Genomic DNA, 288,358 nt, shown 5'->3' with positions numbered 1-288,358 from the left:
AAAAGTCACACAAGTTCAGGAGGCACAGAGAGTCCCAAGCAAGAAGAACCCAAAGAGGCCCACACCAAGTCACATCATAATTAAAATGCCAAAAATTCAAGGCAAAGAGAGAATCTTAAAGGCAGCAAGAGTAAGCAATGTTACCTATAAAGGAGCTCTCATAAGGTTGTCATCTGACTTCTCATCAGAAACTCTACAGGCCAGAAGGGAATGGCATGAAGTATTCAAGGTAATGTAAAACAAGGATCTGAAACCAAGAATACTCTATCCACGAAGGCTATCATTTAAAATAGATGGAGAATCAAAGAGCTTCCCAGACAAAAAAAGGCTAAAGGAATTTATCACCACCAAGTCAGCATTGCAGGAAATGTTAAAGGGACTGCTGTAATTAGAAGTAGAAATATATAGAGAAACATAGGCATAAAGAATTAAAATGGCAATAAATAAGGACCTGTCAATAATAACCTTAAGGACTTTAAGGGAGAGATCAACAGCAGTACAGTCATAGTCATGGACTTTAACACCCCACTGGCTTTACTGGATAGATCTTCCAGACAAAAAGTCAACACAGAAACAGTGACTCTAAATGGCACACTACATCAGGTGGATTTAATTGATATTTACAGAACATTTCAGCCCAAAGCTGCAGAATATACATTCCTCTCAAGTACACATGGGTCATGCTCAAAGATAGACCACATGTTAGGACACAAAACAAGTCTCTACAAGTTCCAGAAGATTGAAATCATATCAAGCATCTCAGATCACAATGGCATGAAATTAGAAATCAACTACAGTAAAAACACTCAAAAATATTCAAACACATGGAGGTTAAATAGCATGTTATTAAACAATGAATGAGTTACCAATAAGATCAAGAAAGAAAGCAAAAATATCCTGGAAACAAATGAAACTAAACACACAACTACCCAAAATCTGTGGAACAAAGCAAAAGCAGTCCTAAGAGGGAAGTTCATAACACTACAGGCCTACCTCAAAAAGTAAGAAAAATTTTTAGTAATCTATCTAACCCTACAACTTAAAGAATTAGAAAGCTCCCCTGTGAAGCCATCTGGATCAGGGACTTAGTTTGCTGGGAGTTTTTTTTATTACTGTTTCGATTTCATCAGTTGTTATTAGCCTATTGAGCTTTTCCGATTCTTCCTGATTCAGTTTTACATGATCTCACCCATATGTGGAATCTAATAAACAAAATAGACTGAGGAACAAAATAGATCCAGAGACACAGAAGCATGGAACAGACTGATGAATCTCAGTGGGCAGGTGGGGGTGGGGGAGTGGGTGGGGAGAGAGATTAATCAAAGAACTTATATGCATATATGCGTAACCCATGGACACAGACAATAGTGTGGTGAAGGCCTTGGGGGTGGGAGGATGTGCTTTGGAGGGGATCAGTGGGGAACAAAAGGGGGACATCTGTAATACTTTCAACAATAAAGATAAATTAAAAAAAAAAATCAGCCAAAGAATGCATAAATAAGTGGACCAACAAATCAACGTGTCTCTCTCGAAACAATAAATAAAAAAAGAGAACTCAGCAACAACAAAAAGTAAGAACTCAGTAAGCTCTTTAGTTTTTAAAATTTATACTATAGTGCCCGGGTGGGTATGGCTCAGCGGTTGACCATCGACCTAGGATCCAGGAGATCCGGGTTCAATTCCCGGTCATGACACGTGCCCGGGTTGTGGGGTAGGCAGCCAATCAATGACTCTCCCATCATTGATGTTTCTATCTCTCTCTCTCCCCCTTCTTTTCTCGCTCTGAAATCAATAAAGGTATGTTAAAAAAAAATAAAAATAAAAATTTATACTTTAATGGATGGATATTTAGCATAAACTGGACTTCTGTATTATCTCATTAGATATTCAGAATCCAACATAATAAATTTAATTGCAATATATCAAGCTATTATTTTTTCAAGTCAGGGAATTCAGTATATTTTAAAAATGAAGGTTTTGGTATTTATATAGGGTGTTCAAAAAAATTGTATACACACTTTAACAGTTGATAGCTCAATTTTGAAAATGAAATGTATTTTAATAAACACTTGTTATAATTATTCAAAATGTGTGTATACATTTTTTGGGACACTCTATAGAGCAACAATAAAACTATATCTTTACTTAAGGATTTAAAAATAATTATTATTTAGGCACTTTTTATTTCTGTATAGCAAGAGTACTCAATATAGCTTTCAGTCTAATTCATAATTAGTGCCTAGTTCAGTTGGTTGGGAGATTGCAAAAGATAACCTAAAGCTACAATGAACTGAATCAGTTTCTTTAACAAAAACACAGCAGACCCTTGTACTTTATTCATTTCCCTTGTTTTCTCACAGTGCTTGTTTTATGAACTCTTAAAAAATAGATTTCATTATAGTATGTAAAATATCTTGAGGCATTAACAGAACATAAGCACTATTTTGACCAAATGTCAACGTAGTCTTTTAGTATAAATACAAAGCCATCCTTTATAGTTTTCATTCATGCTGATAAAGCCATTCCTTCCTCGCTTCCTCTTTCCTTCTTTCTCCCCTCCCTTTTTCTTCCTCCATTCCCCCCTCTTTCTTATTTTCTTTCTTTCTAGGCTCAAAGCATTTTGTCAAAATGCAGATGTCAGATATACATGTACATAACACAAGAAGGAAGGAAGAGATGGAGTGAGCTGAATGTGCTCTAAATGTGGAAGAAGCCAGCCCCTGTATTCCAAATTGAAAAACAGAATTTATGGCATGATTTTGGCAGGGCTAGGAGCTGAACTGGCCAGATGGAAAGGGCTCTTTGAAATTACCTAAGTGGCTGGATCAAGTGATTTGCTAACAAAATTCCCTATTTGGTACTACAAATGAGGAGTTTTATGATTGAAAATTTTATGAGTAAAATTAGAAGTCATTAAAAGCAACATTTAGATCCAAATGACTTCACTTAACCAGAGGCCAAATGCCTTTGTGGATCACAGTTGCTAATGTAAATTGCACTCAGAGGTGAGTCAGGAGCCAGAACAGACTGGGGCCCAGTTGTTTCCTGCATGGAGCCAAAACCTCTAAGTGAACCAGCTGCTCCACTTGGAACTTCCTTATTTTGAGCTGTTTTCAACGGGAGCTGTGAGTAGAGAGAATTTATTCTTGGCCACGGTTCATTCCATGGTATTATATATTCCAGGTAAAAAACATAGTATGGTCAAATAAGTTTGGGAAACACTGAGTAAAACAAAGTTAGACAAAGCTTTTTATTGCAGGACCTCTTTAAGACTTTAACACATTAATGTGAATTGTGAACTTACAGGAGTATTTTCCAAGTTTATTCGTCCAGTGAACCCTTTTTACTAAAGAATCTTCTAAATATTGTGTTTCACAACGTGCACTTTGAGGACCATTTTATTAGACTAACCTCTAAATATAAGTTACAGCTGGGGTAACCATATAATTTATTATCCAAAGTGGGAGTCTTTGAGAATATACAGAGAGTTATTAATAATTATGATTCACAGTAAGTATGCTGGGATTGTGTTGGGCAAACCAGGATATATGATTCCTCATAATTACAGCTAATAAAGGATGTTGTAGTGGCATTTAGTATCCTCTGGATGTCATAAAAGCAACAGGACATAGGTATGTTGCATTGGTTCAAGTCCTCTGAGAAGTAGTTCCCAAAAGGAGCTTAGATATGACAGATATTTTTAAAATTTATTTTTATTTTTCTATTTTTTATTATTTTTATTAAAAATTTTCAGGGTAACATTAGTTAATAACATTATATAAATTTCAGGTGTACAACTTTATAATACCACATCTGTATACTTCACTGTGTGCTCACCACCCGATGCCTAATTTTCCATCACCATATATGTAACCCCCTTTACCCTTTGGTCCGTTCTTTACCCCTCTTCCCCTTTGGTAACCACCATTCTGTTGTCTGTATGAATTTGTTTTTTAATTTTTTATCGGGTGACCAATTGTTTATTGGGTGACCCTCCTATGAAGGATGAAAGGAGAAGAAACAGAAGGAGGTGGAGAGCTTCAGATATCAGAGGCACATCTGATATCTATGAAAAAATAGAAGGAAGGGAGGGAGGAGGATTGGGGAAGAGCCTTGGGTTCCAGCACAGTTCTGAGACAGACTTCACCAGGCTCATGGGATCCCCTAGCAAAGTCGCCTGCTGGAGGAGTCCCACATGGGGTAGGAATGGGCTAGCTCTGGCACCTTCACTGTGGGAACTACACATGGGAAGCTTGGCTTCAGCAATGAGCATCTTGCTGGATCCCAAGGGATGTCAGCTAGAGGCTCTCTGCAGCAGATTCTTCTGAAGGAGACCTGAGAGGCTCTTCTCTTGTGAAATTAAATATTATTTGCTGGATTACCATTATAATTATTAAGTCTTACTGTTCGACTCTGGAAACTGGACCTTTTCATAGGTCCCCACAACCCAGTAGAAGAGGGTGACATTTCTTTATAGCTGGGAAATACCCTGGCTATTGAAAGACTCCTACTCCAATTGGGCCTCCAGTGGAAGAGCTGTCAGATTACTCCCCAAAGATGCAGCTAGTTTATCAGAAGAAATGCATTTGTAAATAAGGGAGGAGGAGTCCACCCTGGGATTACGTGCAATCTTCCTTCATATTAAGTTATATTAGCAGTGGTGTGCTGTGTCACAATGGCAGCAGCACTGTCATAGTTCCATGGTTTTTGGTTACATGCATGATTCCTGTTCTTGGTCAATGCCAGCAGAGAGAGGAGGAGGCAGAATTTAAGCACTTTTGAATTCGAGGCTCAAAAACCTTACATGGCCCTGAGTTGGCTGTTGAAACATGGCTCTCAGAGATTTCAGTGCACTCTCTATGGCAATTCTGTATTATCAGAATCGATGACTTGCACAGTAGATTGCTCTGTTCTCCTCGCCAGCCGATTCTGGGCAGAGATGGATTTTGACCCAGAGGAGCCAAATTTTGCATTTGTCTGTGACTGTTTTCTAAAGCTCAAATAATCAATTGTGATTATGCCTCTGTGATGGTCAGTTTTGTGTATCAACTTGACTGGGCCACAGTACCTAGATATTTGGTTAAATACCAGTCTAGCTGTTGCTGTGAAAGTATTTTTTAGATGTGATTAACATTAAATCAGAAGACTTTGAGTAACGCAGATTACCCTCTGTAATGTGTGTGGACCTCATCCAATTAGTTGAAGGATCTAAGAGAAAAAGACTGAGGTCCCCAGGAGAAGAGGGAATTCTGCCTCCAGACTGTCTTTGGGACAAGCTGCAAAATCAGCTCTTCTTGTTGGCCTATCTGCAGAATTTGGATTTACCAGCCCCCACAATCATGTGACCCATTTCTTAAAATAAATATCTATCTATCTATCTATCTATCTATCTATCTATCTATCTATCTATCTATCTATCTATCTATCATCTATCATCATCTATCATCTATCTATCATCTATCATCATCTATCATCTATCTATCTATCATCTATCTATCTATCTATCTATCTATCTATCTATCATCATCTATCTATCATCATCATCTATCTATCATCTATCATCTATCTATCATCTATCTATCATTTATTTATCTATCATCTATCATCATCTATCATCTATCTATCATCTATCTATCTATCTATCTATCTATCTATCTATCTATCTATCTATCTATCATCATCTATCTATCTATCTATCTATCTATCTATCTATCTATCTATCTATCTATCTATCATCTATCTATCATCTATCATCTATCTATCATCTATTTATCTATCATCTATCATCATCTATCATCTATCTATCATCTATCTGTCTATCTATCTATCTATCTATCTATCTATCTATCTATCTATCTATCTATCATCTATCTATCTATCTATCATCTATCTATCTATCTATCTATCTATCTATCTATCTATCTATCTATCATCTATCATCTATCTATCTATCATCTATCTATCTATCTATCTATCTATCTATCTATCTATCTATCTATCATCTATCATCTATCTATCTATCTATCTATCATCATCTATCTATCATTCATCTATCTATCTATCTATCTACCTATCTATCTATCTATCTATCTATCTATCTATCTATCTATCATCTATCATCTATCTATCTATCTATCTATCTATCTATCTATCTATCTATCTATCTATCTATCTATCTATCTATCATCTATCTATCTATCTATCTAATCTATCTATCATCTATCTATCTCTATCTATCTATCATCTATCTATCTATCTATCTATCTATCTATCTATCTATCTATCTATCTATCTATCTATCTATCATCTATCTATCTATCATCATCTATCTCTATCTATCTATCATCTATCTATCATCATCTATATCATCTCATCTACACACACACACACAGGAGGTGCAGGGAGAGAGAGAGAGAAAGACAGGGAGAGAGAGATTATTGGTTCTGCTTCTTAGGTGAACCCCGACTAAGAAAGTTGATTCTAAGAGAAGAGCCAAAACATTCATCATACTAAATGGTGACTAATTCAAGTAGTTGGTATTTTAAAAGCATTGTTTGCCCCTCCTACTCCTGTGTCTCATCCTAATCTATCTACCAAATCTCTATGAGTACTTGGAAAAACTGCCTTGGCTATTTAAATATTCTTGTCATATAATCCTTTTCTTGTCATTTGATACAAAGCACACATACCAGGAAGAGTTGGCTACTTGCAAAATTAGCTCCCTTTTCCTAGAATTTTAATGGATGAGAAGTCTAAGAAACTTACAGTTGTACTATAGAAGCTGGCACTTGAAGAATCTTGTTCTTGGGGAGACTTGTCAAGCATTTCTGTCTCATGATCTCCCATGGTTTCTCCCAATGGAAATGGACTACAGACCTTAACGGTCTGCCCTTCCTCCCTGTCCTCCTCAGAGAGTATTCCTTGAATTCAAAACAGCATGAGCCTGGCCGGGCGTGGCTCAGTGGTTGAGCATTGACCTGGGATCCAGGCGATTGGGGTTCGATTCCTGGATGGGGCACATGCCAGGGTTGCGGGCTCAATCAATGTCTCTCTCATCATTGATGTTTCTCTCTCTTTCTCCCTCTCCTTTCCTCTCTCTGAAATCAATAAAGGTATATTAAAAAACAAAACAAAAACAAGCATGAGATCAGTCTTTGGGTGAAAAGTATCTATCCCTCTTTCCTAACCCCCATTTCTGTTATTTTTTTGGTTCTATTGAAAGATTTGCCCTAGAGCCAAAAGAACCTTTGGACAGGGTTTTAGAGATTAATTAAAAAGACACATTTTCTGTATCTTTAGTATTGAATAAAATGAAATTATTTACTGCTTGCCCTTTTCTCAGCAGGGAAGTCATTATGCAGGTGACTGAAAACTGTCCTTTCACCTTATTTTACAGATATTTCAAAATCTCTTTCTGCTTATGTAAGGAGAAGTTCAAGGAACAAAGGAATTTGCATATTTAATTTGTCATGTTATAACTGTAAAATAGAACCATTTAAAAAACTGAAAAGGTTCTCAATCTAATATTACTGTCATTTTATTCCACATGACTTGCTTAACCAAAGCTAACTAGTTTCATCTCCCCGATTGGACAGATACTGGGAAAATTTCAGGGAGAGGCAAAATATAGTGTTCAGAGGACATATAAGCTAGGCATCAGGCAAGATACTTGTTGGGGGTGTTTGGAAAAAGTGTTAGAGTGCTCCAAAAGACTAGCCTGGCTTGGTGAAGGAGAACACCTTCACAAATTATTTTTGGAGCCCTAATTGTGGACTCTTAGTGTTAGGGAAGTCTATCATAGCTGGCAAGGCCTCCAGCCACCACTCAGTTGGTTAAGAGGGAGATTAGAATTTTCTAAGCCGTTGATTAGCAGTAACAAGGCAGGACGTTAGTCTAAGAAGAGCTAAGATTCCAGGCAGGTTTTCCAACTGAAAATTAAGGTAAAGATTATTTATCAGACATGGAACACAGACATCAGAGTGTTGTTACTGGTTGAGCTAGAGTTCTTTAGGTTCCTTAACAAGGAAGGTGCCTATGGTAGTCATTTGGCCTCACCCACAGGAAAAATAAGACTCCACGGATTAAGACCCAAACAAAGTTTACCAGTCATTTTGTATTGTCTCTCACATCAACAGTCATAAAATAGGTGAGAAATTAGAGGTTGTTTTAATTCAATATGATTTTATGATTTAAAGTATTTCTTACTTGTGATCCATATATCCCAAAATTCAAGGTGGGGTATTGTCTCTGGAAAAAATTTTTAAAGGCTCTAGTACAAAATCTTCTTTTAGATTTTGACTCTATACCATGAGTTGTAGTAAGTTACAGTAGTGGATAGAGGACGACAATGACAAGCTAGCTTGGGAAGAGAGTTTGAGGGTATGGAAGAGTAGACGAGGGCAGGAGTAAACCTGACTTACTCCGGAACTGCTGCGAAGGTTGGAACAGGTGTGGACCACTACAGTATCCATATGCCACTTCTGCTATCCAAGATCCCTCATTTTCCAAATGAACTATTGTTTGCTGAATCCAAGTACTTACAATTTTGCTACTTAGACTTAGTTGAGAAGTCAGGAATTAAATGAATTTCATTAACTGATTTCTCACTGAGATCAATTTTAGAATTTGAAGACTGGAACAGGAAAAGAGTCAGTTTCTTTTAATAGCATTAAAAAAATTCCTCTCAGGTCAGGAAAAATAGGTTGTGATTTCTCTGCAGTCTCATCTTTTCAGTCTTCGTGTCTATAATCACTTCAAGTCTACAAGTATATATTAGGCATCTCTTGTATACCCCAGCACCATGCTAAATATTTTGAGGAAAGCCAAATAAATAGAAGAGTTGGCCCTTCATAAGCCCCATTCTCTGAGTGTTTATTCTGGCAAACACCATGCTTGTTACTTTATGTACATGTAATGAATTTAATTTCATTTCATCCTCATAGTACTCCTTTGAGGTTCTGATCCAGTACTGTTTGGCCACTTAAAGTGATCATTTTATTATACTGACAGATTCTGCATCAAGAGTTAGACAGAGCATGTTGAAAATGGATTGTCTATAATTCATCAAGTCTCAGGCCTCAGCAATGACAACTTGAGAGCTTGGGATGGAATCATCTGGAAATGTCCTTATTCACTTATCCAGCAGCTGAGGCTAGCTGTTGGTTGGGGTTGTTGATTGGGGCACCTACACTTGCAGCCTAAGCTTCCTGATAACATGGTAGTTTCAGACCCTCCAAAAATGAGTGTCCTAGCTAACAAGGGGGAAACTGCATTGACTTTTATAAATAGCCTTGGATATCATTCAGCATTATTTCTAATGCAATTCTGCCCTATATTCAGAGGCAGGGTACATAGACCCCCACCTCTTTGAAGACAGAGGGTCAAATAATTAGCAGATACATTTTAAAACAGCCACAGTCTATTCTTATACAAAACATACCAGTTTCCTCCCAAGATCCTCTAAAACTAACATGTATAATGTATTCTGTCTTAGGCTTATCTTATGTGTAGATAAGACTAGTTTGGTATAATTTCTCAGGTATGATCATTCAAGTATGGCTTCTCTTTATCTAAAGCCCTGAGAATTAAAATAACAAATTATTTACTCACCTCCCAACCAATCTACCACCATTCAAAGGTGGAACGAGTATGTGATAACTGCTAATACACTCTGGTTCAAAAGAGTAGAGAATGGCAAGCACACAACAGCCACTGGTCCATAGCAGTTCTGGCATCCACTCAGGCATGGGCTGTTAGGCCTCTACTTAGAGCTTAGTTCTACGTCTTAGTTTTTCTCTGTGGTTCTTGATTCTTCCCCCTGAGTGTTTGGTTTCATTTTTTGAGTCATTCTTCCCTTTTCATAAGGTTTGGCCCATGTTCATAACAGAGTAACTCCTCATACAGCTTCCTGCCCATAGTAGTTTTGGGGTTTAGTACAAAGAGCTCCCTTCATTTTGTACTGTTTCTGTCCCTCTTATACTAGCTTCTCATAACATTTTCCCTTGTTTTTCAAATTTTCACCAATAGCATCCTCTAGCCTTGTCAAGCTTCCATTAATTGTCTCCTTAAGATCCATTCAGCTGCTGTCAGACAGCAGTCTCACAGCCAATGTCACATGCTTTAAGTTTTTTATACAGTAGTACTCTGCTTCTAGTACCAAATTTCTGTTCTAGTTCTTATTTCTGCATAGTAAATTGCTCCCCAAATGAGCAGCTTAAAACAACCATTTTATTATGCTCATGTATTCTGCAGCTCAGGAATGGCTTGTCTCTGCTCCATGATGGCTAGTTCCTCAATTGGGAAAACGCAATGAGCAGACAATGACTTGACAGTTGAGAGTTGGAATCATCTGGCGGTGTCTTCACTTACATGTCTAGCAATTGGTCTTAGCAGTTGGCTAAGACTTCCTACTGAAACACCTAATGCGTAGCCTCTTCATGTGACTTGGGCTCCCTCATAACATGGTGGCCTCAGAATAGTTATTAAATGATAGATCAAGGCTCCGAAAGTGGGTATCTAGTTAACAAGCAGAAGCTGAATAAGTTTTATTGGCCTAGTCTTAGAAGCTACCCAGTATCATTTCTCCTGCGTTCTTAATGGTTACAAACAAGTCACAGATGCACCTAATTTCAAGAGGAGAGTACACAGACTTTTCCTTTTCCCTGGAGGTTGTAAAAAAATTTATGGACATATTTTAAAACATCAGTGAGTATTATAATCTTATTTTATTTTTATTATCTTGTTTACTTTTCCTTTTGTTTCCCTTGCCCCAGGAGATAAGGTTAAATAAGTGGCTGAACCCAAATTTAGTTGAGTTCAAAGGCAAAAAAACCCCTCCATCATTAAGGTATATTGCTTCCAAATATGCTAGAGAGTAAACATCAATCATAGGCACAAGATAGTTTTGGGCTAAAAAGTACAGTTCTTGAACTGAACTTGGGAAAAAGTGGTGAAACACAAATTTTCAATGTTAAAAAATAAGAAAATAGATTTTTTTATTGTTATAAAATAAGATGCTCATAAAGATTAACAAGCTGACTTTTTTTTTCAATTTTAATTTTTCAATTACAGCTGACATTTAATAATGTATTAGTTTCAGGAGTACAGCATAGTGGTTAAACATTTAAATAATTTATGAAGTGATCCACTTAAAAAGTGTAGTATCCACCTGGCACTATACATAGTTATTACAATATTATTGACTATATTCCCTATGCTGAACTTTACATCTCCATGACTATTTTTTGTACTTCTTAATCCCTTCAACTTTTTAACCGGTTCCCAACCTCTCTCCTATCTGGCAACAATCAATTTGTTCTCTGTGTCTATGAGTTTATTTCTGTTTTGTTTGTTTATTTTGTTTATGAGATTCCACATATAGGTGAAATCATATGGTATTTGTCTTTCTCTGTCTGACTTATTTTACTGTGCACAATACCTTCTATATCCATTCATGTTGTTACGAAAAGTTGACTCTCCCCTCCCCTCCCCTCCCCTCCCCTCCCCTCCCCTCCCCTCCCCTCCCCTCCCCTCCCCTCCCCTCCCCTCCCCTCCCCTCCCCTCCCCTCCCCTCCCCTCCCCTCCCCTCCCCTCCCCTCCCCTCCCCTCCCCTTCCCTTCCCTTCCCTTCATTTTTCTTTCCTAACCATTGCATCTTAATTGCAAAACACTGTGCCTAAAGGAAAAGTACGCTGCCCTACAAAAACTTGTTTCTTTTAAAAAACTCTTTTTAGCTGAATTTATTGGGGGTGACATTGGTTAACAAAATTATATAGGTTTCAAGTGTATGATTCTATAATACATCACCTGTATATTGTATTGTTTGTTCATCATCCAAAGTCAAGCTCTTTCTGTCACCAATAATCTCACCTTTCCTTCTACCTTCCCGCACCCTCCTTTTCCTCTTGTAATCGCCATACTACTGTCTGTGTCTATGAATTTTGTTTTTTGTTTTTGCTTAATTCCTTCACCATTTTTACCCAACTCTCCAAACCTCCTCCCTTCTGACAGTTGTCAGTCTGTTTTCTGAATCTATGAGCCTGTTTCTATTTTGTTTGTTAGTTTATTTTGTTCATTAGATTTCACATATTAGTGAGATCATATGGTACTTGTCTTTCTCTGACTGGCTTGTTTCACTTAGCATAATTCTCTCCAGGTTGATCCATGCTGTCGCAAAAGGTCAGATCTTCTTCTTCTTCTTCTTCTTCTCCTCCTCCTCCTCCTCCTCCTCTTCTTCTCCTCCTCCTTCCTCTTCTTCTTTTAAAAAAAGAATAGTTTATTGATTTTTTAGAGAGAGAGGGAGAAGAGAGAAACATTGATGTGAGAGCCTAACATCTATCTGCTACCTTTGCATGTCCCCTACAGGGGATTGAGCCCACAACCCTGGCATGTGCCCTGACCAGGAATCAAACCAGCAACCTCTCAGTGCACAGGACGATGGCCAAGCAACTGAGCCACAATGGCCAGGGCAAGATTCCTTCTTTATTATGGCAGAGTAGTATTCCACTATGCAAATGTAGCACAGCTTTTTTATTCACTCATCTACTGATAGGCACTTGGGATGTTTCCAAATCTTGGCTATTGTAAATAATGCTGCAATGAACATAGAGGTGCATATATTCTTTTGAATTAGTGTTTCAGGTTTCTTTGGATATACTGCCAGAAGTGGAATTGTTGGGTCATAAGACAGTCCATTTTTAATTTCTTGAGGAAACTCCATACTGCTTTCCATAGTGGCTGTACCAATCTACATTTCCACCAACAGTGAAAGAGTGTTCCCTTTTCTTCCCATACTTGCCAACAGTTGTTTGTTGACTTATTGATGATAGCCTTTCTGACAAGTGTGAGGTGCTATCTCCTTGTGGTTTTAATTTGCATTTTTCTGATGATTAGTGAGGTTGAGCATCTTTTCCTATGTCTATTGGCCATCTGTATGTCCTCTTTGGAGAAGCGTCTATTCAGACCCTTTGCCCATGTAATTGAATTGTTTTGTGCTGTTGTTTTTTTGTATTGAGTTGTATAAGTTCTTTATAAATTTTGGACATTAATCCTTTATCAGATGTATCATTGAAGAATATGTGGTCCCATTAATGAGTCCCATTCAGTGGATTGTCTTTTCACTTTGTTGATGGTTTCCTTTGCTGTCAAAAACATTTTAGTTTTATGTAGTCCCATTTATTTACTTTTCCTTTTGTTTCCCTTGCCCAAGGAGATATATGAGAAAAAATATTGCTACAAGAAATGTCTGAGATTTTATTGTCTGTGCTTTCTTCTAGAATTTTTATGGTTTTGAGTCTTACATTTAAGTCTTGGTCCTTTTGAGTCTATTCTTGTGCATGGTGTAAGAAGGTGGTCTAATTTCATTTTTTTTTTTTTAATATCTGTCCAGTTTTTCCAACATCACTTATTGAAGAGATTGTCTTTACTTCATTGTATGTTCTTCCCTCCCTTGTCAAACATAAATTGACCATAAATCCATGAGTTGATTTATGGACTTTCTATTCTGTTCCATTGACCTTTAAGTCTATTTTTATGCCAGTACCATGCTGTTTTGATTACTATGGCTTTGTAATATAGCTTATCAGGGAGCATGATTTCTCCAACTTTATTCTTTTTTCTCAAGATTGCTGTTGCTATTCAGGGTCTTTTGTGGTCCCATTAATTTTTGGAATATTTGTTCTAGTTCTGTGAAATATGCCATTGGTATCTTGATAGGAATTGTATTGACTCTATAGATTGTTTTTGGTAGTATGCACATTTTAATGATGTTAATTATTCCTATCCATGAACATGGTGTATGTTTCAACTTATTTGTATCTTCTTCAATAACTTTCTTCAGTGTCTTGTCATTTTCTGAGTACTGGTCTTTTACATACTTGGTTAAATTTATTCCTAGGTATTTTATTTATTTATTTATTGAGGCAACTATAAATGGGATTGTTTTCTTAGTTTCCCTTTCTGATAGTTCATTATTGGTGTATAAAACGTCAACCTACTTCTGGATATTTATTTTGTATTCTGTTACTTTACCAAATTCATTTATCAGTTCTAGTAGTATTTTGGTGGACTCTTTAGGGTTCTCTATATACAGTATCATGTCATCTACCAAGCTGACTTTCTTATAATTAACCCAGGCTGGGAAGTATGTTAGATCAGAAAGAAGGGCAACAATAGTATTTTCTGTGTGTTTGGGAAGAGGGGAGGGAGAAAACTCTTAAAGGTGGGAAGGGAAGGACAGGGTTTGTCCAGAGATACATTGTACAGGTTTCCTTGAGTACAGGATACGTTAGAAGTGATCAGAGAGATAAGGCTAAACAGGTAAGATGGTAGTATCTTGTGAAAGACTTGAACTTTATTTTCTGGATAGTGCCATCTATGTTGTCTGAGCAGGAAAGTAATGCAATCTGATCTGTGTTTAAGGGAGACAAATATAAGATGACAAATGGATTAAAGTGTGGTGAGAATGGAGATAAATAACTAGAAGATAATTATTAGTCATGATGTTATTTTACCTCAGATATAAATTTCTAGAGACATTAATCTTTTGTCTTCATTATCTCCTCCTAAAGAAAGGATGACTTTCTGATCTGCATTCTATAACTGAAATAATTGTTTATATGTCTATATCCTCATTTATTCTATAAAGATATTTATATGGTTTAAAAGCAATACAAAATTAAAGCATAATGGAAAAAGAAGAAGGCCAAAGAACATACAGGTACATTAGCAAGACAAGACAAGTTGAAAAATATTATTCAAGGCAGTACTATATTGAGCTGCAAGCTTGACTCTGAGCATCCAGGAGGCCAAAGCAAAAAGGAAAACACAAACTGCTATAAAATTCATATCATCCATGAGATATGATCCCTATTACTCATGTCATTTCCTAAGGAGAAACAGGGCAACTATAAATTTGAATGCAGTTATCACACACAAGTCAAATTAAATAAGTCATTTGATTCTTAGTAATAGAAAGAGCACATTTGTGTAGATTTTGATGAGAAATTCTCTGTTGACTAGTGGAGACAGCACGGTGCTTTCAACAGTGTGAGGACCCAGGCATGGCTCAGCAGTTGAGCATCGACCTAGGATCCAGGAGATCGTGGTTTGATTCCCAGTCAGGGCACATGCAGGTTTTTGGACTCGATGCCTAGTCAGGGGCATGCAGGAGGCAGCCAATCAATGAGGACTGTCTCATCATTGATGTTTCTCTCTCTCTCTCCCTCTCCTTTCCTCTCTCTGAAATCAATAAAGATATATTTTAAAAATAAAATAAAATAAACAGTGTGAGGGCAATGAGACAAATGAAGTACAAAGTCAGGGAGAATAGAGAATAAATCTGTCTGTTATGGCTGGTCCTTATCAAGGTATATTGAGAGGTCAAGAGAGATAGGAGTGGTCTCGTTCTCATTCTGTACCTCACAGAAATACTATATATAATACGTGAATCATCAGTTTTTAAACATTTAGTATCTCATGTGAGTCTTTTATTATGCACATATTTAACTTTATATATTTAATTTATAGCTTCTAAAAATTAAAGGACATGCTGGTTTATCAATTGACTTGTAGCATTTAACCCTATTGATTATGGTATCTTAATTACAAATTTGGCTTTATAGTAAAAATAATTCCACAGTCCATAGAAAGAGACAGGATTCCTATAAGAACAAATGTGTTACTATGCCTATTCTGTGAATCTTCACCAGTGAGATATCATTCATCAGTATTCATTCCTTCTTGCTTTTGTCTTCACTTATTTCAAGGAAGATCTTATTTTTGAAATATAACATTTCAAGACAAATGGCCAGGGATAATTTTCAGGGAAACAGGCTTCAAATAAGACCTCTGACACCTTTGTACTGAGCGCTGATGATTATGCCGCATGCTACACTCTGAATCTCATGATAGACAGATTCTCCCATCATAAAAACAACCCAAATCAGCAGCATACAACCCAAACTTCATTCACTCTTTCCCTTTGTAGCAAGAACAATTTGAAGCCTAAATTTGTGGCTTGTATTAAAAGCTTAGTAGTCCGAGATAATCTGAAGTATACTGCCTCATCGTGAATATATATTTTCAAAGGCTTCAAAGGAATCCATTTAACCCCCAAGCATCATCTTTTTTGGTGCATAAAGTACTTTTGGTTTGAGGTTGGAGGATTCAATTCTATGTGCAGTTCCTAGATTTCTACTTACCATGTGCAAGAAACCAGGGTAAGTGCCACAGGTAGGTGAGATGACAATGGCTTAGCTCAGGAAATGTGTAGTCTAGTAAGGGCTGTGGTGAGAACACAAACAACCATAACTGTAGGGAGGTAAAGATGGCCATGGGTTGTGGAGGGGGTGAGAGAGTTGTGCGAGTTCTAGAAAAGATCCCATCTGATTGGGGTGGGGAGAATCAAGAAAAGTTTTGTAAAGGTGGTGAAAAGATTGATATATAGAAACAGGAGCAACAATGTCAGTAAAATTATCTTGTCACACTTGTCAATATGCTCAAAATGGATCTCTAACATTTGAGAAACATCGTCAGCTATGCTACAAATTTAAAGTCCAAGAAAATTTTAGGTGAATAACAGAAGAAATATTTTTCTAAATACAGTTATTGAAACTAATAAGTTGAATGTCCCTTTTGAGTTGCTGTCGGAAGAAAATTTCATGTTCCTCTTCCTGGATCAATGACAAAATTTACCCCGGAATTGAACCAAGTTGAGGTCATTGTACCTGTATAACAAAATGCACAACAGCTAATAAGAAGAACTTCCATGTAATAATGTTTAAATAGTAGAGAGGTCAGTTTGAAAAATGTTTAAAAGTTGGGAACAGCTCTGCAGTATGTCCCTTAGTGACCATCTTCCTGCTTTCCTCCACTCTTCAAAACATACAGTAATGATAGCTTTTTTTATTACTGTCAATTCAAGTAAAAACTAGGTTGGGAATGACCCTACTTCTGCTGAATTTTCAAGGGAAGATGAGATCACAGCCTGAGAGACTGTGACTTTTTATTCGAAGTATGTCATCCTGCTGAGGCAATTTCTAGTGGAAGCTTTACTGATTTCTTGAGAAATAACTTGTAAAGAAAGCTTTAGCTCACAAATCCGAAGTAATGGAAGAATGACAGAGACTAGACTATGGTACACATAAAAATCATTAAAAACACTTGCTGGTCTTCATTCAAACAGGTCATTGACTGACAAGACATTCGTAACCTTAATACTCCAAAAAGAAGGCTTAGCATGAGAGGAATAGCTTCCGTGTAAGATCGATCTGTTGGAATAATAGAAAAAACCCAAAGGAAAACTTGAAATCTTGAGCACTAAGATAAACAAATCTGTACAAGTCCTCAGTCTTTGTTAAGATTCCTTATTTGTTCAAAGGGAAGTCAAAATAGTCAGAAGAGAATTATTGTTTAATGCAAAAAGAAGGCTGAACAGGAAGCCAGACCAGTTTCTCGTATTTATTTCCTATGCTACCTCTTGAGTTCAAGTTTTCTTATTTGTAAAACAGAAATAATATACTGTCATAAATCTCTCCTGGGACTTTTGTTGGAATAAAATCAGACAAAAGATGCCGACGCTTCTTCAAGAAGGGCGAAGTATAAGCTAATGATATTCATTACCATTTATATACAGAATGCTTCAAGTATATTAGACACAGGCCTTAAATATATGATTTAAGCCCCAGACAGTCCTGAGGTAGGTATACTCACTATTCTATAGATTTGGACACTGAAGTTTAGAGACACAAACAATTTGCATGTAGTCATGGTGACAATAAATGGTTAAAGCCAAGATTCTCTGATTCAACTGCTTCCCAATTATATAAGCACTTAAAGCTGGAAGGATCTAATGGGTTATTTTGCTCAGTCCCACCATCTAGCAGATGCACCTTCCTATTTTCTTTTCTCCCTTCGTGCTATATCATGCTTCTCCACTCAGCACCACTGAATTTGTCATCTTTACTCAAACACTCCTGTCCCCCACTCTTCACTCTGATAACTCTTAAACACCTTTTCCATCTCAATGAGAACACCACAGTAGGGATGTGATATATTGCATTTGCCACCATGTTCCTTGCTTCAGCACAAAGCCAGTTATAAATATCCACTCAATAAAAGACTGAATGAAAGAAACTGAGATGAGGAGAGATGAACTGAGTGGACCACTGCCAAGTGGCCTGGTGGATCACCAGATATCCACATGCACTGTTCTTTCTGCTACCCTACTGAGTGTGAAGTTTATTTTCTGTCCAAAATAATGGACTTTGAAGCTTAATCCTTGAACCATAAGCCATTAATTAAAATCTCAGTGGTTCCCTAAATTAGTCATATACTGAAAAAAAAACAACGATATGTGATTTGGGTTAAAAAAAATCAGCCAACAGGAACATCGAGATAGCTAAAACAAGATTTGAGACCAATTAATGAAATGAGAATGAGAAGCTAGAAGTAATAGGCAGATATTAGATATTAGAGAAAAGGCTCAGGGCTACTTCATATTAATTTTTGCAGCATATGGAATATTTTGTGTCAATCCAGTTTGAAGAATATAAAATTCTTCCACCTACTTACCTATGCAAAGTTCAATTTCAGCTCCTTCCTGGCAGGGCGAAGTCATGTTAAAATAAACTGAAAGATGAAAAAAAAAATGCAAGAATGAAAATTACTATGTAAATAGAAGTTTTAATAAATTATGTTTAGGTGAACTTGTAATGCTGAGGCAGAATTATAATTCTGAAATGAAAAAAGATATTTTTATCTATTAAGAAATAGGACAATTTCAAAAAGTGTTGTCACCATGCCATAGCATTGAGAGATGGTATTATTCATTGTAGTGAGAGGATTCATTTTCTCTTTTGCTTCTTTAGTATAAAGCAATCACTGTGCCACCTAGTGTTTATTAAAATTCATTGACAAATGATATACACCAACATCAAGGGAAATGTATCACACTTATAGTCTGATTTATTCTTTCAACTTAGAGCCAATTTTCTCAAGGCTTGGAAACTTGAAAAGTTAATCTAACATGCTCCTTGTAGATGGACCAGTTAAGATAAAGTTGGAACAAAAAACAAAACAAAACAAAACAAAATATGACCCTGTGTGTTTTTTAAACTCTTCATGATGGAAAATTTCAAACATATAAAAAGTATAGCCAATAATACAAGAAACCCCAAGTTTGAACACTCTACCACTCAATTTGAATAATTATCAACTCAAGTCCAAACCTGGCCCATTTATACTTTTCTCCCTTGCTAAATTATTTTGAGGCAAGTTTATTTTTTATTGAAGCAAATCTTATGATATTCTTTGCTTAAAAATGTTAGTATGCATCCCCAAAACATAAGGACCCTTCTAAAATACAACCAGAACATCATTATCAAACCTTAAAACATTAACAGTAGTTTCTTACTATTGTCAGCTATTTAATTAGTGTTCAAATTTGTCAGATTCATAATTTTTTTACAATAGCTTCAGTACCCCAGGGCTCCATTTTCTATTGTTACTGTGATGTGTTCGGCTTTACTGTCTGACATACGCGGTCTTTGTTCGCCTCCCACTTCAGTCTGGCTCTTCTCTTTCTTTGCCTTTGTGTACCCAGTTTGTTCCATTTACATCTGGTGCCCAGGAGTTTCTCTTCAGTCTGGGGATTTCTCCTGCAGTCTCTGCTTTATGAAGGTGGTTTTGAGGATTTGAGCTCAGAAATATTAATACCTGTTGTATCTTTATGTGAATGGTAGCCCACAGAATTGAAAGCTACCATTTAAAATGACAAAGTAGCATTGTGATCTGACTAATCTGAGAGCTTGCAGGGCCTCTGGAGCCTGAAAAGCGTCTTCCCAGCTTTGGCTGCTCTTGTTGGATTGGCCTGAAGAACTTTCCACACCGAGAGTGGACTCGTTCCTTTGGGAGCGGTTTCCTGTTGGCAATTCAGTTTCTGGGCTGTTCGTTGGAAGTCCCTTGTCTTTTGCTTCCTCCTGTAGTTGTCACAACATGTCCTGTTGCTGCCAGTGCTTCGACCTCTCCCCCTTATGGGAATATCTTGTCACTTTTGTCACAGATGTCGATGGCTTCTTGTTTTGCTCTTTTAATTGTTCTGTCCATGTTTGTGGAGGGTGATTCGGGGAGTTTAAAAAACTGTGTTATTGACACATGGCTCTTTCTGTCTATGGGTAGTTTGGGAGCAAATGTGTTGCTGTCAATATTTTTAAACGAGTAAAATACAAGGTGAAGTTTTATTTGTTTTTCCTTGTAATGGCTTTGTGCTTCCCCCTTGCCACTTAAACAGACATGAGACTGAAAATACAATGAAAAACATCGAACAGGATTTGGAAAATATCAAGGATCTTGTGAGAGAATGCTGTTTTGTCTATGTTTGTAATATTATGGAATAAATTATTCCAATCCCCTTTAAAATAAACACTGATAATTATGCCCTTTTCCCCTATGATAAGCTTCTCAGAAATTCAAGCTTATAGAATGTATGGATAACAAACCCAGAAACAAGCTAGATGAAATAAAAGGAATTTCCACATTTCCAAGATCCGCCTATTGGTATTCTGTTACTACATAATGTGGCTGCCTAAATCTTACATTACTTATTTTCTATTTAAAATTCTTATAGACAACTTATAATTTCTTGTCATGTGGTATAACAACTTATGTCATTGATTTTTATTGTTTTGAACTTTGTCAAAAAAGTATCTGATTCTTTTTAGAGAGCAAATAAGTTCAATAAGCAGCATACAAAATCATTTCAGTTAGCAACTTTTATTTTGTATACAGCTAGTACCACCTTAATTAATATGCCCAATCACCAGAAAATGACTCCACCAACCACTCTCATATTTAATTCCTTCTTCTATAGCACTACTCGTTTAACTGAGTCATCAAATGCTGATTATTCCTTTTATAAATGTCTCTAGAATTCTTTTTGAACTTCTTGCTAATCCTTGACCCTATCTTAGTGCTGGCTGTCCTCTGTCTTGCCTCAGCCATCGTAATATACATGATCTTCTTCCTGTAGTACCGTCCCTAAATTTTGATTTTTCAAAGCACAAATCTTACTATGTCCTTTCATATTGTAAAACTCTTAAAAGTCTCCTCATCACTTTGTGGTTCAAGTCCAGAACCCTTAATGTGATTTTAAAGTCCCCCACCCTCTTACCCTCTGCTTATCTTTATAGCTTTTGTCTAACTTTTTTAAATTTAGATATAATTGACATATAACAGGTGTCCAATATAATGATTCATATATGTGTATATATATATGTATATATATGGCAAAATGATCACTACAATTAGTCCAGTTAACATCCATCACCTTACATAGCTATAACTTTTTTCTTGTGATAAGAACTTTTAAGAGCTACTCTCTTAGCAACTTGCAGATATGCAATACAGTATTACTAACTCTAGTCACCGTGCTGTGCATTACATCCTTAGGATTTATTTATTTTACGACTCGCCTAACATTTTTTATGCCTCACATGTACTGACTTTCTTTCATTGCTTGTACAAAGACAAACTTCTTGGTTCTAGGCCTTTCTCTATGCTATTCTCTCTTCCTAGAACACTCATCTGCTCTCCACCTCCTCATCAATCTAGACGATTCCTATGTATCATATAGGACTGAGGTGAAGTATCCTTTCTGCAGAGAGGTCTTTCCTGACCCTTTGCCTTGGTGAGGGCCTCTTGCTGCAGGTTCCCAGTGTTTTTTTATCTTTTCTCCACAGCATTCATCATCTAGGTTGTTTGATGCATGTTTCTCCCACTGGATAGTAAGCTTCACGAGGGCATGGGCTGACTGTCTTGTTTATTATTTAATTCTAGAATTAAACCAATTTAGTAGATGTTCAGCAGATATTTCTCACAATTTTTGAACTACAATAAGATCCACATATGTGATAACATAATATCTGTAGTCCAAGCTGGGAATAGGGTGATCCAGAGCCTCACTCATTTCCAGTGCAAAACTTAAGGGGGTGCCAAAAAACCCCCTCAGTAATCAAGATAAATAATATTTGTGATGATTGATTTTATGTGTCAACCTGACTGGGACATGGATTGCCTAGGTATCTGATTAAGTGTTGTTTCTGGTGTGTCTACAAGGGTGTGTCTAGAAGAGATTCACATGTGAACTGGTGGACTGGGTATAGCAGATGGCCCTCCCCAGTGTGGCTTGGCATCATCCAATCTACCAAGGACCAGGCTAGAACAAAAAGGTGGAAGAAGATTGGATTTGCCCTTTCTGCCTGAGTGTTTGAGCTGGGACATTGATCTTCACCTGACCTCGATGCTTCTGGTTCTTAAGCCTTTAGGCTCAGACTGGAATTGCCTTCGGCTCTCCTGCTCTTAGGCCTTGGAACTAGAGCACAGGCTTTCCTGTGTCTCCAGCTTGGAGATGGCGATTATGGAACATCTCAGCCTCCATAATGCTGTGAGCCAATACCTAACATAAAATCTTATTCTAATATATATGTGTGTGTGTGTGTGTGTGTGTGTGTGTGTATATATATATATATATATATATATACATATACATATATATATGTGTGTGTGTGTGTGTGTGTGTGTATGTATACACACACACATATATACATATATATGTATATTCTATTGGCTTATTTCTCTGGAGAACCCTAATACAATACTTAAATGCAATATTTTAAAAAGTCAAAGTCAATGGAAAAATATCCATGAAGAACAAAATGTCAAAATTTCAGATAAAGTTACAATCAGTAACAGAGCCATGCTGAGCCATACTGAAGCCTGAGGAAAAGGAAATATCAGTCCTAATGATCCTGGTTTCATTTTAAATTTTGATATTTATTCACCATGGATTTTTTTACATTAATTTTGGTTTACTGAAATATTGCTTGACAATATTACTTCTCTAGATTACTGAGTGTTTGGCTAGCACTTACACTTTGAGGGGCATCTCCCTGGCCTCACCCTAGTCCCGGCCTGCTGTGGTCACCACCTCTCTTCTCTCACACCTGCCTTCCCCACAGCACAGCAGATCACCAGAGCAGCAGGTTCTCTTCCGCTGCAGCCTTCAAGGGTCACCTGGGGGCCAGGGGTGTGCTCTCACCTGCTCCTGAGAAGTCACTGAAGCCCATACCCTCCCTGTCACATAGGACCAGCCACACTACCATCCAGAGCTGGATTATCCAAAGAAGCGGCACTTCCTTTCACTGCTCGTACTTGAATTGCCCGGGTGCTGTGAATACAAGACAAATGCACGTAGCTGACTTTTGCAGAAGGGTTAAAATAATTGTATAGGATAGCACAGAGCACATAAGAACTGAAACCTGAGTGACAGGTGCCACGGTTCTAAAGTGCTTGGCCTCCACTGGCTACCTTTCTGGGCAGGGCCCTGCCTCACTTCCTTGCTCTAGACTACACTCCTCTTTTCTTTTCTTTTTTCGATATGGTCACATAATTATTCTGTTTCATCTGCACAGGTTTTATTCTTCTCACGCAGATTTTATTAGAGGCAAGAAACGTGTATACTTTGTACCCTCTAGTACAGTATTACTATTTTAAGTTTACTTCAGGATCCAGTATGCACATATGTAGTGCACTTTGATGTTTTCTATTTTATTTAATTAATTTATTTTTTATTTTTATTTATTTATTTATTTTAATTTTATTTTTGTTTAAAATATTACAGATGTCCCTTTTTCTCCCCAATGACCCATTCCACCCCATCCCTTCCTCCTCCCCAGTCACTCTCCCCACCATTGTCCCTGTCCTTGGGTTGTGCATATATGCATATAAATTCTTTGGTTACTCTCTCCCTCTCCCCCCACATGCCCTCCTCCATCCCTCTGACATTGGTCAGTCTCATCTGTGCTTCCATGTCATTGAATCTATTCTGTTCATCAGTTTATTAAGTTTTTTAGATTCCACATATAAGCAAGATCATGTGATGTTTGTCTTTCTCTGTCTGGCTTATTTCACTTAGCATAATATTCTCCAGGTCCATCCATACTGTCCCAAAGGGTACGAGATTCTTCTTCTTTACAGCTGCATAGTTTTCCATGGTGTAAATGTCCCACAGCTTTTTTATCCACTCATCTACTGATGGGCACATGGGCTGTTTCCAGATCTTAGCTATTGTAAACTGTGCTGCTGTGAACATCGGGGTGCATATATTCTTTCTGATTAGTGTTCCAGGACTCTTAGGATACATTCCTAGAAGTGGAATCACTGGGTGAAAAGGCAGCTCCATTTTTAATTTTTTGAGGAACCTCCGTACTGTTTTCCATAGTGGCTGCCCCAGTCTGCATTCCCACCAGCAGTGGACCAGGGTTCCCGTTTCTCCACACCCTCGCCAGCACATGTCATTTGTTGATTTGTTGATGGAGCCATTCTGACAGGTGTGAAGTGATACCTCATTGTGGTTTTAATTTGCATCTCTCTGATGATTAGTGACATTGAGCATTTTCTCATGTGTCTCTTGGCCATCCGTACGTCCTCTTTGGAGAAGTGTCTATTCAAGTCCTTTGCCCATTTATTAATTGGGTTGTTTGTCTTCCTCTTGCTGAGTAGTATGAGTTCTTTCTACACTTTGGAAATTAGCCCCTTATCAGATACATCTTTGGCAAATATGTTTTCCTAGACCATGGGGTTCCTTTGTATTTAGAGGCTGTTTTCTTTTGCTGTGCAGAAGCATTTTAGTTTGATGTAGCCCAATTTGTTTATTTTTTCTTTTGTTTCTCTTGCCCTAGGAGATGTATCAGTGAAAAGTCCACTATGTGGGATGTCTGTGACTTTACTGCCTATGTTTTCTTCCAGGATTTTTATGGTTTCGTGACTTACATTTAAGTCTTTTGTCCATCTTGAGTTTATTTTTGTGTATGGTGAAAGTTGGTGGTCTAGTTTCATTCTTTTGCATGTATCTGTCCAGTTTTCCCAGCACCACTTATTGAAGAGTCTGTCTTTACTCCATTGTATACTTTTGCCTCCTTTGTCAAATATTAACTGACGACAATGGCGTGGGTCTATTTCAGGGGTCTCTGTTCTGTTCCACTGATCTATATGCCTGTTGTTGTACCAATACCAGGCTGTTTTGATTACAGTGGCTTTGTAATATAGTTTGAAGTCCAGTAATGTGATCCTTCCCACTCTGTTCTTTTTTCTCAAGATGGTTGCAGCTATTCGGGGTCTTTTTTGGTTCCATATAAATTTTTGAAATATTTGTTCTAGGTCTGTGAAATATGCTGTTGGTATTTCAATAGAAATTGCATTGAATTTATAAATTGCTTTAGGTACTATGGACATTTTAATGATATTAATTCTTCCAATCCATGAGCATGGTGTATTCTTCCACTTGTTTAAATCTTCCTCTATTTCTTTTTTCAGTGTCACGTAGTTTTCCAAGTACAGGTCTTTTACATCCTTGGTTAAGTTTATTCCTAGGCATCTTATTTTTTTAGTTGCAATGGTAAATGGTATTGCTTTTTTCGTTTCTCTTTCCGAAAGTTCATTGTTGGTGTATAAGAATGCCATTGATTTCTGGATGTTGATTTTGTATCCAGCTACCTTGCCAAATTTGTTTATCAAATCTAGTAGTACTTTGATGGAGTCTTTAGGGTTTTCTATGTACAATATCATGTCATCTGCAAATAATGACAGTTTTACTTCCTCCTTTCCAATTTGGATACCTTTTATGTTTTCTTTTTTTTGATGGCTGTGGCTAGGACTTCCAGTACTATGTTGAATAAGAGTGGTGAAAGTGGACATCCCTGTCTTGTTCCAGTTTTTAATGGAAATGGTTTTAGTTTTTGCCCATTGAGTATGACGGTGGCTGTAGATCTGTCATATATGGCCTTTATTATGTTGAGGTATGATCCCTCTATTCCCACTTTGCTGAGAGTTTTTATCAGAAATGGGTGCTGGATTTTGTTGAATGCTTTTTCTGCGTCTATTGATATGATGATATGATTTTTGTCCTTCATTTTGTTTACGTGATGTATTACATTTATTGATTTGCGGATGTTGTACCAGCCTTGCATCCCTGGAATAAATCCCACTTGGTCATGATGTATGATCTTTTTAAAGTATTGCTGGATCCGGTTTGCTAGTATTTTAGTGAGGATTTTATCATCTATGTTCATCAGGGATATTGGCCTGTAATTTTCTTTCTTTGTAGTATTTTTACCTCGTTTTGGGATTAGGATGATGCTGGCCTCATAAAAAGAGTTTGGGAATTTTCCCTCCTCTTGAATTTTCTGGAATAGTTTGAATAGAATAGGTGTTAATTCTTTGACTGTTTGGTAAAACTCGCCTGTAAACCCATCTGGTCCAGGACTTTTGTTTGCTGGGAGTTTTTTGATTACTGCTTCAATTTCATTAGTTGTTATCTGCCTATTCAGGTTTTCTGCCTCTTCTTGATTCAGCTTTGGAAGGTTGTATGCTTCTAGGAATTTGTCCATCTCCCCCATGTTGTCCAATTTTTTGGCATACAGTTGCTCATAATATTTTCTTACAATCCTTTGTATTTCTTTTGGGTCAGTTGTTATATCGCCTTTTTCATTTCTGATTTTATTTATTTGGGTCCTCTCTCTTTCTTAGTGAGTCTGGCTAAAGGTGCATCAATCTTATTTACCTTTTTAAAGAACCAGCTCTTGGTTTCATTGATTTTTTGTATTGTTTTTTTAGTCTCTATGTCATTAATTTCTGCTCTGATTTTTATTATTTCCTTTCTTCTACTTCCTTGGGGCTTTTCTTGCTGTTCTTGTTCGAGTTCTTTTAGTTGTTGTGTTAGATGGTTCATTAGATCTTTTTCTTGTTTCTTGCGATAGGCCTGTAATGCTATGAATTTTCCTCTCAGGACTGCTTTCGCCGTGTCCCAGAGGTTTTGGGTTGTTGTCTGTTCATTTTCGTTACTTTCCATGAAGTGTTTGATTTCTTCCTTGATCTCATTGGTAACCCATTCATTGTTTAATAGCATGCTATTTAGCCTCCATGTGTTTGAATAGTTTTGAGTTTTTTTTATAGTGGTTGATTTCTAGTTTCATGGCATTGTGATCCGAGAAGATGCTTGATATGATTTCAATCTTATATTTGTAGAGACTTGCCTTGTGTCCTAACATGTGGTCTATTTTTGAGAATGTTCCATGTGTACTTGAGAAGAATGTGTATTCTGCTGCTTTGGGGTGAAATGTCCTGTAAATGTCAATTAAATCCATTAGGTCTAGTGAGTCATTTAAGGTCTGCATTTCCCTGTTTATTTTTTGTCTTGATGATCTGTCTAGTGCTGACAGTGGGGTGTTAAAGTCCCCCACTATGATTGTGTTGCTGTCAATCTCCCCTTTAAAGTCCACCAAGACATTTTTTACATATTTAGGTGCTCCTGTATTGGGTGCATAAATGTTTATAAGGGTTATTTTCTTCTGTTGGATTGATCCCTTTAGTAATATGTAGTGACCATCTTTGTCTCTCGTTATGATCTTTATTTTGAAGTCTGTTTTGTCAGAAATAAGAATTGCTACACCAGCTTTTTTTTCCTTTCCGTTTGCATGGAATATTTTACTCCATCCCTTCACTTTTAGCCTGTGTGAGTCTTTTGTTCTCAGGTGGGTCTCTTGTAGACAGCATATATTTGGGTCCTGTTTTCTTATCCATTCAGCTACCCTATGTCTTTTGATTGGACCATTTATTCCATTTACATTTAAGGTTACTATTGATAGAAACTTATTTAATTCCATTTTTCCCCTTTATGCTGATGTACCTTTCTCTCACTATTCCGTCTTTTTCTTAAAGCAGTCCTTTTAGCATTTCTTATAATGCTGGTTTGGTGGTACTGAGCTCCTTCAGCCTTTTTTTGTTTGGGAAGCTTTTTATTTCACCTTCAATTTTAAATGATAGCCTTGCTGGATAAAGCATTCTTGGTTGCATGTTCTTGCTTTTCATTACTTGGAGAAATTCATGCCACTCTCTTCTGGCCTGAAGGTCTCCATTGAGAAATCAGCTGTCACCCTTATGGGGGTTCCCTTGTAGGTCACTGCTTATCTCTCTCTTGCAACCCTTAATATTTTCTATTTGTCCCTGACATTTGCCATTTTAATTATGATGTGTCTTGGAGTGGGTCTCTTTGGGTCCCTCTTGTTTGGAACCCTCTATGCTTCCTGAACTTGTGTGGCTTTTTCCTTCGCCAGCCTAGGGAAGTTTTCTATCATTATTTCCTCCACCAAGTTCTCTATCCCTTGTTCTCTTTCCTCTCCCTCTGGCACTCCTATAATACGAATATTGTTTTGCTTCATGTTGTCCCAAAGCTCCCTTATACCGGCCTCATGCTTTTTAAGTGTTTTTTCTTTTTGCTGCTCTGATTGTGTGATTTTTTCTACCTTGTCTTCTAAGTCACTTATTCTATCCTCTGCTTCATTGAGCCTGCTTTTAATTCCTTCCAGTGCATTCTTGATATCAGATACAGCATTCTTTATCTCTGTCTGAGTTTTATTTATGGTATGTATCTCTTTTTTCATGTTTTCACTAAGGTCCTTGATCTTATCATCTAGTGTCTTTTTAAGTTCCCTGAACATCTTCATCATCCATACTCTGAACTCCATTTTTGATAACTTGCTTAACTCCATCTCATCAAAGTCTTTTTCTGGCGATGTTTCCTTTTCTTTAATTTGGGGGTTGTTTCTTTGTCTCCCCATTTTGTTAGGTCTTAGTGTTTGTATCTATATATTAGATATATTTGCTGTCTCCTAGTCTTGTGGGATGAGATTTTGTCTTGTGGGTCCAGTGGAGCCCAGAGGTGTGTTTTCCTTACACTTCTGAGCTCTTTGCTCTAGGTGTGTCCCTCTTGTGGGTGTCCCTTTTGTGGTTTCTTTATGTTCTCCTGTTGTGGCTGGGCCTAGATTGCCATTGATCAGCCCTTGGGAGGACTCTCCTCTGAGGTTGGCTAACTGTGTCTCAGCTCCAACCTCGTTGTGTAAGCTGTTGTACGGGTGCTGGCAAGGCAAGACAATACACAACAATAAACAACTAAAATTCCAGGAAATAAGAGGTATCTTACAAAATATCTTGACAGTCACAATAAAATCAACCCATGTGAAAATAGAACTGGGAGAGTGAAGGGAGAACACACACACACACACACACACACACACACACACACACACAAATGCTTAAAAAAAAGAAAGAGAGAAAGAAAAGTAACGGTTAGAGAGAGAGGTATATTGTTGTCAATACTGGTGAAAATTTAGAAAATAATAAACTAAAATGTAAAAAATAGAGAAGCTACTGGGAGATAACAGAATTAGAGAAAAGATTCTGAAAGAAGGGCCAGCAAAAAATTAAGGGAGAGAATAGGAATAGGATAATAGTTGAAAATGAGAAAACAAAAATACAATAAAGAGAATAAGAGAAACTACCAATTGAACAAAAAGACAGCAAGACAGAAGGGAGGATAACAAAAGAATGAAAGAAAAGTAGAAAAAGAAAAAAGAAAAAGAAAAAAATTTATTCCAATGGATCAAGAGGAGAGAGAGAGATAGCCCACGTGTGTGTGTGGGGGGGTGATCTGCTAAGAGATTTGGGGGAAACTATAGAGGAAAGCAGTAAATTTGGTTATAATGATAAAGTCCCAGTCATTAAGCAGGGATATCAAGAAAGTGTTGGTAGTAGAAGTAAGGATAAAACAAAACAAAGCAAATAAACAAAACAAAACTAAAAACAAGCTAAGCAAGACAAAATTCTTTTATAAAAAAGAGGGGAAAAAATTTTAAAAAATTTAAAAAAAAGTTATTATAAAATTTAAAAAAGAAGAAAAAACAAAATTTCTCCCTTTTCTCTTCTTCCTAAGGAAAAAAGAGAAAAAACAAACAAACACACAAATGAAAAACAAAGAAACAAAATACAAAAACAAAACAAAATGAAAACAAAACCAAAAATCAGAAGAAAAAAAGATAGTCAATCAGGTTTCTTCTGGGCAATTTATGTTGTCTGAGGGTCACTGTTTTGTGTGCTGATTTCAGTTCTCCTGGGAGGTGCTTGTGTATCAGCCAATGTGAGGAGCCATCTGGGTTTGGCTCTGGTGTCCTTAGGTAGGTGGTTGATCTGAGGCTCTCCATGGGCCACCTCCTCTTGTCAGCTATTTTGCAACCTTGTAGTTGCCTGGTCTTAGTCCAGAGTCTTCTGTAGAGTCTTTAGGGTACAGGGTGGCTAGTGTAGCCCAGGGTATCACTCCCCTTAGAGGTGTCGCTGTCAGGCGCTCATTCTCCCAGAGTTAGTCTCTGCCCCACCGCCAGCTCCCCTGTCCCTACCCTGTCCTCTGATTCTAGTTCCCCAGGCTCTGGCCTGCTGCAGCTTCAGGTTGATTTTAGCCTGTTGCCTTTTCTGTATGGGCCGTTTCAGCAGCCTGGGCTCAGTGGGTTTGATTAAAAACATTCTGGTGAGCCCTTTGCCTGCCCAGCCCCCAGCAGGGGTTTTCAGCGTTTCCTCCAGCTCCCGAACCACAGTCCCTGAGAGTCTTATTCTTGTAAAGTCCTCCTGTGAGCTGCTCTACCTTCCCCCTCAGGACTGTGCCCTGCGGGGGTGTCTGGGGCCTCAGTGAGCGGGACCCGCCCCTTTCCTGTTGGGGGCGGTGCTCCCGGCTGCAGGAGAGCTCGGCGGGCTCCGCCCCTCCCTGCTCAGCTCTGGTTGGCTGGTCGCACCAGGCCCGCCCCTCAGACCGTCTACTGTGCAGACCCCAATCCCAGCCTCCGCTGGTCTGTCTGCGCAGTGCACGCCAGGAAGGTGGGAGCCAGTTCCGTGATCAACTCACAAAAGCACAAAGCAACACACAGGCAGAGAGTCTGCCCGCAAGGTCCCGCTGCCCGGGCACCAAGGTCCCCAGCGGGAGGGGACCCAAAGTCAGCTCCACGCAGCTCCCTGTACCGCTGGTCTCAGCAAAGCTGGGGTGGTTTCATGCGCCACCATGGCAACCCAGGGCTGGTCACAGATCCCAGCCTCCTGGCACCAGGAGCTCAGGGCAGGAGGGCTCCTCCCTTCCCCCACGCCCCACAGATTCAGTGCTTTCTGGGGCTCAACACGATGCCCCCCAGGGAGGCAGAGGGTCCCCGTGTGGGGCTGCTCAGCGCAGTCCTCTGGTCCCCCACCACTTGGGTGCCACACACCTTGGGACAGCCTTCCCTGTGGTCGGCACCCTGAGCATTAGATGCCGGTCTCAGCCGCCACTAGAGGCTTTGTTTCCTAGGAAGGCCCCATCCTCCATTAGAAGCTTTGTTTCCTAGGAAGGCGCAGTCCCCTCCTCGCGGGCTAACTGCTCCCCTGGGTCCCTCTGCCCTGTGGCGGGGCGCTCCTTCCCCTCTTCTCCGCCCCGGGTGTGGGGTCCCCGCTTTTGGATGCCGTCCGCACTCCCGAGGGCAGGGAGCCCTGCAGCCTCCAGGCCTCGGGGCTCGGAGCCCAGCACAGGCTTCAGGGGGGCTCCCCCTTCCTACGCCCCCCTCTTACCAGACTCTGTGATGTCTCCTCAGCGCTCCCCACTCGCACTCAGTCCACTCAGGTATGTGTCTCTGGTTTTTCCAAGCTGGCTCCGTAGGGTTTTAGGAGGAAATCGAGTCCGTGGCTGGGAGCGGGGCCTCAGCTTCTCGCAGGGCCACCACCTTCGCTCCCTACACTCCTCTTTTCTGTCCCTCGGCTCCCCACTCAGGGTACTGTCCTCCTCTCTGCTGAGTTCCTACCAGAAAACACAAAGTTTCCATTCCTGGCACTTACACACAAAACGAGTGAGCACTTTTGTTTTAAATTCTCCACCCTTTGACTTGCCAAAAGTTCCTTAATTTCTAAACCCAAAGGGCTCATCAAAGTGTTTTTTCCCCACTAAAATCCCATTTCCCACTAAAATAAATGGGCAAATGTACCTCCTCCCTTAGAATGCAAAGTTTAGCTATCATTATTTCCTGAAAGAAGAAACTACTCATTTTTTCTCTTTACGTATGGATCTTATATTTACTATTGATTTGCAGCTTGCAAGGCACTATATTAGACACATTTCAGATATTTTATTTATTTCCTATTCTCCCAGCTGTATAATGTATTGTCTCCATTCTATAGATGAAAATCTTGAGGCTCAGAGAATTGTAGTATTTTGTTGGAAATCATATAACTAACCAGTTGGTGAAAAATTTTGAATTCAGTTTTAACTTCCAAATCTGAACATTTGACATTTGAACTAAGTTGCCTCATTTAATTTAGCTTTTGTTTCTTTCTCTCCTTCCTCTCCTTCCTTCTTCCCTCGTCCCTCCCTCGTCCCTCCCTCTTCTTTCTCCCTTCTTCCTTTACTTCCACAAACATAAGCCTGGCACATTCTACGTGCTGGGAATGCAACAGATCATAAATAGAGCAGACCCCCAAAAAGCTTACATTTGAGTTAAGATTGTGCGTAGAGGAAGACAATAAACAAATAAGCAAATTTGTGTGTGTGTTTAGTATGTCAGATGATAAGTGCTGAACCCCACTCCCCCCAAAAAGACAGGCAGAAGAATGTAGATAGCGGGAAGTGCTGGGCAGAAGGTTGCCACTCCATCTAGGGTACATATAACTGCATGTAGTACAAGACCCACACATTTACTGTTTATGACAATTTAAAGTTCATTCCACCAGCTTCTCTTCCAGATGAATCTTTACTAACATGAAGAATAATTTGTCACTTATATCATTATTTTCACTGTAAGTTGTATGTTTTAATGAATATGTAGCAAAATTATATTATCTTCTGTCAAATACTCCCCAAATACCACCAACACAACTTGTTGATAACACAGTTCACTGCTTACCTCATGGCAAAGGAGAACACCACCTCCATAGAGTTTTACACATCTTGAGGGAAAAGACAAGTCAGAGTTTATTGGAAATTTGAAGTGTTTTCTTTCTAAGGTGGGTAAGGATCATGATTTAACAGGTTAAGACTGGTGGAAAGAGTGAAGCGAGAAATTTGAGGTAAGACATTCAAAAAGTCTCAGGGAAGCATAAACCAACTGTGAAGCCTTGATGGGTCTTTTGGGAATATCCTGTAATGACCAAGTCATTCCAGGCAAGAATGTCCTGGAATAGTAGAGTTATGCTAATAAAATCACAAAGACAGTGGGATAGTAAAGTCATGTTAATGTAGATACTCTGATTATATAAGTAAATTGAATACATAAAATCAGAGTTTAAAATCTTTAGATGATTCCCACAAATTGTACTATGGATAAATTTTTAAGTTTTTGAAAGGCTGAATTTGAAAACTATACGAAATGTCATGATTAGAAATGATCATAAATTTCAAATTTGTTTTCTCTGTTTTCTGTTCTGAAATTTCAGAGGTGTTTTGACATCCATTCTTTTCTTCATCTTGCCCCTTAGTCTAAAATAGGACAATAATTTTTTTCTGACCCATCTTAAATCTGTAAAGACAAATTATATAAAACTATGTATTTCTATTTGCTGTGGTTCCAATACGGGGAATTCTTGGGCAAACTATTTTTCTTTCAACCTTGTAATTCAGCAATTGATCCCTAGGTCTTTACCTCTCACCTTTTCCTCCTTTTAAACCTGCCCCTGATTTTATACACAGCTTTATAAAGATGTGTAGTTCCTTTATGATGGTGGTAGTGGTTAGAAAGGGGTAAGAAGGAGGGATAGAAAGGGCTTGCTTGGCAAGTTCCCCAAAATACTTTAGAAATGCTCTGGCCAATTTGGAGAAGTGGATCATAACTCATGTGTGGTAGACTGGGTCATTCATCCTCTTTGATGTACTTTAGCTACAGCACAGCTGTCAGGCCAAGGAAGTTATAAATCTCTCTACATGTTAACATTCACATTTAATTAATACTAATGGGCTAAGCTGTCTCTAGGGGTAGATGATGCTACAGGGAATGAAGTCTGAGAAGCAGATAATAAAGGTAGTGTGTGAATGTATTATTTCTGGATCAATTCAGTTTGATTGCCAACAGTATTATCCTCTGTTAATATTGTCCATATTTTGCTTTTTGGAATGGTCCTTCTGTGGTTTGGATTTGGGATTTTCTAGGTTTTGGGTTTTTTTAAAAAGTCTAGACATCTGTAATTTTTCTTTAGAAAAGGTTGGAGCCCAAACTCAGACCCATCAAATTTCTCATGTGAGATTTTAGAACTTCTACTCTTATTTCCGACATCCATCAATTTAATAGTAGTCCCAGATGGTTTGTTTTGGGTACTGGACTAAGAGAATGCCCAGAAGCTGTGATGTTTAATTGGCCCTTGGGCTCAATCAAAGTCATGTTGACTCAGCAGCACTGAGCTATGCAGGTATGAATAGTCCTTTGACTACTTTACCCTGCACTTTCACATGTTAAAAGCAGCCTAAATGATAACATCCCTAAAAACCCTAGACAAACCCCCATTTAAATAACAAACAATCCATGCAGATTTCAGAAAACAAAAACAGAACTCACCCAGGGCAATCTTATTTCATTTGTGTTTAATGTGCAACGTGCTTCTGAGATATACTGAGAGCTGATAGGAAGGAAAGCTTTATTTAACCTCTCTTCTTACCTGAGTCCTGTTCACCACAAGAACCAGTCAAGGTGATGCCTGATTAAGTAACTCTTTGGGAAATTTAAAAATGTTACTTTAGGTCATGTTTTTCCTCATGGATGGTTTGAGTAAATTGTAGCCTCTATAGGGTGTCAAGAGGGTGGTCCAGCCACGTCCCATTTGACTTAATTTATCTTCTCCAGGTTCTAGTGAAGGGATTTTCCTTCTTTCAGGTCTAAAAGTTTCACTTTTAATACACTAATATCTTCATAAGGCTATTAAAAAATACCTGTATCTGATTTTGGCTTCCTATTAGGATGGAAATTAGAATAGGTTGCTAGCTTTCTCTCTTCAAATCAACCTTAGAGAAACTGAAAGTGAAAAGAAAGCATGGATTTGAGAAATCAACAAAAATGGCATGAACCTCCTGGGAGAGTGAATGGTGTAGTGAACTCCTGTGTTTGGGTGAATGTTAAGTAAATACAATAGGAAGTAGGTGCCCCTTTGTGCCTTCCACTTGTGTTCTAGGAACCTTCTGCCGGGTGGCACCCAGGCATGGACTCTTGTCAGCAGCAGTGAGCTCGGAAGGGCCTCGCCAGCCTTCCTGGTTGACGGATAGCTGACCCACTGGTGGAATGCATGCATAGGATCACATAGAGGTGCCCACCCCGTGGTTTTGGTAACCACATGTAGGCTGCCCCGTTGCTATAGAAACCTCATATATAGCATAGAGCTGTCGGAACTCCATAAATCAAGCACTTATATGAAAACCTATAAGAATAGCTTCCGGAGGAGCCCTAGTCGGAACTCTCCAATGGGGATGCTCACCAGACACCCCTGAAGCCAAGGCCCTGCCTCAGTCCCCCTGAGTCTTGGAAACACTCTTCGGGTGGTGAGGACTTGCTTTACTCTTTTTCTCACTTTGCTTTACTCTGTCTGTTTTACTTAATGCTCCAATAAACTGTTTTGTTTCCTCAACTTGGTATCAAGTGTGTGTGGTGAATGCCTATTTGACCTCCAAATTCTTTGGCCACTTAAGACATAGCCCCTTGTCGCTACAGTGAGGGTCAGGGTAGATGGTGGGTTGGAAGGAAAAGGGGTAGCTTGAGGAAGACACTGCAGGTGCAGTGAGAGGACGGACTGGAGAAAAGCTTCTGAGTTCTGTTCTTGCTTCTTCCTTACATGGTCTTGGGTCAATAGTTGGCAGATCCTTCATCACAGACATCAACTACTATTGTCCAGGTCTCTAGTGCCAAGGCCTTTGGGGTAATATTAGGGCAGAGCAAAAGCTTTAGAGGAGTGAGGAGTTTACAAAAATAGATGAGGAGTGCCAGCATTGTCTTGGGTCAATAATTGGCAGGGTTGGTAGATTGCTATGGGGAGACAGCCTAATCGCAATGACCAGAATAGTTGCCTCATAAAGTGTCAAGTATGATGTATATATTAAAAAGTAAATTAAAGGAAAACCCTTCACACCCAGATGCTATAGTAAAATGAAGAACATCAAAGACAAAGAGAGAATTATAAATGTTTCGAGAGATAAATAGCAGATCACCTACAAAGAAACAAAAATAAAACTTTTAACAGCAACACTAGATATAAGAAAACAATGGCTTAATATTTTTAAAGCATTAAAAAGAAATAAGCTTTAAGCCAAGACTTTTATATCCCGCTATAATGACATTTAAACATGGAGGTATACATAAAATTTTAATTACTTCTTCCAGTTGCATTGGTGGCATTATAGCAGTTCAGGGCTGATAGGGCAATTTAATGGTTTGGGGGGCCCAGGCTCCTTCTGTCATGTTAGTGTGATATTCCTACCATGCTGGCCTTACCTGTATGATCTATGGTGGCTGCTCTAGCATCACCACTATCTCTAATTTCAGTCATCAGAAATGAGAAAGGGGAAGCCATGACCTTTCCTTTTACACTAAAGTTACACTAAAAGATGAACACATCACATCTACTCATATCCAATTGACCAGAACTTAGCCATGGGGCCATATTTAGCTGCAAGTGAGGCTGGGAAAGAAAGATAGTCTTAATTTTGGATAGATGCGAGTCCAGCCTAAAATTTAGAGATTCTATAAAAAAATGGAAGGGGAAAAAAAATGGTCATTTTTTCCTTTATTATATATCCCAAACCAAAAATATTACCTTTTAGATACAGAAAAGACAAGAATTTCATTAGTCCTATTACTGCTTAACATAATTTTAGTGAATGCTATGCTAAAATAATTGGTATGTATAATGCTTGGTCAAGAAAGAGATGGCACTGTTAATATTATAGATGATATACTATTCCTAGAAAGAAACAAGCTATTAGAACAATTAAGGGATTTTAGGAAGGTTTCTGGATATGTTAATTTATAAAAAGTCAATGATTAAAAAAATAATTGTACTACTTGTCCAGAAAATACAATAAAAAATAAGATGTGATTCATCAGCCCAACAAAATGGAAAGGTAGCTAGGAATCAACAAAAAACACAAAACCTTTTTGGGAAATAGTTAAAACTGAATAAAAGATGCTAAGTGAATTTGAATAAATAAATTTTCAATGTCTCTGGAATGGATGTTAATATTTATAAAAATGTCAACTCTTCCCAAGTTAATCTATATATTGAAGGGATTTCTCAGTCTAATTCCTGGTTAAATTTACTATAAAGTTCATGTGAAAGAATAAAGGTGGCTAAATCAGTCTTTAAGATAAAGAGAAAAATTGGGGTTCTAGCACTACCAGATATTAAGACATATTTCAAAGCCACAGTAATTTAAAAAAGGTATATTGACATAAAAACAAGAAAATAGATCACTGAAATACATTAAACGTTTCAGTGAATTTACATATGACAAAGATGGCACTACAATAGATGATGTTGGGAAAACGGACTTCCCATATAAAGAAAAATGGAAATACTGTCTATCCAATACCAATATGCAAATGTGAACTCCAGATGGATCAAAGACCTGAATGTGAAAAATATGCATTAAAATTTAGTAGAAGATAATGTAGGAGAATATCTTCTAACATGGGGGTTGAAAAGACTTTTGACACCTCCACAAGCATATACCATTCAGCAAAACTAAAGATTTTCATTCAGTGAAAGATACCATGGACAAGGTTAGAAGTGACAGGTAAGGAGAAATTATTTGAGAGTGCCTAAAACTGACAAGGGACTAAAACCTAATGCATAAAAAATGGGGAGTGTCTGCAAATTAACCAGAAGAAGTAGGAACCCCAACATAAAAAATGAGCTAAGAATATGAATTACACCAAAGAGTTACTCAAATGAATTATTCACCAGAAATGTAAACTAAACTTACAGTGAAATATCACTCACGCACATTAACCTGGCAGAATGAGAGAGATGCGAAGTTATAGGGACCCTCATGCATGACTGGTGAGAGTACAGATTGGTGTAGCCATCCTAGAGAGTACTCTGGCAAGAAATAATCAAATTAAGTATGTGTATATCCTAGGATCCGGGAATTCTCTTCCTTGGTATTTCTCAAAGGAACTCACACACAGGTCCTCAATGGAACGTGTACATTGTTGTTCATTGTAGTACTGTTTGTGGGAGTTGGAGGAAACTGGTTGTCACTGGGGTAGAGGGTAAATATAATGTTCTGTCTGGAAATTATATGGACTACAGCGAGAAGTAGTTCACTGAATGTACATACAGCAACCTGGGTGCCTTTAAAGACACAGTACTGGGTATCTAAAATAAGAAAAATTGTATCCATAGCTCGATACCATTTATGTCAGGCATTAAGAGATGCACACAAAACCAAAATAAACATTTTATAAGAATAAATACAGACAGAGAATATTCATCAAAGACATTAGAAAGGTGGCAGGGGAAGCGGACAGGGCTGGGAGGGGTTAGAGGGATGAGACTGGGGATGGGAAACAAAGGGAATCTATAGAAGGAGAGAGGGGCCCAGCAGAGACCATCGCTGGAGCGTGTTTTTTGTTTCCCTCATGAAACATTAGAATGGGTTGGTCCATCAAGGGATCCTGGCCTTGAAGGAACAGGCTCAGAGCATTTCAGTGAGCATGGGTGGTAGATGGTGGGTGGCCACTGATTTGTACAGGTGGATGGGTGAAGGGACCACCTGAAAGGAGATCTGCTACTGATAGGGATCCCAAAAGGGAAGAGCTGGAGGCCAGGGAGAACACTATCCTCTTAGTTCTGCCTGCTTTTCCATAGGGAAGCACATAATCTTTAGATTTAAAAAAAAGAAAAAGGCTAAGGCCCAGAACAAGCCACATGGGGGCACTTTTCCCTCATTGAAGTGAAGCTCCATCATGTGCGAAGAAGCCAAAAATGGAGTCCACGCTGGGGATGGGAAATCTCACTTCACCGGGGAGTTTCTGACTCCACAATTAACCGGCTGCACCTGGACTAATTTCCTCGGGTCTAATTTGTCTCCATGAGTGGGCAACCTTTAAAATCCCTCAATGCATCAAATACAGCAGAAAAAAGTGAAGTTGAAAAGGAAAAATGTCACCCCAATTTAAAAATCATCTGGGAAATAAGAGTAAGTGGTACAATACTGGCATAATGCTTTTTCTGTTTCTTCAGATTCCTCAGAAATGCTTTCTATTTATGCTTCAAAATATTTAAAATATTTTCTCTTAAAAATCTTCCTAAAGCCTAAAATGGCATATTTTTAGAAAGCTCCAATTTATTTCTTTCTAAAGCTGTGTTTTTGTTTTGGGTTTTTCTATTGAAAATGATTTCAAGCTCAAAGCCACTTACAAAGAAATGGAATAAAATGACACAGTAAAAATATTTGCAGTATGGCTGTAATAAGAAGGTCAGTTTAAGAACATAATGGCTCTGCAGGATAGCATCTTTTATGAAGATTTAAGAATACTAAAATCTATATTATTTCATTTATTATGAATAAACCTAGTTAGGGTAGATACATTATCTTGAATTCAGAAAACGACAAATCTTTTAAGTGAAAGTTTCAAGGGAAGAGTTGGTATTTGAGTTAGATTTTGAAAAATGGGTAGATTTTCGGTGGAGAAAAGGTCATGTAAGGCAGAGGGAACAATTTGAACAAAAGATTAGGAATGATAAAAGGAGAGACATCTTTGGGAAATGGTGAGTGACCCCATTTGTTAGGCTATAAGATCATTCATAACAAGAAACACCGATAAAATACACACTAAGTGCTTGGCACTGTTCTAAAGACTTAACGTGTTAATGTACATTTAATCATTACACAACCTCAAGAGGAAACTCCAGGTGAAGAAACCGGGGCAGGGAGAGATGAGCTCTGAGACTGCACAGATAGTAAGTGGCAAACCCAGGATATTGAACCCTGGTGTCTAGGTCCTGCAAATAACAGGGGGTGCAGTTTGGGTGTCAATCATAGAATTTCATCTCAATTGAGAGGCAGTTGAGAAACATTGAAGATTAGATTCTGGAATGGCAGGATGGCATGACCTTTATATGACAAGCTTAAGGAAAACTATTTTGTAGCATAGATAAGGATAGGAAATGAATGAAGTGATGAAGTCAAGGGACCAATTTTGATATTGAAGAGGCGAGAAGGGAGGAGAAAGAATTACAGATAAACCTGGGAAATCTAGCCTGAGTGGCTCGACAATGGTTTGATAGTGTCCTTCTAGGAAATCAGAAAACCATGAGGAAAACATGGTTTGGAAGGAGGAACAGATAAAACTGGTGGGAAGTCAAGGTGGAGATATCTAGCAGGCTTCCAGAAATATGAGTTTTCTATTCACTAGAGAAGAAGGACAAAGCTGGAGATCAAATTTAAGGGTCATGCAACTGAGGAACAAGTGCTCACCATTGCATGCGGGTGTGTTCCCAGAGGATCACAGTAGAAGGAAAAGAACTGAGGATTGAACTGTAGGGAAAAAATACCCACTCTTTTTCAATGGTTTTCAATCTTTCTTCCACCCCCAAAACCTGAGACACGTAACATACTCATTGGACTAATAGAGCCTTTAATTTTTCATAATGTGAATCACTTGGATAACCAGAGCTATTGTGAGGGCCCCTGTCAGATGTGATAATTAAACCCTCTTATTTTTGTATAAGGTATGAGTGGGTGTGAAGTCAATGGTGGGTCCACTTCTTACAGCTATGAGTCTTTATCAACAAGTTGGGTTTTTTTTCGAGAAAATATGTTTTTATTTATTTTAGAGAGAGGAAAGGAGTGGGAGAGAGAGATAGAAACATCAATGATGAGAGTCATTGATCAGCTGCCTCCTGCACATCCTGTACTGGGGATTGAGCTGGTAACCAAGGCATGAATCCTGACCGGGAATTGAACCATGATCTCCTAGTTCATAGATCAACTCTCAACCACTTAGCCACCCTGGCTGGGCAGCAAATTTTTATTTTATACTTTCTGGCTTGCTTGTTCGGGAGACAATGCTGCTGGTATTAGCACCACCCCTTCTAAAATAGAACTTGTCTCTTTTCCACAGTAAAAATGACATTTTAACCTGGCTTGCCACTGTTCTCAGAAGAAAGTATCTTGCTCTGTGTGTTTGCTGCTCTAGTGAATTATACAAATGTACCAGTTTTCAATTCAAGAAGTTGCTTACATTTTTTAGAAGCTCAAGATGGTATAAAATTTATTTACATTTAAAACACATAATAACGCATATTTTGTAAGTGAACTCTTAATCTGTGTTCTTTACCTATGTCATCATGTGTCACTCATTCATTTATTCTGCAAATGTTTGCTGTCACCTACTTAAGTTACCATGTGGCTCTGAGTACCCAGGATAGAGTGTGAATAAGGCAGGCACACTCCTGTCCTCAGGGAGCTTGGGTTTACAAATGGAAAAATTGTGAGTTTTTGTATTTCCCTAAAAGAAAAAAGAACTCTTAAGAGGAAATAAGAAAAAACGGGAAGATTTAAATTTCTTAAGTACCTAAAAATGTAAAAACCAAGTAAATAAGGTTAACTGGTCATTGATATAAGAAAAAAAAATGTATGAGAGAACCATCAGTTACTTATGTGTGGAGCTCAGATTAAGTCCGGTTATTCCAATGTCTATATTAAAACATTAGACATTCTGATGCCCTGGCTGGTTTGGCTCAGTGGTTAGAGTGTTGGCCCGCAGACTGAAGGGTCTTGGGTTCGATTCCTGTCAAGGGTGTGTACCTCGGTTGCAGGCTCCATCCCTGGCCCTGGTTGGGGCTTGAGTGGGAGGCAACCAATCAATGTGTCTCTCTCACACCAATGTTTCTCTCTCTCCCTTCCACTCTCTCTGAAAAGCAGTGGAAAAATATTCTCAGGTAAGGATTAAAAAATAAAGAAACATTAGACATTCTAAAAATGTTCGTTATTAAAAATTAGCTGACGTGAAAGAGGCATGAGGAGTTTTGCTTCCATCAGGAGTCTGCCGTGTGGTGGTATTTCACAGAAGAGGAATCTGTCTTACCTGGGAATGAAACCCATCTGTTCAGCTCTGCTTAATCTTGATGACTGACTCTATAAAGAGATGTGTTCCTGAAATGGCAACTTGTCCTTAGTCTGTAATCTTAGGTTTGGCAATGTCTTGTATTACATTTTAATACTCTAGCTGTCCTTGCTTTTGATTAACTACCTGAACATTTTTTTGGAGACATTGGCCTGTTTCTATATCTCTATCCCTGTATCACTGATAAGTCCTGTAATTTATACCTACTTAAAAAAAACTCCAAGTAAAAATTGTGTAATTTTGAAGACATTTTCTCTGAAAATGTAAGCCCCAGTCATGGTACTACTGTAATTGTACGTATTTAAATTATTTTCTGGAAAGATTTAAAATAATTAGAACAAAATCAGTTATTCCAATGTGGAATGTGATCAGTTGTGAACAGCATGCAGCTGTTCTCAGGAAGGTGCAAGGAAAATGATCCTCTTTGAACTCAGTGGCACATGAGGTAATGCTTGATGGGCACCCACAGAGACAGGAGAGATTCCTGGGTCCATAGCTGCTAATAACTTGCTCTGGGATTAGGGAAAAATCATTTCACTTCCTACTGGCTGGGCCTTCACAACTGGCATAGAAAGGGTAATTAGGCTGCTATTGGATAGGGCAGGAAAGACAATTCTTGCTCTGCTGATTTTACTCTAATAATCCAAACACAAAACATAGTATTGGCTTAAATCATCTAAATCAATGATCAAAACATGGTGTTGGTTCAAATGATCCTTCAAAATTTTATTTTATGTGCATGTTGGAAACTTAACTGAAGCCAGCAAAGTGATAGTCAAAGGAAAACTGTGAAAGAGAGACAAAAGTGCCCACGGAAGGAAAACAGTGAAGAAAACTGACTCCGAGAGCGGCAGTGTTAGCAATACAGTCTTCTCAGAGAAACCACAACAAGAAGGCTGAGTTATCTTGGCGCTGTAATTTTAGTTACAATATAGGTTTTATTAGGCTTATATTTTAATTACATATCTGTAAGATGTTAAATACCGCTGGAAAGTCTTAATAGAGTTCATGAGGTGATAAATAGGTTACAAAATGTCAGCTAGGTCAAACATGTAAGGCCCGTTATCAAAGTACATGAAATATAAAGGCATCTTTTCTCTAACTTAGATAGTCAATCCATTAGAGTTGGGTGCTTTTGAACACAGGTGGAAAATGGGACTCATTCAAATATGCAAAACATAATTAAAGGAACATTTTCCAGGGGAAATTAATTAAGATGGGTAAACATATGGTTATCTCCTCACTTAAAAGTGAAATTATCATTGACTCTAAGAGAGTAAGAATTCTAGTTTATGACAGTGATCAATGTGTTTGGTATGGAGCTATGCTGAGTAATTCAGTGAATGAAAGAGTATAAAAAATATTATCTTAAAGAATGGTGACTCAGAGGTGAAATATTAAACAAGAGTATTTCCTTATCAATAGTTCTGGGGGGAATACCACTTACACATCTGTATATAATAGAAAGGAAAAGACAATGACTAAAAGATAAGAGGTCTGAAATGAAGTATTTATCAAGGACTTTCTTAATTATCAAAATGGTTTTGATTTAAATAGAAATTCCAGTGCCGTTCATTGACTCTAGATAAAAAATGCCTCCAAAATCTGAATCTTTCATCTCCTACCCTAGTAGGGTACAGAAGAATGGATATTTAATTTCTGTGGTATTTTCTAATCATACTAGTGCTATTTGTTAATATCCCCAAATGACTACCTTAGATTTTCCACATGGACATCCAATTTTTTCATATTTAGCTTTGGGAACAATTAAGTCTCTTATGTGGGTGTTTGATTTTACTGAATTGTTCTTTTCTGAAATCTCAGGATTTGCTTTTTAAAACGTTGCTACTGATCTTTAAAAAAATCTATTTTACCTTTAGAAAGAAATGGTGAAATGCATTAGACTTTGAATAATTTAAAGTATCTTTTTAGGAAAAAAAGTAAATATTTAATATATTTGTTGGTAAATAAAACATGTATTTAGAAGAACAATATAAATACTTGATGGGTTCCCTGGCTTCTGTTATTTTGGAATACCTTTTCACGGTATAAGTTATATATTTAGATCCACAGTACATCATGTGTTTGCTTCTAATGAATATCTAACCCAGAATGGTTTGTATGTGGCTTCTGTATTTTATGAGTTATTCTAGTTTAATAGATTTTTCTCTCCAAAAGGCCCTTGCTTTCCACCCCATGTACAGTTTCTTCTTGGAAAAATGAACAGGTGAACAGGCATACTATTGATTTAGAGATTGGGTTTGGTGAAATGGCTCGTGGGAGCTAAGTATGCATAATAAATGGCAGACTTTAAGCAGGTGATGGTTATTGAGTTAGAGAATCTGTCAAAGGCAGCTGTTTCCTAATGTGTAAAAATTCTAAATGTACTAGAAATTTCTTCCCATTTTCAGAATGATTAGCTCAGATTGGAGCACCTGCACCTTGTATATCACTGTTCAGAAATAAAAGGGATCAGAGTTGCTTGTTCAATGTTTAATTTTTATTTTTTTGCACCTATTAAAAATTAAACTGTTACAGATTTACACCAAAGCACCTTCATACTTCATAACTTTTTTCTTGAAGATGGTTTGGTGGTACAGCAGTTTCAACTTGACAGGATATAGGCCCAAGTTGTCTGATTCCTATTTACTATAGGTATGCAGGATTTACACACACGCACACACACACACACACACACACACACACATGCACATATACACACACATTCTAACATACATGGGCTCCCTCACATAGATGATAGGGTTAAAGCACTAGAAGGTCTTTAGCTTTGTAAAATTTTTATTTTATTTTATTTTTTAAAACTTCTTGTTTACAGTATCACAGATGTCCTCCATTTTTGCCCCTTTGCCCCACTCCTCCTGGTCCCCACCCCTCCCCAGTCCTTCACTCACTATTGCCTGTGTCCATGGTTTATGTATATACGCATATAAGTTCTTTGATTAATCTCTCCCCACCCCACCATGGTACCTTCCCACTGAGATTCATCAGTCTGTCCCCTGCTTCCATGTCTCTGGATCTATTTTGTTTGTCAGTTTATTTTGTTCATTGATTCCACATATAAGTGAGAATATGTGATATTTGTCTTTCTCTTACTGACTTATTTTGCTTAGCATACTACTCTCCAGGTCCCTCCAAGCTGTCCCAAAGGGTAAGAGATCCTTCTTTTTTACAGCTGCATAGTATTCCATGGTGTAAATGTACCATAGCTTTTTTATCCACTCATCTACTGATGGGCACCAGGGCTGCTTCCAGATCTTAGCTAATGAAAACAGCACTTCTATGAACATAGGGGTGCATTTATTCTTTCTGATTGGCGTTTTGGTGTCTTAGGATAGATTCCTAGAAGTGGGATCACTGGGTCAAATGGCAGTTCCATTTTTAATTTTTTGAGGAACCTCCATACTGTTTTCCATAGTGGCTGCACCAGTCTGCATTTCCGACAACGGTGTTCCCTTTTCTCCGCATCCCTTCCAGCACTTGCTTGTTGATTTGTTGATGGGAGCCATTCTGACAGGTGTGAGGTGATACCTCATGGTCATACTTTGCTTCTTTCTGGTGATTAGTGACTTTGAACACTTCTTCATATAACTCTTGGTCATTTGTATGTCCTCTTTGGAGAAGTGTCTAGTTAGGTCCTTTGCCCTTAAAAACTTAATTTTTAGAGTAGTTTTAGGTTCACAGCAAAATTGAGCAGAAAGTACAGAAAGTTTCTGTATACCCCTGCCTCCAAAACATGTATTGCTTATCCCATTATCAATATTCCACACCAAAGTATCACATTTGTTGCAACTGATAAACCTACACTGACACATAATGATCACCCAAAGGCCATAGTTTACACTAGGGTTCTGTCTTAGTTTTGCATACCCTCTGGGTTTGGATAAATGTATAATGACATGCATTTATCATCATGGTCTCATACAGAGTATTTTCACTGCTCTAAATAGCCTCTGTGCTCTGCCTATTAACCCCTAACTGTCCCAAGCCCTGGTTTTATTTTTTTTTATATCTCCATAATTTTGCCTTTTCCAGAATGTCACATAGCTGGAATCATGGAGTGCTAATGGCTTTTTAAATGTAGTTTTTGAGATTTGTGGTATGTAGCCTTGTTCATTCATTTTTATTGCTGAATGAGTGACAAAATATTTATCATTCTCCTACTGAAGGACAATTAGGTAGTTTCTACTTTCTTTATATAAAATTTTAGGTTGGAAATAACTTTGCCATTGAATTTTGAAGCTGTTCCATTGTCTTTTAGCTTCCATTGTCACTGTAGAGAATGTAATGAAACATATATAATGTTTATCATGTGTTTGGCACTATCTTAATCTCTTTTTATAAAATAGTTCATTTAGTATTTATAAAATTATTATGAGGCAGACACTATTATTATTCCCTTTTTAAATATGAGGAAATTAGGGTGCAGAATGGTTAAGTATCCTACCAAAATTCTATAGCAGATAAATGGGAAGGCCTGCATATGAACCCAGGTAGTCTACCTTGAGAGTTCCTTCTCAACTATTAGATTATACTCCCTTTCATGACAACTCAGTTCCTGATACTTTGTATGTGACCTGATTTTTAATCTGGTTTCCACTGATGAGACTTCCATATTAGTGCAGGTGTAACCTTCAGTTGCTGTGTATATCTCCTGCTTTCTTTCTTAGGCTTCTTGGATCTTATGGTGTGATGGTCCTATTCCTGCAGAAACCCACCTGGTCTCACTCATGTGCAACCTGAAAATGTGAGAGAGTCCGCAGCTCAGGAGACAATAACCCCTGACAGGGGGGACACAGCTGGTGTATAAATGCTCCTGCCTGGCCTCCACATGAACAATTCTGAGGTGCATTCCGTATGGTTTCTCAGGGGTTGCTGAGTGGGACAGAACTCTAGCTTCCCATAGAATGGGCCAACCAAATCCTGATTTCCCTTTCCACATTCCTCAGTCCTGCCTTGGGGAGACTTCTTAAGTAAGCATCCTATTTGCAAGATTTGCCTCAGGCTTTGCTCAGGGGTGGGCAAGTGGTGGGCAGGTCAAGAGCTGGTATCAGCTCTGGCCAGTATGGTTCAGTTGGCTGGGCATCCTCCCATGTACCAGGAGGTTGTCAGTTCAATTCCCAATAAGGGCACATGCCGTTTGTGGGCTCCATCCCCCTTGGGGGGTGTACAGGAGGCAGCCTGTCAACGTTGCCTTCTCACATCTCTCTCTCTCTCTTCCTTCTCCTCTTTCTAAAAATCAATAAACTATTCTTCAAAAAGAATAAAAAGAGTTGGTATTAGAAGTGGCCCTAGAAACCAGGGCCTCAGGATAGGGTTCTGGAACAGAAGCACTTACCTGTCAGACAGCAGCAAGGACCCCGTTGCTGGTGGTGGGTGGAGTGGCGAGAACCTTTGACATCACAGTTACGGATGGATTGGGGTGAGGTGTAGGTGAAGATGAAGTGGTCAGTTAAGAGATAGGTAAGGCCTGCCCTGGAAGATGTGGCTAAGTGGTTAGAGTATCCGTCCACACATCGAAGGGTCACAGGGCACGTACTTGATTGCAGGTTTGATCCCTGGCCCTGGTCTCATGTGTGGGAAGCAACCAATCCATGTGTCTCTCTCACATCGATGTTTCTTTCTTTCTCTCCCTCTCCCTCCCTTCCACTCTCTCTAAAAATCAGTGGAAAAAATATCCTCGAGTGAAGATTAACAAAAGGGAGAGCAAGAGAGGTAAAGGCCTTTGAATAGCATGGAAAGTAGTAAGGAAAAAGATCACAGATTTACTGGTTATTGATTAATATATTTATTGATTAATGCTTTAGAAGTTTTACATTAAGAAAATTGATAGGCTTTGTTCAGCTATCAATTCAAAGCAGGCTTAGAAAGCTAGAGGACCTCTACAGTAACATTTAAGGAAGATATTATCACTTGTGGCTGCAAACCATTTTGGACCAGGGTTGAATTTTATGGGTGGCAGAACTACAAAGAAGATGGAATCTACAGCCTTGATAGGTACCCTATGCAAATGCCAAGGTTGTGATGGAAAAAGGAGTAGGAACTTTGAGACCTGGCATGGGGACATTTGGGTAGATAAGCCTGAGAACCTTGAACCCCCAAGTTCTTCTAAAATCTTTGGGCTGGCAGAAGCAGCCCCTTATCCCCTTGATAAGAGAGAGCATCTTTACCTTGCTTAGATACAAGCAAAGACCTCAAAGGAGACAGATGTCTTTTACTATCATATTTTGCCTCGAGATCTATTGCCATCTCCCTCATTGCTTCCAGACTAATAATGAGGGCCAGGTCACAGAGTGGCTTAAGCAAGAAAACACAGTCTGTACCCCGGGAGGGAAGCATACACATCAAACAAATTGTGGTACCTATTGGCGGAAGCCAAGGAATACATCTGGGGGTGGACCATGGAGGGGCTGGAGCAGACAAGGCAGAATATACAACTGAAGAGGAAAGAATTTATTCATAAGGGAGCACTGTCCTGTGAAATGAAGCCTGAGGTGGGGTTATTGTATCACTGCAGGACACCTGCCACTCCTTCTTGTGCAACTTGAAAGTGCGCCGATGGAGGCATGCCAGCCTTCCTCCAGCAGACAGTCTCTGAGCCACATTCTGTGAGGTGCATCAGAGGGTCCCTGGCATGAGGAAGCCCAACAACCACAGGAGTGTCCAATTTAATGATGCACATTTGCATTGGCTTTCTTTCCTCTGATCTGCTTTTTCCAGTTTATCACCCCCAGATTTATTTTTAAATAAACTACCTGCACAAAAGCCCCTGTCTCAGTTTTGCTTTTAGAGATTAAGTGGGAGGATCTGGGCTAAGATAGCCTATTATTTGTATAATACGGTACTTGATCTCCCAATTTTCCTACGTTTACAATGTCATTGTTTGTTATATTTCACAGTCTTGGGTTTACTCTCCTTTATTTCCCCAGTATCTTAAGGAGGATGTCTCATTCATTGATTTTAATTTTTTATTTTTAATATCTGCATTTTAGGCTATACATTTTCCTGCTTTCATTATAGCTCACAATTTGGCATGTTGTCTTTTCATTATTGGTTTTGTCAAAGTATTTTCTAAATTTAATGAAGATGATCTCTTTGACCTATGTCATATTTAAGTGTGTCTAAATATAGAAACAGTTTTATTAATCTTTTTATTTGTTTCTAATTTTCCTTCTTTGTGATTAGAAAATATAATCTCTATAATATCCACTTTGCTGGATTTGTTGGGGCTTGCTTTGTGGAGTAGAATAGAACCAGTTTTAAGAGGTATTCCAGGTTAGCGCTTGAGAAAAGTGTCGTTTTGTGTGTGTGTTGTTTTTTTTTAACTCTGTTGTTCAATCCGTGTTTCTTTTCTAATTTTTTTTGTCTCCTTGAGAGAAAAGTGTATTGAGTCTATCAAATTTGTTTTGCATAGTTTGAGAATATGTTGTTCATTGTTCCATATAGATCCAGGATTTTTATCTCTACTGAGCAAGTTGTGCCTTTTATTATTATGAAATGACCTTTATTTCTAATAATGGTTTCCATCTCCATGTCTGCTTCATCTGATATTATTTTAGCTTTCTTTTGGTTAGTATTTCCTTTGTATATAATTTTACATATTGTTATGTTCATCTTTTCTGTGTCATTTTGTTTATTTTTAAAATCTGATCTGTGAGTTTCTGTCTTTTAACTGGTAAGTTTGTTTATTTATACTCACTATGATAACTACTGTATTTGAATTTATTTATGCCATCTTATTTTATTCTTTATTTCTGACTTCTATTTACTTTTCCTTCGCCTGCTTTTCTGTCTCCTAGTGAATGGGTTGATTTTTAAGATCTCTTTTCTCCTCTACTGGTTTAGAAGTTATGTTTTTACTTTATAGTGGGTGTCTTTTTTTTTCCAGCTTCATTGAGGTTTTAACTCACAAATAAAATCATGATATACTTAAAGTGTGCAATGTGATGATTTGATATATGTATACACTGGGAAAGGATTACCACCATTGAGTAAATTAACACATCCATCACCCCACATATTGTAGTGGATGTTTTAACATTTAAAAGTGTATCTTTGACTTAACAATGTATACAGGTAATTACTATTTCTACTGTCCTGAATAAGACAAGGACTCTTCTGAGCTTTAACCCTGACAGCTACTATTGTCTTTCCTGTTATTATTGTCTATTATTTTAGTTCAATCTTGTTTTGTAGTTCCCTTCACAAATCAGTCATCATTATTTTGTTTTATGAAGTCAATGTTGGTTGGCCATTTCCCTTCTTCACCTTTATTTCTGCCTCTCACTCCTTTCTTCTGGGGTCAATTTCTCCTCTTCTGGAATGTACTTTTTATAGTTTCTCTTTCCAACAAGGGTCTGTGGGTGGTAAACTTTTCAATCTTTGTAAACGCTTCTTAGTTTACCTTCACCTATGCATGGTAGTTTAGCCAGATATAAAATTTAAGGCTGGCAGTATTTCTCCTGGCACTTTGAAGATTCTGTTAACTTTAGGTATCTATTTTTGCTGCTGAGAATTATGACCTAATTTCTTTATAATTTACATTTCTTTCCTCTTTGATTGCTTCTAAGATTATCTCTTTGTGTTGGGGGTTCTGGAGTTTTATTAGAGTATATTTAGATTTGGACTTATTTTTATTCATCCTTGTCAGGAGTGGCTGTTGCTTTTAAATAGGAGTTTCAAATCATTAATTAATTCTGGAAGGTTTGCAGACAACTCTTCAAATATTATCTCTTCTCTATTCTCTCTAATCTCTTTCTGGAATTCTTATTAGACAAATATTGGCTTCTGGTAGATTAAGATAGCCAGAAATTACTTGTTAAAAGTTACCTTGTTATTTATTTTAAAACCCCTCTCAACCATACCTGAGTTTAGGTGATTTTTGAAATTCACCTAAGGATGGGGGCTGGTTGCCAGGGGAAGCAATCATGTTGCTGTAGGGCTAGAATTTTTAGCCACCCCACCTCCAGGGAGGGAGAGGGCCTAGAGGTTAATTCAATCACCAATGGAAAATGACTTAATCAATCATGCTTAGGTAATGAAACCTCCATAAAAATCCAAAAGGATGGGGTTCTGAGAGCTTCCAGATTAGTTACCATGTGGAGAGTGGCACACTCAGAGAACATGGAAAACTCTGGTTCCCTTCCCACACAACCTTGCTCTATGAATCTCTTCCATCTAGCTGTTTCTAAGTTATATTCTTTTATAATAAACTGGTAACCTAGTAAATAAAATGGTTCTCTGAGTTCTGTGACCTGTTGTAGCAAATTAATGAAACTCAGGAGGGGGTTGTTGGAGCCTCCAATCTATAGGTCGGATGCACAGGTGAGAGTCTAGACTTGTGATTGCTGTCTGAAGTGTGTGTGTGTGTGTGTGTGTGTGTGAATGTGTTGTAGTCTTAAAGGACTGAGCCCTTAACCTGTAGGATCTGATGCTATCTCCAAGTAGATAGTGTCAGAACTGAGTTGATTGCTTGGTGGTGTGGAAGAAAAAACACACACATTACAGTTGGTGTTGGAGTCGGATAGAGTCTAAATTCTCTCCCCTTCAATATATGATAGTCTTAGGAACTTATATGACTAATAGAATGCAGCAGAAGTAATGTTGTGGCAGTTCAGAAACTAGGTCATAAGAAATATGTAGTTTCCCTGGGGCTCTTAGGATATTTTTAATGGGAACTGTGAACCTCTAAGTAAGAAGCCTGGCTACCCTGAGATCACTATGCTGGAGATCTCATGTGTTGGTACTTCAGTTAACAGTCTTAGCTGAACTCATCTTTCAATTAGCCCCATCAATGGGCAAAGACATGTGAGTAAAACCACATTGAACCCTCCATATTTGACACCCAGTGAAACATCAGTATTACCCAGCAGAGTACTGTCTGAATTCTTGACCCATAAAATCTTTAAGTATAATAAAATGTTATTGTTTTAAATCACTTTTCTACAGGTCTTTTAGTCTCTCTCACACACTTTCAATATTTTTATCTTTTAACGTTTAATTTTCTCAGATTGGTTTTCCATGTCATTAATTCTCTCTTTACCATTGTATAATCTTGTCACTTACTCCATCCATTGATTATTTTTACACCAATGGCTATTTTTTCCCCTTATGGTCCTATTGGTTCTTCAGAACAAATCTGCCTCTTTTGTCATAATTCTTTTTCCAATGTGTTGATTCAAACTTTCACATTGTTAATGATTTCAAGTTTTTTTTATGTTTTCTTCTTAATTATTGATTAATAATCCTTCCATTGGTTCTATGTACTGAGACATATTAATGATGAATTCCTTAAGTGTTTTGTAATTTTTTATTTTATGCTCACTTTTACGGATATTTCTTTTTTTTGAGATTTTTATGAAACCAGAATAGTTACCACTTTTTCGCCATGCACCACAGGGCATCGTCAGCCAGGGACCAAGCTTTATGTTAATTTCACGACTATTAAGGCAGGGTAACATTGGACCTCAAACCCAAAGGAAGTAAATATTTTAGAGTAAACTTTGAGCTCAGGCAGAGACAAACAATCGTCATTGTGCAGGTGTGTGAGCTTTGTACTTTTAGTTCACATATTTTGTTTTTAACAACAAAAAGAGCTTTGTGTAGGAATTTTAATTCTAGCTCTGTCTCACTGGGTGTCCAGTGCCCCTCTTTGATTCTCTGTGTTGATGTTGAAAGCAAACTTCTAGGTAACCAGGGTGATAATGTATTCCAGGTGACTACTGCATCAGAGCACACACTTAACCCCGTTTTTTCCATTTCTTTCCTGGAAAATAATGGGGCACCTGGGGCTTTTCTTTTCTTTATTGAGAGCTCATCTATGAATTCCCTTTTTATTGTTATATTTTATAAAACATTTTAAATGTTTTTAATAGATCCACATATTTCTTGAATAGGTATTCTTTCTGTTTTTAACTAAAAAAATCTGACTTTTAGCCCAGCTGGCATGGCTCAATAGTTGAGCGTGAACCCATGAATCAGGAGGTCGCTGTTCAATTCCTGGTTTCGGGCTTCATTTCCAGTAGGGGATGTGCCGGAGGCAGCCGATCAATGGCTCTCTCATCATTGATGTTTCTATCTCTCTCCCCCTCTCCCTTCCTCTCTTTGAAATCAATAAAAACATATTTTTTAAAAAAAGAAAAAAAAATTGACTTTTCTTTCTTCCCTTTTGTTCTTTTAAAGGTATTTATACATTTTTCTTTTAATTTTTTTTGTAAAACAATTAGTACTTTTTTGACTAGCAATCTTTTATGATTTAATTATATGTATATGCACACACACATGCACATACACGGTGATACTTTAACAGACAATAGCTCAATTGATGTTTCTTTCTTTTCAGCCAGATTAAGATTTGAACAAGGACAAACTCATCCTAAAATGCTACTGGAAGTTTGAAAATGCAGTTGAAGTATAAACACTGTCTTTATAATTATTCAAAGTGTGTATATATTTTTGGGAGGACTCCTTGTGTCCAAGCTGATAACTCACTTAATTTTTAACTCCTTTTCAGGTTTAACTGATTTGAAATAATGGGGGAAGCCAGACTAAGCTTTGAACAAAGAAACTTTATCCACTAGCCTTTTTTATGGGGATACATAAAAGGTAAAGTTTATGGTACAAAACTGGCAGCAGTTGACCAATTGAGGGCTCATAAATACTGAACAAAATTATTCTTAATGTTTGCAATTCCAATGCTTTGCATTATCAGCAATTCCTGGACCAGAATGGTCATCAGTTTGAAAACAAACATTGACCAAAAAAATGATTCATTTCTGTATATTCTTTTAAATGTTGAAAATGAACTGTATGTTAATAAACACTGCCTTTATAATCATTCAAAGTGTGTATACATTTTCTGGAATATATATATATATCCTAAGACAGGAAAATAATGCACTTTTACTGCATTCTTTATTCTTATTATTTTACATTTTCCATTATTTACTATTTACCATGAACTGGAATTTTCATTAATGTATTATTGCATTAATGTCTTATTGCATTAATGTATTATTTTATTTTATATTTATGTAGCAATTTTAAAAGAATATAACATTCTGGAATTTTATTACTTAGACTCAATTCTGTTTTTAAAATGATTTATTTCTTATCTGACTTCTTTATGGTCAAAACTTCTTCATTGTGAATTCTTTATTTTGATTCATGTTTTATGGTTGAGTGTATTTTTTTTCAGAACACACACATAAATATATATTCTGAGTTATTAAATATTTAAAAATATTATATGTAAAATATTTGCTTTTATTAACAAAAACTGTCTTAGTTGGGGGTCACATCTTTTCTGCTTAAAACTCTGTTGTTTTGTTTTGATTTTAGTCTAACGTTGCTGAGGTGAATTAAGAAGCAAAATTAATTTTTACCTGTTTCTTCTGTCTGGATGTTTTCAGGATTTTTTGTCTTTGAATGATTTCTGCCAGAAAATTAATCATGAAGTTAGCTGTTGTCTATTAAGTTTCTCGGGAACACCATGAATTCACCTAATGAGTTCAGACAATGAGAACATAAAACCCCACAGATTCACGTATTTCTTTATTTCAGGAAAGTTTTCTTCTATTTTATCCTTAAGTATTTTTAATTTTTCATTTTTATGCTTTTAAAAAAGAGCACCTAATACCTACATGCTATATATCTAATATCTATCTGCCTTTGGTACATATAAATGTTTTCCTAGTCAATGAATTTTCTTTGTCCCTGTCTTTTGTGTCTCTGCAGTTTTCATCAGCCTAATCTTTGTGACACTGATTTATATTTTTGCCATCTAAATTCTAATCTCCAGGCTTGTTAGGTAGTTTCAAGTTCTATAATGTTTTTGTTTGCTTGTTTGTTTGCTTTGTCTTGTTTTTTTTGTTTGTTTGTTTTTTGTTTTTTACTGTTGTTAGCTCACTTCATCATATTGCTTCGCTACCTCTTCTTACAGTCCTAATTTCTTCTTTGGGTTCTTATATCATATGTTTATATTATATTTCTGTTCCTGGGGAATAAGAAGTGGTTCTTGCTTAAATTTTCTACTGTTTCCTCCAGTAAATCATATATTCTTCATTGGCCTTTTTATTGGTTAGGTTTCTTTTCTTTTAATCTTATATTTTGCAGAACTTTTGCATAATTTTTTCTGCTTACTCGTCTTTGAAAGAAGTTATGCTTGTTTTTCTCTGCTACTTGCCAGGAATATTGTGAATGAAAATCTTTGGCAATCCTTTCTATTTGCTCACTTGTTGAAACTTAGTTTTGCATTAAGGGCTTGTTTTGGCTATTTTGTTTGTTTGTTTGTTTGTTTGTTGAGTTATTTACCTGCTTATAGTTTAGGTTGTATGAAATTGAGGTGAGGGGAAAAATGCTGAGGACAGATATATGGCAGGTTTGGGTATGTTACCTCTGCACACACAATCCTCAACCTCCAATCTGTTAAAACAATTAGAGTTCTGCCTCATCTTACAAAATCTGGAATTAGGCAAGAGACACTGGGATAGGCCAATTGAGTATAAAAACTAATGGTTCAAAGGCCTTTTAATTATTAAATGTGTAGACTCGTTGTTAATTTCTCTTTGGAAAATTGACTTTAATCAGTAGCTACAAAATTTGTAGCATCTCGCTTCAAGATTAGTATAATCTCAAGGAGATTAAAGAGGGTGGCAGACTGAGTGGGAGCTACACTCACACTCTCCTGGGACCAAACTGGAATCACAACTAAAATATAGAAAAACCATCCTGAATGGCCAACTGCAACTGATGACAAGCTGGAGAGAAACCTTATAACCAAGAAGGAAAAGTGGAGATCACATAGAGACGGGTAGGAAGTGTGGAGCATGAGAGGACTGCCTGGACTCCCACAGGCAGCAGCTGAAGGTCTGGGTTGAATATCCAGCAGTGGAGGGTTCCCACTTAGTACTCTGGGGCCTAACCCCCAGGCTGGGCTTCCCAGCCAAGAGCACCAGCACTGAGAAAGGTGCTCACATAACATCTGGCTGTGAAAAGCAGCTGGATTTCTGTCTGCCAGGGAAAGATGGCTGGAAATGCAGGCACCCTCTTAAAGGGTCAATGCACAAAGTTTAGTGTGAAGCCATTCACCTTAGGCTCCAGCGGAAGGAAGGCAGAGTGGACTGGAGCTGTGTGAGCAGAATCTAGGGCTATAGGCTCTGGAGATAGAACTTAGAGGGCACCCCTATGGATTCTAGTGCCAAGTCATTCCCCCATACTGCAGAGGACATCTTTCACAGGCAGACATTTACCTTCCAAGCAGCTTTTCCCTGAGGGGGAAGCAATTGCCCCACCCTGCTGGAAAATCTCTGGCCCTAACTGGTGGATTTTCTACAGCCTGAGGCTCATTAAGAGAACCAGATTAATCAGCCTGCTTGCAGAAGCAGACATCAGGGGGCTTTGAGTCTTTGCCTGATCTGCTTCTGGACCTGGGCCTTGGAAAAGCAGACTTTGGTGTGTGTCTTGGTCCTGTCCAAATGCACCCAGCTCCAACAGAGGGAACCTCAAATTTTGGGTTGTTGATAAGTCCAAACAGGTACTCAAGGCCAGTCACAAACAGCATCTGATGTTGGCCTGCACCACAGAACATCCAAAAAGACTGAGAGAGTCCTAGGAGGCCACCTAATACATAGAAACAAACCCAAATAGGCAGCCAAAATGGGGAGACAAAAAAACAAGCCCCAAATGAAAGAACAAGAGAAATCTCCAGAAAAAAAGAGCTAACTGAAATGGACATAAGCAATCTATCAGATATAGAGTTCATAATACTGATTGTAAGGATGCTCAACAGCATGAAAAAAGATATGGAAATTATGAAAAATGGCCAGTCAGAAATGAAGAATGACATAGCGGAAATAAAAGATGCATTGGAAGGAATAAACAGCAGATTAGAGAAAGCTAAGGGTTGGATGAGTGAATTAGAAGACAGGATAGAAAAAAATCACTCAGTCAGAGACCGAAAAAGAAAAAACAATTAAAAAACAGGATGACAGTCTAAGGGAGCAGTGGGACAACATTAAACATAACAATATTAACCTCATAGAAATGCCAGAGGATGTCAAAAGTAAGCAAGGTTTAGAGAATCTGTCTGAAGAAATAATGGCAGAAAACTTCCCTAATCTGGTCAAGGAAAAAGTCACACAAGTTCAGGAGGCACAGAGAGTCCCAAGCAAGAAGCACCCAAAGAGGCCTACACCCAAACACATCATAACTAAAATGCCAAAAATTCAAGGCAAAGAGAGAATCTTAAAGGCAGCAAGAGAAAAGCAATCTGTTACCTACAAAGGAGCTCCCATAAGGTTGTCAGCTGACTCCTCATCAGAAATTCTACAGGTTAGAAGGGAATGGCATGAAGTATTCAAGGTAATGCAAAACAAGGATCTGAAACCAAGAATACTCTATCCACGAAGGCTAGCATTTAAAATATATGGTGAATCAAAGAGCTTCCCAGACAAAAAAAGGCTGAAGGAATTTATCACCACCGTCAGCATTGCAGGCAATGTTAAAGGGGCTACTGTAACTAGAAGTAGAAATATATAGAGAAACATAGAATATAAAGAATTAAAATGGCAATAAATAAGGACCTATCAATAATAACCTTAAGGACTTTAAGGGAAAGATCAACAGCAGTACAGTCATAGTCATGGACTTTAACACCCCACTGGCTTTATTGGATAGATCTTCCAGACAAAAAGTCAACACAGAAACAGTGACTCTAAATGGCACACTACATCAGATGGATTTAATTGATATTTACAGAACATTTCAGCCCAAAGCTGCAGAATATACATTCTTCTTAAGTACACATGGGTCATGCTCAAAGATAGACCACATGTTAGGACACAAAAAAAGTATAAGTTCAGGAAGATTGAAATCATATCAAGCATCTCAGATCACAATGGCATGAAATTAGAAATCAACTACAGTAAAAATATTCAAAAACATTCAAACAAATGGAGGTTGAATAACACATTATTAAACAATGAATGGGTTACCATTAAGATCAAGAAAGAAATAAAAAACTTCCTGGAAACAACTGAAAATGAACACACAACAACCCCAAATCTATGGGATACAGCAAAGATGTCCTAAGAGGGAAGTTCATAACACTATAGGCCTACCTCAAAAAGCAAGAAAAATTTTTAGGAAATTATCTAACCCTACAACTTAAAGAATTAGAAAGTTCCCCTGTGAAGCTGTCTGGACCACAGCTTTTGTTTGTTGGGAGTTTTTTTATTACTACTTTGATTTCATCAGTTGTTTTTAACCTATCGAGCTTTTCTGATTCTTCCTGATTCAGTTTTACATGATCTCACTCATATGTGGAATCTAATAAACAAAATAGACTGAGGAACAAAATAGATCCAGAGACACAGAAGCATGGAACAGACTGATGAATCTCAGTGGGAAGGCAGGGATGGGGGAATGGGTGGGGAGATAGATTAATCAAAGAACTTATATGCATATATGCATAACCCATGGACACAGACAATAGTGTGCTGAAGGCCCAGGGCAGAGAGTGGATGTGGGGTGAAGGGGGTCAATGGAGGAAAAAAAGGGGATATCTGTAATACTTTCAACAATAAAAATAAATAAATAAAAAAAGATTAGTATTATCTCACCCAGCCAGCGTGGCTCAGCAGTTGAGCATTGACCTATATGATCCAGGAGATACTGGTTTGATTCCCGGTTAAGGCACATGCCGGGGTTGCAGGCTCCACCCCCTGGGATCATGCAGGAGGCAGCCGATCAATGACTCTCTCTCATCATTGATGTTTCTATCTCTCTCTCCCTCTCCTTTCCTCTGTCTGAAATCAATAAAATATATTTTAAAAAAATAGTATTATCTCTAGGCCATCCTCTGGCTAGAAAGCTGAATTCACTGAAAACAGAATTATTGGTGACCTACTTCCAACTTTTGCTCTTCCAAATTGAATATTAGTAGGGTCTTCAAAAACTTTTTCATTCCCACCCCCTATAAATCTAAGGTCACAAATAGGGGAGATGAGTCTTGAACTTGGCATTCTCTAATTGATTCATCTTTAGCAGACATCCTTGCAGTTTGTGGAATGGGATTGTGGACATTCTATAGTTTCAGGATAAATAGTTTCCATTTCTGTTTTTGGTCCTTTATGGTCTTTTAAGTAGACTTCAGGGAGAGGAGTGTTAGATGTTTGAATGTTTTATACATTAAAAATCTATTTTATTATGTGACTAATAATTCTTATTTTATTGCTCTGTAATTTAGTTAACTACAAATTAGATTTCTTACATACATAAGCCTTACATGTAATTTATATGTCATCCTAGGTATTCTATCTTTAAACTTAAAACTACTTTATATACAAAACTGCTTCCATTTTTGCATTCAGTTAGCAATGGGCAAAATCAAATTTGAATAAAACATATTTGAAAACATACCCATATAGAAGGTTATTGATTCCTTGAAATTATTTCTACTTATATTTATATCCTATGATTTATTGAAAATATATACCCTTGGTTATAATATCCTTATGAATTTCCTCCCCCAGGAAATAATTAATAGTTATAAACGTGCTATTGTCCTGCAGTCTTCACAAATCTCTATTATTAGTAAAACCAATCCAACAGGCTGAAGACATCAGAAACCATTCTTTCCAGACAAAGAGAGAAAAATGTCACCCAAATGAAGGAAAATATTCTTTCGCAGATCAATTTTCTGTGTTTCTCACAGCACTCCTTCCTTTCCCTGTACTGAGAGTTCTCAAGGGTGTAGAGTGGACACAGTAGACAACTGATTCTTTTCCACGAATCCCCAAATCATGCACATGGAAATGTTTAAAATCTTACACCAAAAGTAAGAAACCCAACTTCCAGGAAGATTTAAAATTACTTAGATGTCTTTTATATATCAAAACCTCGCAATCATTATTTAAAAAGTTATTTAATGAAAGTGAGGGCATTCTTGATGATAATAAAGAACAACACAGGAAAAACGGGAAGCAAATGCTGGGCGGAGTGGGTGAGCCAGGTAGGTCCGCGCACCTCTTGGGCTTCTGCACATCAGCCTGAGTTTCTGGGTCTGTTCTAAACCTCAGTAGTATTTCAGGTTACTACATGGCATAGATCTTTGTGGTGCTGGTCAAACCTCTAAGTGTTAAATTACCAAATGTACAGTTTTCCAGTATTGGTTCAACGGCTGATAACATTTAGGAATTGGGTTTTTGTCTATTTCTTTTATCTCTCAAGGATAAGCAAGATAATTCATATTTCACCAACCCAAGTCTTCAATGACAAAGCTTGCAGTAAAGTTCCCTACTGTCAAATTTTAGCACCTAGTTCAGAATTCTCATTGCAAATTTACACTTGGTTTTCCAATTAAAATGGGCTTTTGTGAGTCCCCTGCTGATAGCTATTGGCTTGAGAAAAGTTACTTAATTTTCAGCAAGGGCATTTAGGGATCCCAGTGCCAGGCTGGCTCTTCTGTTGTTGCCTTGAGCCCAGCTGTGCTGAAATATTAAACTTTAGTAAATTAGGTAAACTTGCAGCTTCCTGGCTGATACAGTGATGCCCTTTTCTTTTTCTGCAAACCATCTTCAGTGTGAGTTGTCTGCGCAATTCTTTCTCCTCTAAGAGAAATACAATTGAGATTATCTTCTAAATCTAGACAAGTTTTCCATTCAGACTATCTTCCAAATCCAGACTTTTCATTTTCAAGATGGTTGTGCCATATCCTACTTAGCTAACAGAATGCTTAAGCTTTCAAACGTGTAGAATTGGATCACTTTATTACTTTAGCACTGAAGATAGCATTACTTTATTATACCATACTCAGTTGAGCAGCTGGATCCCTAAGAATGTCATTCTTACATAAAAGTAGCAACTTTTTCTTTATTGATTAGTATTTATTCTAGCAGCAATAGTGAGCTATGGAAGGAAATCATATTTCTAATAAATCATATTTGTTTTCAGTTTTTTGCTCCTTTCTCTTTAAGAATCGTGTCTTTTTTTCTATATTTCTGAAGTGTGTTATTCATTGACCAAACATTTACTGATCAATTACTATGTGCAAAGTTCTGGTATGTTTTCAACTATATATTTTTAATTAGAACGAATGCAGAAATAGCAAAAAGAAACTAAACAGTTGGTTTTTTTCCCTCTTCTCGATGTTATTTTTTCAGCGATGACATTGCTGGCTTCAGCTTTATTGAGCTGTCTGGCCTATTTGCTCCCCAAAGGCTCTCACATTGGTCTTCCAGGTTAAGACCTTATGCCCCTAAGAGACTCCAGTTGAAATATGAATATTTTTGTTGCTTGGGGAAGTTAACTCACTAAAGCCTTTCAAAGGACCTTTATCGAGGTACTCACAAGATGGAAGAGTCCAAAGGTTGTTTCTGGAAAAATCTGAAATCTATACAAAAGTAGATTGAATAGTCTAATGGGCCCGCATGTAAACATTATGGAGTTTTTGGTTTATTGATATTCCTCAAGGGTCGAGTCAGGGGCAAAACCTGGGGAGGTGGCACAGTGGAAGCTTGGGAAACCTGCAGGCTACCCATGGAGCCAGATGGCTTAGGGCTGAAACAGGAGAAGCCCACTCCCCAATAAACACTTGGGGAGCCAGGCTCTCACATTGCCTTCGGATCACTCCCTTGCAACAAATGAGATAATTAATAGATGAGATGATAACCAACAGAATGTAGACCGGTATGATTTAGGTCAGGGGTCTGCCAACTTTTTCTGAAAAGGGGCAGCTAGTAAATACTTTTTAGCTTTGTGGGCCACATGATCTTTGTGGCCCTTGTACCATGAAAGCAGCTGTAGATCATTACGGCCCTTGGTAATACAGAGGAACAGACACGGGGGTGTTCCAGTAAAACTACAAATACCGGCAGGGGGCCGAATTCGGCCCTCGGGAACTAGTCTGCGCACCCCTGAAGATTGCCTGGCCCCAGAAATCGCGTCTCTGCGCCTCCGATTCTGCGTTTAAGCCGGGGGAGGCTACTTCTTCTACCGGGCACCGGGATCTACCCAATGGCCGCCCAGTTCCTGGTAGCCTTCCTGCGTGGGACGATCCAGCAGAGCGACGGCAGTTTTCGAAGTTTTTAAAGTGGGCTCCTTTCCTGTCCTCTCGCGCCCCTCTCGGCCCTGGCCGTAACCGCCCGGACGCCGACGGAGTCGCGGCGCTCACAGGTGGGCTGCGTGGGCTTCGAGGACAGGCGCGCGCGCGCTCGGGAGCGGGGAAGGGCGCAGAAAAGTTGGAGCCCAATCAGCGCCGAGCCGAGCTCCCGGGCCCCAACCTTCAGGTGACCCCGCGCGGCGGCGGCGGCGGCGGCGGCGACCGGAGCCCGCGGCAGCTCGGAGCGCCCCGGGGAGGAGAGGAAGCGAGCTCGGCGCGTCGTCCCCGCGATCGGAGCGCCGGGCTCGGCGTCCCCGGCGGCGCGGGAGAAGCGGGAGAGCCGGGGCGCCGCGTCTTCCGCGGCTCCCAAAGACCCCGCAGGCTGGGCCGGCTTGGCCGCGAGCGTGGCCCTCGCTGAGCGCCGCCGTCTCCTCTCCCGCAGGCAGCGAACCCTGGAGGTGTGCATGGCCGGGGCCGCGGCGGCGGCGGCCGCGGCGGGAGCGGCGAACCTGGGCTGCCAGGGCTGCGCGTCGCCCGGGCTGCGGCAGCGGCAGCGGCAGCGGCAGCGGCAGCGGCCGCGCCTGTGGCTCAGGATGCGGCAGGGGAGCGCGCTGCTGGCCCTGCTCGGCAGCCTGCTGCTGCTGCGTCTGCTGTGGCGCTCCACCGACGCACCCGCCCGCCCCAGGTAAGCCGCCCGCCGCGCGCTGGCCACCGCGGGTGCCGCGCACCCTGCTGTGCGCTCCTGGGACCCCACGAGCCGACGCGCTTGACTTGGGCGCGCAGACTTGTAGCGGCTGCTAGGACGAGCCGAGGGGCGGCGGCGGCCAGAGGCTGGGGAGGGAGAGGAGGGGAGTCCAGGAGGCAGCTCTGGGTGAGTCAGGGGTAGGGGACCAGAAGGGTGACACTTGGACCGCGTGGGCACCGGCTGGGGTGGAGAGGGACGGGTCTGTGTTGCGAGGGCCCAAGCGCGTGTCCCTCCGGGAGAGCGAGCAGCAGGGCGGGACCTGCCGTCGGGTTCTGCACCCGGGTCCTGGGCTCTTGGTCCCAGTGCGCGCCTTCCCTTCCCTTCCCTCCCGCCCTGAGCCTCCTGGACGCCGGGGTTCGGGAGCCGCCCTGGGAGCCGGGGCGCGCAGGGGCGACCCGGCCAGGCAGCGAGCGGGTGCGCGGGTCGCCAAGCCAACTGCTCCCCGCGAGGTGTAACAACTTAGTTTTCTTCCTGGCTTTGCAGACTCTTCGTGGAGGAAAGCAGGGAGGCCACCCACGGCATCTCCTCCGGGCTGAGGGTACCCCGGAGCCCCGAGACCCTGCAGCGCGCCACGAACAGGTACTCGCGGTGCCCGGCGGGGACCCGGTGCGGCCGCCCCCGCAGGACTCCGGTTGTCTGGCTGGGATGACACGTTTGAGTGAATATATGTATGTGCGCGCGCGCTTGTGCGTGTGCGTGTGCGCGTGTGTGTGTGTGTGTGAGGGAGAGAGAGAGAGAATGTGTGTGCACACAGAAGCGTGTAACTCCTCGCTCCCTCAGTCTCCCCTGTAGCGCCTGTTCCTGCGGCTTTTGGAACCAAGGGGTATGTTAAAACAGCTGCACTTTAAAAAAATTGGTGCTGAATTCCCCTCTTGATCATGGTGTGTTGAAAACCCCGGGGAGGAGCTGCTCAGCCTGTCTTTACTGAGGGCTTCGGTTGGTTTGCCTTCTGTCTTTATGCTTTAAAGTGCTCCGGTGTGACAGTCACATTTGGAAGGGTGGAACTCCGTGCACGGTGCTGAGAATGTTTTTGTCCTTAGTGCATGGAGACTTAAAATTGCTTTCTTTCACTCCCATGCGTATTTTTTATCCACGTGCAATAATTATTTGGTTTTTATCATTTTTCTGATTATAAAAGTAAGAGATGCTTGGTGCAAAAAGTTAGATAACATGAGAAATATGTAAAAATTGTATTCACTCAGAGCCCCACGACCCAGAGATCATATTAAGGTGTTGGTCTACATTCTTCCAGTAGTTTTTCCTATATACATATATTTTAAAATATATTTACTATTATACTTTGTAGTTTGTGTTCTGCCTTTTTCCCTCTAAACAGACATTCATATCATTAAATTTTTCCTCAAAACATTGCTTTTGATTGTTGCATAATTCATGATATGAATATGCCAGAATCCTTTTAACTGTTTCTAGTTTTAGACAGTTAGATCATTTTCTGTTTTGTTTTGCTTTGTTTGCTATTAATAATAGCAACTTCTATTAAGTACGTTCTTGTATGTAAATCTTAATATTAAATTAATTCTCCAGGATGGACTGATAGAAGTTGGATTGTTAGGTCAAAGAGTAAGTGTATTTTAGGTTCTAAATACATATGGCCAGTTGCTTCCTAGAAGACTTGAATCAAATTGCATTTCACCAGCAGAATGTACTTCGTGCCTCAGCATTGCTGTTACTGCAATTTTATATATTGCAATATATTTCATTTTCTTTTCCTCTATCTCTTGTGAATTTCTTTTCCTCTATGTAGTCTTCTGTATATTCTTTTTTTCTGAAAGAAATGTTTTTATAAGAGAATAAAAATAAGGCAAAATAGTTTTGGTCATAAACCTGTTGGGTAAGAATATTTAAAGGTAAACATATTAATTGAGGAACCAAACATGATACGTGCTAATCATTGATATATATGTTAATATGTGGATACAGGAAGTAGTATTTATTCTCTTTGACATTACTAGTACAGCAGTTTCTTGTATTATATTTCTCTTTTTCTTCTAAGGATAACTGAAGTGTGTTTGTAATAAGGAGCTCATTGATAGGACAGTCAAATATACTGAATGGGAGTTAGAATACATTCACTATCACTGGTGTTCTTTTTGCTATGTTTTGTGCTCATATTTAAGAACAGAGATTCTTGTCAGTTTTCTCAAGAGAAAAATTATGATGTAAGAGACAGTGTACACTATTCATGTCAAAACACAATTTTACTTGCATTTTATAGCTTGCTTTAGCATTCTTTTGGAAATGAATTCTCCCAGAAGACCTAATTGCCTTCTTATTAATGAGTCTGTAAATGTGTTTTGTTACCATTTACTATTTTAGCAGTTTTTAAAAAAATTATCTTTATTGTTGAAAGTATTACAGTTATCCCGTTTCCCGCCCATTGATCCCCCCTCCTAGACTTTCACGCACTGTAGTCTGTGTCCTTGGGTTATGCACATATGCATATAAGTTTTTTGGTTGATCTTCCTGTCCTCCCCCTCCCCCTTCCTATATTCTTGGCTCTTGGGTCATCTTAATCTGGTTGCATGACTCAGGGCTCCTGTGTGGCTCCTGCTTGGTCATAAGAAGGGTCTGGGGAAGCCTGGAAGAAATCTTCAAGGGCTGGAACAACATTGCCTCCCACAACCCTCCTTTTGGAATTTCACAGATCAGAGGCACTAAGAAATCCTGGAATAACAAAGCTTTTGAGAAAAATGTTGGCCTATACTTTGATTTTTATGCAGGGCTGTGTACTGTAGGTACACTAGCTTCCCAATGAACTGGGAGCATTCCATCTTTTTCCAAGTCCAGAAAATGTACTCTTTGTTATACTTTCTGAGGTTGCCCCTTGGGGAGAGTTTGAAAGAATGTACTAATTAAATTATCCTGTCCTCCGCCTTTTTTGAGGCAATTCTTTGATGAACTTTTCAGCTTTTTTGGCATATTTCTTTTCTGTTTGGCATACTTCTTGAGCTAATATAGGTAATTCATACTTTTTCCTGAATGTGGTCCATTTTATTAAGATTTTAAAATTTATATCATTCTGTTGTGTTTTTAAAAACTGTCTTTTGACCTATTTTGTATCTCTTTCATCATCTATGGTTTTGATTATTTATGTAGCAGGGGTGCAAAATTTAATCTAGACTACTGAGCTACGTAAAGAAGTTATAATTTCTTAATTTGCCCTTTACCTCTGCCCTCCGGAATGGTTCCTCAAATTTGCCCACTACATTGCTGAATTATTTTTCTGTAGAGTCAATTCTCCGTTTTGCTCTATGTAAAAGAGTAAATCTATGACATTTTTATTTTTACAGGTTTTTTCAGCGTGCACCTTAGCACATCGGTTTCTTATAGTATGTATTCCCCCAAAGTAGTATTTTCTCCATATCTTAAGAACAATATTCTCCCCTTAAGTTATAGAATCTTTTTATAAGTTTTATGATTTGGGGGGGCTTGTTTTTTCATTTAGATTTCCCCAAATGAGGAGGCCTCACTCTGGCCTTGTGCTCTCAGACGGGACACTTTAGAGCTCCTGGTGGTGGCCACTAGGAAGCATTCTCCCTTCTTGGACAATAAACCACATGAAAGGCTGAACCATGCAGCCCTTAAACAAATGTCTGTTTCTTAAAAATTTGAATTAAAAACATTGTGATAAAAGACTCATAATATAAAACTTATTAATTTGAGTTTTTTAAAAGTTGTGGTAAATACAGGTAACTTAAAATTTCCTCATTTGAGTATTTATTTATTGATTGAATTTATTGGGGTGACATTGGTTTAGGTTTTAAAATGGTATAGGTTTTAGGTGTACAGCCCTATAAGACATCACCTGCATGTTGTATTGTGTGTTTACCACGCCAAGTCGAGTCTCCTGCCATCACCATTTATTCCCTCCTTTGGGCCTTTCTACCTCCCCCACCCTCCCTCCCCTCTGGTAATCACCGTACTGTTGTGTGTGTCATTTGAGTTTTTACATACTGGACCTCAGAGCTATCTCCTGCTCCCATGTCTTGATTCAATGGCTGTCAGAAAGCGCACATATTCATGGGTGATCCTAATCAATCTGGAGTTCTGCTGCTGCCAGGAATGATGCATGACCAATGTCACCTGAAATCTGCCACCCCCTTCATGTCCTGGGCTGTGATGGCAGATTTCCCTTCCATTCCTTTAGTGTCGCTTTGTAATACAATAGAAGTACAATCTCAGGAGGGTGTAGACCGAGAGCAGTGAATGAGCCAGGGACACCCAGACGGCCTCAGGAAGCAGCCTGTGTGTGGGAGCAGCCACCTGATTTTCTGGTTGGGGCAGCTCTCTGCCAAGATCAAAGGCTCTCTCTCTTTTTTCTCCCTTGACCTGCTCTGTTTCAGAGGTAAAATTTGACATCAGCTGCTAGCAGTTACTCCATGTGGTTCCACATACTCTCTTGTTAGCAGTATTTCTTTCCCAAATTTCTGAAGCATCTATGTGAGGTTGCGTTTTGCGTAGACTTGTGTACTTTTCTAAGAATGTAGTAGGGAAGAGAAAGAATGAGGCACTATAAACTCTCTACCACCTTATAGTAAAAGCTGTAATAATGTTTTATGCAACATTTTCCTGTTATCTATATATGTTCATACTGGGCTCAGAACTACGAACTTCAGAAAATTCAAACTGAGTGTGAACCGAGTTTGAAGAAAGGGCCATGCGGCTCCGCAGAGCCCGGGAACAGCTGCTTTTCACCTCACTCCTTTCCCCTTGCCCACCCTCCAAACTGATGGAGGCTGTTGAGTTTTACTTTCGAGAATGCTGCCATTCACTTTTGTGCCTGTCTTTCATTGCTTCTAGAAGTAACAATACTACACGTGTCCTGTTTTTAAAAATTCAGTACTCTTTAACGTTGCCTTGAGTCTGGTTTCTGAAATAATGTAAAAGGAGGCTTTAAATCTTGCATTCTGCCTCTTTACCTGCTTCCTAATCCTGCACCTAATTGCAGCCCTTCTCTTTCAAGGCTTAGAGGGAGTCCTCCACTTCTGTTCTGGTGTCAGTTGCCTGTCTCCTCACATTCCCTGTTTGGAGATGGGTTTCAGTGGGTTCCAGACTGTCCTTCTGCACCCCTTTCTTCTCCGGCGCCTGTGTCACACCTTCAGCTGCTCTGCTGTGGGGAGAGCTGTCGGACACAGTTTTCCAGGCCAGCTGACCCAGGGAGAGGGCTTCTGTGGGCACATGCCACGTGGACAGGAAAGCCAGGCTGAGCTTGAAGGTAGGTGGGTGAGGAGATGATGGTGTTTCATTGGCCTCACTCACTCTGGAGGTGGTTGGAGGTGGAATTTTATTTTCTGTTAAGTTCCGCTACTTCCTCGACAGGGCGTCTCTTCACAAAGAGGCTGAGGGTTTCTTTTTATAACATGTTCACACACATATGCCAAAGTGAAGGCGGGTCCATCGAAACATAAATCAAGGCTGCCTTAATGTTGTCTGGCATCTCTTCATATTCCTTCCACTGTGCCCCTTAGTAGATACTCTCCTTGAGCCAACAGGCATTAGGATGAATTTGAAACAGCAAAGGGAAGCCTGTCTGCCTGGGGGGAGGGATTATTTTTGGGGGGAGTACAGAGAAGCACGAATATTTTGAGAGATTAAGTGCTAATGGGAGATAGTGAGAAAAGAGGTTTGGGCACAGTGGAAGGAATATGAAGAGAATAAAAGGGAATAAATGTACCTCTTTGTCTGCCAGGTACAGTGATTCATTTTAGAGCCACTAGTCTTAGCTGCTCTGTGGTTCAAGGGTTTGGAGGTTCTACAACCTCTCATTTGGTGGCAGAAAAAGAAGCTCTTTAGAGAGCTGCTGAGGCCATGAACAAACTTGAGGAAAATGTTCTTGTGTCCTGATGTCTTATTTTATAGCTTCTTTTACCATTAACAGATGGTTATTGCTGTAGTGTCTTTATGTGTACGTACTTAAGTTAAATCTATCTTGTCTATACTTTCATATTTAAAAAACTTAATTTTGTTTCATGAAGTACTAAGAATACTTTGAATGTACTGTAAATAATCAGTCACTGGGAACATTCGTCTCCATGGGTGTAATTGTTTCTAAAGGTAATTTCATAGGCATAACCTGTGCTTTGAAATTATTGCAAAGTAATTTCCATTGTCTTGTTAGTTACTGTAAAAACATTAGAACTCTCTAATATATAATCTTTAAACTGTACTATTCCATAAACCCTCTGGAAGAAAACAGAAATTTTAATGGCTTTGGAATAGGTAAAGAAACAACACTAAAAGTATAAACAATACAGGAAAATGATAAATTATATTTTATCAAAATTTAAAACTTTCATGCTTCTGCATACACATATAAGAAAATAAAAAGATAAACCACAGACTGGGGAAAAAATTTGAAAATCATACAGCAATAAAAGAGTTGTGTACAAAATATATAAAGAATTCGTACAACTAACTCACTAACAAGAAGAAAACAACCCAATTTAAAAATGGGTGGAAGATTTGAATAGATATTTCACCAAAGAAGAGATACAGATGGCTAATAAGCATTTGAAAAAAATGCTTAATATCATTAGTCATGAGGGGAAAACCACAATGAGATAACCACTTCATACCTTCTATGATGGTTTTTCTAGCAACTCCACCATGTTGTAGGGCAGCTCTCTCCCAAGGTTAGATTCTCCTACTGAAGCTCATGACATAGTGCTTTGGTATAACCAAAAAAAGGTTTATTACTCACACAAGCAGAGAAGTCCTGAGGTGGGGATAAGGGAGGATAATTCTCCAGGAAAATACCTGGAACAGAGAGAGAGACTAGTGAGTGCACAGGAGTTTTATAGACCGCTTACGAGTCCATGAATAGCCCTAAGACCTTGAGGCAGAGTTTTACATTTGAGAAATTATTATAAGAGTGACTAAAAATCAGTATTCCTTTGGCTCCAGGAATTGTTTAGCAATTTCTTCTTATTATAAGAGCCATGGGCATTGCATCTCGAATCTTGTAGCAATCCCCCATTCAAATCAATAACGGAGTGGAGCTGGCATCCTACTTAAGAATGTTGGTGTTAGGAACTAATTCAGGATCTTCTGTTCCTCATTGAAAGATCCACACAGTTATAGGGAGTGTTGAGTCTGAAAATACCAAATATGTCTGTTATACCAAAAACTGTGATGAGACCCACTGTTGTAGTTTAAAAGAAGGCACCAAGACTTCTGCTTCCTACAAACAGAGGCTTTCAGTTAGCCAACCTTTAAAACCATCATATCGGGGAACCTTTAAAACCATCATATTGGGGAAGGACAGCAGGCTTTGGCAGACAGATTTATTTTGGCATATAGAATAGCTTGTTTGGGGGGTTCAGGCCTTCATTTCCTGTGGGTCCCACTATATTATCCATCTCAATCTGGGCTCCAGATTTGAGAAGAGATAGCAGAATGGGGGTTGTTATTAAGTGGGAAGGGGAATTCTATTTGGGTTTTACAGCTCCGTAGGTGAGTAGTAGTCCCTTTTAAGGCTAGAATGAGGAGAAGAAGGATCCTAGTTACATTTTGGTAGAATCTCATAAGACCTAAAAGTCAAGAATTCAAGGTAACTAAAGCAGAGAGCAAACGAAACATCCATTTGGAAGACCATCGTCAATTTTGCAATTTTAAGAGAGTTTCTTTGATTAGGCCATTGTCTGTTTATTAGGATCCCCTCTAACACCGCTGCCTGTAGACAATAGAAGAAATGACATTCAAAATGATGCCTTGTAGGACCCATGCCTATACCAAATGAGTACCCCAATCAGAGTACATAATATCTGGGGCCCACAGGTAACTAAGAAAGTTTTGCTGAGACTTAGTGGTGTCAGCAGTGGCATACTGGAGAGAGTAAACCCAAAATAGACCCACATAAGTATTAATCATAATGAAGGCACAATGATTTGTTCCTGCAGATTGGGGCAGCAATCCAATAAAATCAATGCGCTAGTGAGAGAAAAAGCATTTGCTCCACGATATGATCCTTATTGGCGATGATGTTGCAGCAGAACGGGGCACAAAAACCATGTTGGGAAGCTCGGGTTTGGGCTAGAGCCAGTGGCATTGGGATGCCATGGTGCCCCGTGTTTAACAGTCCAGAGGCCACAATGACCAGGCCCTAGAGCTGGGGGAATGGAAGTGCTCTGTGAGTTTCCTTAAGAAATGTGAGCAGCCCTAACAGGTTTGGCTCAGGGGTTAGAGCACCGGCCCACGGACGGAAGGGTCCCGGGTTCGATTCAGGCAAGGGCACCTACCTCGGTTGCAGGCTCGATCCCGAGGGTGCAGGAGGCAACCAACCAATGTGTCTCTCTCACATTGATGTTTCCCCTCTTTCCTTTCTACTCTCTCTGAAAGGCAATGGAAAAAATATCCTCAGGTGAGGATTAAAAAAAAAAAAAATGTGAGCAAGTTGGTTGGCTAGGGCATTAAAATGAGCCTTCTCCTTGGGATGTGTAGTAGGAGCTGAGACATGGGAGACTTTAATTATAATACTTGAGGTCTGAGCAGCAATATATTCCCAATGTAGAAGGTCCCATAGTGAACAATCTTGAATGTGAAGTCTGTTTTGTGTTTGATCCATAGATTAGAACAAAGAGTAGAGCCATTAGCTACCACCCAGGAATCTGTAAAATATTGACAATCAATGTACTTTTTTTGAGGGTATCTTCCAGTGTTGAAATGACTGACACTTGGGTCCCATCCTTTATCAAGGATGTATTGGTAATAGAAGTGAAAGAAGAAGCTCTTCAGTGGGTTCCACCACATGTGATGGTGGTGCTGTTGTCTGTAAAATAAATTTATTCCCTTTCTCCTGGATTTAGGGGATCCTGCAAGTAGCCAGCTGGACCAGGAAAGGGATGCTTTTTCTTGGATCCATGGACTTGGGCGAGGAGGCTCCAGAAAGCTAGTGGCTAGGGCTTCCACAGTACAGGAATCACCAGGTGGAAATAGTGGCATTCTTACCTGGCTGGCTTTTTGGGTGCCCTCAAGGGTCTGTTGTTGAGGTGACCTCTGTTCAGATTAGGCCAATTTTCCTGTGATTGATTGCCTAAATAGGTTTTAATGAAATGTGTAGATTGGGAATATGTTGCCTCCAGAAGCCAAACAGGCAAGTAGATGTTGGGTTTGTTTGAGAGTGTTAGGAGCAGGGATATTGATTGGAGATGGTATGGAGCAGCCTTTTGGGGATCAAATGAAGCCTCCAAATCTGACGGAAGTTGTGGATCTCTTGGGTGTACAGTGACTTAGCTACAGTTAGTCAAAGTCTGGACCACAGTATGAACATCTTGTGAAATAGGTTCATGAGTTTCTCCTCTCAGTAGAATACAGGGGCAGGCAAGAGTAGGTTTATAGTTGTGAATACACAAAACACAGAATTTATTCTTTTTTTAAATAAAATATTTTTATTGATTTCAGAGAGAGCAAGGGAGAGGGAGAGAGAGATAGAAACATCAATGATGAGAGAGAGTCATTGACCTGCTGCCTCCTGCATGCCCCCTACTGGGAGTCAAGCCCAAAACCCAGGCATGTGCCCTGACAGGGAGTCAAACCTCTGTCTCCAGGATCATAGGTTGATGCTCAACCGCTGAGCCATGCCAGCTGGGCCAGAATTTATTCATGTATTATTATTTATTAATTATTGTATTATTTTCTGTACAAACAACTGCAAACCTACTTTTGCCCACCCCTGTATTATTAGGATACGGCCGTAAGTGGGTGCTAAAGAACAGAACAAGCCCATGGGGGTCCTGTCTGCATAAATGGTGGGGATATAGATATAACCCACAGGTAATTTAGTGAAGGTATGCTGGGATTCCTCATAGGTGAATACAAATTGTGGCTGTGATGCTGGAGAAACAGGGAAGAATAAAACATATTAGCTAGATCAATAGCTCAGAGGATCTACTCAGGGAATTTATCATTCCTATGATGATACAGATAGTCCTCAACCTTATGGTGGTTTGACTTACAATTTTTTGACTTTATGATGGTGTGAAAGCATACACATTCAGTAAGAACTGGCTATAGGCTAAGCTGTGATGTTCAGTAGGTAAAGTGTATTAAATGCATTTTGACTTAACAATGTTTTTAATGAGGATGGGTTTATTAGGACATAAAACCATCATAAATCGAAGAGCATCTGTGTTTATAAGCCTTCTTGTGTAAGGAATCTTAATCTCAGTTGTTGTTATTGTTTTTTAAATACTCACCCAAGGATATGTTTTTGTTAAGTTTAGAGAGAGAGAGAAAGAGAGAGAGAGACATCAGTCGGTTGCCTCTTATACATGCCCTGACTGGGTATCGAACCCACAACCTTTTGGTGTACGAAATGACACTCCAACCAACTGAGCCACCCCACCAGGCTGTTTTCTTTTTTGTATTTTTATTGATTTGAGAGAGAGAGACATCAGTTTGTTGTTCCATGTATTTATACATTCATTGGCTGATTCTTATGTGTGCCCTGATTGGGAATTGAACCCAAAACCTTGGTGTATTGGGACAACACCCTAACCAATTGAGCTACCTAACCAACTGTTGTGGTTTAAGTTATCACTCTTGGTTATTTGTTGAAATGTGGGAGCATTAAGGAGGATCCATAATCTTGTCAATGACCTTTACATTGACTCAAGAGTTTCCTTGGGATCCTAAGGAGGTGAGGGGGTAAACCACTTAGGACTGGTTAACACTTTCATTTTAGCTCCTGGGAATATCTGGATATTTATAGAAGATCCAACACAGGAAGAACTGCAAAGATTTTTGGTGCTCTTAGTGTTCTAATTAACCATTTCCTCTGGGGGATGAGCCTCAGCAGGCCACACAGTGATAGTTCTGTTTCATTCACAGTTCCCCTGCTGACACAGGGGATTGGTGCTGCTGCTGGAGTAAATTTCACTAGGATTTTGCAGGAGGCGACAGACAGGTGGGAGGTGAGACTTAGAGGTTGCTGGCACTAAATCAGTCACCAGTGGAAGTCCAAGTGCAACTACTTTGGAAATGGTTTGATAATTTCTTGGAAAATTAAACATAAATTTGTCATATGACCCAGGATTTCCACTCCTAGGTATCTACCCAAGATAAGTAAAAGCATGTCCACATAAATATAAACATCGTACGTGAACGTTTATAGCAACATTATTCATAATCATCAAACGATGGAAAAAGTACAGATGTCCATCAGCTGGTGAATACATAACCAGGTGTGGTATATCGATACATGAAATGCTATTTGGCAATAGAAAGGAATGGAATATGAATACATATTACAACACAGATGAACCTTAAAAACACTATGCTAAGTGAAAGAAGCCAGACATACATTGTGTGAAACAGACATGAAAAAAGCAGATCAGGGGTTTAGCAATTATTGAGCTGTTGCCACGTGCCAGGTGTAGCAGCTTGTTATTGTACCACCCCGCTTAATTCTCACAGCAACACTGTTCTGTAGGACTATTAGCATTCACATTGTACAGAAGGAGAAACTGAGACCCAGAGGGTTTAGTTACTTGTCCCAGGCCACATAGCTAGAAGGGGAAGCTGACTGATTTCCCAGGCTATGCTCCAGATGGAGAAACAGGGGTAAGTCATTTTGTCCCATGTTAAATGCAGGTGATCTTTCCAGATGTTTAGGGAGTCATTGAAGAGATGGCAGGGAGTGGTCACAAATGACAGAGACTTGCAGGGATGGAGGGCCTCAGGGACATGTAGAGGTGAGACCCTGGGAGCCATATGCTATGGTGGGAGGCAGGAGGCCAGCCCAGAGGAGATCTTTGAATCCCTTTAGACTATAAAGTCAGACTTAGTGAAGTCAGATGTTTAGCAGCCACAGGGTGCAGAACAGACCAAGTGCAGAGAAAGGGCTTCAGGGGCTGGCCAGGGGTCCACAACCCAGGCTGAGGTTTAGCCAGGACATCCGTGCCAGTCATTCAAGTAGTGGCAGAGCTGCAGCTCTGGTCCCCTGACATTCTCCCCAGGTCACTAGAGGTGGCTACTTGGTTGAGCAGGTGCCTGCACCGTGGGTATTTCACCTGCACTGTGGGTATTTCACCTGCACTGTGGGACCAGCATCTGTTTCTTGTGTGGTTAGAATCTGTTGTGAATATCTCCCCCGTGCAGATGACAGATTGATTGAAAAGGGAAGGAACTGAGAAACCAAACAGAGACTGTCATGGTCAGGCCTTAGTTAAAACCTACATGATAGGAGCAGATGGAGATTTAAGGAGAAACATGAGGAGTTTGAATCCTTCTCTTGGTGATTTCAATGGAATTGGGGGGTGAGGGGCTCAGTCAAGGTCTTCTGTACGTGCAATTGTGGACTGTTTTAGTATGCTATAGCTGCTGTAACGAAGTACCACAGACCAGGTGGCTTTACAAAAGAAATTTATTTTCTCATTAATTTTTATTTAATTTAGTTCTGGAGGCTAGAAATCTGACATCAAAGTGTTGGCAGAGTTGGTTCCTCCTGAGGGCTGTGAGGGAAGGATCTGTTCGAGGCCTTTCCCCTTGGCTTGCAGATGATCATGGTCTCCCTGTCTTCACATGGTCTTCCCTGCCTGTCTGTGTCTCCCTTTCCTCTTCTTCTAAGGACACAAGACATGTGACCTCATTGTAACTTAAGTACCCCTTTAAAGGCCCTATCTACAAATAAGGTAACATTCTGAGGTACTAAGGGTTAGGACTCCGGCATATGAAATTGGGGGGTAGGAGAACACAAGTGAGCCTGTAATGCCAAAACATAAACAGACCTAACTTCATTCATTCTGAGGAATTACATAATGGGCTGGCCTGGCCTTCCTATGACCTGAATTCATGTGTGCTAGTTGTAAGGTGGAGGGGGACTTTCATGGAAAGAATCCCATGACCTGAGTTGAGATGGCAGGTCTTAACATAGTTTTGGAAATTCAGATATTCTTAAGGTGAGTGCAACTTCAAATCCCAGGTTTGGGGGATCTTTGAGACATTGAGACAGCATGACTTAAACAGTTTGATTTCGTTCCCAGCTTTAATGCCTCTGTTCAGCAAATATGCTTAGTCAAGAGTTCGGACATCTCAGAGCTATGTGACTTGTGACTTGGTGTGCCCACTTTGTTTTCTTGAGCAGGACAGTTTTTTCATTTGGCATTATTTTCCCTTTGACATGCTATTATAAGCCACTCTAAAGTGATTTTTAAAGTTGTATTTTTTTTAAAAAATCTGTTTTTTGTGATTATAAAAGTATTATGAATTCATTGTAAAGAACTTTTAGAAAATAACAAAAATTGTAAAAAAAAAGAAAGTTACCTATTATCTCACCATTGAAAGACAGTGTATTAATTTTATCATATGGATGTATTTTCATCGAGAATAAGTGTGTATATATACTTAATATAGTTGAGATTATATATGACACGTACACATGTATTATATACATATATAAACATAATTTTGTATCTTCTTTTTTTCATTGAATATTGGGAACTTAGACATTCTTTATAAGTATGTTCTACATGACTACTCTTCTTTTGTCTGAGATTTCATAGCTGACTCATTCTCTTCTATTTTTCATTATTATAATGCACTCTAGTTCCATCACTTATCAACATAAGATATATTATATATTTGTTGAATGAATGATTGGTTGTCTATTTTGCCCTACAAAATGTATACTCCAAAAGAGCAGGATTGGAGGTTTAATGCTCCCCACCCCCACCGTAACCGTTCTGCACTCAGCACCCAGAACAGCACCTGGTACATGGTAGATATTCAATAAATGTTTGTTGAATGAATAAATGAATGAACGAATGAACATATTTGTGCCTGTACCTTTTTTACTTCACAGATACTATTCACCAGGGTTGATTTTAGAAGGATAATCCCTGTCAACAGATATTAACAATGTTAAGGCTTTGATATATGTTATTTTGTCTATTCTAGAAAGATTATGTCAATTTAGAGCTCAAACCACTAGACCATGACGACTCCAGAAATATCCTATGTAACCCCACTGACATTCAGCTACTTTCCCCCAGACATCAGCTATGAGAAGCCAAAGAAGGTTACAAATATGTTTTAATATATATCCCCAACTTTCTTTTCTTTATCCACCATGTCAAGAAGGAATCTACCTGACCTTCAAAAAAAGAACCACAAAGACCTCCTCTAACTTTTATGTCATTCTGTTAAAGTCACATGTCTTTACTGGAACAGACTCAGGAGGCCACTTGGCCTGATGGTGCCAAGAGCCTAGGCTTCCTCAGAGGAAGGTGACGTGGTAAAATGGATCAGGTGGCCTTTCCTGTGTCCCGCTCTGCTTCAGCCAGAGATGCACCTTTTCATCGATTAGATATATTAGATATTTGTATTAAATCTTATTAGTTAAAAAAAGGTTTTACAGCGAAAGAGTGTGAGAATCATGTATTTAGTCATTTTACAGCTGAGGCCCAGAGAAGCTACGCACTCGGCAAGCTTCTCTAGAACTGTCAGTCCAGGCTGCCCTTCACTAGCTCATGGTTTATAGCCTTTAGCAAAGACTTAAGACATGCATAATTACAAACTGCGGTGCTCACTAGAAAGGAAAATTCCAGGGCCCCACTTCAGATCTGCGGCATCAGAATCTCTGCACTGGGCCCAGGAATCTGCATTTCTAAACGAGCCATGCTGCGCCCCATCTTCCCTTTTATGTCCTGGTAGTTCCTCTCATCGTCTAACCCCGTCACACTCACAGGCTGCTTCCTCGTTATCAGGGCCTCAGGACCCTGCCTGCTCTTCACTGGCGGCTACTGAACCCCCTTTCTCCTTCCTCCTCCCCCACTTCTCCCCTCTTTCAGTAACTCTATATTACTGCGTAGGAGATACACCCACTGTCGTAGTTGTGACCCATGTACCTTTGTATTTTCTCACGCAGGCACGTTTCTGGGTCCTTCTGTGGTTTTAGCCCAGGAGTCAGGAACATCCAGAAACCCATCGGTCAGACTTCAGGGTTATCTGATTGTAGGTCTCCTCAGCAGTAGCCGTGGGTGCACTAGAGGCAGCAATGCACCGATGGGCTGTTTCATTTGTGTACACTTGGAGCCTCCAAGGGATGGCTCATTTGAGAGGATCATGGAGGGGGGAGAGTTCTAAGGACACAAGGGACCTCACAGAACAACGAACACCAACCAAGTGTCTGCTTCCAGGAGTAGATCATCTTTAGCAAGAAATAACAGAGCAGGTACTAACAGGGGTTTATGCTTCTCACTTAGCAAGGTAGCTGTCCAGGCTGGTGCATCAGCTCCCCAGTGTCATCAGAGTCCTCAGTTCCTTCATCCCTCATCTCCACCAGCCTCAGCATGTGGTCCTTGTCCTCACATCTGCAGATGGTGGCTGTCCCCTGGATGCTCTGTATTGCAGTTGGGAAGAAGAGGCTGAGGGCAAAGGGCTTTTTCCTAATGAGGCTTTGCCTTTATAGTTGGAAAGGAAATCCCTACCCCAAGATTTAATGCCCAAATCTTTCGGGGCATAATTGTCACATGTCCAGTCAAGCTGCAAAAATGTCTAGATAGATTAATGTTCTGGTTTTCCTGCCTTTGTGTTAGATGAAGGTCAAGGAAAGGGTTTTAGAAGTGGCTTTTGGCTGCCTGCCACAAGGGGGAGCCCCTGGTCACATGGAGCAAGTATTTTGCATAATCCTGTTATAAAGAATGTAGACCCTGGGAAGAGATGGGGTGCTACAGAACAAAATACAAGATGCTAGATGAAGCCCCAGACTGTAAAATGTGAGGTCCAGATCGAGGTGGAACAAGTACACAGGAGTATGCCAGGTACTGGTAGTGGAATATCTAAAAGGAAAAACTGGCTCTATAAATGTGTAAGGGATCATAAATTGCAAGAGCAATAGATGTGCTCTAAAATATGAAATATGTATATAAAGAGACAGATCTGTGAATACTAGCCGTAAGCCAACGGCGGCACACTCTGGGCTAATATACGAGATTCTAGGGTAACCATGGCTCCCCCAACACAACGGAGGTGTTGGAGATGGCACTGCAGCGCAGGCCACAGAAGCCACACGATGTGTTTATGCTCAGCTCAGCTCACTTCCCAAGTTCCAGCAGACTACTGATTTCTGTCTCGGCTGCTCTCTGACACCCTTTTTGCTGAGATCTTCAGCAACATAGTGAACAAACACTCAATCCCTGTGTTACTTGCTTCCTCAGGCCTCACCACCCCTTTCTTTGAAAGATTCCCTCCCTTGACTGCTATGGCGCGAGTGCGGTGGCTGTCATTTCTTTCACTCACCTTGCCTCCCTGTTCTGCACTGGCTCCTCCCCAGCTCCTTTTCTAGTGCTCAGAGGCATCTTACTCTCTGTCCTCGGTACCTTGACACTGCTGTTCTTTCTGCTCCGTGTCCACCTGGCTGATTCCTCATCTCCTCCTTGGAGATCTAGCTCGGCTGCCCCTTCCCTTGGGAAACCCTCACAACTGCCTTTCCTCCCTCTTTCTAACTTCCCCCTCCGTGTTTCTCTGGCATCGCTCATTATCACACTCGAGTAAATTAACTTTTTATTTGCCCATCTCCTGGGGAGACTGAGATCTATGGGCAAGCAGTGGCTGCCCATCATTTTTGTATCTCCAGCATTTACTGAATGTCATATCATAAACAAAAGCAAATATTCGTACGATGAATGAGTGAATGAATGCATGCATGAAAGTAGATTAGGATTTGTAATGCACTCCAGCTCTACAGAGAGAAAACAAGTGTCAGGGCAATGATGAGAGGACAGGGTGCGGGAGGGGAGGTGAAGGAGTGAGGACAGCTCACACTCAGCCACAGTGAGACAGGCCCAGCTTGACACTTCGCACGTATTGTTTTCTTTATTATCACGTCAACCTGTGGAATTCGTGTTAGAGTATCTGTGTTATGGCATTTAAAGAAATGGACATTCAGGGAGATTTAGTCATTCGACTGGTAAGTGAGGAAAACTGGTAGAGATAATGCTAAAGTTAATAGAGCTGAAAATGAAGAAGTGAAAACAATACCTTGAAACACTTTGACAATAAGCAAAATGAGCTTGTTTCTTTTCTTTGTACAAGTGGAAGGATGTGTCACAGGCATAGAGAAAGCCTTCTTAGGGATCCCATGTCTCCTTGGCCTGCTTTCTGTTCAGGCTGACCTCCTACAAGGTGTCTGGCTTTGTCTCCACAGGGCAGGCAGCAGGAAGAGGCCCTCACAGCCTCACCTTTGGTTTGTAGCCAGAATTGTGAAATAGACCATCCAGAGCCTCCCTACCTCATCCGAGCACGGCGTGCTCCCTGGGCTACCTGCCCCTTGAGGTCTTACTGTTTCCCACTAGTTCCAGGTTCTGCATTACATCGCCTCCCCTACTCCTGACTTCTTCCTGCTTCTTCTTGTAATTTGTGCCCTATGCTCTCCACCATCAACATTTCTTCCTCCAGATCATAGCCGTATGGTTCTGTGCTGCACCATCCCTCTCTTGGCAAACAGTATCATATGTCTATTTCCACCGAGGTGTTTCTGCAGGATTCTAGCTCAGTGTTGGGGTCCTTGGCAGCTGTGTTACAGCTCATCAGCAGTCCCTTTAGGGTCCTGTCCCTCCCTGGGAAAGGATGGGTTGGATAGAGCTACTAGAATATCTAGGCCCTTGCAAGAGCCTCTTAAACCTATCAGACTGTGTATTCTAAGGTTAACTTTTTTTTTTTTTTAAATATACCTTTATTGATTTCAGAGAGAGGATAGGAGAGGGAGAGAGAGATAGAAACATCAATGATGAGAGAGTCATTGATCAAGCCCACAACCCGAGCATGTGCCCTGACCGGGAATCGAACCCCAACCGCCTGGATCCTAGGTCGACGCTCAACCGCTGAGCCGCGCCCAGCCGGGCCAGTCTGTGTATTCTAAATACTCTCTTGTAGAAGGCACATGACCTATCACATAAGAGGCACACATAGCATTTGAAAAATGAAAACTGCATGAACGATGAGACTAGCTCTTTCAATAAATGGTGTGGAAGATGGAGCTTCTGAAGTCAAATTCCTTTGGGGACTGAATTCTGAGTTCCAGCAGAGATTTGGGGGAGAAAAGACTTCCTCGGATCTTGCATCAGTATGCTCTGTCATGCCTCAGGAGACCACTGGGATGAGCTTTCATAAGTCACCTCATGGTGAGATTTCAGGAGTTTCTTCTTTCTTTTTCAAGCAATAATTGATCTGGTAATAGCTTCTTGAACACTTGAATTCAGAGGCAGAAAGATAAGGTGCTAGTCAGGGTTGTCCTCTTTTCATGAGTAAGTGGATTTCCATGAGACCAAGATACCAGGCTATTTCCAAAGGCAAAAAACAGATTTTTGTTGGACTGAAGAGATAAAAGAAGAAAGGCAAGAGCAAGGCATCCCCATATCAACAGATTAGTGCCTAGGTGTTGCCTGGAAAGAGTTACCTGACTCCAGCTCTCAGTATTGTCTCCTTTGGAAACCTGCCGTCATTCTGTCCATGGAAGAGAGGGCCACGTACAAGAAGATCTTGGGTGAATGCAGGTTCAACTGCTATCCTTATGTGCCTTTACCTGGACCATCTCCATGAACTTGATCTATATGAAGGAAATCTCATTGCCACCTCTAATTACAATACTGCAAGACAAAGCTGCTGAGTTTTCTTCTATGATTTGACCTCGTGCTTAGATGGGCCATCCCACTGTGGAAGAGGCCTGTTCTGATGTCGTTTGACTGTACCACATCCTTATTAACACAGGTCTCAATAGCTCCACGTTTGAGGACCCTGGCAGCAGAGCCTTGGCCTAGAACCAGAGGTGGTCCCTGGCCCAGCAGCATCAGTATCAGCAGGGAGCTTGTTAGAAATACAGATTCTCAGGCCTCACCCCAGACTACTAAGTGAGAGACTGAAGTTGAGACGCAAGCCCTCCATGTGATTCTGATACATGCTGACATCTGAGAACCGCCAGCCTGGAACACTTCATTTCTAAATGCTAGAGGTTGGAGGAATGAATAGTCACTCTACTTTATCAAACCATAGCATTCAACATTTTTCTTTTCCTCCTTTAAAAGTCCTCTTTCCAGCCTGGCCGAAGTGGCTCAGCGGTTGAGCATGGACCTGTGATCCTGGAGATCGAGGTTCGATTCCCTGCCAGGGGACATGCCCGGGGTCCGGGCTCGATTCCCAGCAGGGGGCGTGCAGGAGGCAGCTGATCAATGACTCATCTCTGATGTTTGTCTCTCTCCCCCTCCCTTTCTCTCCCTGAAATCAATAAAGACATATTTTTTAAAAATCTACTTTCCATGCATAGAACTTTGTCTGTACCAAAAGATGAAGTCTTTTGTGTGAGGATTAGTGAGTTTCTTGAAAAAATTTGGAACTGACAGGATTTTGAGTAATGGGACCATCGTCTTTCCCAGGGTAGCAGGGCCTCTGCGCACCTGCCCTCAGGCCTTACAACTGCAGTGCTTCAGGCGGCTTCACCTGCAGGCCTCCTGCTCTGCGCCCGAGGGCTGCTCTGGCTGGCTGTGACTTCTCCTGCGCACATTGCAGCATGCCCCATGTGTGGGAGAATGGATGGCCCTGGGGGCGCCATCAACTCCTGACTGACAAGAGTTGGCTTTAAAAAACCTCAGCTCTGTTACCACATGGGGAGGGGCTGCCTCTGAGCCTGGTTCTCTGCTGACTCCCAGAACTCTCCAGAGGGTTTTAGCTTGTTATCCAATAGCCATGGTACTAATTGCTTGATAATACACATTTTATTCACTGCATCCCCTTCTGTGTCTTTTTTATTTATTTTTTAATTACAGTTGACATTCAATATTCTTTTATATTAGCTTCAGGTATACAGCTTGGTGGCTAGACATTTATGTAATTTACAAAGTGACTCTCCCCCTGATATTTCCAGCTCCCACTTGGCACCATTCATAGTTATTACAATATTATTGACTATACTCCCTGTGCTGTACTTTACATCCCCATGACTGTTTTGTAATTGCCAGTTTGCACTTCTTAATCCCTTCACCTATTCCCCAACCTCGTCCTACCAGGCAACCATCAGTCTGTTTTCTATATCTGTTTGTTTGTTTTTAATTTTTTAAATTAAATTTATTGGAGTGACAATGGTTAATACAAACATATAGGTTTCTGGTGTGGGTTTCTACGTTACAAGGTCTAGATATTTCTCTGTGTGCCCACCTTATCTGTTTTAATTTTCTCTTCTTCACCCCTTTGATGAGGGAGGGATTCCTGCCCTGGCATTATGGAGATGACCAGACACACAACACACAACAAGGGTAGATGAAATGGAAAGCAGTTTATTTGTCACATATACTCACAGTATGTCACACAGGGCTGCACAGAGATTGTACTTGGGAACATTACATACAAGCAGGGGCTGAGAGAGGCAGGCTTTGTACTGCCAAGAGGGTGGGGTGCCCACTGTTTCTCGAGAAAGGGTGTGATTGATTTGTTTGGAAAAATTCCATGGGCTGGCAGGGAGCTGAAACTCCTACTCAGGGATAGACAGAAAACATGCCTGGTCCTATGAAAAGGACTCTTTGGCTAGGGGACCTTATCTGTGGGAGCAGGATGGGGAGGGAGCTTACAGCTAGGCCGTTCGAGGTTCCCCCCGAGTTTTCCCTACATGTCAAGGCACGCATAATATTGGGCCTTAGTTTAGGTCTAATTCTGCAGGGTGTCTCGCTCCCCTCTGGTCTTCCCTTGGCTCATCTCCCAAACAATATTTACGTTTCATTATTTGCTCATGGCCTGCTTCTGGGAGAAACCGAACTAAGACAACCAGATGTGGACATCAGGCATGCTCTGCTACCAGAGCACTTACATAGTGATCAGTAATTTTTGTAATTTCTGAAAGAATGTCCTAAGTTATTGATCCAATTTTAAGTCTCAAATAACTGGTGACAAGATGAGGTAGCTCTTTAAATCACCACTTATTTATGATAATACTGGTGATACTAGATATTATATCTTTCTAAAAGAAAAACAAAAAAATTTAATACTTGGTAGATACAAGCTGCAAGTAAAAAATGGAGATATTGAAAAAGCTATGAATAAGCAGATGAAAAAGAACTCTCCTGTTAGACCTGTCAAAATGTTTATATAATGAAAATCTAATTTTTCATCTTCTATAATTGACAATAGGGCAAAATCTTAAAATGAAAACGTTAATAGATGACTGACACACGTACACATCATTTGGTGGGTATAGGAAGAACTGAAATATAGTGTCTGTTACAGTGACAATCAGGCAAAAGCAGAACTTGGAAATAATGCTACAAAAGTTGTTAAGGCTAATATATCAGTGTAAGGCATGGGGAGAAGGTTGATAGGGGGATATTGTTTCAAAGCAAGAAGTTGGGAGGTGTGAAAATGACTGCATCTGGACCAAAGAATCCAATGAAAGTTTGCTATATCTCTTGTTGATTTTGGATACTCTTATCATAACTGGTACAGAGTAGGAGCTCAATCAATACCTGTGATTTCTGCATCACTTTATTTATCTCTAAAGGGCCTAGTAGAATATATATTGTGTGGTTCTGAAGATAATTTCAGACAAAGGTGTAAGATTCCTTTAAAGATGATTGCTTATGTACTTTGGGATCCATCACAAGGGTCCGAATGCTCTTGAGCAAGTGGTCTATTTTGGTGTGCATAGTACAAAGGGGTGGGAGGAAGGTGTCCCTTTCCTGTAAATGTCAGGTTGTTCTAGCCATGCCATCTGCTGTTGTATTCTCCCCAGAAGAGAAAGTAAGAGTATCTAGAGAACAATGCAAGTAACAACCAAAAAGAGACTAGAAAATGAGAGAAAACCTTTAATGTACCCAGAAGATTACTCATTCATTTTAAAAGAATTTCCTAACTTATTGATCATCCACTGCACTAGGCATGTGGGGAACCAGACAGTCTTGGGGTCTCTGTCCTCGTGGAGCCAACAGTCCAGTTGGGGGAGGGAAACATTACTCACAGGACCCCAGCAATATGAAATTATGTGAAGGAAAATAAAATAGGGGGCTATGAAAACATATGACAAGGGGGGTCCACCCTGGAGGACTCAAGAAGGTTCCCCTGAGAAGAGTATTAGGATTTAGAAAACAGAAATGAGCAGTTGTAAATACAGTCAGTTTCACAGGCTTCTGCTTATTTGTTTTATATGGTTGGAATTTGTGGGATGGCTGCTGCTTCTGGTGTAGTTTCAATATTTCTACCCAATTACTTGCTAATTTGGCTGCATAATATATCAGGCACATATTTTTGTTACCAAACACTCTCTGAGTCTCGTGGTCTCTGGCACTGCCAAATGAATGGCAACAGCGTCCTATTAAGAATTGCTCCCAAGTACATTTATTTCCTGTTGTGTTGAAAGGGATTTTTATCATCTTCCAGTCAGCTCTATTCAAAGTGAAATTACGACTGTCCATCATCTTGTCTAGTCCACATTGTTGAACAATTTCTATATTTTCTATCATTCCCTTTTCTGTCTCTTAGCATGCTTCATATTGCTCATGAGAGGTTTTTTTTGGAAAATTTTAGCCAAATTTAGTGGACTTTAAGTGGTGTTGAATCCATCAAACCCAGGCATTTCAGATAATTTTTAAGTACTATTGACTGTAAAGACATAGATACAGCACTGTCATTAAAGTCGGAGAAGATAAATGGTTTCCCCTGAGAGTCAGCCAAATAGTTTTCTTACAGTCCATTTCACTAAGTATTTAGAGTGTGTATTACCTGATTAATCAATGTGTCGTGAGCCATAACGACGTCAATGCATTTTCCTTGTTCAGTCCCTGGATGGTGGTAAGGGAGGAGCAGAATTATTTAAGGTTCTGTTTGCCATGGAGCGGTGCATTACCCACTGCTCATGATGAAAGTAGCTGGTGGCTGCCGTTTGGTAAAGAGAAGATCAGTGTTGTGGGAAGGCAGATAGAGATATATAAATTTTGTCTTTCTGATTCACAGTAATTGCCTCTCACTGGATAAATTCTGTCCTATAAAACAGTTCTACTTGTGTGAGTTGCTTTAGGGAGAACTCAGAGCATAAATTCAATATTTTGGAGATTAAAAATCGTATTCCATAGAAGTTTAGAATAGTAGACTCTTTCGATGTGATCTTTGTCCGAAAGTTTTTTCTTGTTTTTAAATTTGTTTTGTTTTTAAAATACCAAGTTCCTCCTCTTGTGGCATGATTTAAGACTGTTCCTATTGGTTTAAAGATTGTGTTCTCACCCTAGCCGGTGTGGCTCAGTTAGTTGAGTGGCGTCCTGTGCACCGAAAGGTCACAGGTTCGATTCCCTGTCAGGACACATGCCCAGGTTGCCTGGTCAGGGAACATGCTGGAGGCAACCAATCGATGTTTCTCTCTCACATCTATGTTTCTTTCTCTCTCCCTCTTCCTCTCCCTCTCCTTTCCTCTTTCTCTAAAATCAATAAAAATATATTTTTAAAGATTGTGTTCTCTTGATTAAAAGTGAAATGAGGGACTTGATATTATTGTTAGGTGGTTTTTGGGGAGGAAAATTTTTCCTTATACCCTTCTAAGTTCTTTGCCTGGCCTAATAATTAAGTTGACATAAGACAGATTAACAGGAGAAAACCAAATTTAATTTCTTACTAAGTCATGGGCAGCTCCTGAACAGTCAGGTTATTGAGGCTTATATGTCATCCTGAGCTAGGGAGAAGGGGCATGGGTCTGGAATTTCATAGGGGAAGGAGACAATTTATTGGGAGATGGGAAGAGAAAATATTTGGTAAACATTGTGCAGTACATGCTATATCATGCAGAGAAACCTTTCCAGTGTAAAAGGAGTTATCTTTGATCATGGCTCTCTTTCTGGTTTAGGCTCCCTAACTTAATTTTTTTAGGCAGTTAAGTAGGGGGAGTAAAATTAAAAACTTCCTGAGTCTTCTGTTTCTTAAGACTAGCCCTCATTGCCAAAGAGACATATTTTGGGGTCACAGATTTTGCTCCCCTAGCTGTTCTTACTTTATGTAAATAGATTTAACATTGAAATGATCTATATCCATGAAATTGTAAATTATATATTATTATAATTAATAAATCTATAATATAATCTATAATAGATTCTGAAAAGGAAGATATAAAGGAAATATTGCAGAGCCTTTATATTTCTCCACTTGTTTTCTTTATACTTTGGAGGTTATCTACCTATGGAAAATGTCCCAAAAAGGAAATAAAATTCAATTTAAGATTTGTTCTAACTTTGTACGCATCCTTTCAATTCTTGGATCTTGCTCATTCTGGTCTAGTTAATTGTACAGTTTATATATGTGATTTTTTAATTTTTTTACACAGCAAAAGCACAGACAAATTAAACTACATACTATACAGTTTCTGTTGTATTAAGGATTGTTAGAAGTTGGGTTCCTTGGGAAATAAACACTTGATTATTTAAGGACCCAATCTGACTCCAAGAGGTGTTTATCAGTATCTGTGCCCTGGATGACCCTCAGAGAGAGTTTGGGGATGATCCCGGGTGCTACAAGTGTCCACATGACTTTCACCATAATAAAAAAGCTCACTATCTCTTCTATAAAGCATTTTCATAGTCCTCAGTCTTTGAGACCATATATATATTTTTTAATTAACTAGCTCACTATCTCTTCTATAAAGCATTTTCATAGTCCTCAGTCTTTGAGGCCATATATATTTTTTTAAATTAACTATATTATAGTTATCATTTTAAAATCTCATTCTTATCTACTTGGAAAACATATGTGTTTATTTAAGCCCTGCCAGGTGGAAAAACACTTTAAAAATAAAATTCTGATGATACAAATGCAAACGAAAAAATTAGGAAGCATCTTATACAGTACCATGACTGGATGATCTCCAATTCAGAAAAGATATGCAGAAAGGTAGAGTAAGGATGGATAACAAAGCTGTATGCGAAAGAGTGGCATGAGGATGTAAGGAGGTTATAAAAAAAGGCTTAAAGAATACAGTGAACCTCTGGTGTTTTTCAGTAGTCATGTTTTAGGCAGAAAACAAGGAAAGGATATGCTCATTGCTTGGGGCAGATCAGATATTGCTCTCCGAAGGTGGGGACATCAGAACTGCTCCATTCCTCTTTGGCTTCCAACTTCCCTTTCAAGAACAATGATCTTCAAATAGAAAACTTCTTGCACAGCAAAGAGAGAATGGAAACCCGCAACAGGTAAAGAGCTAGTCAGAGATCACCTGGTCACTTGAAGTAAATTCAGTTCTCCAGAGAGAGACAAATGATCTGCCAGGAGCTCTGTCCTTTACACGTGTGATTGGATACCCACTACTGCTAATCTCAAAGGAATGACAGAAAAGAGGAGAGGTGAGAGCAAACTAAAAATGGAACACATGTTATTTTGATATTTGGAAGGCGCATAAAGATATATTCTTTAGATCATAAACTGGTGAATTTGACTGAAGTCGCTGGGAGCAGTTTGAAGGGAAAAATAGTAAACAAGAGGCTATATTGTGTAGCAGAAACAAGAGACATCCAGTTAACCCTGTGTCTTGTTCTGGGGGGAAGCAGGTGGTGTAGGACTATAAGCGAAGGCCCTTCAGGCAGCAGCCTGGGGTCTGACTCCTCACTTTGCCACCATTAAGTGAATGACTGCGGTTATGTCACATAATCTCTCAGAACTTCAATTTCTTCATATATATGCAACTCTGTTGGAATCATGGGCCCATGCAGTTCAACCCCAGGCTGATAGTTAAGGAAGCATAACTCAGTATGCAGGAAAAAAATTTCCATCTTTATTTTCCTTTCTTTTAAAATGTATAAAAAAGAATCCAATTCAGAATCTTCAGCTATGCTGTTCATATCCTACTTACTCTTTTCAGTTTTTTCTCTCCCTTCCTCTCGAGAGACTCAAATTTGACAAATGCTGAAAGAGCTCTCTCACTTCCACCGAGACCAGGTGGATGTTCCTTCCTTCCCCAGTGCTCCCTCCTCCTTCTACTCACCCAGATCTTTATTCTTTATTGTTTTTGACCAACAACTGGTTTCTCCAAGTATTTTCCTTCCTAAGCTTTTTAGGTTTTATCTTCTTCTATTAATACTCTGTCAATTCTCCAACTGATACATGAAGAGCCCAGGACCAGTCTGGGTGAGACAGGTCTCCTTAAGCGATACACGGGGTGGGGGACAAATGGAGACTTGGGGAAGCAATTATAGGCTGCTTTTCTCAGCCTGGAGGAGGGACAGAGTCTGTGATCAATTTCATTCTTTCAGGGAGCTTTCATTGTGTCCCAGATATGTGTTTGGTTCTGGAAATATAGCAGAGAGCATGACAGACAAAAGCTCTGCCCTCTTGGGCAAATAAGTAGTGATAAGTGGTACGACAGAAATAGAAAGTCAGTGCTGGTTGCTGGGTATGGGTCAGCTTCAGTGATGGAGAGTAGAAAAAGTGTCACTTTGACACTTAAGTTAACACTTGGAGGCTGAGAAAGAATGTTTAAGGCAGAGGGAATAGTGATTATATAGACCCTGGGTCTGGCATGTTTGAGAAGCAGGAAGAGTGAAACAGAGATGGCATAAAAACAGACATATAGATCAATGGAACATAATAGAGAGCCCAGAAAATAAACCCACTCTTTTATGGTCAATTAATAATTGACAAAGGAGGCAAGAACATGCTATCGGGTAAAGACAGTCTCTTCAATAAATGGTGTTGGGAAAATCGCACAGATACATGCAAAAAAATGAAGCTAGACCATCTTTTTACACCATACACAAGAATAAGTTCAAAATGGGTTAAAGACTTAAATATAAGATTGAAAATCATAAAAACCCTAGAAAGAAACATAGGCAGTAAAATCTTGGACATTTCTTGTGGCAATATTTTTCTGATATATTACCTTAGGCAAAGGAAACAAAAGAAAAAATAAACAAATGGTACTGTATCAAACTACAAAGTTTTTGCACAGCAAAGGAAATCATCAACAAAATGAAAAGACAACCCAATGAATAAGAGAGTATAATTCCGTAATGATACATCTGATAAGGGGTTAATACTCAAAATTTATAAAGCACTTATACAACTCAACACCAAAAACCATACAATCCAATTTAAAAATGGGCAAAAGACCTGAATAGACACTTCTCCAAAGAGGACATACAGATGGCCAATAGACATAGGGAAAGATGCTCAATGTCACCAATCATCAGAGAAATGAAAATTACAATCATAAAGAGATATCACTTCATGCCTGTCAGAATGGCTATCACCAATAAATCAACAAACAAGTGTTGGTGAGGATGTGGAGAAAAGGGAACCTCATGCATTGGTGGTGGGAATGCAGAATGGTGCATCCACGGTGGAAAACAGCATAAAATTTCTTCAAAAAATTAAAAAATGTAACTGCCTTATGACCCAGCAATTCCACCTTGGGAAAATATTCGAAGAAACCAGAAACACTAATATGAAAGAATATATACCCCCCTATGTTCATTGCAATGTTATTTACAGTAGCCAAGATTTGGAAGCAGCCCAAGTGCCCATCAGTAGATGAGTGAATAAAAAAGCTGTGGGACATTTACACCATGGAATACTATGCATCTGTAAAAAAAGAAGGCTCTCTTACCCTTTGACACAGCATGGAGGGGACCTATTATGCTAAGTGAAATAAGCCAGTCAGAGAAAGACAAGTACCATATGATCTCACTTATATATGGAATCTAATGAACAACATAAACTAATAAACAAAATAGAAAGAGACTAACAGATAAAGAGAACATACTGACAGCTGTCAGAGGGGAGAGTGGTTGGGGGAGGTGGGTGAAAAATGTGAAGGGTTTAAGAAAAAAACAACAACAAAACTCATAGACACAAACAACAATATGGTGATTACCAGAGAGAAAGAGGGATGGACGAGGTAGAACAGGGTAAAGTGAAAGATAGATGGTGGCCGAAGACTTGACATGGGATGGTGAGCACACAGATGTATTACAGAATTGTGTACTTGAAACCTATGTAATTTTATCAATCAGTGTCACCCAATAAATTAAAAAAAGAATGGAGCAGAGAAAGAATAATACTAAGAGGGACCTGGGAAGTCAGGTAATGTTGTGGGACACAAGCCTTGGTGATGATTTTGAGTTTCATTCTAATAGTAAGTGAAATCACTGAAAGGTTTTGAGCAAAGGAATGGCAAAACATGAGTTAAGTTCTTAAAAGATTCCTCTGGTATCTGCGTAGAGAGTGAATGGCAGTGGGGCAGGAATGGAAGCAAAAAAACTGGTTAGGAGGCCAGTCCAGGCAAGAGATGATGTGCCTTGGACTGGAGGGATAAAGGTAGAGACAAAGAGAAGTAAATGGATCTGAGGTAGAATTGCCAAAAGGCTGGATGTAGGAGGTAAAAGAAGGGGAGAAATCAAGGATGATACATTTTTGGCTTGAGCAGTTTATTGTCATTTTTTGAGATGGGAAGACAAAAGGGAGAAGGAAGTCAAGGGTTATATTTTGGATGTGCTTCATTTGACAGACATCCAAGTGGAACTGTCAGATAGGTTCTGTATAAATGAGTCTGGAGCTCAAGGGAGAGGTCAGAGCTACACATCTAAATTTGGGTGTCACCACCAGAGAGACAGTATTCAAAGTCAGGAGGGGAATGAGATCACTTAGCATTAGAAATAGCTGGACAAGAGAAGATGATCCAGGAGCAAGTTCTAAGGCATTCCAACATTTACAGATTTGAAAGGGGGGTAGAAGCCAGTAAAGGGAAACCAGGAGAGTGTGATGTCATGGGTCCAATATGAGGAGAGTTTTAAGAAAGAGAGTGGTTAGTTGGGTTAAATGTTCCAGAAAAATTGAGTCAGATGAGAAGAGAGAAGAGTCCACTGACTTTGGAGCAAGGAGGATGGGAGGAGTTTGAGGCAAACAGTTTTAGCCAGATTTGTGTGGTCTGATAAGTGAATAAATTATTGAGGAAGAAAGGCATTGATTTTAGAAAATTCTGTAGAGAACTGTTGTTTCAAAGGGAGGTAGAAAAATGAGTTGGGAGGTGGAGAAGGATTGTGGAGTCAAGGGGAGCACATGTTTGAATGCTTGTAAGCATGACCAGAGGAGAGAGAGAGACTGGCTATGCAAAAGAAAGAAGGGATGAGTAGGTCAGTGATGTTCTGAAGAGGGCAATAAGGGTGGGATCTGGAGCCCATTGGGGTCTGTTGTCTTTTGTTGGGAGTAGTGACATTTCTTCTGTTACAACACTTGGTAAGACGGAAAAGGTGGGCACTGTTATGGACTGATTTGTGTCTTCACCAAAATTCATATGCTGAAGCCCTGATCTCATTGTGACTGTATTTAGAGACAGGGTCTTTATGAAGGTAATTAAGGTTAAGTGAAGTCTTAGGCTGGGGGCTAAGCCAACAGGATTTGTTTTAATATAAAAGGTCCTTATAAGAGAGGAAGAGACACTGGAAAGCTCCCTTTCCACGTGTGCACACCCAGAAAAAAAGGCCATGTGAGGACAGAGTGGAAACCCAGGACGAGAGACCTTATCAGAAACCAACCCCAGTGGTATTTTGATCCTGGACTTTTATCCTTCAGAAAATAAATGTTTGTTGTTTAAGCCATCCGGTCTGTGGTATTTTATTATGGCAGCCTGAGCAGACTTTTAGGCCCCAAACCGACAGGTTTGGGATACAGTAGAAGGCTTACAGAAGTGTTGCCCTCTGAGAGCCTCTTTTTCGCAGTAAAGCATGGGTAAAACCATCCGCTGAGTGTGAGTGTGGAGGGGGCAAGGGTGGGAGGCTGGGGCAGCAAAGAGAAGAAGTGGACTAATGATACTGAGGGAAGAGAATGGAATTTATTAGGGAAGTGTAGGTCTCCTTACTCAAGCACAGTATTTCCAGGTATCATTTAATGCCCACTTGAAGTTTGTAGAGCTGAATTGACAGTGAAGAGTTCTGTGGTTTTTGTCCAGCAGGATTTGGCTGTTCAGGGGGAGGCCCAGGTGGCAGAGAGTTGGATATTTTGGGGGCTTTGAATTTGCCAGGCATGGGCAAGAGGGAGAAGCAAGAGAATTAAAGATCGTTTTGAGGGCATGAATTGAGAAGGAGAGAAATGAAGATACAAGATGTGTATTGGAGAGGAGTCCCAATGAGATTAAAAAATTATTGCAGGGGGCATACTCGAATAAGTGAGCTGGACAAATAGAATGTGTTAAATGAACAGTAATAAATTATATTTATTATATGAAAGTGGTGATAAGAATACTCATTTCATAGGATTATTCTATAAGGATCAAATGAAAATACTTGGTAAACTATAAGGTGAATTATCAGCCTGGTAAACTAAAGTAATGTAGTACACATATATCTTGATTTCCTTAAAGCATTCCTTCCACTACAGTTGTCACTCATACACTGGATTTGTGAACTGCTGAATAATTGCATCAGAAATGGTTGATTCTGCTTATTTTTAGCTCTGTGCCAGCTCCCTTGGCAAAATGGTCAGTACTTCTGTGTCAGACAGTCCTTAAGTGAGAAGTTTCAGAGTGGACATTGGATATTAAGTAAGGTTTTTATTTCTTTCCAGATGCCAGCAATGACTAGATGGAGAAGATGTTAAAGAGTCAGAATTTTTATTTCAGAAATCTTAAGTAAAAAGTTACAGGAACTTTGAAGAAATATATTCAGTCTGCAATTTTTATATCTGGAATTGCTCAGGCAGAAAGAGAATGAGATAAGACTTCTAAGTTCCAAATTACATGCAATTGTATCTAATAAAGAGATTTAAAAAGTTGAGAAAATATATATTATTACTGGAAAAGAAATAGAAGAGTTGAGAAAAAAGATAATAAGTAGTTGAATTAGATGGAAGCATTCATTGCCTAAGGAAAAAGCCGCAGCTGTAACAAAAATAATCATTCTGAATATTATAGTTCTTGAATTAAAAATGCATTCAGTTTTTGATAGAATTGAAAAAAAGAGGTTTGTTACATAACAAAATGCTTGCACTGTGTGTGCCTTTATCTCAGCTTCTCCTTGCTTCTCTTATATTAATATGCATTTAACATTGATGACAGTCCCATTCCTGTAAAACTTTTGCAGACAAAGTGCCTGAAAGGCCCGCATATCAGGAAAATGAAGGTTCAGACTGAAGGAGGACACCCTGATGCAGCCGTTTTGATGTAGCAGTGGTTGGATCCCCTTGGCTGAAATTAAGGACTCACAGCAATTGTCCTTACGCAGGGTTATCCTGGTGCTGGCTTTGTTAGGTCTCACCTGTGGTCTGACACTTAATGAAGGAATGATGACTCCCTTGGGATGGCTTGAGGAGCCCAGCTCTGTCCAAAATGTGGGGTCTGCTTCAGAGTTGGAATCTCTACTTTAGGCCCTTTGGTTGGACTACTAATTTTTCAGAGACCCAGTCAAGAGGGGCTGGGGCTGACTTGGCTGATGGTGGGTTGATGGGATGGATGAAGCTTTGGGAGGCCAGAGCTGGTGGGTAAGAGGAAGAGAGGTGTTGTCCAGATCAACCAGAGCCAAATGTTGGGGATGTCATGGTGGTCACAGTGATTGCTAACCATGGCCAAGAGAGATCCTCAAGGTGAAAATCAGGAAAGGCAAATCTGTTGGGTGGGAATGAGACATGGGATGGGAAGTTGAGAATTGGGTAGGCACAGGAATGGACTAGGGAGGTGAAGGGGCCAGAGGCTCAAAGTGATTGCAGTTCTTGCACTAAACCAGAGGAGGGGTGGAGTTCTCTTTGGTTCTGCTTAAAGGCAACAGAGTTGGAAAAAACATTCCTTAAAAGCATTTTTAAAGTACAAATAATGTTCATTGTGAATTGTCATACATTAAAAACTCACTAGAACTCATTACCATGTGTGATCCTACTCACAAACTACTTTTTCAGATGAGTAGGAAATGGACTAGGAATTAGTTAAAGAGCAGAACGGATATTCTGCAAGGGGAAAAGTGCTTTAAAGAACCTGAGATGTCCTGGGAAAGAGGTTCTGCTGCAGACAGACACAGAGTGCAATGGCTCTGCCAAGTATGAACAGAAGACAGTGAAGCAAAAATAAAACATCCAACCCCTGCCTCCCCCGCCACCCCCAAAATAAAAATCTGTAACTGGACAAAGTAGCTCTGATTTAACTAGATTCAAAATTATTCCAAGCTTGATATTTTATCAGCTGGAAAATTGTGGATATGCAGATATGAGATAAATACACTTTAATGTAATCTAGAGTTCAGTTTTGTTGAGTAGGTTTATTGCTTCTGAGTTGTGTGAAATGAGACTTGATTGACTGACTACACTGTTCAGAACCCAACGTCACATGGGAATAACTGTATTTCTTCTTTTCTAAGAGTATTATGTTGTGCTGTTTCCTTGTTGAATTTCATCTGTTATTGTTCCATTTTGTGATGGATAGGTCTCTTAGGGTGCTCTCATAACCCTTCATAATTACAGTTTACCTAAACAAAGTAAATTTGGTTACCCAATTGTCTTATACTTTTATTTAATGTTGGTAAGAACATTTGGACAACAGCATTTTAAATACAGTAAAATCTCAATTAAATAGAATGAACAGAGACTGGTTCTTCTGGTTAATTGAAACATAATTAGCTGGGGGTTGATTGGAAGACCCTTTTGGTTCTAATTCTTTGTTGACTTTTTTTCTAGAATTTTATCTTTCTTTTCAACCGGATCATCTCTAGAATCTATATTTCCCTGGATGAGGTATAATCTCAAAGTAACTCAGATCCAGTTATTTATCCAGTCATCCATTTTTAAAAATTATGTTAGGGGGCTACTAATAGATGAGAAAGATTGCAATCACGTCAAAGACAGACATGGAAACAGTGTGACAGTGAGTCAAGGGCAAATTCTAGAAGTTGATTTTGAACAAATTCTAGTTCATAGCTTTTCATTGTCTTGCAAAACATGGGTCAGAGGAAAAAAATTTTGATTGAAAGGGAGATTCTTGTGTGCTTCCTGTTAACAGAATAAAGCAGTTTCTGTCTTATTTCAGAGTTTGGAAAATCATTATTATCTATGACAGGGTCTTTTGCTTCTTTTCACGTTTATAAAATTGCCACTATAAGATGAGATGTTCCACCTGCTATTTTTATTCTATTATTACATATTTTCTTGTTTTTTATTTCATATCTAAGGTGTCCCCAAAAGTTTGGACATGATTTCTTCAAGATTTTTTTGCACTGATTCTCATTTCGATGTCACTCACCCGAATTCCACAAGTAAACCCAAACAGCCTTTGTAAGACATACAAACAAACATCCACCAGTTTTGAATGTTAAGTCGGTAAATTAGGATTCTGCTCGCATGTGTTCAGTGATGAGCTTTTGCAGTTTTTATTTTTAATTATACAATTTCCGTGGAGCCTCCATAAATATTTGCAGTTTTTATTTTTAATTATACAATTTCTGTGGAGCCTCCATAAATATATTTTAAAATATATCTTTATTGATTTCAGAGAGAGGAAGGGAGAGGGAGAGAGAGAGATAGAAACATCAATGATGAGAGAGTCGTCATTGATCATTGATTTGTTAACCCAGCTGGGGATCAAGCCCGCAACCCGGGTATGTTCCCTGACCAGTAATCAAACCATGATCTCCTGGATCCTAGGTCAGTGCTCAGTCCATGAACCACACCTGGCTGGGCTGGAGCCTCCATATTGATTAAGAAGCTTTTTCACGTTGGCACCCAGTGTTGGAACCAGTTCTCATTTCTTGTTTTTCCTTGCTCTGATCAGAAACTGTTTTACTACCCTATTAAATTTTGTTCATTTTTCAAAAGAGAAGATTCCATAAAATTCTTTACACGAGGTCCCTAGTTTTGGACCTAATGCTATCTTGAAAATGACTATGAAATATGAATTTGTAAAAATGAACAAGTGACTTACAGGTTATAAGAGTTTTCACTCTTTGATGACTAAACTTATTTTAAGTATTTTAAAATTCTTAAGTGTTATCAGGTGACTATATGGCTATCTCAAACACTACCATAGAGTCAACATGGAATACAGATAAAAGTTATTTTCTCATTGAAGTTCTTATCTCAGTATTCACTTCTCCAAGTTTTCTTGAAGAAATATTTAGTTCACAGAGAAATTTATTCATTTTTTTGGTTGGGATGAAAACCTTTTTAATTGGGATTGCATAGCTAATATGGACACTTAAATATGGATTTTAACTGATATTTTAAAAATATTTCCAATTCATACCCTTGACCGTTTCTTAGAAAAGGCTGGCATCCTTCAACTATTACACAGTTTGCTTGAACAATGTCCATTGGAGGGTTTTGTTTGGTGGGCCAAGGGGAGGCTACTTGTGTGTTTTCTGTAGTGGAGCTCTGAGTAGGATGAGCCCTACTCAGTACCACTGTTCTCAATACCATAAATAGTATTTCCTTTGTTGAGCTTTTCATCTGAAAAGTTAAACAAAAAGAGCAACAGCAAACACTTATTAGCAACATGATAACTTAGTTCTTTTTACTCTTACAGTTTTTCAGACCATTTCTTTGTTTTCCCCACTAATGCTTCTAGCCATAAGACAGTGACACATTTCTTGAAAGCCTAGATTGTTATGAAAAAATTATCAGGGCAGAACTTGATCCATGAGCCTTTTAAGACTTTGTTACTCAAATAGTGATCTTCAGTCCAGCAAGATTGGCGACACCTGGGAGCTTGTTAGAAATACAGAATATCAGGCCCCACCCAGATCTCCTGAACCAGAGTCTGCATGTTAATAAATATCCCAGGTGGTTCATGGGCACATTGGATTTGAGAGGCACTGCTTCAAGAGGCCTGCCATGACAATGACAACTTGCTGAGTACTCCTGTGAGGACTCCTACTGAGTACTGCTTAAGTGGGCCCTCTGTTCCAATCAGAGCATTTTCATGCATTATTTCTTATAAACTGTACCAAATCTATCGCAGAGATAGTATTACCTCCATTTTGGGAATGAAATTAAAAGCATAGAGGGGTTAAATAACTTCCTTGGTGCTAAGAATCCAGTGTGTAGCAGACCAGGGATCTGAACTCTGGTCAGTTTGCACCCAAGTTTATGTTCTTGATCAGGGTCATCTGTTTACTCAACTGGGAAAAATTTTCAGCACTTTCATTCAGAGTGTTAAAAGATAATTTTAATAAAATCATGTCTCTCATACTGGTATGAAAATGAACACTTTAAAGATTATATTTAGCTCATCAGTGAGAAAACTGGTCAGGTGTTACAGCCAGATCAAAGGAACAGATGCAGATGCCTTTATAGGTCAGGGATATTGGGATGTATGCACAAACGGAGGCAAACTAATTTTCCCACTGGGGGGGAGAGTCATCTCTCCACTGGACATAACTTATTTGCATGCCTATAGACAAGAATTATTTTTGCATTGCTGTCAGCTAGCTACAATTTATAGAACTGCAAAGTAGCTCTGTTAAAGAAAAAAATTATTCATGACACTTGCTAAAATGGTAAGACAGACTTTATTCAGTTTTTATTCAGTTCTATTGCGATAGGTATAGGGACCATTACAGTGGTGCAGTGGGGGACAGAGATTGAGCTCTACTCTAAAATCAGTAAGGAAATGTGGGAATGTGTAGCAGAGGAGCAGGCCAGGGGTCAGTGGATGGCCTTAAACAAGATTCAACTGAGTAAATTTTAAAGATCTTATTGGCTTTAAATTATCCAGGGATTCATGAATCAGGCAGCATCCTATCTAGCAGAGAGAGAGGAGCTTCAAAGAGCTGTGGAAAAGGAAAGGCTTCTAAAGGCGGGAAGAGAGTGGGATAAGGGCGCTTTCTAATGAGTGCGAAAGGTAGATTGTTTTATGCTTAGGCCACTTTCCTGGGGGGATAAGAGGGGTCTATAAGGCCAGTTCCCTCACTCGTGCTGACCTCATAATTCCAGATTGACTGGTTAAAGGTTAGAGGCTGAGACTGCAACTAGGTTAGGTATTAAGTCTTGGTTTGCATACTTGGGGCTTAGCACAAGTGACTCCATTTTGGGCCTGCTCCTTGTATTTTTAACAATGAGAAATTACTGAGAGGGAGCATCAAGGGCAAGAAGTGATTCAACTAATCGGGCCTGACAAGATTCTTGCCGAAGGCAGGCCAGGGTGATCGGATAGCACCTGGGGATGGTGAGGGATGACGGATTCAGTCAGATACTGAGGGTGAGCACATGTGGAGGGTGAGGAAGTATGGCTAAGCTGACTTAGCAAGCTTCTTGCTAAAATTTGGCTCTTAAGGCCGTGCCCAAGGGTTGGGCTTAGTTGAAAAACAGCTCAGGGAGCCTGACCAGATCTTGGTCAAGGAGACAATCTTTGTCAGCAACCATAGACTCAGAATCAGTTAACCTGAAGGGGGAACAGAGGAAGGGTGCTGTAGACAGTGAAGTAGCTCTCCATTGAAGGATTCGTTTCCCCTACAAGGGGAGGTAGAATAGCACAGAGGTTAAAACCAGAGAACTGTGGTGTCTAGGTTCGAAACTCCACTTCAGTTCTAACCAGTAGAGTACTTTTCGGTATGTTCTTCAATCCTACAGTGTCTTATTGTCCTCATCAGTAAGTAGATGCAGTCCTTACATGGTCTTCATTGAGAGGTATAAATGAAACGACAGCTGCAAAGGTGTTTCAAACACTGCCGGACACCTAATGACCATCCAGTAGATGCTGTGACTGTGATCTTCACCCTTAACCGGGAGGTATATCAGAATTTTTGCATCAAGGAATGTGGATATTGGTATTAAAAATATACTCAGTTTACTCAAGGTTTTCAAATTCAAAGAGCTCAGAACAATCTTGGCTATGTAGGGTAAGAAAACACTGTTGGAGGTGGGTTATAAAAGACTCAGAAAGCTGCACTGTAGATGAGCTCTACCCTGGCCCTGCACTACCCTGAGCTTTTCTCTAGCCCCCAAGGGTCTTGCACTTAAGGACCTGTGAAATGAGACATGAGTGCCCCAGTGAATGTCACTTGTTTTCTTCCGAATGAGCTCCCTTAAAATTTTTATCTCTACTTTGCCAAAGGCTCCATTTCCTATTTAGGATCCTATTCTTGCTCTCCTGAATTTAAAATTTTAATAAATCTCTATACCAAAATTGCCCTTTTGGTAATCCTCACCTCAACCTTCTCACGTAATGCTTCTGGTTTGCTCCGAAGACTCATGTGGAAGCCAGGCCCACTTGTTCCTCTGAGGGCAAGCAGCAGAGTGGAGGGGACTGAGATTCAGAGGAAGTGAGAGTCTATCAGGTTCATTGCTGTGGATTCCTCCTTTTACATTACAGTGATAGGCAGTAATACTGTTAATGGTTTAGGGCAATTTTGTGCTTCAATGGATAAGTTTGGATTGTTCAGATCACACACTCCTAAGTTATTTGGTTCTAATCCTTTGGGAACAATTTTACAACATTGTAACTTATAGGTAACTTAGAGAAATGTAAAATAATTCTTGTCTATAAACATGCAAATTACGTTCTATCTGGTAGATGTATAATTGACTTCCTTGTCCCTCTCCCAATTTTGCCGCCATTTGCAGGTTCATCTCAGTAGTCCTGATTTATAAATGTATCTGTGCTTTGGCTTCTCCTGGTTCCCTCATTATGTATAAAATAAAATCTTTAAAGTGTCTCATTTTATATCTGTAGGATATTTATGAGTTTACATTTTTGTAAATGGCTTTCAACAATGGTAGGGGGGCTGGAATACATTATGGCAACTAATTTAGTAGTAAAGACCTAGCTAATTATTATTTGTCAAGGGCAACTAAAAGCAAGTAAAAATTAAGAGAAAGCCAAGTCAACAGAAATTATTTGCAGAATTTTTGCAAGTTCAGTTGGCTTCATTGTTCCTGTATAAAAGGTGAAGTTTATGTGGTCATTTTACAAGCAGTTTCTATATTTTTTGAAATAAATGTTATCTACCAAAACACAGATTCATGGTTTCTTGAGATTAATATGATTACGGAAAATAGCCAGCATTCATTCTGCAAACTCAGCATGGTAAGCGTGTATTTGCCTATCTGACCTCCTCATCAGACTTTTTGTTCAAAGGCAGCAGGGACACTGTCTTGTTCCTTGTCTTATTTCCAGCAGCCACCATTCTTAGTGGCACATGGTATGGGTTCCATTGATACCTGGTGAATGACTGAACAAAGAGGCCAAAGTCTGCCCATCTCTGTAGGCACCAAAACTTGATTTTGTTAGTTCCTGTGTGTGATTGGTATTTCAAAGGCAGATTTTTGTGTTAACCAAGCTCATAGGCAGGCAATTTATAAACCAAAATTAGATAGAGTCAATTAGATAGAGTAATCAAACTATGCAGCGGGCTGGATGCATGCCTTTCTCTCAGGGAAACTGCATGGAGGGGGCACATTATAGTTAGTAGTTTGCTCAGTGAGCTTAAAGTCAGAACACAGGTGGCCACTATTGCCTCTGTGCTGGAGGCAGACCAGCCTGTCGCACCTCTTTACAGGGGACTTTCTGCTGGTGGTCAGCAAGGGGAAGGAGCAGGAGAAGAATATGGAAGAGCTCTAACTCTTTGGGCCTTCCAATTTAGGCTGCATTTCCCATCTGCTAAGAAATTCTTCAAAGAGAGTAATAATTTGGTTTTAAGCTTTTCATTGAGATCTGCAACTAAGTTTTACCCCCTTTATGGCCACTGTAAATAGAATTTGGATGTTCTTGAAACTTCTTAGTCACCTACAGGCGGATTATGTTGAGGGATGTTTCACTTGTCCAGGGGACTGATTGCGTGATTGCACTAACCACAAGTTATACTCAGAAGGTGATGTAAACTCTGTTTGAGGTCCTTGGAGATGCCCACTAAATATTGATGATGTTGTTTTGTAGGGACCAAATCATGTTTGTTTGTGAGACATTCTTTGCATTATCAGAATCATAATTTTTATTATTTTTCAGGAGTGTTTTAGCTTCTTGCTATTCTGTGAAATCTTGCTTGGTGGCTTTGTAAACCAATCACTTTTAACTCAAGACTGGCCTATAAAGAGAAAATTTCTAAAAAGCAGGTCAACCACACAGATGATCATGATAGAAGAAATGTTTGTTTTTGTGTATGTTTTTTTCCCCCAGTCTTACTAAAGATTTTTCCCCCTCCAACATACTGAAGTGATGAAAGACTTGGTTGAAGTACCTGAAGTCTTGGTTGCCAGTACTAAATGAATAAATTCTCTAATTAAATAATGAAAGCAGTCAGAATCCATAACATGGCTTGCAAGGAATGGAGAAAAAGGAATTTGTATCATTTAATGTTTAGCAAACGGTCAATAAAAGATAAGTCATGGTCAGGGGCTCTGTATGTCCAGCTAAGGAGTGTGGAGCATGTTCTGAGGCTGATGGGGCTCTTGGGAGGTCTTGGAACAGGGACATGACATGATCAAATGTACATGAGGCCACTCATCTCAGGGGCAGTGAGGATGGAGCAGAAGGGAAAAGAGGTTGGTTGGGATGTTTAGAGAAGCAAGCAGGCAGTGAGTCCTGGGAAATGCTGTAACGGAATACCAACCAGTTGCTTTAAAGTAACATACAGAAAAAGAAGAACCATGGGAGACACCAACACTATGGACTGGTCCAAGGAAGAACCTGCAAAAGGACCCTAATCATCAGTCAGAGGTAGAAAAACAAAGAGAGGACTGTGATGGGAACAGCTGCAGAGTGAGTGGTCAGTGATTCAAATACTTCTGGGGAGTGAAGGAAGAAGACGGAAATGTGCCCTAAATTTGGAGATGCTTTCCAAAGAATGGCTTAGTGGATTTGTAGGTAAAGCAAAGGGACAGTAGTAGGTTGCAGTTTGAAGGAGGGGCAAGGCATCAGTTAGAAGAGAATAGCAGAATGAGTTTGGCTTGTTTATAACTTTGAGATGGTAGAGAATAAGCATGAGAAGGAGGAGATGGTGGAAAGGAAAGGCTGAAGATTCAGTGAAGAGAAAAAATGAAAGGATGGGCCTGGATCTTAGAGGAGACAGGGAGGGATAGGCTGGCAGGTGGCTTGTCCTTTTGTAAAAGGAGAGACACTTTTTTCTCTGAGATGGAAGACGAGGATGGCTTATGGCTAAGCATCAATTCACACCAGGCAGCGCTATTTTTTTTTTTTTTTTTTTTCAGAAATAGGAAGCATGATTAAGTAAGTTAAGAAGACACAGAATAGTGAAGACTGCAGAATAGTGAATGTGGAAAGTAGCTATTGAAGGAAATGGAAGGGGGAGGTAGCTGGCAATATGTAATAGAATTGTCAAGGTGAACAAAAGGCCAAGCAAATTGGACACCAGGAGTTTGTCAAAGCACCAACCCACCTACTGTGTGATTTATCTTCCCCCAGCAGTCCTGGGGGCTTAGGTATAGGAACGTATTATTCCAGGAGTTCTATTGCTCTTATCACAGATTTGCCGGGTGAGTGTGATAAAACGTCAAGGGAACTAGAAATTGAGTGTGCTAGTAAGATGCTACAAATGGTACAAATGAGCAGACAAGCAATATTACATAGTGACAAGTGGGCAGAGATTGTGATCTTACAATGGAGCAGTTGAAGAGGCATTGAAGGGGCAGTTGGAGCCTTCTCAGCAGTGTGGGCTGGGAGATTTTAGGCTCTAACTTGGTCCACCAAGTCCCAGTACATCTCCAAGAGGGTGGCCACTGTTCCTCCCTTGACTTGTTTTGGGAGCACTCACAACTGTATAGTTCTGCAGATTACACATGGACTGATCCTTTTTCTCTTCTTTAGCTAATTCTGATAAGACGTTGTTATAAGGGGTTTTCATCAGAAAATTGAAATGTAAAAGTATCAGAGCTGACAGAAACATAATTGTTATTTTGAACCCACAGGAGTCTGGCCCTGGGGATTTTGCTTCTTACAACTTATCTGGCAGCCCTCATGACTCCTGTGCTTTTTCTCTCCCCAGACCCAAATACTCAGACTGCTGACTTCAGTTAGTTTTAGGGAGTCCCTCTCCATTTATATCCTGGGCTTCTTCTAACTGAATGTGAGCTCCCGGCAGCAGGCTCTGGTGTGCCTTACCTCCATAGCTTCCTCTACCATGACAAGTTCTCCCAGATATCCAGTCCTTGTGGATGGGACTTTCTAACCTGACCCCCAGTAAGCCTTCCTGGGTTATAAATCAGCCAATACTCATCTTGTACAATCTCCTTTTTCACCAGATTGCCTCTGACTGCAGGTCTGTGGAATTCCTACTTTCATCTCAATCAAGTTGTCTCTGCCCCATTCACGAGGGCTCCCCCTTTATGATGGTAATCATCTCCCAAAGGCTCCACCTCCTAATACATCATCTTGGGGAATTTCAATAAATGAATTTAGGGGCACACAAACATTCAATCTATAGCATGAGTAAAGATTTTAAAAAGGAAACCCTTAGGTTCAAAGACCACAGTCAGAGAGTGGAGCCCAGGCTCAAAGTCTGGTCCTACTGATACCTAAGACCCTGTTTTTTCCTATGACTTCATTCTCTCCTGGCCACCTTGCCCCAGACACTTCATTTGCCTTCCATGGGTCTTCTGTGATTTAGCTGAGCAGAACTGTTTTGACTTTTTATTAACAAAGATGCTCTCCAATTTAAGGAAAGTTATATGACATTAAACCCTATGGGTGCCTGCTCGTTACAGTTTTACAATTCAGTATTGCAAAGCCATCATAATTCAAAGCACTGCTGGCTTGGTAATTCACTTCATTAACGGTGCTGCCTGAATAAAATACACAGCCAATTAGAACTAAACAAATCCTTGGAAAGTATGATGATACATTCAGGAAGCACAGAAGGTGAGACATATAGACAGAAGGAGGGAGAAGGGGGAAGGCAGTGGGGGAGGGCAGGAAGCATATCAGGATAAAGAGGGATTTTGTGAGCCCATATGGACCCTGTGTTTCTAGGAGGCATTTCTGAGAAATATTAGAGAACTTTCTTGTTTATGTCTCTACCTGTACACCTCCTGATCCTTCACCTCCCGTATCCAATTTATTTTGAAGTCCTGTCAGTCTTATCTCCAGAATGGATCTTAAATCAGCTTCTCTTCAGGCTGATGGATGCACAGTGTGGTGCCACCGTCCACGGCGGTGTCCCAGTCCCCTCTCTTCCTGGGGCTCTCAGGATGGGCACTCTTTCCTGATTCCCCGCAGGCAGGTTGGGCATGTGACTAGTTCGGGCTGGGCTAGAGCACCCAGACCCAGGGTAAGGCTGCCTGTGGGGCATTCTGCCGCAGCAGGGATGGGAGCAGGCTGTTGAAATGAAGGTGCCCAAGACTGAAGCTGTCCGGACCCTCACGTTGCATGAGGCCCGGCTGCCCTAAGGAGCCACTCAGCCATGCAGTGGGCATTTCATGAGCAAGTAACAGAACTTTGTTATGTAAAACAACTGTGAACTGGATGTTGTTTTTTATGACATCTAAGTCGCCATCATCTCTGTTAGAACCCAGCAGAAGCCTCCTAACTTTACCACCTTTTCTGTTGTCCTACTTCCCCTTATTTTATTCCTCCGTGTAGTAAACCCCTTAAAACATACACTTGGTCACATCACGCCCCTGCCCCAAGCCTTCTGTTGCTTCTCCTTACTCAGATAAATTCCCAACCTGGCTTACCAGGCCTGTCTGCTCTGGCCCCTACTGACTACTCCAAACGCCATTAGTCTGTAGCCGTGAACCCCACTTGCCTTCTTTCAGTTCCTCAAGCATTCTGGGTTACTCCCCATTCTGGGGCCTTTACACATGTTTTTCCCTCTTCCTGGAATGTCTCTCCCCCCACTTCCCAAAGTTTCATCTAGCTCATTTGGAGATCACCACCTAAATGACACTATCTCAGAGGCCCCTCCGTGTGCAGGGGTCTCCCCATTATATTCCTTCAAGGCACCTGCTGCTGTTTTAATGGCCCTAATCACAGTTCATAGCTCTATACTATATTCGTTTGTGTGGATTTTTGTTGAAATATCTTTCTTCCTAACCAGACTGCAATCTCCAGTAGGGAAAGGGACCATGTCTGCTTTATCTACCCCCATGTCCTAAGCATCCTGTGCCTGGCTCCCAGCCCATATTAAGTTGTCTTCAGCAAATATCTTCAGGATTGTTAAATAAATGCATCAACGGTAGTCGGAGTTGTATGCACAATTTGAAGGCTAAGGGAAGTGTATGTGGCACTTTTTGAGCATTGACTGTATCAGGCATGGTACCAAGTGCTTTACAACCATTTCTGTGTCACTACATATCATGACAGTAACATTATGAGGGAAGGATTAGAGATGTGGAAACTGATGCCCGGAGTGGTTAAGTAGCATGCATATGTCCATGAGGCTCCTTAGGCAGCCTGACTCCATAACCCCTTGCTTTTTTGTTGCTGTTGTTAATCCTTACCGGAGGACATTTTTCCATTGCTTCTAGGTAGAGTGGAAGGGAGGGAGGGCCGCACACGCCCTGACCAGGGCGGGGATAGAACCTGCAACCCAGCTACATGCCCTTGACCGGAGATCAAGCCCATGACTCTTCGGTGTGTGAGCTGACGCTCTAACCCCTGAGCCACACAGGCCAGGGCCTTGCCTTTTTATTTGGTTTTGTTCCAACTCCAGTTTTTCAAGTTCATAAAGCAATAGTACCAGGCCCTGTATCACAGTTACTATAATCATAAAAGGCCAAATTTACCTTGCGTTGTTTTTAGAGAGAACTATTGATCTCCTTTGTCTGCATGCCTCCTACCAGAGACAACATCTTTTAAAAATAAAGTCTGCTCACACACACGATGATTAAAACTATTCAACAACTCATTCATTGTACATAATAACCTCAAAATATGAAAACATAAAATTATAAAGTCTCCCACAAGGAGCTCTTTTCTTTTTGACATTATAGTGTGCACTCCTTTTTTTTTTTTTTTGAATTTAGACCCGCCAGAAGTGAAAATATTAATTTCCTTTTCCATGGAGAATAATAATGGAATAAAAACCAGACTTCATTTGAGCATACTTTAGCAATTAAATCTGATTTCTGTTAACAACATCTTGTAAGCTCATTTTAAATCAATCTTTCTTTAAAATCTCTTTTGTGAAACAGCACCTATCTGAACAAGACGCCTCTCGAGCTGACAGAGAGATGCACAAATCTGCAAAATGACTTCGAGAGGATATTTAACGTGGTTAAAAGGTAAGTTCTACTCTTTTATATTCAAAATATTTTATAGCATCTTTGAAATCATCTGGAAAATAAGGCTGTGTTCCTGCTCAGGCTTGACCTTGAGCTTGGATGCTCCCTGGGGGCGGAAGATGACAAGATGCAGAACGGTGCAGCCCAGGATCAGACCCTGGCAGCCAGGACTCTTCATCTGTCCCTGGGTCCACACGTCCACTAAGAACTCTGTGTAGTTCTGCTGGCTAAACTTCTATAGGCCTTCAAACTTTTTGAGAAACCTCTAAACATTCTGGACCTGATTTTAGAAAAATTCACACTTGTATTAAATTGCTACAATCCCAGAAGGTCAGCAGATTTACCCCAAGTCCAGCTGTGGCTCACTCTCGACTTCCCCACACCTGCTTACAATCCTGTGTTTTTAGAGCTCCTGACACTATCTTCTCCAAATTGGGGAAAAGCAGATCTAAAAGCTACAAAGCTTCAGACATGGAAGAGCCACTGGTCGCCTAGGAGTCAGAGGGCAGAGGCCCTTCCTTGCTCATATCTGGAAGGAACAGAGGCTGACACTCTGGCCAAGAAGGTGCCTTTGGGGTGGGGCATGTGGTTAGACCTGTAATCTCCCTCAAATAAACTGATCGCTGTTGCATTTTTCTGTGGGCTTCCCTGACAAAGTGGGAAGATTATGCACAGTAGGAGGCATAGCAGATTTCCTCATGCCAGTCTCATGCAAGGGACACTCAGTGACCTTCTCTTCTCCATATTTTTATATATTTTCTCTTTTTCTTCCTAAAAATCTCTCTCCCTCTTTCTCTTTTCCCCCTCTCCTCTCCTTTTCTCTCCTCCCTCTTTCTTGTCTTTCTCTCAGTGTCTCTCTGTCTCTGTCTCTGTCTCTCTCATACACACACACACACATTTCTTCCACTTTTAATGTTAAATATAGTGTTTGTGAGAGGAAGGAGTTAAAAAGGCTGCCTAAAATCTTTTCACTCCCTTCCCTAGGGGTGTGGGAGGTTGTGTGTATGTATGTGCGTGTGTGAGGGAGAGAAACCAAGGAAGGCAACCTGGTCTAATCTCTTTTTAACTGCATCTCTGTGTTATAGGCTAATGATATTTGCTAGGAGAAAGAGACCTTATCGGTTGAAAGCCCCTAACAGGCTGTTCCCTGGCTAAAGTATTACTTACAGTAAATGGAACCCGGAATTTATGAGGCAGGTCTCCCTGGAGAGTGGCTCCTAAGCCATCCAAGTCTGTGGGTATAAAGGGAAATGTACCATAGTTTAAATGTTCCTGTTGGGCAAGGAACCCCTCTGACCTCACTCGGAGACCTCACCTACTATTCTGAGCCAAGGGACATGTCCAGTGTAGGAAAATAGGACCAGGGAGCCACCCTTGCTTTCCCAGGCTCCTCTCTGCTTTGTCTGGGACTCTTGGCTACCTGGATCATTGAAATTATTAGGAAAGCCTGATACTGGGGGAGATCTCTGATTTGAGTGCATCTGGTGTATGTTAACTCAAGTTATTACAAAAGGATAGCCCTGTTAAAATGTTTGTTTTCTTTTCCTTCAATTCCAACTCCTGGGCCCTAAGCTTCCTGGAGAAGCCGACTGCTGAGGACCTTCCATTGGCCACATCTGGTTCACTTTCTCTCTTCACTGTAGTTTAGTCTGGGTCATGCTTTGCTCTTCGAGGCCAGCCTACAAGGACTTTCATCTAGAGGCTCCTTTGTCATCTGGTTTTCCTTGGATTTGACCCAGAGAGGAGCACTAGAAATGGATCAGAAAAAGAGAAGAAGGAAAGACTCTTTCTTCTTGGGCTGTTGCTCCAGGCCGGTTACTGAAGGATGGTGTTGCATCCTAAATGAAGGAAGGCCCTGACGTTTGTTAGGAGCCTCCCCTCCCCTCCCCTGCCCTCCCCTCCCCCCCTCCCCTCCCCTGCCCTCCCCTCCCCTCCCTTGGAATCTTTAGCTTAGGTATAGGCTGTAAATAGTCCCCTGATACTGTACTTGGATTTCCCTACATTTGGCCCAGGCCTTTAGGAAATATCCCTTCTTTAAGCTTTTCTTAAATGACACAATTTGGGCTATCATTCCTGCCAGGACCCTTGCTTACCACAGCTGGGCTAGAATGAACACTTGCTATCAAACAATAAATCCACTGGATTTGGGAGTGGACCTAAAGTAGCTCATGCATTATAGATGGTGCTACACATCTGTTTCGATCCTGTTAGAGCCATTTGTTTGCTGTTTGTTGAGCTCTTTCTGAAACTTTTCCCGAGGGACTTGAATTCTAAACCTTTTGCAGATAAATGGCAGCATGCCCCGTGAAGAATTGGAAAAGTCGGTCCTTGCTCTGCCTCCCCTTGTGACAAGCCAGTTGTATTCCTTGCCCAACATGCGAATCAGTGTGCGAAAGTGGCCTTTGACTCAACTCTCTTTCTGACATGAACTGTCGTGCACCTCAGAGTAACAAAAGTCCCCAATGTAAGGCTGATCCATACTGTGCACTGGAGCAAGACACTTGAGTCAGCAGGGGGGAAAATTCTTGCATCCTGGAAGATGTTCTTTTTTAAGGCAGAGAATTTTACAACTCTTTTATGTGCATCCACAAAAATGGTTAACTGCAGTGTGTTAATGAGAATGCCTGTGCATCTGCTCTCATGTTCGCGCTCTCGCTTTTTTTCTGTTGTTTTGTATTTGGTACGAAGACCTATTCTCTGCTATTCTTTAGGGGGATGGCTTTCCAGTACACATAACAGTTTTCAGCTGGCTCATGCAATTAGCCTGCGCTGGTATTCTGTTCGGCAAAGGTTCAGAGAGAGCAGGCACGAATTGTCCATTGTGGTGAATGTTATTTTGTACACAGGAAACTAATTTTTTCGGTCGTATTGTCTGTTATCAGGAATTGTGCGTTCCGTGACCAGTGCTATTACAGACTTACAGGGAACAATCAGGAAAGCTATTCAGTGAGTGGTGATAATAAGTAATTTCATTTTCTTAGAAATAATTATTTAGCTCTATTTTTGTCATGGTCTGTTGAAGTCTTAGAATTTTCTCTTTCTTCAGCCAATTTGTCCTTTTAAGGTGCTACAATAGAATTTAGGGACAGTTGCAGCGGGAGAGAAACACTGCTCTTTTTCTCAACTGGCCTTGACTATATTTCTGAATCAACAGTTGCCATTCTGAGGACTAGTGGAATAGGATACTATGTATCACAGGTTTTTATTCTCTGTTTGAGAAGACGGTGAACTCCAAAGTGCTTGTTCACAATTCTCCTATCCCTGGTGCCTATCACAGACTCAGCACATAGTAGTTGCTCAGTAAATATTTGTTTAATAAACGAATGAATAAATATACTTCTTACGTCGTCTTCAAAGCTGTCCTTCGACCATCTCTAACTTCTAGCTCTAAAAAAATTATCCTGAAATCCATAACCTTCTCCTCCTTTCTTGAAACCACTTTATAACTTCTCTGACGCTTTCTCACACTTTGAATCTTCAGTTTTTTCATTGTTTTCCTACCTTATTCTTTCCCCTTGAATGTTTCTCTGGGTTTGTTCTTCAGCCGAATCCTTTTCACCAGGTTATCTCCCAGATAAAGTATTATACTGTATAAAAAATGCTACACCGCCACCCTAGCACTGCTCGTTTGCTTATTTTCAACATGGCAAAGATTATTTGTAATTTTTCCGACTATATTTTTAGCGAAACGATAATTGTACGGATAACCAAGCTGTCCATTTTAGTCCACATTGCTTCAGACCAAAAATTTACTGATTTTTCTAAGAGCAGATATGTCCTAGGGGTTGACTCAGGAAATGAAGTCATTCCTCGCCTCCTGAGTTTTTCTGCTCCCTGTCTATGCCTTTTTCTTCCTTGTGCTGCTCTTCCATTTTCCCAGGCGATCCTGGATCCTGAGAAAATTTACATTTATACTTGTTTGGTGTCTACCATTTGGTCAGGGGTAGATGAACTGCTCTAGCAAAATCTCCTAAAACACAATGTTATAACACAAAATTTTATTCTCTCTCATGCAACATTCATTATAGATATTCTTTCTCGATTAGGCAGCTTTCCTCTGAGTATTGACTTAGGGATTCTGGCACCTTCCATCTTACAGTGTAGCCATCCTCAGCAGATGATCCCAGGCTTGCTGCTGAAGATGACGATGCTATGGAGAAGCACACACAGCTTGGAGGAGACACACATCACTTCCTTTGTTTGGAACTTGCCCACCTAGATGTCTGTGGTCATGGGACTGGTTTTGGCCAATAGAATGTGAGTGGAGTTGGTGTATGGTTGGAGTTGGGGAGTGTAGTGTCTCAAAGATCTATCCAGTGAAGTCAGTGGAGTGTTTAAGTCCCCTACTCTGACTGTATTGCTGTCGATCTCTCCCTTAAAATCCTCCAAGAGTTTTTCTATATATTTAGGTGCTCCTTTGGGTGCATATATGTTTATGAGGGTTATATCCTTCTGTTTGACCGACCCCTTTAGTATTATGTAGTGGCCTTCTTCGTCTCTTGTTAAGGACTTTGCTTTGAAGTCTATTTTGTAAAAAAATTTATTTCTATTAAATCAAAAAGTATGAGTAAGCTTCAAGCAAGATAATAAAAATAATCAATAATACAATTAACACATAGAAGAACTCTTACAGATTAGATTTAGATACTTTGAATTAAGCACATACACCCGAATCAAGAGAGCCAATGACTTTCACACTGAGGGAAAGCACTGACTCATCGTAAACAAGTGGCTTCTGGGAAAGTGGAGCTGACATTTCACCGGACAGTAAACCAAAGAGACAATTTGTCATTAGGTTAGAGAATTGATTTGAGCTTGAGAAGGGATCACAGTGAAATGCCACTGGAATGCAACAATTTTCCCTGGAGACCTGCTTATCTCAAAAGCAAGAGTATATAAAAATCAGTGGTACACATTCTCATAAAACTAGAAAAGGCCTCCAAAACTTGATACATTGGAGCTTACGTGAAGACTGAGTTTTCGTTTTTCTTCCCTTTTCTCTAAATTAAATGCAAATCAGTTTTTTTATTATTTAGTACATTTCTGCTTTATAGCCAAAGCTTTAAAATAAAGAAAAGAAAGGTTTAATGAAATGGAGTTAGACACACACTAACTGCAAGGAGAATCTTCTAGGTGCACTGCTCCTTTGAAGTTTTAAACAGGTGTTCTTTTATTTCAAAGGTACTGAACTTCCTGGGATAGCCTAATTATCACTAAGGAAGGAACGTCCATGCCACACAGAGCTTTCTCCCTTTTGGAAATGTTTTATCATCTCTATCTCTGTCTTGTTCTCTCTCTCACACACTAATTAAATTGGGGGATTTCTGGGGGATCATACAGATAATGGCATTTATTTTGACAAGAGTTGTGCAGTTTGCTAAAAGAAAGATAAGGTATGGCATTTATAAACAATTGTAGTTATAATACATCTCAACAGATGCAGGAAGCAGATTTTTCTTCATAGCTGAAATATGGCTTCATGGTTCCCAGACACCTGGGTCTTGCACACTTCTCTCCTGGAAGCCAGACTGGGTCAGTTACATGCAGAAACTTATGACCAGCCCACATTCTTCTTTTGAGACACCACGTAGACAAGGGAGTTACTAAAAATGGAGGGGAAGAGAGAAGCAATTCACACTGTGAATGTGACTCTGCCTTGGCCTCTCTGGCAAAATTAAATGTAGCAAGAAAAGACGCTATCTGTTAAATGAAAGGTGATAAAATTCATCAGGTAGATACGGATGTCTCCCGAGATCCTGTAACCCAGCAGAGTACAGATGAGACATATGCCCTCTTCATACACAGTGTGCTACTACCACCAGGACCCATCGAGTGCCCATTCCCTGTGTCAGCACCAGAGCACCAAAAACAAAGATTCCAGCCGGGAGCAAACACATTGTTGACCTATTGATGAGAACGGAGAGCTCAAACTAAAGAAAGGTACAAGAAAGGCCCCTTTGAATCTCCTGATTAATCCCTATGGGTACATGAAAATACAAGTTCAGTAAACAGGATTATGTCAGTTTTTAAATACAAGGAGTCAAGATAACAAATAATATCTATTAAAATCTATCATTTAGGGTAATTGTTAAGGATTTAATTAGACAACGCATGTAATGCGCTTAGCATGAAATAGCAATAACCCGTAAACTGTTCAGAATGTCTATACCATAACATTTGGAAATTTATGGTCTCTATGATGTGACCAAAGACCCCAGCAGGCTGGTAAATTGTTTAGACAAACAGCTAAAGTCAAATACTGAACTCAGTTTCCAGTGAACTCAATTTTATAAAAGCCTTATTTAAGGGTTTGCACAGGCATCTTTCCATCCTAAGTTATCCTGTCTCAAAAAGGTCTGTCTGCAGGAAAAGGCCACAGCTGCACCTCTGTCACCCATTGCTCTTCTCACCTTTTCCCTTCCCTACCTAGGGTGGGGGGGCACACCCTGCCTGAAGCTGGAGCTCATCTGAGCTTGGCTCCGAGAGGGTGATGCAGAGTGACCCCGGGGAAGGTGGGTAAGACAGGAAGCCAGTCTCCCCTGGTTCTGCCAGAACTGTGCGTGGTAAGCAGCACCCCCACATCAGATGTCAGGCTGAGGTGTGAAGTTGGCATGCAGAATCACGCTAATGTGCAGCGTGTTAAAGGGAGATGGTATAAAGTGAGGGTTACCCTGTGTTAGGTGCACAATTACCATTGGTTCACCTGCCAGAACTTTAGGAAGGGTCAGTTTATTATCAGGGCCTTGTTTGGGGTGGCAGCGAGGGCGTGATTTGTTCTGATCTCAGAAAAGAAGAACAAGTAGTATCTGGAGAGCTCCCAGGAGCCCAGGCCTATGTGTGAGCACGTTGGCTGAGAGTGGCGGAGGGTAGAGGCCCCTTTAAAGGCCACAGAATCATGGACACAAAAGGGTTGGTGAGGGACATGAGCTCGTCTTCTCCATAGATTAGCCTGGACTCAGGCCAGCCTACTTTAACAGCCTTTCATTGTATTTATAAATGTTACGGAGGGAGGATCAAGGGCTCAGCCTTTCCTCTAGCAGCTTCCTTTGCTTAAGCAAAGGGGGAAATAAGAAGGGTATCATATCCAGTTGAATGTCACCATAGGGAACTCTGCGATTTTTGATGCGAGGCCACTCTTAAATACAAACAAAACCAAGCAGGCTCGCACCCTGGGTTGCCTGGGACAGGAGACAAGCAGTTTACATCCAGGAGCAGACTCGGGCTGCAGAGTCAGGAGAACCTGAGTGTGAGTTCTAGCTGCACTGTTTATGGCAGCAGGAGCCTCGACAACGCACTTCACGTCTCTGACCTTGCCCTCTTTTGTGAATGTGGGGTCATGCCTATCGCATAGGATGCTTGAGAGATGAAATACAGGGTGGGATAAAAGTACATTTACAGTTGTGAGTCCACGAAACAGTTTATTCTGTATTATTATTTATTAATTATTATAGTATTTTCCATATGAACAGCTGTAAGCCTACTTTTGTCCCATCCTGTATTTATAAAGGTTCTAAAACAGCACATATCGCTCGGTAGGCCTTTGATAAATGGAACCTATTTTATGTTTGCATTCATGTTGAAGGGTATTCAGCAGCAACATTTTCAAGTTCTAAACAAGCGGGAAGCCCGTCAGGAGAATGGAGGGCAAAATGAATTGGGAACTGGTTAGGATCCCAGCGTGTGAGTACAGGTGGGAATCCTAGAGACCATCCAAATGATTTCTGCAGGGCAGCGAAGGAACTGCATGTGGCAGTAGAATAGAAAACACGAAAAGCTGTCCCTTGAATTTTACTTTTCTCAAAGTATTTTTTTTTAAATTAAGTTTAAAAACGTAAGTTTTTACATCATTGAAGGAATTTGTTGAAGAAAACCAGAAATAGATCTATTTAAGCCACTGAACATGAAACAAGAATCATCTTTCAAAGACCGTGGAAAAGGTACTTGTCTTTTATTAGTCTCACCTAGCAAAGGGCCCTTGGGTTGTTGGGCAATCTCAGAAACAGCAAACACTGTGAGGCACACTGAGTGACCCTGACACTGGCTGTAGCTGCCTATTTTGCTGGAAGGGAGTGAAGGGTGGAGGAGCAGAGTATGGATCAGGGATCAGGCCATTTCCCATTTCCTATACCTCTTCCCCAAAACTCCAAAGGCAATGATTACAGTGAGGTCCCTCCCAGGAATAGTCAAGGACTCTCGCCGGAGATAATCACAATGTAGGAAGAGGGATACTTAGTCTTAAAGCAACTGGAATAAATGTCATTGTGCTTCCCAGAGGAGAGCAAGAATTAATTACACAAGGTGGCCACCAAGTCTGGAAACCAAGCAAATCCTTCATAAATGATTTATTGATATTACATTACAACGAATGACAAAAGTATTATCTGTATTTTTAGACTTTATGGCCACCCTATAAAATCTTTGGAATAGAAAAAAAATTAAGATTTTGTTTTCTCATAACTGTAAAGCTGTCATACTTAGTTCAGGCACAGCCAGTGCAACATGTTTCTACAACCCCACAGGCTCTATTCCCTTTACTATTTATATGCTGGGCTCACTCACGGGAGAAAAACACTGTCAGCATCAACATTTAGCAGCATTTTCAAAATACATTTCTTTTTATCTTGAACAAAAGTAAACTATTCTTTTAGTGCAGTAATTCCATATGGTCTTTACATCTATACATAAGATGTGATCTTTTAACATTTATGTAGGTGACTTTTTCTTACCTTTTGAGGATTTACAAAAGACCATGAGGATTTTATTTTTCCACAAAAAAAAGAAAGGAATGGTGTCCACTCATGAGAGTCAGACCAGCAGGTCAAGTAGACCCTCCAAGACCTCAGTTCCTGGTGCCTGAAGTGATCTGACGCCATCCCATAGCTCTTAGCTCTTAGAAAGGAATTTCAGAGGGATGAAAGCAGAAGTATCTGTAGGGAGAAAGGGAGGGGAGGAAACAGATATAAAAAAACACAGTCTAATAAAAATAGCAGAAGCCAGTCCTTTCATTCCAGGGTGTCTGAAAAGGAGAGATTCTATGGAGCATGGATGCAGAAAGGGAGATGTCACAACTAGCAAAAATAAATAAATTGTGGATACAGTCACTCAGTTAGAGAAGCAACCATTTCAAGTTGCTCACTGGCTTCAACCTCATTGTCTCCAAGGGGGCAAATACCAGAGGACGTGGGACAAAGCCCGGGCTACTGCCCTTGGCACTCTCAGGCCTACTGGTGCTATGGTTCAACAGCCTTTAGGGGGCGGGGAGAACCAGAAACCACCACCATCACGGGTAAAAAGGCTACCACTATGGCAACAATATGACGGTCAAAAATCAGCTAGAGCTTGGGTTATACGCTCTTTGAAATCCAGCTTTTTCTCACTGTCTTGTGAAAGGCTCGAAACATGCAGAGACATCTTCCACGTGGGTAGGTGCTTGTTCTTTCAAAAGGCGGAGAAGAGCCTCTTTATTGACTCCTTTTACTCATTAGGTTTCATGTCAGTTCACCATTTAAATTAGAATGCTGCCCAGCTGGGCGTGGCTCAGAGGTTGAGCGTCGACCTAGGATCCAGACGATCGGGGTTCGATTCCCGGTCAGGGCACATGCCCGATCAATGACTCTCTCATCATTGATGTTTCTATCTCTCTCTCTCCCTCTCCTGTCCTCTCTCTGAAATCAATAAAGATATATTAAAAAATAAAATAAAAAATAAAATAAACTAGAATGCTCTCTCAGCTAGCTTCTAACTGGGACAGCGGCACCATACTACACATACAATGGAAACAACAACTGTCTTCCCGGTTCTTCCAACGAGTCGGCTCAGCATGCTTCTTTCGACTGAATGGTGTGATCTTGTTCGAGAAAAGCATGTAAACACGGGGCCAGATGTTGTTAGTCTCCCTTCCAGAACATTGGTGGGGCACTCCTGGCTCTTGTATAGTTCAGTGACAGCTTTGCCACATCCTTGTACTATCTTAGTCTGGCAGCAACTACTTCCAGTTTATCATCCCCCTGCTGGACCAGTGGTTCACCAATGACATCATCAACCCCAGGTACAAGAGGTGGATTGAAGTCCAGGTTATCCACCTTTTCGCTAGGAAGGTGAATCCAAGGTTGGCTGGAACGATCTCTGAGAGTTTCAGATGGAATGTTCAGAGTGACCACTAGATCCAGGGCTCAGACTCTGGCCAGGGCTCCAGCCTGAATGGATGTTTTAGGAAAACCATCTTGTAGCCAGTGCTGATCCTACCTATTCGCCAGCTCTGACATCATCAGGCTTGTGATCGCATGATCTGGAACCAAAAGACCTCTCTCTTTGTACTGCTTTGCCATTCTGAGTTGGCTTTGTTGGTCTCCGGCAAGAAATGGCCGCTGGAGGGATGCTGGAGGCCAAAGTTCTGGGCGATTCTCTAGCACACGGTGCCCTTGCCCGAATCTTGCCTTCGGAGGAGTGGGACGGCCACGCGGGCAGCAGACTGCAGCCTCAGAGGGACCCCAGGAACTTTGTTTCTTCTGTGCCTGCTCCTGACACCCTCCACTGGCTTGGGGACTTGTCGGGAGCCTTGCGCTCAGGATCTTATTCCAGGACTTCAGGGCCCAGCTGTTGACACTACACTTACAACTCCCATGTCTTTTAAACACTATGGTAGTTAAAATAATGTCTCTAGAGAAAGGAGAGATTTAGAGATCTTCTCAGGAACAGAGTGCAAACCACTACCTTATAGCTTCTTGTGCAAACGTTACGGCATGAAAGATTGACTTGCATTCAGTTAGCTTTTTGATAAGATCCAAACTCTCAGTTTGGAACACCGGCCTTGCATAGGCTGGATGTGGCTTGAACCATACACTACTTGGTGAGTGTGTATGCTTGATGACCTAGTTCATGAAATACCATTTCAAATAACCTAGAACAATAGAATTTTCTGAAAGGCAACATCTTAATGGGATGCCATAAAGATGCTAGTTAGAAGGTGCCCTTTTGCAGGGTGAAAGGCAAAGTGAATTGAAGACTGGCCTTGAATTCTCTTCACTATTTATTGTCTTGGAGAGTACAACATGATCTGAATTGTAGCTTGAAGAGAAAAGGTATAAATTATGGCAGATCAGACTTCAGAAAACACAAATGTGAGCATATCACTTGACAGCCTGCTAACAAAGCAGGTATTCCTAACTTTCAGCTTGTCTGTCAGGGAAAACAAGTTTTGGTTATATACAAGATTTTCTTGACATAGAATGATATATGACTTGTTTCTGTTCAACTTTATGTGACTTTCATTGCTTCTGAAACTAATTCCCATACTTTGCCTTCTTACCTCTGACCCTTTAACTTACCTTTCCTAGTCAGCTTTTAAGAGTTTCAAAATCTAGTATTTCTTCCTTTCCTTGGTATAGAGGTCAGAAAGAAGATTTTAACACAAAACAGTCATCCATACCAACATAGTACATCCATAGTACCTCAGGAAATCTCTCTTGGTAACCAAAGCAGTGGCTGTGTATGCTGATATAACATTTTAAGTTGGGGCAGATGAGCTGATATCAAGGAATATTTTTTGCATTTATGCTAAACAAAAATTATGCCAAATCTATTAAAATGTAATTTGACCATCTCTCTGTACCTCAAAGAATACATAAGAAACAATCATACAATTTAAGAACTTGAAGGAATAGTTTCTTAAATTGTTCTAATTTATATATTTTTGTGTTGTTGATGCTGGAAGATAATCAGCATAATCCTAATCTGAATTTCTTAATATTTGATCAGAGTTGCTTAATATCATTTTTTCCATGCTGCAAGATTGAGATAGTATATTATATTATTTTAACTGTTTGTCAGTGGAAACAAAACTTCATTTTCCCTCAGGAAAATGAAACACTGACTTCCTAGTTATATTACAGTGTTAATTATGTATTCACATCAGAAAGCTTCCTCCTGCTTGTTCAAATAACTAGTTACTTGAAAGAAACCTTTAATAGAAGATAATGACAATAAAAATAACCACATTTAAGGCCATTAAGGAATAATTGGAATTATTTGCAATTTTAGAAGTGGTACAGAGAAAGGTAGCAAATTTTACTTTTGTTGAATATTTTCAAATAGTATAATAGGTAATGTTAAAGGTATAGTTTATTTACTACTTGTGGTAGCCAAACTTCTAAGATGGCGCCCAATGATTTTTTTCTGATATTCACATGCTTTCCCCCTACTTCACTGAAGGGGACTGCCCTGTGTAACAAATATGATATTTTGCAGAAATAACGATGTGGGACTTTTAAGACTAGGTCATAAAAGAATTTGATAGCCTGTCTTGCTGTCTCTTGGATTGCTGGCTCTGAGAGAAGCCAGTTACCATGTCATGAGGACATGAAGAGGCCCACGTGGCAAGGAACTAAGGTCTCTTGCCAACAGCTAGCACCAGCTTGTCAGCCATGTGAGTGAATCTCCTTGGAAGTAGATCCTTTGGCTCCATCCAACATCTCAACTTTGCATCCTAATGAGAGCTGCTGGGCCAGAACCACCAGCTAAGCTGCTTTTGAGTTCCTGACCCACAGAAACTATGCAATAATAATTGTTTGTTACATAGCCATGGATAAATAATTGACTATTCAACTCATAATTCTTTACATTATTATATTTTTATTATAATAATTATTACCAAAATTATCAATAGTGATAATAACAACTTCCATTTGTGTGGGCCTACTCTATGTGAGATAATTTAAATGCATCTAAAGTCCTTATAATATTTCTTCAGACTAGGTTTCATTATTCTAATTCCATAAGTTAAAGAAATGAGCTCAGAGAGTTTAAATGGCTTGCAGAACATCAGACAGCTACAAATAGCAGAGCCAGGATTTGGATGAAATTCTGACTGATGTTTTCACTGTGCGATGCCACTCTTTTTTTTTTTTTAATATACCTTTATTGATTTCAGAGAGAGGAAGAGAGAGGGAGAGAGAGAGAGAAACATCAATGATGAGAGAGTCGTCGTTGATCGGCTGCCTCCTGCACGCCCCCGCTGGGATGGAGCCGCAACCTGGGCATGTGCCCTGACCAGGAATCAAGCTGCGATCTCCTGGATCCTAGGTTGAAGCTCAGCCGCTGAGCCATGTCCAGCTGGGCTATGGTACCACTCTTAACAAGAGAAGAATTGCAAGCCACAAATAGAGGAAGAGAAAGGCATTTGACTTTAGAATGTAAAGCTACTCAAAAGTGATCCATACCAAAAATACTATACACTTTCCTCACTATTTGTTACTTATTTTGCTTAAGCTTCTGTAATGTAAGTATACTTAGGTAACATTAGCTTGCACAGCAGTTACCCTAATTACAACATGGGGATCAGTGTGGCTTCTCTTGATAAGATCATAGCTCATGGCTAATGATCATCATAGTTCAAAAGTAATATCTGAAACCTTTTGGTGGTTGTTTTTTTAAAAATATGCCTTTATTGATTTCAGAGAGAGGAAGGGAGAGGGAGTGAGAGAGATAGAAACAGCAATGATGAGCTGCCTCCTGAATGCCTCACACCGAGAATTGAACCCACAACCCGGGCATGTGCCCTGACTGGGAATCAATCCGCGATCTCCTGGATCATAGATAGATGCTCAACTGCTGAGCCATGCCGGCTGGACAACCTTTTGATATTTTTATGTGCTAATCATATGTTAAATTTCAGTTTCAGAAACACACAGCAACTTCTATGTGCCCAACACTATGACACTTATTCTCAACCTGGAGGTGTGCATCATACTCCCTGGGAGCTTTTGCGAAGTATGCATGGTTGAGAACAGGAGACTGAGAACTCTGGCGTAAGGGACACAATGAAGAAGAGGTTGTTTCTACTTCTTAGCAGCTCACAGTGTATAAAAAGTCAAATATTTACAACACATTCATTTCTTCATATTCATTTCTGCAGATTCCTCCTTATCACCCCTCACTTTGGACACCAGAGTGTCCCAGAACTCAGTCTTCAGTCCTCATTTAGTCTTATGGATTTAAATATCACCTACAAACCAATGATTCCCAAATTTGTATTTCCTGAGTGCACCACTTTCTAGATTTGTATGTACCTCTGCCCAATCAATGCCTGTAAGGAATCTCAAACCTAACACATCTGCCAGCATCTCCTGGACTTCCCCTTAAACTGTGAGCTCCAGTAGTCTTCCTCACTTCAGTTAACTGTTAGCCTGTCCTTCCAGTGCTCAGGCCTAAATGTTTGAAGTCATCCTTGCCTCTTCTCTTTTTATCCATCCCAACATCAGTCATTAAATCTCATGGGCTGCCTTCAAATCATATCCAGAAGCTGATCATTTCTTACTAACTCTACCATTTCCAAGCCATCTTTATTCCACTCCTGAATTGTGGCAAACATCTCTTAAATGGTCTCCTGGCTTCTACCCCTGCTCTCTTAGAGACTATTGTCAACAAAGTATACAGAGGGAAACTTTTCTAATAGATCAGGTCACTTATCTGTTCCAGTGCCTTCCTAGTTCACTTAAAATAAAAGACAAAATTCTTCAGAGTAGCCTGCAAGGCCCTTATAAGCACTTCTCAAATATACATGTAATATATTTGCCAATAACAACATAAAAGAGGTGGGTGGAAGCAAAGCTGTAGTGGGCTAAGGAAATGACTACAAAGAATAAAGTAATTATAACAATGTGTAGTTGGGTTTATAACATTAATGTAATATTATGTAACAAAAATTCCACAAAAAGGGGAAAAGGGGAAGAGAGCTATATAAGAGTAATATCTCTATGTATCAATGCAATTAAACTTGTATAAATTGGAAGCTGATTCTGATAAGTTATATGTATATGGTAAGTTCTAGAGTAAACCACTCTAGACTAAACCACTCTTAACTAAAAAATGTAGTTTAAAATTATTAAAGATATTAAAATGCTACATTAGAAAATATTCAGTATTCACTTATGGCAAAAGAATGATGTAATGGAGGACTAGAAAAACAAAAAATACATGCTACATGTAAAACCAAAAAGTAAAATGACAGAGGTAGATAACTATATAACAATAACATTAAATGTGAATGGACTAAGTCATGCAATCAAAAGGCAGAGATTGTCAGACTGGATTAAAAAACATGAACCATGCCTGGCCAATGTGTCTTAGTGGTTGAGCATTGACCCATGAACCAAGAGGTCACCAGTTCGATTCCTGGTCAGGGCACATGCTTAGGTTGTGGGCTCAATCCCCAGTAGGGGGAGTGCAGGAGGCAGCCAATTGATGTTTCTCTTTCATCGATGTTTCTATCACTCCATCACTCTCCGTTCCTCTCTCGAAAAAAAAATTAATAAAAACATGTTAAAAAAACATGATCCAAATATATACTATTTACAGAAGACACACTTTGCATTCAAATGTACAAATAGATGTAAAAAGTATGGGGAAAGATATATCATGCAAACAGCAACCACAAGAAAGCTGAAGTGGTTATACGGGTATCAGACAAAATAGACTTTTAAAACAAAAAATGGTGGTACACTCTCCCTCCCAGGAGCATGCCCACGCCTTTACCTACCCCCTCTTCTTCCTCCACAGGTGTGCATCTCCCAAACTCTAAGGGCCCCACAAGATTTACAACCAGGGGAGCAATGAGCAGCACAGCTTGTCCTGGGCTAACGCCCTAAACCTGTCTCTGAGGTCCCTTTTTTCTGACTTTCCAGTGAAGCAAAGCAGCCCCACTTAAGCTCATTTTTTTTTTAATGTATTTATTATTTTTCATTTATCTTTATTGTTCAAAGTATTATATATGTCCCCCTTTTCCCCCACTTTGACCCCTTCTGCCCACCCCCACACACCCCGGGCCTACTGCATTATTGTCTGTGTCCATGGGTTATGCATATATGCATATAAGTTCTTTAGTTAATCTCTTCCCGCCTAGGCTCATTTCTTTCTTAGAAGATTTCTGGAGAGCCAAAGCAGCCCCATCTAAGCTCTCTCTGATTGCTTCTCCTGTCCTAAGCCTTCCCTTGTTTCACTGTCTCAAAATCTAAATAAATAAGTAAATAAATAAATAAAAGAAAAAATGTTAATAGAATGAAAAGAGATTTTACAATCATACAAGTGTACAGGTTTTCTTTTTGAGGTGATAAAAATGTTCCAAAATAGACTGTACTAGTGATTGTACACACCTGTGAGCACTCTAAAAATCATTGATCTGTGCACTTTAAATGGGTGAAATGTATGGTATATGAAATATATCCCAGTAAAGCTCTTAAAAAGTTTAATGTGCCTACAAATCACCTGGGGATTTTATTTTAATACAGATTTTGATTCTGTAGGTCTTGAACAGGGCCCGAGGTTCTGCATTGCTAACAGCCTCACTATATGATGCCAATACTGCTAGTCTGAAGTCCACACTTTAAATAGCATGGCCAGTGCCATCAGCTCTCTCAGCTGATGCCATTCTGACCTCAGCTCCTGCCACCTTCATAAGTGAATTCATGAGTGACTAGTGGGTGATTTTTAGCCACCTTAACCATCTTGTTTTACCTTGAACATACCATGCCTGACTTTACCTCAGGCCCTTGGACTTGTCATTCCCTTTGCCTAGAATGCTCTTCCCATTCCCATGCCCCATATGTGCACAACTTGATCACCTTGTTCAAGTGTTTGCCCAACTATTAATTCCAAGTGAGGTCTTCCCTGACCACCCGCCTCAATGGCAACTCCATTTTACATACTCTGTTTCCCTCTTTGGGGGCTTTTTCTGGACAGTACTAACCACATTGTATGTCAGCCTGCTATTAATTTATGTATTATTTAATATATTTGTTTGCTAGGTTTCCATAACAAATTATCACTGACTAGATGGCTTAAACAACAGAAATTTATTTTTTCTGGAGGCAAAAAGTCCAAGATCAAAGTGTTGGCAGGTTTGGGTTTTCCCAGGCCTCTCTCCTCGGCTTGTATGTGGCCACTTTCTCACTGTGCCCTGACATATCCTCTGTGCCACGCTCCTGGTATCTCTCTGTATGTACAAATTTCTTTTTCTCATAAGAACATCAGTCAGATTGACTTACGGCCACCTTAATAGCCTCATTTTGACTTAATCCCCTCTTCAAAGGCCTTATCTCCAAATCCAGCCACTTGTGGAGGTACTCGGTCTTCAACATAAGAATTTTAGATGACACAGTTCAGCCCATACATTTTGGTTTTTGTCGCTCATCCCTTAATACAGTACAGATTTTATGAGAATGTGGAGGTTTTTTTAAATATATATTTTGTTCATTAGTGTGCAATTGGTCACTAGCACAGTACCTCACGCATAGCAGATGCCCAGTAAGTATTTATTGAGTAAATACATGAAAACAAAAAGATATCTGCTAAAGAGATAGGTAGTAGTCAGAGGGAGAAAACACCTCTGCTTATGTGAATCAGAAGAATTTGAAAGGCCACTGATTTTTCGCTTAGAAATCTTACCAGGTGTACTCTCCATGCACTCACTCTAACTATAAAATATTATTCTTTAAGAAATGGAGAAACCCTAAATTTATTGGTTCTTTCAGATTTCTTCCAATATATAGGATCCTAGTTCTAAAAACTGGCAGTATAAGATCTCTGAATTGTTAGTATTTTCATCTCTAGATATCCTCTTATGTCTGGAGATATAGGTCTATAAACTTGAAAAGTGGGTCATCACTTTTTCATCTTCAGAACTCGTGGTGATTGTGTTGGAGAGGAAATATGAAAACCTTAAAGAGCAGCTTCCTTCTGCATTTATTCATTCTTTCTCTCCTGGTGATGTATTTGCATGTCGTCGATACTTGCAAAGGAGATACTTAAAATCATATTCTTTGCTCTGAGGTACTCTTGATTTCCATTATATAAAACTATTCCACTGGAGTAAATTCAGTTACCCCAAATCATTCTGATAGGTATAAACCATGGATAGGTTTCCATTTGGGTATATTTTCCTTTTTAACCTCTCAGATCTACTCGCTACCCTCTTTGTTCTTGCTGCGAGCTGTAGAAGGCTGACCTCCTTGGGCTACTTTGGTTGGACTCTTCTAACCTTTGGCTTGGGGTTAGGGTCAGCCTGTGGGAGTCATTGGCAGGAGCATAGGAAATGGGAAGAGACAAAGTTTAGGGTATTTATTCCCCTGGATTCCTGTCTGTGGGCTGGCTTTGGGAATGACTGCATCCTCCACTGAAGGATACCATTCCTGTCCAGCGGCCTCCTACATCGACAGCTACGGCTTTCTCTGAGCAGCCTATGGACTTAGGGCGGCAAGAGCTTGCCTACTCCGTGCCTGCTGTGCCCTGCAGCGCTTCGCCACATGTGTAGCCTTTCCTTTACCCCACCCCGCCCCTTTGTAACTGCATGCCCCATTCCCTCTTGGTCTAAGGTTAGTCTCAGCTTACAGTATTTCGTAGCACATGTCTTAAACATACAATTAATATAAAACCCCAAAAGTTAATTGTGCAGGACAGAGAATGTGTTCTTTTTTTAAAAAAATCATTATCTGATTTTTTCAAACATGGCAATTTAGAGATTTTACTGGGGCTCTGAAAAAAAAAACATTGGCATCTTTAGGAGTGAACTCCTGAAGCAGTTTTGGAATACTTTACTTGTTGAAGGGAAACTGAAAGGTATGGAATGAATACAAGTTTGAGATTCCTTTCTTCTGTGCCAATTGAGAATAACTGCAGCATTCTAATTAGAAGTTACCATATCATGCAAAGCTGAATACATTGTAAACTGAATTCTTCTACCTTTAGTAGATGAAATGTCAGTTTGTCAGCACTATTCATAGTTCAACTCAGCCTTCCTGCTGCATATCTCTCTTTGTTAGCCATAATACACTCATCAAACATTTCTTTCAGAAGTATTGCCCAGTGGAAAGGATTGGCTGTATTGATTGAAAATCTTATAGCACTGTATTGATTTGAAGACTTTCTTTTCATGTAGACCTAAGCTCTTTGGGGGTTTTGTAGAAACTAGCTACAAAAGACTGTTTGATCTCACAGAACACTACTTAGAAATCTACTGACTTAATATTATTGGGGTACTTCCACCCATTTCAGTAGATAAAAAAGATTGGCTTTTACCATAAAGAGATGTTATAGAAAACTGAATCAGTATGTCAGCTGCTTAAATGGGACTAATGAATTAATATCCTCAAGATAACTTCTAGGCATCTAATAGGTACCCAATAAATATTTAATGATTAACTTAACCATATATTCTGGTTTTAAAACCCTATATATATCTTAATTGAGATAGAACTAGTCACAGAATGTGAGTCTTCATCTCCAAAGAGTATGTTATTTATAATTTGTATCTCATTTTGAGTATTATTAATAATGATTTAAATAGACATTATTTATTCTTTTAGAAGTAACTTGCTGCATTATTTAATATGATTTATTGTATGTCTTGGGACCAGAAAATGTTTGTGATGAGATTAATTTTCAGTTTCATTATGAAAATAGATGAGATGCAGCATGATATATTGGCAAGAGAGCCAGACTGTGAATCAAAAGACATGAATTTAATTCTCAGCTCATCCACTTATAATACAATATTGAGAAGCTGTTTGTCTTCGCAGAACTTTTAGTTTTATCATCCATAAAAACAGGGCTATTCTGTTTAGGAATAGCTGTCCCTCAAGATTGTGGGGTGGGGGCTATCCTTTGTAACTGAAAACCAGCTATAAATGTAAATTTACAGATGGTATGATGTGATTTCAGAGCATTTTATTTAACAGGAAATTTCTATAGAGACACATTTATCGCACAAATTAGTCCACACTTGTAGCCCACGTGTGATTTCTCCTTCTCAGATGGTTTTCTACTCCAACCATGCCCCCACCTTACAAATCATGATGGTACTGTGGCTATCTCAATTTTCTAAAATAACTGGTTGATGATATATATTTTTCAGTAGAAAGGAGCAAATATGTAGAAAAAAAGTCCCTTTGCGATTTCTTCTTCAGTCTTCCCTTTATTATATCAGAGGGTAGTGCTTTATTTTTAAACTGAACATTAAAAAGATTCTTTGAACACAGCAACCTCAGGAAGTAACTAACTTGAGCACCGTCTTCTGAAGGTAAAATGGGCAGGAATAACTTGTCTTTTGTAATAGCTAGGTCTGCTGTAATATATGGCTTGGTTTTAAATATCAGTGGCTATAAAGTCATAAGCCCCTTGATGCACCTAACTTACTAGTAAAATTAGATACATTATGATAGATATCTTTCAATATTAAGTAAAATTAGAGCCCGCTACAATTTATAGGGGGATATATATCATTAAAACAGAATGTTTAAAGACCATCCGTATTTTACAATACACCTTTATTCTAGTTGGCAGTGGATGGTAATTTGAATGTTCTAGACTAAGCTTGATAGAAAGGCAAGAGTGATTTCAAAATGACACAAACTCTTGCTTTTCAGGGAAGCCAAAGTAGAAGTATACTATACTTAAGAGCGTTTGCTCAAAATCTCAGTGGAAATAAAGTCACCTTTAATTTCCCGAAATAGTAGTTGCTCTTTGAAGCCAATATGGTAGTTTTGTTTAACTGAGGCTTAGAACCAGACTGAGTCAGTGTCACTTGATAAGTCAGTGGCAGCAAATTCTCACCTGGCCTTCTCAGCAGGCCTCCCTAAGGCTCAGACTGGGGTAAGAGTGAAAAATTTTGAGCCAGGCCAACAGGTTGCCCAATTGCAGCGAAGTGTAGGAGCAGCACCACCCTAGTTCACATTTAACAACTATCTTGGGGAGGAGGGAGCCCCGATTTGTCACATTCGCTGATTCTTGTAGCATGAATACTTCTACCTTGGCAAATTTCAAGCTACCAATAGTTTAACACCCTGCTCACAACATTCTTGAAAAGTTAACAGGCAGCTCTCACAAGCTCCTATGAGCTAACTTGAGCTCAATATGGAGGGAGGAAGGAGAGGATCCCTACACTTATCCTGTGCCAAAAAAAAAGGGTTGAGAGAAGAGATTACTCTCAAATCCAGGAGTGGGCCATAATGACATAGGGAATTACTGTATTTTTTGCTTTTAAAAGTTGCAATCTCTGTTACCTAGCAACATAATCTCCTTCCTCCATTTCCTGTGTGAAATCTCCAGCAAATTCCACCTTGATCACTATTGAGGGAGCTCAAATACGAAATGGACAGTCAACATATGGGTTACTCTTTTTTTTTTTAAAAAAAAGGTAAAGTTTAACAGGATATACACACATGCACACCCCTTTTATTTTATGCTAAGAACCTGGGAAAGTAGGAAGGATGAGTTGAGTTAATGGACTGGCTGAAGTGACTGACTAGCTACTGAGCTCTAGACGGAGCTTCTCAGCGGGTTCACTGAAGGAGGGAGGGTGAGCCTTTACTACAGTTGTGAATAGAAAGAGTGAGTGAAAGTCAGCACTGGGGAAGGTTCTTAAGTAGAAGCCATAATCCATGGAAGAAGTAAATGTTGCTTTGAATTTATTCAGTGTAGTTTTTTTACCTCATTATATTTCATATTTATATTTCAACATGTATTTCCTGTTTTAACAAGAACAATCAGCTGGGGATTGTATTAGGCTAGAAATGCTTAGACTTTGAGGATCCTGCAGGGAAAGAGACAGTCTACAAGCCAACATGTAAATACAAAATAAAATTCAATGTGAGAAAGGCTATTATAGGAGTATTGGCCAAGTCACAGAGAACACATACGAAGTAGCAGCTTATTGGCTACCCAGGGAACTCTTTAAAAAGCACATTCATGAAAAAGGTGAAGGGACTAAGAAGTGCAAATTGCCAATTAAAATAATTATGGGATGTAAAGTAAAGAGTAGGAAATATAGTCAATAACATGGTAATAACTATGTAAGGTGTCAGATGGATACTAGGCTTATTGGGGTGATCACTTTGTAAGGTATATAAGTATTTAATCACTATGTTGTTCACCTGAAATTAATATAATATTGTATGTCAACTGTAATTGCAAAATACATTTTTTAAAAAGCATACTCATTTAAATATACTGTAGGTTCATTGTAACTATAATTTTGAATTTTAGATATTTGACCCTTAACAATGACTGATATATATTTCTTATTATCTTAGTTATATCACAATGGAAAATATAATTTTTAGCCCAATAGAAACATTTGAAAGCTTTTTTGAAGTATAAATGATGTACAACAAACTATAACTGAAATGTACAGTGTGAAGAGTCTTGGCATATGTATACACAACACTCCAATCAAATTTGAACATACCTACCACTCACAAAGGTTTCTCATACTCTTTTCTCCATTCCCCCCTACCACTGCATACCAGCCTTCGTTTCCAGGTAACTTCTGATAAACTTTCTGTCACTGTAGACTAGTTTTCATTTTCTGGAATGGAATCTACATTGGGTACTCTTTTTTTTGGTCTGGCTTTTTTTCATCCAGCATAATTACTGTGAGATTGATTTTTGTCTTTGTAGGTATCAATAATTCATTCCTTTTAATCACCAAGTAAAAGTAACAATATTTCATAGTATTTATACACAATCTGTCTATCCATTCACTGCTGAATGGACATTTAGATTATTTTCAGTTTGGGGCTGTTACAAATAAAGCTGCTGTGAACGTTAGTGTATAAGTGTTTGTGTGAATATAGGTTTCATTTCTCTTCAATAAAGACTCTGGAGTGGAATAGCTGGCTTACATGGTAAGTATATGTTTACGTTTTGAAGAAACTACCAAATGGCTTTTGAAGTAGTTGTATATTTTACTTTCCCACCAGTAGTGTATGAGAGTTCCAGTTACTCCACTGCTTGCCAAACTCAGTATGGTCTGTCTTTTTTTTTGTGAAATGGATTTTTTGTGTTTGATATATGATTGGTTCCTGTTTTTTAAAAACCCAATCTTACATTCTCTTTTAATTGCTGTGTTTAAATTATTTACATTTAATGTGATTATTCATATGGTTGGGTTTAAATCTACCATTTTTGTTTTCTGTTTGCCTGCTTTTTTCCCCCTTTCTCTCTTTTTCTGCTTTTTTTTTGGACTTAATTTTATAATTACATTTTAACCTTTTTATGGTTTTGGTTTTTTTTACGGATTGCTTTAGGTGAACACTATACATTTTGTTCTTCTCACCCTCCACTTTCAAGTGATGTATACAACTTCTATTCTCCTGCTCACCATCCCACCCCTTTTCTGGCCTTTATCCTAGAGTTGTTAGGCATTTTTTTATATATATGTTATAAACTCCCCAATATATTATTGTTATATTTACTTTGAACAGCAGATTATCTATTAAAGTGACCTAGGAAATAAGAAAAAGTATTTTGTATATATTTACATATTCCCAGTGTTCTTCATTACTTTGTGTCAATCCAGTTTTCAATATGGTTTTATTTTTCTTCTGCCTGAAGGACTTCCTTTAGCATTCCTTATACTGCAAGTTTGCTGATATGAATTACTTCAGGCTTCATATATCTGAAAAAGTTCATATTTTACCTTCATTTTTTGTAAGGTTTGCTGAGTATAAAATTCTTGGTTGACAGTTTCCCCAAATCATGTTCTGTATTTTAATGATACTGTTTCACTCCCTTCTACTGCTTTGTTTCTCTTAAGAAGTCTGCTGTAATTTTTATCTTTCTTTCTATGTATATAATGTGTCTTTTCTCTCTAACTACTTTTAAGATTTTCTCTTCATCACTGGTTTAAAGAAATTTTATTATGTGTATTTGGTGTATTTTTCCACCTGTTTGTTTTGTGTGTGTGTGTGTGTGTGTGTGTGTGCACGCGCACTTTAGGTTTGTTGAGCTTCTTGAATCTGTGGGTTTATAGTTTTCCTTAGATTTGGAAAATTTTTCCAGCATAATTTTTTCAGAAAATTTTTTTGCCTGTTCTTTCTTGCTAGCACTATCATTTCACATATATTAGGCTACATGAAGTTGTTTCACAACTGAATGATTCTCTGTAAATTTTTCATTCAGTCTGTCTTGCACAGGGTTTCTGGGAGTCTACCACTATGTACAGACCAGCAGTCTTTGCTCCAGCTGGGAAGAGTCACACTTAGACAAAGATTTCAGGCTACTGTATATATTTTTCAAGATACTTGGTGTACTAGGACCAGTGTTAGAGCCCATGGGCAATTACTAAATCTGTTAAGGTTGGAAGCTTATGTGCAAGTAAAATTATTATTTTAATCCTCACCCAAAGATATGTTTTTATGCTGATTTTTAGAGAGAGAGAAAAATATCAACGTGAAAGAGAAACGTGGATTGGTTGCCTCCTGTACTTGCCCCAACTGGGAATTGAACCCACAACCTTTTGGTATATGGGACGACACTCCAAACAATTGAGCCATCCAGCCAGGGCACAGGTAAAACTATTTTTAATTTTTTGTATGGTAGTTATTTGCTTTGCTTCTTTTTTCATATTTAGCTAATTTTTTAAAGATTTTTTAGCTATTCTTAGCTGGGTCAATGAGAAACAAGGGAAAATATTTTTTATTAACCTTGAAAAGAGAGAGAAACCCAAAAGGTAGATAAATTTCAGGGGCAAAGGAGTTGGTTGGTGGACTGCCATCCCCATCTATAACAAATACCTCCTTTCTGAGATAACTTCGGAGGAGCTGAATTTTGCTGTATGGGGACTGAGGGGGGAGTGATTTTCCCAACAAGATTCTTTACCGTCTTCTTCCTTCCCCACCCACTCACCAACATATACTCTATCTTCTTGTTGCAGACCCTTGTTCTCAAATAGCTGGCAACTAATGACTAAGATATTAGTTCCAAGAAAATTTAAGGGATTTTTCACCCAAAAGGATATTTGCATTTTAAATGATAACCCTTAAAGACTAAAAGCTGTTCTGTGATTAAAGGAATTAATAGTTAATGATGGAATTTCAGGTAGAAGGAAATCTACTGGGGACTGGGATCCTGCCAAACTGTACCACTGTGCCTATAGATTTTTATGCCAATATACATCTCTCTTAATTGAGCCCAGTTTGTTTTTTTAATGTACTGTTCAGAATGAATATTTAAGATGATTATTTTGGAGAAATTTTATCTATATATCACAAGGTAAATCTATCAACTTAGACTCTGAAAAAAAAAAGATAAACTATATATTTATGGTAAAAATCTATAAAAATATATTTGTCGATGAGTTGAAGCTGAGATGAAATGGCCATAAGCTACGAATGTGGGTTGGTGTGCTGTCCTTGTTTGTAATACTAGATGTGACTTATGATATGCGTAAATTACTCATTCTTAAATCAGCATAGCAATTCTTTGTGAATTATACGTTCCTAGAAATTTTGAAATGGATACATATTTACTTATTTCTCTTTTATTTTAGAAAAGACTTAGAGGATTAAAATGAGCATATTTTAAAAGTGTCCTTTAGATCATGTATATATGTGTTTAACAGTAGGTGAGACCTTTATTTTCTAACTTCGTTAACATTTGCCTCTTAGGTATTCAGAGGATGACTTTCTTGAGACTGTGATGCATATACAGAACTGTTCATGGAAACGACGAGCAGAAGAATATAAGAATTTTAGGTAAAGTTTTCTTCATAACTAATATGAGATGAAAAATGGACATTTGCTGTGTAGGGAAGACAAGCAACATGCTGTTAAAAAGAAGAGTAGGAGGAGCCGAGTGATGTTCAGGATGATTTCATTCTGAGACCCTCTCCTGAGGCACCTGGTGCTCCATCCTCACCATTTATACAGACATTTGTAATTTTGTTACTGGAATTAATTATAAAATTCCCAATTTTAAAAAGGAAGTTTTTGTTATGCTTTTTATTATGTTTTATAGCATATTGCTTATTTTCTGTACCATTTATATTTGGTGTTTATTTATTTTGTAAATAAAATGTACTAAGCATTAGGAATGTTTGGGAAACATAGAAAGGGGGAAAAATCCATAATCTCATCACTTTAGAACAAAAACTTCTTTTCTGTACATTCTCTTACAGTTTTTCTTATTTCCTTTCTAATACCAGCAACATTCAGGAGTGTGAGTTCTCTAGGTAATAACCTGAGGAAGAGTCATCAACCTGACAAGACCAGGTTGTCAATTGACAATTACAGAGCTATCCTGTGCTTGGATAACTTAGAGGCCACCCAGACAGAGATAAATTATGTTAAAATAATATGCTATGGAGTGTGCATGTATAATTATCTGGCACCCGTTCCCCCTAATACCTGCAGCTAGGCCATGGCCTCTGTACTTGCTCGGTCTATATTGCTCTGCTTTGCTTTGCCCACATTCTGATTTTTTGCTGTGCATCAACACAGGTTTTGTCTTGTGCGAAGTTTTTTTTTATTATATTACAATCCAGAAATATATTTTTATTTTTACTGGTTCATATTTTCAAAGTTTAAGCATCATATCTTTTAGAAATCTTATTAAGGACATTTTGCTTTCCCTTAAGATTCTCTAAGAAGTATCTGCTGCTTGGCTTTCTTTACTGTGGGAAGGTAGCTCTTCTCGTTCGCATGGTGCTGGGGCTCCGCCTGTCCCACCTTCAGCCAGTGTACGCTGGAGCTGTTGGGCCAGCTGCCTTTGATTCTGCTGCTGTTTTGAGAGGGGTTCTGGTCAGCTCCCATTGAGTGAAAAAGTAACTTTCTGATTGGGTCAAAGCTAAAAATAAATATCTTCCTTCCACTGAGCAGACATGTGGATATTGTGACTTCCTGTAGCATCTTTCCTGTCACTTCTTGGATGAGGGGCCAGAAAGGGGATTCCTGTTTAACTGTTTCATTTCCAGGATGTTTTATGCTATAGTCTGTTGTACAGGGTGGGGCAAAAGTAGGTTTACAGTTGTGAGTATGCAAAACACAATGTTTACTCTTGTATTGTTATTTATTAATTGTATTATTTTCCATATAAACAACTGTAAACGTGATTTTGCCCCACCCTGTATTCTGAATGTGTCCCCTCAAAAGTCATAAATTTAAACCTAATCCCCAATGTGACAGTATTTGGAGGTGGTGCCTTTGGGAGATGATTAGCTTATTAGAGTAGAACCTTCATAAATGGGATTAATGACTTTATAAAAGAGACCCCCCCTAACTGCTCTCTCTCAAGCCTTCTACCATGTGAGAACACAGCAAGAAGACAGACGTCTGTGAGCCAGAAACTGGGTTCTCCCCAGACAGCGAATCTGCCAGCTCCATGATCTTGGACTTCCCAGCCTCCAGAACTGTAAAAATAAATTTCTATTGTTGCCCTGGCCAGGTAGCTTAGCTGGTTAGCAGGTCATCCTCATATGCCAAGGTTGCACCAAGGTTGCGGGTTCAATCCCCAGTCAGGGCACATACAAAAAGCAACCAATAAATGCATAAATAAGTGAAACACAAACCAGTATCTCTCTCTCCCCACCCTTCCTCTCTCTCTCTCTCTCTCAAATCAATAAATTAATATTTAAATTTATTTTGTTTATAAGCCACCCAGTCGTAGTGTTCTGTTATAGCAGGTCAAACAGAATAAGATATAGTCTTACTCAAACTAGATTTGAGAGACCTGACTGACAAGGAGACCAGATAGAAAACTGCACAGGCAACTACAACCTAAAAGGTCACAGGGTCGAAGAGTGGCAAAGGAGTCCAATTCTGAGATACCTTCTACATGTGCAGAACAGGCAAAAAAGGAAGAGGAAGATATTAAGGAATTGAGTTATTGAGGATCAATCCAAGATAATTAGCTAGAAAAACTAAGTGAGTAGTGACACCAATAATCAAAGTCTGGCTCTAAAATTGATGCAGGCCGAGCCTCTGAGAACAATGCAAACAAAACAAAGTCTACTCAACACCTGCTGGAGGGCACTGGTGTGCTACAATCGAGGCAGGGAGAATTTACAGAAGATCCGGAAGAAGGGGAAACCGAGGGAAGTGAGCCCGCCATCTGGGGCTGCTTTTCCTCTGCAGGTTTTCACACATAATGTCTGGCTCAATTAAAAAAAGAATTCTCTTTAAAGACTTTTTCTTTCTTTCTTTCCTTTTTTTTTTTTTAATTTAAAATAAAAATCAGGAGTCTCTTCAAATCCAAAACTGCACGAGAATCACTGCTACAAATTATGATGGATAGAAGCTGGATAGATGATGAATGGCATGCAGACAGACTGGCCATTTTCCATTTAGTATCATCTCGGTATAAAAAGTGCCTCAGTAACCATGATGATCACCCAGTGGCCTGTCTCTCCCTCAGGGTCTATTCAAGTAAACATCTGGGACTATAATACTTATTGCTTATTGTTATTCAAGAGAACAGTCATGGTGATATTTATTTATTTATTTACTTGAATATTTATTTTATTGTAATGTTCTTTTTATGGGCATTTTAGGAAAGTAAATTATATAAACCCTCAACAGAAGTCTGTGCAAGTAAATCATAATAAACCGCCCACTCTCCTAAATTTTTACTAATACAGCTGGCCAAATCTGGGAAGTTTCTGGCTTACTTATAAAATGTCCCATATTATTATAGATGTAAAGTAGCTAAATTATTTTTCATTTTATTTATGTTCAGCATTTTATACCAAACTGAAGAAAAGTGAAATGTGAGCCTTAAAAAAGGGATGCTATTCTTTTAGTAGAAATCACAAAAGTTACATTAAATTCTGAAAAGTAGAAGCAAGTGGTTATTTTCTAAATCCATCTGCAAATTGCTGAAACTCTCAGCAGCTGATACCTAGGGGCTATTTGAAGATTATGGGATTTCTGTGGTCACATGATGCAAAGATAAGAGCCCTTATGAATTATTTCCCTTAAATAAATATGCCACTTACTAGCAGAAGGGATGCATTTTATTTATCAACAAATCTTTGTTTCGGGTTTACCTTGTTTTGGCACAGGAGACCCCTTCAGCCTGGTACCGTGCAGGGTGCAATGTAAGACCCTAGAGAATGTATATTAAATGAATGGATGCATGAAAGTAAATAAGAAAAATGCATGCTTTTCTTATTGATCTCAAAGAAATTGTAGTTTAGAGAGACAAAAAAAACTCCAATTATGAATATGTATGATTTAGTGTCAAAATGAGTGAATTATACAAATACCGTAATATATTAATGCATGATCACCGTGGGATATGATTTCTTGGAATGTTTTTTGGAAAGGGGCAGGACTCATGCTGTAACTCTGAGGATGGGTAGAAAGGAAGGGAGAGAGCAATATGGGAGTGATGGGACCAGGAATAAACATGAATGTTTCAGGATAGCTTCACTAAAGCAGTGAACTTATACTAGAGTGTGCCTGGAATAAAGGGGATACTTGTAGGTCAGTAGGGGTGCTCCTCATGATACCCAGGGCTCTGGTGATCAGAGTAAAGTCCACAGGCTTTCTGTAGGCACCCAGAACCCAACAGAGATATTTCTAGCATGGAAATCACATGGTGAATTTATTATTTTAGAGACTGTCAGTCAGCAAAATGTTATTTTAATTGCAGTCTTGGAAATGAATAGACTGAAGGAGGGCAGAGCACTCAGGGGCAGATTGTACAAAGGTGACTTTAGAATGATGAAGATCTAAAACATCAATCATAGTGGTCAAAATATCAAGGAAGGGACATTTGACTGTGAGCTCCCCGGGGTCACGTGTGTTTTACTTACCTTTGTATCTCCAGTGCCCGTCATATAGGTGGTACCAATAAATAGCTGTAGTTACATGACTGAAGAATTGGCAGCACTTAGTTGGTTATTTATTCATATTTTTCTAATTGGAGGAAGAGAAAAAGAAAGAAGTGAAGACAAATGGAACGGTTAGGTCAGGTTGATTGGGAAAATAGTGGTGCTACTGACAAGTAGACAGATTTCAAAGGGGGATGGCTTGTGAGAAGATGAGCTCGTCTGGACAGGCTGTGTTTGAGCTGCTGTTGGGATGACCTGATGCAGAAGACATTGTCTTTGTTCGGGGGAAATATAAATGTTAAGAGAAAATGGACTTTTCTGAAAAAGAAAGGTGAGTGCTGTTTAAAGTTACTTCATGTAAGAAATATGGCCCTTTAAAAGCCTATCTTCTCAGCAATCTCCCCCCCTTCCCCCCCACTTAACAGTGTTTGCCCTCTTTTTATAGATGATTAAGCTTTTACTCATTCAGCACCTAACTGTGCATCTGAGAACTCGGAGCTGGAGCTTGTGTCCCTAACTTTTCACAGCCTTTCCCTGAAAACAGCTGAAGTCTGTGTCAGTGGTTCCATGTAGCCCTTGAAATTGTATGTGAAACAGTGTGTTTCTTGGAAAAAGATCCTTAACTTTCATCAGATTCTCCAGGAGCCTAGGACCCCTGACTGGACTGAAATATTTCTAAGAACTCTTCAGAACCCGAGGCCTTGTTTACTTTGGGATTTTATTGCTTGTTTCACCTTTCCAGTAAGCATGGTTATTATAAGCTTAGGGTGGCTCTCTCTGATTTATCCCTCCCTAAAATCTGGACATTCTAAGTTTCTGTAAAGAATTGGTGTTTCTGTGAGATCTTAATTGAACCTATTTAAAGAAGGATTTAAGTAAGAGTCAAAGATGTCCTACTCTCCTTGGTTTTCCTTTGTCATTTAATTTAATGTACATGTACTTGTATAAAGTTAAGAACGTTGAGATGTCTGACTTCTGCTTTTAAAATCATAATTGATTCTATTTCAGCTTTTTTCCTTAAACACAAGCTGATACACATATAATAATTTGTGAAAAATACCTGGATTTCAGTTTAAGCAATTTTTAACAGGGTGGTTGTATATTTAACTTTATAAGAAACTGTCCAATTATTTTCCAAAGTAAGTATAACATTTTACACTCCAAGAAACAATGATTAAGAATTCCTCTTGTCCTACATCCTCACTACCACTTGGAGTTGTCAAACCTTAGAATTTTAGCCCAACTGCTATCTCATGGTATTTTTAATTTATATATCCCTGATAACTAGTCACATTTAGCATCTTTACATGTGTTTATTGGCCATTCATATTTCTTTTTATTTTATTTTTTACCTCTTAACCACCTTCAGTTAAAGAAATTATTGCTCTTCACAGTCTGTTCCTCTCATTTTTCAAAACTGATGGATAATCATTTTCTTGAACTCAGCTATTTGAGAATTACATAGAGATGCTTAACTTTAAATTAAATATGATATGTAACATCCTTCGCTCTTCTCTCTCACTTCTATTTTACCTTGTGAAGCTCTGGAAACTTCTGGTAAGCAGGTTTTATCCAAGCAAAAGATCTTTGAGCTTCAATAATTAGTCTTAGATTCCCTAGGTAACTTGCACGGTAATTACTGCATTAGCTTTCGTAAATTGTTTTCTAACTTAAAAGAAATGTGTTCATTTGAGTAATCAATTACTGAAAACTAATAGGTACACAAGCAACAGGGCTTACTTTTCACCTTTTCCCAGAAGTCCTCATACCATTCGTTTCTTATTTTCTTCTGGATCCTCTAATACCACTTGATTTCTTTAGATGTCCCCATGTGTTCGCACATGTGAGCTTAAATCCAAAATCGTTGAATATTATCTGTCACATATTTATTGAAAACTCAGTGGCAGAAAATAATGCTAGTAGGTAAATACACACAGGTATTTTAAGACTCATCAGTGAGATGCCTTTCAAATTACTTGTAAGACAGGTATTTTGTGCCTGATTACTTTGTTACAGATAATTATCACATGGCAGCCATTTTATTAAATCTTGAATTATCCCCTCAGGTTTGATTAGATTATGATTTCTTGAAAGTTATTCCTTTGGCTTTTTTTGTGTTGGATATATAGGAAAAAATTCCAATGCTGTATTAGTAGATTCATGGATATTGCTAAAATAACAGCCAATGTGCTACTTTCATTTTTATTTAAGCAGCTTGGAAAAAATACAGTCTAAACAAAATATACTTACATACTGTATCACATATGTTAATTTTTGCTACGTGACATTGACATGATTAAAACAGTGACATTCAATGATTTAGCTGTGTGAGAGGATATAAATTCTGCAAGTAAGTAAATGAATAAGTTAATTTTTTTAAGAAATCATAGAACTGAGCCACCAAACTTTGTTTAACCAATAATATTTTCAGCTATTTTCTGATATATTTCTCCAAAAGCAATAGTTATAGTTTGATTTGAGTTAGCATTTTTTTTTTCTTCATTCAGCTAACGCTTATTGAACACTGTAAGTCTCAGGCATTTTATGCTATAGCACAGATTTCTTGAGAGAAGTAAAAATCATCTGTATTAGGGGATTCTTTTGATTTTTACAAGACCATGTTTATTTTTCTGAGCAGAGTTCCTCTCCTCCTGAGACCCTTTAAATTTTTGCTGTTTATGAGTCATGCAGGGTGACTCTGATGGTGGCTCAAAGAAATACATATACATAATTTTTTAATTTAAGGAGATGTGTGCACTTTGTGATGGGTGTTTTGGGTCAGTTGTCAGATTGAAAAAGCTTCTTTTCCTCGTTTCCTCTGCATGCAGACCATTTTTCACTGTAATATCCTGTCGTATCATCTATTTGTCACGCCATACAGCATGCCCGTGCATTTAGAAAAGCAACAGAAACCACACCGTGTCACTGTGCCTGTGGCATTTAATAACAGAAACGGGCCCTTGTCCATTTAGAAACTGGTAACTCTCTTAGTCTTCGGAGCATAAACTTTGCCATAAATATGCATCAAACCCCCGTGGGATTCACTGATCTTCTAAATTCTATTTCAAAACTTATCTCCCACGCTGCACGCAGTATTAACTATATTGCTTTATGCTCCCATGTGAGATAAGCCTCCTTCTAGACTGCCCTGCCTTTCAAACCCTCTGATCCCGTGTTGCTGGCTGTGTCTTCATTGGTACCTTACCTGGTTTAAACACTGGTTCAAAGTCTCAGCGTACAGAGCTTTCTCCAGCGTGTCAACTTGGCTCCTTTACTTCTGAGTTTACATCTCAATTGCCTTCCTGTCCTTTGCTTTGACAATCATGTTCTTTTATATTTTGTTTTACCTTGGTTCAGTTTATACATTTCACTCAAAGACGTGAGCTGATCTTTGGTAAATGTAAACATACCAGTGTGCACATGAGCCAACAAGGGAAAACACTCCATCATCTGAGCTGCTGACTGCACTTGGTGCTTATTCATGCTCTTCCGTAGCCTGAAACTTGTGCTGGTTCCATCCTGAACGTGTATCACATACCCTCCTGGACTTTTCTGGGACTGCCAGGTTATGAAGCAGGACTTTGAGTGGGCTGAGCTATAGCCAGGATGAACCTTCAGCAAATTTGCAAAGTATGTGAACGTTCATTCATTTATTTTATATGTCACATATATTTCAAGATGCAGGTGCCTGGGTTTTCCCCCCACCTTCCTATTTGGATTTTTTGTAAATTGTCCCAACTTCTTCACATCTCTTTTTCTTCTCAATGCAATGCCTCCAGGGACCAGGAACACCACACGATGTCAAGTTTCCATGTTTCCAATGTTTTCTCCCTCATCCTTCCTCAAAAACTCCAGTTTCTTTGTGCCAGTTCTCCACTGATATGTGATGTGCTAATTCATATTAAGGTGCGAATGATCAATGGCTTTGCTGAATGTTATGTCTTCCATTCTAACTGGATGTATTGAAGATACTCACCAAAGTTTGACTTCCAAATTCTGAACATACAGACCACCCCACTTCCTGAATTTGTGAGAGAGCCAGGAAACTGAAGATAAAACTTCACTGTGTAATTAGTGTCATAAATTAGCCTGTGCCAGGGGTAACTATCAATGTCCTATCCTACATTTCACTATGATGCCAGCCCAATAGACACACACACTAATAACAGATCCTCCCTGGGTTGCTGGAATTTCTCCCAGTGCTGTAGGTGGCTAGTTCAGTCTCTTGGATGACTGTATTTTAAATTAGGTATCTATTTAAAGCCCCTAATTCTTCTAATCTGTTGGGACTGAAACCATGTTTTCATGCCTTTGCAATCCCTAAAAAGCACTGAAATTCTTTGATCATTGTATTCTTAATAACAAACTATTCCTTTAGTTTGAAATATACATTCATTGTGAGCCAATTCTAAATTCTCAGTATTTTATTTTATTTATTTATTTAATTAATTTAATTAATTAATTAATTAATTTATTTTTTAAATATATCTTTATTGATTGCAGAGAGAGGAAAGGAGAGGGAGAGAGAGAGATAGAAACATCAATGATGAGAGAGTCATTGATTGAGCCCACAACCTGGGCATGTGCCCTGACCAGGAATCGAACCCCAATCACCTGGATCCCAGGTCGACGCTGAACCGCTGAGCCACGCCCGGCTGGGCTCAGTATTTTATTTTGCCAGCTGATTTCACTTTTTGTTTCACTTCTTACATGACTCTTTCTCTTCCACTACATAGCCAAACCCTGGAAAGAGTTGTCTGTACTTATTCTGTCTCTCACCCACATCTTTAAACCTCAACATTTCACCTTCAGTGAGCAGTGACCCACATTGCTAAATCTGAAGGACATTTTCCATTTCCATTTTGCTCGACCTCTCACCCTTAGCAGTATTTTGAATTTACAGACCATTCCTCATTGCTTGAAAGAGTCTCGCCCTTGGTTTTTGAGTCACTGCATCTGACCTTTCAGCTCCGGCCTCATACCCATATCAATCCATCCTCAAGTCCTGTCTGTGTTTTAGAAGTCTCTCTCTAGAACATGGGCATCTCTGCTGGCACATAGGTGGCATCCATGACTAACTACGGTTGCTGGAATTTGCTTCATCATTACCTCTCCTTTGGACTGTTGTGGTGACCTCCACCCTAGTCATCATATATGTTTTAGAAGTCTCTCCCTAGAACATGGGCATCTCTGCTGGCACATAGGTGGCATCCATGACTAACTACGGTTGCTGGAATTTGCTTCATCATTACCTCTCCTTTGGACTGTTGTGGTGACCTCCACCCTAGTCGTCATATGCCATGTTGGTATCCATCCATTCTCTACACAACAGCCAGGTGGATTTTTAAAAAATGGAAATTGAACTACAGTCTGGGTTACAACTCACTTCCACTACTGCAACCTCCACCCCAACCAATTTGGAATCTTTTTATTATTATTATTGCATTCAAAACCAAAACTAAACTCCATCAAGGTCCTGTGTTTCCTGTTCACTACCTAATTTCTGAACACACCACACTCCTTCTTGCTCTTTTTGCTCCATTCGTGTTGGTCTTGTACTTCATCAAATGTACTACACTTGCTTCATCCACAGAGCATTGACAATGCTGTCCCTTCTGCCTCCCCATCTCCCCTAGTTAATGTGCACTAATCTTTCAGTTTCCAAATTAGCCAGCCTTTATTCAAGAAAGCCTTCCTTGAACAACCTGGTCAAGTCACTGCTGCTGTCCTATAATGAGATTCTTCTTCATAACACTAATCACAGGATCAATTTCCATTCTCTGTGTGTGACTAATTTATAGACTTGGATAATCTGTGATCCATGTATTTTAAAGAGTGCAAAATAATGATGGGAAAATATTTTTATCGTGAGGAACCCAGAATCTTTCTAGATGATTCTAAAGATAAATCAAGGCTCAATATAGGAACAAGGTGTTGGAAAACAGGTTTCTGGGCTCAGGAGCATAATGTCAGCTTCAAGGTGGCTCCATGCATCTTTTTATTGACCTTTCTTGTTTGTCTTCCACAGTCTTTTTTATTTTAAATTCAGTCTCCCCCGGGAGTGGCTGAGTTCCTGCTAGAACATCTTAAAGGCATCATTTTACCTTTGGCAGGAAGAATTTGGACAGATGGTTATTTGTAGCATTATCATTATAATTATTAGGCAAAGCCACTTTACCTGCCCAGTCTCTTTATTTGTAAAATGAAGATGATACTTCCTCCATGAGTTTTTAATGAATATTCAGTATGTAAAATGTTCCATGCAGTGTCTGTTATATGTTAGCCTCAATAAACTATTGCTATTATTACGTTCAGTTTAATATCATTTTCCTAATTTACAATTAATATTTTACTAAAACTAGTTAAACTCCTGGTGTCTGGAATAAACATAGCAAATTCCTGAGTAGCAATAAAGCTGTAATTAGTTTGTTACTGGGTGATGAAGAGGAAACCTCAGTTCTTGTCTTCTTGAGGGAAAAATTTCAATTAAGAGACACTGTAGAAAAGAAAGCAAGAATTTATTGGCTGCAGCAAAAATATACTTGGGACAGTGAAATAAGGAAGGTGCATAGAAGAAGTAATAGGAGAACCTAGGCTGGGCTGCTTTGGCTCACTGAGACGTCAGAGAGAGGAAGGGGCCTTGGAGATAAGTTTAGGGGGTTAGCCAGGGACAAGCTGCCACTGCCAGTTGCTCCCCTGGTTGCTGGTCTTGTAGGGTCTCTTCAGAGGGGAGAAGGAGATGGCGCTAGAGTGCTCCCAGGGGGAGGGGGGCACTCGCTGGGTCCTTTGTCCTAAGCATATTTATCTGTTTCTTGCAGGTGGGAAATGTTAGGGGCTGTCTCAGTGGAGTGTCTCAATAGAATATTCATCAGCTTTCCAGGTGTGCTCTTTCAGAGTTGTGGTCTCCACTGGTTGGTGCCAAGGTAGGGGGTCATTAGTCAATGTAGCTGGTCCTGAGGCAGCCACAGGGTGCCACCTGTCTGGTTTTGCTGCTTGTCTGGGCCTAGAGCTGAAATGCAACTGAGGCCTGGATGTTATCTTTAGGGAGAAATGCTCAGGGGATCTAAATCGCATGACCAGCCATATGCTAGGGGAGGATAGGTTACCTTGGGGACAAAGTTCTTATTTTCTCAGTTTTGTCCCTTGCTACGCATCTGGGGCTTTCTGCCCTGGTGAGTTTCTGTACCCTAATTTCTGACCTGGGATTCTGTACCTGGCCAATCTAACACAAACCATTTACTCTAAGTGTCCTTGGTTTAGGGAAGACAGAATTTACTAGGTGGCCACAAAACTGCTGTTTTACTATCTGTCTCAGTTTCCCTATTCCCCTAGTCTTGGAATTTTCCTAGCTTCTTCTATGCAATAACAAGTTCAGCTCCAATCCTTTTCCTGGGGAAGCATGTAAACATCTCTGAGCCCCAGTTTGGCCCATGTGGTGCATTTCATGGAGATTATCCCATGCTTTTAATAAGGACAGTACTTCCTATTGAGTTTGTTCTGTTTGAACTTTCTTTGATCTTTTCTGAATGGAAAAATAGGTCGCAGAGAACAGAAAATATTAAGCTTCAGCCTTCTAGGTTACAATCTTCCAGTATATTATTTGGAGTAGGAAAGGACTTACCTTTATCTGAACCATCTATGGCTGGTCAAACCGTGTTTGGCAGCACGTTCTGAGGTCCAAGGCGGAATGACCTGGAGTCGCCTGATTACAGACAGAGCGGAGTTCCACATCCTTTCCTTTCTGCAGATTATTTAGCCTCTTGCCCCTCGCCCCCATTGGTACTAAGGGCAGGCAGCTCAGGGTAGGATTGAATCATTCTTACCTGTTGGGCAAAACCTGAGGTCAGAGGTGAAAAGTCAGGATGTGTAGGGAAGCCAGAGGCCAAAGGCAGGAAAATGATTGCACAGTTCCTAGAGTCTAGGCAGAAACAGAAGGTGAGTTTGGGGTTGAAGCCATAAAGCTTAAGAAGATGAATTCCACACTGAGCCTTGAGAGCTGTCCTGGAAAAGTGTGAGCTGTAACTGGCTCGGAGTGGCTTTCTAAGAGCACTTAGGGCCCATTTGTGCATGTGAACCAGGCTCATTAAATTAATGTGAGTAGAGCTGGCCTCCTATCTGTCTTCCCATCTGTGCGGGACAGAGACCCATCCTTAGCACAGAAGGAGCCCTTTGTATACATAAGTGTGCCTTTTACTGAAAAATACAAATAAGCTTTGGTTTGGTAAATTAAGGGATTGTGAAATAATGAGATCTTTTATAAAAGAAAGGGGTGTAAACACAAAATGCATTGGAAATATTGTTCTTAGGAAATGCTTCAGAGAGTGGCATATTGGTGCAATTACACATAAAATTGATTCAGCATTGCAATGATAAAATTCTGTTTTCGTAGGGTTCAGTGTTAATTCAGAATCTTAAATATGTTGTCAGACAACTTCTGGAGAAAAATAGTTTCTTACTCCTCTCTTTTCCTTCCTTATAAAATATCTAACTAAATAGAACTATAAACGCCGTCAGCAAAGGTTTGGTATAAATGACTTCTTTACATTCTCTTCACACATTGAACAATAGTGGCAGTGACCTGGATTTTTTTTTAATCTGCAAAGTAAAATATATTCAGAAATCTTAGCATTCATCTTAACAGTTGATTTTGTATTTTTAGAACTTGTGTTTTCCACATTTATGTAATGCACAATTGACTTAACAATTTAAAAAAGGCAGGGCCCAATCATGCGCCTAGAACACCAGGAGGGACCTTGAGAGGTCAAGCTGATCATAGCTTTGTGCTCATTCAGAATAGCATCTGAAGCAGCCAGGTGCTTGAATAGCTTTCCTATTTTCAGAGACTTCACAACCCTGCTTATGCACAATCTAACTTCCAGATTAGTTCTACTGCTGCAATGCGATCCCCTTTTCCCTTTATGAATCTTAGTATAAATTAAAACGATAATAGGTCACCACTTCTTTAGGAAGAGGCCACATCCCTCCTTGTGTTAGAGAAGGCACCGCCCTGTCCCAGTGGCCTGAATCAGAAACCTGTGTATTACCCTTGGCATCTTCTCCTTCAGTGCCCAATGCCAGTCAGTCACCAAACGTTAGCAGTTTCACATCCTAAACATCTTTTAAATTTATCTACTTTTCTCTATCCCCCACTATTCTAGTCTAAGCTACTGTAATGGTTAATTTTATGTCCACTTGACTGGGCTGGAGTACTCAGTTATTTAATCAAATGCTAATCTAGGTATTGTTGTGAAGGTACAGTGTAGATGTGATTGTTGACCTAGAGTAAAAGAGATTAACCTTGATTATATGGGTGAACCTCATCCAATCAGCTGATAGATATGTTTAAGAGCCAAAACTCAGGTTTCCCAGAAGAGAAGAAATTCTACTTCAAGGCTGCAGCATCAACTTCTGCCTGAGTTGCCAGCCTGCCTGCCCTACAGATTTTATTTTATTTTTTATTTTTTAAAAAAAATATGTCTTTATTGATTTCAGAGAGAGGAAGGGAGAGGGAGATAGAGAGATAGAAACATCAATGATGAAAGAGTCATTGATCGGCTGCCTCCTACACACCACACCCCCTCTGGGGCATGTGCCCTGACTGGGAATTGAACCTCGGTCTCCTGGATCATAGGTCGATGCTCAACCACTGAGCCATGCTGGCCAAGCTGACTTACAGATTTTAGACTTGCCAGTCCCCATGGTTGTGTGGGCTAATTCCTTAAAATAAGTATCTTTAGATTAGATAATAGATAGAGATAGGTAGGTAAATTATTGGTTCTTTTTCTTTGGAGAGCCATATCTGATATAACTGCTCTAATTATCTATTAACTCTTACCTAAATATCTCTTAACTGGTGTTCTGGTTATCTATTGCTGCCTAATAAACTGCCCCAAAACTTGATTCTTAAAGCAATGATTTAATATTCTTTCACAGTTTCATGGATTGACTGGGTTTAGCTGGGGAGCACTTAATTGGGGACTTTCATACAGTTGCAGTCCAGAGGTAACTGGAGCTGGAGTCATCGAAAAGCTTGCCTGGGCTGGACATCCAAGATGGCTCACTCACATAGCTGGCAGTTGACATTGACTTTTGTAAGGCTACCATCTAGAGCACCTTCAAAGAAGCCTCTGCATGTGACTTGAACTGCACACAATAAGTGGCTGAATTCTCTGAGGCAGTGTCCAAAGAGTGAGTATTTCAAGAGACCCAAGCAGAAGCCATAAGACTTTTTATGACCTAGCTTTGGAAGCCCAAGAACACCACTTCTGTGTGGTTCTCTTAGTGAAAGTAGTCACAAAATTCAACCCAGATTCAAGGGGAAGAGTTTAAATTGCACTTCTTGACGTGAGGAGTAACATTTGCTTTCTGTTTTTGAAAAAACTTTTTATTTGTTTCAGGTGTAGAGCATGGTGATTAGACATTTATATAACTCACAAAATGATCACTCTGACAAGTCTAGTACCCATCTCACACCGTACATGGTTATTACAATATCATTGACTATATTCCCTATGCTGTACTTTACATCCCATGACTATCTTGTAACTAATAATTTGTACTTCTAACCCCTTCCACTTTTTCACCCATCCCGCCAACCCTGCTGCTGTCTGTCATCCATCAATTTATTTGTTTTTATGTTGATGAGGAGTAACATGTGTGTCTAGGGAAAGAAGGAATTGATGGTGGCCATCTTCGGAGACTTGTCTACAGCACTGGGTCACTGCCCTATTCTCCTATTGAGCATACCTTCTTTATTCAGACCCTCCCTAATTTGTGCTCCTCAGTGAAGCCAGGGTGCACATCCTAAAATATGTATCTCATTGTGTCACTACCATAACTACTTTCAATGACTTGCCCTTTCCCTAGAGGAAAGTATAATTATTTACCTTGTCTCGCTTATAAGACTTCTCATGACATAGTTCTGTAGTGTCCCCCACCTAGTACTCTACCTCCTGATACAGACAGAATTTCTTTGACCATTCCTTTCTCTCCCTCCCCCTCTCCTTCCCCCCTCCCCCCATTGCGGCTTTTACACACCCTGTTCAGACACTCTTCACCCCTCCACCTCTTTCTGTTGCCTTGCCTGGCTAACTTCTACTCATCTTTTGGCTTTTGGTTTAAGCTTTGCTTCTTCTGGGGAGCTGAGCCCTGACACCTCGAGTCTGGATTGGATACCTCCTCGTATACTCCTGCCCTCAGTGCTGGCCCAGGTCCTTGGGTTTGCATGATTGTGGAATCAGACTCAGTTAAACTTGCTTTCACTTTGCTTTATTACTGAACCAGCAGAACATAAATGCGAAATAAAGGATTCAAACGAGTGGATTGTTCAACTCAGAGAACCACCTAAAATTCTGTAGTTTATGCAGCCCTTGGGGAGTGATTAAGGAGCCCAGACTCCAAAGTGTGGACTCCCTTCTTTATACTGGTAGGCATGTCAGTCTCAAAGGTTTATTCTATTATCGTAAAAGGGGGTTCCCATTGGGCTACAGTGTCATCCTTGCAGGGGGTTTTTCTTATGCATCAGTGGTATACAGCAAGCCTGGCATGGCCTAGCCCAGCTCCTCACTTTCTGGTCCCCCTTTGCAGTGTAGGACTGATGTCATTGTTTGCTATTTCTCTCCTACTAGATGACAAGCTCTTCATGAGCATTCACTCTCTTTTTTGTTGTTGTTATATCCCTACTACTGAGAAAGGTAGTAAGAGCTTGATTTGCTGAATGAATGTTCACATGAATGGATGAATGAAATCTTCAGTTTACCCTGAACACTGTTCTATGTCACTAAACTTGAATTCTGGCTCTATCCTCTGGGTGCTTGCTGTGCATATCTGTCCTTCTTAGTGTCAGACTCTTTTCTTAGGAGCTGTCTTGGTTGGACACTGTTTCACTCTTTAATGCAGACAGTTGTGAAAATTCAGCACAGTTTGAAAATATTTCATCACAATTTGCAAAATGTCTCAGATGTAGACATTTTCCCATGAAGGTCAGGGAGTTTATCTGCATGTTTTGTGACAGTGGCTGTGGGGGCTGTGTCGGTAGCTTTATTCCCTCTGTGTGTCTCTGTTATATGGGTTACTTATGTATAATAGAGGATAGGCACTGGTTAAGAACACACAGACATTAAGACTTGGGTTCAAATCTCAGTCATGTCAGTTACTAGCTGTGTGACCTCAGGCAAATAATTTAGTCTTTCTGTTGCTCAGCTTCCACATCTGCGAAATGAGAATAAAAAAATAATGATAATAATAGCATTTTCCTCATAGGGCTGAGATGACGATTAATAAGTTACTATGTAAAGTGCTTAGAAGAGTGTCTGGGGCATAGGAAAAGCCATGCATGTATTCGCTATTCTTATGTATGCAGTAATATACTTGAACTTCAAACTCATGCTTTGCTGTTCATGTTCCTATCTGGTCCTCTGTTTCATGGCTCTCTTTCTGTCCCCTTTCTGTTAGATGTTCTGTCTCTAAACCTGTGTTTCTGGGTCTCTACATTCTGGTAGCTTGTGTGTGACTACCTTTTACCTTCTGTCTTCATCTCCTCTGCTTTTTTGCAGGGTTTTCTTCCTCTGGGCCTCATTTTTGTGTATCTGTCTCTTTTCTTTTTTTTCTTTGTCTCGTGGCATGTCCATCTGTTCCTTTTTTTCTTTCTTGTTTTCTCTACAGTTACTTTGCTCTTTCTCTTTCACCTTTCCACTTCTCATCTGCCGTTACCCGTAATATGAAAACTAACAATTCAAAAAGTTTCTGAATTCATTAAATAGTTTCTGTTCTTTTCAAAATTTTAGAACCTTATGAATACAATATATCCTATTTTCTTTGCTTATACAGCCTTGTGTTGATTTCTTCCCTTGCAGATCAGTGACCCTTTATACAAAAAAGATTGCCCTATATTGTTGACCTTGCCTTCTCAAACACAGTGAACAAACCTTTAACCACCTTTATTGCTTTACTCAGAAGCCTTTTTCCATTTTCTGCTTCTCTAAACTGTGCTTCCCAGGGGCAAGACGAGATCAGGGACAGGGTCTCTTACTCCTTGACATAGTCCCAGGGTCAGCACAGTGCCTGGATCACAGAATGCTTTGAGTGAATATTGGTAAATTAATGAATTCCACTGAGGAACGATGAGAGTTGGGGGAGACTGAGAAGAGCACCATTGTTTCAGAGCCATTGTCTTATCTCCTGGCAGCTTTTCTTTATCCCTTATCCTTGTTCTTTCACCTCCTACTAGATAGATCTCAAATCTCCCCCAATCCCATTCCACCCCTGCCCTTTCCACTCACAAGCCACTCGTTTAGTATGGGCCCTTTTTAGGTGAACTCTACAATAACAGATGCTTGCTCACCTCCAGTCGTCATCTTCTCTCTGGTCTCTGGCTACCGTCCATCCTCCATTATCCAAGTGATCATTCCCAAACAGGTTTACTCCTTCATGAAAAAATGTTTATCCTGTGCCTCCTGTGTGCTGGGCACCGTTCTAACACTTTTCATGAAATCTTTCCCTGACCCCCAGGTGAGTTGAAGTGTCCTTCCCCTGTGCTCTTACCATAACCTCTTCACCTTAAAATATTACATTGAAATATCAGTTACATTTTGTGTCTGTCTTTTCTAATGTTGGTAAGCTCCTGGAGGGTAGGACCCGTCCACATGTTATTCAAATTTGTATTTAATCATTTGTAGGTTGTAATCCTCCTGATCTTGAACCATGACCATTCCTCAATGGGTGGTCAGTAAATATGTGCTGAACTGTTCTAGGCATTGGCCCTAGTGTTGTATCTTAAAGTTACATGTTAAATCTAATTCCTCCTAAGTAGGTATAGTATTTGAAGATAGCTGTTGAGTCTCTCTGAATCTGTTATTTGCTGGTCTGGGCATTATCAGTCTTCATCTGTCATGGATTTCAATTCCTCTATCAATGTAGATGTTCTCTCCTGACAGGCCCCAGTTTCTTTTTTTTTTTTTTAAATATATCTTTATTGATTTCAGAGAGAGGAAAGGAGAAGGGGAGAGAGAGATAGAAACATCAATGATGAGAGAGTCATTGGTCAAGCCCACAACCAGGGCATATGCCCTGCCTAACCGGGAATCGAACCCCAATAGCCTGGATCCTAGGTCGATGCTCAACCTCTGAGCCATGCCCAGCCTGGCTAGGCCCCGGTTTCTTAATATACTTTTGAAAACAAAGTTTCAACAGCAGACCAAAGCTCACTGAGTGTAGTTTGAGCAACATAGAGTAGAATGTCTCCCTACTTCTTCTAGCCACTATTCTTCTAATTGTATTGTTTCAGATAACATTTGAATTTTAGTAAGCCAGTATACACTGCTGAGTTATATCAAGTCATTTTAAAACCTACAGATCTTGTTACTCCTTAAATGGGCCCTGACCAGGAATGACTTATTCTCAATGTCCAAAACCAAGTGATTCTTGGTCTCTCTTCCCCATGCCCCTACTCTGCAGAGCTGCACACACTAGCCCACATGCAGGCACACACACTCACCCAGAGTCTAGCAGTCACTGGGGCATGGTGGCTGTGCATGGAGGCTGCCTGGAGGTCTTCTACATGGTGTGATACCAACACCTACAGAATATAAAAGGCACTCTGAGACCACAGCACTCTTACTTTAATTTTTAAATGTGCTTTCAATTATGAACTTGAGGATTCTAAAAAAATCTGTTGGGCAGTAAGATATGGTAGTTCAAACAATAACATTTTACTCATTTAATCTTCCCCCAATTCCTCTGTAGGGAGCATTGCACACTATGGTGCTTTGTAAGGCATCAACTGAGAGTGGGCTTTAGGCTAAAGCGTTTGAATCCTAGGTTTGAATCTCAACTTTACCACTTACTATATTATACTTCATAGGGGAGGAAAAATAATTTTGCCTCTACCCTTCGGAGTTCTTAATTGAATCCCCTTTAATAAAAGACAGATTAACAAGAGAGAAATAGAAGTTCATTGACACATAGATCTCATGTGTTCATGGGAGACAACCAGAGAAAGTGGAGGAACTCCCCGAGGTGGCTTAGAGCTCAGATGTAAATACCATCCTAATAGGGAAAGGAGAGAGGGGACTATAGGTATTTTATAGGAGAGTAAATGATTTATAGGAAAGATGAGGGTCCTTAGGAGAATAGATAGGTATAATAGTTTGTGACAAAGTTTGTCTCGGTGTGATGTGGACTTCTCGTCTCCTCTCTAGTGATCAGAGCCCATCTTCCCCGGTTGATGTAACTGTTCAGCAGGGGATTTATGACAATTGAGCTCCTTTGGGAGAATCTATCTCTAAGCAGATAGGGTGAGTTCAGAGAAAACTTCTTTCTGCATTTGCTGTTTTCTTGGTACCTAGGGCTCAAGATAATCAGTATACCAAAGTGGCATATTTGGGAGTGGGTGGCATATTCTGTTAACCTTAAAATTTGTCCTTATAAAGCTTTCTGTTTTCTTCCTTACTACCTCATAAACACCATAAAGACAGAGACTATGCATTTTATTTACCAATGATTAGACAGTACATCTCAACAGTGTTTAACATCTACTCAGGTGCGAAATAAATATGAATGAATAAATGAATGAATGAATGATGTGATGTGTGACCTACTTACCTTTTATAAGCCTGAGTTGTCTTAACTGTAAAATGATCATCAACTGTACCTATTTTGTAGGGTTATTGTGAGGCTTGAATGAGATAATGTACGTAAAATGTTTAGCATATAGAGACAATGCACTAAATAAATATTTGATATTGTTATTATTGGTCAACCAATGAATTATATAATATATGGTAGGGACAGAATAAAGGCAAAAAAGAAGGCATAACAGGAGAAAGGTAGTTGGTGCATTGCTTGGCCTAAGCCCTGTGGTTTTGGTGAAGAAAAAGAAATGTGATTGTTTTGGAAATGATTAGGGTGGTAAATAAGTCCCTTGAATTTCTGAAGGTGCTTATATTTTAAAACTCCTTTTCCTAGGAACCTTATTATAATCTTACAGAAGGTCCTCCCTAAAGGTAGCTCTTTGATACTTAGAAAGTGCCTGTAACCTCTGCCTCACCCTAACTGCCCCACAGCTCATTAGAGAATCTTAGAGAGTTTGATAAAAAGAAGAGATGCCTGTGAGCTCTGGGCCTGGGCAGTTAGGTTGTTAATATTCAGTGTCCTATAGTGTGTTGCACCCTGTAAACCTTATGCAGTCATTAATATTTCATGGAAATCCAGGAAGCATCCCATTTAGAACTAAGGAAGAATTTTGACTAGAGACTTGACATGAATAGAGAAAACAAAACAAAAAATAAAAACAAAGGAAATAACACCTACAGGGTAAGAGAAAAAGGAATTTTCTCAATTGTATTTTAGTTTATTTATTTATTTATTTATTTATCCTCACTAGAGGATATTTTTTCCATTGCTTTTTCAGAGAAAATGGAAGGGAGAGAGAGAGAGAGAAACTTTGATGTGAGAGAGTGACATCAATTGTTTGCCTTCCACTAGCACCCCAACCACAGCCGGGGATGGAGCCTGCAACTGAGGTACATGCCCTTGGCTGGAATAGAACCCAGGACCCTTCGTTCTGTGTCCGACGCTCTAACCACTGAGGCAAACCAGCTAGGGTAGAATTTTCACAATTTTAACAAAATTCCCTTTCTCAAAAGTAGATTTATTACACCAACTGTGATGCAAAGATGATTTTGCATATTTGATTCCATCTTTATAAAATCACTGTTAAGCCCGATTCTTCCAGGACCTGCCTACTTCCTGAGAGTTAAGCACTTTTGAAAGTATGCGAACTGTTTTCAGTTTTGGAAGTCAATGCAATGCAGAGGGTCCCTATTCTTTCTTGGCGGTAGAGGGGAGCATATAGTATTTGCTTTTTAAAAAAATTTATCTTTACTGTTGAAAGTATTACAGATGTCCTCTTTTTCCCCACAATGCTCCTTTTCACCAGGCATCAGCCTCTGCCTTGTCCCCAGGCCTTCTCCACGCTATCGTCTGTGTCCATAGGTTATGCATATGTGCATATAAGTTCTTTGATTAATCTCTCCCCCCACCCCCCTTCCTTCTGAAATTTGTCACACTGTTCCATGCCTTTTTGTCTCTGGATCTATTTTATTCATCTGTTTATTTTGTTCATTACATTCCATATATGAGTGAGATCATGTGATACTTGTCTTTCTCTGACTGGCTTATTTCACTTAGCATAATATTCTCCAGGTCCCTCCGTGCTGTCTCAAAGGGTAAGAGATCCTTCCTTTATGACAGCTGCATAGTATTCCATGGTGTGAATGTCCCACAGCTTTTTTATCCACTCATCTACTGATGGGCACTTGGGCTGTTTCCCAATCTTAGCTATTGTAAACTGTGCTGCTATGAACATAGGGATGCATAGATTCTTTCTAATCCATGTTTCAGGATCCTTAGGATATATTCCTAGAAGTAGGATTGCTGGGTCAAATGGCAGTTCCATTTTTAATTCTTTGAGAAATCTCCATACTGTTTTCCAAGTGGCTGCACCAGTCTGCATTCCCATCAGCAGTGTACTAGGGTTCCCTTTCCTCCACATCCTCTCCAGCACTCATCATTTGTTGATTTGTTGATGGCAGCCATTCTGACAGGTGTGGGGTGACATCTCATTGTTTTAATTTGCATCTCCGATGATTAGTGACTTTGAGCATTTCTTCATATATCTCTTGGCCATCTGTATGTTCACTTTGGAGAAGTGTCTATTTAGGTCCTTTGCCCATTTTTAAATTACATTGTTTGTCTTCTTTTTGTTAAGTTGTATAAGTTCCTAATATATTTTGAAAATTAACCCCTTATCAGAGATTTATTATTATTTTTTTTCAGGCTTTCAGTTGTGTCTGGGCAAGTTGTCAACAAGGTGCTACCAACATTACTTGGGAGACTACTGTGTTGTTATGGTGCCATTATGGAAAGCATCCTAAAGCAAAAAGCTCAAATGAGGGCATTAGGCCCCTACCCCCAACTACAACATACTCTAGTGTAAACTACAGAGAATGGAATGTCAAAAGACATAGATTCCAGTCATTTAAAACCTGTATTCCTTGGTCATATCACTTCACCTCTCTCATTGCCAGTTTTCTCATTTCTAAAATGGGAATAATAATATTTTCTTCCTCCCTGGTTGTTGTGGGAATCATATGAGGTAACGGATGTGAAAATGCTCTGGAGAGTGCACAGTGCTTTAGAAGTGTAAAGTTTGTGCATACTGACCCAGTTGGATATTTACTATTGTGGAATGTGAAACCACACGGTATAGACAATTAAGGCGTTGTGGTCACAGCATGTCTTCTAGTGTTTCATTTTAGGTGCTATTACAAAGTACCATAGACTAGGTGGCTAATAAACAACAGGAATTTATTTCTCACAGTTCTGGAGGCTGGACGTGTGAGATAAGGTGGCAGCTTGGTTGGGTTTGGTGAGAGCCCCCTTCTTGTATTCTCAATGGCAGAGAGCGGAAAGAGGAAGCAAGCTCTCTTGTGACTCTTGTAAGGGCACTAATCCCATGCATGAGGGCTCCACCTCATGATCTCATCTAATTCTAATCACCTCCCCAAGGTCCTATCTCCTAATACCATCACATAAGAAGTAGGATGTCAACATATGAGTTCGGGGAGGACACAAATGTTTAGTCCATGGCATTCTGCCCTTGGCCCCCCTAAAATCATTTCCTTCTCATACAGAAAAATACGTTCGTTCCATCCCAACAGCCCAGAAGTCTTAAATTTGTTCCAGCATTGATTCCAAAGTCTAAAGTCCAAAGTCTCATCTAAATATCATCTAAATCAGGTGTGGGTGAGACTTTAGGTACCATTCATTCTGTGGCAAAGTCCTCTTCAGCTGTCAAACTGTGAGAGCAAAAAATTTATGGGTTTCCAAAATACAATGGTTGGGCAGGCATAGGATAGGCAATCCTATACCTAAAGGGAGAAATAGGAAAGAAGGAAGGCTGACAGGTCTCAAGTAAGTCCAAAAGGTAGTAAAGCCAACTCCCTGAGATTTTAATACTAAAGATAATCTTCAACTCTGTGCTCTGCCTTTCGGACCCACTGTAGTGATGGTCTTGCCCCTGCAGCTCTGCTCGGCATCCTGATCCCCATGTTTTTCAGTGGCCCTGGCCTCATGGCAGAGGCCATCTGGCCTGTTGAAAGCAGGTCTCCCCTTTTGTAACTGAGGAGAAAGCCCTATTGATCTCTGAATCTTTGCATGTGCTTGTAGCCAAATAGCCCTATGACACCATCCTTAAAAAATCCAAGAAGTACAACAGCTTTCCTTCATTCTTTCCCATCTCATTCCCTTTCAGTTCAAACTGGCATTTTTCCTGCAGGTGTGGCTATTAAATCCGTAGTTCACACCCACCTTAATCTCCTTACCAAATGTAACCTTGGACCCACCTTTGGTGTTCTCTCCTGAGTATACTTTCTCATTTTTACCATATGGATAGGCTGAGAATTTACATAGCTTTAAATTCCACTTCCTTTTTTATTAACAGGTCTGTCTTCAAGTCATTTCTCTCTTTTTGCATTCTACTGTAAGCAATCAAGAGGAACCAAACCACTTCTTCAACATTTTGCTTAGAAACCTCCTCAATTAAGTATCCAATTTCATTGCTCACAACTTCCATCTTCTACAAAACACTGGAATTGTAACACAGTTCAGCCAAGTTCTTGCCCTTTCATAACAAGGATCGCCTTTTCTCTGTTATCCAATAACACGTTCCTCATTTTCATGTGGGACCTCATCAGCATGGCCTTTGCTTTCCACATATCTACTAGTGTTCTTTCTGCTCAGGATCACTGAGGTTTTCTCTAAGAAGATGGAAGCTGTCTACAGCTCTCCTCTTCTTTCTGAGGTCTCACCAGAATTGCCTTAACAGTTATTTTCATGACAGTCTAGGCCTTTTCTAGCATGTACACAGAACTCTTCCAATCTCTACTTACTATCCAGTTCCAAAGCCACTTCCACGTTTTCAGGTGTTTGTTACAGCAACACCCCCACTTCTCTGCACCAATATCTCTTGTTAGGGTTTTATGGGGAAACAGAACCACTTGGATAAATACTTATTATTAGGGGTTGGCTCATGTAATCATGGAGGCTAAGCCCTATTATCTGCCATTTGCAAACTGGAGACGCGGGGAAGCTGATGTTCTAAGTTCTAGTCTGAGTTTGAAGGCCAGTGTTAAACCTTGGTCTGAGTCAGAAGACCTGAGAATAAGAAGCACCAATGACCCAGGATAGGAGAAGATGGATATTCTAGCTCAAGCAGAGAGCAAATTTACCCTCCTCTGCCTTTTGTTCTATTGAGGCCCTTAATGGATTGATTGGCCTTATCCAATCTTCTTGACTCAGTCTACTCATTCAAATGCTAATCTCTTCCAGAAACACCCTCATAGACAGAAATAATGTCTTGCCAGCTATCTGGGCATCGGCTTGGCCAAGTCAAGTTGACATACAATTAACCGTCATATCTAGTTAATATCATGTCCTTCATTTCTTGATGTTTCCTGCTCTTTTCATACAAGAGGGAGAAAATTTCCATGCCCATTATTGTGAGCATATCTAGTCACCAAGGATCAGAATCCACTGTTTGGGGGATGATGAGCGTTAGGCTTGCCGAGGAGGAACACATGAGGCCAGAAGAGAAGGTAAAGGCAATTTTGTTAGGGCATCTGAATGCAGATGGGCTGAGCCACAAATGGCATCAGCCTGGAGTGGTTGGGGAGGAAGACTAGAGGATGTAGGGAGGGAACTTTTTGGAGCTCACTGATTTTTCTGAGCTGGAGTGGAGAGTTACCAAATTTAAGAACAGGTTGTTGTTTGAGTTCATCTAAAAGTTACTTTTCCATGCAGGGAGTGGAAAGTTACCAAGAGTAAGGAACAGGTTGTTGTTTGAGTTCACCTAAAAGTTACTTTTCCCTGCAGGGAGTGAAAGTTACCAAGCGTAAGGAACAGGTTGTTGTTTGAGTTCGCCTAAAAGTTACTTTCTCATGCAGGGGAGGGGTGAGCCCTCAGGAATGTTAAGTTTTTGTCCACGTGTAACAATGAGAAATGGAATAACAGAGATAAAATTCCATTTCGTTTTGTTTGTTCTGAACTGCTTGGCTTTATACTAACACTTTTACAGGGGTCTCTACCACGTGGATGAGCTGGGAAGTTACAAAGAACATACATTTATAATTCTGCCACTAAATAAAAAGTCTTAAAAAGTCCCATTAGTTAGTGAAATGAGGCAGGCTTCAGAAATGTCCTGCTATTTTGGGGGGGAGGTTATTATGCGTGATTAGGTGTTTAACTTTGACTTTTGATAGCGATTTCTTTATAAGTGCCAGGGGGACGGCTAACCCAAACTTGGGCACATCCGTGCAGTGGAACCCCACTCCAGCATAGAAAGGACTACGACGCAGCATCATGCAGGAATAGCAAAAACATTTATGCCGAGAGAAAAAAGAGTTTATCAAAAGCATGCATACTGTATGATTCTGTTTATATAGATTCTAGAACAGACAAAACTAATCTTTGGTAAAAAAAAAAAAAAAAAAAAAAAAAAAAAATCACAAATGTGGTTGCCTTGAGACGGGGGAGCACTGAAGATAGACCGGGAAGGGGTATGAGGGAATTATCTAGGGGTTATTAATACTCTTTATCTTGATACATAGAGGGTTGGGTAACAGGGATACATGTATCTCTTAAAATTCACTGAATGTATTTATGACTTTATTGTATGTAAATTTAATCCCAAAATATATACACAAAATAATGCCATACATGCTGAAGTGTTTAGGGGTAAAGTGTACCGATACCTGCAGTTTACTTCAAATTGTAATAACTACAACAATGGATTGATGGATAAATACACAATAAGACAGAGTAAAAACTTAGATTCTTTCAACTTTCCTGTAGATTTAAAAATTTTATAATGCAATGTTAAAAATATAATTTCAGAACAAAACCTATTAATATTAAAAAACCACAAAGGGTACTCTGGTTAGTGTTTTTTGGTGATATAATATGCTTTTAAGCACTATCATTAGAGAAATTAAATTACTTGTCAAAGCTAAATGAGAATTTATTCCATTACCTTTTCTCCAAATGAAGCCTAAAAGAGACATTTAAAATTATAAACATAAGGATTTCTTTTTTTTTTTTTCAATTTTAGTTTATATTCAATATTATTTTGTGTTAGTTTCAGGTGTACAGCAGAGTGGTTAGATAATCGCATGCTTTACAAAGTGATCCCCCTAATATTTGAAGTACCACCTGGCCCCATACAGTTATTACAGTATTATTGACTATATTCCTTAGGCTGTACTTTTCATTCCCATGACTATTTTGTGACTACCTATTTGTACTTCTTAATCCCTTTAACTTTTCACCCAGCCCCTAACCCCCATCAGTCTGTTCTCTGCATCTATGAGTCTGTTTCAATTGTGTTTTTGTTCTTAAGATTCCACATATAAGTGAAATCATAAAACACATAAGGATTTCTGATGCCACATGAATCCTTACGAAATTAAATTTATAATTAAAAACTACTTAGTTTTATGTTTTGACTATGCATCCTTTCATTTACAGTTTTTTTCTTTTGCTAATCTTTAGGTTCTGAAATGCAAGGAGGATGCTAAGCAGGCGCTAGGCTTCAGTTAAGAAGATAATGCACTATTTTAAATGACCTGATAAGAAGTATTGTTGAAAATCTTGATTTCTGGGTACAGATAATACCACAGCACTTGACTTTTATACCATGAGAATTATTGGAATTCAGGAAGCCTGGATTCTAATTCAAAATGACCGTGACAGTTTAGAACGTTGTATTTTTTCAAAGGAAACAGTTCAGTAGGAACATGTACGAAAGTATACCCTTCAGGACCAAAAAGCCATAAAAAAGGGAATGAATGTAGGGTGTCAGCACTGCGTACAGTCAGCTCTGCTCACTGAATAATCACTGTTCCTTGTGCTATGATTGGATCCAGCTTTCATGTTTAAATAATACGGAGAAATAAGTACAGGTTTAAAGAGGAGCAGGATGACTAAAATTACCAAAAACTGCTCCTCTGAGGAAAATCTGAGAGAAGAGGAAATTCCATAAAACTCTTTAAGATTGAAAAGGCCCAAGTTTTGCTTGTTTACCATTTTCAATTACATGAAGTGTTTTCCTGAGGAGAGCTTCTGAAAAACTAATAAGGGAAATGTATTTGAGTACTGGTTCGCTTGTGCAAATGGAAGAATCTCTTGACTTCAAGGTTGATTAAAGTCTGGGATAATTACCAAGAGATGCTATGGGATCTATATCCCTGGAGAATTATGTAAAGAAACGTAATATAAAGCCTGAGGGTGGGGGCAAGCTCAGAGGACCTGGGCAAGGACCTTCCTGGGTCTTCATTTTAATGACAATGTTTCACTCCAGAGTAACAGTTTTGAAATATAGCTTGGTACTGCCTTACACTTTTTTTCCGGGGTTTCTATAAGAAAGGAATGACAACGTTAAATTTGCTTCACTTAAAAATTCACTGTATTAATGTACAGCAATGTTACTGTAATTAGCAATACTGCATTGTAGACTTGAAAAATTTGCTAAGGAGACAGATCTTAAGTGTTCAAAAGAAAAGAAAAAATAATAACTGTGAGGGTGATGGGTATATTAATTAGCTTGGTTTCAGTGATTATTTCAAGGTATATACATATCAAAACATAAAGTTACACACTTTAAATACAATTTGTATTTGTAAGTTATGCCTCTAGAGCTTGAGAAAAATCACTGTAATGATTCTTTTCATTGGACTTGTCTCATCATAAATGATTGCATATTGCTTGGGTGACTATTTGTTCTTAACTTAGTTTCTGTACTTTAGAATTATTATAAAATAATTATAATGTATTCTGTTATTTTTCTCTTTAATGTTATAACATTACCATTAGGAGGAAATTGTTATATTTAAATCATTGTATTTAAGAGTATTTTCTGTTGGTGAGAGGGCCGGCCCTACCTATGTATTAGTCTCTGACATTCTTTGCTATTTTAGCCCACCAAGTCACCATTTCACCATCCAGGGCCAGTTAGAATGAAATGAGATAAAAATGTCATTTTTGGCCCGGCCAGCGTTGCTCAGCGGTTGAGCATTGACTTAGGATCCAGGAGATTGTGGTTCGATTCCCGGCCCAGGGCACATGCCCGGGTTGCGGGCTCGATCCGCAGTAGGGGGCGTGCAGGAGGCAGCCCATCAATGACTCTCTCAGCATTGATGTTTCTCTCTCCCTTTCCCCTTCCTTTCCTTTCTCTGAAATCAATAAAGATATATTAAGAAGGAAAAAAAAAGTCATCTTTCTGAATGATTTCTCCTCTTTCGGAAAGTCAGTATGGCAAAATCCTTTTGCATTTCCCGTGGTCGTCTCTATCCTTGGTCTCTTAATTTTATTCCATGGCTCACCTTTATTCTTTTTGCAGAGAAAAACTTGCTTCCTGTTGTAATGCTGTCCAAAACCTCATTGTCTCGAAAAAAAACACTCCAGTTGGGACTAACATGATTTACGAGGCGGAACGTCAGTACACAATCCTAATTAGAGAGAACATTTTTAATATGTTCCCCGTGGTGAGTAAAGATTTGTTGTGGTTTATTTGTGTCACTGTTCCACAGGTGAATTTTCTCTCACTTCAAGTTACAACTTATAATAATGGACGAGTTAATTAATTAAAATACCATACTCTTGTATAAGATACATGGCCCATTTTTAAAAGGCTCTTTTGAATGCCTGGTGGCTCTGCAGGGGTTGGTATTTATAACTTAAATGATAAGCTCTCCCACTTCTCGAGTCTTCATGACTCATCCTTGAATGAGGTGAGGTACTTACTTGGGCTTTCTGCATAGTAATTACTGGGGCCTGGAAAGAGGACCATTTTTCACCTGGAACAAGGTTCTTCCAGTTGTCAGTTTGGGTGACTGAGTCAATTCCTTTACAAAGAACTGTAGGTTTATGTGGTTAACCTTTGGGAAGAAAATATGTAAGAATTTTTGGTCAATAGACATTAACCTCTATAGACAGATTTTTGCCTCCTGTGTTTACTGATGTATCCCAACCTCCTAGAACACTCCTTAGTATATTTGTTAAATTAATTAATGAGCAATGATACAGTATCATTACAAGAAGAAATCTGTCCCTTAGTATAAATCCAAAATTGGGGGTAATTTTTGTCAAGAAGAACATACCATTGCTTAGAAACACACTTTCAGGAATCTTTTGTAATTGACTCGATTAAAAGTAATTAGGCCAAATCAATATGGTCAAAATAGGATCATTTAATATATACAATTTACCAAGTGTAGACTATTAGATTTTTATAATTAAATTTTTTGAACCTTTAACTTCTTACAACTAATTTACTGTCATATAAGTTGCTCCAATTTTTAAAAATTATTACATTTCAAAGAAAGAATAATTTTTTGGGAATAAACGAAATAATAGAAACAATAGGAAAAAAGTTATACATTTTTTGGAAGACAAGGAGGGCAAAGAATAACTCATAAAACATTATAAAATGCCCTCAGGATGTATTGAAATACCAATAATTGGAAAGATAAATAAGTAAAAAATATATTTCCTATCAAGGAAGGCCTGGGAGAGTTCCCCAAGGAGCAGCCCCTTCACCTATGCAACTTTTGCTAGTGCTTTTCTTGCTTTGGACTGACCAGAACAGAGGAGTAGCAAGTACTTCTTGCTTCTAATTTGCACCTTGAAAAGAATAATTTGACACAGGTTGGATAATTCTGAATGCAATTCACAACATTTATTTTCCAAATTTATAATTGATTTTTAAAAATTGGGGGGAGAAATTTCTGAAGTCAATCCAGCAGCAATTGCAAAGCTACGTAGCAGTTTCTGTGTTGCTTAAACATTCCAGGTTCCATGGATATGGCTCTTGGGGGAGCCAGCCTCTTTCCCACCTTGCCTCCTTCCAGTCCTCCCTGCTCAATTCTGCTCTGCTACACTCAGCTCAGAACTGCTGGGTAGCGCAGCAAGAGATCTAAATAGATGCTTTCGATTAAATGTGAAATCACTTTCTCCAAAAACTCTGCTAAGTAACTTGCAAAGGAAAACAACAAAGTTGGATTTCAACCAGAGTGAGCAATGCACAGACACTGGAGTTGGACCAATTTGCATTTTCTTAGGAGGTTTATGTTAGGGAATATTGATGTTTGTAATTTATTTAAACTCTTCCTGAACACTTAGATCCCAAAGCATATGGATGTTTTCCCTCAGTTGACCAAAAAACCAGAGAAAAACATACATTATTTTGACTGCTTAATTGGATATATGCTCCCCTCAGTAATCTTTTCTTTTGTGCCATAAAGAGCATATTTGCATTCTACTCTATCTATAAAATTCAGAATTTATTGTAGTACCAGTTAGTAAACACTGTCTGAAGATATCCTGAGCTAGAAGTTTAGTGACTTCAGATTCCCTGAGGTATTTAGGAACCATTCATTTAAGAGCTAGGCAATGTGCTAAGCATTGTGGATATAAAGAGAAAAAAAGCATGTGCTTAAGTTAACATTTTAGGCATTGAATGTCAGGAGCTGTGTAATGTGTAGGGGTTAAGAGCGTGGACTCTGGTGCATGGGTTTGAATCCCAGCTCAGCCACTTTCTAGCTTTAACTCATGCTTCCAGTTTCCCATCTGTAAAATGCTTATACCATTGTTGTGTGGATTAAATGCCTTCATGAGTTATTCACTTGGTTGCCTTGCATGATAAGCACTTTATGATTTGTAATTTTTAAAGACAAATCTAGAAGTGCTGAAATAGAGTTCTCTTTGCTTGCTAGACATCTCCGAGGTGCACCATCAGGAACAGGTGGCCGTCACAGTGATTCAGGGGTCTGCTGGGCTGCCCAGACCACACTGGCCCTGGGGTGTTGCTAGTAGCGCTGGTAAACTGGCTTTGGGGTGTTGGGTGCCCTGACTTGTAGCATCTGCCGATTTTAGTGCTGTAAATACCCCCACCGTGACCAATTTTAATTTACCAATGGTTTAACAGCCTACTCACAAAATTCCTGAGTATATATCAGTTGGCTCTCACAAGCTCCTCACAAGTGGGCTTCAGCACAGTGTGGGGGTGCTGCACCGGGGTGGGACACTGAGCCAGCAAGCACTTATTTAGAAGTCACTGCACACATTGCACTATGTTAGGTCTGCAGTGAAAGATAAGGAACACTGAAAAATAATAAACACACTCTGCCTTGAGGACTTACACTCAAATTCTAAAGAAAAAAAATAGGTGAATCAGGACCCTGTCATTGTAGAATATGACTGGCACCCTTGCTGCTGGTGAAGGTCACGCTGTTCCTTCAGGGAAAGTGACCAGCAAAGGAGAGCTGTAGTGTTGAACTGAAAAGTTGTGTTTCAGACTGAGGAGGATTTGGTGAAAGTGGGAGTCTTTCAGGGTAGGCAAGTTGGGCCCTTGGAAAAATTTTAAAAGATTCACGCCTGGGAAATGAATTTGAAATATACCACCCCAGAGTGAGTAGGCCTCCCTGAAATGCCATGGCTGGTCATTTGCGGAGATGGCAGGCATAAATCTCCTATCGTCACTGAGCCTGAAGGCCTAACTATTTAAGAAGCATGGGAAATTTTGCTAAATTAGTTACTAATTTTATTTCCCAGAATAGAGGATTTTACATGACTTGCCAATTGCTTTTTTCCCCCTCTTTTTTGCTGAAAACGTTCCTGTTGGTAAGGCACAATGTTGGATTTTGCCGTTCTAATTTTATTTAATTATGTGATGTAAACTGCATTATATTACATTTCATATACAAATATATTTTGTATTATTTCATTCTATTGTATGTGATATGCTGTATATCGCTCTGCAGAGAAATAACAGGTTTAGGAGAGTTTTTTATTTTAAGTCATAAGTTGATCGACATGTTATATGGTATTGCTACCTCTCCTTTTCTTGTTCTTTCCCTTTCCTTAGCATGTGTAAAAATTAAGCTACCTGAATTAAGCCAATGATATTTATGGTTCTAAAAGTAAGATATTTCATGGCAGTTTTTACTTCTTCCTGCTAGTCGCAGCCTTTTGTGGAGCGCCCTTACAATCAGTGTGCAGTGGTTGGAAATGGGGGGATTCTGAATAAGTCTGGCTGCGGAGCTGAAATAGATAAATCTGACTTCGTTTTTAGGTAAGACCTGCTCAGCTGCTTTCTTTGACCCAAAGATCAGTTGGATATTTTACAGGGTCAGTATAAAGATACTCTGTAAATGTTGACCTTTGAGCTGTATTGTTTAAGTCCAGATTATTGTGGTAGGCTTTCCTGCAGTGGTAAGTGGATCATTAGTTCCTCCGAATGCCGATTCGAGAATAAAATGTTCTGTGATCATTTACATTTCAGAAGCTCTGGGTAAAATCATGGTAAAGGGGGTCTGCACTGCAGGATTTGTCAGAGCCTTCAGTGTATTAAGGATATCATGGCTCCCTGAGAGGACTCTATGGAGCAAAGAGCATTTTTAAAAGTTTTGTCCTCAGGTAATATGAGGGAAAATGCTAGACTAGGCATTGTACAGCCATGCAACATCATTGTTTATTTAGTTTTCTGACTTGAAATTAAAAAATGTGCGCAGCTTCTAAATTATGCTCTTTTAAAACATATCTCAGTACTAGCTAACTTGCAAAAATAGAAACAAAAGTGGTTTCCATGTGTGCCTGTACTCATAAGCCCTGTTACAGGGCATCTCCACTTCCCGAATATGAAGGAAAGGTGATTCATCCCTGGGAGGATGGATTTCAGTTGAAATGCACCTTTTTTAAAGTAAATCTTTTTATTAATTTTTCGAGAGAGGAAGGGAGAAGGAGAGAGGGAGAAACATTGATGTGAGAGTGAAACATCCACTGGCTGCCTCCTGCACGCCCCCCATCAGGGATCGAGTCCACAAACCCCAGCATGTGCCCTGACCAGGGATGGAGCCCACAACCTCTTGGTACATGGGGTGACGCTCAACCAACCGAGCCACACTGGCCAGGGCTGAAATGCACCTTTTAAAAAAGTATATTGAAATCTCTTTGTTCCTATTTCAGGAACACTGATTGTATACATCAGAGGAGATCCTTAGATCCTTATTAATTCAATGCTGTCCTTTTTAGCAAATAGAAAAGAAGTTGATCAGTAGTTCTTCCTTCACTTTAATCTCATTTAAAATTTTTATGCTGAAGGTAATGACAGAACAACAGACCCAGCAGTCCAACAGTTACAGGGTGTGTTCCTCATGATGAATATTAAAATGGCCAGCACCTGAGTGATTTAGCCATTTAGTTAAAGCACTCAGTACTAAAAGGCCATCATGAAGATAAATAATTCTTATAATAAACTTTTGATAGACTTAAAATTCCTGAAATATCTGTGGAATCATGCCTAAACACCCATTTGACTTTATGCAAATATAGGAAATACAAGTTTAGTTTAAAATTTTTTTTTTCATTCTCAACAGCTACTTAGTTTATAACTTTAAAATAAATGCATATATTTCTAGAGTCTACATTTCCTGACTCTAGATTCCAGGTATCTTTCTGCATATAGATTTTCCTTTGAAGTTTACCTTTCAAAGTAAAAGGCAAAATGAGAGCTAGACATGATTGGTGTCATTAAAATTTACTTAGTTTTTAAGCCTGTACTTATTTCAGCTGTACATGTTCATATTTTATAAAACAATCTTTTTACTTTTTATTACTTTTTTTTTTTTCATTTTAAAAGATTGGGACCTATCCGTTAAAAATGTAAGGAAAAAGGTGATGAGTGGCTTTCCTATACTACTGTATGTATACAACACCCAAGGTTTCTTCTACAAGTTTCCTTTGATACTACTGTATATGGAAATAACCTTTTATTCTTCAACAGAACATTGGACTGTCCTAGAAAGTAGATTTGTTACAGGAAGCCCACTAATGAGGTCATTTCTGGTCTGTTATCTCTGATTAGTATTTTTCCTGAAGTGCTATATTTAATTATTTTTGGATATATCTTTTTATCAAGGTGGGATGTGCATGTTTCATTTGTTTGTATGTTTAATAGAACATGGAATAGAATTTTCAACTTCATTATTCAGAACACTTGAACTTTAAGTTGCCTTTCTTAAGGAAATACTCAGATACTCCCTTTGTATGTATAGTTTTAAAGAATTAGTCTACTTGAAATTCTGTAAGCGTTACTTAAAGAGTCATAACTAACTTTCCCCTCTTTTTGTGACAGGAATAAAATTACTCAAAATTACAATTTTTAATTTGTTTTCCAATTTAAAAACAAATTTACTCTTTTGAGTAAAAGAGTACTAAACATCATTAAAAGAACATTAGGATTTTATTAACAGCATGATTTGGTAGGAAAACTATCCATATGGGAATCAGGAGATTTTAATTTTTTTTAATATAATCTTCGTTCTGGCAGACTCTATAACCTTCATCACAATGCTTCAATGTTTAAAATCTGTAAAATGGTCATCATACCACTGTGGGAATATAATTAATATAAATAATAATTTTAATAAGAGGAGTATGAACTCCCCAAAAGCTAGGCAAGGTTTAATTGTCATTTCTAGTTTTGTTACTTATAAAGGCCTTAATGTTGAAATATTTATCAAATTTGTATATTTTATGCAATGTGGAATCAACTAAGAGTTCAGTACTTATTAAATAGTTTTAAATGAAAATCAGATGAGTTCTGAGGAACTCTTAACAGCAATGATTTTCTTAAAAAAGCCCAGCCAGCATGGCTCAGTGGTTGAGCATAGACCTGTGATCCAGGAGATCTCAGTTCCATTCCTAGTCAGGCCACATGCCTCAGTTTCAGGCTTAATCCTCAGTAGGGGGAGTGCCGGAGGCAGCTGATCATTGACTCATCATCGATGTTTCTATCTCTCTCTCCCTCTCCCTTCCTCTCTCCAAAATCAATAAAGACATATTAAAAATAAATTTAAAAAAGTGATAATGGGTGAGGGAGGTGGAGGATGGTATGGGGGGATAAATGGTGATGGACAGAGACTTGACTTGGGGTGGTGAACACACAATATAGTGCACAGATCATGTGTTGTGGAATTGTGCACCTGAAACTTGTGTAATTTTGTTAACTAGTGTCACCCCAATAAATTCAATAGAAAGAAAAAAATATGACAATGATCATATATGTATGAATGTATTTGTGTGTGTGTATTTTATTTTTTCAAGTTGTATTTTGAAAATAATTTTCTTCTAAATTTCAGGTGTAACCTCCCCCCAACAACAGGAATTGTTAGTAAAGATGTTGGCAATAAAACCAACCTTGTGACTGTAAATCCCAGTATCATAAAAATAAAGTAAGTACCTCCAATTTACATAACAGTTCAAGAACATTTGTTCATTGTTTAGCATGTTTCTTAGTCTGAGCACCAATTTTATTGCTGAGACTGACTTGTAATACAGCTGGCATGGCTTTTGGGAGAAATATATAAGAATATATTTGTAATTTTTAAATTTCTATCAAGGTTATGGCTCATAATAAGTTAGGTTATGACCAGTTGTATTTCTGATGTTTTAAGCTGAATGTTGCTCATCAAATGAAAACTTACTATCTCTTCATCTGTTTTTGCAATAGGGAAGTTACTTTTTTCTATTTTCTTTTAGAATGTTAGTGTTACTTTTTTATCTTGGTAGTATTTTCTTGATAAAACCTAATCTATTTGGAAACTTCAGAGAGCAAGTCTTAAGAGGACCTGGCAAAATTTGATTTTCACTTTGGATAGTATATTACTAAAGAATTATTCCCATATTTCATTTTCCACAATATAATTAACCATGAAATGTAGGTTGGTTAATAAAAATTCTGTTCAGTAGTTTTACTGTATTAGTTTAATCAAAAGTAACTAATAATCATTATTAATTGAATACACCCCTCAAATAGTTCTAGTATCTGTTAAGAGAATATAAAACATTGTATCCATCTCCCAAAAGCTTACTTTCAAAATACACACAATTGTGTGATTATTATTTAAATTAAACATGTAGAGGTATCAGTTAAATTGGAGGAAACTTTTATTTACTTATTTGTTTTTTATTTATTTATTATTTATTTATTTACTTATTTATTTATTTTTAAATATGTCTTTATTGATTTCAGAGAGAGGAAGGGGGAGGGAGAGAGAGAGAGAGAGAAACATCAATGATGAGAGAGTCATTGATCGGCTGCCTCCTATACGCCCCCTCCTGGGGATCAAGCCCACAGCCCAGGCATGTGCCCTGACCAGAATCGAAGCTCTGTCGCCTTGATCCTAGGCTGATGCTCAACTGCTGAGCCACACCCGGCTGGGTAAATTGGAAGAAATTTAAAAAGTGTTTGTGTGTGTGTGTGCGTGTGTGTGTGTGTCTGTGTGTATTTTTTTAGGTTTTCTAAGGGAAACTTTTATAATCACATATTTACAAAAGGTGCACAAAGAGTACAGTTAAATGAGTTTTTTAAAATGTGTAGATATTTTAAGAATGTCTTATGTTTGAGAAAATATTTCATTATTATAAACTTGGAAGGTGTTTCAACATCACAAAGCAACCTTAGGAAAAAATTACTGAGATTGAAGATCAAAGAATATAAGAAATGTGGCCCGGTTGGGCGTGGCTTGGCTGTTGAGTGTCAACCTAGGATATAGGAGATAGCAGTTGGATTCCCGGTAGGGGCACATGCCGGGGTTGCGGGCTCATCCCCAGTTGGGGGCGTGCAGGGAGCAGCCAATCAATGAGGACTCACTCATCACTGATGTTTCTGTCTCTCTCTCCCTCTCCCTTCCTCTCTCTGAAATCAATAAAAATATATTTTAAAAAAAGAATGTGCCCGGCCAGGCTTGGCTCAGCAGTTGAGCATCGACCTAGGATCCAGGAGATCCAGGTTCGATTCCCAGTCAGGGCACATGCCTGGGTTGCGGGCTGCAGCTGATCAATGACTCTCTCATCATTGATGTTTCTATCTCTCTCTCTCCCTCTCCTTTCCTCTCTCTGAAATCAATAAAGATATATTTAATAAATAAATAAATAAATAAATAAAATTAAAAAAAGAATGTAAGAAATGTGTGTCCAGTAAGGGTACAGCCCAGTAAGAAAGTAGAAATTAAATCCAAGAAATATCAAGAAAGAGAGATTAAGGCCTAACCCTTGATATTTACAAGATACTGTGCGTTTTGTCTGACTCTGTGGTTTGTCCTTTTTATATACAGGGATATACATGGTTCCTTTTTTTGGCCAGAGGTACATTTAGCCTGTGTCACCAAAATCACTACTTTGATGATTAATGTGGTTATTATGATTTTTTTTTTAACTTGGCAGATATGAGAACTTAAACGAAAAGAAAGGAGAATTTCTGGAGGACATTGCAGCCTATGGAGACGCATTTCTTCTATTTCCAGCGTTTTCCTTCAAGATCAACACCGCTCCTTCTTTTAAAGTATACGATGCTCTGAACGAGTCTAATGCAAGACAGAAGGTTATATATTTCCATCCCAGCTACCTGAAGAATCTGGCCAGCTTCTGGAGAACTAAAGGCGTGAAAGAGTACCGCCTGTCCTCCGGCTTGATGATTGCCAGCGTGGCCGTGGAGCTGTGTGAGACGGTGAAGCTCTATGGGTTTTGGCCCTTCTCTAAAACCTTGCAGCACGCGCCCGTTAGCCATCACTACTACGACAACAGATTGCCGAAGCTCAATTTCCACTTTATGCCCGAAGAATACGGCCACATTCTCCAACTTCACATGAAAGGAATCCTCCAGTTACAATTCAGCAAATGTTAAACAGCCTAACCAAAGTGACTGAAGGGGGGAATAGTTTTAATGTAATGCTCTAGGTGAGTAACAGTGTTTCCGAGCACAAAAATTGGTCGTTGTAAGGTGTAATAGGAGGAGCCCGAAATTTCGTTTGATCCAAGTTCTCCACTAAGTGTGCGACCTTGGAAACTCATTCCGTTGTTCTGATCTTCAGTTTTCCTGCCTGTAAAATGGGGACCAGGATGTCTAACTCCTATGAGGAAAATGTGAAAATCTATGAAAACTCTTAATGAAGTATTTGCCTGAGGCAGATTCTCAAAGTCTGTTTCCTTATTGGTAATTATAACAACATTTCCACCCTCGCCTAACTGATAATAAAAGGTGTGCTGTGTTGGAAACCCTTTCTGGAGAGAACACCTGAACTGCCAGCACTCACGGATGTTCTTCCTCGGGCAGGTCTCTCTATTATCAATAATATCCTTCTTATCTTTATTTCTTCCTGTCTTAGAGTGCATATAAGAAAATTATGTGCTTAAACAAGAAACCCTCGATTATTCAGGAATGAAATCCTTCCCTTTGTATGCTAATATGCCTGCTTCTGATTACATTCACTTGTGTCATTTGCTGTGATGACTTGCGTTGGTTGGATTTTAGGCCGATTCTTTTTTTTCTTTATCTACATTTTAAAATCACTTTTTATATTAACTTCCTGCTTCACTCTTAAGTCTTTTCCTCTCTCACTGACAATATCTACTTCAAGGATATGAATGGTTACAACATCCAGTTTTTCTTACCTGTTGACTTGTCTGTGGGATCACTTACTCAGTTTATGTTTTAAAAATTATTGAATAGCTACTTCATGCCAACCCTGCAACAAGCTCTGTGAGAGGGATACAAAGATGACTAAGTCCTGCAGGAGGAAGCAGACATGCATGTCATCAACTATGATATGGTGTGACCAATGTTATTACAATAGTTATGGATAGAGAATTATGAAGAACAAGAAGCAGAAATAATTAAATCTACTTCAGTGGAATCTATTTCAGAGAAGAGGTGATCTCTGTATTAAACCTAGATGAGTAAGGTTTTACCAAATGAAGACAATCCTGGGTAGAGGGAATATGATAGAGAAAAAAGCTGTCCCCTTGATTTAGATTCATCAAAACTAACACATTTGAAGGTAGATCATGGTCTTTGCCCCAAAAAACTTCTACATGAGGGTAGGATACTGAGTGGGGGTGCTGGCCTGCGCCCACATCTGTGAAGTGGGAATAATACCAACCTAACAGATTTTATAGGAAAGCTGTAAGGATTAAAACATGCAAACTTAATTCTCATAAGGAATGGTGTATGTTTATATGAGAAATAAGACTAATCAATTAAATATCAATCTAAAACGAAGCTTGTGTAGATATGGAATATTAGCATTTTCACACCACTCCCTTACATTATGATGACACGTGTTAATATGGGTCATCCCTGGGGGTTGCTGGGCTGGGTGAAAAAGGTGAAAGGATTAAGAAGAAACACATACACATATCATCCCGGCATCTACTGAATAAGTTATTTGACTTAAGTAATTATGTTACAGGATAGTAAAAAGCTAGGAAAAGTCCAGGGCAGAAGGAACACAAACACTGACACAAAATTAAAGAAGGCCAAACAGTTTAGACAGCTTGTAGCCAATTTGCAGCAAAATCTTGAGAACAAATGTCTAATACCGCTCCTCACTAACCAAAGAATGCAAGAAAGAAGGGGGAATTTTAATGCCTCTTCTCTCTAACCAGAGAATATATAGCTTAAATCACCCTGGAACTCTTAAGGCAGGAGGGGGGAGGGGGAAGAAAGAGGGGAGAGATTTATCTCACCTACTAAACAAAGAAGTTAGCCATTTTGGGGAAGAAGGAAAGAAGAGGGAGTTTTCTTCTCACTGTTTAAACAGAGAAGCCAACAGTCTCTGAGCTTGTTAAAGATAAAATCACCAGATACTTCTCATAAATTCTGGGACAGCCACAACAAAGTAAAAGGGAGATGTTAAGAGTTAATCTGTACCGAGATATATGACAGAGCAATTTAAAAACCTGTAGACAGAAAAATATAAGACACCAAACCTCTACCAAGCTCACTTCTCAAGACTAGCTGGGAAGTCCATCTGTGCTTCATAAGCCAGATGTATAGATTTGCTTGCCTTGCTTCTTTAATAAATTTTGCTTTACTTCTTTAATAAATTGTCTTTTCTACAACTCAGTTATCTGGGATCACTCATTTGAATTTATTTCTACGAATCTGACAAGAACTGAGGAGGGGACAGCCCGCTCCCTTCAACTCATGGGGCTGTCCAATAGCACCTTTTCTGGTGTTTCTGGTGCCTATAACAATTATGTGCATATTTTCCTGCTTGTCTTGTATCATTGCAAGGTGAGCAGAAATAGGAGTGGAATAGACTGGGCAGCATGCTGAATTAATTACAATTCTTAATTCTAAATTCTTACCTAGCTAGATAAATGGTTTACTAAATGTTCACTTATATAAACACCCTGCTATAAATTGCTTATTTTCATAAAGTACATCTTTAATTTGATTGTAGTTGACATTTGTGATGCTATTCTCAGTTTATACTTTCATTTGTTCTTCTGTAGCAAATGAAACCTATTATGCCCATAAATTGATTAAAAGTTCATACGTAAATATTTTCCAAAAGAAACATGCTTTTAATTACATAAAATCTAATTATTTTCTTTCTTTTTGTGGTGATGAATAGGTTGCTGATTTTTACCCCTCCTACTGTCTTTCATTAGCTTTTAAAACCTGCTAGCAGTATTGTTAATGTCTCCATCATGTTACTAGCAATGGATTATTAAAAACAGATCAAAACATTCCAATATTTTACAGTTAGTAAAATGTTTCTTTCCAAATATGTCCTGGTAAGAACTTAAACATTTTTCTTTGATGGTATTGGAAATAAATAATTGAGTAAAAGTATGTATTGAAATAAATGATTAAATATAAATATAGAGACTTTATTAGTTATTTTAATAAAAATTACATATGATTAGTAAATTTAGAGCTTACTTAAGTTTTTTCCATATAATTTGCTCTTTTAACTTTGGAAATTTTTTCTAGAATATAAAATGAAACAAAATCTTCAATGCCACTGATCAGGATTTCAGAAATATTCAAAATGGTTCCAGTAAAAGTTCAGTAGAAAACAAATTTTTAAATTGTGGAGAAAATTGTAGACCTATCAACCTGAACACAACTGAAGTTGATTTCTTGTTTAACATTTATATTAACATTTGTATTGTCATTCTAAAAGCATGTTGAAATTATACAACAATCCCAGTTAGATTCATATTAGTCAAAAAGAACATGTGTATTTTCTATCTGTTTCCCAAGTGGGTCTGTAGCTGTTATGAAATCTCAACACCTTGTAGTTACCTGCCATGAGCTGAAACTCTCCTTCATTCTCTGTAGTGTAGTCAGTGGGCTATGGAGAAATAAAGAGAGTAGGTGGCCTTATTCACATCAGAACATTTCTTCCCTGGCAGAGGATGACCTTCTACTTGTTCCATTGTGATGTGCCAATAATGTCCTTTTGTTCCTAAACAGAATTTAACATTTTTTTCTAAAGGAAAAGAGAGCATGAATTTTATTATGTAACTATCAGCTTATGAAAAATGTAAATCGTAAGTCACAGTTCTTTTTGTTCTGTAATGGTGAATTATTACAAGTTTTTCCGCCAAGATCAAAACAGAAAGGAAAACTATGCACTCCATCTTATAGATTTATACATGAACCACTACCAGATCTGACTGTGACACTCTCCAGGTGAAACGAGCATTGCTTAAATGTTGTTAGATTGGTTGAGTTTGATCTGCTCTTAAACTTCAAGTACATCCGGGACATGGGGGCTATAGAGTACTACACCTTTAGTTGAGACTCGGGCTCCTAAAACCCCATGCCACCAGTTTTTAAGGGAAATACTGGCTTTCTTGATTCTATTTTCTGCTTGTTGAGCAGCATCACTGGGCAATGTAACTGAATAACAAGATTCTAAAAGAATTTCCATCCAAATCTGAAGGTAAGGCAGACATAGTCATTGAAGCATGTAGTCCACAGGGCTTTATGGTTTCTGAAAAGGACTCCATAAACAATTGTATAGATTTAAATTTCACATGCTAAACTAGTACTTGAAGTCTCTGGTGTTTTTCCCTCCTAACAAAAGGCAAAGCCTAATAGATTATAACTTTCATGAAAGAAGATTTCTTTCTACATGTAAATTTCAACCCAGTAAATATGTGGGCTCTCAGCTAGGTATTCATACAAGGACATTTTTTTGAGGACTTTCTATGTATAGAATACTGAATTAAGCCATAAATCAGACCTGTTTGGGGCTAGATTTTTTTTTCCCTTGCTTACAAAAAATTTACCAGTTAAATACGATTATCATGTCAGGTACCCTAAACCATTCCATGAATCTCCAGAATCTTTGGGAAACTGGAAAATTTTGTGGATAATGGCTCTGTTCACATCCTAAATAGCTACTGCAGAAGGATAGTTACAGCAGAACTTTTATTTATGTAACATGATGTGAAACACATTGTTATGCTCTTAAACAGTAAAGGAATTGCAGAAAGTCACATAAAATATCTTAAGCATTTGACCTAATAAGACTATTTCTTTTTTTATTCTTGATTTTTTTTTTTTTTTTTAAAAAGTCATTTAGAGCTGCTGGGTGAGTTCCAAGTTTCCTATTTGCATGTGGCTTCAAAGGCTGACTCCATGGCAAAGAGTCACCTTTACCCTTTTGAAGATGTATGGGCAGGGAAATTTCTCTTGTCCATCGTATCTTATCTGGGTCATCTCTTCTAAGACCATTCAGCTTTTAATAAAAAATGTGAGTGATATATGATAAATATGCATTGCTCACATAATGGAGGAAAGACAAACCCTTTAGTAGATGGTATTAGAACATTTTCTCACAATATGGAGAAAAATTCCTACATTGCACAATAGAAAAAGTTGGACACCAGATAGATTAAAGACAAGTTCAAAGGTAAACTGTAAAGCTAATAGAACTAAATTGTTAGTGACGGGCTGTAATTCTTAAATATAACCTAAAAATAATTTTTTTTAAATTCAGTCAAGAAATGATGTCTCTGGCTATATTAAAATGACAGATTTCTAGTCAATGAGCAGCATCTTAAACAAAGTGAGTAGGCTGGTGACAGACTGGAATAGCTTTTATCAATGTGTAAATTAATGACATTAATATAAATATAGAAACATTCCTAGGAACTGCAAATCATAAAGTAAAAGACAGGAATCTCAGTATAAAAATGAACAAAGAATAAGCATGTGGTCTACAAAGGGAAATGTTAAGTAGCTAATAAGATAGAGTGATGCTTGAGATTACTAGAATCTGAGAAATAAAAATTAAAAGATTTATATTACATATTATATTATATATTATATTAATTATATTGGCAATAATAAGGTCATTCATTCTAAATGCTGGTGGAAGTTTAAACCTATTCAACCATTTTGGAAATCAGTCTGGAAGTACTGAGTTAGTCAGATTAATTATTCGTCTGTCCTATGGCCCAGCAATACCACCTGTTGGATACATGCCCCAGAGAACTTTAAGGTCCACAAGGAGACTAATACTAGGATACTTATTTCATTATTGTTTGTGGTAGCAGGAATTTGGGTGCACAGGTGTCTATGTCTCAGGGAATTAATGAGTTAACTTTGATGAATACATAGTATGGAATACATGGCAGCAATTAGAAGCAACTTACTGGATGTATACAGAGCCGCTAGGATAGATCCTTAAAATATAGTGTAAAGGGAAAAATAAGAGCTATAGCACAATGCCACTTGAATACATTAAAGCCTATACATACATACACACATACATATACACATGCATACACATACGTATTCAAGGGTATATATTAAACATAGAACAGTGCCCATTTAGTAGAGAGCGGTGGGAGTGGTTTTAGGGATAAAGGGGAAAAAATGAATAAAGAACACAAGAAAAGGGCCTTGCAGAGACAGTGGCTACTGAGAATGCCATGAACAAAGAGCCTAATGGTTAACTCTCAATTTGAGGCTAAAATAAAATAAGGTCAGAAGGAATAACATATGTTCGTTTGAAAAGAGTAGTTCTAAAACAACATAAAAAATAAATTTTCTGTTTTCCAAGAGGAGAGAAGAGACATCCTTTGGCAGAAAAATAGTAGTGCTAAGGAGGTATTGCTACAGAAGGGGGGAGAGAGAATACAAATGAGCAGGAGAAGATAATACATACTATATGGAAATGAACAGTTATGTTATGCCAGTGCTATGCGGGGTACTTTATATCTGTCATCATGTTTAGCAGAGCAAGCCTTGGACACATATATTCTTATCCATACATAAAATAGTCTTACTACCACATAAATATAGAAGCTCAGACTCAAATGGGTAAGTAACTTCTGTAAGGTTATAAGAGCAGAGCTAGCATTCAAACTCACACCTGTCTGACTCTAAAGCCATGTGTACACGCATGAAACCATCTCCACAATAAACAGTGTGTGTGTCCATTACCCCAAAATGTTTTCTTGTGCTACTTTCACTCAACATAATAAGATTCATTCATGTTGTTTGTACATCAGTAGTTTATTCTTTTATTTGCTGAGCAGAACTCTATCATATGGCTACAGAATCATTTGTTTATCCATTCACCTGTTGATGTATATTTGAGTTGTCTCTGGTTTGGGGCTGTTACAAATACAGCTGTCATGAACATTCATATACAGATGTTTGTGTGGACATATATTTTTATTTATTTGCTGCAAATATCTAGGATTAGAATGGCTGGGGAATATGGTCAATGTATGTCTAACATATTTTTTAAAAACTACCAACTGTTTTCCAAAGTGGTTGTAACATTTTGGGTTTCTATCAACGGTGTATATCAGTTGCAGTTGCCTCACATCTTTCATAAATTTTGGTATGTTCAGTCTTTTATTTTTTTATTTTAAAATTGTTTTAAATTTTCAGTTATAGTTGACATTCAGTATTGCAGTATATTACTTTCAAATGTACAGCAGAGTGATGAGGCATTTATATAACTTACAAAGTGATCCCCATGATAAGTGTAGTATCCACCTGACACCATGCATAGTTATTAAAATATGATTGACTATATTCCTTATTCTGTACTTTACATGCCCTTGACTGTCTTATAACTGCCAATGGTATGGTCAGTCTTTTCAATTTTAGACGTTCTGTTGGGTGTATAGTGTGTCTCATGATTTTAATTTGAGTTTCCCTTATGATTGTATTTCATATATTTATTTGCCTTTGTATATCTTTTTTGGTGAAGTGTCTGTTCAAATATTTTGACCACTTTTAATTGGATTGTCTTCTCATAATTGAATTATAAGAGATCTTTATTCTAGTACAAGTCTTTTGTCAGATACATGTTTTGCAACTATTTTCTCTTTGTGTTTGGTTTGTCTTTTCATTTTCTTAATCGTGTATTTTGAATATCAAAACATTTCAATTTTACTAAAGTCTAGATTCTTGATTTTTAAATTTTTAGTATCAACTTTAAGAAATCTCCACCCTGGCCCATGTGACTTGGTTAGTTGGAATGTCATCCATACACCAAAGGGTCACAGGTTCAATCCCAGGTCAGGGCGTGTATGGAAGCAATCAGTTGATGTATCTCTCTCTGCCTCCCTTCCTCTCTTTAAGGTCAACAAATTTTTTTTTTTTTTTTTAATCTTTGCTAAACCCATGATCATTGAGATTTTCTCCTATGCATTCATCCTAAAGGTTTATAGTTTGCTCTTAATATTTAGTTCCATGAGCCATTTTGAATTACATTTTTGTGTGTTTATGGTGTGGGGCAAAGGTCAAAATTCATATTTTGCATTCAATTGTCTAAGTAGAATTTGTTGAAGAGACTTCCCCAATGGTATTGTTTTGGCACCTATGTTGAAAGTCAACTAATTTATATCTGGGTTTACTTACTTGTGTGTTTTCTGTTCTGCTCCATTGATTTATTTGTCTTTATGCCAATACCATACTATCTTGATTAATGTAACTTTATAATAAGACTTTAAATAAAACTGTGAATCCTCCAATTTTATTGTTTTATGAACTTTTTTGGGGGTGCTATTCTGGAAGAGTTTATGTAAAATTTTTATTATTTCTTTTTTACATATTTGGTAAAATTCAGCAGCGAAGCTACCTGGCTCTACAATTTCCCTTGAAGGAAAAATTTTAATTATGAACAGTTTCTTTAATAGATATGGGGCCATTCAGGTTATCTATTTCTTTTTAAGATTTGGTAGTCTGTTTCTTTCAGAGAATTTATACCCATCATTGAAGCTGTGGATTTTATTGTCATAAAGTTGTTCATAATATTCTCTTATCTTTTTAATATAGTAGAGTCTGCAGTGATGTCCCCTATCTCATTTCTCATATTAGTTATTTGTGTTTGTTTTCTCTCTTTTATCTTTCATATGTATGGTTAGAGATTTATCAATTTTAATGATCATCTAAAAGAACCAGCTTTGAGGTTTCTTTGATTTCTGCTTTGATTTTTATTATTTTCTTACTTCTCCTTTCTTGGGGTTTCATTTACTTTCTTTTTTATAGTTGTTTAAGGTAATTGAGGTGAGACCTCCTTTTGTTTTTAACATGGGTTTTAGTGCAATAAATTTTCCTCTAAAAACTTAAGTTGCTTCCTACAAATTTTGATATGTCATGTGTTCATGTTCATTCAATTCAAAAAACTTTCTGACTTTTGATATCTTCTTTGTACCTTGGCCTTTTTAGAAAGTGTGTTATTTAGATTCCAAGTATTTTTGGATTGTTTCGGGTATGTTACTATAGAATATTTTAAATTAATTTCAATGTAGTCATTAACATGCTTTGTATGATTTGAATCAATTTAAATTCATTGAGACTTTATTTTTATGGACCAAAAATATAGTCTTTGTTGATAAATATTCTGTGTGCACTTAAAAAAAATGTGTACTCTAATGTTGTTGGGTGTAGTGTTTTGCTAATGCCAATTAAATCACATAGGTTGACATTGTTGTTCTAGTCCTCTGTGTCTTTCCTGATATTTGTGTACTTGTTCTGTCAATTAAGAGAAAAATATTAAATTCTTAACTATAATTGTAGATTTATCTATTTCTTCATGCAGTTCTATCAATTTTTTAATTTATTGTTTGGTTTTAGAGAGAGAAGAGAGAGAGAGAAACATCAATTTGTTGTTCCACTTATTTATGCATTCATTGGTTGATTTTTGTATGTGCCCTGATCAGGGATTGAACCCACAACCTTCATGTATCAGGACAATGCTCTAACCAATTGAGCCACCTGCTCGCCAGGGCTCTATCAATTTTTGTTTTGTGTATTTTGAAGCTCTATTAGTAGATGCGTGAATGTTTAAGATTGTTATGTTCTCTTGATAAATGTTATGTTCTCTTGATAAATTAGTAGATGCATGAATGTTTAAGACTATGTTCTCTTCATTGTTACGTTCTCATGGTAAACATACAGTTTTGTTCCCTTAATATCATTCTGAAGTTGTCTTCTTTATTGCTAGTAATATTCTTTTCTCTCAAATCTATTGTCTGGTATTAATATACTCACTCTAATTATTTATATAGAATTAGCATGATATCTCTTTTTTTATCTTTTTACTTTGAACAAATTTGTTTCTTTATATTGAAAGTGGTTTTGTTATAGACAGCATATAGTTAGGTCTTGCCTTTTTTTTAAATCCAATCTGAACATTTACCTTTTACTTGGTGTTTATGCAATTTAGATTAATGTCACACATTTTACTTCTACATACATTATAAACCGTGCAATGTCTATTATATTTTTTACTTTAAACTGTCAGTTATCTCTTTATAAAAATTTTTTTAAAATTATATTTACCCATCTATTTACTGATTTCAGTGCTCTTGATATTTTGTGTAGATTTCCACTTTTGTTCGGTATTATTTCTCTGAAGGACTTCCTTTACCATTTCTTGTAGAGCCCAACTGCTGGTAATAAATTCTTTTGTATGTTTGAAAAGTGTTTACTTCGCCTTCATTTCAAAAATATTTTTTTGCTGGGTATGAAATTCTAGATTGGCAGTATGTTACCTTCAGTATTTTAAAGGTGTTGCTCCACTCTCTTCTGAATTGCTTTGTTTCCAAAAAGAAGTCTGCTGTTTTTATCTTTGTTTCCTTGCACATACTGTATCTTTTTTTTCTACCTTTGGTTCCTTTAAAATTTTTCTTCTATCACTAGTTTTGAGCACTTTTTAAAATTACGTGTGTTGATGTACTTTTCTTTATATTTTTTGTACTTGAGGTTCTTTGGCTTCTTGCACCTGTGGGCTTATAATTTTCATCAAATTTGGAAAGATTTTGGCATTATTTTCAAAATATTTTTCTTTCTCTCCTCCTCCCCCTACCCCCTTTTTCATGGACTCTAGTTACACATAGATTAAGCTACTTAAATTTGTTCTTCAGCTCACTGATTCTCTATTCATTCTTTTTTCCCCCTAGTCTGTCCTTCATTTTGTATAGGTCCTATTCTTTTATCTTCAACTTCACTAATATTTTGCAATGTCTAATGTGGTGTTAATCCCATCCAGTATGTTTCCATTTCAAACATTGTAGAAGTTTGGTTTGTGTCTTTTTTTTTTAATTTCTAAATTTTATTTTTATTTAAAATTTTACAGATGTCCCTTCTTCTCCCCAATGACCCGTTCCACCCCGTCCCATCCCCCTCCCCAGTCCCTCTCCCCACCGCTGTCCGTGTCCTTGGGTTGTGCATATATGCATATAAATTCTTTGGTTACTCTCTCCCCCTCCACTCACCGGCCCTCCTCCATCCCTCTGACATTCGTCAGCATCATCTATGCTTCCATGTCATTGAATCTATTCTGTTCATCAGTTTATTAAGTTCTTTAGATTCCACGTATAACCGAAATCATGTGATGTTTGTCTTTCTCTGCCAGGCTTATTTCACTTAGCATAATTTTCTCCAGGCCCATCCACACTGTCCCAAAGGGTACGAGATTCTTCTTCTTCACAGCTGCGTAGTATTCCATGTGTGTAAATGTCCCATAGTTTTTTTATCCACTCATCTACGGATAGGCACTTGGGCTGTTTCCAGATCTTAGCTATTATAAACTGTGCTGCTATGAACATTGGGGTGCATATATTCTTTCTGATGAATGTTTCAGGATTCTTAGGCTACATTCCTAGGAGTGGAATCACTGGCTCAAAAGGCAGCTCCATTTTTATTTTTTTGAGGAACCTCCATACTGTTTTCCATAGTGGCTGCACCAGTCTGCATTCCCACCAGCAGTGTACTAGGATTCTCCTTTCTCCACACCCTTGGGAGCACATGTCATTTGTTGATTTGTTGATGGCAGCCATTCTTACAGGTGTGAAGTGATACCTCATTGTGGTTTTTAATTTGCATTTCTCTGATGATTAGCAATGTTGAGCATTTTCTCATGTGTCTCTTGGCCATCTGTATGTCCTCTTTGAAGAAGTGTCTATTCAAGTTCTTTGCCCATTTCTTAATTGGGTTGTTTGTCTTCCTCTTGCTGAGTAGTATGAGTTCTTTGTACACTTTGGAAATTAGCCCCTTATCAGATACATCCTTGGAAAATATGTTTTCCCAGACTGTGGGGTTCCTTTGTATTTTGAGGCTGTTTTCTTTTGCTGTGCAGCTTTTTAGTTTGATGTAGTCCAATTTGCTTATTTTTTCTTTTGTTTCTCTTGCCCTAGGAGATGTATCAGTGAAAATTCCACTACATGGGATGTCTATGACTTTACTGCCTATGTTTTCTTCCAGGATTTTTATGGTTTCGTGACTTACATTTAAGTCTTTTATCCATTTTGAGTTTATTTTTGTGTATGGTGAAAGTTGGTGGTCTAGTTTCATTCTTTTGCATGTATCTATCCAATTTCCAGGCACCACTTATTGAAGAGACTGTCTTTACTCCATTGGATACTCTTGCCTCCTTTGTCAAATATTACCTGACCATAATGGCGTGGGACTATTCCTGGGGTCTCTGTTTTGTTCCATTGATCTATATGCCTGTTGTTGTACCAATACCAGGCCGTTTTGATTACAGTAGCTTTGTAATACAGTTTGAAGCCCAGTAATGGGATCCCTCCCACTCTGTTGTTTTTTCTCAAGATGGCTGCAGCTATTCGGGGTCTTTTTTGGTTCCATATAAATTTTTGAAATGTTTGTTCTAGGTCCGTGAAATATACTGTTGGTATTTTAATAGGAATTGCATTGAATTTATAAATTGCTTTAGGTACTATGGACATTTTAATGACATTAATTCTTCCAATCCATGAGCATAGTATATTCTTCCACTTGTTTAAATTTTCCTCTCTTTCTTTTTTCAGTGCCACGTAGTTTTCTGAGCACAGGTCTTTTACATCCTTGGTTAAGTTTATTCCTAGGCATCTTATTTTTTTAGTTGCAATGGTAAATGGTACTGCTTTTTTCGTTTCTCTTTCTGAAAGTTCATTGTTGGTGTATAAGAATGCCATTGATTTCTGGATGTTGATTTTGTATCCAGCTACCTTGCCAAATTCGTTTATCAAATCTAGTAGTACTTTGATGGAGTCTTTAGGGTTTTCTATATACAAAATCATGTCATCTGCAAATAATGACAGTTGTACTTCCTCCTTTCCAGTTTGAATACATTTAATGCTTTCTCCTGTCTGATGGCTATGGGGAAGACTTCCAGTATTATGTTGAATAAGAGTGGTGAAAGTGGACATCCCTGTCTTGTTCTGGTTTTTAATGGAAATGGTTTTAGTTTTTGCCCATTGAGTATGATGTTGGCTGTAGATCTGTCATACATGGCCTTTATTAGGTTGAGGTATGATCCCTCTATTCCCACTTTGCTGAGAGTTTTTATCAGAAATGGGTGCTGGATTTTGTTGAATGCTTTTTCTGCGTCTATTGATATGATCATGTGATTTTTGTCATTCATTTTGTTTATGTGATGTATCACATTTATTGATTTGCCGATGTTGTGCCAGCCTTGCATCCCTGGAATAAATCCCACTTGGTCATGATGTATGATCTTTTCAATGAATTGCTGGATCCAGTTTGCTGGTATTTTAGTGAGGATTTTATCATCTATGTTCATCAGGGATATTGGCCTGTAATTTTCTTTCTTTGTAGTATCTTTATCTGGTTTCAGGATTAGGATGATGCTGGCCTCATAAAAAGAGTTTGGGAGTTTTCCCTCCTCTTGAATTTTCTGGAATAGTTTGAATAGAATAGGTGTTAATTCTTCTTTGAATGTTTGGTAAAACTCGCCTGTAACATCTGGTCCAGGATGTTTGTTTGCTGGGCGTTTTTTGATTACTGCTTCAATTTCATTAGTTGTGATTGGCCTATTCAGGTTTTCTGCCTCTTCTTGATTCAGCTTTGGAAGGTTGTATGCTTCTAGGAATTTGTCCATTTCCCCCATGTTGTCCAATTTGTTGGCATATAGTTGCTCATAGTATTTTCTTACAATCCTTTGAATTTCTGTTGGGTCTGTTGTTATATCGCCTCTTTCATTTCTGATTTTATTTATTTGGGTCCTCTCTCTTTGTTTCTTAGTGAGTCTGGCTAAAGGTGCATCAATCTTATTTACCTTTTCAAAGAATCAGCTCTTGGTTTCATTGATTTTTTTGTATTGTCTTTTTAGTCTCTATGTCATTAATTTCTGCTCTGATATTTATTTTTTCCTTCTACTTCCCCGGGGCTTTTCTTGCTGTTCTCGTTGTGACTCTTTTAGTTGTTGTGTTAGATGGTTCATTAGATCTTTTTCTTGTTTCTTGAGATAGGCCTGTAATGCTATGAATTTTCGTCTCAGGACTGCTATCGCCGTGTTCCATAGCTTTTCGGTTGTTGACTGTTCATTTTTGTTACTTTCCATGAAGTGTTTGATTTCTTCCTTGATCTCATTGGTAACCCATTCATTGTTTAATAACATGCTATTTAGCCTCCATGTGTTTGAATATTTTTGAATTGTTTTATAGTGGTTGATTTCTAGCTACATGGCAGCGTGATCCGAGAAGATGCTTGATATGATTTCAGTCTTCTTATATTTGTAGAGACTTGCCTCATGCCCTAACATGTGGTCTATTTTGGGAATGTTCCATGTGTACTTGAGAAGAATGTGTATTCTGCTGCTTTGGGGTGAAATGTTCTGTAAATGTCAGTTAAATCCATTAGGCCTAGTGAGTCATTTAAGGTCTGGGTTTCCCTGTTGATTGTTTGTCTTGATGATCTGTCCAGTGCTGGCAGTGGGGTGTTAAAGTCCCCCACTACGATTGTGTTGCTGTCGATCTCCCCCTTAACGTCCACCAAGAAATTTCTTATATATTTAGGTGCTCCTATATTGGGTGCATAAATGTTTATAAGGGTTATTTCCTCCTGTTGGATTGATCCCTTTAGTAATATGTAATGACCATCTTTGTCTCTCTTTATGGTCTTTATTTTGAAGTCTGTTTTGTCAGAAATAAGAATTGCTACTCCAGCTTTCTTTTCCTTTCCATTTGCATGGAGTATTTTACTCCATCCCTTCACTTCTAGCCTGTGTGAGTCTTTTGCTCTCAGGTGGGTCTCTTGTAGACAGCATATATTTGGGTCCTGTTTTCTTATCCATTTAGCTACCCTATGTCTTTTGATTGGACCATTTATTCCATTTACATTTAAGGTTACTATTGATAGAAACTTATTTAATGCCATTTTTCCCCTGTATGCTGATGTACCTTTCTTTCACTATTCTTTATTTTTCTTAAAGCAGTGCTTTTAGCATTTCTTGCAATGCTGGTTTGGTGGTACTGAACTCCTTTAGCCTTTTTTTGGTCTGGGAAGCTCTTTATTTCACCTTCAATTTTAAATGATAGCCTTGCTGGATAAAGCAATTTTGGTTGCATGTTCTTGCTTTTCATTACTTGGAGAACTTCATGCCACTCCCGTCTGGCCTCAAGAGTCTCTGTTCAGAAATCAGCTGTCATGTGGGTCCTCTTGTAGGTCACTGCTTGTCTCTCTCTTGTAGCCTTTAATATTTTCTCTTTGTCCTTGCCATTTGCCATGATGTGTCTTGGAGTGGGTCTCTTTGGGTTCCTCTTGTTTGGAACCCTCTGTGATTCCTGAACTTGTGTGGTTTTTTCCTTGGCCAGCCTAGGGAAGTTTTCTCTCATTATTTCCTCCACCAAGTTCTCTATCCCTTGCTTTCTTTCCTCCCCTTCAGGCATTCCTATAATGTGAATGTTGTTTTGCTTGATGTTGTCCCAAATCTCCTTTAGACTGTTCATGCTTTTTAAGTGTTTTTTCTTTTTGCTGCTCTGATTGTGTGATTTTTTTCTACCTTGTCTTCTAAGTCACTTGTTCTATCCTCTGCTTCATTGAGCCTGCTTTTAATTCCTTCCAGTGCATTCTTGATATCAGATACAGCATTCTTTATTTCTGTCTGAGTTTTGTTTATGGTATGTATCTCTTTTTTCATGTTTTCACTAAGGTCCTCGATCTTATCATCTAGTGTCTTCTTGAATTTCTTGAACATCTTTATCATCCATACTCTGAACTCCGTTTCTGATAATTTGCTTAACTCCATCTCATCAAAGTCTTTTTCTGGCGATGTTTCCTTTTCTTTAATTTGGGGGTTGTTTCTTTGTCACCCCATTTTTGTAGGTCTTAATGTTTGTATCTATATATTAGATATATTTGCTGTCTCCCAGTCTTGTGGGATGGGATTTTGTCTTGTGGGTCCAGTTGAGCCCAGAGGTCTGTTTTCCTTATACCTCTGAGCTCTTTGCTCTAGGCATGCCCTTCTTGTAGGTGTCCCTTTTGTGGTTTCTTTGTGTTCTCCCGTCGTGGTTGGGTCTAGATTGTTGTTGATAAGTCCTTGGGAGGACCCTCCTCTCAGGTTGGCTAACTGTGTCTCAGCCCCAACCTCATCATGTAAGCTGTTGTACGGGTGCTGGCAAGGCAGGACAATACACAACTAAACTTCCAGGAAACAAGAGGTATCTTAACGAAATATCTTGACAGTCACAATGAATTCTTAAAGAAAAGAGAGAAAGAAAAGTAACAGAGAGAGAGGTATATTGTTGTTAATACTGGTGAAAATTTAGAAAATAATAAACTAAAATGTAGAAAATAGAGAAGCTACTGGGAGATAACAGAATTAGAGAAAAGATTCTGAAAGAAGGGCCAGCAAAAAATTAAGGGAGAAAATAGGAATAGGATAATTGTTGAAAATGAGAAAACAAAAATACAATAAAGAGAATAAGGGAAACTACCAATTGAACAAAAAGACAGGAAGACAGAAGGGAGGATCACAAAGGAACGAAAGGAAAGTAGAAAAAGAAAAAGAAAAAAGTTATGCCAATGGATCGAGAGGAGAGAGAGAGAGATAGCCCAGGCAGGGAGGGAGTCCGGTAAGAGATTTGGTGGAAACTATAGAGGAAAGCAGTAAACTTGGTTATAATGATAAAGTGCCAGTCTTTAAGCAGGGATATCAAGAAAGTTCTGATAGTAAAAGCAAGGATAAAACAAAACAAAGCAAATAACCAAAAAAAAAAACCTAAAAACAAGCAAGTAAGACAAAATTCTTTTATAAAAAAGAGAAAAAGTTTAGTTAAAAAATGTTTTAAAAAAATATATATTAAAAAAAATTATAAAATTTAAAAAAGAGAAAACAAAGTTTCTCCCCTTTCTCTTCTTCCTAAGGAAAAAAGAGAAAAAATAAACAAACACACAAACAAAAAACAAACAAAACCAAAAACCAAAAAACCAAAACCAAAACCAAACCGAACAAAAAATCAGAAGAGAAAAAGATAGTCAATCAGGTGAGTTTCTTCTGGGCAACTTATGTTGTCTGAGGGTCACTGTTTTGTATGCTGATTTCAGTTCTCCTGGGAGGTACTTGTGTATCACCCAATGTGAGGAGCTGTCTAGGTTTGGCTCTGGTGTCCTCAGGTAGATGGTTGATCTGAGGCTCTCCGTGGGCCACCTCCTCTTGTCAGCTATTTTGCAAACTTGTAGTTGCCTGGTCTTACTGCAGAGTCTTCTGTAGAGTCTTTAGGGTGCAGGGTGGCTAGTGTAGCCCAGGGTATTACTCCCCTTAGAGGTGTCGCTGTCAGGCGCTCACTCTGCGGGAGTTAGTCTCTGTTCCACCGCCAGCTCCTCAGTCCCTACCCTGTCCCCTGATTCTAGTTCCCCAGGCTCTGTCCTGCTGCAGCTTCAGATTGATTTCAGCCTGTTGCCTTTTCTGTCTGGGCCGTTTCAGCAGCCTGGGCTCAGTGGGATCGATTAAAAACACATTCTGGTGAGCCCTCTGCCTGCCCAGCCCCCAGCAGGGGTTTTCATTGTTTCCTCCAGGTCCCAAACAACAGTCCCTGAGAGTCTTATTCTTGTAAAATCCTCCTAGGAGCTGCTCTCCCTTCCCCCTCAGGAGTGTGCCCTGCGGGGGTGTCTGGGGCCTCAGTGAGCTGGGCCCGCCCCTTTCCTGTTGGGGGCGGTGCTCCCGGCTGCAGGAGAGGCCGGCGGGCTCCGCCCCTCCCTGCTCAGCTCTGGTTGGCTGGTTGCACCAGGCCCGCCCCTCAGACCGTCTACTGTGCAGACCCCAATGGTAGCCTCCGCTGGTCTGTCTGCGCAGTGCACGCCGGGAAGGTGGGAGCCAGTTCCGTGATCAACTCACAAACGCACAAAGCAACACACAGGCAGAGAGTCTGCCCCGCAAGGTCCCGCTGCCCGGGCACCAAGGCCCCCAGCGGGAGGGGACCCAAAGTCAGCTCCACGCAGTTGCCCACACCACTGGTCTCAGCAAAGCTGGGGCGGCTTCACCCGCCACCATGGCGCCCCTCAGGGCTGGTCACAGATCCCAGCCTCTCGACATCAGGAGCTCAGGGCGGGAGGGCTCCTCCCCTCCCCCTGCACCCCACAGATTCAGTGCTTTCTGGGGCTCAACACAATGCCCCCCAGGGAGGCAGAGGGTCCCCGTGTGCGGCTGCTCAGCGCAGTCCTCTGGTCCCTCACCACTTGGGTGCCACAGGCATTCGGACAGCCTTCCCTGTGGTCAGCACCCTGAGCATTAGACACAGGTCGCAGCCGCCACTAGAAGCTTTGTTTCCTAGGAAGGCCCTGTCTGCCATTAGAGGCTTTGTTTCCTAGGAAAGCACCATCCTTGAGGACTTGCCGCTCCCCTGGGTCCCTCTGCCCTGTGGCGGGGTGCTCCTTCCCCTCTCGTCACTCCGGGTGTGGGGTCCCCGCTTTTGGAGGCCGCACTCCCGAGGGGAGGGAGCTTTGCAGCCTCCAGGCCTCGGGGCTCGGAGCCCAGCACAGGCTTCAGGGGGCCTCCCCCTTCCTACGCCCCCCTCTTACCGGACTCCGTGATGTCTCTTCAGTGCTCCCCACTCGCGCTCCGTCCACTCAGGTATGTGTCTCTGGTTTTTCCAAGCTGGCTCCGTAGGATTTTAGGAGGAAATCGAGTCCGTGGCTGGGGAGTGAGGGCCTCTTCTGCTTCTCGCAGGGCTGCCATCTTCCCTCTCCTGTGTCTTTTTATATTTTGCATGTCTATATATTTAACATATATGATCATTCCTCTGCCTTCTGGAACATATTATAACCTATTTAATGTTCTTTTCTTCTAATTCTGTCATCAGTGTAATTCCAGGATCTGTTTCTACTGATAGATTCTTCACTTGAATATGAATTGTATTTTCCTGTTTCTTTGAATGACTGATAATTTTTTATTGAATGCCAGATATTGTAAATTTTACTTTGTGGGTACTGACTATTTCAGTAGTTTAATAAATATGTTAATATTTGTTCTGAGAAGCAATTAAGTTACTTGTAAACAGTTTATTACTTTCAGATGTTTACTTTTAGTCTTTGTCAGGTGGAACCAGAGCAGCATTTATCCTAGGGTAATTTTTTTCCCACGCAGAGGGAATGTATTTAGGATTCCCTACTCAGTACCCCATGTTGCTAAGTTTTCCCTTTTGTCTGGTGGATATGTGAATTATCCCTTGTTTTTTTAAGTATCAGGGGTTGTTCCTTCTGTTCCTTTTGGTAATTATTTTCCCAGATTCCAGTAGCTTCCTCACTCACATGTGCTGGTTAGTATTCAGTTGATATTTTTAACTGTGAACTCCTCTCTACTGTGGGTGTACCTTGGCCTACACAGACTCCTATATCTATAACTCATGGAAACCACTGGACTCTGCCTCAATTTTCCTTCCTGTGCTATTGCCTGGAGACCCCCTAGGCAGCAAGTTTGGATAATTGTTGGGCTCACCTCATTTATTTCCCTTTTGTCAACTATCACTGCCTTGAGTTGCCCAATGTCCACTGTCTGAAAACCATTGTTTCATATATTTTCTCTGAATTTTGTTGTTGTTTCAGAGAGGAGGTTAAATCCAGTCCTATTACTCTGTCTTATCCAGAAGGAGAAATTCCCATATGATTTTATTTTCATAGTGTTTGCCACCTGTCTTTTTGTTCATGTTGCTGGAAGTTTCTTCCAAGATTTCCCTTTGCCCATCTGAAATTTGTACTCATTTTTTTAAACCCAGGGTTCTATGATAGACTTTATTATAAGAATATAATAAAAATATTCTACTATATACTTGGCACCTACATAAGAACTTGGCTTACATTATCTTATTTAAACCTAAGTATATGAGGTACAGTTTATTATCACCATTTTATATGTAAGAAAATTGAGGCTAAAGGAGGCTAAGAAACTTGCCCAAGGTTATATAGTATACAAGTGTCAGAGCCAAGTTTCAAATTCAGGTTGCATATCGAAAGCCTGAGTGCTTAATCAATATTTTATCTTGTCATTAGTTTTATTATTGTTGATGTCGTTTTGTTTAGAAAAATAAGACTACTCAAAATTTTAAAATTTTAGAATTTTACCTTAATCACATTGGGTTTTATTTTTTGATTGCTTTATTATTCTTGATAGGTTCCAATTTTTAGTTTTTCAAAATTAATGAATTATAACTAAACTTATGCTAAAAATTTTTACATATTTTATTATATGCGTTTTGAAATTTATTTTTTTATGTATCCAATACATTGCGTTCTTTTGAGTTCCTTTAAAAATGACCATCTAATGTAATAAATTAATTAATTTTCTTAGCCTGATTTTATTTGTTTTAAGTTGTATGTGTGTGTATGTTTGTGTGTGTATATATATGTGTGTGTAATCCAATAAAATGCTAACCCATTAGTACTCTATTTCTTATCTTTTGAGGATGTCAAAGAGATTTAAAATTCTTACCTCAGCTATTACAATGTGGTCTTTGGAGGTTAATTTCACCAGCCTCATGTGATATAAAAAAGTGAGCAATGAAATATTAAGGCCGTTAAAGATTTGCCAAAGTTAATAGTGGGCACTCAGTGTGCCAGTCAACCAGCATCTCAAGCATGATGCCATTTATTGAAAGCTCGTGTTGCGCCAAGGGACTGTGCATAATACTTTACATGTATTATCATAAGTTCTTGCAAGATTGCAATGTAGCTATCAATCTGATTTTCAAAGATGAAAAACTGACTCAGGAAAATCAAAGTGCCTTTAGCTGAAAATATCAAAAAGCACTATCAAAATGTCTTAAATTATTTGCCCATAGATCTAGAAGTCCAGAGACAAGGTAAGTAAGAACTTTGGTTCTGGCTCCATACCCCTGTGAGAGTCTTAATCCAGCTTACCTCTGTGAGTTGACATCATCTTAAAACTAATTATTGAACAAAAGCAGTACATTCAGGCCTCATTCATATACATCTATACATATCCAAAGAAGAGGAAATGACACTATGTCAGAAGAAGGACTTTCCTCCAATGTCCCAGCAAACCTTTCCCTGTTTTTCATTAGTTCAAATTGGTTACATGTATATTTCTGAACTAATCATTGGCAAAGGGAATAAATGGAATAAAGGGAATAAATGGAATATCGAGTTAACCTTTAAAATTAGTCCAGTCCCTGGGATACATGGGCATCAAGGGGAACAAGTGTGCACCTGAACAAATTCAGGGTTCTGTTGGGAAAGAGGAAGGGAGAAGTAGATGTTAGACAGGCATATAACCATATTTGCTGTAAGTAATTTTCCCTGTGTCACTCATCTACTGAGTGATTGAACTAGAGTTGGAACCCAAGTAGTCCTGACTCCACATTTCATGGTCTTTCAAGCCATGAAGCTCTTAGTATGACATCCTGATCATGGAGAAAATATGCTATGTGACATTTAAATTTTTTCCATGAAATTAGTTACTAGACATTAAATGCATTCACTCCAGAAACAATTCTTATATGATTGACACCTTTTGAATTTTCAATTTAGGTACTGATCTCTCTTCTGTGTTAATCAAATTGTAATATGTGGGATCCAGTACTCTTATTTGTTTTACTTGTAAGACAGTGTCTTGATTAATTTTCATCAAATATGTGAAATGAAATGTTTGCTCATGTGCAGAGTCTTAGGAATAGCTATTAAGACTTTACTGTATAGTACACTTTCTGGGCTTACTTATCTTTGGGTAAATATAGTGATCTTTTAACAACTTTGTGTAAAGTACCCAGTGCTGATGGCTTTCCAGAATGGTAACCTTCTCATTAGGTATTTACCCAAGTTGCTCTTCTATGAATCATGCAAGTTCTTATATATTAGCAGCACTGTAGTACTGTAGATCAAGTCGTAGATGGATTGTTGATCATCTAGTATACTCTGAAGAGAATGCATGCTTCCATAGTGCGTTGTTAAAGTAATAGTTCATTGAAAGTTGATTGTTAATAATAATATACCCTGGTTTGCCCAGTCAGTCCAGTTTATCCCCTTTCATTCTCAGAAATGTCCAGTTTGAATGGTAACATATGTGGCCACCCATGTTATATGAACTTAGAATTTCATAAATAGGATTTGGTGGGGCCATATAATGTAGTCAAAAGTTTAAAGCTGGGGTTCTAAAAACCCTTAGAGATATATTTCCACCTCTCTGAGAGTCAAGAGAACAGTGGTATCTGGTTTCATTGGAGTGTAAATTTCATGAGAAATTCTTGGATTTTTTAATGCTTTTTGTCTCCAGAGTGAATGGATTTTGTTTTCTGAATGTGCAGTTCTCTAGAAAAGGCACATAATAAGAAGGCTATGTGGTCAGTTCCAGGACTCCTCAGGCCATTCTAATGCCAGCTTTCTTTGAAGGCTGTAAATATACTTAATGTCCTTCTATTCCAATGCTAAAAAATGTAGGCAGATGTATCTCCCCACAGAATATCTTCATAGGTTAATATGTTCAGTATTTTAAAGTCAGGGCAACCAATCATTTTCATTGTCTTAACATATTTAAGTACTGTCAGTTTGTCAAAATATTTACAAGTAGAATGAAAGTTAGACTGAAGTTGCTAGAGTAGTTATAGCTCTCATGAGGATGTGAAAAGCAATCCATTGTGTGAAGAATAGCATTTGATTTTATTATAACCCTGGTGTCTGCTTACCCAAGAGGAGATGTTGATACTTATTTTCTTTGTTGATAAAATATTTCTCCCACCACCATGATAGTGATAACAGAAAATGGCTTCATGGCCTATAGATACCAAGAACAATTAGCATTTTTACTACCTCTAGGAAAACTTAAGGAAACATTACTGTCCTTCCAGTTTTTTTGTCTTTTCTGTTTTTTAAAAACTACTAAAAACTCCAGTTTCCATATAAATTTTAATGTCTCATGAATTCCCAATACATTCAATTTTATTTAATAAATATCTTTGGATGTATATAGTTGTTTTGTAGTTAAACAGAGTATTTCAATAATAGCCTCCTATATAATGTTTGCATTTATAAAAATTGAATATCATTGAGCACTGGTAGTCACTTAATAAAGATTATACCAGTGTGCTTTGTTATAGTGGATATCATGTAGGTACTAAGTTCCTTCTAATTGGTCAAAATCAAAATTTGTAATTAAGCATACGTAGAAAATAATTTTTAAGATTTATGATAAACGTCCGGCCAGACGTGGCTCAGCGCTTGAGTGTCGACCTGGGATCCAGGCAATCAGGGTTCGATTCCCGGTCAGGGCACATGCCCAGGTTGCGGGCTTGATCAATGACTCTCTCATCATTGATGTTTCTATCTCTTTCTCTCCCTCTCCTTTCCTCTCTCTGAAATCAATAAAGATATATTAAAAAAAAAAAGATTTATGATAAACCATCATTAACTTTCTTGTTATTTCATCGAATTTTTTGAGGTTGTCACCTGTGTTATTCTCATTTTGTAGATGAGAACATTGAGGTTTCAAAATACAAGTACCTTGAACTAGATTATACAGCTGACAAGTAGAAGACTGGGGAACCTACATTCTTAAACTTTTTATTTTTAAATATTTTAAACTTGCAGAAAATTAGCAAGAATAGTATAATAAGTACTTCAGATAACCCTGCACATAGAATCAACTATTTATTTGAAGGTAAAGTGAAGATATCATGATCCTTCACCCTAAATCAGTATGTATTTTTCTAAGAATAAAGTCTTTTCATATGCACAGTATAATTACCAGTGGATTTCAGAGAACAAATTTCCTTCCTAACCAGTACGCTAGATTGTCTCTCCACTTTAGATAAAGAACATGATTGTTATGTATGTATATGAACCTTGAGCCAGTGCACTGATGTTCTTACTGAGAACAATGTTTTCTAGCTTTTTCTTTTTTTTTAAGTTTCTTTATCTTCATTGTTGAAAATATTACAGATGTCCCATTTTTACCCCCATTGATCCCCTCCGCCCCTCATCCATCCCACCTACAGGCCTTCCCCAGACCAGTGTCTGTGTCCATGGGTTATGCTTATAAACATATAAGTTTTTGATTAATCTCTCCCCATCCACTTGCCCCTCCCCACCTTCTCTCTGAGATCCCTCAGTTTGTTCCATGCTTCTATGTCTCTGGATCCATTTTGTTCATCAGTTTATTTTGTTTATTATATTCCAGATATCAGTGAGATCATGTGGTACTTGTCTTTCTCTGACTGGCTTATTTCACTTAGCATAATACTTTCTAGTTTCCTCCATGCTGTGCCAAAGGGTAAAATATCCTTCTTTTTTTACAGCTGCAAAGTATTCCATGGTCTGAATGTTCCATAGTTTATCTACTCATCTACTGATGGGCACTTGGGCTGTTTCCAGATCTTAGCTATTATAAAATGTGCTGCTATGAACATAGGGGTGTGTAAGTTCTTTGTGATTGGTGTTTCGGGTTCCTTAGGATATATCCCTAGAAGTGGGATGACTGGATCAAATGGCAGGTAAATTTTTAATCTTTTGAGGACACTCCATACTGTTTACCATAGTAGCTGCACCAGTCTGCATTCCCACCAGCAGTGTACTGGGCTTCTCTTTTTTTTTTATATAAATCTTTATTGATTTCAGAGAGAGGAAAGGAGAGGGAGAGAGAGAGATAGAAACATCAATGATGAGAGAATCATTGATCAGCTGCAGCCCGCAACCCGGGCATGTGCCCTGACCAGGAATCGAACCCTGATCGCCTGGATCCTAGGTTGACGCTTAGCCATGCCCGGCTGGGCCTGGGTTTCTCTTTTTATCCACACCCTGGCCAGCACTTGTAGTTCATTGAATTGTTAGATGGTAGGCATTCTGACAGGTGTGAAGTGATACCTCATTGTGGTTTTAATTTGCATCTCTCTGATGAGCATTTTTTCATATGTCTCTTGGCCATCTCTATGTCCTCTTTGGAGAAGTGTCTATTAGGTCCTTTGCCCATTTTTTAATTGGATTGTTTGTCTTCCTTTTGTTAAGTTGTATGAATTTCTTATATAACCCTTTATCAGATGTGTCATTGGCTGTTCTACCATATAGCCGGCTCCCTTTTCGTTTTGTTGATAGTTTCTTTTGCTGTGCAGAAGCTTTTTAGTTTGATGTAGTTTCATTTGTTTATTTTTTCTTTTGCTTCTGTGGCCTAGGAGATGTATCAGTGAAAATTCCACTATGTGAAATGTCTGTGACTTTACTGCTTATGTTTTCTTCCAGGATTTTTATGGTTTTGTGACTTACATTTAGGTCTTCTATCCATTTTGAGTTTATTTTTGTGTATGGTGTAAGTTGGTGGTCTAGTTTAATTTTTTTGCATGTAGCTGTCCAATTTTCCCAGCACCACTTATTGAAGAGACTGTCTTTACTCCATTGTATGTTGTTGCCTCCTTTGTCAAATATTAATTGACCATAATGGCGTGGGTCAATTTCTGGGTTCTCTGTTCTGTTCTACTGATCTATATTTCTGTTCTTGCGCCAGTTCCAGGCTGCTTTGATTACAGTGGCTTTGTAGTGTAACTTGATATCTGGTTTTGTGATCCCTCCAACTTTGTTCTTCTTTCTCAAGATTGCTGTGGCTATTCAAGGTGTTTTTCAGTTCCATATAAATTTTTGAAGTGTTTGTTCTAGATCTGTGAAATATGCTGTTGGTATTTTAATCGGAATTGCATTGAATTTATAGAGTGGTTTGGGTAGTATGGACATCTTACTGATGTTAATTCTTCCAATCCATGAACATGGTATATTTTTCCATTTGTTTATATCTTCCTCTATTTCTTTTTTCAGTGTCCTGTAGTTTTCCAAGTAAAGGTCTTTTACATCTTTAGTAAAGTTTATTCTTAGGTATCTTATTTTTTTAGTTGCAATGGTAAATGGTATTGTTTTTTGAGTTTCCCTTTCTGAGAGTTCATTATTGCTGTATAAAAATGCCATCGATTTCTAGGTGTTAATTTTGTATCCTGCTACCTTGCTGAATTCACTTATTAAATCTAGTAGTTTTTTGGTGGAGTCTTTAGGATTCTCTACGTACAATATCATGTCATCTGCAAATAATGACAGTTTTACTTCCTCCTTTCCAATTTGGATGGCTTTATTTTTTCTTCTTGTCTGATTGCTTGTGGCTACAACTTCCAGTACTGTGTTGAATAAGAGTGGTGAAAGTGGACACCCCTGTCTTGTTCCTGTTCTTAGGGGAAATGGTTTTAGTGTTTTCCCATTTAGTATGATGTTGGCTGTAGGTTTGTCATATATGGACTTTATTATATTGAGGTATGATCTCTCTATTCCCACTTTACTGAGAGTTTTTATCAAAAATGGGTGTTGGGTTTTATAAAATGCTTTTTCTGCATCTATTGATATGAACATGTGATTTTTGTCTTTCAGCTTGTTTATGTGACACATCATGTTTATTGATTTGCGTATATTGTACCAGCCTTGCATCCCTGGAATAAATCTCATTTGGTCATGGTGTGTGATCTTTGTAATGTATTACTGGACCTGATTTGCTAATATTTTGTTGAGGATTTTAGCATCTATGTTGATCAGGGATACTGGCCTGTAATGTCCTTTCTTTGTAGTGTCTTTATCTGGTTAGGAACCAAGTGAATGCTGGCTTCGTAAAAAGAGTTTGGAAGTGTTTTTTCCTCTTGGATTTTTTGAAATAGTTTGAGGAGGATGGGGTTAATTCTTCTTTGAATGTTTGGTAAAACTCTCCTGTGAAGCCACCTGGGCCAAGGCTTTTGTGTGCTGGGAGCTCTTTGATTACTGCTTCAACTTCATCAGCAGTTACTTGTCTTTTCAGGTTCTCTGACTCTTCCTGATTGAGTTTTGGCAGATTGTATTTTTCTAGGAATTTGTCCGTTTCATCCAGGTTGTCCAGCATGGGGGTGTATAGTTGTTTATCGTATTTTCTTACAATCTGTATTTCTGTTGGGTCAGTTGTTACTTCACCTCTTTAACTTTTTATTTTGTTTATTTGGGTCCTTTCTGTTTCTTGATGAGTCTGGGTAAAGATTCATCAATCTTGTTTATCTTTTCAGAGAACCAGCTCTTGGTTTCATTGATCTTTTGTGTTGTTTTTTAGTCTCTATGTCACTTATTTCTGCTCTGATCATTATTATTTCTTCTACTTACTCTGGGCTCTTCTTGTTGTTCTCTTTCTAATTTTTTAAGTTGTAGGGTTAGAGAGTCTATTAGAAGTTTTCTTGTTTTTTGAGGTAGACTTGTAGTGCTATGAACTTCCCTCTCATGACTGCTTTCATTGTGTCTCATAAACTTGGGGTTGTTGTGTGTTCATTTTCATTTGTTTCCAGGAAGTTTTTTATTTCTTCCTTGATATCTTTGGTAACCCATTCAATGTTTAAAAACATGCTTTTTAGTCTCCATGTGTTGGAATGTTTTTTTAGTGTTTTTATTGTAGTTGATTTCTAATTTCATGCCACTGTGGTGTGAGAAGATGCTTGATATGATTTACATCTTCTTGAACTTGTAGAGACTTGTTTTGTGCCCTAACATGTGGTCTGTCTTTGAAAATGTCCTGTGTGCTCTTGAGAAAATATATATTCTGCAGCTTTGGGGTGGAATGTTCTGTAAATATCAATTAAATCCATCTGCTCTAGTGTGTTATTGAGGGTCACTATTTCCTTGTTGATGTTATGTCTGGAAGACCTATTCAGTGAAGTCAGTGGGATGTTAAATTCTCCTAGTGTGACAGTATTGCTGTTGATCTCTCCCTTAAAGTCCTCTAGAAGTTTTTTTATAAATTTAGGTGCTCCTATATTGGGTGCATATATGTTTATCAGGGTTATATCTTCTTGTTGGATTGATCCCTTTAGTATTTGTAATGACCTTTCTTGTCTCTTGTTATGGTCTTCATTTTGAAGCCTATTTTGTCTGATATGAGTATTGCTACTCTACCTTTTTTCATTTCCATTTGCATGGAAAATTTTTTTCCATCCCTTCAACTCTCTTCCTGTGTGAGTCTTTTGTTCTGAGGTGGGTCTCTTGTAGACAGCATATATTTGGGTCATGTTTTCTTGTCCATTCAACCATCCTATGTCTTTTTATTGGGGCATATAATTCATTTACATTTAAGGTTATTATTGAAAGATACTTATCTATTGCCATTTTATTTCTTTATGCCTATGTTTTCTCATTCTCTTTATTTCTGTTTCTAATTACAGCAGTCCCTTTAACATTTCCTGTAATGCTGGTTTTGTAGTGATAAAGTCCTTTAGCCTTTTTTTGTCCGAGAAGCTCTTTATTTCACCATCTATACTGACTGATAATCTTGCTGGATAGAGTGTTCTTGGTTTCAGGTCCTTGTTTTGCATTACCTTGAATACTTCATGCCATTCCTTTCTGGCCTGTAGAGTTTCTGTTGTAAAGTCAGATGACAACCTTAAGGAGGCTCCTTTGTAGGTAACATATTGCTTTTCTCTAGCTTCCTTTAAGATTCTCTCTTTGTCTTGAAGAATTTTTGGCATTTTAATTATGATGTGTCTGGGCATGGGCGACTTTGGATTCTTCTTGCTTGGGACTCTCTGTGCCTCCTGTACTTGTGTGACTTTTTCCTTGACCAGGTTAGGGAAATTTTCTGCCATTATTTCATCAAACAGGTTTCCTAATCCCTGCTTACTTTCGAACTCCTCTGGCACTCCTATAATACAAATATTGTTATGTTTCATGCTGTCCCACAGCTCCCTTAGACTGTCCTCCTGTTTTTTAATTGGTTTTTCTTTTTAGATCTCTCATTGACTGATTTTTCTGCCCTGTCTTCTAATTCACTAATCCGATCCTCAGCTTCCTCTAATGTGCTGTTTATTCCTTACAATGTATTCTTTTTTCTTTTTTTTAAATATATCTTTATTGATTTCAGAGAGAGGAAAGGGGAGGGAGAGAGAGAAAGAAACATCAATGATGAGAGAGTCATTGATCAGCTGCAGCCCGCAACCTGGGCATGTGCCCTGACTGGGAATCAAACCCCGATTGCCTGGATCCTAGGTTGATGCTCAACCACTGAGCCACGCCTGGCCGGGCCTTACAATGTATTCTTTATTTCTACTATGCCATTCTTCATTTATGACTGGTCATTTTTCATGGTTTCCATATCTTTTTTCATGTTGTTGAGCACCCTTACAATCAGTATTCTGAACTCTATATCTGAAAGATTGCTTATCTCCATTTCATTTAGCACTTTTTCTGGAGGCTTCTCTTGTTTTTTCATTTGGGGCTTTTTTTTGGTTTCCCCATTTTGGCTACTTTTTTGGGTTTGTTTCTAAGTGTTAAGTAGATCTGCTAGGGCTCTCAGTCTTTTTGGAGGGTCTCTGGAACAGGTCGATGTCAGACGCAGTTTGTGACTGGCCCTGAATACCTTGTTTGGAGCTTTCAACAATCCTAGGCTTGAAGTCTCCTCTACTGGGGCTGGGTGCATTTGGACAGGACCAAGATGCACACCAAAGTCTGCTTTTCTAAGGCCTGGGTCCCAAAGCAGATCAAGTAAAGGCTCAAAGCACCCTGAGGTCTGCCTCTGCCTGCAGACTGATTAATCTGATTCTTTTAATGAGCCTCAGGCTGTAGAAGCTCCTCTGGGCAGGGCAAGAGGCTTTCCAGCAGGGTGGGGCAATTGCTACCCCCTTAGGCAAAAGCTGAAAATTGGCCTCCTGAGAAAGATGTCCTCCACAGTCTGGGGGAGTGACTCGGCACAGGAATCCAGACAGGCATCCCCTGATCTCACTCTCCAGAGCCTACACCCCAGGCTCTCCCAACACAGCTCCAGTCCACTCCACTCCCCCTCTGCTGGAGCCCAAGGTGAGCGGCTACATATGAAGCTTTGTGCTTTGGCCCTTTAAGAGGGTGCCTGCAGTTCCAGCAGCCTCTCCCTGGCAGACAGAAACCCAGCTGCTTTTCACAGCCAGATGTTATGTGGGCACCTTTCTCAGGGCTGGTGCTCTTGGCTGGGAAGCCCCGCCTGGAGTTTAGGCCCCAGAGTCCTCAGTGGGAACCCCCCCAGCTGAGCTATCCCTCCAGACCTTCAGCTGCTGCCTGTGGGAGCCCAGCCAGCCCTCTCGCCTCTGCACTTCATACCAGTCTCTATGCTGTCTCCATGTTTCCTCCTTGGTTATGAGGGTGCTCTCCAGCCTGTCTTCAGTTGATTATTCAGGGTGGTTTTTCTATGTTTTAGTTGTAATTCCAGATTGTTCCCAGGAGAGTGTCAGTGTAGCTTCCACTCAGTCTGCCACCATCTTAGATCTCTGTTTTCTAGTTTTTGCTGTACTTTGGCATATTTGTAGTTAATCAGCGAGTGCTATTTTGAGTTGTCAGTAACTGCAGTCTGAAAACTGTTCACAAAATTATTATTATAACTCATTTTGAGCCAGCTTTTTAACACCCTGTATAGCGTCTGGTTGCAAATTAGGAACCTGAGTAGGAGATGGGAGTCAGCAGGTTTCCTCTTCCACAATACTATTCGATGAAGTTACTGCAGTGAATCAAATAAAACAGAATCCTTGGGTCTTCAAAAGTCTCTGACTTCTGTACGCCCTAAAAAACATTAACGTCATTTATCTTGTCATGGGTTTCTGGAAGATTCTATGGCCCCCCCATCTTTCCCTCCCCTACCAGCAGAACAGTGAGCCTGCTTTGAGTATTTCCTTGAGCAGGGAACTCTGAAGGGTCCTATGGCATGTAATCTAAGGATATTTTCCTTTCCTCTCCATAACATGTGTTGGAACTAATGATTTCTGACCTTCATGACTCCATTAAATTTCTGTGTTGAGCCACTCCCCTGCGAGCACTTTGTGACCTCTCAACATTGGCACTGTGACCAGGCAAGTCACGAAACCCAACCAGCCTCTACATTACCCCATTACAGGTGACAAATTTAACTTTTAATTCACATTCCTCGGTAGAGATACACTAAAAGTATATGTATAATATTAGACGCATGGAGGTATGACATCATTTTCTGAGATATATGGAATTGCAAAGCACCTTTGTTTAATAATGAGCAGTATCAAGTGGCATTGCTGGCACTAAACATAACATCTGTCTTGCCTCAGACACTTTATATAAGGTAGATTTCTGAGGAGACAGTGATATTCTAATTTTATTTTCCATATATCTAAGGTCTCACAGCTTAAATCTGTCATATTCTTTAAGTTTCCAATGTTTTCATTCTGTATCAGATCCACAGAATTTATGAGCATGTCTCCCTCCCTTTGCGTAACAATCTTCCAGGTCCCAGAAGAAGTCTCAGAGATGCACATCTTAGGGGCTTATTGCCCCATCTCTAAAGTTCTTTACTTTATTCCAAAAAATCAACAAAGCAGTGGAGAGTATTTTGTCCAGGATAAGAGCAAACATGCAAACAAAAAAGAGGACATTTTAGAAGCAAAATAGCACTTCACATAATTTTAGATACAGCTAATTATCTCTTCAAGTGGCCTTAAAAACTTTGGTGGAAGTGGTTGGCTCTAAACTTTAAATAAATATTCTTTTCTTCAACATTAAATAATCTAAGACCTCTAGTTCAGACTTGAAGAAATGAATAATTGGAACTGTAATAAGAAAACACATTGTTTTTACTGCTAAATTTGTCTTAATATAAAATATGTGATATTGGTTTTTGCCAAATATCCATAGATAGTTCAACTCATAGGATTTCTTTTAGAAAGCTGCCTTTGATTGTTATGACATTTTCTTTTATTTCCTTTTAGCTTGACTTCTGAACTGTATTGAGGTTTTGGTTCTCAAATGTGATGATAGAAAACCAATGTTAAAATCTAGCATTCTGTTTTATATGAAAACTAATGCTCCTTTCATTAATTCTCCTAAATTGAATAGAATGTCTATTATGTGCTGGTTCCTAGGGAGACAAATATAGGACAATTTGCCCTTAAGGAACTCAGATTCCAGGAAGAGAACTAGCGTGTTAAGAAATTATAATATAATGTAGTGATCTAATCAGAGATAAATGCCTAGAGAGCTATAGGAATACAGAAGAGGTGCCCTAGCTGTGCCTGGTTGCAGGTTGGTAGATGAAGATTTTAGTATCCATTTAAAATCAGATGCCAAGTACTAAGCAGGGGTTCTAGACGCTTGACAAACTTAATTGTATTACCTTAATACTTATTAGCCGCAAGAGTGTTACTGATCTTTTCAAAATGAACTATTTGAAAGCCTACTTCTCAAGCAAAGAGAGCCTCTGCTATAGGTTCTTTTATTTTTTATTTTTTTTTTCTCCGTTTAAAACTCTCAGTTTCCTCATCTTTAGTATGAGATTAATAAAAGTCAGGAATCCATGTGGCTTTGGAGTCTGTGCACTGCACAACTCTAAGAGGCACCATTTACATACATCAATATATGAGTGGCCCCCCTGAAGATGTGCAGTCATTAACAGTACCTACCCATAAAGCTTTGGGTAAGATTAAATGATCCATGTAAAGTGGTAAGCCCAACCGTAAGTATATAAGGATTCAATATATACACCCATTACATCATCATCATCATCATCATCATCATCATCATCATCATCTCACATACATTCTTTTTGTATTTTTTTTAAAATGTGGATCATAGCCCCAGCTAGTTTGCTCAGTGGTTAGAGTGTCAGCCCTCGGAATGAAGGGTCTCAGGTTCAATTCTGGTCAAGGGCACATACCTCGGTTGCAGGTCCTGGTTGGGGCCTGTGTGGGAGTCAACCAATCGATGTATTTCTCTCTCCCTCTCTCCCTCTCTCTCTCTCCCTCTCTCCCTCTCCCTTCTACTCTCTCTGAAAAGCAATGGAAAAAATATCCTTAGGTGAGGAAATGTGGATCATAGATGTGTCAATGAGAAAATCCTAAAAGCTAATGATATGCAAATATAACCTCTAACAAAGTAAAGTCAATATTATAGCTTTAAAGAGACTTCTCTGAAATTATATTTATATTGCAATTAATGAAGACAACATACTGTAAAGTGTCTTATACTTTTTCTCTGTGGTATATAAATGATTGTCTTCTATTATTTTATTTTCAAGTGGAGGAATTTTAGTAGGTACCCTGCAATTCTCCTACATTATTTTTGTTGCAGTGTAATAGACTCTATAATAGCAGCTTCCCATAGGTTTTAGAAATTTATACTTGAATTGTTATTTTTTCAAAATAAATGAATAGTAACTGGCTTCCAAGATATATTAGAATGGAGTTTAAAAATATTAATATTTGAAAGTAGCAAATTCATGCATTTGTGCTTGCTTTTAAAGTATAAATCTAGTGTTAAGCTATTTCAGTAATTGAGCTTTGTGCTTAAATCCTTGAAAAGCTATAAAGATCCATTTGGTTCATTATTGGTCATTTCCTTAGAACTCAATACCTATTATTGATATTTTAGTATTTATGTTTCATAATCATAAGGGTGTGCTATATACATATTTTTGTGCCTGCACTGATGTAAATTCTAAAAGAGTACTTGTCTAATGAATTTCTTCAGGTATTTAATTTCATGGACTATTGCTAAATAGAATATACTTACTCTCTTGCTATTTGCATTTCAAGAAATTTCTGACACGCAGAACAATCACTTTGATCAGAAAATTATATCAAAAAGTTAAATGAATTGAAAAGATTCGGTATGTGATGCAAGGTAAGGCAAGAGAGCAAAACCAACAAACCTCAAGATGTACAATGATTCAATCAATATTGATGCTCATTTCTAATTTTTGTAAAGTACATAATTGGTAAGCAACTCATTATCAAGCAGAAATTCTAAGACTCTTGACTCTGCTTTTTGTGTTCTGCTGTCTTCAGCACATGATCTCTAAATTTGCCCATCTACATCTATCCAACAGAAAGGGAACGAACATGGAGGAGTACAGATTAGAGTGCTTTTTATGGGCCAGACCTGAATATGGTGCCCAACACTTCTACTCACACATCACTGGCAGGGTCACATGGCCACACGTACTGCCCAGAAGACTAAGAAATCCCCTGAATTTGTATAGGAAGGAACAAGAACAGGTTTCAGTGAGCAGCTGGAAATCTCTTGAAATTGAATATCTTTTTGCACACTTTTCCTCCACATATAGAATACACATGCTGTCTCCCCAAAGGAGGACAACCCAAAATATCATCCAGTTCCTGAACAGACCTTAAAGACCAGAGTCTCTGGGTGATGAGCAGTCTTCTCCATAAGGCCCATATGTGGCTCTTGTCATTTTGAAGATCTATGAATTAAAGGGCCAGTTATCTGCACCTCTTGCCTCCATGATCAGAATAACCATAGTAAGTAACCTGGAAGGTAAAAGAGAAGAATGACACACACAGAGCAGTCACTGTTCCAACGCAGCGATGAAATCCTATGGGAACTGTCCCGGCAGAGTAAGGTCCTTTCATTTGAAAGACGTGTATTTTATGTTAGTCTTTCATGCACCTTGTTGGAGAATTCCTCTGTTAATGACCCCTAACATAACCTTCTAGGGAGTTTTTCTTTCCAGTTATATATGTGTGTGCGTGTGTGTGTGTGCACGCGCATTATACATTAGTGCTGTGTGTGTGTGCATCCCTCTTTGGGGGATATATATTGCTTATACGGTCCACTTCCTAGTTGTGTAAATTTGGGAGACTAAGGAATGTTTTAAGGAGTCAACAGTCAAAGGCATTTCTCTTATTCTGGATTCATGGCTTCTCTGGCAATGTGATTCCTTCCAAAACTTAAGAAGATTCTGATTTTTTATTTCCAGTTGATTTTTTACGCTAGTAATGAAGCCTAAGTTTTTTCCTGGATATAATCACCAAGACTAATTTTTTTGCTTCCTCTCTTGCCTCTTTCTCTCAGCTTATTTTTTGCTTACCTTGAGGCCAGGCGAGGCAGGTACAGCAGCCTAGAAGGTGGAAAGGCTTGGTAGGCTGAACAAGACACTGGCCAAACGGACCCTGCAACTACTTAGAAAGCAGACCAAGTGCCACTGAAACTCTAGCTCTAAGGCAAGAACTCAGAAAACAGAACATTAGGAATGTTAGCTAGTTGTTATCACTCATATTTAGCCAAGTATCACAAAGAGATGCCTGGTGTGAGGCACAGGTGATGGAAGAGCATAGAGTGAGACCATAAATCTGGTGACTGGAAAGATGGGTAAGCCCCTGCTTTTGGTCCCTTACAATGAGATAAGAGCAAATTGTTTTCTCTAAGATTGCCACTGGGCAACCATTATGATTTTAAAGTATTAAATGCTGCTGCTAACTACATATAGTTGAAACTTTAGCATTCATAAATATTACTTGTAATTCCCAGCTTATTTAGTGACTGTATAAATGGAACAAGCATGTAATGAAATCTAAGGTAATCTTCATTAGATGATATTCAGTTGCCCTTATTATAATAGTCATCTGATCTCAATAAGTCATGAAAATGTACTATCTTCATGTATAAATATACACACACTTGCACATTCACAAACAACCACATATATACACACACATATACACCCAAATAAGAGCACTGTGGCCCATTAGCAGTGTCACTGAGAAAGACAGATTACAGAAACTTCATGTCTGGGTTATTACTAGAAAAGCATGTTAGCATAAATGATAACAATTGTGTTTTCTACCAATTTACTGTTTTTCTCTATTAACTGAACATACTTTAAATATATAATTATTGTCTTTATTGCAAGTGTATTCCCATTTTACTCTAAGTAAAGTGACATAATAACAATAGTTACCATTTATTGAATGTGATTGAGCAAGCATTTTACTGTATCATTTAACTTTCTCAAATGCCCTCTTATATACATACTATTGTTTCTCTAGTGGGCATGGTTATTTTGATTTCTTTCAGCAGGAAATTCACTTTAAACTATTTAAAAACAAACAAAAAAGGGGATTTACTAAAATTTACTATCTCACTGAAGAGCAATTTGGCCTCGTGTGAGTTAAGCCAAGAAATGGGAACCCATTGGATACCAAGACGGCCGCTTCAGTCATTGCTCCGTTTCTGAACCACACTGATTTTTATTTCTACATCTGACTTCTAGTTTCTTTTCTCTTTGCTGTTTTTCTCTGCCTCTCCTCTACCATTCTTCACTTCCAGCCAGAGACAGAGACTCGATGACAGCTACTCCATTTCAATGATAACTTCTGGAGAGGAAACCTGATGGTCCTGGTGTGGATCAAGTGTCCATTTCAGGCAACACCCAGCAGTCCAAAACATGGCCACTGATGCCCCAGTGAGAGGAGGGGACATGAGGAGGGACTGCACTCAGAGAATAGGTGCTGAATATCCTGAGCTAAACAGACACCCTACAGATATATCTACCATAACCACCATCCTAAAAATAAGTAAATCGAGACATTGAGAAGGTAAATAATTTAGCCAAAGCTGCTAATGAGAGGAGAACCAGCAGGATTTCAACTTGGGTCTATGTGATTCCAGAGCTCATATTGTTGAATTTTTACTCAGCTTACTATGTAGAGTATTAATTGGCAGTTCTTTGACTCACTGCCTTCTGCTTTCACTGGCTGGGTCCAAGTGTGTATAAATCCTAAATTGATAGATAGCCCATTATGGCAATAACAATTGTTATCAGATATTTTAATAAATTTTCAAGGAACTAGTCTTCTCCCTTAAGATTTTTCCAACACTAATACATACTGAAGAAACAAAAATAAGTAAAACTTAAAAGCCTTCCTATTAATTTATTTTCTCTCTAAATCCATTTGCATTTCCCAAAAATTAAATATTAAAAACGTTAAATTCATCAATAGACAGAAATGTGAGACCCATTGAGTAGATATGGTTCCCCATGAAGTGACACTTTTTTAATTCTGGAGGCTGGTCATTGGCTGCTGTTGGAGTCTTGTAATTCTCCTTTATAATCAAAATGAAGTAAAGCATTTTGAACCAGATGGCTTCCTTGTTATGGTACTTCTGTTCTTTATGGAGAAGTGGAGGTAAACGGAGGGTGAAATGTTTGCTGTCATCAGGAAACAAAGATGTTATGATTCTGGAAAACAGAAGTAATAAAGGGACTACCAGGCAAAGGATTCTGTTAAAAAATGATTCAATTTTTAGTCTTATAAGGAGAGGAGGAATTCTGCTCTGTGGTGCTTGAACCTGTCTAAATGGAAACAAGCTGTCCCATCAAATCACACAAATTCCTACATACAGTGGCTTTTTGATATGGATTTACTATCCCGTAAGGCCCTCTAGAGACTGTGCGACAATTTCCAAAGCTCATTTTAATCAGACCCCAGAACGAGAGGTGAAATGATAGTGTTTCAGGCCACGTAAGTCTTCAGCTCAATCTTGCCCTCAAGAGATTTTCTTGTGTGTTATTTGACTTCATTCACTGAGTGTGAAACAAATATTTAGGGATGAAGGAAGGGAGCGGTCATATTTTCTTAAAGGATTATTATTTTTTTAGCTAAGAGTAGCTGTCAGGGGACAGAAGTTTCATAAGCGCCACTCTCTCCTAAAAACTTGCAATGTGGCTAAATCAGATTTGTGCTTCTACTAAAATGAAGGATTAGTGGAATTGCAGGTGCTGAAATGGCAATTTGATGCATGCTTCTATTTTCTGCAGTTTAAGAGAGGCCAGACTAGTTGGTGCTGGATTTAACACAAAGGTGTCCAGTAGAATGCAGAATGCTGACAGCCATTGGAAATGGATTTGCTCTAATAGACAATTTTCTCTTGTGTGTACAAGGAATGGTCCTAACAAGCTATTAGCTCTGGATAGTTAAAAAATTGGCACTGCTACTTCTCAAATCACCATAATGGAACTCATTAAGAATTAAAACAAGCTCTCCAGATTGTTCAAGGGTGACAGGAATCTTCAGTGTCTGACTTTCAAAGGTTTCTAAGGATACTTCGGTTTCCTCAGTGCTCAGTACTCCTTTTTGTTTCACAGGGAAATAAAATTCTTACCGCCTCAATGTGGGGACAATTTTACACCCTGAATAAAATTGCAATAGAGGAATTCTTCAATTCTCTTGCTCTGGCTTTCGTTTGTAAAGCTTCCAGCCCTCATAAATTTCAGTTCATGTGATCCCTTGTAGACAGAAAAATTCTTGCCTGGATTTCTTGGATAAAGTGAGTCTTCTGTGTTATAAATGATTTAGTGGCAACTAAAAAATATTTATTGATTCATAAATTTATAATGTGATGCAAGTAACTGGTGGAAGTGAAAGAATAAGTGTTACTTTTTAAATAAAATAGAACTCAATAAAAAGTTAGTTCTCCCAACTTTCTCAGGCTAGACATGGTTATCCTGTCATTCTAAAATACATTAGTTAAAGGAAATATGTCTTGCTTTTTCTGTAAATATGTAAGTATGAATGTGTGTAAGACACTGCCTGTGTTTTTAACTGACTCTGACTATTACTGGCCAAACAACCAGTAATGGCCACAAAGAGCCATTTGACCAGATAAGTAATAGACAGCAGATTGTAAAAAAAGAAATTATGACTTACTGCCTTTTAATTATTCTATGAAGCATTTAGAGTAACAGCTCTTAATCAATAGTTAAAAGAACTTTTATATTTTGATTTAAAAGAAGAAAGCTATTCACCCCAACAATGCTGACCCAATATTTTTAAAGGATTACTGAGAAGGCAGATCATTTAGACTTGCCCCATTTAGTGAGCATAGCAGCAGTCATTGCTTGCCTATTTGACTTATGCACCTACCATGTAAGTAGAAGGAAGAGTTGAATTAGGTTTATTCAGATGAGAAATATTTACTGAGTGCCTTCTATAGCCTGTGCCAACTAATTTGAACTCTTACCAGGTACATGGTCAAATTTTAATAAATGTCTGAAATTAATGTTATTCTTGGATAGTGAGATGGAATGTTACTCTGAGTGGTTGGGAAATGTGGTGGATTAAGTACACACTACTACATATTATTGTAGTCACTTAACCTCCCACCACTATCAAAGAATAAACAGTATTTAGGAAGCAGGTGAAATCTCTGACTCCCTAGTAAATAAGAGATCATTGCCAGGACACTCAATTATTGTATAGTACTCAGAAGGTGAAGGTGCTAAGGGCAACCAACTAAATAATTGCAGTAGTTGAGGACATCTTAACTTTACACCATGAGGTATTATGTATTAGAGAAGTGATTATTCCTGTAAAAATAAATTCCTGACAATTCGTTTTCTGTCATGAATTTCTAGGTCCCTTCAACTCTGTCACACTTTGCACCTTTCTGAGAATAAATGAGATATGGGTCTTATGCTCAAGAACCTTACAGGCTAGTTGGGAATTAGGAAAGACTGCAGAGATAAGGGCCTCTCTATGAGGTAGATATGAGTAAAAATAAAAAAGTCTTGGCATATTTAAAATTAAGTATGAAATGGTTTAAATAATGAATGCTAGATACTTCCAGCCAAGATGGTGGCATAGGTAAACATGGTACTCGCTTCCTCCCACAACCACATCAAAATTACAACTAAACTGCATAACAACTATCATTCAAAACTGTCTGAAATCAAACTGAATGGAAGTCCTACAACTACAGAATTAAAGAAGCCACATCGAGACTGGGGCAGAGACATGGAACAGGCTGGTCCCACACCCATGTGTGGCAGATAAAAATCAGGAGGGATATCTCAGTTGTGGAGGTCCCCCCTGAGGAGTGAGGGGCCCCAGTCTCACACCAAGACTCGTAGCCTAGGGTCCCAATGCCAGGAAGAGAAGTCCCCATAAATACTGTCTGTAAAATTCAGCAGGGATTGAAACTGAGGGAGACTGAGGCTGCTGGAATCCAAGACAATCCCTCTTAAAGGGCCCAAACATAGACTTACTCTGACTCACTCCCTCTGAGCTCCACCATGGCAGTAGCTTGAAAGGCACCAGAGACATACAGGGAAGAACTGAATTCTTAGGCATCAGGGCAAGAGCTGGAGGGACAGCTTTCTTCCAGACAGAAGTGCTGGCAGAAGCCATTGTCCCTTTGATGAGCCCTTCCCTCACAGAGCTGAAAGGTGGGCACCACATCTCTGACTCCAGCAAGCTGGCTCACACTTTTTGCCCCACCTTGGTGATTCCCTGAGGCCCCTCCCCACCCAACTTGGGGGCCCACCCAAGCTGTTTCCAGTGGCTTTCGAATACAAATGGCTTGTCTTGGTTCATGCTTAAGATTTTCCTAAAATAGCTCAAGCAAGAAGCATCTGGTTTCAGTGAGACCCATACCTCTCACTAAGTGGCACAGGCTTGGCACTAGTGGCAGCCAGCCTTGGTTCATAGCTTGGCCTTGCCAAGGCAACTCCAAGCCCAGCACAAGAAGCAGCCATATGCAGATAACTTTGTAACTTATTCTGGGTGGCCCTGGGCACAACAGAGGTGGTGGCTGACCTTCGCCTGCACTTCCCGGGAGGCCCCAGAGCCAGTGCCCCCAGTGGGCAGCTTCAAGCCATGTCAAAGCACCACCATCCAACCACCTCCACAAGTGACACACTCAAGGGGTGGTCTCAGTTTGCACCAGAGCCCCACTGAGGTAAGTCCTGCTCTGCAGGGTGGGCCCCTGCATAGCTTATCCCCCAAGGTGGTTGGAAGTTGGTGATCAGCGGTCAGAGCCAGTCCTTGCAGCTGACTGGCCTGGGTAAATCCCTTCCATTGATGTGTCAATAGCCATCAAAACTCAACTACAAGAGGAGGGTGGGCACAGCCCGCACGTGGGGCATACCTTGAGTACCCAGCTTCGGTGATCAGGGAGGATATGCCATTGGGCCCTACAGGACAACTACTATATTAGGCACTTCTATCAAGCCTGGGAGACATATCAGCTCTGTCTAATACACTGAAACAAACAGGGAGGCTGCCAAAATAAGGAAACAAAGAAACATGGCCCAAATGAAAGAACAGAACAAAACTCCAGAAAAAGAACTAAACAAAATGGAGACAATCTACTAGATGCAGAGTTCAAAACACTGGTTATAAGGAAGCTCAGGAACTTAGTGAGTACATCCACAGCATAAAAAAGAACCAGTCAGAAGTGAAGGATACACTAAAGTAAAAATAATTTACAAAGAATCAACAGTAGAATAGATGAAGCCAAAAGTCAAATCAGCGATTTGGAATATAAGGAAGAAAAACACAATCAGAACAGCAAAAAGAAAAAAGAAGAATAATAATAAAGAGAATAGTGTAAGAATCCTCTGGGACAACTTCAAGCATACCAACATTCACATAATGTGGGTGCTGGAACAAGAAGAGAGAGAGCAAGAAATTGAAAACCTATTTGAAAAAATAATGACAGAAAACTTCTCTAACTTGGTGAAGGAAATAGACATACAAGTCCAGGAAGCACAGAGAGTCCCAAACAAGATGAACCCAAAGAGACCCACACCAAGAGACATCATAATTAAAATGCCAACTGTTAAAGACAAAGAGAGAATCTTAAAAACAGCAAGAGAAAAGCAGTTAGTTACCTACATGGGAGCTTCCATAAGGCTGTCAGCTGATTTCTCAACAGAAGCTTTGCAGGCCAGAAGGGAGTGGCAAAAAATATTTAAAGTGATGAAAAGCAAGAACCTACAACCAAGATTACTCTACCCAGCAAAGCTATCATTTTGAACTGAAGGCCAGAAAAGAGCTTCCCAGACAAGAAAAAGCTACAGGAGTTCATCATCACCGAACCAGTATTGCATGAAATGTTAAAGGGTCTTCTTTAAGAAGAAGAAGAAAAAAAGATCAAGAATAGGAACAATAAAATGGCATAAATACATATCTATCAGCAATTGAATCTAAAAACAAAATGAACAAGCAGAACAGAAACAGATGCATAGATACAGAGAATGATTTGGCAGTTGCCAGAGGGGAGGAGGGGTTTTGGAGAGATAAATGAAAAAGGTGAAGGGATTAAGTACAAATTGGTTGTTACAAAATAGTCATGGGGATATAGAGCACAGTATAGGAAATATAGTCAATAATATTCTAATAACTATGTATGGTGCCAGATGGGTGTGTGATCTATTGGAATGATTATTCAAGTTATGCAATGTCTAATCACTGGAGTGTACACCTGAAACTAATATAAGTATGTCAACTATAATGAAAAATAATTAAAATAAAAATTTAAAAATTCTAATATAATTCATTAAGATGGTTACAGTAATACTCCATTTATTTTAACATCAATTATAGCAAAATTCATCAGTGAGATTCCATGAGGTCTCTTTCCCAGCAGGTATTCTAGAATATAGTTTACATTAACTTCTTTTCTCTTCCTCTCCCTGTTCCATAGATAAGGAAACTACAAAATTGTGAAGTTATATAAATCACTAGGGGTAGCCAAGTGACAAGTAAGGGAAAAAAATGTTCCATTGATGATCTCAGCCTGTGAAACACTCAGCTGCCAGATGGGAATTTATGTCTTCAAGAAGAAAAACCATTAGTGTCTAGCACAGCGATTTTCAAACTGTGTGCCGCAAGAATTTTTAATACATGCAATTCCTGACTATTTAGTCAGGGGCATTGACCTTTTTTCCCTTAGAATTTGATTGTCAAATTAAAAAAAATGACCACAGCCAATACAACAATAGTCATCTGGTGTGAATGCCCTGTCTTGAACCATAAATATATAGGTCATATAATAGTTGCATCTTCTTGGTCACTTCGCATAATAAGGTTGCATCTGATTGGTTAATTCTTCGTACCTGAAATCCTGATTTTTTAAAAAGTCACTTTGAAGTAAAAAGAGTAGGTAATTACTATTACTATTATTTTTATAAATCAATCAAAATTATACCTATTTTTTGTCAGATCAGCAAAAATTACTATATATTTTTTGGTGTGCGACAGAATTTTAGTAATTAGTTTATGTTTGCCATGAGATGGAAAAGCTGAAAACTGCTAGTCTAGCACACCACACTACATTATTTTCCTAAAACATTTATTCACTTTCTCAAAAGCCTTCAGTGGCTTTCCCTTCCCTAGAGAGGGTCCAGGGAATATTGCAGTCTCAAAGTGCTCCTCACTCCAAAAAGGACAAAGAATGGAGACTTCTATGGTTAAATAAGGTCAAGAAATATTTGTACCACATCCTATACTGGAGGACTGACTATGCGCATTAGCACCTGGAAAGTTCTGAAAGATCCAAAGTCAAAGTCATTTTGACTTCATTTATTTCAGTGTTTCCTAAACTTATTTGATCACGGAGTTCTTAATTCAGCTACATCTAATAAATATCTCACAGCATTCATCGTTTTTTGAGAAATTTTGGCTTAGAGAAGAAAACAAAATTTACAGCATACATATGTATATATATGCAGTAAATCATCTTCTGCTATCCATCACCCTATGCCATTTAGTTTTGGAGACTTTCCTTTCATACATCTCTTTATAACCACATATATAGAGAATGATACAGAAATATCAATATCATACATGTTATTTAATCATGGGCACCTCTCTCTGTTCCCCTCTCTTTCTCCTTCCTTCCCAAATACTGGCATTGCTCTCATCTCTCCCCACCACCAGCAGGGTAACTAGTGTTATAAGCTGCTGGGTAACCTTCGATACATTCCTAATGCTTTTTGTATAAACACAAACATAATCTTTTAAATTTTTTTCATTAAAATGGGGAATCATATTATGTACACTTATCTGTTTATTGGTTTTCTCACTTAAAAATACAGTGAGAAAATCTCTAAGTTTGTTGTTTTTTTTTCTTTCTGTATTTATTTTATTGATTTAGAGAGGGGGAAGGAAGGGAGAGAGAGAGACTGATTTGTTGTACCACTTATTTATGCATTCATTGGTTGATTTTTTTAATTGTTCAAAATATTACACATATCTCTCTTCCTCCCCATTGACCCATTTCACCCCACCGTAACCCCCTCCCCAGTCCCTCTCCCCACCACTGTCTGTGTCCTTGAGTTATGCATATATGCATATAAATTCTTTGGTAAATCTCCCCCCTCCATCCACCTGCCTCCCCTTCTCTCTGAGTTTAGTCAGTCTGATCCATGCTTCCATGTCATTGAATCTACTCTATTCATCAGTTTCTTAAGTTCTTTAGATTCCACATATAAGTGAGATCATGTGATGTTTGTCTTTCTCTGCCTGGCTTATTTCTCTTAGCATAATATTCTCCACTGCCCCAAATGGTATGAGATCCTTCTTCTTTACAGCTGCATAGTATTCCATGGTGTAAATGCCCCACAGCTTTTTATCCACTCATCTACTGATGGGCACATGGGCTGTTTCCAGACCTTAGCTATTGTAAACTGTGCTGCTATGAACATAGGGGTGCATATATTCTTTCTGATTAGTGTTTCAGGATGCTTAGGATCTATTCCTAGAAGTGTGATCACTGGGTCAAAAGGCAGCTCCATTTTTAATTTTTTGAGGAACCTCCATACTGTTTTCCACAGTGGCTGCACCAGTCTGCATTCCCACCAGCAGTGTACTGGGGTTCCCCTTTCTCCACACCCTCGCCAGCACATGTCATTTGTTGATTTGTTGATAAAAGCCATTCTGACAGGTGCGAAGTGAGACCTCATTGTTGTTTTCATTCGCATCTCTCTGATGATTAGTGATGTTGAGCATTTTTTCATAGTCTCTTGGCCATCTGTATGTCTTCTTTGGAGAAGTGTCTATTCAGGTCCTTTGCCCATTTTTTAATTGGATTGTTTGTTTCCTCTTGCTGAGTGCTATGAGTTCTTTGTACAATTTGGAGATTAACCCCTTATCAGATACATTCTTGGCAAATATGTTTTCCCAGACCGTGGGTTTCCTTTGTATTTTGAGACTTATTTCTTTTGCTGTGCAGAAGCTTTTTAGTTTGATGTAGTCCCACTTGTTTATTTTTTCTTTTGTTTCTCTTGCCCTAGGAGGTGTATCAGTGACAAGTACACTATGTGGGATGCCTGTGACTTTACTGCCTATGCTTTCTTCCAAGATTTTTATAGTTTCTCAACTTACATTTATGTCTTTTTTCCATTTTGAAATTATTTTTGTGTATGGTTAAAGATGGTGGTCTAGTTTTATTTTTTTGCATGTAACTGTCCAATTTTCCCAGCACCACTTATTGAAGAGACTGTCTTTACTCCATTGGATACTCTTGCCTCTTTTGTCAAATATTAACTGACCATAATTGTGTGGGTCTATTTCTGGGGTCTCCATTCTGTTCCATTGATCTATATGTCTATTGTTGTACCAGTACCAGGCTGTTTTGATTACAATGGCTTTGTAGTACAGATTGTTGTTGGGAGCCAGTGACGTGTCTGTACATGGTCCCCGCCACCTGAGGGCCTGGAGCCAAGGACTCAACCCTCCCCACAAGTTCCTGTTAGGAACCGAAATAAAGATAATTACCAAGGTCTGTGCTCATAAAGGAGTCAGGGTGTTTACTCTGAAAGAGTGTTCATGCAGCCTTGAACGAACTACTTTGTATCACCCTCACCTCATTCCCAGTTGTTTGTTACTCACTATATAATAAAGGCATTGAAGCCATTTGGGGCTGCACCTCATTGGAGGGCAGTCCTCCTGATCCCATGACTTTGTCTCTTTAATTCCCATCACTTGAACTCAGGTTTGTTCATCTTTCAGGCTGGTTCCTGACAGGTTGTTATTCGGTAAAGTGATCCCTGCCACTCTGTTCTTCTTTCTCAAGATGACTGCGGCTATTTGGGGTCTTTTCTGGTTCATATAAATTTTTGGAATATTTGTTCTAGCTCTGTGAAATATGCTGTTGGTGTTTTAATAGGAATCGCATTGAGTCTATAAATTGCTTTGGCTAGATGAACATTTTAATGATATTAATTCTTCCAGTCCATAAGCATGGCATATTCTTCCACTTGTTTACATCTTCCTCTATTTCTTTTTTCACTGTCCTATAGTTTTCTGAGTACAGGTCTTTTACATCCTTGGTTTATTCCTAAGTATTTAATTTTTTTAGTTGCAATGGTAAATGGTATTGTTTTTTGGGTTTCTCTTTCTGAGAGTTCATTGCTTGTGTATAAAAATCCCATTGATTTCTGGATGTTAATTTTTTTTTCCAGCTATTTTGCCAAACTCATTTATCAAACCTAGTAGTACTTTGATGGAGTCTTTAGGGTTTTCTATGTACAATATCATGTCATCTGCAAATAATGACAGTTTTATTTCCTCCTTTCTAATTTGGATACCTTTGATGTTTTCTTCCTGTCTGATGGCTATGGCAAGGACTTTCAGTACTATGTTAAATAAGAGTGGTGAAAGTGGACATTCCTGTCTTGTTCCTGTTTTTAAGGGAAATGATTTTAGTTTTTGACCTTTGAGTATGATGTTGGCTGTAGGTTTGTTACATATGGCCTTTATTATTTTGAGGTATGATCCCTCTATTCCCACTTTGCTGAGAATTTTTATCAGAAATGGGTGCTGGATTTTGTCGAATGCTTTCCCTGCATCCATTAATATGATCATATGATTTTTGTCCTTCATTTTGTTTATATGATGTATCACATTTATTGATTTGCAGATGTTATACCAGCCTTGCATCCCTGGAATAAATCTCACTTAGTCCTGGTGTATGATCTTTTTAATGTATTGATGGATCTGGTTTGCTAGTATTTTAGTGAGGATTTTAGCATCTATATTCATCAGGGATATTGGTCTGTAATTTTCTTTCTTTGTAGTGTCTTTATGTGTTTCTGGGATTAGGATGATGCTGGCCTCATAAAAAGAGTTTGAGAATTTTTCCTCCTCTTGAATTTTCTGGAATAGTTTGAGGAGAATAGGTGTTACTTCTTCTTTGAAGGTTTGGTAAAACTCTCCTGTAAATCCATCTGGTCTAGGACTTTTGTTTGCTGGGAGTTTTTTGATTACTGCTTCAATTTCATTAGTTGTTATTGGCCTATTCAGGTTCTCTGCCTCTTTCTGATTCAGCTTTGGAAGATTGTATTCTTCTAAGAATTTGTCCATTTCACCCATGTTGTCCAGTTTGTTGGCATTTAGTTGCTCATAGTATTTTCTTACAATCCTTTGTATTTCTGTTGGGTCAGTTGTTATATTGCCTCTTTCATTTCTGATTTTATTTATTTGAGTCCTCTCTCTTTGTTTCTTAGTGAGTCTGGCTAAAGGTGCATCAATCTTATTTATCTTTTCAGAGAACCAGCTCTTGGTTTCATTGATTTTTTTAATATATATATTGTAAGTCTCTATGTGATTAATTTCTGCTCTGATCTTTATTATTTCCTTCCTTCTACTTCCTTGGGGCTTTTCTTGCTATTCTCGTTTCAGTTCTTTTAGTTGTTGTGTTTGATGGTTTAGTAGAGCTTTTTCTTATTTCTTGAGGTAGGCCTGTACTGCTATGAACTTTCCTCTCAGGACTGCTTTTGCTGTGTCCCACAGATTTTGGGTTGTTGTCTGTTGATTTTTGTTTTTTCCAGGAAGTGTTTGATTTCCTCTTTGATCTCATTGGTAACCCATTCATTGCTCAATAACATGCTATTTAGCCTCCATGTGTTTGAATATTTTTGAGTTTTTTAATAGTGGTTGATTTCTAGTTTCATGGCATTGTGATCCAAGAAGATGCTTGAAATGATTTCAATCTTCTTGAATTTGTAGAGACTTGCCTTGTGCCCTATCATGTGGTCTTTTTTGAGACTGTTCCATATGCACTTGAAAAGAATGTGTATTCTGCTGCTTTGGGATGAAATGTACTGTAAATGTCAATTAAATCCATTAAATCTAATGTGTCATTTAAAGTCTGTGTTTCCCTGTTGATTGTTTATCTTGATGATCTGTTCAATGTTGACAGTGAGGTGTTAAAGTCCCCCACTATGATTGTGTTGCTGTCGATCTCCCCCTTAACGTCTACCAAGAAATTTTTTATATATTTAGGTGCTCCTATATTGGGTGCATATATATTTATAAGGGTTATTTCCTCCTGTTGGATTGATCCCTTTAGTATTATGTAGTGATCATCTTTGTCCCTTGTTATGGTCTTTATTTTGAAATCTATTTTGTAAGAAATAAGATTTGCTACTCCAGCTTCTTTTTTGTTTCCATTTGCATGGAATATTTTTTTCCATCCCTTCAGTTTTAGCCTGTGTGAATCTTGCTCTCAGGTGGGTCTCTTGTAGACAGCATATATTTAGGTTTTGTTTTCTAATTCATTCAGCTACTCTAAGTCTTTTGATTGGGCCATTTATTCCGTTTACATTTACGGTTATTGATAGATACTTATTTAATGCCATTTTCCCCTTTATGCTGATGTACCTTTCTCTCAATATTTCTTCTTTTTTTTTAGAGCAGTCCTTTTAGCATTTCTTGCAATGCTGGTTTGGTGGTACTGAACTCTGTTAGCTTTTTCTTTTCTTGGAAACTCTTTATTTTACCTTCAATTTTAAATAATAGCCTTGCTGGATAAAGCAATCTTGGTTGCATGTTCTTGCTTTTCACTAGTTGGAGAACTTCATGCCACTCCCTTCTGGCCTGAAGAGTTTCTGTTGAGAGATCTGATGTCAGCCTTATGGGGGTTCCCTTGTAGGTCACTGCTTGTTTCTCTCTTGCAGCCCTTAATATTTTCTCTTTGTCCTTGCCATTTGCCATTTTAATTATGATGTGTCTTGGAGTGGGTCTCTTTGGGTCCCTCTTGTTTGAAATCCTCTGTGCTTCCTGAACTTGTATGGCTTTCTCTATTGCCAGTATAAGGAAGTTTTCTCCCATTATTTCCTCTACCAAGTTCTCTATCCCTTGCTCTCTTTCCTCCCCCTCTGACAGCCCTTTGATATGAATGTTGTTTCTCTTGATGTTGTCCCAAAGCTCCCTTAGGCTGTCCTCATGCTTTTTAAGTGTTTTTTTCTTTTTGCTGCTCTGATTGAGTGGTTTTTTTCTACCTTATCTTCTAAGTCACTTATTCTATCTTCTGCTTCACTGAACCTGCTTTTAATTCCTTCCAGTGTATTCTTGATATCAGTTATAGTATTCTTCATTTCTGCCTTATTCTTATTTATGATATTTATTTCTTTTTTATGTTTTCACTAAGTTCCTTGACCTTACCATTAAGTGCCTTGCTGTTCTCATTAATTTCCTTGAGCATCTTTATAACCATTACTCTGAACTCTGTTTCTGAGAACTTGCATGACTCCATCTCATCAAGGTCTTTTTCTGGTGATTTTTCCCTTTCTTTAGTTTGGGGTTTGTTACTTTGTTTCCCCATTTTGGTGGCTCCTAGTGTTTGTATCTACATATTAGATATATTTGCTGTCTCCCAGTCTTTTGGGGTGGGACTTTGTAGTGTATGTCCAGTGGAGCCCAGAGGTGTATTTTTTTTACACTTCTGAGCTCTTTGCTCTAGGCATGTCCTTTTTGTGGATGCCTCTTTTGTGGGTTCTTTGGGCTCTCCTATTGTTATTGGGTCTAGATTGTTGTTGACCCATTTTTGGGAGGACTCTCCTCTCAGGTTGGCTAATTGTGAGGCTCAGCTACAACCACGTTGTGTGGGCTGTTGTACGGGTGCTGGCTAGGCAAGAAAATACATAAACAAAGTCCCAGGAAACAAGCAGTATCTTACAAAATATCTTGACAGTCACAATGAAAACATCCCAAATGGAAATAAAACTGCAAGAGTGAAGTGATAACACAAATGCTAAAGCAAAAAAAACAAAAAAAACAAGAAAGAGAAAAAATAGAGAGAGAGAAAGAAAAGGATATTATTGCTAATAGGAACAAAAAGTAAAAAATAATAATAAACTAAAATAAAATGTAAAGAATAGAGAAGCTACTGGAAGATAAAAGGGACAGAGAAAAGATTCTTAAAGAAGGGTGAGCAAAAAATTAAGCATAGAGCAGAGGAATAGGATAATAGTTGAAAATGAAAAACTAAAAATACAATAAAGAGAAAAACAGAAACTAGCAATCAAACAAAAAGACAGGAAGACAGAAGAGAGAAAAAGAAAAGAAAAAAAGTGAAAAAAAGAAAGAAAAAGTTATGCCAAAATGGAGCAAGGAGAGAGAGAAAGATAGATAAAGCAAGGGCAGGGAGGGAGTCCAATAAGAGATAAGGAGGAAACTATAGGGAAGTGCAGTAAACTTATTGGTTATAATGATAATGCCCTAGCAATTAAGGAGAGAATATCAAGAAAATCTTGATATTAGAATAAAAGATAAAACAAAACAAAGCAAAGAAAACACACACCTAACTAACAAAAAACAAGCAAAGAGAGTTTCATCTGGGCAGCTTATGTTGTCTGAGGCTCACTGTTTTGTGTGCTGATTTCCATTCTCCTGGGAGGTACTTGTGTATCAGCCATTGTTAGGAGCTGTTCAGGTTTTGCTCTGATGTCCTTAGGTAGTTGGCTGATCTGAGGCTCTCTGTGGCCTACCTCCTCTTGTCAGCTATTTTGCCTCCCTCTTGTAGTTGCCTGGTCTAACTCCACAGTCTTTTGTAGAGTCTTTAGGGTGCAGGGTGGCTAGTGTAGCTCAGGGTATCACTCCCCTTACTTAGAGATTTCACTGTCAGGCACTCACTATGAGTGAATTAGTCTCTGCTCCACCGCCAGCTCCTCAGTCCCTACCCTGTCCTCTGATTCTAGTTCCCCAGGCTCTGGCCTGCTGCAGGTTCAGATTGACTTCAGTCTGTTGCCTTTTCTGTATGGGCAGTTTCAGCAGCCTGGGTTCAGTGGGTTCGATTAAAAAACATTCTGGTGAGCCCTTTGCCTGCCCAGCCCCCAGCAGGGGTTTTAAGGTTTTCCTCCAGTTCCCAAACGGTAGACCCTAAGAGTTTTATTCTTGTAATGTCCTCCCATGAGCTGTTCTCCCTTCCCCCTCAGTACCATGCCTTGCAGGGTATATCTGGGGCTTCAGTGAGCTGAACCAGCCCCTTTCCTGTTAGGAGTGGTGCTCATAGCCTGCAGGAGAGGCAAGCGTGCTACGCCAATCCTTTCCCAGATCTGGTTGGCTGGTCACACAGGGCGTGTATTTCAAACACTACTACGCAGACACAAATCTCAGCTTCTGCTGGTCTGTCTCCCCAATGCAAGCCAGGAAGGTGAACGCCCATCCAGCAATCAAAAACTCAAAAATGCACAAAGCAACACACAAGCAGAGTCTGCCCTGCAAGGTTCCCCAGCCCCCCAGCTAGTCACCAAGCAGGAGGGGACAAAAAGTCAGGCCCACAGAGCTCCTCTGCACTGCTAATCTCCGTAAAGCTGGGGTGGCTCCATGTGTATCACCACGGTACGCTTCGGGGCTGGTCAAAAATCCCAGAATTGCCCCAATGAGAGCTCAGGAGGCTGAAGGAAAACTCCCTCCCACAGGTAGCTCTAGACCATCTCTGGTGGTGGGAGGGCTCTCTTTTCCTCCTCCGCACCATACAGATTAAATGCTTTCTGGGGCTCAACACAATGCCTTACAGGAAGGCAAAGGGTCCCAGTATGTGGCTGCTCAGTGCAAACCTCTGGTCCCTTACTACTCGGGTGCCACACACTTTGGGACTACCTTTCCTATGGTCAGTGCCCTGTGTATAAGATGCCTATCACAGTTGCCTTTAATAGTAGCTTTGTTTCACTAGGAAGGCCCAGTCCCCTCCTCTCAGGCACACTGTTCCCTGGGTTCCCTCTGCACTCTGCGCAGGGCACTCCTTCCCTTCTCCTTTGCTTGGGGTTTGAGAACACAGCTTTTGAATGCCAGTCCACACTCGCAAAGGGAGGGAGCTTTGCAGCCTCTCACCCTTGGGGCTCGGAGCCTAGCACAGGCTTTAGGGGAGACTCCCCCTTTCTATGGTCCCACTATCACATCAGACTCTATGATGTTTCTTCAGTGTTCCCTGCTTGAAATATGTCCACTCATGTATATTTCTCTGTTTTTCCAAGCTGGTTACGCAGTATTTTAGCAGTAAATCGAGTCTGTGGCTGGGAGCAAGGGCGCTCTGCTGCTTCTCACAGTGCCACCATCTTCCGAACTCTCAGTTGATTTTTTTTTTTAATATATCTTTATTGATTTCAGAGAGAGGAAAGGAGAGGGAGAGAGAGACACAGAAACATCAATGATGAGGGAGTCACTGATAGGCTGCAGCCCACAACCCGGGCATGTGCTCTGACTGGGAATCGAACCCCGATCGCCTGGATCCTAGGTCGACGCTCAACCACTGAGCCATGCCTGGCAGGGCTCGGTTGATTCTTGTATGTGCCATGACCAAACCCACAACCTTGGCATATTGGGATGACATGCTAACCAACTGAGCTAACTGGCAAAGGCCTAAGGTGGTTGCTTTTACATGGCTGCAAACTGTATATGATATGAAGGTATCAATATTTCCTTAACCACTCCTACTGATGAGTATTTAGTTTTTAAAAAAACTTTACAATGTTGCTTTAAAATCATTGTAAACATACATTCCTATAGACTGTTGTACTTATTTCTATCAGATGGATTCTAGGATTGGCTTTGCTAAATGTTAATATATATATGTATGGATGTGTGGATGTATGGATATATGCATATATATATATTCTGAATTTTTTTAAAAATTATCTTTATTGAAAGTATTATAAATGTCCCCCTTTACTCCAATTGATCCTCTCTACCCTGCATCCCTCCCCCCAGGCTCATACCACACTATTGTCTGAGTCCATGGGATATGCATATACGCATATAAGTTCTTAGGTTAATCTCTCCCCACCACCCACCCACCCACCCCTGCCTTCTCTCTGAGATCCATCAGTCTGTTCCATGCTTCTATGCCTCTGGGTCTGTTTTGTTCATTGGCTTATTTTGTTCATTAGATTCCACATATGAGTAAGAGCATGTGACACTTGTCTTTCTCTGAATGGCTTATTTCTCTTAGCATAATACTCTCCAGGTCCCCCATGCTGTCTCAAAGGGTAAGGAATCCTTTGTTTTTACAGCTGCATAGTATTTCATGGTGCAAATGTTATGAGAAGATGCTTGATATGATTTCAATCTTCTTGAACTTGTAGAGACTTGTTTTGTGTCCTAACATGTGGTCTATCTTTGAAAATGTCTCATGTGCAGTTTTGGAGAATGCATATTCTGTAGCTTTGGAGTGAAATGTTTTGTAAATGTCAATTAAATCCATCTCATCTAGTGTGTCATTTACAATCTCTGTTTCCTTATTGATTTTTTGTCTGGAAGATCTATCCAGTAAAGCCAGTGGAGTGTGAAAGTCCCTTACTGTGACTGTATTGCTGTCAATCTCGCCTTTAAAGTCCTCCAGAGCTTTTTTTTTTCCTTTTTTTTTTCTTCCTTCCAGCTTGTGTGAGTCTTTTGTTTTGAACTGGGTCTCTTGTAGACAGCATATATTTCAGTCTTGTTTTCCTATCCATTCAACTACTCTATATCTTTTGATTGGAATATTTAATCCATTTATATTTAAGGTTATTATTGATAGATACTTATCTATTGCCATTTTAATTCTTTATGCCTATGTTTCTTGTTCTCTCTATTTCAACTTCTTATTACAGCAGTTCCCTTTAAGATTTCCTGCAATGCTGGTTTGGTGGTTAGCCTTTTTTTGTGTGTGTGTCTGGGAAGCTCTTTATTTCACTGTCTATTTTGAATGATAGCCTTGCTGGATAGAGTAGTCTTGGTTTCAGTTCCTTGTTTTGCATTACCTTGAATACTTCATGCCATTCCCTCTGGCTTGTAAAATTTTTGATGAATCAGCTGATGGTCGTATGGGAGCTCCTTTGTAGGTAACAGATTGCTTTTCTCTTGCTGCCTTTAAGATTCTCTCTTTGTCTTGAACTTTTGGCATTTTAATTATGATGTGTCTGGGCATGGGCCTCTTTGGGTTCTTTTTGCTTGAAACTCTCTGTGACTCCTGAACTTGTGTGACTTTTTCCTTCACCAGGTTAGGGAAGCTTTCTGCCATTATTTCTTCAAACAATTTCTCTATTCTTTGCTCACTTTTATCTCCTTCTGGTGCTCCTATGATAACTATTGTTATGTTTCATGTTGTCCCACAGCTCCCTTAAACTCTCGGCCTAAAGTAGACATTAAAGATGGCAATAGATTGAGTGAAAGCTACACTAACACTCTCCCAGTACCAAAATGGAATTACAACTAAAATATAGAAAAACCATCCTGAATAATCAACTGCAAATAAAGACTGGCTGGAGAGAACCCTCATAACCAAGGAGGAAACATGGAGACAGCATAGAGACTGGTAGGAAGTGCAAAGGCATGAGAGGGCAGGCTGGGATCCCACAGGCAGCAGCTGAAGGGCCAGAGGGATATCTCAGTTGTGGGGGGTTCCCACAGAGGACTCTGGGACCTAAACCTCAGGCTGGGCTTCCCAGCCAAGAGCACCAGCACTGAGAAAGGTGCCAACATAACATCTGGCTGTGAAAAGCACCTGGGTTTCTGTTTGCCATGGAGAGACAGACAGCTGGAAATGCAATCACCCTCTTAAAGAGCCAATGCACAAAGTTTCCCATGCAGCCACTCAGCGTGGACTTCAGCAGAGGGATGGCAGAGTCGACTGAAGCTATGTGGGGAGAGTCTGGGGTTGTGGGCTTTGGAGAGTGAGATCAGGGTACACACGTCTGGATTCCTGTGCTGAGTCATCCCCCCATATTGCAGAGGCAGACATTTACCTTCCAAACAGCTTTTGCCTGAGGGGGAAACAATTGCTCCACCCTCCTGGAAAACCTCTTGCCCTACCCCCATGGAGTTTCTATAGCCTGAGGCTCATTAAGAGATCAGATTAATCAGACTGCAGGCAGAGCCAGACTTCGAAGTGCTTTGGGTCTTTACCTGATCTGCTTCTGGACCTGGGCCTTTGAAAAGCAGACTTTGGTGTGCATCTTGGTCCTGTCCAAATGCACCCAGCCCCAACAGAGGGGACCTCAAGCTGTCGGTTATTAATAGCTCCAAACAGGGTACTCAAGGCCAGTCACAAACAACATCTGACATTGGCCTGCACCTGAATTCTTCCAAAAAGACTGAGAGTCCTAGCAGACCTACCTAGTACATAGAAACAAACCCAAATAGGCAGCCAAAATGGGGAGACAAAATAAAACAAGGCCCAAATGAAAGAACAAGAGAAGTCCCCAGAAAAAGAGCTAAATGTAATGGACATAAGCAATCTATCAGATATAGAGTTCAGAATACTGATTGTAAGAGTGCTCAACAGCATGAAAAAAGATATGGAAACTCTGAAGGAAATTAAGAATGACATAGCAGAAATAAAGAATACATTGGAAGGAATAAAAAGCACATTAGAGGAAGCTGAGGATTGGATCAGCAAATTAGAAGTCAGGGGAGAAAAAAAATCACTCAATCAGAGATCCAAAAAGAAAAACCAAAAAGCAGGAGTATAGTCTAAGGGAGCTATGGGACAGCATGAAATGCAACAATATTTGCATCATAGGAGTGGAGAAGAGATAGAAAGTAAGCAAGGGTTAGGGAACCTGTTTGAAGAAATAATGGCAGAAAGCTTCCTAACTTGGTGAAGAAAAAAGTCACACAAGTTCAGGAGGCACAGAGAGTCCTAAGCATGAAGAACCCAAAGAGGCCCACACCCAAACACATCATAATTAGGATGTCAAAAATTCAAGACAAAGAGAGAATCTTAAAGGCAGCAAGAGAAAAGCAACCTTTTACCTACAAAGGAGCTCCCAGAAGGCTATCAGCTGACATCTCATCAGAAACTCTACAGACCAGAGGGAATGGCATGAAGTATTCAAGATAATGCAAAATAAGAATCTGAAACCAAGACCACTCTATCCAGCAAGGCTATCATTCAAAATAGATAGTGAAATATAGAGCTTCCCAGACAAAAAAAGGCTGAAGAAGTTTGTCATCACCAAACCAGCACTACAAGAAATGTTAAAGGGACTGCTGTAATTAGAAGAAGAAATAGAAGCATTGCAAGAAATGTTAAAGGGACTGCTCTAATAATAAGAAATAGAGAAACATAGGCATACATAATTAAAATGGCAATAAACAAGGGCCTATCAATAATAACCTTAAGGACTTTAAGGGAGAGATCAACAGCAATACAGTTATAGTCATGGACTTTAATACCCCACTAACTTTATTGAATAGATCTTCCAGACAAAAAGTCAACACAGAAACAGTGACTAAATGGCACACTAGATCAGATGGATTTAATTGACATTTACAGAACATTTCACTCCAAAGCTGCAAAATATACATTTCTCTCTAGTGCACATGGGTTGTTCTAAAGATAGACCACATGTTAGGACACAAAAAAAGTCTCTATAAGTTCAGGAAGATTGAAACCATATCAAGCATCTCAGATCATGATGGCATGAAATTAGGAATTAACTACAGTAAAAACACACAATAACATTCGAACACATGGAGTCTAAGTAACATGTTATTAAACAATGAATGGGTTACCAATAAGATCAAGAAAAAAATTAAAAACTTCCTGGAAACAAATGAAAATGAACACAAAACAACCTCAAATCTATGGGACACAACAAATGCAGTCCTAAGAAGAAAGTTCATAACACTGCAGGCCTACCTCATAAAGCCAGAAAAATTTTTTAGTAAACTATTTAACCCTATAACTTAAAGAATTAGAAAGCTCCCTTGTGAAGCCATCTGGACAAGGGCTTTTGTTTGCTGGGAGTTTTTTATTGCTGCTTCGATTTCATCAGTTGTTATTAGTCTATTCAGGTTTCTGATTCCTCCTGATTCAGTTTTACATGACCTCATTCATAGGTGGAATCTAATAAATAAAATAGTCTGAGGAACAAAATAGATCTAGAGACACAGAAACATGGAACACACTGATGAATGTCAGTGGGGAAATGGGGGTGGGGGAGTGGTTGGGGGGAGATTAATCAAAAATCTTATATGCATATATGCATAACCCATGGACACAGACAATAGTGTGGTGAAGACCTGGGGGGGTGGGGATATGGCGTGGAGTGGATCAGTGGGGGAAAAAGGGGGGATATCTCTAATACTTTCAACAATTTTAAGATAAATTAAAAAACAAAAACAAAAAAACTGTCCTGTCTTTTGTTTTTTTCTTTTTGGTTCTTTGATTGAGTGATTTTTTTTCTACCCTGTCTTCTAATTCACTGATCTGGTCCTCAGCTTCCCCTAATCTGCTGTTTATTCCTTCCAATTTTTTTTTTTTTTTTAATTTCTACTATGTCATTCTTAATTTACTTCATAGTGTCCATTTATTTTCTCATGCTGTTGAGCATCCTTATGATCAGTATTCTGAACTGTATATCTGATGGATTGCTTATCTCTGTTTCATTAGCTCATCTAGTGACTTCTCTTGTTCTTTCATTTGGGGCTTGTTTTTTTGCCTCCCCATTTTGGCTGCCTGTTTGGATTTGTTTCTGTGTATTAGATCTGCTAGGACTCCCAGTCTTTTAGATGGTCTCTGGTGCAGGCCAATGTTTGATGCTATTTGTGACCTGCCTTGATTACCCTGTTTGAAGTTTTCTACACTCCACAGCTTTTAGTTCCCTCTGCTGGAGAGGGCCAAGATGCACACCAAGGTCTGCTTTTTCAAGCCCTGGGTTCAGAAGCAAATCAGACCTATATTCTGAATTTTAATGGATATTTTTGGATTGCATATCTTTTATGTTTTTTAAAAATATATGTTTTATCCATTGTAGAGAGAGAGGAAGGGAGGAAGGGAGAGAGAGAGAGAAACATTGATCAGTTGTTTCATGTACCCACTAAGACCGGAGACTGTGTCCGAAACTTGGGCATGTGCCTGGACTGAGAATTGAACCATCAATCTTGTGGTGTATGGGAGGACACTCACCCAACTGAGCCACAGGGCTAGCAGATTGCTTTTCAAAGTATTGTAACAGTTCATATTTTTACCACCAAGTATAACAGAACCTTTTTCCCTGTGGACCACCAGCACTAGGTGTCTGTTATTCCTCTTTGTAATTGCCAGTATTATGAGGTTAAATGATATCTGTTATTTTAATTTACATTTTTCTATCAGCAATCAAACATATATTTGTGTTTATTAGTTGTAGCAGATAATATTAGTATCCTGCTGTATCTCCTCACTTTTAACCTTTTGTGTGAATGTCAGCTGGACTTCCAGATTGTAACTGCATTCATTTTTGAGGGAGCGTTATTTGGCTGCTAGGATCCACTCTCCCCATACACATGACAATTCAAAATGCTGGGAAGTTAATACTGAAAGCAGACTTCCACCAGTGAGTGATGGGAGCTCTCTCACCTTTTGAGTGGGATAAGATGATGACTCTGAAGCACATGTCTACGCTGTCTCCCAGAGTTCCCACCAACTTTCAGCTCCAGTTCCTAACAATGGTGATTTACTTAATGATGGACCTTTTATTGGCTCCTTAACTTCCCTGTCTTACTTTCCCACTCCCAAATACAACACTTGAATGCTGTTTCTTAGTCTGTGTTTTGGGGAACCTAGCCCAAAAGAATGGTCGTTTTATTGTCTTCTAGGAATTGTCTACTGCTGTGTTTTCTTGATGGAAGCTGGATTCCCCAGAAGACCTGTTGTATAGGAGCTGAAGCTATCATGAAGGTGAAAAGACACAGCTGCTGCTAGGGATGCCACCTGAGGCAGAGGAACACCTTGTCTTTTCCTTTCCTCCTGATATCCAGATATCCTCCAGAGCCTGCCACTTAACTGGAACCCATACAGACTATTTGTCAAGGGAGACAGGAAAATGCAGCCTGCAGAGCTCAGCCCATCTATTCAAAGCACAGTAGTGGAAGGACAATGAATGAATCTGCAAGAAAACAGACCCAGACTGACACATGGACAAAAGTATGGAGAGCCAGTGAAGGCAGCACCATTTATTAAATATAATCATCTTTTCCTTCCAGTGAATTGAATGTTACCTTACATTAAATTCCCACATGTTCTACATAATAAGATATATATCTAGGAAATCTGTTCTGCTTCCCAAATATATTATTCTAATCAAATGCAAATAACATACTATCTTGATTACAATGATTTTACAATATTTGGTAAGTCAAGTTTCCTCTCATTATTACTTTTTATAATTTTTTGACAAATCTCAAACACTTGTTCTTTCATATGAACTTTGGATTATTTATCTATATTAAATATAGAAAAAATTATATTGATATGATAATTGCACTTATAAATGTTTGAGACATTACATCTTTTTGTCTTCCCATAGCGTATCTTTTAGTTTGTTCTGTTTATCATTATGTCCTTCATTTAAACTTTATAGTTTTTATTTATTATAGGTCCTTTGCTAAAATAAATTTATTCTACATATTTTCAATTTTTGATACAATTGAGAATGCAAATTTTCCTATCTTAGTTTCTAGCTGGTTATTACAATATAGAGACAATTATTACTATAGGGATTTTTGTATATTTTTCTTATATCTATACACTGTAAACAATTCCTGTATTAATCTAAACATTTTTGTTTTTGTTTTAACTTAGGGCTTTGGCGTTTTCTAGATATACAATCTTATATATAGCCAAAACTTTTCTCTCACCTTTTTAAAAACATTGCCGTCTCCCCTCCCCCCTCACTGTTATTCCACCAGACTTTCTAAAGCTACGTTGCATCTTAATGTGAATAACAGGTGCCCTTGCCTTGGCTCTGGTTTTAGTGAAAATGGCTTTAGTGCTACACCATTTAGGATGATGTTTGATGTTGCTTTTTGTAAATAGAATTTATCTTACTTATATAGATCTCTTCTATTTGTATTATTTAGAATTTTATTAGACTAAGTTGCGTAGTTTATCAACTGACTTTTCATCATTTGTTGTCATGATACATGCTTTTACTCTTTCATTTGTTAATATAATGAATTAATATGAAATGGAAGTTTTGTTGATCATAATGTATTCCTATGATATGTTGCTGGATTCTATTTGCTAGTAGAATGTTCTGCATTTATATTTATGTGAAATTGGCCTATGTTTCTTTTTTCTTTTATTCTCTTTTATCCGTTTTTATATAGAAGTTATGCTGGCTTCATAAAATGAATTTGGAAGCTTTTAATATTTTTTAGGGTCCAAAATTATATAAATAACACCAAAATTAAACTTTTTATTGTTAGAACTCAGCTGTGACAATAGTATTGCTGTCGTTTTTATGATAAATTGTTTAATCATCTTTCCAGTCTCTTCTATGGTAATTTGTTTGATCTGGGATCAATTTTGGAAGTTTATAGTTTGCTCAAAAATATCCATTTTCTCTAGGTTTTGAAACTTATTGCTATGAGTTATATCTAAGATTTTCTTAAAATGATTTTAATGTCTTATCTGTTTTTTACATTTTCTTTCTCAGTCTTAATCTTGTATATTTTTGTTCTCTTATTTTTGGAAGCTCTTTATTTTATTTTTAACAGCTTTATTGAGGTGTAATTGAGATACAGAAAGCTGCACATATTTAACGTGTACATTTGATGAGTTTGAACATAAACATACACCTGGGAAACCACCACCAAAGTCAAGGTAATAAATATATTCATCACCTTCAAAAGTTTCCTTCTATCCCCATCCTTTTTGTGTGGTAAAAATACTTAACTTTAGACCCACTGTCTTATCAAACTCTTCAGTGTACAAAATATAGTATTGTTAACTGCAGGCACTATGTTGTACAACAGATCTCTAAAACTTATTCATCTTGTATAACCAAAACTTTATACCCTTTGAACAACAACTATCCATCCCCTGCCCCCCCAGCCCCTGGTAACCAACAATCTACTCTCTGCTCCTATGGGTTTGACTGTTGACATACCTCATGTAAATGGGATCATATAGTATTTGTCTTTCCATAACTGGCTTATTTCATTTAGCATAATGCCTAAGTTCATCCATGTTGTTGCATTTGGCAGGATTTCCTTCTTTTTTTAGACTGATTAATATTCCATTGTATGTATATACCACATTATCTTTATCTTTCATCCATCCACGGATATATCTTGGCTATTGTGAATAATGCTACAATAAACATGGGAATGTGCAAAGTTTGAGCAGCCAGACCTGCTTTGTTAGCACTTCCCTGCACAGATACCTCCATGATTATAAAACAAATAAATTAAAGAATTGTAATGATAGATTTAAGAAGTTAGAAACAAAACCAAAAACAAAATAGCAGAAAAGGGAATTAAGATAACAAAAAGAAATAGGAAAAAAAAAATCCATAGTAGGTTGAATGTATCCCAAAGCCAGTTCTTCCAGAAGACTAAGAAAGACTAGCATCTCTTCGCCATAGTGGTTTCAGTTGTTTTGGATGAATGCCCAAGTGGGATTGCTGGACCTATAGTTTTCCACTGTTGAGTATGACAGCTGTGGACTTTTCACTTTTGGCCTTTATTGTTTTGAGGTATATTCCTTTTATACCTAGCTGGTTGAGTTTTTATCATGAATGCTGAATTGCCTCAAATGCTTTTTTCTGCATCTGATTTTTATCTTTCAATCTGTTGATGTATTGTATCACATTGATTGACTCACCTATCTTGAATCATCCTTGCATCTCAGGGGTATAGATCCCACTTGATCATGGTGTATGATCCTTTAAATGTGCTATTGCATTGAGTTCGTTAGATTTTGTTGAGGATTTTTGCATTTATGGTCATTATCAGGGACACTGATCTGTAGTTTTCTTTTGTTATAGTGTCTTTGGCTCTGGTGTTAAAATAATGCTGGCCTGGCCTTAAAAAGAGTTTGGAAGTGTTTCTTCTTCTTCAATTTTTTTTTGGGGGAAGAACTTAAGAAAGACTGGTGTTAATTCTTCTTTAAATGTTTGGTAGAATTCACCAGTGATGCCATCTGGTCCTGGGCTTTTCTTTGTTGGGAGATTTTTTATTACTGAGTCAATCTCCTTATTGACTGCTGGTCTGTTCAAGTTCTCTATTTCTTCATGCCTCAGCCTCGGCAAGCTGCATATTTCTAGGAATGTATTCATTTTTTTTCTTTTATCCAATTTTTTGACATATAATTGTTTATAATAGTCTCTTAGAATCCTTTTTGTTTCTGTAGCATCACTTTTAATGTCTATTCTCTTTCTTTCTTGACTGAGCTCATGAGAGTTTGTCTATTTTCTTAGTCTTCTGGAAGAACTGGCTTTGGGATACATTCAACCTACTATGGATTTTTTTTTTTTTTTTTCTATTTCTTTTTGTTATCTAATTCCCTTTTCTGCTATTTTGTTTTTGGTTTTGTTTCTAAATCTATCATTACAATTCTTTAATTTATTTGTTTTATAATCATGGAGGTATCTGTGTAGGGAAGTGCTAACAAAGCAGATCTGGCTACTCAAATTTTGCACATTCCTAAGAAAGGCCTGTCCTCAGGACTGGCCCTTGCCTGGCTCCTGGGAGATGAGCTTCAAGCCTTAGAATATTCTACTTGACCAGAATGTTTCTGCATGCCTGAAGCCTTGGGCCACATGGTACCAGTTCAATCAGATAGTGTATGCAATTTTTGTGACTATCCTTGCTTTGGGGAGCTGGAGTTCAAATAGCTGAGTTCAGTCACTCAGCCACTAAAGCTCAGGTGAGCTTCCCTGGTTGGCAACACTTTTCTGGGAGAATTAAGTGCATGTGTGTTACTATAGTGAAAGCTTGCACATGGTTTCTCCTGGACGTCATTCCGTGCACTTTTTCCCGTTGTCGGTTTTAATCCATATCTTTTCTTGCAATAAACCATAACTATGAGGACAATAGCTTTTCTGAGTCCCACAAGTCCTTCTGGTGAATCACCTTCTGGTGGTCTTGGGGACCCAGACACAGCATTCCAGGTTATAATTGCCCACTGATTATAGTTTTCACTGTGTTCCAGAGGCTGTAGAGTGCAGTGGTCTTCCTTTCATGACTTTTTCTACAGTTCATGGTTTCATTTTGACTATTCTCTTCTATTCAAGATATATTTAGAAGCGGATTTATTTTCTGAGTAATAGAGGCATATTTTTATTTTGTATCTCATTTTATTAGATAATGATCAGAGAACATGGTCTTTAAAATTCCAGTTTTTGAAAATATGTTCATTTTTTTCTCTTTGTGAACAAGTGCATTTATAATCAGACATCATTTGATTACTATTATGTAAAACCAAAATGCTATTTCTTTACAGTTAGATATTCTGTTTTTCCACTGCTTTTCCCATGCACCAGAGAAAAGATATATTTAGAATACTTTTAACTTGACTTCACCCTCTCTCATTCCCTTACCTCCTAAGTTTTGCTGAATTTATAATTTTTAGTACAAGACTATTAGCATTTCACTCATAGTGTGTGAAGGAAACTGTGTGCTGTATATGGATCAGGTCTGTCAGAGCTAGCTGGAATTACTTCTGTAACTGTTGGGAAGAGACAAAAAATAAAAGCTTTCCGAAAATGAGAAGAAGGTACAGCGTGGTAGATTCCTTATCGCAAGGCCACAAAGTTCACATTCTGACTGGTAGTTTATTTATCACACGTCTGATGAGTTCATTTACAGCTGAAGTGAACAAAATCAATTTTCTATAACAATGTTTTCAAGCTTTGTGGTTAAACCATTATCATCACAAGCCTGATTGTTAAATATTTATATTTCTTAAGAAGGCTTATTTTTTCTCATAACTATCAGTAAGTTTAAGAACAGCATCCCAGAGTAAATTTAATCTGAAAGGGCATGGGCTCTTCTGAGTAGTTTCCAGCACTGCTTGTTTGTTCGTTTGTTTCTTTTTTGTGTGTTTAGAGTGCTCTACTAGTCACCAGGATATAAACATGTTTCACCATTCCCTTTCTTGTCTTGTTAAAAAAGGAATATCAACACAACCCTTGAAGACTTAGGTCATGAAGACTAGTTTCTTCTCAGGTTCCCCCATCAATTAAAATTGTAAATTAGATTTCTATAACTAAGTCAGTCAAAAGTTAAGTCTCTAATTTCTTCTTTTTTTAAATTATTGATTTTAGAGAGAGAGGAAGGGAGAGGGATAGAGAGATAGAAACATTGATGAGAGAGAAACATTGATCGGCTGCCTCCTGCACACTCCCTACTGGGGACCTAACCAAAACATGGGCATGTGCCCTGACTGGGAATTGAACTGGGGACCTCCTGATTCATGGGTCCGTGCTCAACCACTCAGCCACACCAGCAGGGCAAGTTCTCTAATTTCTTATATTCATATTCTATCATTCCTCACTTAAATTTAATGGTTTATAAACCTTTAATCCTCACCCAAGGATATTTTTTTCCATTGCTTTTCAGGGAGAGTGGGAAGGAGAGAGAGAAACATGGATGTAAGAAAGACACATCAATTGGTTGCCTCCCGCATGATCCTAGACAAGGGTCGGGGATCGAGCCTGCAACCAAGGTACATACCCTGGGCCGGAATTGAGCCCAGGACCCTTCAATCCATGGGCTGATGCTCTAACCACTGAGCCAAATCAGCTAGGGCTAATGATTTATAAACTTTAATGTTCGTGACTGACCACTGTTTTTTCATCTTCATCTTCTGATTTTATTTCTAAATATTTTTTGTTTGTGTTTTGTCTTTGGATGAGGTTCATATTTTTAGAGTCTTTGAATATTCATAAATAAATACCTTTATTTTCCTTGAGGGATGGATGATAGCTTGGATAGATACATGTTTCTATCTAACGGATTTATAAATCATTAAATTTAAGTGATCTTCAGATGTCCATCATCTTTCATGTTCATTCTACAGATAAACTTAATGCCAGTCTGGTGTGTGTGTGTGTGTGTGTATGTGTGTATGTAAATTACTATATTTCTATTTAATATCTCGTAAAAGTTTGTTTTTAGTTTTAGAATTCAGGAATTTGAAAAGGTATGCATAAGGATGCCTCCTGAAGTCTCAGTAGTGAAAAATCTAGACTCAGTTATTGTTGTAGGTGAATAACAGCCCCTCTAAGATGTCTTAATCCCTAGAACCTGTGAATAAATTATATTCTATCACAAAGGACAATTAAGTGTATGGATGGAGTTAATCAGCTGATTTTGAGATGGGGAGATTATCCTGCATTATTTGGGCCCACTGTCGTCACAGGGGTTCTCATAAGTGAGTGAAGGAGGCAAGAGGGTGAAAGTCAGGCAAAGATTGAAGGCTCTACTCTTCTGCTTTGAAGGTGGGGAAGAGCCATGAGCCAAGGAATGTAGGCAGCCTCTAGAAACTAGAAAAGGCAAGGAAACATTTCCCCAAGCGTCTCCTAAAGGAGTTCAGCCCCGCTGATCCCTTGATTTTAGCCCAGCATGACCCATTTTGGACTTCTGACTTCCAGAAGTGTAAGAAAATAAATTCATGTTGTTTTCAGCCACCAAGTGTGTGATGATTTGTTACAGTAGCCATAGGAAATGAATACAGTTGATTTGGCATCAAAAGGGAAGAACTCTTGCTTAAGCTTCCTCTATTGGCCTGGTCAGAGGCTTTGCTCACATTCTCCAGGTCTGCTCATGGCCAGCAGGTGTCAGGCTGTGCAGAAAATAGCTGGGAATTGGAGTCAAGAGAAGGAGACAGCAGGGAATCATTCAAGGTGCCATCTTGCTAAAACACTCATCACTTACCCTTTCAACCTTGTACCTGCCATTCTCTAGCCCAGTACCTTCACTTTATCTCTGGACTTTATTTCTCTAGTAAAACTGAGAAAGTTTTTTGTGTTATGTGTTTGAATGTTAGTGTTCTATTAGGCTATAAAGGTAGGGGTTGTGGGCAAAAAAGAAAGAGAGAAGGGGGGGGGGGACAGAGTTAAGCCTGAAAAACAAACAAAGCCACGGTCAGGAATTGCTTTTGCTGTGTGAGGTAAAACTAGTAGAACTATGGGTCAGAGAGATTTTGACGGCCCCTGAAGACTGTGGGCTAAAAGGTCCTCTACCTGAGGTAAACAAACATGTTAGTGGGAATAGTTAACGTGACCTAGAGTGCAACCAAGATGAAGCTAAAGAAAAGAACTGACTGGGCAGGGGTAAAGTCAAGCCTGAAACTTCTGCTGGGGAATTAAAACACAGCAGATCAAATTAAGAGTCTGGCACACCATTTAGAATTTGGGATTCGCTTGTTAATTAGAAGTCTTTCTCTTTTTGGCAATAATTACTGCTGACTGGAAAATTTATAAATGCAGTAGTTACTCTTTCTAATGGGGGAAATGCACTCTCACTTAATGAAGGAAAAGCATTTCTCTATCAAAAGTATGTATTATAACGGGCAGAATAAGAGATGGTATAGGGATATGTTTCAGGATAGCAGACTGAAGGAAAACAGCAGCTTAAGAAATGCAAGAAAAATAACATCAGATGTTCTGGAAAGAATAAAATACATATTGGGGAGGTCTTGTTCGGAGGAGAGAGGATGATGGTGCATTGAATAAAAGGAGAGAAGGCCACCAGAGATGGGCCACGACTCGATGAGCTGGGAGGGGCCCTGTCTGAGCCTGAGAAGGGAGTGAGGTTGGAGGGAAGTTAGCAAACTAAGACCCATGGGCCTAATCCAGCCTGCTTGTTGTTGTAAATAAAGTTTTATTGAAACACAGCTCGCTCATTCACTTAGGCACTGTTTATGGGCTATAGTGACAGAATTGAATAGTTCACCACAAAAGTGAAAATATCTATGATCTGGCTCTTTACAAAAGAAGGGTGCTGGCCCCTTGTTAGAGGAAGGTCTCTGGTAGTAGCTCTCAATAGAAATATCAGGATGAACTGTGAGGTTCATTCTGAGTAAGTTGTAACTAATAAGAGTTAAATTGCCCAAGTTTGCAAATGATTTACTTTTAAAAAAATAAACTGTAGTGAATTCAAGATTATCTCCATGAACAGCTCTGCAGTGCTTTCTTTGGGAAAGAAAGATAGTTACAGCTACTAAGCAGAATTGTGTGTTTCCTGGGCAGCTCTGGGAGCGAGTCACATGGCAGACTAGACTCACATCTGTCATGAATATCAATTGAAAAGACAAAATTGAAAATTGCTTACCTAGAGAAGCGTGTGTTAAGAGTTTGGGGATTTTAAAAAATGTTTTAAAGATGCCAGTGATGAAGAGACCTAGCATCTTTCTCCGTTAGCAACACAACCTGGAATAACTCTCCCAGCAACTCCAGGCTCCTTCAGCTGTGAGGAGCACATGTGAGATTGCCTGTTTGACTTTCCTTCCCCGTTGTAATCCATCAAAAGGTCAACATCAGATTTTCCTTTAGGCTAGTTGAAAAGGCTTAATGTGATCTCGGGAGTCCCTTGGATCCTGAAAATGTTCTAACCTTTTTGTTGGAAGTTTGGGGTAAGGAGGGCTGTAGAGAGATGCAGGGTGGAGCAAGGCATAGGATAAGACACTTAAAGAAAATGCAATGTCAGGTTGAGCAAACATTTTAGAATGAACTGTTTCCTGTCAGAGTCTCTATTTGGCTCTATCTTGGAACTTTCCTGATTTGGGTAGTAGAGACGGAATGAAAAGAACAACAGTGTACTGGGGGCCTGGAAAGTAGCATATCCCGAAATTTTCCTGTGGCAGGAATGGGAAGATGCTGAAAGTATAGATGGGGTCCAAGGATGGGAATTTTGGAGAAATAATAATTTTATGAACTGCCAGCCTACTTACCTTCAACTGGACCAGGGCAAAGAGAAACTTTAAGTCAAAATATGTCATTCCTCTACAAAGCAGATCCTCTGCTTCACATGACTTAGAAAGATACCTTATCAACTTTAGCCTGTATGTTTGTTTTTCATACATGTAAATTCCAGCTGCCTTGAAGGCTAGGCATTCTACCCTATCTCACGTTAAATGCATGTGTTCTAGTGCCTGGCCGCATCTTCCATATGGCACTCCATAAGTTAGTTGTCATTAATCACAAGAGTCTCACAAATGATCATTTATCCCATGAGGAATGCTGGTCCAGATGGTTAACACAGAGAAAAGATGTCATTCCTGGAGAAAGTGGGGGTTAATACTTCATTTGTGAGCTGCATCCTTGGTGTTCACCTCTTTGAATGTATGGTTTCAAATTTTCCCCTAAGCTTATAGTGTAAGAAAGGAAAGAGTAAGAATTCAATGTATATTTTTCAGTCCATGTCAGCAGTACTTGAAGTGACCTGGAGGGCAGGGTCTTGGTTCACTGCGTGTTCCTCACACATAAAATACTGCCTGGAACATAGCAAAGACTGAGTTGTTGTTTTTTAACTATACTCACGGATTTTTTTCTTGTGTTGCTATACCTTTAACGTTCTGAGTCAAATATTTTGATTTTTCGAATGTCTTCCTGCAACCACAAAGAATTCCTTACTCGATATTAACATGCATAACAAATTTCAGATGCTAATAAAAACAAAGATGGAGGAGACTCTATATATTTGATTTCTCATAAAGCTTTCATTTACTTCCTGGCTTTATTATGTTTCATCTTATTTTTATTCATTTTGCTTTATCAATTTAGAGTTATCATTTCCTGTGTTTATTTTCACAGGCAAGCCCATGAGGTTTGCACAGTTATTGCTTATTTAGGGAAAAACAAGCAACAACCACCATGACATACTACATATTTCTTCATTTGCACAGCATGGATCTGGTTTGTAAAGAGAGTACATAACGTACCTGAGGACACTTATATAAGTTGTAGGGAGAGGTCCTAAAAAGTAATTTCCTCAGGCTTCCAAGGAATCTTTGCGGTGCCTCATATTCTTTTTTCTCTTTAACAGGAAATAAAAATATAAAAGTGGAATCTATAATAAGGCTAGTATTTTAGGAGTATTATGACCCTGTCTGTGTGGTAAGAGAGAAATAGGACCAGCTTTCACATTTTAAAGTTTTTTGAAAATATTTGAGGTAAGTGCAAAAATATAAATGGACTTCATAATTTTGATCTATGGCAGTAATGGAAAGTTTAGGTCTCTATAGGAGGATTGATATACACCATGGCTAAGCAGGCAGAAGCAAAATTCTTTCACAGTCATCTGTAGTGTTAGTTTACCTCCAAACCTGAGACACTCACCAACCTGAGATTTTTATATTTACAGGTAGATGGAAGGAACACAAATCAACAAAAAGGCGGAGGTAAATATGGAATGATTGACTTATGTTTAGACCAATGGATGAGTATGACCTCAGATTTTACAATAAAATAGTCATAATGTGGTTTTAACATTAAATTGGAGATCATAGACTGAATTTTAAGGAACAGAATAAAAATGTTCATTTCCTTTAATAAAACAAGTTGTAAATGCTTACATTTCTAAATAAAAGAAGGTTATGTTGTTATTTACTTTGAGTTTTTTGTTTGATCATCTCAACTCTTTTTGGGGTATCAAAATAAAGTGGGGATTAAAGTCCTATCATGATACTGTGTTTTCTCCATCTTCAAAATGAAGGGTTTGAAGGAATCTCATTCAATCTTTGAAATTCATTTCATATAAACGTTAAAAAAATTCCATTGTAAATAGAATGGAGCTCAAGGTTAAAGAAACAATTAGAGGGTTTGAAGGAGAAGCAAGAAATAGCTATTTTGACTGAGCCAGTTTCTTTCTGAATAATGCCATAATTTAGATTTAATCTTCTGGCAATGTGGTTTATTATGCAGTATGCTTTAAGGCTTCCTCAAAATATTGAATATTTTTATGGAGTTCTTGATGTGCTAACTATAGATTATATCATGGTATAATGGTTTTTATTTCTCAGGTTAAAATGAAACTCTTTTATTCTTGAAGGAAGAAAAATTTGTCACATCGATCCTTCTTTACTCATGCCATAAACCTTGCACCGTCCTATAAAGCATGCTCACTTTATTTTTTTATATTAGGAGTGTTTTGATATAAAATGCCTTTAATTCTGCAGCTAATAGAGCAGCAGTGTGTTCTTACGGGAAATGAGGCTGCCCAGCTTTGTCATGTGCAGTTGATAGGAAATAATGGCCCTCCCTGCAATCACCTCAGCTAAGTGAATTTTAGCTCATTTCTAGGATACTTTATGTACCATGATCACATGAACTTGAAGGGGACATAAAAGTGGGCCTGTGCTGGCAAATCTCTTTATCCTGGATTATTTAAATCCCTCTTCCTCATTAATTTCCTTTTGTGAGTTTTCACTCTTCTGTGGACCATAAAGCAGAGTCTTTTTTTCCAATTCATTGGTTGTCAATAATAATGAGACATCGATAGGTGGGTGGAACATTGCTGTTTTCACAGTGATTTTACATATATCATTGCCTCAGACAGCCTATTGGGGTGCTCATCTCTGTTTTGCAAAGGGGAACTGCAGCTCAGTGAGGTTGAGGGACCCCCACATCAACCCTGCAGCTGATGGATGACAAAGCCAGGGCCAGTGTGGAACTTCTGGTCTTGAGGCTCATAGAACTGTCTCATTCCATGTATTGAGTTTTTAAGATGCCCACTATAAAGCAAGCCAGCAGCGATGTTAATGATTATGAATGTTGGACTGAAGCTTCAACTTTCTGGAAGGCCTTCTGTAAAGGACCCCCGCTGTATCATACAAGAGGCATCTACTTCATCTTTCAGTGTCATCCAAGAACTAGAAGTCTTCTTCATCCTAGAGATTCTCCAGAGGGCCCTGAATTCTTCAAACCACAGAAAAGCTGTCCTGAGGAGAGTCAACACTCCACTGGAGAGATTAGTTTGATGAAGAAGGAAAAGGGTACAGTTTGCCGACTTTCAAAGTACCGCATTAGCAAGCGAGATGCTAAGCTAATTAAGCCTCCAGCATCATGGTTGTAAACTGGAGACTGAGGCTCCACCAGTTGTCTGATTTCCATTCACCTGCTTCAACGGTGCGTTTCTCTTAGTACGGTTGGACCATTTCCTCTCTGGGAGCACTGCTGGCTGCTTCCCATGGACCCTCATTCTGTGCTCTTTTGTGCTTACTAGTCCCATAAAAAGGACTCCCTGTCTCCTGCCAATGAACTCTCTTTTCTAAGGGATATTTAATACCTAGATTGTGACACATGCACATTTTACCTGTGTTGAACTACACATTTTTTGAGAAGGTGTATTGCCATTATAAAGTTTCCCGCCCTCCTCAGTTGTTCCTCACATATAGTGCGTAATAAATGGAGAGACAGATATCTGAGATTTTGAAGCTGCTTGTGGCAAGCACTGATTTAAGAAAAGCTGCAGAGATTTAGAGGACCACTCTGAAATCAACTCTGCAGTCTACAAAAGTGAGGTCAAGAGAAGCTAGTTCAAACTGCTGGCTTCTTCCAGGAGCATTATGTTTACTTACCCAGGAGTGTCCTTACTACAGAGCCTGCATCCATTAGAGATGACTCTCTTGATGTTTTTCACTTGTGAAAGCACATCTCCCAGAATTAATGTCCTGACATTAATTTCTAGGAGATACCAGCTCTGAGCCTGGTTATACCCCAGACTCCACAGAGCCAAACAAAAGTAAAAATGAAGGAGGCAACTGAGGAAAGAATTCCTTGAATGATCCACATCATAAACCATCATGAAAAACACCAACTGAGCTTCTCTGAGGCCTGAAAGCTCTGAAGCTGACCTCTAAATAATTAGATACGTATTCCCTAGAGTCCTAAACTAAAGCAGAAAGGATGAAAAAGAAATCAGATGAAGAACACTTCACCAGAGAGAGAAAACCAATATTTTTAATTTTATTATCCCTTCTGAAAAAATCATGCAATTTTCTTTTCCAAAATGATTATTCCCTTCTGACAAAATTCATTTCCAGGAAACACAGCACAAGCTACGGCAAGACCATGAAATCCAGAGATGAGCTTTCTTTAACCCTCAGATCCTCAGATTACAGATAAAGAATTTACGCTGTCTATTGAGTGAAAGAAGAAAGGAAGGTAATCTTATCTTTAAACCCTCACTGGAGGCTGGCCCTGTGCTGGGTGCTTTCTTTTTTACTTTTTTTAAAAATCCTCATCAGAGAGAGAGGAACATCCATGTGAGAGATAAACACTGACCGATTGCCTCCTGAATGGGCCCGACTGAGGATTGAAACTGCCACCTAGGTATGCACCCTGACTGGGACTCAAACCCGCAACCTTTTACCCTTTGGTGCACATAACAACACTCCAGCCACCTGAGCCACCCGGCCAGGGCCTGTGCTGGCTGCTTTCATGTGCATTTGTCTTTCAAGTGAAGAAGGAATCTTGGAGGGGGAGAGCAAGGGAAGGCAACTTGGAATCACCAGCATGTAAAACGCCTGCTTAAGTTTACAGCCTTATTGCAAGATAAAGGATATAACCTTAAACTAGAGAACAATCTTCATATTCTTCCCCGCTCTAAAACATCATTTCTATTTAGACAACTAATGATCCTTAAAATGTCTCATCAAAGAAGCTACAGAACATGTTTAAAATGTGGAGTTGTTTTTCCTTTCTTTTTGCAGGTAATAAACACTTGACATTTAGGAAATGAAGTTCTAAATTTACGCAGCACACAGCACTTTCAACGAAGCTCACAGTATTGGAGGTGCCGGTCTTGTACATAAATATATCTGATCAAACAGGTTTTCGTTTATTAGTGTGGTGGCACATTTTAAGAACGGGACATGCATGGATGCCCGGTTCACAGAGAATGAAGTGGCATTCAAATTAAAAATTTTAAAAGAAGGATGGCTACTTTTAAATTCCTCACTCTGCCTTTGCTAGCGCCTCATGTGCACTGCACAGTTATAAACTACGGTTTGAATTGTGTTGGCTCAGCTCATTACGAGAATGTTGGCAGTAGCTTTAGCAAAGAAGAAAATGCAAAGCAGATGCTAAGCTCCTGGGCAGTTGGTCAGGGTCTTAGTGGCAAGCAGCAGAATCCAGCTCTGGCTGTGTTAAAACATAATGGGAGTTTGTTGGGATGATAGGAGAGCTGGGGGATCACACTAGGAAAACAGCCAAGAGACACAGAAGCATGGGAACCCTAGACAGCAGGAGCTGTCCGGATGTCACACCGAAGTCTATTTAGTCACCAATGATGAGGCCATGGCTACGAACTCTAGCCAGCCCTCTGCTTTCCTAACGCTCACTGAGGAGCTGAAGCCCAAGGAGAGTCTTGGCTCCCTGACTGCTTTGTGCTATCGAGACAAAAGGTCTGGTCATATAGAAAGATTTCCACAGAAATCAGAGTTTTCCGAAAACGGAGAATAGGGTGCTAATACAGGGTAGTTTGGATGTTGGACAACCCCTTGAATGGCTTAGGTTCCCAACATTCAAAGACAAGCTTATCTGAAATTGAGAATATACATATTCTTACATTTCATCTTATCTTTTTTTGTCTGGCAATGCCCAAATCCCATGAGATTAATGAAAAAGAAAAGAAGAGTCTTGGATATTATCTAGTTCAAAGACCTCCTCTGACAGTTACAGTGAGGTTCTGAGAAATTGTGGCTGGCCCAGCACCAACCCTGGAAAGCAGTAATTCCAGAACTTGAGCCCATGTCCTCTGAGCCTACAAACAGTGCCTTTATCAGCTGGTCATGCTGATCAGGTCACGGTCACGCAATGTTAAGTTGTGACTTCAGTGGTGAGAATGTGGAACATTCTCACTTGCTCACTAAAATTGTACTTTTTGCTCCACAAAGCTCTGAGGCAGTGAGGACGCCCAAGTTCAGGGTTGTTGTTTGGGGTTTTTTTTGTGTGTTTTTTTTGCTAACTCTATAGTCTTAAACAAGTTACTGTCTCTGAACCTCTGTTCCTTTATCTGTAAAAAAAAATGCAAATATATCTATCCTGCCAACCCTGTGACATTGTTGTACAAAATAATTGTAATAATACATAAAACAGTCTCTGTACTTTAAAAAACTACAGGCATGTAAAAGTACTTTATAATACAATTCAACTGGTTACAATAATAATAATTTTTAAAAACCCGATTCACACAGTAACCCTGTGACCAACACTTCCTGTCACCATTTTATAGTTTGCTAGTCCAAGGATATTGATTGATTTACCTAAAATGTCATGTATCACAGCAGAGAAGTCAGAAAAACAAGGAGTTTTAGAACCCATGTTTCCTGACTCTCATTACATGAGAGTGCAATGTTTTTCCCACTGATACTCATAGCAACTGATTGTGAGGGCTTGTTATCCATCAGGAGCTCAACCAGCATTTCTAATCCTTACACCATCCAAGTAGGTTATAATATCCCTGTTGTGCAGATGGACCCTAAGGGCCAGAGACTTACATAATTTTGCCTGAAGTTATCTCAGCTGGTGGTGGAAATTGCATTTAAAACTACCACCTTGCTTCCTCCAAAACCTTGTTCTGTGAGGCCCACTGCCTGCTCTAACCTGCGCTACCCCAAAGTCGCAGCATTGTGTTTAAAATAAGGAAAACAGCAGCTCTGCTATTTCATCGTGAAAACAACAATAATACTACCATCTCTTGAGCGATATTTGTGCTAGAGTCTCATCTGAATTTTCTTGTTTAACTTTCACATTAGTCTTTGAGAAACCTGAGACCTAGACAGGTTTTCAAAAAAATCTTGCCCAAGACCTTGCAGATAGATGGTGGGCGGCAAAGCCAGGATGCAAACTCGCGTGTGCCTCTGAATTTAGGGCCTTAACTGCTCACGGTTGCCAGAGGCTGCAGAAAGCCCAGGGTTGAAATGAACTCCTGGGCTTTAATTCACCAGACCCGTCTTATGGGGACAGTTTTTTGATTCAGAACCGAAACACTTCGTGTCTCTCATGAGAAGTGGAATCCATAAATTGGAAAGGTCTAAGGAAGACATTTTCAATTTTTCTACATCATCCAAATTAATCTCCCAGAGCTTTCTTATGGACTCTTCATCCACGAATTGGAATGAGTGAAGTTTTCAGAACTATTTATGCTCATGTAAAAAATTTCCTCGGAGAGGGACACAATTGACATAGGCCACTTCAACACTCCTGAGCACCAGAGGGTGCGGGACCCCCAGCTCTTTGCTCCTCAGGGCTGTCCCCACCAGCAAAAGCAGCACCTGGGAGCTCGGGAGAGATGGGGCGTCTGGGTACCTGCCCCCGACCGACTGAATCACAGCTTCATTTTGACAAGGTTTCCTGGAGGTTCGTGTGCCAACCAGAGTTTGAGAAGCACTCTCCTAAGTCCCAGCTTGGTCAGTCAAGAGCACAGTGGTCCCAGGATAGTTCCTGTCCTTTAGAGTATTTAATGTGAGTTATTGAGTATTTAATGTGAGTATTCTTAACCCTCTTTTTCAACTGGGAATATTGAGGTTCAGAGAGATTAAGTAAATTGGTAGAAATTACATAGCCAAGTGGAGGTTCCTGGATTGGAACAAAGGTCTATCTTCTGACCAAGCAATATCACTTCCCATTGTTCTCGCTGCTTTTGGAAGCACTATTTTTGAAGAGGTATGTTTTGAGGTCATAAAAAGTTAGTAGGGAGCTTGGTTCATTTTACTCTTGCCTTGACTGTGGGCCTCATTGGCTAAATGTTTCAGGTGTAGGGATTTAGTCAACGATTATCTATCTCCCAGATAAAATGACTGTAATGTTACCGGGGTGGGGAGGGGAGTGCTGGGAGAGGGGCTCAATGAGGGGAGAAGGGGGACATCCATAATACTTTCAACAATAAAGAAAGAAAGAAATAGTCTTAATGTTAATAATAAATTCATTTTTTTACTTAGAATAGTTCTGGATTTTATCTGTTGGATTTTAAATTTCTTTTAATAGGGTTAATCTTTATTGTTGAAAGTATTACAGATGCCCCCTTTTATCCCCGAATCACCCCCTCTACCCAGCTCCCACCCCCTCCCCAAGCTTTCCCCACACTGTCTTTTGTCCATAGGCTATGCATACATGCATATAAATTCTGTTGGATTTTAATCCCTTTAATTCCCAACAGCTAACTGTGGCCTTTGGAAGAGGCCTGTGGCTTCTAGACCCACCGGTAGATGTCAGTATTTCTTTGAACACCACGATGGCCTCAGGTTTTTGCCCTACCATTCTGACTATTGTTAACTGTCTTTGAAGAATTCATTTTGTTGGTGCAATCTTCTGAGATAAATATCTTCAAGGGTGTTGATGATCCAAAAGCATTTTTTTTCTCTCTCTGACCCTTTCTCTCTCTCTCTCTCTCTCTCTCTCTCTCTCTCTCTCTCTCTCTCCCTCCCTCCTTCCCTCTCTCTCTCTCTCCCTCCTATCTCCCTCCCCCCCCCACAATTTTATGGGAAAGATACAAATAAAAAATCCCCCCCCCCCAAGAAGATCTTTCTGTGCAGAGGTGGGAAAAAACATTTGAGGATACTAAAGGCAGATTTTGTCAATCCCTCTGGCTGGCCCACCTCACTCTCCAGGAATTAGGCAAGTACAGCCATGCTAAAGGCCAATCCAAAAAGAATTGTCCTTTGAAGAAAGTGACTGGGCAATGAATCAGCAGGACGGAGAGCTTGCTTTGAATATTGTTGTCAGAGTTAGCTTGGATAAGACCATGGCCTCCTACCAACACTTTATTTAATTTTCAAATTATATTTTATATGCAAATTTTTTTCCTGGGACCTGTTTCAGAGAGTTATTAAAAGTGTAAGAAGACTGAATAATTTATCAGGTTAACAGAAGACCAGAATTGAGGTTGACGTGCATTTGATTTCAGATGCTGTGTTTGATTTGTGTGACTTTTTCATGCTCCTGCCAGTACTGGATGTAGATTAACCACACTCTTCACAGCTGAGCGCTTTTTCTTGTTTGCTTTCCAGAATGATTCTGCTACTTTTTTTTTTTTTTTTTAACCTTTGCTTTAGATTAACCACATACAATCATTTGACAGGTATCTGAAGAGACTAACTTCCCTGACGAGGGAGGTTTATCAGTAGCTTCTTGGTGAGGAAAACATTCTGAGAGGGATTAAATAAGAGAAACACTTTCAGAGTCATTAGTTGCTAGACAGGTTAAAATACCAGAAAAATACACTATAGCATTCAGTTTGGCACTAGGTAATGACTTAATGGTTCTCTAGATTTCAGATATTCTATACAGAACATTTAAGCCCTTCAAAGCCCTGATTAGCAAACAGTTTTACTGACTTTGCAGAAGAGGGTGTAATCAGTTGTTAGCTGGCAAATTCAGAAGTGCTTTAGGGTTATTCACGATGCCTGTTTTGTAATTTAGCAATTACGTTGATTGATGGTGAGATTCATTCTGTTCAGGAAGTTTGGAAATGGAGCTAGTGTTTCTCGGAACTCATCTGTTTACAAGCTAGGTTTAGGGCTGGGTTGTTGCTATCCTATAAAGCTTGAGAGCAAACACTTTGGATTTGGAGTCAAATCGCAGCTTCCCAATTTGCTAGATAGATGACTTCGTAAATATTACCTGTTTCTCATCTGCAAAATGGGGACATTATGCTTGATTTACAGGATTATTGCAAGTTTTAACGTAACCGAGAGAATACCTTTTTTCTATCGCATTCCCTAACCCACGGACTGGTTTTAGATATGTGTTGGGGAGGCTGGCCTGTTCAGATTTTTTGTTTAATTCTCACCAAAGGATGTGATTTATTTTTTAGAGAGAGAGGAAGGGAGACAGAGAGGGAGGGAGACAGAGAGAGAAAGAGAGAGAGGGAGAGAAAAACATCCATGTGAGAGAGAAACTTCGATTTGTTTCCTCCAGTACACACCCCGACCAAACTCAAAACCTACGTATGTGTCCTGACGGGGAATCAAACCCCCACCCTTTTGGTGCGTGTGATAACACCCCAACCGACTGAGCCAGCTGGCCAGGGCTGGCCTGATAAGATCTGCTGTATACATTCCATAATCATATGTTAAGCATGTACTGTGTCAGGCGTGTGTGCTGAATACTGAAGACATGGGTGTGAACAAGGCCAAGGAGGACAGTGCAGTTGTGGAATTTACACAGAGAAATGACCAAGGGAGCAAACGCCCGTGTACGAAGTAACATTACAGACAATAACAAGTGTATTGGAGAAAAATAGAGTAAGGGAGTAGGAAGGGAAGAAGAAAGTCAAGGGAAGGCTCTTTGAGATGATATCAAAGGGAAACAATCATCTCAGAACTTCAGCAGGGCCTTCCTGTAGCTAAGGAGGGGCCATCAAAAGATGAATGGGCAGGTTAACGGATTTCTTTCCTCAAACTTAGAGCCGGGCAGAGTCTAAAAAAGTAGAGAATTAAAAAAGGGGCACACACTGCTCTATCTAATAATGTAATATTTTTTCCTCATTGGAGGGTCAGAGGAATCTTTGCAGATTATACTTCATAGGGAAATGTTCTTCTTTATTTTTTAAAAAATATGTTTTTATTGATTTCAGAGTGAGGAAGGGAGAGAGAGAGAGAAACATCAATGATGAGAGAGTCATTGATGGGCTGCCTCCTGCACGCCCCTGACTGGGGATCAAGCCCGCAACCCGGGCATGTGCCCTGACTGGGAATCGAACCTCAATCTCCTGGATCCTAGGTCAATGCTCAGCCGCTGAGCCACGCTGGTCAGGTAGAAATATTCTTCTTTAGCAAGAATTATTGTGTGGTCCTGGGAGAACTCCCTTCAGGAGAATTTACTACGGGACACTGCTGATGGCAGCCTCAGGCTGTCACACTTTGGGAATCACCTCCAAGTTCATTCTCAACCAGCACTACCACCAGGCTATTCCCAGCTGATGGCCGAGCGTGGCGTGTGTGCTAGAATAGGAGCATTTGCCTGAGGCAAGATACCTCTAATGGACAACTTCTTGCCCAAGACTCCCCATCGGCCTAGCCAAGACTTTTTTTAGAGCAGAACTATAACCTGAGACTCTTCTTAACCAATCTCCCTTCCCTCTGTCCTTTCACAGACACCAGACCTGCACAGCAGTCCGAAGGTCCTTCCTCCCTACTTCTCCAGCCCTTTTTAGCCTTCACAGGGATTTCGTTCAGTGAGCCTTTTGTACATCTAATCCTGCCTTGGCCTTTACTTTTTTGAACACCTGAATGGACACAGTTAGGACCAGGAGTGGTCAGAGAAAACAAACAGTTAAGATGAGGTCTGTGGGCCAGGGCTGATGGTAGGCAAGACAGACACAGAGCTGGGCTTATTTTCAGACCTAAGGATCATGCCATGAGGGGTCCCTTAACCATCAGAAGCCAGGGAGCCACAATTACCTTGACGACTGGCAAGGTTGGAAGAGCAGCCAAAGGGGCTTGAGCCACAGGAAGTAGAGACAGACAATAGACTCTGGCTTCCCTGGGAGCAAAATAGACAGTGAGCCAACAAGGATGCTTCTTAATTTCTACAAACTGGAGAAGGTGGGAATGGAGGAGCAGAAGGCTAATGGCAGTCACCCCATAGAAAGTTTTTATTCTTTGCTCAGTTCTCAGACTTGAGCCAATTTTCAGACCTAGAACACACTGACTGAAGAGGTGGCTGGGGCCCAAGGAGAAAGAACCCTGAAATGTTGCAGCAACAATTCCTGTAATTATTTTAAGTTCTTCCTCCAAAAGGACCTGCAATTATTTACTTGAGTGACTGGAAAGAGGAATACCCAGACCTTTTGAGGACTTTGGGACACAGGGTCTCAACTGACAATGGTATCCAGGGATCAAGCATTATCATGGCCCCCTGCTGGAATAGAGAGTTATGGGGGCCAGGAAACAAACGCAATTCTGGGCAAGGTCCAGTTCACAGTGGGTCCACAGACTCACCATTGGTCACTTTCCCAGACCCTAAACCATGGCACACAAACTAAGAGCTATAATTGTTAGGAGAGACCAAGTGGAAGTCTGTGAAATACCCTTCCTTCTCCACCCTCCCACCCAAGATAGTAAGTCACAAACATTATCTCATATCAGGGGAATGGCAAAGATAAATGCCACCGTTAAAAACCAAAGAATGCAAGGGCGATGGTCTCTAGCATATCTTCATTTAATTACCAGTCTGAGCCTTGCAGTAAGCAGTTGTGTCCAGGAAAATGACTGTGACTGACTTGTACACTCAGCCAAGTATTAGCCCTAATTTCAGCTGCTGTGCTGGACATGGCATTATTGCTAAAGCAGATTAATAAGGCCTCAGGCAAATGGTGTGCAGCCATTGCGTTGGCAGATGTGGGCAAGGGGTGTTTCTCTAGTCCTATCAGAAACAGTTTGCATTGACGTATAGTGGATGGGAACATTCACTTAGAGCGGCGATTTTCAACCGGTGTGTCCCAAGAATTTTTAAAACATGCAACACCTGACTATTTAGTCAGGGGCACTGACCTCTTCTCCTTTAGACTGTCAAATTAAAATGACAAAAGCCAACACAACAATAGCCATCCGGGTTGCCCGAATCATAATTATACCTATTTTTCTGTCAGGTCGGCAAAAAATATAGTTTTTGGTGTGCCACAGAATTTTCGTAATTAGTTTGCTTGTGCCATGAGATGTAAAAGGTTGAAAATCGTGGATTTACAGTTTTTCTCTAGGCTTCTGCTAATTCTCCCGCCCTCAGTCACTAGTGTAATCCAAAGAGATCTAGATATCCCACAGGCCATCCCATGCATCCCACAGGCCATCCCATGCATCCCCCACAGGCCATCCCATGCATCCCCCACAGGCCATCCCATGCATCCCCCACAGGCCATCCCATGCATCCCCCACACCAACGCCACCATGCTGACTGAGGGTCAAGCAGGAGGTGGCTGGTACACCGAGGCCCTGGTAAAACCATGCACTCCAGAGGGTGGAAAAGAACTGCGAGAGTCACCTCAGTGAAGTATTAGTGTCCAGCTGTCAGGAGCTTGCCTGGATATTCCCTCCAATGTGAAAAACAGTTAATGCAGCTCACATTCTTTTCTCCAAAAAGGAGAATACAATCAATACCTGTTAGATTTCTTTGGGCTATGGAAGAGCCATGTTCCTCACAGGAATACTGATGTGGTCCAAACACCAGGGAACAGAGAAGGCTGCCTCCTTTGTGGAGCCCAGAGCAGGGAAAGGCCCTGCAGCAGGTCCAGGCTGTGGTACAAGAGCTCTGATGCTTGGGCCATGCAGTCCTGCTGACTCTGCAGTATTGTACAGGTCCGTGGTGAGCAAACTACAGCGTGCATGTAGTTCTTGGAAAGCTCTGGTGGGAGAAATGCTACAGAGACCCCTGGGTGCTAAAGGGGGGTTATATTGTCCACTGTGGAGAACTATCGTCTTTTGAGGGACAGTTCCCATTATGGGCCCCAGTAAAGATGGAAAGGGTACATCCAAAATCAAGTCTGAGCAGGAACAGAGAACATAGGTAAGCTGCTGGAGCATGGAGCCCAGATGCCCATGGCACTGTCTGTGGTTGTATTAACATCCCTTCCCCAGCACACACCTGTAGCCATGTGGGGCAAAGTACCACACAACCAGCCAGAAGTTGCACTTGGTGTATAGATGGGCTGGCTCAGTTGTGAGTATAAGCTGGAATGCCTGGTGGGTCCACTGTAGCCACTTCAGAGGTGGCCTTGGAAGATAGCGGAGAGGAAAAAACTTCTTTCTAATCATCAGGGATGCAAGTGGTACACCTGGAGTAGAGGAGAAGTAGTCTGAGGTGAAGCAATATAGAGATTCTTGGGCTGAGACCAACAGAATGGCTGGCCAGCCAAGGGCCTGGAAAGAAAAGGACTGGACCGCTAGACACAGGGGGGCTGGAGAAGAGGCATATGGACAGCCATATGGGAGATGCACAGAGTATGAAGATTTTTATATCACATATTAATGCTCATTAGAAAGCATCTTGCCACAGAAGGGACACCAAACGAAGAAGTTTAGACAAAATGACTCAGCCAATTGACATTAGCCAATCATTGTTATGGATCACGCTGGAACTAGAGCAATGGACATATGAATGGAGTGGCCTCAGTGGGAGACTCAGAGACTACACATGGACCCAATGGCAGGGACGCCCACTTCCCAAGGTGGCCTAGCTACTGCCAACTCTGATTAGTACATTCAAAGAAGCCTGCCCACTACTGGGCCATGTTACAGCTTGTGGGGGAGGTCCTTTGCCCTTAAAATGCATGCCTCTCTCTCTTCTGGGCAGCTGGTTGGATGTTATACTTCATATTCTCCAGCCTTGGCCTAAAGACAGTAGTCCATCCTTGGCAGAAACATGCTTACAATGTATTTTTAGAACATATGGACAAATGAAACAGTATTTGAAATTTAAATTTATGTCATTCTGATGGGCTCAAATTTCATGAACTCAAGTTTTATGTACAGAAATATATTAAAAAGAGGGTTCATTAGACAAATTATGTGAAGACAGAGTTTCTATGGAATAGGCTCCCTGGTAGTTTTTCTGATCAAACATTTTAGAAAGTTGTTCTCATCATAAACTCTCACTTGTTGATTTTAGCAAAACCAAAAGTCTCATCAACACAGTATTGTCAAGAGAACTTTATGATCAAGCCAGGAAATGTCATTGCCCCATGGTACTGAAAGCCAGGCCTCCGTCTGAAGTGTGTCGAATTCTTGAATAGAACAGGCTGGAACTGCACAGGAGCCGTTCTGCTTCAGCTTTGCTCTGTCAGTTTGAAACAAAGGCTCAGACAGTAGTTCCTGGGCTTGTAAGGTGACTGACCACTCAGAACAGCCAGAATGATCTGCTGAACAAAATTGTCTGTTTCTGTCAAACCCCATAGACAGAAACATTTTAAAATGTATTCTGCCTGGAGCTGATTGCATTGTTTCATAGGCAGTTCATCCTACCTACTACCTGGGGACAGCTTCCAACCTATCAATTTTTTTCTTCTTGCAATAAACCAATTTATGATCAGTGAATCGCACAAGGGAAGAGAGTTTATCTGGAGATGGTGAGGAGAATATTTGATTAGCTGACTATTCCCACAACCCTACACATATAGAAAGGTAGTTTATACTATCCATATTTATCCATATTTAATTGGAATGGAAGATGGAATATGCTGTGGTGGGTTGAAATAGGTAATTCAAGGGAAGAGAAAGGATTTTTGTGACTGTTAAACATGATGCAGGCTTCCTAGAGTTAACATTAGACTATATATAAAAAATTAGACTTTTTCATAGATGGTAAACAGTTAGGTATGAAATTTGTATGTTGTCAAAGAAATTTTTGTCAACTCTTAAAGGGACATTAGAACCATTCGGTCATCTTCTCTTTGCCTCAAGTAGGCACCCCTACTGCTTCAAGTCCAAGAAGAAAGTGGCCAGAAGAGAATATTGGGCCCGTGCTACAGAAAGCTTCTGGAAAAGCTTTAAGAGTCCTTCTCAAATGATCTTTCAATTAATATTAGAACAATGCTCACTCTACCATAAAGCAAATTTCCACATACTTGGTGTTACGGACTGAATGGTTGTGTTCCCTCAAAATTTACATGTTGAAAGGCCTAACCCCCAATGTGATGGTATTTGGAGAGGCCTTTGATATTGTGGAGGCTTTGGAGGTAATTAGGGTTAGATGAGGTCAAGAGAGTGGTTCCTCATGATGGAATTAGTGCCTTTGTAAGAGACCAGAGAGCTAGCTCTCTCTCTCTCTGCCACATGAGAACAGAACAAAAAGGTGGCTGCCTGCAAATCAAAAAGTAGGCTTTTACAAGACACTAAATCTGCCAGCACCTTCATCTTGGATCTTTAGCCTCCAGAGCTGTGAGAAATAAATGTTTGTAAGTTAAGCCACCCAGTTTATGGTGTTTTGTTATAACAACCCAAACTGACTAAGACACATGAGTTTATTTTGGGGTACTCTATGATATTCTCTTGATGTCTATCTCTGCACCAATGCTACACTATTTTATTTTACTATAGACCTATCTGGACATATCTTTCTACCTTGACCTTTATCTTATTTTATCTTATCTAAGAGTGTCTTATCTCTTCTGGGCCCTTTGTTTTCCTTTGTATTTATTGTCTGTAGATCGTTTTGGGTTATCCAAATATCTGTCATTTGCAATTAATGACAGTTTAATCTTTTCTATTACTATGCCTTTTAATTCTTTTTACCCCTTCCGTACAATGTTGGATATAAATGGAGATAGTGGGTATCCTTGTTCTTCTTGATCTTTAAGGGAATAGTTATATTATTTCACCATTGTTTCTACGTTTACTCTTGGTTTCTTATATCTATCTCATATCAAGCTAACTAAGGTCCTTCATAGTCATATTTTTCTAAAAGTTTTTATAATGACAAGATGTTGACTTTTACAGAATGTTTTATTCTGTATCTATTAAGCAGATCATATAGTTTTCTCCTTTAATATGTTAAAATGTTAAATTATGTTAATTAATTATAATATTAAAATAATCTTGTATCCCTGAGCTAGACCCAACATTTATTATTATTATTTTTTATATATTTGTAATACATATTTATATTTTCAAAACCTATCGATAGATTTGTGTAGCAGCAAGGAAAATATATCACTTACATGTCCTGTTTCAAGGAGCATAATTGACTGACAGCCCCAGCTGACAGGAGGAATGCCTGTGGGCCCGGCAGTAGATTCCCTCTCCTCACTGCCCCTCAATTCTGAGCGCACAGATTACATCCCAGTCAGCCACTGACCTGCTTCACCGCAGAGGAGCCTGTCCCAGGTTCTGCATATTCAGAGGACGCTGCAGCCCTCCCAGCTTAATGGTCTTTAGAGTATATCGTTGTAAATTCTTTGTCAAGGACCCAAGATCCTGTACAAGGACACAGGTCCACAGGAGCTATCTCAGCAAGCATGATGTGCCACTGCCTCTTTAGTAAAAGCTCTCTGTGGTAGTGTGGAGCCAGCCTGTCCCTGTCCCTTGGAAATATTTTCAGGCTGTAATGATGTAAGGTATAAATCAATTTTATTTCTTCTGCCAATTCAATGTCAGAGAGAGCCCTTTGTGCCAGACACAGTCACTGGAACAAAAAACAACTTTCCAAAATTGAGTCCTCAGTTGTATACCTTCTCCATGTTGAACACACACTCTCTCTTTTTTTTTTAATGAGTACCACAGAGTTCCTTAATCTGACCACTGCTCCAACACGCAATTGTCGAAACCGCATTGCCATGACAGTCTCCTATGTTTCTTATCTCTCCATCTTGATTTCTTACTCCTAAGGTCAACTGTCACTCCCTCCTGACAGTCACTATTACAGTGATCTGTGCCTTACCCAGCCAGTTTCTCCTCAGTATTTCCAATCAATCCAGCCCACATCCCTGTTCACAGAGCAGCATTGACGGCTTCAGTGTTTTATTTCTGGCCCTGTAGGAAGAAGCAGGGGGCGGGCCTGTGGGACAGGGTTCATGAAGCCTAAAGCAGTGCACAGGGATGTCCTGTGCCTTCACATTCACTCACATTCAAACTCACCCAGAGCAGCTTCCAGTCCTGCAAGCTCCATTCATGGTAAGTGCCCTATACAGGTGCACCATTTCTTAGCTTTTATACGGTATTTTTACTGTACCTTTCCTATGTTTAGATAAGTTCAGATAAAAAAAAACAGCCTGGCCGGGCATGGCTCAGCGGTTGAGCGTTGACCCAGGATCCAGGCGATCGGGGTTCGATTCCCGGTCAGGGCACATGCCCGTGTTGCGGCTCCATCCCCAGTCGGGGCCGTGCAGGAGGCAGCCGATCAATGACTCTCTCATCATTGGTGTTTCTATCTCTATCCCTCTCCTTTCCTCTATATGAAATCAATAAAGATATATTTAAAAAAAAATACTATTGTGTTACAACTGGCTACAGTATTCAATACGGTAACACGATGCACAGATTTGTAGCCAAGGAGAAACAGGCTGTGCCATGTGGCCTGGGTGTGGTAGGCTAGGCCACCCTGGGCTGCATCAGGGTACTCTGCGATGTTTGCAAAATGACAGAATAGCCTAAGGACGCGTTTCTCAGGAGGAATCCCCATCACTGAGCGATGCACCACTATAGCCGGTTTCCTCATAAGAAGACACTAGTTAAGGAAAGAGACCTCAGAAGAGACCAACCCTGATAACACCTTGATCTGGGACTTCTAGCCTCCAGAACTGTGGCAAAGTTAATTTCTGTTGTTCGCCCTACCCAGTTGGTGGCGTTCGGCTACAGCAGCCCAAGGGGGCGAATACAGACACTATTTCGCTGAAGTCCCGCAGGCTGGACAGAGAGCCTTCTTGGAGGCAGGGCGTCTGCTTTATCCTAGCTTTCCGAGGGGACTGAAAGCTGGTGTCCTCCCAGCCCCCCTCCCCCTCCCCTCCCCTCCCCCACCCTGCACACACTCACTCCCTTAGTCTCCCAACCTCAGAAAAGAGATTTAATTTCCTAGAGCCTTGTCGGGCCTGGTCAGGGGAAGGCGGATCCTCCATTAGGCCGGCTCCAGCTGAAACAGACACCAGCCACCTCTCCCAGCTGTCGCTGCTGTGAGAAAACGTGGCTAAGCCTTAATTTCCACATTGTTTCCAAGGACTTCCTGGTCCCTTTGGTACCTTTTTTCAGACTTACGCTATATGTCATCTATTCCTTTCCCCACCCTCTACTTTATCTCATCTCCTTTAATCTTGGTTAATGTTATAAATAAAAGAACCAAGCATTCATTAATCTTTGCTTTGTCGTAGGTGGTGAGAACACAATTTCTTTTTATTAATTTTTCAAAACGGAAGATAAGGAAAATCTTAACAGTATAATTACAGACAAAAATTTAAAAAAAAGACTTAAATAGATTTGAATTCCTAGGAGGTGGGGCACTTCGAGGCTTTTCAGTCGCAGAGAAGGGAGGCCAGCTCATCTTTTTCATTTCAGGGAGGTGGGTTTAGAAAGAACTGTAAGGGTGGGGAGCCCGCTATTCTCAAAATACATGGGCAGAGCTCGCCATCCTGGCTCCTTTTGCCCTGAAAAAAATTTGTAGCTCTGGTTTAGTTTTTTTGTTTTTTTGTTTTTTTAATTTTATTTTTGTTTAAAATATTACAGATGTCCTTTTTCTCCCCAATGAGCCGTTCCACCCCGTCCCTTCCCCCTCTCCACCATTGTCCGTGTCCTTGGGTTGTGCATAGATGCATATAAATTCTTTGGTTACTTTCTTGTTTGCATGTTTTTTAATACCCAAGGATATTTTTTTCATTGCTTTTCAGAGAGGTGGAAGGGAGACCGAGAAAAACATCGAAGAGTCGCTTCGACTGGTTGCTTCTCACACACACGCTCAGACCTGGGCTGGAGACAAGCCTGCAACGGAGGTAGGTGCCCTTGGCTGGAATCGAACCTGATACCCTTCAGTCCACAGGCTGGTGCTCTAACCACTGAGCCAAGTTGGCTAGGGCTTGTTTTGTTTTGTTTATAATAAAAGGTCACATGGTTGAAGAAAACCAACACCAGCCAGTGTCTTCCCTGGAAGATCCTCATAAGCCAAAGGCAGATAGAAATGAAAAAGACAGGGAAAGTAGGGTTAGGAGACTGAGGGGAACAGGTGAGAATAGCAAGAGGACAGAAACCAACACCAAAAATCAAATAGGGAAAGTGTCTTAAGGGCCCCCAAACCTGGATGTTTGCTCTAGCAATGCTGATCATGCCTTGCAACCTGTCAGTCGTTACAGATGCGAGGGTGAGGGGTGGGGGGAAGGCACACCAAGGAATCTCAGGAGGACTATCCTTCCTTGTAAGGGTAGGATGACCAGGTGTAAATAATCTATTGTCCAAATTAGTGCACGTGTGAGTCTGAAAGGGGGCACTGTTAATAAGTAAGCATAAACCAAGACCGCCCTGAGGGAACTAGGACGGAAGGTCACTTCCCCCGCCCATCCTTTCTTTTCTCACGCAGTGCCTGCAGTAACAGAAACCGTGAAAAACACAGCTAACGTTACTTAGCACAGTGCCCAGGTGGGCTCTGCGTGAACTGCCTCACGATTTCCCTCATTAATTCCTGAGAAAGATAGATGTAAATACCTAAAAATTACAACAAATGCCTGCCGACCACATCATTCCTGGAGGAGGGGGCATAACCGTAGTATAGGCAATTGGGACTTTGAGAAGTCCAGGAATTTTCTCAAAGGAGTTTCCCTTCAGAAAAACACAATCCACCATTATAACTTCATTGCCTCCAGGTAAGACCCTCTTTCTTTTTTAAAACTTTAATTTTTTTAACTTACTTTTTAGAGAGAGGGAGGGAAGAAGGGTCATCGATTTGTTGTTCCACTTATTTATGTGCCCCTGACTGGAGAGTGAACCCCTGAGTAAGCTCTAACCATCGGACTACCTGCCTGGCCAGGGCCCCTCCCTCTTCTAGTTATCTTAACAGTAACCAGAAACTTTCATGGCTATACCCCTTCATTGTCACTGCTCCAGGTGTGAAAGTTTATTACACTTACAGTTAGCATCACTTCACCACCCGACTCACATGGATTAATCTCATCTCCCAGATGAAAAACTAAGAATTTTCCTTTGTGTCAGCATCATTCCTCCAATGCAAAGGTCTTTAAAAGTATCTATACGTAAATATAGATTTAGATATCACTTACATGCATACATACAAGAAAAGCCAAGTAGTTTCATGTTGGAACTTGATGAACTTGTCCCCTTTCTTTGCATCTTGCTAACAGAAGATGCAGCCCAGTATCCTGCCCGTTGCCCTATGGTTTAACTCCCACAGTGGAGTTTGTACTAATCATATGCTATATAAACCAAAAAAAGGTTTTTTTAGTCAAGTTTTCAAATTTAGGAAGTCTATTTGTTAGAACTGAAATTACATGTGGATATAAACCCAGCTCAAGTCATTTTATGAAAAGATCTACTGTAATTTTTGTACATTATTTTACTATGTATCATTTATTTGTAAATTTTAAAAGAAACTTAATTGGAAAGAAGTGAAGTCTACCTAAAGGACCAAATTAAGAACTATACCTCAAGCATAAATAAGTTGAATTTGTCAAGTTAACTTAAACTTGATTTTTGTGTCAAATCAACCAATAGGACCAAAAAATATTTAACTAAAACAAAGTCTCATAAAATTTAGAGAACTGTATAGGTATTATCAAATAAGTAAGACACCATAAGAGTTTTCCAAAGGTTTATTGAAGCAGAAACAAACTGGTCAGATACTTGTTGGAAAAGAGCAGTTTTAATGGAATTCAAAAATACTTTTTAAAAAGTATTCTAGCACAAGGCTTCTTCGTAAACTAGATTATGTTGTAAACTTCTTTCCTAAATCTCTTAGAAGTGTTGGTTCTTAAGAACTAGAGCTGATTCCTATTTCAAATCTATCTTGCGCTCCTGAAAACTGCAGAAAGGCACTTGAAAGCTGTTTCCGTAAGATATGGGTTTCCTTTTTACTCTGCTGGTAACAAATTGCTGCACTGAGTGCATGCAGGGTTCATTCCAGATCATCATGATGCTGAGAAGTTTCATTGATGACCTGTTAAAAAAGAGATAAAATCCAAATCAAATATACCACTACATGCTAAAGACTAAACTATCCCAGTAAGCATGACAAAGAAAAATCTTACTAATTATATGCAATTTATTGAGTAAGTTGGAAGGTTATGTTGGTTCTGCAGGACAAGGGTTACAGCTGGGGGTGTGTGGTGACAGATAATATGTAAGATGCTCTTCACCTATAAGCAAAGTAAGTGTGCAATGGAATGTCATGACTAAAAAAAGAAAACTTTCTATAAAGGCCTGTGTTTATCAGGAAGGATGCTGTAATAATTCTATGCAGCAAAGTTTAAAAGTGATTAAAACATACTTTAAGTTCGTGTGCAAGGGAAGATTACATGAGGATTACAATAAATTTCTACCATCCATTTCTTTTCTGGCATAGAGAGGTAACAAGAAAACTACCTGCTTATATGGCATGCATGTCCTTGGGTTACGTAAGAGGGCCTAGCCAGGAGTGTTTAGGGAAGTTGGTATATCCAGAATTAAGACACTGGAAGTCTAATGAAACAGTTCATAAAGCTGGCCTAGAAAGTAACTTAAAGAAGGTATATTCCCATTTTAAATTAAGGACCATAGAAAAATCATTAACTGGAAGATTGCTATCTCCCCTTCACATCTAGGAGGCAAATACTTAGTTGGCCGTGCGTAGTGCTGCAAGAAGAGGCCCATTCTCTTTCTAATAGGCACGAGAGAAACTGAAGCCTCCTAAATTAGCCAGCTGTATCTGAGCTAGACTTACTGATTTAAAAGGGTATCAGTGCCTGAGATTACTCCAGTTTTGATTTAAAGATACCAACCTGTCCATCTCTCGTTTCAACTGTCTTAATCAGAAGTGTCCGTTTGGAGTGGGTGTCAACCAGAGGGAGGGAATCCAGGTTGGTTTCTGAATAAGCAAAAAAGCCCAAGATGAGTAAATATGAATTTTAAAAAAAACAAGCAAGCATTTTGCCCAAAGAATTACAATTTTTGTTCACAACTGTTTAAATTACTACTCCCAAAATAATTCTAAAGACGATTACTTATTTTAAAACCCAGCCTGACACCCCTGGAGCATCAGGGTGAGATAAACTACTGCAGCGTGTGCTCCACCAAGAGCAAGTCAGTGGAGTCTGCACAGAAGGTAAGACAGTAGTTGGGTTTGAAAATAATGGAGGCTTTATAGAACTTTCTCTTGTATGGCATTTTTCAAGAATCATAGTAAAAATGAGTGCTGTATAGAGAGAATGGTTATAAGCTACTGAAATTTTTCATAAATGGCAATCAAATGCTTACCTCTCAGGTTGAGGGAAGAAAAGGTGGGAAGAGGCAGAGAAATCCTACAAAAGACAAACAGTGAAATGTTTGAGAAATAACTCGAACAACAAGGAATAAGTTTATACACGTCTAGTTTTCATCAAATAAGAAAATTTACTCATGCATTTCGTGAGGGACTAGCTTCAGAAACATTTACCCCTGATTGATCTCATTAATACACTGAAATATTTTACTCCAAGCATTTTCTCCACAGGGGAGGGAGCTGGAGGCCTGAGAGAGTGGGCGGGGAGAGCGCTGGCTTTCAGAGTCATAGCTTCAAATCCCAGCTCTGCTACTGATTCACTGACTAGGGTGAGTTCCTCAGTCTCTCTGAACCTAAGGTTCCTTATTTATAAAAAGCGGCTACCTTGAAGAAATGCTCTAAAGAGGAAATGAGATCCGACGTGTAAAGCAAGTGGAATACCGAGCAAGCGGCAGCTGCTGACCCACGCACAGCAGTCTTTGTTCCATACCTGCTTTCCTCGCCTTCCAGCAGCTTCCTGTAGGTGGCAATCTCAATGTCAAGAGCCATCTTAACATTCAGCAGGTCTTGGTATTCACGGAGGTGACGGGCCATTTCTTCCTTCATGTTCTGAATCTCATCCTGCAGGCGGCCAATAGTGTCTTGGTAGTTAGCAGCTTCAACGGCAAAGTTCTCTTCCATTTCGCGCATCTGGCGTTCCAGAGACTCGTTCTGTGGGGGGTGAGAAAGGTGAAAGGCTTGCCATGTTATTTTCCAGAAAAACCCAGCTATCCCCCAAACCATTTACAGACCACTTGCAACCATTTCCCTTAGTGGCAAATGGTGAACACTCCAAATTTTATGTGGAGAACACAAGTATCACTTTTCTTCTTAACAGAAGCTATAATAGCTTAATACTATAAGCTAAAACCTTCAGCTCTCAAGTGCTTTCTGAATCTCTCTTGTCAACTCATTTTCTTCGGATGAAAATACATATTTTCTTCATTGGAAGTTTTGTTCAGATGTCGTCATGAGCTTGGCCCATTGAATGGATCCAAACGCGTTACTTTCCCTCTTTTCCTGGGGTGTGATACTCACAGTTCCTTTAAGTGCATCCACTTCGCAGGTGAGGGTCTGCACCTGTCTCCGGTACTCATTCGACTCCTGCTTCGCCTGGCGCAGGGCATCGTTGTTCCTGTTGGCAGCCTCAGAGAGGTCAGCAAACTGTCGGAGAGGAATTAGACACGGAGATCACCTAAGTGACTTGCTTCCATCTAAGAGTCTACCTTACCTGAGCAAATGGGGAGCTTAAAGATCGCAAACAAAGGCATAAACAAACCAATTTTATATTTTAAGTTCAAGTCTCAATGTCTGCCAAGATATGTCTAAAGTTCTGTTTTGAAAAGGAGAGGAAGAGCAGTGGAATGCTGACATGGGTAGTTCCAAGTAGAAAGTCACTCTACTGCCCTCATTTTAAAAGGGCAGAGGTCAAGGGCATGGTGTTGGGGTTGACTCTGAAGCAGAATCAGAGAAGAGTAATGGGAAGGGAGCCTGCTGTGAATGGTGGAGAGGCTGTAGCAACAAATACAACTCGAAGTCAGAGCTTTCTGACTGGAGCTGAAGGGTATTTAGGAATCGCGGGCGGGTACAGTGTTCGCAGAACAAAATGTGTCCCTCTTGTTCTAGCCGCACTGCCTTGTCCCATACCTTGGACTTGTACCATTCCTCAGCCTCCTGAAGGTTCTTGGCGGCCACACTCTCATACTGCTGACGCACGTCACGCAGGGCAGCCGTGAGGTCCGGCTTGGAGACATCCACATCGATCTGGACGTGCTGCTCCTGGATCTGGGCCTGTAGCTCATGGATTTCCTACAAACAGAGCCGATGGAAGGTGAGCCATGCCGACGATGGAAACGGCTCCACCCATGATCATTCACGGAAAGTGACTCCACTTACCTCATCGTGGAGTTTGTTCAAAAAGGCAATCTCTTCTTGCAAGGTTTCCACTTTACGCTCAAGGTCAAGACGGGCCAAAGAAGCATTGTCAACATCCTATTTTGAAACGAGAAAAGATGGGACATGGAGGATGCTGAAGTTTAGGGCCTATCTCATTTATTCATTTTAAACTAACCATGTGAGCTTATTGTCTTCACTATAGAAGGGTGTTAACAAATTTATGACCTTCAAATAGGAAAAACCACCCAGTGCCCAATATACTATGCTTTCTTCTCTTCGCTGATAAATTTGAATTGTGACCCACTGTGTTGTATCAAGGTAGCTAATAGACAATTTAAAAATAAATAAATGTATGCCAACATGGTGAGCTACACTCAAGAAATTATTACTAAATCTACACTATACCAGTGAAGTGTTTGTTTTTTAATCTAAAAAATCAATGCCACAGCATTTTAAATATATGTATCTTTATTCATTTCAGAGAGGAAGGGAGAGAGAGAGAGATAGAAACATCAGTGATGAGTCATTGATGGGGTGCCTCCTACACGCCCCCTACTGGAGATGGAGCCTGCAACCCAGGCATGTGCCCTGATTGGAAATCAAACCTCGATCTCCTGGATTATAGGTCAACCGCTGTGCAACACTGGCCAGGCAAAGCCATAGCATTTTAAGATTTTTTTTTTTTTGGTAATGTCATGGAATAATGTGGTGACAGGAGTTGACCAGATCTCATAACTTCATAAATACATGAGTTCATATAGAACAGAAACTCCTGCTTCAAAAGTTTTAGTGTATACCTAAGCTCTTTTTCCTCTCTACTCAAATCATCTGAAACGTATCATTATGATCCAAAGCAAATACATAGTCATCTGGCATTCAGGTTACATGGCTAGATTTATACTCTAGTTTAGGATGGGCAATGGCAAAGATGCAGGACAGGCAAATCAGGAAAGAAATGTAACTGTGAGCTCTACTTGCTTTGCTTTCTCTGGTGGACATTTTCCCCCCTGAATCTCCCCTGTCTCATCCTACAAGGGTGTGCCCATCCTCTCACTCAGCACTGTGCCTGTCAATTCAGTTGCTTAGCTTGTTTCAGAATGACTAGTCAAAACACTTACATATAATGAAACTACTGTATATGTAGGATTCTTGCTGCTCTGGCTCTCCTTCTGAGTTGCCACCACTTGTAAACTGCTACATTCCGAATCAGAATATGTATTTACATCTCAGGTTTTATTTCCCCTCAAGGGACTGTCACGAGGATTTTTATACCTCTTGTCTTATAAGCGATTATATTTGCTGTACAGTTTATAGCCTTACAGTCTTAAAATGTTGAGACCCTTCTATCGCCTGCATGGAAAAATGAATGAGGAATGGGTGATGATAAAAAAAAAAAAAAAATCAGGCTTGGGGAAAAAAATTCATTTTTGCATATTGTTAAGCCCTAAAAAATGATATAAAAGACAATTTACTAGCCTCTATAAAGAAGTGCAATGTGACATTCTACTTCAATAAAGAGAATTATGAGGGATGTTACCTAATTCCTAAATAGACCTTTTATACCAATATTGTTTTATATTAACTCACTACTCTAAGGAAAACCTTAACAGATGTAATGATCACACATTGTTGTGTTTAAATTAATTTGGCAAACGTATTTCTGCTTCAAATGTTATTCTAGGCCTTTCATGTGAGAGCGCTTTTATAGCCAATCCCAATAAGTGTCCAGGAGAATTAAACTGTGCTGGGAACTCTTCCTGCTTTTGGACTTCAATTTAAGTTACGAAATCATTTAAGTCCATCTCACTTTGGAACAAAAAAAACCCCTTTAATGAAAATTCCACTCTTCAGCCTTAGGGTTATTTTTTATTTATGGAGAGAATACTAAATAATATAAGGATCCAATAAAGAAAGGTCTTTCAAATGTGAGGCATGACTGTAGCTTTAAGAACTTTTCACATCACATACTTCACAAGTCTAGGCCAGATATGAGATAACGGATGTTAGCAAATACTTGTGTCCAATTAGAACTGTGCTTACATCATTACATATTCAATAAGAATGTAGCCTGTTGCAAAGCTTCTCTTAGGAACACAAAGGCTCCTATTATTTCTGTCCAGAGCCACCACACTAGCCAGAATGTCTGTTTCTACATTCCATAGTGCAGCCCAGGGAAACCATTAATACCTTTCAGCCAGGGGACAGATGGCTCCTTTTCAGCCTTTATTAGATCACGAAATAGTTGTGCATAGCGATGCTTTCATCTAATTTTAGTGCCCAAATAGAACTTAAAACTTGCTGGCTTAATGACAGTTAAACTAAGTTTCTTATGCTACAGCACGGTTTTCAGTTTTAACTACAGGGCAGAACTGCACTTTCTGTGGCCTTGTAAAAGTTAGCTAACTTAGCAAACTGCAATCTAACTCAAAATGTAACTGTTCGAAATAAGAATATCAATGTGTTGCAAAATCAAAACGGGGGGAAAAAAAAGTGTTTTTCGAAGAAATTTGGAAACAAAGTAAAAATTTAAAGACTCTCTTTATGTCTTAAGGGACAGCTGAAATCGTCCAAGGGATTTTATCCCGAGAGGGCCCCAAATGGAGCCTTTCTGCCACTAGGGGGCCTTGCGCACAGGCAGGAAGTTTTGCACTGCTTAGGCTTGGGGAAAGTCACTTCTAGAATTGCCCGTGGCTGTGGGTTGGGTGGGCGCGTGGGCTCCGGTGGTTGCGAGTGGGAGAGGATTTACAAACCTGTCTGAAGGACTGCAGGGTGCCTTCCGCTTCCTCTCTCTGAAGCATCTCCTCCTGCAACCTGAAAGAGTTGCACATTAATCAAAGGGGAACTGGGAAACCGCCAGGGGCGGGGCGGCCACACCCAGCCACCAACTCTCCGCCGCGCGGTACACGAGTCGGTGCGCCACCTCTGCAGGCAGTCGGCGAGCGACCGCGGCTTTCAGGACCGCCACCCTCGGCAAGTTTTACCGGGACCTGGGCCGCAGCGTGGAAAAACAATCACTGTCGCCGCACGGACCTGCGAGGCGAATGCCTCCCCTCCGCCCCCGAGGAGCCTTGGCAACCCTTTGTCTCTCTGGCGGCACAGCCATCCATTCCCCCCTCCGCCGCCCCAGGGCTGGCAGCCCGCCAGGAGGGGCCGGGAAACTTTCAAAAAGTTGGGGAGATATCACGCTCAGAGTTTGCACGGGCCATCTACTCCAAAGTGGTAGTTTCAAGAAATCTGTAACTTGAAACGGGCGTTCTTAGGCAATGAAGGGGGAAGGGGGCGGTGGAGGGGAAACGCTAACTGCAACCGCTTGGTTCTGGGTGGGGCTGCCTCAGCGCAGCCACAAACCGGTTCCCCCTCTGTCCCCACCCCAATCCCCGCCGCCGCCCCCGACCACATCCCAGGGTATGGCAGCTCCTGGGGGGGGGGGGGCGGCCCCCTCTCCCTGCCCGAGGCCCGCGGTGGGCGCAGCCTTACTTCTCCCGGAGCCGCATGAGGTCCTCTGCCAGGTTGTCGCGCTCCACCTCGACGCGGGCCTTCTCGTTGGTGACCTGTTCCACCTGCCGGCGGAGCTCGCGCATCTCCTCCTCGTAGAGGTCGCCCAGGCGGGACTTGCCCTGGCCCTTCAGCTGCTCGAGCTCAGCCCGCAGGATCTTGTTCTGCTGCTCCAGGAAGCGCACCTTGTCGATGTAGTTGGCGAAGCGGTCGTTCAGCTCCTGCAGCTCCACCTTCTCGTTGGTGCGCGTATTCTTGAACTCCGCGTTGATGGCGTCGGCGAGCGAGAAGTCCACGGAGTCCTGCAGCAGCCGCATGCCGGGGCCGCTGCTCCGCAGGCGCACGGCCGAGGAGCGCGTGGCGTACACGCCGCCCGGGGACGACGAGTAGACGCTGCGGCTGGTGCTGGGGCGCAGCGCGCTGCCCAGGCTGTAGCTGCGGGTGGACGAGGTCACAAAGCTCCTGCTGGAGCTCGGCCGGCTGCCGGTGCCGGGGCCGCCGAACATCCTGCGGTAGGAGGAAGACGACACGGACCTGCTGGACATGGCTGCGCAGGGTGGCGGCGGACTGGGCGGCGAGGACTGGCTCCCGGCGGAGGCGAGCGAGGGCGCGGCGGGCGTGGGAGGTGGGAGCGCTGCTGCGTCTCTGGCACGGGAACCCCGGAGCAGGAGTGGCAGAGGACGGGACCCCGCCAAGGGCGCAGTTTTTATAACCTGTTACCCTCCCTCCCACTATCATCCCAGCCAATGGGGACCCGGCAAGTAGCGGGGAGGGTGGGCCAGGGGGTTGGGGCGGGGGCTCCCTGGAGTCTTCCTCCATCCGCCCGCTATGTTCTTCGGGACTGAGCACTATCCCGTTACTTTTTGGCTGGATTAGGACTTTCGGGGACTTTCCTGATGAGGACCCGAGCTCCGCTCACCCCTGGGTCCTGAAAAAAGGCGTCGTCGTCGAGGGCTGGGGGAAAGCGCCCCGAACTGGTTCAAAGGGGTCCCTAGCACCGCGCCAAAGAGGCGCGCGGGTGGGAGGCGCGCGGGTGGGAGGGGCGCGCCGCCGCCCGGCCGCGGTTGCTGGGAGGGAGCGGGTGGGGTGGGTGGGGAGACCCGCGGGCACGGGAGCTGGACGAGCGGGAGTCCGGGATCCGGCGGCTCGGGAGGCGCCGAGGAAGAAACAAAGAGCGCCCGAGATTGGAGCTCGAGGTGGTGGGCTCGCCGCCCAGGGCGCGGAGCTCGGCCCCGCGCAGCCTCGCGCGCAGCGCGATTGCAAAGCAGGGACATCGTGGGCCCGCGTCTCGCTTCGCCCTCTGGTCTTAGGGCAGCTGTTCTGAGACCTAACGGGCTGGGTTCGGCTCTGGACCGCGCGCACGTCCGGGCGGCTGCGGAAGGCGGCGGGGGAGCCGGGGTGGGGTCGCTGAGTCACAGGCGGTGAATCACCGCGCCCTGTGCCCCGCGGGGACCGGGCTTCTAGCGGTTCTCCTGAACCGTTAGATGGGAGGGACTCGTCTCCCCGCGCCCCACGCGCAGCTCGTCCCAAACTTTCACCCAACTCGAAGCTGGGCCTCCGCCTTCTTGTGTGCGGTTCGCCTGTGGGGGAGACGAGGGCGCCTCAAAGTTCTTCAGAACTCGCCAAAGCCTGGTTTTACTCCAGCGCGCGGACTCCTCCTTGGCAAGAAATTTCTGCAGACCCTCGACAGGCGTCTCCGACGGGCTTTTCTTGCCAAGTTCCCCCCATCCTTCCCTCCGGTCGCCTCCCCCCTGCCCCGCCCCGTATGCACCCCGTGAAACCACGCCCGGCTTTGGACACCATTGACAGTTCTGGGTGAAAGAGGAAACGCGAGTCTGTAGTTTCAAAATGAAATTCGGCGATCATTGTTTTTTGTGTGTGTGTGTGCGCTGCAGCGCGAGTCACTAAAGGTATATAACCTGCGCCAATTATGAAATTAACTAGATGTTGCTTTAAAAGCCCAATTTGGTTAATGAAGGCAATTATATAACTCAAATGTCAGAATGTTTGGGGGAAATAGATTTATGCGTTCATTTCGGTTCAGCATTGCACACTGCAGGATGCCGGGGACTTGACCCGAAAACATCACAGGTCGTTTTGGCCTGTTTTCCAGGTTTCTTGCAGATACAACTGCAGAGCAAAATACTTTTGGTCCAGGGCACCGAGGCAGTGTTCAGAACCCTGGCATCCAGGACCAGGCCTCTCCAGGTAAATCGCTCAAGGGCGATTGTTGCAGTGTTGGTAACACGCAGGACAGAATGTCTTCCTAAAGGGGGAGGAAGGCAGCAAAGGCAAGCCAGCCTTTGTTATCTAAGTAGCAATTTAAAAATCGCAAGTTGTTTGTTGTTGTTCGGTTTAGAGAATTACAGAAAGGATGGGCTCCAAAACCTCTGTAAAGATGGAAACATTGATTCTGTAGTGAACAGATGGGGGGGGGGGAGTAAAATCCTTCCCTCTGATTTTTTTTGGGGGGGGCCAGTATTGAAGGTTACCTGGCATTTAAGAAAAATAGTTTAGAATCAAAAGGCGGGTTTATTCTAGCTTCTCTGTACAATCCTCTTTTAGGCAATCTTTTGTTTACCTCATTTCAGTTGGTTCTGGCTGATGGCGCTGCCAAGGTCGAGATGCAGGACCCTTTGCTGCACAACTCTCCTACTGCGGGTTTTTTTTTGAATTCTCTGGTCACTGGAGGCTGTGGGTCCCCCCCAAGGAGCATTCCTTGGCTCCGTGCCCTGGCAGACTCGCTGTGCTCCACGTTACCATCTTGTTCTCTGAGAGCCCTTTATTCAGGCCCAGCAAATGTCACCATTGTGAGCTTGCCCGGAACCCTTAGGATGAGAAAAAGCCATCTCAATGTGGGGGAAGACCTTACTCCCACCTAAAATGCTGATCCCAGGGCAATGCTATCGGGACGCCTGCTGACTGACTCACTACGGAAAATGAGGGCAAGGCTGTGGCTTGGCGTGGCAGTGTGCCCCGCTGGTGACCACAGCAGATTCCTGGGCTGTGGTGACTTCCTCTGGCATGACTCTGGCCCTCCTCATCATCTGAGGGATTCCTTCTCCACTCTCAACTGTTCCCAATCTGTGTTTCTCAGGGCTGTGAAATGTTTACTTGCTGTTGTAGCTCAGGCTGCTGTAACAACATACCTCAGGCTGGTGGCTTAAGCGGCAGACATTTATTTTTCACATCTCTGGCGGCAGGAAGCGCAAGATCAAGGTGCAGGCAGATCTGCTGTCTGATGAGGACCTGTTTCCTGGTTTGCAGACAGCTGCCTTCTTGCTGTGTCCTCACATGGGGGAGAGAGCAAGCTCTGTTCTCTCCCCTTTCTTATACAGGCACGAATCCCATCATACGGCTCTACCCTCCAGGTCACATCTCAGTGTAATTACCTTCCAAAGGCTCCATGTCCAAATACCATCGCTTTGGAGATTAGGCCTCCAACATACGAATTTGGAAAGGGAGGAGGGACACAAACATTCAATCCATAGCACTTGCCATATAGCTCATGCACAAACACACACACACACACACACCCCTACAGTGTTTGGTGTGTCTTAGCTCTTAGAAATTGCCAGAGCTTGGGGTGGGCTGTAGAGTGTAGAAGAGTGAAAGTAACAAAAGTACTTTTACTCATTTATGTAGAATGCATGAGACTTTTGGAAAACAATTTCCTTCTGAGGTCAATTACACAGTGCCTGGCACACTGCCTGGGCCAGTGGGGTAGAGTCACCACGGAGAGAAATCGCTACGTCTGAACTAACATCCGTGAGCATCATAGCGAATCCTGCTGTATACGCAGCCCAGCTTCGTACCTTTTGGAAGTAAACAGTATGCAGACATAGCTTCCTTGGTGTTCGTATTTATTTTTTGATTGCTGTGAATACCTATCTTAGGAGTATTTTTAAATGCTGGACTGTGAAGCTGCTTCAAACACTGCACGATGTGAGTTGTGTATAAATAAGGACACAGTGGTACGGCCTGTCAGCCAAGCGTCAACATTACCAAATCTAAAGTACTAACAGCGATTTTGGAATTTGCAGGCTCGGGCAATGTCATTTGAATGGGGTGATGTGAGCTGACGGACCAGCCGGCCGTGTGGAGAGGAGCTTAGTGACCTGTGGGAGCTTTAGGAGAGCTGGCTGGCAGGTGGCCGCGCCAAGAGGACAGATTCCAGCAGGACCGCCTGGATGGAATGTAACAAATGAGATGATGAATTAAAAGGGGTAGTGAAAGGCATGGTAGTAATGATAATAATATGATAAATGCTTCAAGTCTTGTGCCTACTGGGTGGCAGGAACTTCGCATGCATTTAATTTAGCTTAATTGCTCTCGTAGCATACTGCAAGATAGATTTGATCAGTCATTTTACAGATAAGAAGTCTAACATGCAGGCTAACAATTTGCTTGTGGTCCTATAACTTGTAGGGGAGGAAGGGAGGAGGCAAGAATTTGAATTGAGGCCTTTCTGACTCCAAACCCGCTCGTCTCTTTGCCCCGATGATGACATTTCGCTTACTGTCAACCGACTCAATTCACAAATATTATTCAGGACCCTACTGTGTTCCAGGAACTGAAAAGACAGGATAACTCTCAGGTTCTGTTGCAAAGGAGCAGATTCCTAGAGGAGTTTGGCAGATACTTAGAATACCATGTTTTATGTTAGTCAGAGGATGTAACAGGGACACGAAGGGAGTCTGGTTTTCACCTGCCCTCTGAATCCTTACTTTGAGAGTTAAACATTTTCACCTAGATTCCTTCCTGTCGCTTCAAAGGCAGCATGTCCAAAGCTGGGCATAGCTCATCCCACACCCTAAAACCCACCAACCACAGCAACTTCCCCTCCTCACTTCCTTGTCTTTTCAGGGCAACACAGCAAACTACCAAGATTGGAAACTTCCCTCATTATTGCGACTTCTCCCTCTTGGATCACTCGGATCCAGTGGGTGTCCTGCCCCACGGCTTCCTGTATCCACTCCTGTTGTGTTGCTGTCACTCATCCATACCTCATCCCCGCAGCACTCTAACTGGCTTCCCTTCCTCCAGGCTCTCCTTACCCCCACCAGTGTGTCTGTCTTCAAGCCACAACCCCTTTTCTTAACTGCATTTGTAAGACTCCCTGAAGATCCGAAGTGAACCAGCCATTCCCTCCTTAGAATGTAAACTCCATGAGGGGAGGCGCTTTTCTCTCTTTCGTTCACTATCCTATTTTCAGTGCCTGGAGAGAAAGAAGCCTGATACACTTTTGAATGTATGAACTGATGCAGGAATAGTTCAGAAAGGGAGGGAGGGAGGGAAGTTGGGGGGGGAGGGAAGTTGGGAAGGAGGGAAGGGGCTAATCTTTTCTTTTTTTTTTTTTTAAACACATATCTTTATTGATTTCAGACAGAGGAAAGGAGAGGGAGAGAGAAATAGAAACATCAATGATGAGAGAGTCATTGATCGGCTGCCTCCTACACTCCCCTAGTTGGGGATCAAGCCTGCAACCTGGGCATGTGCCCTGACCAGGAATCGAACCCCGATCGCCTGGATCCTAGGTCAATGCTCAATCGCTGAGCCACGCCCGGCTGGGCTGGGGCTAATATTTTCTAGTGCTTATTATGTTCAGGCATTTTGCTAGTCACTTTACATGTGACTGCATTTAATCTTTACAGGCTAATATGGTCCACAGATTTTATTCACTTATTGAAAGCATGTTTATTGAATATTTACCATGTGCCAGGCTCTCTGCTAGACCCTGGGAATAGTCAACAAGGCAGGATTAAGGTGTGCACTCTCAGAATGCACTCAGGTGTTCGCATATGAGAGACAATACTCAAGTAAAAGAACAAAGTATTTACAATTGGTAATAAAGATGATGAAGGAACCAGAAATTTTGCTGCAGAGGAGGTTGAAACTCAGCTGTGGCCTTCGAAAGCCATACTAAGTGTACAGGTCCATCCTTGTTTCCACTGCTCCCCACCAGACAGCAATTCCAGTGGGGCCCCAAGCCTCCCTCTGCTCCATAAATACACCACATTTCCCCACACGCAGGTCTTCTTTCATATTCCATTCAATAGGTAGGTGTTACTCATTTTCTGCCTGCCAGGCTTCTTAGTATATTCAGGTAAGTGACAAACTTTTAATGCCCCTGGGGAGCTCCTAACTTTGTGAAAGGATTAGGAACCACATAAAGTGCTGTCGTACACAGCAGAATGTGGCCAGCTAGTGACCTGATGGAGACATGAATGGTATCCTGAAGGGCTTCGATGGAGAAATAATCATGTCTATTTGAGGGAGATCAGAATATGCAGTTAGAAAGGTGGTATTTGAGGAATGCATATGATTTTTACAGCTTACATGGTAGAGAAAGCATGTTTAAAACCGGTGAGAGTATACGCAAAGATGGCATAGATGACAGAGTTCGGGGACATTTAGGGACTAGCAAGACCCCCAGGGTGGCTGGATGGTGGAGCAGTTGTGGGGAGAAAGGGAATTGAGAGCTAGCACGGGACCATGCATTGGGGGACGGAATGCCAGAGAGAGGAGTTTATGATTAATGTGGGGGGCAATGGGAGTTTACTGCTTCTGGGATGAGGTCAGGTGAATGAGAAAAGGAGTCTGACCTTGGGGGACACAGTGGTGATGAAGGGGGATGGTTGTTAGAGGCTGTGAAGTGAGAGAGAGGACAGGCAAGTCACAGGACTCTGAGCCTTCTGGACAGAGTAACGGAAGAGAGTGGATGCATTAGACACAGAAAAAAAATGCAGGTGGAAAATTAATTTGAAGTGGAACGTAATTCGTTGAAATCCCTTTACCTGGAAGTGTCTTCCCTTCTCTAGTCTATATAAAGTCTAACTTTATGGGGAAGGTGGGGTGTAAGCTGAACCCTGCAGTTTTACCCTTTACAGCGGTTCTAGCTTGTTGACATAAGTTAATATCAGTTGCCTTATATTGTTTCTTATCTGATGTGAGAGTATTGGCCTGGTCTCCACAATCGATGAAAAATCAGGGACTTCTTCAGTTTCCTCTAAAACAGTGTTTTAAAGTTCAGAGAAAAAGAAGCTTAAAGACCAACTCCTAGAAATATCTTTGAATCTTTTTGGGGGGGAGAAAAACCAGTTTTCCATAGGACTATGTATAATTTATAATTTCATCAAAGTCTAATGCATGATTTAAGACTAAGGAAAGAGAAGGTGGTAAGTATGTAGGAGTCACAAAAGATGTTAATTAATATATAGAGAAAAACCTAGTGCCCTCCTCCCCAAACTCAAGTCGATTTTAGACAAAGGCATGAAGCTCCATTTTCAGGCTTCATTCACCTGATCCAAATACAAAACCAAACCAACCCAGTTATAAAAACAGGACCTTATTTGAAAGAGACCTGACCAATACAGTCACAGTTTAGCGAGACTACCACAAAAACACATGCAGGTATCTGACCCTTGGCCTATCATGTTGTTCTTGCCTTTTTCAGGTTTCATATTTCTGATTAGCTAAGTACTGGAAATATGCCCTCTAATGTGACTTATATGGACATGTGGAATAACTGCAAAAAATATCATGGAACCTGAGCTTAATAAAGATTCAATACATTTTCTTCATGGTATAAATTATGAACAATTGTTCTGATATAATATTGTAATTTATCCATCTGCCACCTCTGGAACTTTAGGAGTTTAGACATGTGTGAAGAGAATACAGTGCAGAAATATGTGCATGTGTAGATCAGGGTTTTTCTTTTGCTCGCTCTGGGTTGGTTTTCATCGTCCGTGAAAACCAGGCCTGCTGTGATTGCATTATTAGAATCGGAGTCTGACCCAGATAGGAAAGCTAATGGTAATCATAGTGATTGCTTGCATATACAGAGACCTTATTGTATGCCAAGTGTTAACTTATTTACCATGTGTTAAGTTATTTAATCTTCACAACAGCCCTATTAGACATATGAGGAAAGTCAGTCACAGTAAGTGAAGAACAGAGAAAGTAAGTGACTTACTTAGGCTCACACAGCCAGGAAGTGGCAGACCTGGGATTTGAACCCAAGACTTCTGGATCTAGGCTCCACGCTCTAAATTTCACTGTACTGTGGTACCTTATGTGTCATGGTGTTTTTGTACTACTGTTGGTGACGTCCCCACGTCTCTTTGGCATTTTTATCATAGTGCCCATCTATCTCTTTGGACTTCTTTTTTTCCTGTTCTGCTGTAGCAATAGGACCCATTTGACTTCAGAGAATATAATGTCCTTAATGAATCATCCAGAAATTTAGGGGTTTTCTGTGGAGTTCTCATTTCTTAATTCTGACTCAACCCACCAGCATGATTTGATCTACATGGCATATAACTCCTGCATACAATTAGATGAATAAAAATCCTTAACCACGTTTGCTAGTGGAAAAGAAAGAAACTGCCCACATTTTTGGAACACATAACCCTAACCCATACTTACTCAGGATTAGTTTGAATTTTAGGGAGATTTGTTAACATGTGGGGTACTGATATGGTACAGTCCAAGAATCATGAAAGAGTTGTGTGAAATGAGAGGTTCAATGAGTTACAGGACAACCAAGATTCTCAAGGCCAAACTAAAGCAACACGACTGATCACACACGTGAGCTTACTGCCCAGCTTTTAAAATTTTTTGCACAATACTAATCTTATTGCCATTGCATCTAAGATTTTTTCCAAGTAATGCTCATCAACACCAGCTCTATTAATGAATTTATTTATTTATTTGCATGACTCCATTTTATTTTATTTTATTATTTTATTTTATTATTTTCTTCTTAATTTTATTTTTGTTTATCTATTTTAAAATAGGGCAGTTTTAAAGTAGTCCACATGTGCCCTGGCCAGTGTGGCTCAGTTGGTTGGCGCATCGTCTGGTACACCGGAAGGTTTTGGGTTGGATCCCTGGTTGGGATGTGTATGGAAGGCAACGGGTTGATTCTCTCTTCCTCTCTCTCTCTCTCTCTCCCCCCCCCCCCATCTCCCTTACTTTCTCTCTGAAATCAATATGAACATATCCTCGGTGAGGCTTAAAGGGGAAAAATAAGTACTTCACATGTGTACAAAGGCAAGAGCGACAAAGATGACAGTCCTTAGTAGATCCAAGGGTAAAAGAATGCACGGACGCGTTAAACAGCCTGGTGAAATCCTACCTCAGCAGTGGCCCAATTACTTAGCAGATGGGATTGTTCTGAAGAGAAGTAGCGACCCCCTTCAGCCAGTGTATTTTGAGTCCTATTGTATGCCTGGCTCTCTGCTGGGTACTAAGGACCCAGAAATGAATCCAGCACTTTCCTTTTGCTCAGAGAGCATCTGGTCTGCTTCTCTTTTCTCTGTTAAATCATTTTGTCTGCAAGTGGTACATGGACATTCTGCCACATGGAGACCTGGTTTAACATAACCATTTCCCCTTCAAGTTAGACTGAAATAACATTGACTTTTACTCTGAAACCCATGGGAACGTAAAGTTTCCTGTTCTGTTGTCCTTGATAAAATACAGCATAACAACTAGTTGCTGGGTTACTACATAAAACACAGGCCCCACACTGCAGTGGGGAAGAACAGTTAGCAATTAAGTAACGGAAATGACTGGTGGGTTTGAAACCCAGCACACTGCCGGTACACTTAATAGTCAAGCATCTAGGTTATTTAGGCAACTTTTATCACTAAGGAAGTCGTGCTTATACAGAGCGACTTCTTTTAAAACTGGTGTATTCAGTGACCTTACCACGATGCATCTCTTTTCCTTTTCTTTGGGCTGGGACAGAAAAGGTACATTTGGATGGCGTAGGTTTCTTACTTAGTAGTATGTTATTCACTGGCTGGCCCATATTTTGAAATTTATTGGACTCGTGGTGATCAGAGTAAAAGGTCAGTAATTTCTGCAAAATATTGCTCTATTAAATAACAGTAGAACTAACAGCTTATTTTCTAAGCAGAAATGTTATATCTTATAATAAATTTCTTGTCAGTTTCATTTGGTTATTTAATGGAACAGTTTTATTTAAAATACTAGTCACATTTTTTGTAAACTAGAATATTGAAGTACTTTATACCATTATATAAAATGCCTTACTTATTTCAAAGAGATAAAACATGGAATTAAAGTCTCCCCGGAGAGTTGTCTAGAGGCGATAATTATAAAAATAAAGGAACTTGAAGGAAACCCCTTTGCCAGCTTCTCTCTCCGTATTTTCTGCCTACCTGCTTGATGTTCCAACAGTATTTGCTTATTGACAGTTGATTTTTTTTTCCTGTGTTAAAAAATAGTAGAGAAGTTGTGGAAGAAGTTAGTTAATCCAAAGAGTTTTAGGTCTATATGTGTTTGGGAAACTTTGTGGAAGAATTTATTGTTGACAGTGAAAGAACTCTGGGAGCCAAGTGTCTGACTGGCTTCTGGGGTCTGACAGGAGCCCTGGGTTTTTCTGTGAGCCTCTGTGGTGCAGCTCTTAGTGTGCTCAGCCTATATCTTTTGTCCTAACTCCAGAAATCATGTTATAAGTCTCAACATTTAGACAGTGTTACTTTAGCTGTTTTCTTTTTGCTTTCAGTGTAGCCCTTTTCTGTTTTTAATTTTGTGGCTGGCAAAGCTTGAAAAGACAGTGAGTCATGACAACCATTCCTTTCCCTCCAGATAGAAGCCTTCAATGTGAGGCCAAGGCACTGAGCACTGTTTGTACGATTCATGAACTTTAGCTGCTGAACACTTCTCTGTGGGGACCCTTTAAGGGAACTTGTAGGCGAAGTGCTAGACCTGTGGTCCCCAGACCAGCAACATCAGCATCAGCTGGAAATTTGTTAGAAATGCCAGCTGTCCTTCCCCACTTCAGACTGACTGAATCAGAAACTCTGGGGGTGGCGCCCAGCAATCTGTGTTTTATCAAGACTTCCAGATGATTTTGAGAAATGCTTAAGTCTGAGAAACATTGTGCTAGTGAACTGCTAGTACTTGTGGCCATGGAGAGTATGAAAAATATAGAGGTTGGAGAATGGGCACATTGATGAATCTTTGCTTATGAGGAAAGGAAGAATAGATAGAAAAAATATTTTACCTCTTGGAATTCCAAAAAAGGAAAACAGAAAAATCCTGAAACTTAATCAGCAGAACTAATTGCTTTCATGAAGCTTTGCTTTCTCAGAGAAGGGCAATCCAGATGATGAGGTTCCGGTGAAATATGTTGGCACGGTTCTGAAATTCTAGAATAATCTCTCTCGTGAGAAAGTGTATGTATGTCTTTCCATATTATAACATAAATTTAACTCAGGTTTGTAAAATTCTGTAAGATTCTTGTATTGCATTGACTAGGCCAACTTGTTCTCCTCTTGAAGCCCCAGTCTCTACATCTGAAAGCCACATGCATTGTTACTCTCCATGAATTTTTTCATCAGAATGAAGTGAAGCCTTCAATATATGTTAGAGGATTTGTGAGGCATTGTGAGTGTGGAAAAATGCAAAACATAAGGATCAAGAATGATTAATGTAAATGTTGATGGTAAAGAGGGGTTTAGAAGTTGATACAAAAATGGGTTGATATTTCAACTTGCCTTTGACATCCGCCCCTTTTAGTTCTGGCTCTGTCATGTATTAGTTTGTGATTTAAATAAAATACAGATTTTAAAGGCTTTTAATCTTAGTTTTCTCATCAAAAACATACATCCATGATACCCGCTCAGAGGATCGTTGTGAGGATAGAATTGGGTTACAATACGAAAATGCAGTTTTTAAAGGTCAAACATTACAAATTTTAGATGTTATTGTTGTTATTTCATGTCTGGATTGAGGAGGCTTTGTGAGTGTTGACATGGTGACATCATCCAGGAGTTTGGAATAAGTGTGTATGTCAGCAGATTGTATGATTACAAAAAATAGCTATGTTTACTTTTCTGCTAATTCTCCTTTAATGGAATGTTTCCATTTTCTCACGAAATGGGGGAGATCCACATATGTTTAATTAAAGAAAGCAAGCTTAATATTATTTTTATCCTTTGAATTAAGAGACTATACTTCACTCACTCTTTGGTGGAAAGATGACAGACTCTGGAGTCAGGCTACCTGGGTAAAGCCCCAGATCCTCTACTCACTAATGGTGCAACCATGGATAAGCCTCAGTTTCTTCATATGTAAAATGGGGGTGATAATACTACAGAGCTGCGCGAAGACGAGTGAGAAATGTACATAAAATGCACAATAGAGTGCTTAGCCTGGGGTAAGCGCTCAATAATGTGGATGCTCATTGCTGTTAAACTCTAGCATGAGGAGGGCAGGGGAGAATCAGATAAGAGGGCAGCTGATAAAATGGTGCGATTATTGTGCAAATCAAAATTCGAGGAGTTCCATGACTGTTCTGGTCACTCTTATTAAAATCAAACAATTCTTTGATCACTTCTAATTGAGAAAATTAATCGCATGATTTATAATCGGCACTTTCATGTAATAATCAAAATTTCAATCTTACTTTAAAGATTGCTTGTTTCCCCTCCCCTAGTTTGAGTGCTGGAGGGAAGGAGCCATAGAAAATGGGAATATTGGATTCCCCTCCCCTCCCCTCCCCTCCCCTCCCCTCCCCTCCCCTCCCCTCCCCTCCCCTCCCCTCCCCTCCCCTCCCCTCCCCTCCCTCCCCTCCCCTCCCCTCTTTCCAGCAACTGATCCTTGAACAGAATCTAGCTCTTGAACAGACAGCTAGCTCTCTCTTGCATGGCTAAGATCTGGTCCAGGGGAAATACTTTATGTTCTAAAGCTCAGAGGGTACACTCTAAAGGGTATTACGCTAAGTGAAATAAGTCAGACAGAGGAAAGACAAATACCATATGAGTTCACTTATATGTGGAATATAAAGAATAAAATAAAACAGAAACAGAGTCATAGATACGAAGAACAGGCTGAGGGTTGCCAGATGAAAGGGGGTTGGGGGAAAATAGGTGAAAAAAGTGAAGGGATTAAGAACTACAAATTGGTAGTGCAAAATAATCACAGGGATGTAAAGTATAGCATAAGGAATATAGTCAATAATACTGTAATAACTGTGTGGTGCCAGGTGGGTACTAGAATTATTGGGGGGGGGGAGTGTTACTTTGCAAATTAGATAATTGTCTAACCACCATGCTATACACCTGAAACCAATATAAAATAGTGTTGAATGTCAACTGCAATTGAAAAAGAAAAGAAAAAAATCTCAGAAGGTAAAGAGGAAACAATTGTAAACTCCCTGGGTGGTACTTTGAAGCACTTAACCTGTGCTTGAGGTGAGTGGCAAAGGGCCCCATAGGTCTTCTGGGGAGAAGCATGCTGGCAGCTTTCTCCAAAAGCCTTCGTCTTCGGTAATCTCCAACTCTTCATACCTTCCACCTGGGTAAACGGTGGTAAGAGTAACGGAACTCGTTCTGCAGTCTTCCTTTGGAAACGTTGCATTATACTGTTGTATTTCACTTTGGAATTGGTGTCTAATGTTTGGTACTTTCAGTCAAAATTTGCACTTCAACTCTTACTTAGGGTAAAAGGGGAGTGGATTGCTTGGGGAATGCTCTGCCTTCGCCCAGAGTTACCGGTGCTGTGGGTTTGCCAGTGTTGTAACTGGGACACTGGAGCACCTGTGCTAATCACAAAGTTAAGCTTTAAATGTGAGCAAGTGGCTTTTTAGATGTTGATATTTAATCTTTTCCTCATAGGCAGCTTTTTTAAAAAAAGAGACTGGCATATCACTTGAGACTAATTTATGTTATTGTTTTGGGAGCTAAAATGCGTTTAAAATCCTGTTCACGTGAAGTTAAAAAGCTGTTAACTTTCATCGCTTGTAAGATGATCCTGGATTGCTGCGTGTATTCAAATAAACTAGTCTTGAGATAAATTTAAACAAAATATATTTTGTATTGTGCTTACATTATTTTCTTTTGCAGGCTTAACTTTTTTCATGTGAAAATTTAGACACAGACATATGGGTACAGATATATGCAACTCTGAGCTTTTGCTAACAATGTCTTGGAAATTCCTTGTGACCGTGCATACGTAAAACATGAATCTGCACGTGGAATGTCCTGTAAATCTCCTGTGTTGGTGTGCTTGTCCTTGTGGATCCCAAATACTATTGTGAAAATTATCTTTTACAATTTCCTGGGAAGTTGATAATTTGGTATGTTAGCTACATTTCTCTAATAAATCTTAATATCAATTTGGTTATTTTTTTAAAAAAAATGTTTTTATTGATTTCAGAGAGAGGAAGGGAGAGGGAGAGAGAGAGAGAAACGTAAATGATGAGGGAGAGTCATTGATCAGCTGCCTCCTGCACGCCCCCCACTGGGGATCGAGCCTGCAGCCTGGTGCCTGGACCAGGAATCAAACCTCACTGTCCTGGTTCATAGGTCGACTCTCAATCACTGAGCCATGCCCGCCAGGCTGGTTACTTTTTGAAATGTGCTTGATTGGTATGGTGTGTTTAGGGTGGTAAAACCCTGAGATAATGATGAAATGTCTACTATGCATCCATCCACCCAAGGGACTTCTGAACTTACTACTAAAATTGCTCATAATTAAAAGTAAATAATAATAAAACATTGGCACGACTTTGAATTAACAAGTAAAGCAAAGTCTGTATTTTTGTTACTCATTGTGGAAAACAAGAGAAAGGTTTTATTTTTATATCTTGAAATACTTTCAATTGTATTACTTTGAATATTAATATGCAAAAATGTTCATTATACTATCCATGCAGTGAAAACTGAGCCTCTTACATGTTCAAGAGTGAGAGAATAGAAATACAAGTGATCACGGGTTATGCTCCACAGAAACGAGGCTGGAAGATATTCAACAAACGGTTAAAAGTGGCTGTTTTTTAGGGGTAAAGATGGAATCAAAGTTTTATTGAAGGATGTGCTTTTTTCTTTTTTATACTTTTGTAATTTGTTTTATGCCTTAAAATTAGCATGTATTATTTCTAAAATTCAGGGGGAAAAAATTGGGATAACCCTTTGATATATTGAATGGAATTCAGAACTGGCAATGATAAAATGTTAGGTGAAAAAAGTCAGGATATAAAATATGTATATGCAAGAAGATTATGATTTTGGTAAAATACAACTAGTGCAAAGACCAGAGGGAGAAATATTAAAATGTTAGCTATAGTTCTCATGTGGTTTCTAAAATTTCTTTTTTATATATTTCTGTATTTTCCAAATGCTAGTAAAAAAGAAAAAGAATAGGCAGAGGAGAGGCTCTTCCAGTTGGGTTGGGCTTGCAGTACGGCTGAGCATTTCTGATGTGTGTTTATTGGGCCTCTTTCACTTTTGGTGGTAATTGAAGATCTGTTTTTCAAATAAAAATGTCTCCTCTTTATAGGGCACAAGTCATATAATGAAACTACCATCTGAAGCTTTTGGATTTTAAAACTGTGAACTCTACAAGGACACACACGCAATGCTCTTTGCTGCATTCTTTTCCCACCCTCTTCGGGGATTTAGTCCTAAAATGAAAGGAATAAAAAAAAGATATGGCATGCAGATTCCTGACATTCTTTCCTAACCAGAATGATTTTTAACTCCTAATGTGATTTCTCCCTCAAAATATATACTGACTGTCTCCCTTCATTTATTATTTGACACCTTCCAGACATTAAATAATCAAAACCCCTGAATTCTTTCTTCCAATTTCCCTTTAAAAATGTGAGTCCGTGATTTTAAATGAATTTGTTAGCCCGGAGAATATTGATTTATGTGACATAGAGCAGATCACATGGAGGGTTTTCTCCTTTTTATTATTTGTAAAAACCAGAATAATAGGAAAGCTGATGGGTCTAAAATGAATTAATAAGCATTTTAAACATTCATGAAGTTCTTTGAAACTTACAGGCCTATATTATCATTTATTATTGATATTGTCCTATTATTCAAATATACCTTTGCCATACATACTTCTGCCAGACTTTCTGAAACATAGTGAATTTTTGTCATTATATATTCCCTGAATGCCTAAACATAGAACAAATCCCTTTGGGGCTTGTACTATATTTTAACTTTCTAGTCATTCCCTTAGATGGAAATGAAACGCTGATAGTCTTGATTGCAGAAATAACTTTAACTCTCTAATATAAGGGCTGTTGGCCTCTGGTGCGTTCCGCGTGTGAAGTTGCAGTTGTGTAGTATAATGTTTACATGAGTGACTTTGAAAGCTATGATAAGGTAAATTTTAACAATTTTAAGTAAATAACAAAGTTGGCTTATCTTTTTTCTTACGTGGCGAATCAATACAGTAAGGGCAGTGCTATGGAATTGACATTAGTACATGTCAGTTACTTTTATCACTATTAGATCAAATGAGAATGATGCCAACCGACACCGTTGTTCATCGAAAGTAGTACCTAACTAGGGAGGAAAAAATGGAAAGCCCGTATAGTTGATTTTTCTCTGGGTTTTAGTTTTTCAGTACTGACAATTGTAGCAATTTTTTAAAAAAGACTATGAAGAAGAAGAAGGGCTTTTATAGAGTTTGTGTGTGATGTGTGTGTGTGTGCATGTGCATGTGTGTGTGCGTGTATGTGTGTCGGATGTGTGTGTGTGTGGTGTGTGTGCGTGTGTGTGTGGTGTGTGTGTGTAGGGTGTGTGCATGTGTGTGTGGTGTGTGTGCGTGTGTGTGTGGTGTGTGTCTGTGTTCCTTTTCCTGGTCTTGCCGGATCTGGTTTGTGGGATTTGGTTACCTCGAACAGTTCTGAGTGTTCAACTAAGTTACTAGAGCAAAGGAGCAACATACTAGCGGCTCTCAAAGCCATTACATTTTTACCTCTGTTGCCATGGTGGGGCTTGTTTTTCCACCTGAAATAATGACGGCTATCATAGAAAACAGTAAGGAAATACACCTTGTTACAGAATGTGCAAATTAGTGTCTTGGTAGTACACTCTTTTTTTGTGTGTGTGTATCTTTATTGATTTCAGAGAGGAAGGGAGAGGGAGAGAGAGACAAAAACATCAGTGATGAGAGAGTCATTGATCGAGCCCGCAACCTGGGCATGTGCCCTGACCGGGAATCGAACCCCGATCACCTGGAAACCAGGTAGACGCTCAACCGCTGAGCCACGCCCGGCCGGGTGGTAGTACACCCTTTTTGAAAACATACTAGGAAAACAATTTTCTCTATGTAATTGTTAGAAAAAAATAGTTATATCTTATGCTATGACAAAGTTGTTAAGGAAGTGTAAGGAAGCCAGTATTTATTGTTCTAGGCACATCACACACACACACTCATATATATTCAATTAATAATTGAATACAGACAACTACCTTGGTAACAAATATTACTCCTGTTTCATACATCAAGAAAGTGAGTTTTAGAAGCAGGATTCACATTAATCTGTTCTCAGGATCATGTTTCTTGCGCTGTATCAAGTCGTCTTTGCAGGACTGACTGGGCAGAGAATGTGTTATAAATGTTAGTAATTAGTCTTCGAGATTGTTCGTTTTTTGTGAAGCAGAATTAACCTTTTTGTCTGACCTTTATACCGTGCATTGTCATATCACTTCAGGTTTCCTTCACTGAGCTCACAAGTGGCCTTACTTTCTGAGGCCAAGGTGCTTGTTCTCAGGAAGCAATGTATTCTGCTGACGAGGGCTGCTTTAGTTTGGACCCTCGGCTATACCTCAGGGTGTTCTGGAAAGACCCCTGGAAGAAACCTGAGTTGGATTTCTCCGTTCACCTAGTCGTGGGCTGGGGCGTGTTTCTTAAACCTCTGTGTCTCTGTGTCTTCATCTCTAAAACTGAGGCTGGATGAAACCAGTGGTTTACAATCCATGTCCTACAGGGTCACTTAGAGGTAGCTATGGGAGTGGATGGGGGTGGATGACCTGGGCCCCCACCATCCATGCCTCCACAGCACAACAGCTGTGTGTGTGTGTGCGCGTGCATGCACACGTGTGCTCCCTCTCCCTCTCCCTCTCCCTCCCCTTCCCCCTCCCTCTCCCTCCCCCTCCCTCTCCCTCTCCCTCCCCCTCCCTCTCCCTCTCCCTCCCTCTACCTCTACCTCTCTGCCCCAATTCTAGGTGGTATTTTTTTTTTCAAACAAAGGGTTCTATATCTAAAAATAGTTGGAAAAAACCCTGGAAAGTAGTCCTTCTAGCTGGGGCTAAGGAAAATATGTTCTTTCCGGTTCTTTCCATGAGTGTGTGAAAGGAGTTTTAAAAATAGGAAATCTCACTGTCTTTAATTTAAAATGTAATGTTTAAAATTTGCTGCAAACTATTTTTATTTTTTATTTCATTTATTTTTTAACTGTTTTTAAGTTATATTTTCAGAAATAACCTCAAAGAGAAAAATCAGTGTCAAAGTCTTTGAGTACTTTGAAATAAGACAGACTTCATGGTGTCTCTGCTTTTCATCAGAATGTCAATTTAAAAAACATTTATTCTCTTTCTTCTTTAGAGATAAGTGTGAGATAGTATTCACAACCGAAAGTCACTAAGCTATACCTCACAACAGAAAAGTACCACTCCTTTAAGACACCATGAAGTTCATCATTTTCCATCTGTTCTTTCTCTCTTGGAAGTTTATGGTCACTGAGAGAACACATCCGCTGTTTCCTGTTTCTTTTCTTTTGTGACAGTCTATGAATAAGATGACTGGACCCCAGAGAAAGAAGACTAATAAACGTTTGGCCACAAGATCTGCTTTTATTTGAGTTCCTGTCACTCCATATTTTTGGGGCACTTGCTTTAAATCAGGGTTCAAAATGCAATAATTAAGCAGTTGCTGCACATTTCAACACTTCATGTAATGATGGGCTATGCAGAAAGGTCATGACTTCAAGAGACTGTCACTCTCTAGCAGAGCTAAATTTTGGAAGTTAATTAAGTTAATTAAACTCAAAATCACCAAATGTACTAGTGGCTACCCTGCTGGACAGTGTAGTTCTAGAGAATCAGTGAAATTTTTATTTACTTTTGAAATTTTTAAAATAGTGTTATGCTGCAGGAGTAGAAAGTATTAAATTGTTTTTTAACTGTTGGCTCCTTTATGGTCAGAAATAGAATATAGATTTTTACACTTTTGAAGTTGTTTTGATTAAAAGTTTCTTCAGTGGCTGGCACATAAAAAGTCAATAAATGATTGGATGGTAGTAATGGGTCCTCCCTCACCTCCACCCTAGGTCTCCCCAACGCATACATCTTGCTTTTAGGTCACTTTAACAATTTTGCCCTAAGACTGCCAGACCTGTAGATGTACCTTTCACAGCTCTCCTGGTCATCCTGGGAGTGAAGAGCTAGGTGTTGTCTCTCCTCCTATGTGTGTTGCTGTCTGTCTTCTGACTTCCTATGCTTCTAAGCTCAGCACCCCCCTCAGTCATGATGATGGCTTCCAGACTTCCAGCCTTTCCTTTCCTCTGCTCCAAGCCAGGCTCCGCCTCCCACAGGCTCACTCAGGGCCTTCGATGTCTGTGGCCATCTGGATCACTCTGTAGCTTGCTGATCTGACCTTGTTTAGGGCCCAGTGGTCAGTTATGGCTCCTAACATGGGCATCACCAAACTACAGTGCGATTGACTCCGGGGGTCGGAGTCGTGGCACATGACACAGCTGAAGGGACTGAGAATGCATTTCTTAGAGAATGTCATTAGATAGATACTATTTATAAAACCTGCGTGTATATTGTGGTAGGCACTGGGCTAAATGTTTTTAATTATCATTTAATCCTCATAGCAACCACATGCCCTATTTTTACACATTTTAGACGGTTGCTAGGCTCAGAGAAATTACATGACTTTCCCAAATTCACCAAGTTAGGAAGCGGCAGATCTGTGATTCCTATATACACTCTGGCTCTGAAGCTTGCAGTCTTAACCACAACATAAGTCATTACAGAACAGGGAGAGTTCCTTCAAATCAGCGTAGAGGGCAGATCTCAAAGGAAGTGGATTTCCGGTGACCATAAAGAGGGGTTTTCTAATAGTTGAAGCTCTTCACCACCCACTCTGCGAAGTACGTTGTGCCTCGGACATGCCAAGGACATGCTGGCTGATCAAAAACACTGTAAAAGGCATTGTAGAATAAGTGGAACTCAAGTGGTAGATGAGCTCTCTAGGACTTTCCAATTTAAGTTTCTTCTGAATGTAATTTCTTCTCTTGAGGACATTTATTGCCAATTTACTCTCATATGACTACTTTTTTATTTGATATTTGTATTTTGGAAAAGTGTGTTGTGTTTCTCTGATGAGAATATAAGCTCTACTGGATATATTACTGAGGATAACTTTATGGGAAACTATAGTATTAGAAACCTTTTTTAGGATTAAGAAAACTATTTTTTTAAATCCTGTGAGAACATTTGGGATTTTCTTTGGGAAAGAGTAATCAATATATATTTTCTTTTTAAAATTTATTTGTCCATTCTACATTCCTCCTCAGCTACTCCTGATCGTGGCGCTCCTCCCACCCCCAACTCACAAAACTGTGCCAGTGGTTGGAAGGGGACGCATACATAATCCCAGGGGGGCTAACATCTGCACATGCTTTCATGGAGATAGTTGTAAATCATGATTTTGGAGAAAGTTTATATTCTTGAAATTATTGTCATGCATGATAGGCTTTAGAGAAGAAATACTACGTAAAGAAATGATGTGGCATATAGGAAGTCAAAACTGCGCTAGAGAGAACTGAAAGGAGTTAGTGATAGGAGCAGGTGGAATCTACTTCAGGGAACTGGCTGGGGGTGGATTAAGGAATTGAAACAAGCAGGGGTTCTAGCCTGGGAGTCTGGAATAAGGGAGGTTCCACTTGGAGCATGGGTCTTGCAGAATTCTAGGCAGGGTAAAGAATATAAGTAGGAAGCGGTGCTTGGGGAATGCTGAACAGTCTGGTTTGCTGCAGAGTTCAAGAAGGGGAGAAAGCAAAGTTAACAAAGGTAAGTCTGGGGTTCTATTGTGAAGACCCTTACGTATCAGAGTGAACAGTTTATAATCAGCCCGTGTAGGGATGGGATTCTACCTCCTGTCCTCAGGAGGTTGGTTTTTTTCATGAACTCTACCACATATTTCTGTTGTGTTTCTTCCCTACAGGGTAAGATCCTTGGTCATATTTATGTTGATTTATAGCACTAATACTAAACAGATTCTAGATTTATTTAATATGTTGATTGTTGACTGCATATAAATCATGGTGACCAAATAGCTTCCTTTATATGGCCTGATATCTATTTATGGTAGTAGTATTATGTCATAAATATTAGAAACGTTTGCTTCATGCATTATATGTGATGTTAGTGTTTACATGATTTCTGTGAGTTGGTTTAAGAGTACATTTGCTTAAAGCGGATTTTTAAAATGTCTCCTGCCTAGATAATTTCAATTTGAGCAGATAATGAACATGTGGCCCAATCAGGATCTCCTTTCCAAGTACTAAGTCAGCTACAGAACTTGGAACTGCATCACCCTCAGCAATCATTTCCCTTTCTTCCTTCCCCTTTGTTTTACAGATGAAGATACCAGGCTCACTGCAAAGTCATACAGAACCAGTTATTGGCAATGCCAGGGCTAAACTCACTTGTCTGCTATCTTTCTATCACACAGCCCTTCTTATCTGAAATAAGTGACCAACAAATGCAAAACATTTAAAGGCCAATACACATTTACAATTTAAATATTCATAGGACGCACCAAAATGGATCTGACAGTTCTGCAATTCAGATAACAGTAGTTATACTTTTAGCTGTTACGTTAGCACACGTGCAAAGTTTCTGACAAAATCAGTTAACTTATTACAAGTGGTCCTCCCTAATTTTCTTCTAAGACCTGTGGCGGCAATGGGAACAACAGGAGGACACCTCACAATGAGAACATTTCCTCTCCAGCATATGCCCCTTTTTTTTTCTTGGTTTGTAATCCAATTTATAACAATTTGGTCACTGGACCATCTTGAAGCAGCAAGGCCCTAGCACTTGGAGGCCCACAGTCCTGCATTGTATTGACAGCAGATCCTATGTTGGGGGCAATTTCCAAGCTAACATATAATTAACCCCACTGACAGTGCCAGCAAGCCCCAGGGCTCTGCTGCGCCTGTGCTATTTCCATACTTGTAACTGGGACCTCACCTGGGGAAGAGGTTGGTCTGATTTATCTCCATAACCCCAAGCACGTGTTGTGTGTTCAAGGCTGATGGAAGAAAGGCTGGAACGACTCAGGCGTCCGAGGGGTTTCTGGAAAAGCAGCATGGCCTGAAAAGTGAGTTTTCTGGATTCCAATTATTTTGAGGCACAGGCAGATTTTGCGCCTCCACTGAGCTCTGTGTTTTCCCCCTCTCAAGGCCGCTGAAAACACCTCAGAAGGACGGTGAAGCGTAAATGAGGCCACGGCGTGGCTGGGTGCACTTGGGAGCCCTCACTGT

At 39.6% G+C, this 288,358-nt stretch overlaps 2 protein-coding genes and 1 pseudogene across 2 annotated transcripts; 1 reads left to right on the top strand and 2 right to left on the bottom strand.

Annotated features, from left to right (window-relative positions):
- Window positions 1–62,665: 62,665 nt before the first annotated feature.
- On the top strand, window positions 62,666–178,474 carry ST8SIA6 (ST8 alpha-N-acetyl-neuraminide alpha-2,8-sialyltransferase 6). Its single transcript, XM_016217415.2, has 8 exons — window positions 62,666–62,796; window positions 63,340–63,435; window positions 106,876–106,965; window positions 132,402–132,488; window positions 161,016–161,160; window positions 164,635–164,747; window positions 167,815–167,907; window positions 169,901–178,474. The coding sequence occupies exons 1-8, from the start codon at window positions 62,705–62,707 to the stop codon at window positions 170,358–170,360; spliced, it is 1,176 nt and encodes a 391-aa protein (XP_016072901.2). The 5' UTR covers window positions 62,666–62,704; the 3' UTR covers window positions 170,361–178,474.
- Window positions 116,693–123,562, bottom strand: LOC148094371 (adenylate kinase 4, mitochondrial pseudogene; annotated as a pseudogene).
- Window positions 178,475–258,928: 80,454 nt separating the features above from the next.
- VIM (vimentin) lies at window positions 258,929–266,626 on the bottom strand. Its single transcript, XM_016213237.2, has 9 exons — window positions 266,002–266,626; window positions 265,275–265,335; window positions 262,525–262,620; window positions 262,276–262,437; window positions 261,667–261,792; window positions 261,080–261,300; window positions 260,586–260,629; window positions 260,111–260,196; window positions 258,929–259,290 (listed from the first exon to the last, which is right to left on the bottom strand). The coding sequence occupies exons 1-9, from the start codon at window positions 266,562–266,564 to the stop codon at window positions 259,249–259,251; spliced, it is 1,401 nt and encodes a 466-aa protein (XP_016068723.1). The 5' UTR covers window positions 266,565–266,626; the 3' UTR covers window positions 258,929–259,248.
- Between the last annotated feature and the right edge of the window lie 21,732 nt (window positions 266,627–288,358).

Source organism: Miniopterus natalensis, chromosome 1 (genome assembly GCF_054644295.1).
Source record: "Miniopterus natalensis isolate mMinNat1 chromosome 1, mMinNat1.hap1, whole genome shotgun sequence".
NCBI lineage: Eukaryota > Metazoa > Chordata > Mammalia > Chiroptera > Miniopteridae > Miniopterus > Miniopterus natalensis.
Note: the sequence above shows the minus strand (reverse complement) of the source record. Positions and strands in the feature narration are given on the sequence as shown.

Bases quoted from the DNA above. Each gene is read 5' to 3' on its own strand.
- ST8SIA6 (XM_016217415.2), top strand. From the start codon at position 62,705: ATGCGGCAGGGGAGCGCGCTGCTGGCCCTGCTCGGCAGCCTGCTGCTG. The intron at 62,797-63,339 runs GTAAGCCGCCCG...CTGGCTTTGCAG, and splicing joins GACGCACCCGCCCGCCCCAG to ACTCTTCGTGGAGGAAAGCA. The intron at 63,436-106,875 runs GTACTCGCGGTG...TTTGTGAAACAG, and splicing joins CTGCAGCGCGCCACGAACAG to CACCTATCTGAACAAGACGC.
- VIM (XM_016213237.2), bottom strand. From the start codon at position 266,564: ATGTCCAGCAGGTCCGTGTCGTCTTCCTCCTACCGCAGGATGTTCGGC. The intron at 262,621-265,274 runs GTTTGTAAATCC...GTTTCAAAATAG, and splicing joins CCCTGCAGTCCTTCAGACAG to GATGTTGACAATGCTTCTTT. The intron at 260,197-260,585 runs GTAAGCATTTGA...TTGCTTATTCAG, and splicing joins TTCTTCCCTCAACCTGAGAG to AAACCAACCTGGATTCCCTC.